The sequence below is a fragment of the Dendrobates tinctorius genome, unplaced genomic scaffold (assembly GCF_039654945.1).
Source record: "Dendrobates tinctorius isolate UK_male_01 unplaced genomic scaffold, ASM3965494v1 ptg000158l, whole genome shotgun sequence".
Lineage (NCBI taxonomy): Eukaryota > Metazoa > Chordata > Amphibia > Anura > Dendrobatidae > Dendrobates > Dendrobates tinctorius.
In genome coordinates this window covers 28,446,078-28,681,323 of record NW_027361825.1, presented here as the reverse complement: position 1 = coordinate 28,681,323, position 235,246 = coordinate 28,446,078, and the positions used below count along the sequence as shown (strand labels likewise).

The window sequence follows — 235,246 nt, the reverse complement described above, 5'->3', positions numbered from 1 at the left end:
TTGTAATCAGTGATCCCCATCACTAACGTTGTTCAGCGGGTTATCTGCACCCGTAAGCGACAAACGCTGGCCTTTTCAGTGTAGCGCACATGCAGCCACGGACATGTAAGGGCATGACACACCAGTTATTAGCCAATCTCATGTGCCAGAGCCTCACGTGTCCCTCTAGTAAGCCGGACTCGGACCGCGGGGCATGACGGAGTCTCGTTCGTTAACGGAATTAAGCTTGCAATGTGTGCATCTGTTCTGTAGCTGGCATGGTTGAGGTTTCCCAGGTGGAGTCGAATTTAACCGTAGGCTCCACTGCTGGTGGTGCCCTTCTGGACATTCCTTTAAGGTTCAGCTTTGCAACCATATTGCCCACGTAAAACAAACACTTTGCCTTCATGAACGCTGTTTGGAGGGTCATGACTCGTGGGAATAACGCCGCCCAATCAGTTAACCTGCTAGAGAGATCCTTCGTTGCTCCCAAGCATGACATCACACTCCCTAGGAAGAAGGTAATGCCACTGTGGCGACCGTACTCCTGGGGGCGAGACAAGTGCACTGATGCCCAGCCACTGCTCGATGAATCTGCTGGTACATTGACCCAGACCACTACATTCCCCTCGCACGCTACACGACCTGAATCTGACCCTGATGAAACTCAGGTTACCCTTCCCATATACAGTTCCATCTTACACGGTGACAAAGAGGAAGCTGCAGATGAAAGTGCAGGTTCGGCCCACCCGCCATCAGACACACCACCGTACTATCATGGGCCCTGTGCCAGTGCCGTCGCCAACGAGTGGGCCCCCCCTGCTTGCCCAGGATCACAGCACTTGCAAAGTTGAAATACTGTGCAGTGAGATGGAAGATGGGGACGACGAGGAATCCAGAGAAGTACAGGGATTCCCTAGCGAGGAGACTTATTTGATTGTTTTCAATGTTGGGACAGCAATTTTTGGGGAGCACTATACTCTGGAGAATGATAGATGGGGCCCACCATACACTGGAACATTCCAAAGGTGGACATCAGACACTGGAGCAGCATTTACAGGGCCCATTATACACTAGAGCATTAGAAATGGGGCCCATTATGTTTGGAGCATTATTTGGGCCCATAAGACAGTGGAGCTTCATCCATGGGGACCAACATATACTGTAGCATTATGTGGAGCTCATCATATACTGTTTCAAACATTATATGGGACCAATGATTCTGTATGGAGAAATAGATGGGCCTCGTCATGAGATGTAAAAAGTGAGGTATTTTTCATTGTACTATACCGCTATTTCTCTGCCGTATCGGAGCATGATGAGTTGTGGTATGTGTTAAAGGGGCGCTCTTTCGCCCAGGGCACATGAAAACCTGCAGCCAGCCCTCCCCCCCCACAACTTTAGCCAAATAACCCCCATTTTTCAGTGCGTAACTTGTATTATGAAGTTAATTAAGGTTGACAAGCTTAAGTAAGAAGAATTGATGCTTTTGGCATTCAAATGGGCACTGTAGGTGTGTTTCCTGTCCTCCTCTCACTGCTGACTTTTATTCCCCATTGACTTACATTGGGTTTCGTGTTTCGGGACGACCCCGACTTTTCCCTATAATCGGACGATCTTGCTCGACCCGACTTTTAGAAAAGTCGGGTTTCACGAAACGAAACGCGACCCTAAAAAACCAAAAGTCGCTCAACTCTATCCGTGATCACTGTAACCGGGTGACTGGCCCCCTCCAAAAAGTGCCTCCATTCTTCAAACGCCAATTTGACCGCAAGAAGCTCTCTATTGCCTACGTCGCAATTTCTTTCCGCAGCAGAGAACTTCTTGGAAAAGAAAGCTCATGGCCTGAGGTTGGTTAGAGTGGCAGGCCCTTGGGACAACGCCGCCCCCACCCCCACCTCAGAGGCGTCCACTTCCACGACAAATGGTTTGCACAGATCTGGCTGCACTAACACAGGAGCAGACATAAAACATTTTTTCAGCGTTGCAAAGGCCTCTTTTGCGAGCGAGGACCAATTTCTCACATCCGCACCTTTGCATGTTAGATCCGTGAGAGGTTTGACCACTTGCGAAAACCCCCGGATAAATTTGCGGTAATAATTGGCGAACCCCAAGAAGCACTGAAGACCCTTAAGATCTCGGGGTTGCACCCAATCCGCAATGGCCTGCACCTTCTTGGGGTCCGTGCGAAAACCCTCACCGGATACAATTAACCCCAAAAAGGACAACTCTTGTACACAGAATACACATTTCTCCAATTTGGCATACAAATGATTTTCTCTAAGCCTTTGGAGCACAGTTCCTACATGTTCCAAATGAGAATGCTTGTCGGAGGAGTATATCAAAATATCATCTAAGTAGATAACGACAAAACGACCAATGAGATCGAGAATACCACGTTGATGAAATTCTGAAATATGGCAGGGGCGTTGGTAAGACCAAACGGCATGACTAAATTTTCAAATAGTCCCTCGGTCGTGAGGAACGCGGTTTTCCATTCATCCCCCTCTCGGACCCTTATCAAATTATATGCCCCCCGAAGGTCCAGTTTAGAAAACCACTTTGCCCCTGATAGTTGGTTACATAAATCGGGAATCAACGGAATTCCGTACAGTAATTTGATTAAGCTCCCGGAAGTCGAGACAGGGACGTAACCCGCCATCTTTTTTCTTTACAAAAAAGAAACCTGCTGCCACAGGTGAGACTGAAGGACGTATGTGTCCTTTGCGCAGACTTTCAGTAATGTACTCCTTCATAGCCAAGCGCTCAGGACCGGACAAATTAAACAGACAGGCTTTGGGTAATTTAGCCCCCGGGACCATCTCAATAGCGCAGTCAAAGGGTCTATGTGGCGGTAACGTCTCGGCCTCGCTTTCGGAGAATACATCTTCGAAGTCCTTCAGGCATTCCGGAATACCTTCCAGCTCGACAGATGATACAGACACAGATTTAACAGGTTCAACCAGCAGTGCGGATTTATCACATAACTCAAAATCATTAAACCCCCATTGAACAATCTCCCCCGTTTTCCAGTTAATAACTGGGTTATGGCGTTGTAACCAGGGCATGCCCAACACCAACCCTGCAGGTAGATTGTCCAGCACAAAACAACTTATGTTTTCCACATGAGTAGCGCCCACTCTGAGCGAAAACACATCAGACGTAAAGCGAATTCCCTCCTTAGTGAGGGGAGATGAGTCAATGGCCATCACCTTGATCGGAACCTTGAGCCTAACTGTCCCTATCTTGCAGTGTGTGACCAATTGGGAGTCAATAAGATTAATAGATGATCCGCAGTCCACGAAGGCTGTAGAGGAAAAAGAACTACCATCCACAAACAGTTCCACAGGCAGTACTACTTTAGAAAATGAGGAAAATGGTACCTGAGGGTCTGAGCAGCCTCCCCGTTGGCTACCCAGACCTAGTCGTTTCCCGCCGACTGGGTTTGAAGACGGGCAATTCGGGCACTCCCTTTTCCAATGTCCCGTTTTACCGCAGTAAAAGCATAACTGTTTGTCCTTCCGGCTCTTCCTCTCCGTATCCTTCAGGGAGAGGGCGCCTACATCCATGGGCTCGGGGCAGTCTCTTTTCCACTGGGGAATAATGGAGTATCCACCTGCATCACCCCTCTGGCCCGCAGCCTGTGGTCCATCTGGACAGCCTGGGTCATGGCGTGCTCGAGAGAGTTAGGTGGGGGATGTAACGCCAAGGCATCCTGCAGCCGCTCGGACAAGCCTCTGCGAAAGAGTCCTCGGAGTGCGGCGTCGCTCCAAGAGAACTCTGCCACCCAGCGGCGGAACTCAGAACAAAACGACTCAGCTGAGTGTTTCCCCTGACAGACACTCATCAACATGTCCTCTGCCAATCGCACTCGGTCAGGTTCATCATAAATGTGCCCGAGGGCCTCAAAGAATGCGTTCACTGACATACGTTCAGGAGCAGAGGAAGACAGAGAGAAAGCCCATGCTTGCGGAGCCCCCCGAAGTAGGGAAATAATGACCCCCACTCTCTGGAACTCATCCCCGGAGGAGCGGGGCCTTAGAGAAAAAAAAAGCTTGCATCCTTCTCTGAAAGACCTGAACTCCTTTTTATCCCCTGAGAAAAGGTCTGGTAATTTGACCGGAGATTCGGGGGACGCTAATGACACATCCCTACCCCCAGAACTAGAAGCCCCTGCATTGACAGCCCCCTGCACAGTAACCATCAACTGTTGCTGGGTCTGGGCCATCGTGCGTTGTTCCACATTGAGCTTATGGAACATTTGGGTCAGGTGCTTGACCTGATCAGACAAGGCTTGTATGGGATCCATGAGGATAACACACACTTTTTTTTTCCTTCAGAGAAAAAAACCAAAAACTGAAACGTTCAGTTATAATGTCAGAGACACCGCACTACACTTGCTCATAGAGCCAGTGCGCGTGTCCTGAGTACAGAAGCAGTGCTAAAAGATACCTGTGGAGTGGGCAGTAGCGGTGACAATGCGTGCTTCAAGCTAATAGTGTCAGGGACCAGTCAGCGCTGGAAAGTAAAGAGGCACGGGACCTGCGGACACTGAAAATGAGCAAGCTTGCACAGGACCTATGAACCAGGGAGAGGCCACAATCATAGCCCAAGGTGTGCAGGTAAGCCTGTCCCGGGATCACAACCTTTAACCCCAGAAATGCCAGTCATCAGCACTGGTTCCAGACATTAACCCCACGTGTGCGAGTCAAACCCGCACTGAGATCATGACATCAGTATTGCGCTTTTCTGAACAGAGAGCTCAAATGTTGCTCCTGGGATCTGTTGTATTCATTCTTCCAATTTAGGGGTCATTGTTCCAAGTGCTGCTATCACCACTGGAATCACTATTGCCTTCACCTTCCACATCATCTCCAGTTCTCCTTTGAGGCCTTGGCATTTCTCCAGCTTCTCCTATTCCTTCTTTCTGATGTTACTGTCACTTGGCACTGCCACATCTATTATCATTGCTATCTTCTGATCCTTGTCTACTATGACAATGTCTGGTTGGTTAGCCAAAATCTGCTTATCTGTCTGGATCTTGAAGTCCCACAGAATTTTAGCCCTTTCATTTTCCACCACTTTTTCTGGGGTCTCTCACTTGGGCTTAGGGGGGCTTAGCCCATATGCCGCACAGATGTTCCTGTATACAATTCCCGCTACTTGGTTGTGGTGTTCAGTATACGCTGTTCCTGCTTGCATTTTGCATCCTCCCACTATGTGTTGGACTGTTTCTGAGGTTTCTTTGCATAGTCTGCACCTTGGGTCTTGTCCTGTGTGGTAGATTCCTGCTTCTATGGATCTGGTTCTTAGTGCTTGTTCTTGTGCCACTATGATTAGTGCCTCTGTGCTGTCTCGGAGTCCAGCTTTCTCCAGCCATTGGTAGGATTTCTCCATGTCAGCCACTTCCATTATCTGTCAGTGGTACATCAAATGTAGCAGCTTGTCTTGCCATGGTGCTTCATGTTCCTGTTCTTCCATCCAGATCTGTTGTTGTTGTTGCCTTAGGCTTTCTCTCAGCATCTCATCTTCTGGCGCCATTCTTCTGATGTATTCCTGGATGCTCCCTGTTTCATTCATGATGGTGGCTTGGATGCTTAACAAGCCTCAACCACCCTCCTTTCTGTTGTTATACAATCTTTGGGTGCTAGACTTAGGATGGAGAACTCCATGCATTGTCAGGAGCTTTCGTGTCTTCACATCTGCAGCTTACATCTCTTCTTTTGACCAGCACACTATGCCAGCAGGGTATCTGATAACTGGCAGGGCATGTGTATTGATGTCACAGATTTACTTGTAGCATGTCTGTACATCTGCTATATGCCCTGCTGGTAATTCCACTCCATCAGTCTTGACTACCTTGCCTCTCTTTATTACCAACCGGCCGCACTTCTCCAGTCCGAAGGACATCCCGATGTCTTCACTGTAGATCCCTGTCAGGTGGATCAGTGAATCAATGTCTCGTTCGTTTTTCGTATACAGCTTGATATCCTTCATGTAGAGGAGGTGGCTCATGGTGCTTCCCCCTTGAACTTGTATCCATAGCCAGACTCTGTAATTATCTGACTGAGGGGGTCCAAGCCTATGCAGAACAGCAGTGGGGACAGTGCATCACTTTGGTATATGCCGCATTTGATTGTCACTTGTGCTAGTTGACTTCCAATGTTGTTCTCCATAGCCCCATTGAGTTTCTGAGGAAGGTTCTTATTTTCCTGTTGACATTGTAGAGAGCCAAACATTCACAGATCCATGTGTGTGGCATTAAGTCATAGGCTTTCCTGTAGTCAATCCAGGCTGTGCTGAGATTGGTCTGTCTGGATCTTGAGTCTTGAGCGACTGCTTTATCTACAAGGAGCTGGTGCTTAGAGCCTCTGGTGTCGGTTCCCGATGCCTTTCTGAGCTGGATTCATGTACTGGTTCATATGGTTCCGTAGCTTGGTGGCTATGATGCCTGAAAGGAGTTTCCATGTTGTTGTAAGGCAGGTTATTGAGCAGTAGTTGGATGGAACTGTTCCTTTATGAGGATCCTTCAAGATCAACACTGTTCTACCTTGTGCTAGCCAAGCTGGATGGTGGCCTTCTTGTAGCAGTTAGTTCATCTGATTTGCCATGCGTTCATGTACCGCTGTTAATTTCTTTAGCCAGTAGGTGTGGATCATGTCTGGGCCAGGTGCTGTCCAGCTCTTCATGTTCTTGACCCGATATTGGATGTCTGCCTCTGTAATGGTGACTGGTTCTTGCTCTAGGTGGTTGCTGTGTTTCTTTCTCAGATCTTGCAGCCACATTGCACTGGTGTTGTGTGTTTTTTCCTTCTCCCATATGTCCCTCCAGTATTGTTCAGTCTCTGCTATAGGTGGAGTTGCTGCCTTTGTGCTGTTGTTCTGTAGTTGGGAGTATATATATACACACACACACACACACACACACACACACACACACACACACACACATATTATACTGTATATACACAAACATATGTATATACTGTATATATATGTATATGTTAAAAATTAGAATATCATCAAAAAGTTCATTTACTTCAGTTCTTCAATACAAAAAAGTGAAACTCATATATTACATAGAGTCATTACAAACAGAGTGCTCTATTTCAAGTGCTTTTTTTCTGTTAATGTTGATGATTATGGCTTACAGCCAATGAAAAACAAAAACAAAAGTCATTATCTTAGTAAATTAGAATACTTTATAACACCAGCTGGAAAAAATGATTTTAAAATCCGAAATGTTGGCCTAATGAAATGTATTTCAGTAAATGCACTCAATACTTGGTCGGGGCTCCTTTTGCATCCAATACGGCATTAATGTGGCATGGCATGATATTCCCACACCATGATATTCCCACCCCCAAACTTCACTGTTGGTATGGTGCTTTGGGGTGATATGCAGTGCCTTTTGGCCTTCACACATGATATGTATTATAGCATCTAAAGAGTTAAATTTTGGACTCATCTGATCAGACTATATTCTTCCAGTATTATATAGGCTTGTCTAAATATTAAATGTGCTTGAACATGCTTTTTGTTCAACAATGGAGTCTTGCATGGTCAGTGTGCATACAGGGTACTAGAGGACCAACAATGGTTATTGCAAATAAATACGAATTTAACCCATATCACCAATCACAACCCTAAATGTGAACGTATACTCTAGTGAAAGAAGTGCTCATCCACATGTGATGGGAGGTAATATAAGGGTCCTGCCATTCATTCAAAAAATCCTGTTATTGGTAAGTAACTAAGACTTTATCAATTACACATGACATCACCACAAGAGAATTACAGAGAAAGTAAGAATTCAAGGAAGGATCAAAGCCTGCAGCACCCATCTTCCAAAGATGAGGTCGGAAGAGGAACCCATATTTAGTCTATAATGTTTATAAAAATTGGAAGGAGATGATCAGTTTGCTGCCTTACAGATCTGTTCGATTCAGATGTCCGATCTTTCCGCCCAGGAGGTTGTCACGGTTCTTGCAGAGTGATCCTACAGATCTCCTGGAACTACTTTGCCACTTTCAGAATAGGCTAAAGAAATGGATTCCCTAATCTACCTAGCTACTGTGCGTTTTGAAGCTTTAAATCCCTTTCTTTGTCCCTGGAAGGGAGCAAACAAAGAACTATCCCTTTTCCAGGAATTATTAACAGACAGGTACCTTAGTAAACATGTTCTAGCATCCAGTGTATGAAGCTTCTCTTTCTTCTGATTCTTTGGGCTAACGCAAAAGGAAGGAATAATTATCTCTTGTCGACTATGAAACCTGGATGCCACTTTAGGTAAGTAGGATGAATCGGCTCCAAAATAATTCTGTCTTCCAGAAACTGAGTGAAAGGTGGAATTCTAGAAAAGGCTCGAATGACACTGACCCTTTTGGCAGATGTTAAAGCCACCAGAAGGTCTGTCTTTAGAGAAATAATTTTCCCAGGTGCTACATCAATAGCCTCGAAAGGTGAATTTGTTTAAATTGCATGGCACTACCCTTTCTTTTAAGATTGGCCTGGGTCTAGATGAAACCCTAATAAATGTTGATACCCAATAATTTTGTGCCAGATCACAGTTATACAGACACCATAAGGCTCTCCGGGCTGTGTTTAAAAGGGCAGCGGATCTCTCTGCTATACAGACTGCATCCGCCAAAACGTCTGACAAAGAGGCTGCAGCCCCTTGCATCAACGGGTCAATGGACAGGGCATTGTCTCTAGATGTCTTATCACTCTACTGGGTATACAGACAGTCCAGCCAGTCAGTTAAGGACCTTGCTGTACATGTAACAGCCACTGCTGTTTTTAGAGCTCCCAATGATGTCTCCATTGTCCATTTAAGGAAGGTCAAAGAAGAAGGATGGTGTGCACTCTGGTCATACAAAGGGTGAGGTGCTGGTGGATTGGACCGGATAGGCCCCGAATATAAGTAAAAGGTATAATCCACCGCAAACAACTACTTGATACTTTGCAAAAATCAATAAATTTTTATTCAAAAAGATATCCAGTCTAGACGAAAAAGTGCCACAATTTCAATGACAGTGTATATACATTGGTTTTCCAATAAGCTACCCAACGTTTCGATCCTCCCGGATCTTACTCAAGGGGTACTACAAGATAAGGAAGACAATACATAAAAATACAGATCATATAATAGAGGCAAAATCAAAGGGGTTACATAAATACAAAAGAATCATATACAAAGAAGAAAAAAGAAAAAAGAAACTGTAGACTCGCAATGACAAGAGCAAATATGTACAAACAATGATAATAATAAACCAAGAATCAATACTTGTCAGATACAGGTAAGTATATATATCAAACAAAGAAGAGACAAGAAATAAAAATTAAAAACACAAAACAACACTATACTTTTGAGAGAACACAGGTTTGAGAGGGAGAGAGACCCAAAAATTGTTTACCTTGAAGAGAAGAATGTCGGCATAAGGCACTGTATATAAGAAAGGTGGTCACCTTTACAGGTACTCCCAGGTATTGTGATGACTGTAGATGAGATGCGACTGTATCTGCCTAAGCTTTTGAAAAGAAGTACAAAAATTAATTAATAGGATTGGGTCCCATATGTGAAAAGATGGTGTAACTAAAGTGTTATGTTGCACCTCAGAATTAAATCCAGGATTGTACAGGGGCGGTAGTAGCCGTCATATAGGATTTTTGACCTGAGGAGCCAATAACATGTGGAGGGAAGGTAAATATTCAAAGAGGATTCCTCCAGTGTATACAAAGCAAAAAAGACCTAGGTGTTTGTACCTTAAATAATCCGTTGCAGTAGTGTAAGAATTATATTAGACGTTATCTGAGGCAAACCTATAAGAAGGGCAACAACCCATTAGAACCTTCCATTATTAGTGTTTAGACTGACGGTCCATCAATGACAAAGGAATCAATACCTTATAAGTAGTGTTGAGCATTCCGATACTGCAAATATTGGGTATCGGCCGATATTCGCTGTATCGGAATTCCGATACCGAGTACCGATATTTTTACAATATCGGATACCAGAATTGGAAGTTCCCATAATGCAATGAGCCAGTGTTGTGGCTGTGATTGGCTGCTGAAATGATGTCATCATGATGCGCGTTCTGTGTGCATCATGATGTGCGGTCTGTGCGGGCTTGCTGGGGGTCTGTGCGGGCTGCCGGGGGTCTGTGCGGGCTGCCGGGGGTCTGTGTGGGCCTGCCGGGGGTCTGTGCGGCCTGCCGGGGGTCTGTACGAGCCTGCCGGGGGTCTGTACGGGCCTGCCTGGGGTCTGTGCGGGCTGCCGGGGGCCTGTACGGACCTGCCGGGGGTCTGTACGGGCCTGCCGGGGGTCTGTGCGGGCTGCCGGGGGTCTGTGCGGGCCTGCCGGGGGTCTGTGCGGGCTGTCGGGGGTCTGTACGGGCCTGCCGGGGGTCTGTGCGGGCTGCCGGGGCTCTGTGCCGCCTGCCGGGGGTTGTGTGTGCATGCATCGTCCGATAGGACTACAAGTCCCATTGGGCTATGCTTGCTACAATGACAGTGATTGACACATTAGCCAATGATGGGACAGTAGTAGTCCCATCATCCGGCTAATGTGTTGAATGTAAAAAACAAAACAAAACAAAAAACATACATACTACATACTACATACATATTCATGTTGTATGAATGTAGTATATATGTAGTATGTATGTAGTATGTATGTATGTATGTTGTATGAATGTAGTATATATGTAGTATGTATATAGTATGTAGTATGTATGTTGTGTGAATGTAGTATATATGTAGTATGTATGTATTATGTAGTATGTATGTATGTTGTATGAATGTAGTATATATGTAGTATGTATGTAGTATATATGTATGTTGTATGAATGTAGTATATATGAAGTATGTATGTAGTATGTAGGACCTCGCCATACCCCACTGCTGCGGGACAAACAAATTGAAGCCATTGTCGGATGGATGGCAGCTAACGCATCGACTTCAATGACTTCCACATCCTCTCAGGGCCAGAGCACTGAAGAGCAACCATCTGTCTCTTCACCACCTGCCAAATTGCCCAGGCAGTCAGAGAGCCCTGTACAGGAGCCATCACATTCTATACTTCTGTTCTCTGAATCTGTTGGCTTGGAAAGACGGGGCCAGCCAAGCAGCATTCTAGAATGTGAAGAAGAGGGAGTATGCAGTGATGCGCAACTGCTTTGTCCCTCTGAATCTAAAGAGGCGGGTGGGTCAGTGCCTATGGTCAGCACACCTCAGTACGCATCAGATGATGAGACTCAGGTGCCACTTTCTGGTGCGTACGGTGCTGCCGAGAAGCAGTTGTTTGAAGAGGGGAGTGTACATGATGAGGCCCTTGACCCATCATGGCGTGAGGAACAGGAAGGTGGTGGGAGCAGCTCTGAGGAAGAGATTCCCCAAACAGCCAAAACAGGAGGGAGAGGGAGGGGGCAGACTTGGTTGCCTGTAGCCTCCACTTCGGCACCCGTTAAGAGCATTCCTCTTCCAAAAGCCAAAACAGGCGCTCCCAGGACTTGCAGTGCATGGTCTTTTATTGACACAGTTGTAGATGACATTTGCTTTTTCAAATGTAAGCTGTGTCATCAGAAAGTCAAAAGAGGGAAAAGTGTCAGCAACCTCAGTACCACAAGTATGTGGAAACATGTGCGGATCAAGCACATGGTGGAGTTACAAAGACACACTGAAGACGAAGGCCAACCTACAGCACCACCTACCACCTCTTCAGCTCGTGTTGTAGCCTCTTCCTCCAGCTCACACACAGCTGGTTCGGCTTCTTCACAGGATCGCCATGGAAGAACCTCTGGCACTGTTGTCCAGAGACCCAGTGACATTCCACCCACAGCACCACGTTCCCTGTCATCCTCACACTCCCAGGCCACTCTACAGCCATCGGTAGCACAGGCATGGGAGAAAAGGTGCCCATACTCGGCAAACCATCCCCGAGCACAGGCTCTGAATGCTGGCATTGCCAAACTACTGGCCCTTTAAATGCTCTCATTCAGGCTGGTGGAGACTGACACCTTCTGTAAATTCATGGCATTGGCAATCCCACAATACACCGTGCCCAGCCGCTTTTGTTTCAGCAGGCAAGCCATCCCTGCCCTGCAAAAGCATGTGGAGGGAAAAATTAAACATGCGCTACTAAACGCCATCAGTAGCAAGGTCCACCTGACCACCGATGCGTGGACCAGTAACCATGGACAGGGACGATACCTTTCCCTCACTGCCCATTGGGTCAATGTTTTGGAGCTGGGTACAGATCTTGAGAGTGGCGCTGTTCGTGTTCTGCCAACTCCAAGGATTGCAGGAATCCAGTCTGTACACATTGACTCCTCCTCATACTCCAGTTCTTCAGAATCAGCGCTGCAGGAGCCTGTTATGACCGATATGAGCACAGCCGTGGCCAAACGTCAACAGGCCGTACTGAAATTAATTTCTTTGTGGAATCAAAGCCACACAGCGCAGGAGCTCTGGAATGCCATCAAGCAGGAGTGCGACATGTGGTTTGTGCCAGCGAATCTCCAGCCAAGCTTGGTAGTGTGTGACAATGGCCGAAATCTGGTGGCAGCTCTGGGCCTAGGCAACCTCACACACATCCCCTGTCTGGCACATGTGCTCAACTTGGTTGTGCAGAGCTTTCTGAGGGACTATCCGGATCTTGATGCACTGCTGCACAAGGTCCGCATAGAGTGCACTCACTTGCGGCGTTCCAGCAAGGCATGATCGCGCATTGCAGCTCTGCAGCGCCGATTCCGCCTTCTGGAACATTGCATCATATGTGACCTACCCACCAGGTGGAATTCAACGTTACACATGTTGGAGCGGTTGTGTGAGCAGCCGGCAGCAGTAATGGAGTACCAGCTGCATCATGCGCAAACAAGTCGCACTGTGCACCGGTCACACTTCAGCACCACTGAGTGGGCCTCTATGAAGGACATCTGCCTTGTTTTGCATGCCTTCGATGATTCCACGCGGATAGCGAGTGCAGATGATGCACTAGTCAGCATGACTGTCCCCCTTATCTGCCTGCTTCAAAAAACACTGCAAGCACTAAGGGAGGAGGTTTTGGAAGAGGAGGAGGATGAGGAGTCACAAATGCCATCTGCTTCTGGACAGTCTGCGCAACATGGTTCCTCACAAAGGCCTAGGCAGGGGACACTTTGTGAGGAGGATGAGGAGGAGTCAATGGAGGAGGAAGACATCTCTCCAGAGGAGGGAGGTACACAATGCTCTAGTAGTCAGTATGTACAGCGAGGGTGGGGTGATGCAGAGCAGGCAGAGATGACGCCTCAAGCAGGGGACAGCATTTCTTGGGCAGTTGGGAGTCTGCAGCACATGGTTGATTTCATGCTGCAGTGCCTGAGAAACGACCGCCGCATCGACCACATTCTCAACACGGCTGATTATTGGGTGTATACCCATCTAGATCCTCGCTACCGGGACAACTTACAAAGCCTCATAACACCGTTGAACCGGGAGCGTAAAATGCGGGAGTACCAAGACACACTGGTGCATTCCATCATGTTCTCCATTCCACCCGAGAGCAGTGCTGCTAGTGCTTTACAAAGCAGCTCTGTGCGTCGAGGCAGTGGAGGAAGCTCTGTACAAAGAGGGAGCAGAGGCAGCGCCTCAGCACAAGGCAAGACCAGTATCGCCCAAATGTGGCAAAGTTTTGTGTGCCCTCCACAAATGTCTACACCATCAGACGGCTCCAGTCAGCAGGAGGCAACGTTTCCGTCAGATGGTGACAGACTACATGTCTTGCCCTCTCAGTGTACTCCCAGACTGCTCTTCCCCCTTCAAGTTTTGGGTCTCTAAGCTGGATACATGGCCAGAGCTCAGCCAATATGCATTGGAGGTGCTGGCTTGCCCTGCTGTCAGTGTATTATCAGAACGCGTCTTTAGTGCCGCAGTGTTATGAATGGGTCACCGAGGAGGAAACGAAAAACAACAAGCTAAGTCTCAGAAAACCAGAGAGGTTGGTAACTATGCAGATTGCAGATCCCTGATCTTAACCACACAACTAGCAGCAGTCATGAAGCGTTCCTACGATGGTCCTAGACGCCTCGTCACAACTGGAGAGCTACATAAGCCTAAAGCAGGAAAAGAGGAAAACTAACTGCCCCAGAGCAGACCCCAAAGAAAAGACAGCCCCCCACATGTATTGACGGTGAAACGATGGGGCCCGACTAACTAGAAAGGACAAGAAAGGAAAGCCACTGTCTGCAAACTGCCAAAAAACCCTACCAAAATAATGTCCAACACGTCTGATAGCAAAATTAACCCTGAAGTCACTAGACTTCTCCCACTATATCAGCACTCTGAAATATTCTGAAACAGAGCAAAAAGAGGCCAATCTAATAAGGGACAAAAAGGCAAATTGGCAAATACAGATAAATAGGAGTGTAAGTTCAGCATAGCCCCAGCAGGGGCAGGCTGACCACACAAGAAACTGAATTGTCCAACAAGCGCAAGTGTGAACATTAGCAAAAAACAAACTTAACTTGAGAAGACTGGAAGAGAGCTGAAGTCCAAGACCTGAGAAGCAGACTGTATCACCAGCACCAGGATAGGGTGTCGGCTGTCTTATATCCAGTCTGATACTCCAGAGATCCAATCGTTATCCTCCTCATCAGGTGGCAGATCACTACCACTTAAACCAACCTCACTACCTCCTGTCACCACCAGAGGGAGAACGGAAGGAGATCTCTCAACTGGTGGAGCAGAAAATGAGCTCATAACAGTACCCCCCCTTGAGGAAGGGTCACCGAACCCTCATCCATGCCACCAGGCCGATCAGGATGGGCCCGGTGAAAAGCACAAACCAATTTATTGGCATGAATATCAGAGGCAGAGGCCCAAGAATTATCCTCCTGGCCATAACCCTTCCATTTGACAAAATACTGGAGTCTCCGTCTAACCAAACGAGAATCCAATATTTTCTCTACCTCATATTCCACATTGCCTTTAACCAATACAGGGTCAGGAGGTGCCGCCACAGGAACTACTGGCTCAACAAACCTCTTCAACAGTGACTTGTGAAATACGTTATGGATTTTGAACGTAACTGGAAGAGCCAATCGAAACGAAACAGGATTAAGAATCTCCAAAATCTTATAAGGTCCAATAAATCTGGGCTAAAATTTTGGAGATGCAACCTTCATAGGAATATTCTTAGACGACTGCCAACCATATCACCCACTTTAAACCGGGGACCAATGGTCCTATGCCGGTTGGAAAAACACTGGGCCTTTTCCTGAGAGAGTGACAACTTATCCACCACTTGGTCCCATATCTACTGCAATCTCACAACCACAGTGTCCACACCTGGGAAGGGCGAAGATTCCACGTGCCCTGAAGAGAATCGAGGATGAAACCCAAAATTACAGAAAAAGGGTGACATCAAAGTGGCAGAACTAGCTCTATTGTTCAGCGCAAATTCGGCCAAGGGCAAAAATGAGACCCAATCATCTTGATCAGCAGATATAAAACATCTTAAATAAGACTCCAGGGTCTGGTTTGTTCTCTCAGTCTGCCCACTGGTCTGGGGATGAAACACGGAGGAGAAGGATAACTGAATTCCCAGATTTGAACAAAAGGCTTCCAGAATCTGGAAACAAACTAGACCCCTCTATCGGACACAATGTTCTGAGGAATGCCGTGTAACCGAGCCACCTGTTGTAAAAACAAGGGTACCAACTCAGCGGAAGATGGCAACTTTGGGAGTGGTACAAGATGGACCATCTTCGAAAATCTATCACAAATCACCCAGATAACAGTCATTCTCTAAGAGACAGGAAGATCAGAAATAAAATCCATTGAGATATGGGTCCATGGCCTCTTGGGCACCGGCAGGGGCATCAGCAACCCACTAGAACGAGAACAGGGTTTAGACCGAGAACAAGTCCCACAGGACTGTACAAAATTCCTGACATCATGAGATAAGGCAGGCCACCAAAACGACCGACTCACCAAATCTCTGTTGCCAAAAATACCCGGATGACCAGCCAATGCGGAGCAATGGACTTCAGACATCACTCTCTTTCTCCACTGGTCAGGAACATACAATCTTCCCATAGGGCAACGCTCAGGTTTATCCTCCTGAAATTCCTCCAGGGCGCTTCTCAAATCGGGCGAAATGGCAGAAAGAACTACCCCCTCACCTAGGATAGTAGTAGGCTTGGTCACATTAACAGAATCAACAAAGAAACTCCTAGAAAGGGTGTCCACCTTAACATTCTTAGTGCCTGGAAGAAAAGAGACCACAAAATTAAAACGCGTGAAAAACAAGGCCCATCTAGCCTGTCTAGGATTCAAGCGTTTGGCCGACTCCAGATAAATCAGATTCTTGTGATCGGTGAGAACCACAAATTGATGTCTAGCTCCCTCCAACCAATGTCTCCACTCCTCAAATGCCCATTTCATTGCCAACAATTCCCAATTCCCCACGTCATAGTTGCGTTCAGATGGGGAAAACTTTTGAGAAAAGAAGGCACAGGGATTCATCTTAGAAGTCACAGGGTCTTTTTGGGACAAAACAGCTCCTGCACCAATCTCAGAAGCATCTACCTCTACCTGAAATGGAAGTGAGACATCAGGTTGCCGTAAAACTGGAGCTGAAGTAAATCTCCGCTTAAGATCCTGAAATGCTGAGACAGCCTCAGGAGACCAATTCAGCACATCAGCTCCCTTCTTGGTCAGATCAGTCAGTAGTTTGACAATACTAGAAAAATTACCTATAAATTTACGATAGAAATTAGAAAAACCCAAAAACTTCTGGAGAGCCTTCAAAGAAGTAGGCTGAACCCAATCATAAATGGCCTGTACCTTGGCCGGGTCCATTTCAATAGTCGATGGAGACAAGATAAATCCCAAAAATGAAATCCTCTGTACACCAAAGAGGCACTTCGATCCCTTAACAAACAGGGAATTCTCCCTCAAAATCCGGAACACAGTCCGGACGTGTTCCACATGGGAATCCCAATCACTAGAAAAGATCAAAACATCATCCAGATAGATGATCAAAAACTTATCCACAAAGTCTCAGAAAATATCATTCATAAAGGACTGGAAGACAGAAGGGGCATTAGAGAGCTCAAAAGGCATCACCAGGTACTCAAAATGTCCCTCCGGAGTATTAAACGCCGTCTTCCATTCATCCCCGTGTTTGATGCGAATAAGATTATACGCCCCCTGAGCTCAAGCTTAGTAAACCGGCAGGCACTCTTAACTCTGGAGAATAAATCAGACATCAGAGGTAACGGGTACTGATATTTAACCATCATCTTGTTAAGAGAACGATAATCAATATACGGTCTTAACGAACCATCTTTCTTGGCCACAAAAAAAAAAACAGCGCCTAAAGGTGACGAGGATGGTCTAATATGACCCTTCTCCAACGACTCCTTAATATAGGATCGCATAGCATCATGTTCGGGTACAGTTAAGTTGAAAAGCCGACCCTTGGGAAATTTACACCCAGGCATCAACTCAATTGCACAGTCATAACTCCTATGAGGAGGCAAAGACACAGACTTACTCTCACTAAATACATCAGGGAAATCAGCCAGATAATCAGGAATATCATGAGACTGAGGAGAGGTGGAGAAAACAGGAGTGTCCCTAAGAACACACTGGCAACCCCAACTCACCACAGACACAGATTTCCAATCCAAAACTGGGTTATGAGTTTGCAACCAGGGGAACCCCAGAACAATAGTATCGTGCAAATTATGCAGCACCAAAAATTTACAATTTTCTTGGTGGTCTGGGGCAACTCGCATTATCACCTGGGTCCAAAACTGAGGTTTATTCTCCGCCAAAGGTGTGGCATCAATACCCCTCAAAGGAATAGGCGTCTGCAGAGGAGTCATGGGCAAACCACAACGTTTAGCAAAGTCCAAATCCATCAGATTCAGAGCTGCTCCTGAATCCACAAAAGCCTTAGTGGAAAATGTGGACAAGGAGGAGATCAGAGTAATTGCCAAAAGGAACTTAGGTTGTACACTGCCCACAGCAAATGTGTGTGCAAAACGTTTCTCTTGTTTAGGGCAGACAGAAATAGTATGAGAGGCATCTCCACAGAAAAAGCACAGCTTATTACGCCTTCTAAACTCCCGACATTGCGCCCTAAACAAAACCCCATCACATTGCATAGGTTCAGACATTTGTTCAAAAGGTGGCACCGCCTCCTGTGTAGTTTTACGTTCACGTAAATGCTGATCAACTTGAATGGCTAATGACATAGAGCCATCCAGACCAGAAGGAACAGGAAATCCCACCATAACATCTTTTACGGTCTCTGACAAACCTTTCCGAAAGAGAGCTGCCAATGCACTATCATTCCATGCAGTAAGAACCGCCCACTTTTGTAATTTTTGACAGTACAACTCGGCAGGATCCTGACCCTGGTCTAATGCCAACAGGGTTCTCTCAGCTTGATCAACGGCATTAGGTTCATCATACAACAACCCCAAGGCCTGAAAAAATGCATCCACATTAGTCAGAATAGGATTTTCAGGTGTCAGAGAAAAAGCCCAATCCTGGGGATCGCCGCGCAGCGAGGAGATGACAATTTTAACCTGCTGCACAGAGCTCCCTGATGAGTTAGGCTTCAAAGCAAGAAATAATTTACAATTATTCTTAAAATTCAGAAATTTAGACCTATCCCCAGAAAACACATCAGGAGTAGGAATCTTGGGTTCAGCAGCATGTGACTGAATAAGGTAGGTGGAAATTCCCTGTACTTCAGCAGCAAGTTGCTCCACACGATCAGACAGTTGCTTAATCTCCATTAAGAAAAAAAAAATCCTCCTACGGCCTCAGAGAAAAAGAGGAAAAAGTATACACATAAAAAAAAAAAAAATTCTGACACTTTTCTTTTTTCTTTCTCTACAATTCCTTCCTGCTTTTGAGTACCCTAGAATCTGCGGTATGGCTGGTGATTCTGTTATGAATGGGTCACCGAGGAGGAAAAAAAACCAACAAGCTAAGTCTCAGAAAACCAGAGAGGTTGGTAACTATGCAGATTGCAGATCCCTGATCTTAACCACACAACTAGCAGCAGTCGTGGAGCGTTCCTACGATGGTCCTAGACGCCTCGTCACAACCGGAGAGCTACATAAGCCTAAAGCAGGAAAAGAGGAAAACTAACTGCCCCAAAGCAGACCCCAAAGAAAAGACAGCCCCCCACATGTATTGACAGTGAAACAAGATGAAAACACAAACAAAGGCAGGAAAATAGGCTGAGCAAACGATGGGGCCCGACTAACTAGAAAGGACAGGAAAGGAAAGCCACTGTCTGCAATCTGCCAAAAAACCCTACCAAAATAATGTCCGACACATCTGATAGCAAAATTAACCCTGAAGTCACTAGACTTCTCCCACTATATCAGCACTCTGAAATATTCTGAAACAGAGCAAAAAGAGGCCAATCTAATAAGGGACAAAAAGGCAAATTGGCAAATACAGATAAATAGGAGTGGAAGTTCAGCATAGCCCCAGCAGGGGCAGGCTGACCACACAAGAAACTGAATTGACCAACAAGCGCAAGTGTGAACATTAGCAAAAGAACAAACTTAACTTGAGAAGACTGGAAGAGAGCTGAAGTCCAAGACCTGTGAAGCAGACTGAATCACCAGCACCAGGATAGGGCTTCGGCTGTCTTATATCCAGTCTGATACTCCAGAGATCCAATCGTTATCCTCCTCATCAGGATGTAGATCACTACCACTTAAACCAACCTCATTACCTCCTGTCACCACCAGAGGGAGAACGGAAGATCTCTCAACTGGTGGAGCAGAAAATGAGCTCATAACACCGCAGGAGGTGTACTAACAGACCGTCGCACGCGATTTTCGTCCGATAACGTTCACCGGCTAACTTTTCTGAAAATGAACAAGGCCTGGATCTCGCCGGAATTTGCCAGTCCTCTTCCAGAATAAATAATTGGTTGACAACAGTATCCAGGTCTGCTGTTGTGCTCATGTTTCTACCACCTGAACTGTAATCCCTGGGCTCCAACACCGCCAGTTGTTGCTCAGAAGTGCGGTCTGCACAGAAAAAAACACTAGCTCCTGTGTCAGTGGGGTTCAGTAACGTCAGCTGCTTCCCTGCTGTGTGTCCGGCAATATCTCATGCTCCCTCCAAAATCACACTACATCAGATTTTAAAATTGCTCCAAGTAGGCCTCAGCCTACACCATGATTGATCCTGGGCTCCAACACCACCAGTTGTTGCTCAGGAGTGCCATCTGCACAGAAAAAAATACTAGCTCCTGTGTTAGTGGGGTTCAGTAACGCCAGCTGCTCCCCTGCTGTGTGTACGACAATATCTCCTGCTCCCTCCACATTCAAACTACATCAGATTTTACACTTGCTCCAAGTAGGCCTCAGCGTACTCCATGACTGATCCTGGGCTTCAACCCCTCCAGTTGTTGCTCAGAAGTGCCATCTGCTCAGAGAAAAACACTAGCTCCTGTGTTAGTGGGGTTCAGTAACGCCAGCTGCTTCCCTGCTGTGTGTCCGGCAAAGTCTCCTGCTGCCTCCACATTCAAACTGCATTAGATATTAAACTTGCTCCAAGTAGGCCTCAGCGTACTCCATGATTGACCCTTGGCTCCAACACCACCAGTTGTTGCTCAGAAGTGCCATCTGCCCAGAGAAAAACACTAGCTCCTGTGTTAGTGGGGTTCAGTAACGCCAGCTGCTCCCCTGCTGTGTGTCCGGCTAAGTCTCCTGCTGCCTCCACATTCAAACTACATCAGATTTTAAACTTGCACCAAGTAGGCCTCAGCGTACTCCATGATTGACCCTGGGCTCCCACACCACCAGTTGTTGCTCAGAAGTGCTGTCTGCACAGAGAAAAACACTAGCTCCTGTGTTTGTGGGGTTCAGTAACGCCAGCTGCTCCCCTGCTGTGTGTCCGGCAAAGTCTCCTGCTGCCTCCACATTCAAACTACATCAGATATTAAACTTGCTCCAAGCAGGACTCAGCATACTCCATGATAGACCCTGGGCTCCAACACCGACAGTTGTTGCTCAGAAGTGCCGTCTGCACAGAGAAAAACACTAGCTCCTGTGTTAGTGGGGTTCAGTAGCACCAGCTGCTCTCCTGCGGTGTGTCCGGCAATATCTTCTGCTCCCTCCACATTCAAACTACAACAGATTTTACACTTGCTCCAAGTAGGCCTCAGCGTACTCCATGATTGATCCTGGGCTCCAACACTGCCAGTTGTTGCTCAGAAGTGCCGTCTGCACAGAGAAAAACACTAGCTCCTGTGTTAGTGGGGTTCAGCAGCGCCAGCTGCTCCCCTGCTGTGTGTCCGGCAATGTCTCCTGCTGCCTCCACATTCAAACTACATCACATATAAAACTTGCTGCAATTAGGCCTCAGCCTGCTCCATGATTGACCCTGGGCTCCAACTATGCCAGATGCTGCTCAGAAGTGCAGTCTGCACAGAGAAAAACACATGCTCCAGTGTTAGTGGGGTTCAGTAACGCCTGCAGCTCCCCTGCTGTGTGTCCGGCAATGTCTCCTGCTGCCTCCACATTCAAACTACATCACATACAAAACTTGCTGCAATTAGGCCTCAGCCTGCTCCATGGTTGACCCTGGGCTCCAACATCGCCAGTTGTTGCTCGGAAGTGCCGTCTGCACAGAGAAAAACACATGCTCCAGTGTTAGTGGGGTTCAGTAATGCCAGCTGCTCCCCTGCTGTGTGTCCGGCAATGTCTCCTGCTGCCTCCACATTCAAACTACATCACATATAAAACTTGCTGCAATTAGGCCTCAGCCTGCTCCACGATTGACCCTGGGCTCCAACATCGCCAGTTGTTGCTCGGAAGTGCCGTCTGCACAGAGAAAAAGACATGCTCCAGTGTTAGTGGGGATCAGTAATGCCAGCTGCTCCCCTGCTGTGTGTCTGGCAATGTCTCCTGCTGCCTCCACATTCAAACAACATCACATATAAAACTTGCTGCAATTAGGCCTCAGCCTGCTTCATGATTGACCCTGGGCTCCAACATCGCCAGTTGTTGCTCGGAAGTGCCGTCTGCACAGAGAAAAACACATGCTTCAGTGATAGTAGGGTTCAGTAATGCCAGCTGCTCCCCTGCTCTGTGTCTGGCAATGTCTCCTGCTGCCTCCACATTCAAACTACATCACATATAAAACTTGCTGCAATTAGGCCTCAGCCTGCTCCATGATTGACCCAGGGCTCCAACATCGCCAGTTGTTGCTTGGAAGTGTCGTCTGCACAGAGAAAAACACATGCTCCAGTGTTAGTGGGGTTCAGTAATGCCAGCTGCTCCCCTGCTGTGTGTCTGGCAATGTCTCCTGCTGCCTTCACATTCAAACTACATCACATATAAAACTTGCTGCAATTAGGCCTCAGCCTGCTCCATGATTGACCCTGGGCTCCAACATCACTAGTTGTTGCTCGGAAGTGCCGTCTGCACAGAGAAAAACACATGCTCCAGTGTTAGTGGGGTTCAGTAATGCCAGCTGCTCCCCTGCTGTGTGTCCGGCAATGTTTCCTGCTGCCTCCACATTCAAACTACATCACATATAAAACTTGCTGCAATTAGGCCTCAGCCTGCTCCATGATTGATCCTGGGCTCCAACATCGCCAGTTGTTGCTCAGAAGTGCCGTCTGCACATGGAAAACACATGCTCCAGTGTTAGTGGGGTTCAGTAATGCCAGCTGCTCCCCTGCTGTGCGTCCGGCAAAGTCTCCAGCTGCCTCCACATTCAAACTACATCACATATAAAACTTGCTGCAATTAGGCCTCAGCCTGCTCCATGATTGACCCTGGGCTCCAACATCGCCAGTTGTTGCTTGAAAGTGTCGTCTGCACAGAGAAAAACACATGCTCCAGTGTTAGTGGGGTTCAGTAATGCCAGCTGCTCCCCTGCTGTGTGTCCGGCAATGTCTCCTGCTCTGTCCACATTCAAACTACATCACATATAAAACTTGCTGCAATTAGGCCTTAGCCTGCTCTATGATTGACCCTGGGCTCCAACATCGCCTGTTGTTGCTCGGAAGTGCCGTCTGCACAGAGAAAAACACATGCTCCAGTGTTAGTGGGGTTCAGCAATGCCAGCTGCTCTCCTGCTGTGTGTCCGGCAAGGTCTACTGCTGCCTCCACATTCACACTACTACTGATTTTTAACCGTGCTCCAATTAGGCCTCTAGCTCCACTGTCTCTAGTATTTACCCTGTCCTCCAACACCGCCAGTTGCTGCTCAGTAGTGCCGTCTGCACAATCAACACTTGTTACTGTGTTACTGTGGCTCAGTAACGTCAGTTGATCCCCTCATGTTGTGATTCCGGCAATGTTTCTTGCTCTGTCCACATTCCCACTACTAGTAGTGGGAATGTGGACAGAGCAGGAGACATTGCCGGACACACATCAGGGGATGAACTGACGCTAATGAGCCCCAGTAACACAGGAACAAGTGTTGATTGTGCAGACGGCACTTCTGAGCAGCAACTGGCGATGTTGGAGGACAGGGTAAATACTAGGGACAGTGGAGCATGAGACCTAATTGGAGCACGGTTAAAATCAGTATTAGTCTACAACAGATATAAAACTTGATGAAATTAGGCCTCAGCCTACACCCAGATAGACCCTGGGCTCCAACATCGCCAGTTGCTGCTCAGAAGTGTCTTTGGTACTCCCTCCTGCGCAGCCTGGTTCCAGCACGTCTGCTGTTTCCGGGTAGTGTCAACGTCACTTTGCCACCAATACGTTGTCCTGTTGTGTTGCGGTCGGGTTAGCCAAGTCTATGGTGCCTGCAGATTAGGTGCTTCCTATGTGGGCTGCGAGTTCTGGTAATAAAGGCTGGTTCCGTAGTTCCAATAGGATAAGCAACTCCTGTAAGGACTGTGGGTTTCGGTAACTGCGGCCGGCTCGCGGCCTTGCAACTTTGTTTTTCATGGGTAACTTCTGCTACCCATCCGGGTTCCAGTACCGTCAGCTGGTTTTCGGCAGTGCCTTTGGCTGAGGTGCCTCCTTCTCGGTATCCGAGTTCCAGCAACGTCTGCTTGTCCTTGGTAGTGCTTTCTAGCACAGGTACCTCCTGCTTAGTAACCGTGTTCCAGTAGCGTCAGCAGGTCCACAGTTGTGCCATTGGCTCTTGTTCCTTCTGCTGCCCCTCCAGGTTCCAGCACCATCAGCTGGTCCACGGTTGTGCCATTGGCTCTTGTTCCTTCTACTGCCCCTCCGGGTTCCAGTACCGTCAGCTGGTCCTCACTAGTTCCATTAGCTCTTGCAGCTTCGGCTACCCATCCGGGTTCCAGCACCGTCAGCTGGTTCTCGGCAGTGCCTTTGGCTTAGGTGCCTCCTTCTTGGTATCCGAGTTCCAGCAACATCTGCTGGTCCTTGGTAGTGCTTTCTAGCACAGGTACCTTCTGCTTAGTAACCATGTTCCAGCACCGTCAGCTGGTCCTCGGTAGTCCCATTGGCTCTTGTTCCTTCTGCTGCCCCTCCGGGTTCCAGCACTGTCAGCAGGTTCTCAGCAGTGTCTTTGGCACGGGTACTCCCTCCTGCTCAGCCTGGGTCCAGCACGCCTGCTGTTTCCGGGTAGTGTCAACGTCACTTTGCCACCAATTCGTTGTCCTGTCGTGTTGCGGTCGGGTTAGCCGAGTCTATGGTGCCTGCAGTTTAGGTTCTTCCTATGTGGGCTGCGAGTTCTAGTAATAAAGGCTGTTTCCGTAGTGCCAATAAGACAAGCACCCCCTGTAAGGACTGTAGGTTTCGGTAAATGCGGCCGGCTCTCGGCCTTGCAACTTTGTTTTTCATGGGTACCTTCTGCTACCCATCCGGGTTCCAGTACCATCAGCTGGTTCTCGGCAGTGCCTTTGGCTTAGGTGCCTCCTTCTCGGTATCCGAGTTCCAGCAACGTCTGCTGGTCCTTGGTAGTGCTTTCTAGCACAGGTACCTCCTGCTTAGTAACCGTGTTCCAGCACCGTCAGCTGGTCCACGGTTGTGCCATTGGCTCTTGTTCCTTCTACTGCCCCTCCGGGTTCCAGTACCGTCAGCTGGTCCTCACTAGTTCCATTAGCTCTTGCAGCTTCGGCTACCCATCCGGGTTCCAGCACCGTCAGCTGGTTCTCGGCAGTGCCTTTGGCTTAGGTGCCTCCTTCCTGGTATCCGAGTTCCAGCAACGTCTGCTGGTCCTTGGTAGTGCTTTCTAGCACAGGTACCTTCTGCTTAGTAACCGTGTTCCAGCACCGTCAGCTGGTCCTCGGTAGTCCCATTGGCTCTTGTTCCTTCTGCTGCCCCTCCGGGTTCCAGCACTGTCAGCAGGTTCTCAGCAGTGTCTTTGGCACGGGTACTCCCTCTTGCTCAGCCTGGGTCCAGCACGCCTGCTGTTTCCGGGTAGTGTCAACGTCACTTTGCCACCAATTCGTTGTCCTGTCGTGTTGCGGTCGGGTTAGCCGAGTCTATGGTGCCTGCAGTTTAGGTGCTTCCTATGTGGGCTGCGGGTTCTAGTAAAAAAGGCTGTTTCCGTAGTGCCAATAAGACAAGCACCCCCTGTAAGGACTGTAGGTTTCGGTAACTGCGGCCGGCTCTCGGCCTTGCAACTTTGTTTTTCATGGGTACCTTCTGCTACCCATCCGGGTTCCAGTACCATCAGCTGGTTCTCGGCAGTGCCTTTGGCTTAGGTGCCTCCTTCTCGGTATCTGAGTTCCAGCAACGCCTTCTGGTCCTTGGTAGTGCTTTCTAGCACAGGTACCTCCTTCTTAGTAACCGTGTTCCAGCACCGTCAGCTGGTCCACGGTTGTGCCATTGGCTCTTGTTCCTTCTACTGCCCCTCCGGGTTCCAGTACCGTCAGCTGGTCCTCACTATTTCCATTAGCTCTTGCAGCTTCTGCTACCCATCCGGGTTCTAGCACCGTCAGCTGGTTCTCGGCAGTGCCTTTGGCTTAGGTGCCTCCTTCTTGGTATCCGAGTTCCAGCAACGTCTGCGGGTCCTTGGTAGTGCTTTCTAGCACAGGTATCTCCTGCTTAGTAACCATGTTCCAGCACCGTCAGCTGGTCCTCGGTAGTCCCATTGGCTCTTGTTCCTTCTGCTGCCCCTCCGGGTTCCAGCACTGTCAGCAGGTTCTCAGCAGTGTCTTTGGCACGGGTACTCCCTCCTGCTCAGCCTGGGTCCAGCACGCCTGCTGTTTCCGGGTAGTGTCAACGTCACTTTGCCACCAATTCTTTGTCTTGTCGTGTTGCGGTCGGGTTAGCCGAGTCTATGGTGCCTGCAGTTTAGGTGCTTCCTATGTGGGCTGCGGGTTCTAGTAATAAAGGCTGGTTCCGTAGTGCCAATAAGACAAGAACCCCCTGTAAGGACTGTAGGTTTCGGTAACTGTGGCCGGCTCTCGGCCTTGCAACTTTGTTTTTCATGGGTACCTTCTGCTACCCATCCGGGTTCCAGTACCATCAGCTGGTCCACGGTTGTGCCATTGGCTCTTGTTCCTTCTGCTGCCCCTCTGGGTTCCAGCACCATCAGCTGGTCCTCGCTAGTTCCATTAGCTCTTGCAGCTTCTGCTACCCATCCAGGTTCCAGCACCGTCAGCTGGTTCTCGGCAGTGCCTTTGGCTTAGGTGCCTCCTTATCGGTATCTGAGTTCCAGCAACGTCTGCTGGTCCTTGGTAGTGCTTTCTATCACAGGTACCTCCTGCTTAGTTACCGTGTTCCAGCACCATCATCTGGTTCTCGGCAGCGTCTTTGGCACGGGTACTCCCTCCTGCCCAGCCTGGGTCGAGCACGCCTGCTGTTTTCGGGTAGTGTCAACGTCACTTTGCACCAATTTGTTGTCCTGTCGGGTTAGCCGAGTCTATGGTGCCTGCAATTTAGGTGCGTCCTATGTGGGCTGCGGGTTCTGGTAATAAAGGCTGGTTCCGTAGTGCCAATAAGACAAGCAACCCCTGTAAGGACTGTGGGTTTCGGTAACTGCGGCCGGCTCTCGACCTTGCAACTTTGTTTTTCATGGGTACCTTCTGCTACCCATCTGGGTTCCAGTACCGTCAGCTGGCTCTCGGCAGTGCCTTTGGCTTAGGTGCCTCCTTCTCAGTATCCGAGTTCCAGCAACGTCTGCTGGTCCACAGTTGTGCCATTGGCTCTTGTTCCTTCTGCTGCCCCTCTGGGTTCCAGCACCATCAGCTGGTCCTCGCTTGTTCCATTAGCTCTTGCAGCTTCTGCTACCCATCCAGGTTCCAGCACTGTCAGCTGGTTCTCGGCAGTGCCTTTGGCTGAGGTGCCTCCTTCTCGGTATCCGAGTTCCAGCAACGTCTGCTGGTCCTTGGTAGTGCTTTCTAGCACAGGTATCTCCTGCTTAGTAACCATGTTCCAGCACCGTCAGCTGGTCCACGGTTGTGCCATTGCCTCTTGTTCCTTCTGCTACCCATCCGGATTCCAGTACCGTCAGCTGGTTCTCGGCAGTTCCTCAGCCTTCTTGTACCTTCTACTATTTTTCCAAGTTCAAGCTTTTGGAAATGGTTTTTGGTTATCTCTCTGGATCTCCCTGACGATGACCCTGAAGACGACTACCCTGAAGACCACCCCGAAGAAGACGACGACCACGAAAGCGATGACCCTGAAGACGACGACCCGGAAGACCACCCCGAAGAAGACCAAAAAGATGACCCTGAAGAAGATGACCAAGAGGACATAGAACATCAAGACAACCAGCAAGATACAGAACAACATGAGACAGAAGACCAAGAAGCAGAAGAACAAAAAGCAGAAGAACCAAAAGTAGAAGAACATTAAGCATAAGACTAAAAATCAGAGCAAAGATATTATCTAAATTATAAGCAGAAGAAGACTAAGCAGTGTATGGGGGTGAGTCCGTTCCTCCTCATGGTACCCCTGGAAAATGCCTGCTGCTGCAGGCCAAACTGAACGCGGACTAATCCTGTTGTAAATCTTTTGTGACAGGCAGAACGGAAGGTGTAATCTTCAAACTTTTATAGATAGCAACTACAGGAATGCCTGTCACAAATAAGAATATGATGAAGAAGAAGAATAGGAAGAAGATGAAGAAGTAGAATATGAAGAAGAATAATAGTTGAATAAGAAGAATATGAAGAATGTAAAAAAAAGAATAAAAGGAAGAAGGTGAAGAAGAAGAAGATGAATAAGGTGAAGAATTTGATAAAAAAGATGTTGCTGCAGAGGATCATGAAGGAGAAAGTGTGGGAGAAGTAAAAAAGAAGGTGAAGAGCATGGTAGTAGTGAAACATACATATCTGACAAAATATATAAAAGGTTAACATAGTCAATATCTTTGTAACTCCGAACGTCTTTAAAAGAAAAAAATTATTCCTGCTATTCCATTTGTTTGGGCTAAACCTCTATGCCTTTAATGCCTCCTCCACCTCCCCCAATAGATTCTACATTATTCTTAGTTGTTTTTCTTCATGTAGAATTAACCTACAAGGAAAGAAAGGGTTTTTTAATTCCGATATTTCTGTCCCATTGACTTGCATTGGTTTCCGGTATCCGAATCGGCGATACCCGATACTTTTTGGGTATCGGTCCGATCCAATCCGATACGATATTTCACGATATCGGATGGTATCGCTCAACACTAGTGTTTAGGCTACTTTCACACATCAGGTTTTCGTCGTCAGGCGCGATCCGGCGTCGTGCCGGAATGCCGGATCCGGCAAATGTTTAGTAAAACCTGATGTGCCGGATCCGGTTTTCTGCCGGATCCGTCTTGTTCTTGACAGACAAAACCGGATCCGTCTCATCCGGTTCATCCGTTTTTCTATCCGTTTTTCGACGGATTACGCCGGATCTGGTTTTTAAAATTGACCCTTGTGGCCTTCCGAACGGGATTGGCTACTGGAAAACTATATATAGCATGTTCCTACAGCCCTTCTTTGACAGGTTGTAGAGGAGAAAGTGCAGGTTGGAGAGAAGAGCAAGTTACTGGCGAAGATGGATGTTGTCATTGGAAATATTACCACTAGAAGTTCTGTGACGGTTTCAGTAATGAGGGACAATTTTGCACTATACTTTATGTCACCTCAAGGCAGAGTACACTGGCAGGATGACAGAGTGTGAAAGATTTGTGCCCTAAAACTTGTGTACCTTCTGGACCAACAGTATATACCTTTGCCAACCAAAGTTGGCTATCTTGTCATGGTCTTACTATTTTTAGCTTTAGGCCACAGGTGTGTACCTGGTTGTGTTTTATGCAAAGTATTTCACCTTTTAACAAAAGTTGTGTACATTGTTAGGAAATCACCAACAATAAACACAACTTTTCAGGTGAAATACTTTGCTTCAAACACAACCAGGAACACAACTGTGGCAAAAAGCTAAAATTTACCCACAGTTATATACCTGGTTTTGAATACCTTTTTACCTTTTAAATACCCTGTATTTAACCTTTTTTTTAAACATATTTCGCCGCAGAAAGAAATGACAGACAACCAGTTTAAACAATAATTTAACTTTTATTTAAAATATTTTTTTTTTGTAAACTGTTTTTAAAGTTAAAAAAACTTTTTTAATAAAGGTTTGAAACCAACAGGGCATTTTTATTACAAAACACATCATAAATCTGTGTAGTGTGGGGTGGAAATACTGCTGGAGGGGCTGCGGGACACTTCGACAATGGGAGACAGTGGAGAGAGGACTGGGATCGTGGTGGGGAAGGAACAGTTATAGGTGATGGTGTGGAAAAAGCTACAGAATGGGTGGACATGTGGGAGGCAGAAGAGGTGGTGGGCGGTGAAGTGGAGGGTTGGGCAGGGACTGTAGGAGCAGATGATGTTGATGGAAAGTTGTATGGGGAAGGAGTTTGGTACGGGGAAGGAGTTTGGTACGGGGCAGGTTGCTGGAAGTGGGGAGATGTCTGGTACTGGGGAGGTTGCTGGTACTGGGAAGGTTGCTGGTACTGGTGAGGTTGCTGGTATGTAATAGGAGGGGGAGGATGGAAAGTGGCTGGAGAGGGTGCAGATGTAATAGGAGGGGGAGGATGGAAAGTGGCTGGAGGGGGTGCAGATGTAATAGGAGGGGGAGGATGGAAAGTGGCTGGAGGGGGTGCAGGTGGAGGAACTACAGTGGTGGGAGGTGGAGGTTGGGAGGTAACCTGCTGTAGAGCACCGTGGCACGAATGCATTACATGCATCTGCTGGGTAGGAGATAGTGTTGCCATGCGCTCCACAACAGACCTGAAAAAGGTGTGGTTTGGCGAAGATCTTGCTTCTGAATGCATGGTTTGCAGAAGTGTCTTCACCTCCAGAATGCTGGAGTTGATCTGCTGAAAGCCTGCGGAGATTTGCTCTGACAAGACTTTTAGACAGTTCTGGAAAGATGCATTCAGATGCAAGAACTCTGGCGCATAACTCTTTTCCTGACCCCTCTGCCGCTGCCGCCCAGTACCCGCAGGTGGACTAGAGGTGGCAGGGGCAGAAGGGTGGGGTAAAGGGAAAGCGATCTCCTCACCAGCAGCTTCATGTAATGTAGGCGGCCACGATGCTCCTGTGCTGGTGGATGGGACAGATGGGTCGAATGTGTGGGAAGGCTGGGAAGGTGCAGATGTACCGGGGCGGTCGAAGTGTCCCTCGGTGCCGGTCTCCTCAGGGATCGCCTCAGAAGGGTCCAATCGTGCAGGCTCCCGAGTGCTGCTCACCGTGCTGTGGAATAAAGAGAAAAAAAAACAATTAAAATACTGACATGGTATGGCCCTGGCTGAAAAAAAAAATTACATTTTTTTCACATGTGGTGTGTAATATTTACCTTCTAGTGACCATTGTTTCCCGGAGGAACGACAGGGCTTGTGCGTACTTGTACTTGCTCCTGCGTCCTCCAGATCCACTCGGGGCCCGCATCTCTTTATTGAACTCCTTCTTGAAACGATCCCTCACAGACCGCCACCGATTCACAATTCTGTTCCCTGAAACGAGAAAGGAGTGGTTAGTATACAACATCAGTGTTTCACAAACTCCAGTCCTCATGGTCCCCAGGGGTCATGTTTTCAGGATTTCCATAGTAAATAGAAATCCTGAACACATGATCCGTGGGGACCACGAGGACTGGAGTTCGGGAAACACTGGTTTACATCAAGCAACCGGTACTGTATATACTTACGCTCTTTAATCTGGGCCCGAACATCGAGGTCCTCCCAGCGGCCCACAAGGAGCGAACAGATTTCCTCCCAGAGTCGTCGGGTAACGATAAGGTCAGCATGGCGGCGGTCAGCCATATTCCAGAGCGGCTCCCTTTCTCTGACGAGATCGATGAGGTGGTCCACATCGAGTCCTCCGTCCTCACCGTCAGAGTCGGGAGCACGCTGTGAAGGCTGTTAAAGAAAAAGACAAAAATAACATAATTAGCCTCCACAAAAGAAATGAAATAAAAAGTGCAAAAAAACAAAGCAAAAATATTTATACTTACACGCTGGTGACCGCCGCGTTGCTGTCGCCGACGACCCTGGGAGGCACTGCGAGGACCTCTTGGCCGAGCACCAGATTGGGAAGACTAGAGAAGAAAACAAAAAATGTTATGTCTTTGGATGTAGGCATTTGTTTGCTGTGTGTGGTCTGCAGAACATTGTTTTCTATGTGTTGTGTGTAGTGTGATGTTGTGTTTCTGCGTTTGATGCAAAAAACTTACCAATTGTGAGCCCACTCCAAGTGTCTGTCCACCCCTTCCTTCTTCTTCTGGGAGCTCCTCTTCATCTTGTGAATCCTGTTTTGAAATAAAAGACAATGAATAGACATATATTACAGAGATGATGGATTTTGGAAATAAAAACTTACCGTCAAACGCTGACGATGCGAGGGAGGGCTCCCAGAAGAAGATGTGCTGTTTTCCTGATGGCCAGACTCCATGGCTGTGGGTGGTGTTCCAGCTGCTGCCATTGCTGCTGCTGCTGCTGCATCTATTGGGTGGCTGTTGAATAAAGAGAAACAAAGGGCCAATGAATATCTTGATATTCAATAGCCCTAGTTTGGAGGAATGGGGGATTTGATAATTACCGTCTCTCATCTGCTGCTGGCCTCCCCTCCTCAGCATGTTCCATTTGCTGCTCCATTTGGGGTGGTGGTGGTGCTGATGGTGCTGCAGTGGTCTCCTGCCTTCTCCTGCTGCGCTTGGTTGCTTTCTTGGGTGGCATGTTGGGTGTGGCTGTGGGTCCCACTGTCTTGCTTTTATATATGTCTTGTGGGCAGAGCTACTGAGCATGCTCAGACCAAAAAAACCTGATCCGGCCACCGGATCCGGCTTTCGCCGGATCAGGCGCATTGCGGCGCTCATAGGCTTTCATTGTGTGAAAAAGCCGGACGTGCCGGATCCGGCGTGTCCGGCTTTTTCGCCGGAGACAAAAAACGTTACAGTAGCCGTTTTTTCCAGACGCCGGATTGAGACACATTGCCAGATCCGGCGAAAACCGGATGAAACGCATGGCCATCCGGCCCGATCCGGCGCAAATGCAAGTCAATGGGGGGGAAACCGGATCCGGCATTGCATTTCGCCGGATCCGGTTTCTGTCAAAAGCGCCGGATCGCGCCTGACGGCGAAAACCTGATGTGTGAAAGAGGCCTTAGACTGACGGTCTATCATTGACAAAGGAATCAATACCTTATAAGTACAGCCGGGACAGAATAGATGGTATTCAGGCCGTTTCTGATAGCAGTCCTAAAGAATAAGTGGCAGACTATTAGAACACCCATCACTGGAGAGAATCTAATTCCAGAGAGGGAGGTGAGGAGAGTTACCTGGGAGAATGCCGGGGATAAGTAAGCCTGGGTAGGGGCGGTGCTACAGCGCCTTGCCCTGTTTTTCCTGGGGATGCCAGTGTGGCACAGAGCAGACGAGCGGCATTGAAATAGGCCGACGCGCACCGCTTTTTCGGCTCTGTGCCGCCCCTACCCAGGCTCTTACGTATCCCCGGCATTCTCCCAAGTAACTCTCCTCACCTCCCTCTCTGGAATTAGACTCTCTCCAGTGATGGGTGCTCTAATCGTCTGCCACTTATTCTTTATGACTGCTATCAGAAACGGCCTGAATACCATCTATTCTGTCCTGGCTGTACTTATAAGGTATTGATTCCTTTGTCATTGATGGACCGTCAGTCTAAACACTAATAATGGAAGGTTCTCATGGGTTGTTGCCCTTCTTATAGGTTTGCCTCAGATAACGTCTAATATAATTCTTACACTACTGCAACGGATTATTTAATATACAAACACCTTGGCCTTTTTTGCTTTGTATACACTGGTATATATTAACCTTCCCTCCACATGTTATTGGCTCCTCAGGTCAAAAATCCTATATGACGGCTACTACCGCCCCTGTACAATCCTGGATTTAATTCTGAGGTGCAACATAACACTTTAGTTACACCATCTTTTCACATATGGGACCCAATCCTATTAATTAATTTTTGTACTTCTTTTCAAAAGCTTAGGCAGATACAGTCGCATCTCATCTATAGTCATCACAATACCTGGGAGTACCTGTAAAGGTGACCACCTTTCTTATATACAGTACCTTATTGCCGACATTCTTCTCTTCAAGGTAACAATCTTTGGCTCTCTCCCTCTCAAAACCTGTGTTCTCTCAAAAGTATAGCGTTGTTTTGTGTTTTTAATTTTTATTTCTTGTCTCTTCTTTGTTTGATATATATACCTACCTGTATCTGACAAGTATTGATTCCTGATTTATTATTATCATTGTTTGTACATACTTGCTCTTGTCATTGCCAGTCTATAGTTTCTTTTTTCTTCTTTGTATATGATTCTTTTGTATTTATGTAACCCCTTTGATTTTGCCTCTATTATATGATCTGTACTTTTATGTATTGTTTTCCTTATCTTGTAGTACCCTTTAAGGAATATCGGGGAGGATCGAAACGTTGGGTAGCTTATTGGAAAGCCAATGTATATACACTGTCATTGAAATTGTGGCACTTTTTTGTCTAGACTGGATATCTTTTTGAATAAAAATTTATTGATTTTTGCAAAGTATCAAGTAGTTGTGTGCGGTGGATTATACCTTTTACTCATTTAAGGAACGACTCTGCTTTTTTTTAGTGGGTCTTAAACTTCCCATGTCCTCAAAGGGGAGAGATGATCTCACAGAGGCCGCATTCAATTTTGGGGCTTGTCCCAGTCTGATGATGAAGGCTCAACAAAGTGATATCTTCTCTTAAATGCAAGGGGAAGGGAGCCTTTACATTGAGGCTTTTTTCATTCCCTTTGTATCATTCCTTTTTTTTAAGGAAAATGACCTACGCTTCTTTTGGTCCAAGCCTCTGAAAATAATGTCCTGAACTGATCTTTCCAGTTTGGACTTTACTATCCACATAATAGTTCTAACTGCTATAACAATTTTGTCTATCTTATCTACAGGGAAACAGAAATGACATGTTTTGGTGTCTGAAAAGGAGGAAGCTGATGAAGAGGATTTGGAGGAGCTGTCATTTTTATCTGAGACACTATGCACACCCGACTCAGGGGACCAAGCTCTTTCATTCTTCTTTCCCTTATGAACCGCTTTCTGGGAAAGGGACTTAAGGGAATCTCTAACTTCCGTCCTGATGATTGATCTCAGGTTAGTGGCAAAGCAAGGAGGCTTCTCCGCTACCGTCTGCTCTATACAAGACTGGCAAAGTATTTTCTGCTAAGAGTCAGGCAATAGAGTCCTGCAAAGCGCACACTCTTTGTGTTTAGACTTTGCTTTACACATCTTTACCTAGCAAAATATTGGAAGAAAGGAAGGGGAAGATTACGTTACTAAGTGAACTTTCACAAAGATCACTTACTGGTGTTATGTAATCGAATGGTACTTGATTATGAGGGGGTCACGTCTCAGCCGAAAGACCATCTCGGGAGGCTGGGGACTCGTCCACTCTACTGGAGCTCATCTGACTGGATCTGCCTCTGCCTGCAGAATTCTGTCAATCACCCAGTTGAAGCCAGTGCTGCTATGGGGTCGACGCTGTTCTTTTTGATGCTGTGGCCTCCCAATGAGCTGCTGCCGCATCCCAAGTCCATGTGGTGTGCCCTGCATGTCCTCTCCAGCGCATCATCAGCAACGGCTGTGGCTTACACTAAGCCCCTGCCGTGTCATCAGGGCATGCTCTAAAAAATGATTGCTGCATCTCTGTGACCCTCAGATGTCCTGCTATTCGGCGCATACAGTGCCTGCAGAGCCCCACCAGATACAGCTATCTTATTCAGTATATCGCTCACCTGCACACAACCGTGAAAGTCCCTCTAGACACAGTGTGATGCTTCTAGGGACACCGCATCGGCCGAGGCAGGAAACTATCGCTGCCCGAATGGACCAGCCAGGCTTGGGAAAAAATCGGTCATCCATCTTCTATCTACTTCTATCTACAAGTATGCCTGCCAGAGGTTCACTCAACAAGGACAAAAAAATCAACTGATGTGTGGGAGAGGTGCTGCCCTTTTATGTCTGTAGGTTTCCTGCTCTTGAAGGGCAGATCCCATCTCTCTCTTGGTGCTCTGATGGGTGATGGATAAAATGTGCAAGCGTACCGACCAAATTGTTACAATTAGAGATGAGCGACTTTGCCTTTTTTTAGGGTCGAGTCGGGTTTCACGAAACCCGACTTTCTCAAAAGTGGGTTCGAACGAAATCGGCCGACTATAGGGAAAAGTCGGAGGCCGACTGAAACACGAAACCCAATGCAAGTCAATGGGGAAGCAAAGTCGGCAGGGAGTGGAGGACAGGAAACACACCTACAGTGCCCATTTCAATGCCTAAAACATCAATTCTTATTACTGAAGCTTGACAACCTTAATTTACTTCATAATAATAGTTACGCATTGAAAACAGGTAGTTATTTGGCTAAAGTTGTGGGGGGGTAGGGTTGGCTCCAGGTATTCGTGTGCCCTGGGCCAAAGAGTGTTAGTGCGCTCCTTTAACACATACCACAACTCATGATGCTCCGATACGGCACAGAAATATAGGTATAGTACAATGACAAATAATTCACTGCTTACATGGCATGACTGATCTATTTTAAATTGTTCAATAGCTCGAAAAAAGGACAGTATACTACTCCATATAGTATTATGGCCACCACATTGTGCGCCATACAGAATAATGAGCCTTATATATTTCTCCATACAGAATAATTGGCCACATATAATGTTCCATACAATATATGATGAGCTCCACATAATGCTACAGTATATCATGGTCCCCATGGACGATGCTCCAGTGTGTTATGGGCCCAAATAATGCTCCACATATAATGGGCTCCATTTCTAATGCTCCAGTGTATAATGGGCCCCATAAACGCTGCTGAAGTGTCTGATGTCCCCAATCTGGGATGCTCCAGTATATGATGGGCCTCATGGATGATGCTCCTGTGTATGATGGGCCCTAATAATGCTCCATATATAATGGGCCTCATTTCTAATGCTCCAGTGTATCATGTGCCCCATAGATGCTGCTCCAGTGTCTGATGTCCCCCATTTGGAATGCTCCAGTATATGATGGGCCCCATAGATGCTGCTCCAGTGTCTGATCTGCAACATTTAGAATGCTCCAGTATATGATGGGCCTCATGGATGAAGCTCCAGTGTCAGATGTCCCCCATTTTGAATGCTCCAGTATATGATGGGCCCCATTTTTAATTAACCCAGGCATGGTATGTGAAAAGAGCTCCATGGAGTAATCTGAAGTGTGTGCTGCCGCATCCTTCACTTTTGGTGTGGGTGAAGGACACAAGGAAAGTGGCTGCTCCTGACCAGAAGCCTGCACTTACCACTCAGTGCTTGCATTTTTTTAAACTTCAGAAGAGGAGGCGATAGAGCTGTAGGCTGTTTCAGCAATGTAAGCCAAAATCAGTTCCTGATGCTCTGGCTTTAAATGCAGTCTACCTACTCCCAGAAAACGGAGCCTTACAGGCCTTCCAGAGCTACACCATGTTGCAGGCTCAACACCTCCTGCCTTAGATGCTATTGTGTTTTTGGCACTACCAGCAGATGCACCACCACCACCATTAGTACCAGGTGGTCCCCCATGCCCATGCCCGCATCCTCTTCCACCATACTTCCTCATGTTTTAGAAAATTGACCCAAAATACCAGCAGATATATGGTGCTGTATCAGAAGCGTACAGCTCTATACAGTCCAGGGATAACAGTAAATTTCCATATATATTCCATGACTCATACACAGACGCTCACAGGTTCAGTATGGATTACCCAGTAAAATAAAAAGGTGAAAAAGGGTACAGTATCACCAGATACAAGGTAAATATAGTATAATGTAAACATTCTGAATCTCTGTATACATTTCAGGAGGCAGACACAAACGCTCTCAGGCCCAGTATGGATTACACAAGAATATGAAAAGCTGTAAATGGGTAATGTAACACAAGTGTACAGTACAGCTGTGTACAATGTTGGCCAAATTTGAAATCTCGGTATATATTTCCGGAGTCACCCTCAGACGCTCACTCAGTCTGGGTTTGACCATAATAAAAAATGTTGTAAAAAAGGTACTGGATAACAAGGTAGTAAGTATATATATTATAGGGTACAATTGAAATCTCCGTATACATAGTCCCGTAGTCAGTCTCAGACGCTTACTCAGTATGGATTTGACCGTAATACTAAATGTCGAACAAAGGTACTGTATAACAAGATGCAAGCTGTATCAAGTATAGGGTAAAAATTGGTATCTCCGATTCACCGTATATATAGAAGGAGTAAACCACACACGCTCACTCACTATGGATGATACTGTAATAAAAAATTTTGAACAAAGGTACTGTATAAGCACATACCAGGTGTATCCAGTCTAGGGGTAATTGTAAATTTCCGTCTATACTTCCGGAGTCAGACACAGACACTCACAGACTCAGTATGTATTACACCAGAATTTAACAAGTAGAAAAAGGGAAAGGTAGTCGAAGCGTACAACAGTGTACAGTGTTGTGGTACTTTTAAATCTTCGTATATATTTCAATCTCAGTAAACCAGTCCAGACTCTCCACTACTGGAAACTACATGGATACAAGTACAGACGGAAAGTCAAGTGTTAGCAGAAATTTGGGATTTACTCATCACGGGAAAACCTCCCGGTAGATGTTGCAGAGGCGATGCAGACCCTCAATTACTGTGTCTGTGGAGACAGCGAAAATGGTTCTTTGTGAAGAAAGGATTGCTTTATCGCAGTAGCGTGGATCACATCACCGTTACTCGTCTCCATCAATCAAACTGTGATCACAGGGAGAGATGTAGACATGGTCCTCACTGCCTATCATGATGTGTCTGGTCATTTTCGAGTGCAAAAGACAGAAGCCGCAGACCGTAGGCGATTCTGTTGGATTTGCATGAGAGGAGACATTGAAATATGGTGGCAGGAATGTCACACGTCTGTGACTATCATAACTGTGAAAGGTGATCATAAAGCACCACTGCATCCGCTTGTAAGTTGACGTCTATTACAAATGGTAGCCATTGATCATCTGAAGGTAGAGGCCAGCAAGACAGGGCATAGCTACATCTTAACCATCATCGATCAATACACCAAATTTCTAGTGGCCGTCCCTGTGAAGGATTTAACTGCCCAGACTACACAGCGGTGGAGCAGGGAGAGGTAAGTATTGCAACTTGTAAGTGCTGTGGCCATGACCAAGCAGGGGGGGCACACTCGTGGTCGACGGTACTGGCACAGGGTCCCTCATAGTACGCTGGTGTGTCTGACCTCGAATGGGCTCCCCACCGTCAGAGACACTGTATTGTACTATGAGGAGCCCTGTGCCAGTGCCGTCGGCCATCTGTGGGCCCATCCACCTGTTCAGAGCAACGGCACTTGCCCGGGTGCGCCAGGTGTTGACCCCAGCCATTAGGGCGGTGGGCAGCCCAGTTAGGGTGGTTTAAAAAACGGCATATGTTGATGTGTTGGATGGACATTCAGCTGCTGCAAAAGGCGGAATTGGGCATGTCCGAGGAAGAGGAGGACAAAAGCAAGGCAGTTTTCTGGCAACCTATGTGTCATCAGGGGAAGGTGGGACAAAATCCTTTGAAACCCATGCATGGTTAATTTTAATGAAGGTTAGATCATCAACATTTTGGGTAGACAGATGGGTCCTTTTTTCTGTCAGGATTGATCCAGCAGCACTGAAGACTCTTTCAGATAACACACTAGCAGCAGGGCAAGCGAGCTCCTGTAAGTCATATTGTGCCAATTCAGGCCAGGCGTCCAGTTTAGAGGCCCAGTAGTCAAAGGGGAATGACCTGTGAGGGAGAATATCGATATGGGAGGAGAAGTAGTTTGTAACCATAGTTGACAACTGCTGTCTCCTGTCACTTTTAATCGATGCAGTATTAGCAGTTATGTGAGTGGTACTTGAGAATTCATTCCACAACATGGTCATTAAACCCCTGTCTCCAACGCCACTTCAGCTGTGTGCACCACGAACACCTCTTCCATTGTGCCCACTATGGCTCGTGGGAGAACCAGCACCGCTGCTGTGTGCTGGGAAAGCCTCAAACAAACGGTTTACCGGAGTTGCTAGCTTGTTAGCCAATATTATCGCTAGGTTCTCCTGTGGCATGATGTTGTGTAATTTGCCTTTGTAGCGTGGATCGAAGATGCTGGCCAGCCAGTAGTCATGAAACCAAGGAGGGCACCACCAGATGAGATATTGGGATCCTCCTGCAGTCAGCAAGAAAATAGTACCAAATACAAGTAGAAAAGCTACTGACCAAAAAAAGCAGGGATCACCAAAAAAGTGTAATAATTTTTATTAGACAACCATAGACAACACAAGTATAAAAACAGTTAAAAGTCATAACACATGACAGATCATACACAAGGCTCCTAATAAAGCCAAAAAGACATCCCCCATATACCTGAGAAAATGACAAGGCAGTAAAACATGGTGTATAAATAATAAAAGTAACCTAAGGAGAGCAGTATATATCAAGAGGTAATGGTTGAGTCAAAAGGGCCTAAATATCAAAATCCCCTATCCAAAACCACAATAACAGTGATTCAAAGCATGCACAGTTCAATACATACCACTGATAATGCCCTAAAGATTGTCCGTATATCAAAGGGTATGGACTCAAACCTTGTCCAAAAATGCTGCAGCAACAATGTAAATAAAAATACGAGGACAGGTTGAAATAGAACCAAAGTGAGTGGGAACCATGTCATGCAACATAAAAGATAGAAACACAAAATGCTCTACAAAAGATACATGAGTAATACTGCCCACAATGTCCTAATAACACTCTTACATATGGGGGAGCTTGTGGAGTGCCCTGCCCCATGGTTCCCACTCACTTTGGTTCTATTTCAACCTGTCCTTGTATTTTTATTTACATTGTTGCTGCAGCATTTTTGGACAAGGTTTGAGTCCATACACTTTGATATACGGACAATCTTTAGGGCATTATCAGTGGTATGTATTGAACTGTGCATGCTTTGAATCACTGTTATTGCGGTTTTGGATAGGGGATTTTGATATTTAGGCCCTTTTGACTCAACCATTACCTCTTGATATATACTGCTCTCCTTACGTTACTTTTATTATTTATACACCATGTTTTACTGCCTTGTCATTTTCTCAGGTATATGGGGGATGTCTTTTCGGCTTTATTAGGAGCCTTGTGTATGATCTGTCATGTGTTATGACTTTTAACTGTTTTTATACTTGTGTTGTCTATGGTTGTCTAATAAAAATTATTACACTTTTTTGGTGATCCCTGCTTTTTTTGGTCAGTAGCTTTTCTACTTGTATTTGGGCCAGCCAGTAGACGTCATCCCTCATCATTTTCGCAATACGGGGGTCCCTTTTTAGGATCCGCAAGGGATAATCGCACATGTGGGCCAATGTTCCAGGTGTCAATGATAAACTGCCAGTGGTGGGTGGAGGAGCACTTTCTGGCAAATCCTCATCCCTACAGTCACACACAAACACTGTACCAGACCTTGGAACGACAACATTTTCTCTTGCCCCCTGAGAAGCATCCTCCTGCCCAATATAATCATCCCCCACATCCTCCTCCTCCTCTTCCTCTTCTTCCTCCACCTCGTCCAGGACAGTTCCCTGAGCAGACAATGGCTGACTGTCAACAAGGCTTCCCTCCTCCTCCTCCGCTGCAAACGCCTGATCATTAATGTGTGTCAAACTTTGCATGAGCAGACGCATAAGTGGGATGCTCATGCTTATGATGGCATCGTCTGCGCTTACCAGACATGTGAATTCCTCAAAACACTGAAGGACTTTACAGAGGTCTTTCAGCTTTGACCACTGCACATCCGACAATTCCATGTCTTCCCTCAAACTGCCTGCCCGTGTATCCTCCCACAAATGCATTACAGCCTGCCTCTGTTCGCACAGCTTCTCAACCATGTGCAGGGTGGAGTTCCACCTTGTTGCAACGTCTATGATTAGGCGGTGCTAGGGGAGGTGGAGCAATCGCTGTAGCTTCTTTATACGAGTGGAGTGGACGTTTGAGCGACGGATGTGCGAGCACAGACTTCGCACCTTATGGAGCAGGGATGTTAACTCCAGATAATTATTAAGGAAGCACTGCACCACCAGGTTCAAAGTGTGAGCCAGGCAAGGTATGTGTGTGAGCTTTGCACTGGCTATGGCTGCCACAAAATTACGGCCGTTATCACTGACTACCTTGCCTGTCTCAAGATGTAGACTGCCCCGCCATGACTCAGTTTGTCGCTGCAAGTAGTCGGCCAGTACCTCCGTGGTGTGTCTGTTGTCGCCCAAAGACATCATCTTTAACACAGCCTGCTGATGCTTACCACCAGCTGTTCGATAGTGGAACACCTCGTGTGCAACACTGCCAGCTGCAGATGGAGTGCTCGTGCGACTGCGCTCTGGACAAGCTTTCGCTGATAGAGGAGGAGGAGGAGTGAAAGCCTACAGCCAACTGTTTCCTATAACGTGGGCTAGGCAACACTGTTCCACCGCCGCTGTCTCCAGTGGAGTCTGCATCCACCACATTAACCCACTGCACAGTGATGGACACGAAACGGTCCTGGCCACGCCTACTGGTCCATACATCTGTTGTGAGGTGCACCTTTCCACTCACTGATTGTTTTAGTGCATGGACAATGCGGTCTTTCACATGCCGGTGGAGGGCAGGGATGGCTTTTCGAGAAAGGAAAGGAAGTGGGTAGGTAATAGCATGGGACAGCGTAGGCCATGAGGTCGCGGAAAGCTTCACTTTCAACCAAACGGTAGGGCATCAAGTCTAATGAGATTAGTTGCAATGTAGGCGTTCAAACAAAGTGTATGCGGATGAGAGGATGAGTACTTTCTTGTCCTACTCAGAGTATCTGGTAGGGTGAGCTGGACTGGAGAGCTGCATATGGGGGAAGTAGCGGTGGACTTGACTGAGTGTGAGGGGGTTGGTGATGGTATTGGTGGTGATGGCCTAGATTCAGTGTTGTGTTGCAAAACCATTGTGATTCCCTGAGTGCTTTGGCCTTGCGACGACACCTCCACATTTAGTGCTGGTGGTGTGCTTAACGGTGGTGGTGGTCTTACAGTGGGGGAAGTGATGGAGTGTTGCTGGCTACCTTCAGTCGGAGCAGGTTCACACGTGCTACCTGAGGTTTTGTAGTCCGTCGACGCTTGCAAGTGCATGTTTGTTAAATGTCTAAGCATGCAACTGGTATTCAAATTTTAGAGTTGCTTACCTCGGCTAAAGGTCCTTCCGCACTTCTTACAGGTAACCTTTGCCTCATCAGTAGGATTTTGGACAAAGAAGTGCCACACTGCACTCTTCCTACAATGGTATACATTTTCTGGCCTTGCACGCTATGCTAAGTTGACCATCTGGCCAAGCTGTCCTGCAACTCTTTTAGTTTTTGTTCCACGTTTTTGGACAGCTACGGGCCTGGCAGATAACCGCTGCTGCGATGTCAATGCCTGCTGCGGATCCTTCTCCTTATCTGAACTATTGCCAGCGCCACCCTCCTCCCCCAATGGATGCCAATTCGGGTCCAGAACTGGGTCATCCATCACCTCCTCTTCAAAGTCATCTGCACCTTCCTCTTTACCTTCCTCTGTGTCACTGTTTAAGGTGGTATAGTATGCGGGAAGGGGCACCTGAGTTTCATCAGGGTCATATTCTGGCTCAATAGACTGAAAGGGCAATGTAGTGCTATGGGTTGATGTAACAGCAGAATCATCTAGCAGTGGCTGTGCATCAGTGCACTCCATGTCAGATTCATCTTGGACTGGGGAATTCTGGATTTGACTGGATAACCCAGGCATGGTATGTAAAAAGAGGTCCATAGATTAATCTGAAGTGTGGGCTGCCGCATCCTTAACTTTTGGTGGGGGTGAAGGACAAAGTAAAACAGCAAAAGAGCAAAAAGGTTTACCCGTACAGGCCTCCAGACAATACTCCACATTTTTTTAATGTGTTTTTTTTTGCACTTTTTATTCAGGGTGCAGTTGGGCCCATTTGGTCTTGTAAACTGCGGTGTCTGTTCACATGGCATGTATTTTGATAGCGCTGGGCCAGCCCACCTGAGCTAATAGAAGGGTGTCACTACTAGGCTGGCCTGGATGCTGTGCATGGCCATAGTGTGAACAGCGCCGCACACAAGTGTTTTGTTGTGCATTAACATACCAGGCAACCGCCCCCTCCATGTATTGGTAGGCTGCGAGCGGTTGTTTTATCGGTATTCTTGCACCTGTGTTGTCATCTTAATTATATGGGTCCACTGCATCCTGATAGTGCATTTGTCTGGAGGCCTGTACGGGTAAACCTTTTTGCTCTTTTGCTGTTTTATATTATTGGTGGAGTTTCAAGTCCTCTTTCTGTGCTGTATCAGTGTTAGGATTTAGTGTTAGGTACCCGTAAACGTGGAGATCTTTGACGCAGGTTACTGGCTCACGTATTTTGGCCAAAATATCAGCTAATAGTCCACATTTTTTTAATGTGTTTTTTTTGCACTTTTTATTCAGGGTGCAGTTGGGCCCATTTGGTTTTGTAAACAGGGGTGTCTGTTCACATGGCATGCATTTTGATAGCGCTGGGCCAGCCCACCTGAGCTAATAGAAGGGTGTCACTACTAGGCTGGCCTGGATGCTGTGCATGGCCATAGTGTGAACAGCGTCGCACACAAGTGTTTTGTTGTGCATTAACATACCAGGCAACCGCCCCCTCCATGTATTGGTAGGCTGCGAGCGGTTGTTTTATCGGTATTCTTGCACCTGTGTTGTCATCTTAATGATATGGGTCCACTGCATTTGTCTGGAGGCCTGTACGGGTAAACCTTTTTGCTCTTTTGCTGTTTTATATTATTGGTGGACTTTCAAGTCCTCTTTCTGTGCTGTATCAGTGTGGGGGTGAAGGACAAAGGAAAGGTGTTTTAACTGAGCAGAACCCTGCACTGACGACTCCGTGCTTGCAGGTTTTGAACGTTCAGAAGAGGGGGCAATAGGGCAGGTGGCTGTTTCGGCAATGTACGCCAAAACCTGTTCCTGATGCTCCGGCTTTAAAAGCGTTTTTCCTACTCCAAGAAAAGGCAACCTTACAGGCCTTCTTGGGCCAGACGATGACGCAGGCTCAACACCTCCTGCCTTAGCTGCTATTGTGCTTTTGACAGAACCAGCCGATGCACCACCACCATCAGTACCAGCTGCTCCCCCCTGCCCACGTCCGTGGACTCTTCCACCATACTTCCTCATGTTTGGGAAAATGTACCAAAAATACCAGTAGAGAGATGGTACTGTATGAGGAGTGTCCAGCTGTGTAAAGTGTATTACAAAAATTAAATCTACGTATATATTTTGTTAGTCACAGATGCTCTCACAGTATGTATTGAGCCGTAATCCAATAAGCAGATATACGGAACTGTATCAGAAGTGTACAGCTGTATACGTTTTTGTGTAACTAACAATCTCCGTATATGTATTTACGGATTGTCACACACACACGCTGACTCTGTATAGATGTGACTGTAATGCGAATGGCAGATATACAATACTGTTTGAGAATCGGACAGCTCTATACAGTGTGTGCATGGAAAATTGTCAATCTCCATCTATTTGTATAGGGACTGACATACTCTGTCTCTGTCTAGCTTTGACCATCATCAAACAGCAGATATACAAAACTGTTTGAAAAGCGGACAGCACTCTAAGGTGTAGGTCTGGGAAAACAGAAAAACTCCTAGGCTTTTTTTTTCCAGAGTCACACACAGATAGCTTCTATTTGTTCGTGATACCAGCCGGTACACGGTAGTGTGTGAGGAGCATACACCGCTATACGGTGTGTGTATGGAAAATTGTTAATCTCCATCTATTTGTATAGGGACTGACACACGCTGTCTCTGTTTAGTTTTGACCGTGATCAAACAGCAGATATACGAAACTGTTTGAAAAGTGGACAGCACTCTAAGGTGTAGTTCTGGAAAACGGAAAACTCCTCGGCTTTTTCTTCCAGAGTCACACCCAGATAGCTTCTATTTGTCTGTGATACCAGCTGGTACACGGTAGTGTGTGAGGAGCATACACCACTATACGGTGTCTGTATGGAAAATTGTCAGTCTCCGTCTATTTGTATAGGGACTGACACACGCTGTCTCTGTCTAGTTTTGACCGTGATCAAACAACAGATATATGAAACTGTTTTAAAAGCAGACAGCACTCTAAGGTGTAGGTCTGGAAAAACGGAGAAACTCCTTGGCTTTCTTTTCCAGAGTCACACACATAGCTTCTATTTGTCCGTGATACAAGGCGGTACATGGTAGTGTGTGAGGAGCATACACCGCTATACGGTGTCTGTATGGAAAATTGTCAATCTCCGTCTATTTGTATAGGGACTGACACACGCTGTCTCTGTCTAGTTTTGACCGTTATCAAACAGTAGATATACGAAACTGTTTGAAAAGCGGACAGCACTCTAAGGTGTAGGTCTGGAAAAACGGAAAAACTCCTCGGCTTTTTCTTCCAGAGTCACACAGAGCTTCTATTTGTCCGTGATACCAGCCAGTACATGGTAGTGTTTGAGGAGCATACACTGCTATACGGTGTGTGAAAAAATGAACGCTCAGTCACCAGGACAAAATAATAAAAGTTGGAGTGCTTTGAAAAAAGCAGTTTGAACAGCAGTGTGCACACAGCAATGCTGCTATCAGGTAGCCTTAAAAGGCAGCCTAATCACCACCAGCGCTGCTGCACACAACAAAAATCCTCCCCTTTTACTGCACACTAAATGTACAGTGAAAAGCGCTATCAGCAGAAGCAATTTTTTTTTCTTCTTCCCTGCCTAACGCTCTCCCTTATTCAGAATCAGCAGCAGCACCTCTCCCTATCCTAAGATCGGCAGAAGTAAGATGGCGGTCTGCGGTCATAGCCTTTTATACCCACTGTGACGCTACACAAAGCCAGCCAATCACTTCAATGCCCTTCTCTAAGATGGTGGTGGCAGCTGCCCATGTCATCGCGTTGCTCACAGTGTGCATCCTCCATCATTGGCTGAGAAAAGGCGCTCTGATCAGCGACCTCATGGCCGACCTCACGTTATGGTCGGGTTTCGATTGTCGAAACCCGACTTTAGCTAAAGTCGGCTGTTTTTGAATTTGACCGACCCGTTTCGCTCAACTCTAGTTACAATAGAAGCATGGGTAAGAGAAGCTCAATAATGGCAGGTCTTGCAAAGTGTTTTTTGAGCAGTGGTTAATACATACCATAGGGGCCCATAGACAGAACCTAAGAACTATTAATTGCGTCATATTCACCTAACGCTCCTCATAGGCATGTAAACAGAAGGCTTACCAACCTGATGCAGTCCCACAGAAGAGCTGCATTAGCACAAAGTGCTCAAAACGTTACTGCTGGCTATGATAGAAAGGTGGCGGCACACTCCAAGCATCACAGTTTGATGTGTGTAAGGGGCTGCAGGCTAAAGTGTCTTTCTTGACCCCTTTCTATCATCCAAAACACCTACGACCGGCACATAAGCATGAAACCAATCCATAGAACAAAGGAAAAAGCTGGCCTAGTCTTATGAATCACATTTAATTTAACGTGTATAGCCAAATGTGTGTGCATCGCTTTATGGGATGGCACCATGATGCACTATGGCAAGATGGCAACCTGGCAGAGGCAGTGTTATAGGATGTGGCAATGGTCTTCTAACAAATGTTATGTCCAGGCATTCATGTGGATCTCATTTTGACACTTACTGTACCATATACCGCACTTAAAAATTATTGAAGACCATGCCAATGGTATTTCCTTGTGGTTTCTTTCAGCCGAATAATATGTTATGCTATATTGCTCAAATTTTTTGATTTGGCTTCTAAATTTCAAATGATTAATTAATACAGCAAAAAAGGGGCAGCAATGCTTACCTGCACAGGTCTCCGAACAAATGCACTCTCAGGCTATGTGCCCACGTGGCAGAAATGCTGCGGAAATGTCCGCAGCATTTCCACAACTCCCCATCGTGGGTAAAACGCATGCATTTTTAGCTTGCAGAATGCTAGCGCTTTTCCAAGCCATTTGAAGCATCACTTGGAAAAGTGATTGACAGGTTGGTCACACTTGTCAAGCATAGTGCTTAACAAATGTGACCAACTTTTTACTATTGATGCTGCCTATGCAGCATCAATAGTAAAAGATAGAATGTTAAAAATAATTAAAAAAAATAAATAGAGATATACTTACCACTTGTCAGCTCCCGCTACGTCATCAGAGGTCATTCGCGCAATGCATCCCTGGGAACGGAAGTTGCTGGCAGCTCCACTGAGGGCCGTGAGGACTCAGGGGGCCAACAGAGGGTAAGTATATCCCTATTTTTTATTTTAATTCTGTTTCTTACAGGAATATGATACCCAGGGCACATGAAGCGCTCACTTTACACATGGTGGGCATAGCGACATGCGTAAAGTGAGCATTTCAATGCAATCCTATAGCAGCGGAATCGCCGCGATTCCGCAGAATTAATGGACATGCTGCGGATTTTATCGCTCTGCGATTCCGCAGCGGAAAAATCCGGAGCATTGGCACAGCAACTGCGGAATCCCATAGGATTGCATGAGAATGCTTTTTGTTAGCATTTTTTAAGCGTTTTCCGCAGCAGCGGAAACGCTTAAAAAACAATGTGGGCACACAGCCTCAGGATGCAGCCTCAGGATGCAGTAAAGATGGCGGCAACACAGGTGCAAAATACTGAAAAGACAACTACGCACAACTTACCGATTCATGAAGGGGATGATTTCTTAGTATATGCTTTCACAAAAGTGGCTTGTATAGGGTAATCATAATCATATGTTAAGCAAGCACCTCCTCCCGGTAGGCTGTGAGTGGTTATCAGTATTTTGCAACTGTGTTCCCGCCGTCTTTAGTGCATGGGTTTGCTTCATCCTGAGAGTGCATTTGTTCAGAGACCTGGGCAGGTAAGCATTCCTGCCCCTTTTCTGCTGAATTAATTCTTGAATTTTTGGAGACTGTTTAGTTCTCTTTTTTTGGCTTTGCTATTAAATTTCAAACTATCAGAATGAAATCTTTGGATTTCTATCAGGTTGAGCACCCATGGAATGTGGCGGAGAACCTTCCTTACATCTTAGAGGACTGAATGAGGTCTTCAGGAATCCATATCTTGTTGAATCAGAGCTGCTTCTGCAGTATTACAAGGATCTATGCATCATTACTGTATGTTAATGTATGTATATAATTTATGCATGTTATAGATGATCATTGGTGATTTAGGGTTTAAGCTGTTTTAAAAATCTGTATGAACTACCAGGTTTTATATTTTACCATCACAGTTCATGGTTCATAGATAGGACATCAGAAAACAAGAAACTTTATTACAATGAGCTTTATTACAATTTGTCTTTAATTCGAAAAGTACAAAATAAAAAAACAAAAAAACGAAAACACTTTTTCTCACAAGCTTGTCTTATCTGTAAGTCAATTAGCTGCAGAAAGTACCCTCCCCTACAGCTTGGGATTCCAGGAAAACTGAGCACCACCCCAAACAAGTACCGTATTTTTCGGACTATAAGACACACTATTTTCCCCCAAAATTGGTGGGGAAATGGGGGAGCGTCTTATAATGCGGATATACCTTGCCAGTAACGTTGCTGCAGGCCACAGGCTGGATGAGAGGTTGTCTGGCGCTGCTGCGATGCCTGGCGGTGTTACAGGGGTGTCTGGCGCTATGGGGGTGTCCTGCGCTGCAGCGGGTGTCAGGCGGTGCTGCCCGGTGGTGCTCATGCTGGTCTCCGGTGGAGCTCCTGCCAGTTCCATAGGTTTCTTGTGCCGTAGACTCCGGAAAAATGGCCACCTGGGACAGCGCAAGCGCAGATGGAGATCTCGGCACGGAGATCTTGGGAAATGAGATCTCAGCACTGAAATCTCATCTCCCGAGATCTCTGTACCGAGATCTCCATCTGCACATGCGCCACCCCCAGCAGCCATTTTCCTGGAGTCCACTGCACAAGAAACTCCTGGAACTGCCAGGGGCTCCCACCGGAGACCAGCATGAACACCACCAGACAGCACTGCCCAACACTCCCGCAGCACAGGACACCCCCATGGCACAGCCGGGCATCAGCAGCAGCACCGGACACCCCCGTAGCACCGGAGAAGCTCACAACTAATGCCACAGCAGGTACCTGGAACAAAGTGCATCATTCCATTTGGAGGACCCAGTAGGTGTTTTTTTAATATTCAACATGGACAGGTTACCAAGTTCAATGAGAACTGTGTTGACTCTTTGGAGTAATAAACAGTTGCCTGGATTCCCTCACAGATTGCAGCTGACAACAGGGGGCAGCCTGTAAATAAGTTTTAGGCAGGTGTTGAAAAAAGCTGTAACGTAACAGTGTTTGTTACTGGAAAGCCGCAGCGGCGCGCCACACATTGGAACACCCCTCATCCCGGCTTACAGCATCACTCCACTCCTGCCTCCTCCAGCAGAGACCCTGGGACCCTGCTTCACCGCAGCCACCACCCCAGGTAAGCAATAAGACGCATGGATTATAAGAAGCACCACCATTTTATAAAATAAAAAAATGTAAAAAAACTATTTTTTTTCATCAAAATTTGGGGTGCATCTTATAATCAGAAAAATACGGTAATTTGAACCACCTGGCCAACAATACAGTTAACATAACACATTTAGAGAAATTCTTGTAACAAATCTGATTGCACATTCATTGTGGTAGAATAAAGGGATAACTTCAGCATGATTTTAAGGTCTCATCGTTGGGAAACAATGTTGTGATTTGACTTTCCAAAAAATCTGTCAGATTTTCTGTTAGCTTTAGTGATGAGTAGTGCTCGGATAATATGCACAGCCATGGCAACTCAAACGTAGTATTATATATGCTCTCCAGTTTGGAGTTGAAAGCAAAGTCTTGCCCATACAAATAAATCACAAAGGCATATTTGCTGATAGATAAGGACTGCAATTATTATGGAGTGTTGTTAAATTGGTTTCATGGTGGTTAGCAGGCTAATATTATTTCTCTTTGCTTCCAATAGGTAAATGTTGACCTTAGTCAAAAGCAAGATGCTACATATATACGGTTGAACTCAGTGTAGAAAAGAAATAAACAAAGAACGATAATGATTTACTGTTCTCCGACAGCCAATCTATTCTTAGTGTTGGGGCTTGTTCACATGTTCCACGAGTGTTATCCAATTGTTTTCACAGAAAGCTCTTGTACTTATGATATTGTTGAGGCTGTGAACATATACAATATTTTCCTTGGACCAAATGTTCAGCGGAAAATATCAGAGACATGTCTAATTCTGATCTCATCCGATTTCTATGGACTGCTGTAAAGGAATAGATGGGGAAACTTCTCATCTTTTATTCTCTCCATGTATGAGAAAAACCTGAAGAAATTCGTATCACAATAATCATTTTTTTATGCATGAAAAATACAAACATCTGCCCTTACAGTTGAAATTTTCATCAACGTGATAATGAATAGTCCTCTTTATGACCAGTAGGCATCAGCCTAGGTAGACAAAAAAATATATACCATATATATTGAGTTCTTCTTATCACCAAAAGTTCCTGAGTAGATCTTCAATTCTTAACTTCAACATTGAAGAGACAGTGAAGATTTATTCTAAAACACGTATGGCCAATATGTGTATTAAATCAGAGGTATATTAGGGCCATATCATTAACAGTATGCTAAATCATACAATACATTTAATTTTGATTATTAAATATGACTGTTAGATCAAGTTACAAAAGTAGAGAGTAGCTCCTCAGCGAGGGACAACATACATCTCATAGGATCGGGGGATTGAGCCATTGGTTTTAGGTTCTGGTGTAAGGTCCAACTGTAGTCTATCCACTGTGGGCTTCAATGTAAATTTTTGTAGTACAGTAGTGAAAAAGAGGAAGAGTTCCATGCGAGCCAGGCCTTCTCCCATACACATGCGTTTTCCTAAGGAGACAGAATGATTACAGTACATATGTAATCATTATACAAAATTACTAGATTTAGGCTCTATTCACTTTTATATAATTAGTTTTCTGGTATGAGATACAGCATAACGGACAGTTATTTTACCTGCAGAAAAAGGCATGAAAGCATCATGTTTCTTAAAGCCACTATTTTCATCCAAAAAACGTCCAGGATCAAATTTTTCTGGGTTCTTGAATTGTTTAGGGTCTTTGAGTACAGAGGTCAAGACTGGAAACACCATAGTTCCCTGTAAATAAAAGATTTAAAAAATAATTAAACCAAACTATGCAAGCCCACTTTAAATAATTAGTACATACTTCTTCCTCTACCTCAATGTTTAACATCAGAATCCTCTTCTTCTGTCACTCCATTCACGAACGGAGGCAAATCGGAGACTTGAGATTGGCCTCACCTGGTTACGTGGGAGTTCAACACTTATCTTAACATACAGGGTGGGCCATATATATGGATACACCTGGGTGGGCCGACTTCAAAATGGCCACAATGGCCACCACCCATCTTGAAAAGTTTTCACTCTCCAATATACTAATGTGCCACAAACAGGAAGCTGAGATCACCAACTATTCCCATTTAATTTAGGTGTATCTATATAAATGGCTCACCCAGGTGTATCCATATAAATGGCTCACCCTGTATATTGCCCTACCCCTTGTGTCAGTGCTCAGATAGGCAGAAATGGAGTTCCAGAAAAGCAGAAGAACATCAAAGAGGACAGAGAAGCTGCAGCTGCATAAAGAAAAAGGAATATTGATGAGTGGATAGCTTTGTGCAATCCCGGTCCAGGTCAGTGCTCTCGGGCCATAGAAAGAAGCGGTGTTAATTTCTGGAGCTCCTGGGTTCCCTAGCATGACGTCATCTGTACAAAGTGGCTATTTTTTGCCAGCCCCGCTAATCATGAGCCTTGAAGAAGAGGAAATTTGCGCAGCTCCTGTCCACATCTAAACAGTACTGGCCAGAACTGTGGCTGCACAAAGTGATCTGTTGGTCTTCCGTAAGGAAAGATGAGCATAATTTTGAACCATTTCCAGCCCTGGTGAATACAAATTTTTCAGGTAATTCATAACCAATTAGATTTGCTATGAATCGGTTCGCTCATCTCTATCTATCAGCTGAGTCTGGAAGTGTAGCTCAGCCCAACCAAATGAATGAGACCGACACTGCCTTACCATTTTAAAAAAATATTCAAAAGTGGGAAATTTCAGTCATTAAGCTGGAGTGCAGACCTGTTTGTGATTCAGCTTATAGATAGAAGAACTGACCTGCTGAAGTTGAATGATCCTAAACTTTATAGTAGAGTTTCTTATAGAGCCAGTGGAAACATTTGCACAAATTAACAATAAAAAATTCCTAGAATTTAACTAATGAAGCAAATGGTGGCCCTATATCTATACATTCTGCAATACCAGACAAAGCCCAAAAGTAAAACTGGTGCTATTCTTAAAGAAGTAAAAAAGACCCTTTTTTTCTAATTTACCTTTGGAATGTTGTAGCCCCTGAAGCTTGTGTCTTTGCTTGTAGCATGAGCGAGTCCTGCAGGAATAATATCAGCAAATCTTTGGACCTCGTGGATCACGGCTTCTGTGTATGGCATTTTCATTTTGTTTTCTATTGCTGGACAATTAACTTTTCCTATCACATTGTCAATCTCCTTATGAATCTTGTCTGAAATGCATAAGAGGACATTATGGAGATTTGCATACAGGGCTGGCCTTAGAATACTTTCTATTGATGCCCTTCAATATTCACCATATGGAGCCCAAAATACAATCATACAAAGCCAAAATAACACCACCCAATCAGTGAACTAAAGTAAGAGAAATTAACTGTGGCCTCATGTAGTATGGGATCAGCAGTGCTAGTTCTGCATACCAAGGCCAGTGGTCCCATTCCGGTTGTATAACTTGATGCTCCCTGTACAATGTCAATCACTTCACACCCCTTCCACGCCGCTAATTCTTACCCTGTGCCAGTTGTTGCACTAGTTACCCATCTGCTACAGAGTTCAATAAAAACTTATCTCTCTCACCCACAAAGTGCTCCACGCTTCAGCACTGCCCTACATCTCCTCCATAGTCTCAGTCTACCCGTGCCCTCCATTCTGCTAATGAGCTAAGATTAACATCCTCAATATTTATACCAACCTCCTACTCCAAGACTTCTCATGTGCTGCACCAATTCTTTGGAATGCACTACCTAGAACAATTCGATTAATCGCCAATACCCACAGTTTTTCACTCCTCATGGTATCTGTTGATTTGCATGATTATTGTTATTCTGTGGTGTCATTTATTGTCTTTACAAGTCCCCTCTAAAATGTAAAGTGTTGCACAATATGTTGGCGCTAAGAAATAAATTATTATTATTATTATTAACGCAATTGCATGATAAATCTGTACTCTGTATTACCTTGTATTTCTGGATATTTCATCAGTACAAGAAAGCCATATTTAACAGTTAAACTTGTAGTCTCTGTTCCAGCAAAGAATAAGTCAATTATCGTCCCCAGTAGATTATCCTCATGAAATTCTGTGTTTGGATTCTTTTTCTCCTAAAAAGACACTATATTTTTTTAGCAAATTTATCATCAAAAATATCTACACCCATCGGCAGGGTCAAGCCAAACAGAGACAAAACCTAAAGCACCTGAGCCTGGATGAAAAAAACTATGGCAGTGTTCACACTTGCCATGTGCTCCATATAACACTGGCACCTTCTTATGTGGCAAAAATGTTTTTGTGTTCCCTAAGGCACTTAGTACCAGATTTAACTGGTACCTATACACCATTTACAGCTGCACCTTTGGAGTAATGTATAACACTGAAGCAAATACAATAATGACAGACTCAAAATATGTTTAGTTGTAGAGTAAACTTTTTATATTTAAATTAATCTCTAGGCATAAGAAAATTATGATTTATTTTGTAATATGCTTAATTATCTTATTTTGTTTGACTATTTATAGTCTGATCTTTGCTGAATAACAGTTGAAAAGGAGCTTATAAAGTAACATAAGCTGGGCATTGAAACAGCACTGCAGAATAGTGTTAGAGAGAGAAGAATGTAAAGTAAGGCAATCAAGTATATTATAAAAATGTTTATATTTTATATTACACAATACAATTACATTACATTCCAAAAATTTGATAGTGTGATCTTTGCTGAGCAGCAGTTAAATGAACTGTTTAAAGTAGCTACAGTGTTGTTGCCCAATTTATGCTACTTTAGATGCTTCTTTTAACCGCTGCTCGGCAAAGATCACATTGTAATCAAACAGTCACATATAGTAACGTAATCAAGTATGTTGCAAATGAAACAATTTCACAATGCTTGGAGTATAGATAGATAAATAAATTAAGAGTTTAGATACATGACTATAAAATCATCTAAATTATTATTGACAAGCGTGTACCTCTTTCATCTTTATTAGAAAGCAATCTAAAAAGTCCCGGGGACAATTCTCATCAAGAGTATCTTGGTGGGCTCTTGCCATACCCATCACAAATTCTTTTAACTTTTCAAAACTTTTGAAGATGCCCTGGTGAGGACCTGGGACATGGGCCATGAAGTTTGGGAAAAGGTTTAGAAGCTAAAAATAAAGATTTCAATATTAAAACATTAAAAAAGTTAGGTAAATGTAAAAATTTGTAAAAATCTAGTGTAAAACCCTTTCTGCCCCACATCTTAAATATAAAGCAGATGCCCATCCATTGTATATTTTTTCCGTGGCTATAAACATTTAATCAAACACTTTTCCTCGACATTTCTGCCAAACTGGAACAGGAATATGAATGTATAAACTATTTTTCCAGTTTGAAGTTTTGTATCAACTTGATATCCATTCAACTGAGTAAATGGCAAAGGCATAGGAGCCAGGACTTTTATGAGGTCATTGGCTCAGCCCTTGTTTGGACCATTGCTTTAATGTAAGGGAGCCACTTATTTTAAAATATATTTTAGCCTATAAATTAGTTACATTTTTTACCTGTCCAATATAGCTCCTATGCTTTTAATTGTGGACCTGTAGCTCATGGGTTGTAACAGTTGGTGGTCTGCTATCTGTGGCAATGGCACCAACCATGGCAGTTTTTCCAGCTATCAATTTGCAGTAGAAGGAAGTGCTGAATGTCAGTTTGGGGAGATAGTCTTGTAGGTATAATCTGGAAAGAATACTGCATTGGAGTGAAAAGTGACAATTTATAGCTCCTACTTGGCCTGCTGAGTGGACACTTGGTAAGGAGGCCTAAGTTTAGCCACCATGTAAAATATCTGTGGGCTGCAAGCAACCGCAGAAAAAAAGTGGAGAGCATGAGTGTTACTTTACAATAGAGGTCAGGCAGAATTGCCATGAGATGTGTTGAAGCCAAAAAATGAAAAACTTGGGTAGCGCACAGTAAGGTCTGACTCCAGTTACCATAAAGCAAACTGATGAGTGGGTATAGATAGAGATCGTGGGAGTCATTGCTCTATTGATGTCAGCTCTGGAGGTCCTGACCCTGAGTTTCAGTGACCAGAGGTTGGTGAGAGAGTGGCTGCCTTGGTGGTTGGTAGACTGTTAATCCAAGTTAAGAGTGAGTGGACTGGAGGGCAAAGACCAATGGTTATGTTCGAAGTGAGTCATTGCATGTTAAGCTCAAGTAATATTGAGTCTGCCCCCTTCAGCCATAATCAGAGAGGTTTAATGGGGTTGTCTGGTAAAAACAAATTATCACCTATCCACAAAATAACTTTTTGATTGGTTCTGATCCCAACGATGGGACACCCACCAATCAACGAACTTTTATTCTCACTGCCAGCTGACGAAGCAGGATGGACGTCCAAATGCTACTCATTCATTTTTCTTGGGTGCTCGACAGCCCGGTAGGAAATTAACTTAGCTGCAGTCATATATGTGTCCTACCGCTCCCTCCTTACGTGGATATAAGTTCTCCATTCTGATGATCGGTGCTGGTCCCAGCAATTAGATCCCCACCAATCAATCCCAGTGATGTGTGATAATTGTTTTAAAGAGGACAACCCCTTTGAAGTGTTGTTGCTGTTGCAACTAATGCAAGTCACATTTACAACTGCTGATTAAAAAGACATTAACCACTTAATTACTTGGGCTAGAATTGTGTTTCCCACTCTGTGGCCTGGTACTGTACTCCTATTGCTTAGAGAATTGTGCAACGTGTGTGCTGCATGTTTACAGTAGCGGGTATTTGGGCATCTGTAGAATGGTGGCAAGAAGGAGCAACAGAAGTAAGGAAAAGCTTTCAACTAACTGACTAATGCAAAGCCACACAGGGCATGTAAGCAAGAAAGGCCATGGCAGGAAGTAGTCTCCTAGACACCTGTAGAAGCATGTGATATAAGCAAAAGCCAACAGTCACTTTGGATCAACCAGACTGGTGGAACAGTTGTAGTATCTTACAATGACCATCTGTGGCGTCCAACTGTAAATGGCATCCAAATTGTACCCAAGAGTAATGGAAAAGAAGTAGAAGTAGAAACAAAAAATGGTTCTTCCAGTCTTGGATGGCAAAACCCGATGTCATAATGAAGACCCCTCTCTTTGGCTGAAAGAGTGGTTATGCGCTAGTCTTAAAAATAATATATGGGCCAGTAAATAATTTCAGTACAAATTATACATGTACGGTAATTAGTTTGGAAGAAGAACATTGGTGTAAGTGATTACAAAAGACCAGACCTTAATGTATTATTCCCAACAAAGCTTGTAGCATTACTTACCTGTCCCCAAAAGGTTTTGAACACTTTGACAAAATCTCGAATATGAGAGAGGAGAGACATAAAATTTTCATCCTCGTAGTCAAATCTTTCACCAAACACGACAGAGCAAATGACGTTAGAAACAGAGAGCCGCAATAGATATGTCGGATCGAATGGAGCGTCTGTAGTTAACGATATAGAACTAATCAGCGACTATACAAAGCCGAGGTTACTTTAATACTGTACTTTGTTAATTTTCTTACAATTTCTTATAATAATGGATGATTAATTATCTACAATCATTGATATTACAATCAATGTGTGTTAGTAGTCTGACTTCTAATTCTGCCTTTTGCAGCACAAAATCTTCAACATAAAGCGCCAAAAATTGATCATCTCGGTATAAAGAAAAATTCTTCTAAGACTGGGTTTTCACAAAAACACCTTCACATCTATTTATAAGTTGTAATGAGTATTATAGCTCAGCCTTATGAATTCAAGCTGTAAACAATACGAAAAACTAAGGCATTGGGTAATCTTCAAAAAAGTTTTGACACCATTGTGCATACAAAACAAAAGAACACTGACATGCGACATTTCAGCCACACAGGGCCTTTATCAAGCCAAACCAGAGATGCACACAATTTTTTTTTAATGGGGCCCTCTGCTGTCGCTGTTCGCTTATTTTAAATATTTTTCTTTCAAAGTCCGATGTTCCAGAACCTCTGAATCTGTAACATAGTATATTCCTTTAATGGAGAATTAAAGATTTATTTACAGTGAAGCAGTCTCTAGGAAAGCCACCACTTTGCTACATTTCTTACTGGTTCCTTCTCTTCCAAACTCAAATAGGCCATACTTTTCCTGGGTGACAGCCCCTAATCCACTGCTGTAGGAAAGTAGTGTCAACCCTTATGTGAACCCTGCCATGTAATGGCATGGTGACTCAGGATGAATACATTGCAGTCCTAAGTTGAAATGGGAACACAAGAAGTCTGCATAAAGACTCAACCCTCATTTTTCCTTTGGACTATGTGTTTTTCCTCTATGCTACTAAAAAAAACCAAAAAAAAAAACCAATATCCTATGTATGTGCTGTGCGTTGTGAAAATGATAAAAGGGTACATAAGCCAATAAGCCAAACCATGAGGCTTAAAGGGAACTGGTCAGCTGCTTTGACCACTTTAAGATGCAGCCACCACCTTTCAGGGCTTATCTATAGCATTATAGAATGCTGTAGATAAGCCCTGAAAGGCAGGAGGTGGCCATATTCCTGCAGTGCGCAATCGCTGGGCCTCTCTGACTTTTCCCTGCACCTGCGCACTGCAGTACTTTGCTCTGTCCTCAGGGCAGAGAAGTACGCTTGCGCAGGAAAGCGATGCCAAGGAGCGACGATGCAAGCAGGAGGGCGGCATTGCAAGACGATGAGAGGCGCCGCACCCAGACCTGCAACACCCATCGGACCGGACCACACCGGACCGCCCCTGGGTGAGTATAATAAAAGTTATTTTTCTCATCTTTCAGGTCGGACCAAGGGCTTATCTACAGCATTATAGATTGCTGTAGATAAGCCCTGTAAGGCAGTGGCCGCATCTTATAGCAGCCAAAACTGTTGACAGGTTCACTTTAAGGTCCATATAACATATAGCCTCAACTTGTGCATGTATAACACTCAATTATACAAAGCATCTAGTCTATGCTTTTAGGGGATAGGATTTAAGAAAAGGTTTTTTTTTGTCCTACACGATTTTCTTACCAAAGTATACTGTATATGCTTTCCTATGGCAATGACAAAAGAGCAAATTCCAGTCTAGCAATGTAAACCTTTGATCTGTCCATCAACACATCCAACAGGTTTTACAGGATGAAGCATGATTACTAGGGATGTAGAGCCTGTAGTTAATGGTTGCATTGGTTACTAAAACTTTCCCTATAGAAATAGTTTCTAACTTGCAAACCCAACCGTGAGCATGTCCTAGACTTAAGGCCCCGTCACACATAGCAACTAACCAGCGATCCCGACAACGATATCAACGTGTCAGGATCGCTGGTGAGTCGCTACATGATCGCTGGTGAGCTGTCAAACAGACAGCTTCACCAGCGATCAGCACAGCGACGCCGAGCGCGCGGCGTCGCTGTGTACTTTAGTTACCAGTGCACTGATGCAGGGAGCTGGTAACTAAGGTACACATCGGGTTTCTAAGGGGTGTGTGTCACTTAGAAACCCGATGTGTACCTTGGTTACCAGCTCCCTGCATCAGCGCGCTGGAAACTAAGGTACACATCGGGTTTCTAGGCACAGCGTGCCCCCTTAGAAACCCGATGTGTACCTTAGTTACCAGCTCCTGCTCGCTGGTCTCCCGCCTGTCACACGCAGCGATGCGTGCTGACCAGTGGGAGACCAGCAACCCCAAAAATGTCCAGAGCTTTCCATCAACAATCAGCGATACCGGCAGGGGAGCCGGTCGCCGATCACTGTCACACACAGCGATCTTGCTGGTGAGATCGCTGTTGCGTCACAAAACTAGTGACTCAGCAGCGATCTTGCTAGCGAGATCGCTATGTGTGACGGGGCCCTTACTCTTAGGGCCCATTTAGACATCCTGATAACTGAGCTAGTTACACTTGCTCCTCAAGGACCAGCCTATATAAACAGGCCAGCAATTACCCGACAAATGATTTTTAATCAAGCTGAAAATTATCATTCACAGTAGGACATTGTCTTGTGTGAAATGGACATGGGCTGCTGAGAACACCGCATCCTATGGGCACAAAAAATTTATATTAGTGATTGTTCTGTGGGCATGAAAGTGCAGCTGGCCTGTTTGAAAAAGGCCATTAAATGACCGCCAATCAGTGAACGTATAACAACCACGGTTGACCTGTTTTTATGGGCCCTAACCAAATTTGTACATACATCTCCAGCTGTTAGAGGACTACAATTCCATGCATAGTATTTTTCTGCATAATTTCTAATCATCACTGACCTTTCATTTTCATAAACCTCTCAGTAAGACATCGAGCCTCTTCTTGGATTCTCTCTTCAATGCTCCTTTTTCCCATTCCAAAATTTCTCAACGTCATAAGTGAAAATCGACGAAGAGTCTTCCATCTTTCTCCATTGCTCATAAGGACCCCTAAAATTAATGAAACAGACAATATTTAGTTTGTAAAAAGCTATCCATGTCACTGTGGTACATAGTCACAATCAATGCCTTGGGCACACACTGCAGTTGAAGTAGCCAAAGCCAGATCCACATATCGCCATAATGGGTCCACTAATTATTTTCTAATATCTTTTCATGGGTACTTCTATTGTGATCAATTTTCCGGGTTGAGCTTATGGTCCTTTTGATCAAATGTCACATGTAAAATCTTTTCCAAACTCTTATTTATTTTTTTATTGAAAAAATTAAAAAAGGGACAGATTCCAGCAGAGGAGGTTTGTCGTTTTCTTCTAAGATTCTTGTCAAGGATGTGGCTAGTAGTTGGTGACATTGGAGGCATGAGCCCTGGGTGCTTGTTGACCTAGGACAAAGGTCTGCTACAATCATATCTTTATAAAAAAAAAAATCCTAAAATAAAAATATAATCTACGTAAAAATGTCCCACATATGTATGTATGGGGTGTCTTACCATAATCCTTAAAAAACAGATCCATGACTTTGACTTCGGCTCTGTCACTGAACACATCACTGTGGTCAACCAGTGCCTCCTTCACAGCGTCATAGCCGATTAGTATGACGGCACGTTGGCTGGCAAGGTAGATTGTATACACAGGTCCATACTTCTCACTCAGCTACAATGGAATATAAAAATATTATTTAGCAAATAATCTTACTTCAGGGGAGTTTTGGTTGTATCTGAGGAATTGTAGAGTACAATTGTGTAGAATATTGCAAGGAAGAAGATTGGTAAGATTATGGGCCATGTTCTGTTTTTAAACTTTCTAACCAGTGTAGTTTTGTGTAAAGCTTTGTGACAACTTTGCATTCAGAGAGTCAAAAATTATTACCTCTCCAAAGGATAGGGGTTAGCTTACTTATCACTGGAGGTCCATCTGCTGAAACACCTGGAGACACGGTATCTTAAAAACCAGGCTCAGAACATTCACATCTTGAAAGATGCATATGCTCGTCCTCCTCTCTATTCATTGGCTATGGGACTGTATCTTCGCACCTACTTGCTTTCTCTCAACTTCCAGCCCCCTCTTCTTTCATTGACAGATCTGGGTTCATAGAAGCTGAGAATACTGGCTATAAATCAAAGCCAAACAGGTAGAAAGGTGAATTTAAATGGTTTACACCACACCACTGTGCTGACAGTGTCCCTTTAAATTAATGGTGTCTATCCATCAACCATTATCATGACTGTGGGTTGTGGCATTCTGGAAGCATCACCTTGAAACTCATCATGGCTTGTACCCACTTGGATAAGACACCGAAAAGCTCTTTAAACCAAGAATGTGATGCAGTGTTAAAGAAGAACTCCCACTAAGTATTTTTTTATTAAGTATGTGTGTGTATGGGTCACCCTCCAGGGCTGTGGGGTACTCTGTACCGGGCCCGATGAGCTTCAATGGGAGATGTCACGGCAGCTGGGACCCGGCACGTGGCCCTGGGTGCCCATTGTAAAAGGGGGAATGTTCAGTGTGCTTATGATGATTAGAATGAATGAGTCGTGACAACACCTGTGGTGTTCGGCAATGAAGATGTTAAGCCGATGCTGCAGACAGATCCTCTGGGACAGATGGTGTGGTGCAGCAATGATGTTATAGCCCTCCACAGGCAGGGCTGTAGTCTCAGGGCAGAGTAGGTGAAGTGACACGTAGATGGTGTAGTGTTGGGCGCAGGGAATGTAGCAGTGCCGGGCAGGACAACGCAGGAATTCGTGGAGGACACCAGGGCATGTAGTTCCAAAGCTTTACTCACAGTCTGTTGTGGCACAAGAGCCCGCATCCGTGCCATGTCCTCCGGGTCAGGAGCTCAGCCAACTTCCAGGCAAGATGAAGTACTCCTTTCCAACACTCCGCCAACATATGTGCCTTTTCTGAATGTCTCCCTCTTAGCGCCTTTAGAGAAGTACTCACAGTACTGAGTTACCCTGGAGTTCCTCCTGTCAGATGTTCCTATAAACTCTACTGGTATGGCAGACAGCTGTAGCCTGCTTCGGGGACTCCTTACTACCTAGTCCCGGCTCACTCACTATGCTGTTGTGCCCCCAAGTCTGGTGTGGGAATAAAGTGGTGACAACTTCTATTCCTCCGGTGTCTGCTGCAGGACCATTAGTATCCATACAACCACGGGGACCGGACCACGGCCTTGCGCTTAGAACTTGGGAAGGGTTCTTCTCTAACCCTAATCCTTAGTTCTCTTCTTCTCCTCACGTTCTGTACTAATCCTTTCCTTCTTATGGAGAGTCAGGCTTTCTATCAAAGTTCCTTTCCTGTGCCAGTGGACCCAGGTCACAGAGGTCGGCTGCAGCACTCCCTTCATCCATCCCACTCCGGGGATCTCCTCTCACAGACTGACCTCGTCAGACTCCTGTGACAAACTGACATAATCCCACACTCTTCCCGCTCTTTTGATGCAAAACTAAACACCACCTACCTCCCAGCATGCTTCGTGTTCCAAGCAGGGAGCCACCAAAGGGTGCTTTGCTACACTACTATGTTGTGTGGGATGCAGGTGTTGGAGTGTGGTCAGGTGTCTCCAACTTACCTGGATGGTGGGGTACCACACCTCAGGAGGAGGTGCAGTACCTCTGTGGTGACTGAACCCTCAGGGACGCCACATACCCCCTGTTAAACACAGCACGTCCGCGGGCTGCAAAAGAAGCAAAGATGGACAAATACAGGAACATACAACATTTTTGTAATGCTAAATAAACAGTTCTTATCTAAACTTCCCAATGTGGGAGGCACTGACTCTTGAACGTTGCAAACAATTTTAACAAACTATCTATATCTTACTACAGTTCCTAATTCAAAGTGCTATTTCAAGTATTATCATTAACACATTTCTTCATCATCTCTTCTTTCACATTATCTACTTTCTATTATTAACCTTAAGTGACAACCGCTGATGCCTGGTTCGTCACCTGCATTTTTCAAATCTTTATCTTTATTCAAATCCTTCATCTCTTTATGAAAACATTCCTAATAGTTATTGCTATTAACTAGATTCTATATAAAAGCTGTTCTCTAACTATTAAGACTTTCATAAGGCACATTATAAAATACTTCAATAATTCTTGTAAGTGCTGGAAACCGCTCCCAGCCGGGATCTCTTGCAGTGTCCTTTAGGTGGGAGCCATGCTCCAGGTGAGGTAGTCCTTATTCCAAAAATGGCTATGTAAAACCAAGAAAGGGCACCTAAAGAGGTGCAACTATATACATTAGAGTTCTGGATCATTCAGTGTCCATGATCTCCACAGTTCAGTAAGAAAAAACGCTGCCAATAAAACTGGGCAACAAAACTGGAATCAACAGGGAAACAGCATGATAACAAAAATAGAAAAACAGGCACAATGGTGCAAATACCCTCCTGGGTAACAGAGTTAGTTTTTGGTATGCACTGTAATGTTGGTGGTCCCCTCCTGGGGTATTGGAAGCGGATGACTTGGGCTGCTTCCAGGGAAGAACTTGTGAACATCCTCTTCCTGCTTGTTGGTTCACATAGGATGAGGTGGTGGCAGCTGATGCAATTGCTGCCTGAGGTACAGCGGGTGCAACTACCTGTACCATAGGGTGGCTGACAGGGGTGGATATGCGCGGCCGCGCCAGGTCCGGGTGGGCCTCAGCCCCTGCTCCACCGCTTGCTCCGGGACTCGCATGTATCTCCTTCTGGCAGGTCGCATCCAGTGGCAGCACCGGTTTGGAGGTGGAGGTGGGCGCTGTAGATGGTATCGCAGTGGTCGTATGCCCCGCAGGGGCTGCCTGGGAGCAAATGGTTTTTCCCCATCGCTTTCTCCTGGCCTCCGCCTGTCCTCCATGATGGCGTTCTCGCTTTCTTCTTCTTCCTGTCTGAACTCTTTTCCCGCCACTGGCCCATGCTCCTCCTTCTGAGGGCGGCGTCTTCCTACTCCTCCACACCAGGCCAGTATACGAACCCCTCGGGGGGTGGGCCATGTTGCAGTTGCATAGAAGCTCAGGCAGGGGAGGCCTAGGACAGTCCGCGGTCTTTTCTTAGGACCACCCATATTGTCACGCCCTTCTTCTCCGTGTCGGCAGCCATTTTTAGAGTCCATTTTACAGTCTATTAATTTGGTTATTCTGCACATTCTCAGCAATGTTTAAGCCCAATAAAACTCAGGCACTCAGAACCCGGTGGCACCGGGATTTGTCATCCTGTTCGTGATGCCAAGTTGGGTCGCCCTCCCAGGGTTGTGGGGTACTTGGTACCGGGCCAGATGAGCTTCAATGGGAGATGTCATGGCAGCTGGGACCCAGCCCATGGCCCTGGGCGCCCATTGTAAAAGGGGGAAGGTTCAGTGTGCTTATGATTTGAATGAATGAGTCGTGACGCCACCTGTGGTGTTCGGCAATGAAGATGTTAAGCCGACGCTGCAGACTGATCCTCTGGGACAGATAGTGTGGTGCAGCAATGATGTTATAGCCCTCCACAGGCAGGGCTGTAGTCCCAGGGCAGAGTAGGTGAAGTGACACGTAGATGGTGTAATGTCGGGCGCAGGGAATGTAGCAGTGCCGGGCAGGTTGACGCAGGAATAAGTTGAGGACACCAGGGCATGTAGTTCCAAAGCTTTACTCACAGTCTGTTGTGGCACAAGAGCCCGCATCCGTGCCATGTCCTCCGGGTCAGGAGCTCAGCCAACTTCCAGGCAAGATGAAGTACTCCTTTCCAACACTCCGCCAACATATGTGCCTTTTCTGAACGTCTCCCTCGTAGCGCCTTTAGTGAAGTACTCACAGTACTGAGTTACCCTGGAGTTCCTCCTATCAGATGTTCCTTTGAACTCTACTTGTACGGCAGACAGCTGTAGCCTGCTTCGGGGACTCCTTACTACCTAGTCCCGGCTCACACACGATGCTGTTGTGCCCCCAAGTCTGGTGTGGGAATAAAGTGGTGACAACTTCTATTCCTCCCGTGTCTGCTGCAGGCCCATTAGTATCCATACAACCTCGGGGACCGGACCCCGGCCTTGCGCTTAGAACTTGGGAAGGGTTCTCCTCTAATCCTAATCCTTAGTTCTCTTCTTCTCCTCACGTTCCGTACTAATCCTTTCCTTCTTATGGAGAGTCAGGCTTTCTATCAAAGTTCCTTTCCTGTGCCAGCTGACCCAGGTCACTGAGGTCGGCAGCAGCACTCCCTTCATCCATCCCACTCCGGGGATCTCCTCTCACAGACTGACCTTGTCAGACTCCTGTGACAAACTGACCCAATCCCACACTCTTCCGGCTCTTTTGATGCAAAACTAAACTCCACCCACCTCCCAGCACGCTTCATGTTCCAAGCAGGGAGCCACCAAAGGGTGCTTTGCTACACTACTATGTTGTGTGGGCTGCAGGTGTTGGAGTGTAGTCAGGTGTATCCACCTTACCTGGATGTTGGGGTACCACAAATCAGAAGTAGGTGCAGTACCTCTGTGGCGACTGAACCCTCAGGGGCGCCACATGTATATGTGCATGTCGTGTGAGTGCATTAATATACTCACTTACCACCACTCTCTCCAGTGTCCAGAGCCATTCTGCTCAGCTTCTCAGTGACATCACCGCTCTACAGACTCTCCGGGTCATGCTGAGCTCTGCATAACCAAGAAGCAGCTTTTACTAAATTATTCTTTGAATCGCCAGAGCAAAGCTCCATAGTCTTAGACTATAAAAGAGACTTTTGGTTCACACATTGAGATAGAGCATAGAGTGAGCCGGCTAGTCTCAATTGTGGTGATCATCACTCAGAAGTAGAGAAGAACGGAGCTGGATCCCGGAGACAGGCGGCGGTAGGTGAGTATATTAAGGAGAATTCCACTACTTTGACCTGTCCTCAATTGATCCCATGGAGACTAATGAAACAAGTGAAAATTACAAAAAAAAAATTAAATATGTAAAAAAAAATGCATTCGGAATCACCCAGTCTATCAAGATATAAAAATAGTTAATCGTAGGGAAAAAAGTAAAAAAGCCAGAATTAAGTTTTTTTTTGGTCGCCACAACATTACATTAAAGTGCAATAATGGGCGATCCAAAGATTATATCTACACAAAAATGGTATTAAAAACGTCAGCTCTGAGCACAAACAATAAGCCTTCACCTGGCCTGAGATCACTAAAAATTGAGGCTCTACGGGTCTTGGAAAATGATGCAATTTTAGTTTTTTAAAAAAAAACAGACTTTGCATTTTTTTCACCACTTAAATAAAAAAGGAACCTAGACATGTTTGGTATCTACAAACTCATAGTGAACTGGATAATCTGGAATTTTTTGTCTCGTTTTCCAGTACACGACATGGTAAAACCAATGGTGTTATCCAAAAGAAAAACGCAAAAAAAAAACCAAGCCCTCGCATGGCCACATTGACGGAAAAATAAATAAAAAAGTTATGGCTCTGGAGAGCAGAGGAGCTAAAAACAGAAAATGAAAAAATGGGCTGCGGCATAAAAGGGTTAAGATCAGACAAAAATAAAAATCATGAGCAGAGGTTTTGCATGCAAGATGGAGCTGTGCTGGAGAATTTGTACCTCAATGACACCACTGTAAATTGTGATTTTCAGTCAATGGAGAAACTGATAAAAGAGATGACACAATGTACAATAAACATATCACAAAGTAATATTTTCTATCAGAAAAAATAATTAAAATATTTACTCTAAAAAAAGAAAATAAATATTTAAAAAAGAAAAATTAAAAAAAATTTTTAAATATTTTTAGGAAAGATTCCATATTTTTTTTTTCCATATCATGTTGCTCATTATTGCAGATATCTAGTATCAGTGCACTTGCTCTAACATTTATTTAGTGGGAATAGTTGACCCGTATTGTACCTTTAACTATTTGACTGCAAAACCGTTACCCTAAGAATGTGATTTTTAACATTTGATGCGTGATTAGAATATTTTATTCTGAATGTAAAGACTAAATATTAAGGCTTACGTACCTTAAGTAAGGACTGAGGTAGTTCGGAAGTGCCGATCTGTAAAACATTCCCCAGGACAGGTACAGGTGTCGGTCCCGGAGGCAGGTTTTTCAATTTTATCGTATTCCACCATTTAAGGAGATAAATTATCAGAATGACTCCAGTAGCTAAAAGAATGGTACCTGCAATATTCACCGCCATGACTCAACAAAATACAAAGCAGCTTTGCACAATGTCCCTCTAGACGGTATCTATGCTTGATTAGAAAAAAGCTGAGACACCAGAATGCATTCCAAGCGGCAGGTGATCCCAGCGGAGTGGTCAGGCAAGTTTCAAGTGCAAAGTTACAGCCATACAACACAATGGTTTATACAGGCTGTGACTAGTAAAAGTCAGCTCGACTTACTTCCTTTTAGCATCGCTTGGATAGAACTTCCTGACTGTGGAACACATGATACTTCCTGTATGTGGAACACAAACTTTCTCTATGGGCACATACCCATTTGCGAGAATAATAATGGTCTGATTTCTGGACCGAAAAAACAGATGAGTGCTATGCGAGTGTTAATGCGATTTCTGTGCAATTTTTCCATGGAACATCCATATGACATGCGTATGCAATCCGTATGCAATACGATTTTAACATGAGGTTTTACATACAGCAGTTCTCTCTATGTTAAAACTCATGGTAAAATAGCATGCTAAAACAAGCTGTACATAGTTTAAAACAAAATAATCTTCAAAACATCTATAGATAGATATATAGATAGATATAATAAAAGCTGGCAGATGATGCGTACAGTAAAGAATAGAATAGGTTCGAATAGAATAGATAGACAAGATTTATACACATAGTATAGGTATATATATATATATATATGTCATACACACACACACACACACACATATATATTTAAAAGAGAGAACGATAGCAGAATACCTGTTAATTCATTTCGACAGGATAGGAGACATGGTTTACATATAGTAAACCATTGCATATCAGGGAGATTTATATATGTCAGTGACTACTAATTTTATTATTGTAACACAAAAAGAAAGCACAGATTAACAAATGTGCAAAAATACCCTGCAGTAAAAAATATGACAATAATCAGCAAGTGCTGGTAAAAAGATGACAACAAATACAGGGTATTTAGTCGATACGTTTTTTTGCAAAAAAGTGTATACCAAGCCTCTCCACCTAGTCAAGGTAACCCTTAAAGGAGCATTCCCTATCTAATGTATTTAAAACCTGAACATATGAAGTGTCTAAATGAACAAGATTAAGACAGGCGCTTCCTAGTATGGGCACGTGGTGTAAGATGGCTCTTTATGTGCATGTCACACAAGAGAGGTGTGGGGTCTCTCAAACCATGCAAAAGCAAGGAAAAAAATGGATTAGAAACACATGTGACATGCACAAATGTGAACAAGTCGGTCGGACAGTGTTCACACCACCCACTGACTGAAACACAAAAAAAAAGCACAGAATAAAAAATGTGCAAAAATACCCTGGAGTGAAAAATATGACAATAATCAGCAAGTGCTGGTAAAAAGATGACAACAAATACAGGGTATTTAGTCGATACTTTTTTTGCAAAAAATTTTATTATTGTGTTTATGTTATTATTGTGTTTGTGTAAAATTTTAGATCTGTAGGTGTTAACTGAAAGAATATAATCACAGAAAAAAAATTGTGTGGGCTCCCGCCCAATTTTCTCCGCCAAAGAGGGAAAGCCAGTTACTGAGGGCAGATATTAATAGCCTAGAAAGGGACCATTGGTTTTGCCCCCCCAGCTAAAAACATCTGCCCCCAGGCACCCCAGAAAAAGGCGCATCTGTAAGATGCGCCAATTCTGGCACTTAAGGCCCCGTTACACGCAACAATATTGTGAACGATATCGTTGCAACGTCTCAAGTTTGGTAACGTTGCAGCGATGTCGAAACGACATCGTTGCATGTGACACGTAGCAACGATCAATGACCAGTTGGCTGATCGTTATTCATTGCCTAATGGTCTGGGTCATAAATCTATCGCTGGTCTCCCGCTGGGCAGCACACATCGCTGCGTGTGACAGTGAGAGACCAACGATCAGCATGCTCCCAGCACCATACAGCAGTCGCTGGGAGCTGGTATCCAGGGTAAACAGGGGGTAACTAAGAGCCGCGCGGTGCTTAGATACCCGCTGTAAACCCTGGATACCAGCGTGCTCACTGGTCCTGATCTGGTATCCAGGGTAAACAACGGGTAACTAAGAGCTGCACAGCGCTTAGATACCCGCTGTTTACCCTGGATACCAGTGTGCTCGCTGGTCCTGATCGCTGGTGAGTCTGCTTATGTGACAGCTCACCAGCGATCAGCTAACTACGTTCCAGCGATCCCATCCACATCGGATCGTTGGTGGGATCGCTGGGACATTGAAGCGTGTAACGGGGCCCTTAGCCTCTCTCTTCCCATTGCCCTGTAGCAGTGGCATATGGGGTAATAAGGGGTTAATGTCACCTTGCTATTGTAGGGTGAAATTAAGCCCAGGTAATAATGGAGAGGGGTCAATAAGATACCTATCCATTAGTAAGTATGAAAGGGTTAAAAAGACACAAACACATTAAGAATAAAGACTTTTAATGAAATAATTAAACACACAGGTTTCCCATCTTTATTAAATTCCCAATCTAAGCAAAGTCCTTGTTCTGTAAAAGATAAAAAATAAAAAACAAACAATATCCCATACCTGTCCGCCATACAATTAATTCCCATGCATCTCAAGGGGTTAAATAGTTTATAACCTGGAGCAGTGCTAATGCGACTGACCCGGCTGTAAACCAATGAGGAATGAATGAAAACCTGCCTGCGCAGCCTCCCCGCCTGACCGGACATGAACTCTGTAGCGTGGGAAAGTTTCTGAATACTTTCCCATGCTGCCGAGTTTACCTCAGGTCAGGTGGGGCCTCTGGGCAGCTTTAGTGATGTCAGCGCACCCATTGACTTGCATTGGCGAGTCTAGTCCGAGATACACAGCTGTACGCAGCATGCTGCAATTTTTTTCTCAATCCGATTTTGGCTAAGAAAAAACTTGCAAATGAGATGTCTCCTATTGAATAACATTGGTCCGAGTGCAATCCGTTTTTTTAATCGATTGCACTCGTCTGTATTTCTCGCGAGTATGAGTCCTTAGTGGAACACATGATACTTCCTGTATGAGGAACACATGGTGCTCCCTTTATTTGGAGTGTATATTGCTCCATTTATTTGGAACACAAGGTAATTTCGTGGTTAAAAATTCAGTCCAAATCGAATCTGCCTTGAAAAGCTACCTCCCCCAAAGGGTAATAAATAGAGGACAGGGAAGAGGCTAAAATTAATAAAATATTATACTCACCTGTCCTGCCCCCACATTTCCCTCCAATCCCTCAAAACAAATTTCGCCAGTTCTTTAACTCATTCTTGACCGAGCAATTTTCTGATTTTACGCTTTCATTTTTTCCTCCCTTTCTTAACCCCTTTCTGACATCCGACGTACTATCCCGTCCATGGGACCTGGGCCCCTATGCCCATGGACGGGATAGTACGTCTACCGCGATCAGCGGCGCCCACGTGGTGAGCGCCGCTGATCGCGGCCGGGTGTCAGCTGATTATCACAGCTGACACCCGCCACAATGTGTCAGGGGCGGTCACGGACCGCCCCCGACACGTTAACCCCTTGCACACCGCGATCAAACACGATTGCAGTGTACCGGGGGTTAAAGGGAAGCATCGGCAGGGAGGGGGCTCCCTCCATGCTTCCCTAAGCCCCCCACGGCAGCTCAATGTGCAGCGCTGCTGCGGGGGGCTCCTTTCCTGCAGGCCCCCGAATCCAAGATGGCGACGGGGGCCTTCGGGGGCCTGCAGGAAGCTGGCTTCCTCAGTGCCTGCAAAGCGCAGGCATGAGGAAGTCTGCTTCAATTCCTGTGACAGATCACTGATCTGTCACAGTGATCTGTGATGTCACAGATCAGCGATCTGTCACAGGACAGTGATGTCCCACCTGGGACTATTTAATAAAGTTAAAAAAAAATAAAAAAAATTGTTAAAATAAATTAAAAAAAATCGCCAAATAAATTAGAAAAAAAAAAAATATTCCCCAAATAAATCCTTTTTTTGGAAATAAAAAAAACAAAAAAAAACAATAAAAGTACACATTAGGTATCACCGCGTCCATAACGACCTGCCCTATAAAACTATCCCATTAGTTAACCCCTTTAGCGAACCCCTTAAAAAATAAAAATAAAAAACGAAGCAAAAAATAATGATTTATTATCATACCGCCAAACAAAAAGTGTAATAACGCGCGATCAAAAAGAAGCACATAAATATCCATGGTACCGCTGAAAACGACATCTTGTCCCGCAAAAAACGAGCCGCCACACAGCATCATCAGCGAAAAAATAAAAAAGTTATAGCTCGCAGAATAAAGCGATGCAAAAATAATTATTTTTTATATAAAATAGTTTTCATTGCATAAAACCGACAAAACATAAAAAAAACGACCTAAATGAGGTATCGCTGTAACCGTACTGACCCGAAGAATAAAAGTGCTTTATCAATTTTACCGCACGCGGAACGGTGTAAACGCACCCCCCCAAAAGAAATTCATGAAACGCTGGCTTCTGTTCATTCTGCGTCCCAAAAATCGGAATAAAAGCGATCAAAAAATGTCACGTGCCCGAAAATGGTACCAATAAAAACGTCAACTCGTCCCGCAAAAAATAAGACCTCACATAACTCAGTAGGTCGAAATACGGAAAAATTATAGCTCTCAATATGTGGTGATGCAAAAACTATTTTTAGAAAAAAAAAGCGTCTTTTAGCGTGCGACAGCTGCCAAATATAAAAACCACCATAAATAGTAAATCAAACCCCCCGTTATCACCCCCTTAGTTAGGGAAAAATAATAAAATAAAAAAAATGAATTTATTTCCATTTTTCCATTAGGGTTAGGGTTAGGGTTAGGGTAGGGTTAGGGTTAGGGCTAGGGTTAGGGCTAGGGTTAGGGTTAGGGCTGAGATTAGGGTTAGGGGTGTGTTGGGGTTAGGGTTGGAGTTAGAATTGGGGGTTTCCACTGTTTGGGCACTTCAGGGGCTCTCCAAATGCAACATGGCGTCTGATCTCAATTCCAGCCAATTCTGAGTTGAAAAAGTCAAATGGTGCTCCTTCCCTTCTAAGCTCTGCCATGCGCCCAAACAGTGTTTTACCCCCCACATGTAGGGTATCAGCCTACTCGGGTCAAATTGAAAAACAATTTTTGGGGTCTAATTTCTCCTGTTACCCTTAGGAAAATAAAAAATTGGGGGCAAAAATATCATTTTTGTGGAAAAAAATGATTTTTTTATTTTCACGTCCGAGCGTTATAAACTTCTGTGAAGCACTTGGGGGTTCAAAGTGCTTACCACACATCTAGATAAGTTCCGTGGGGGGTCTAGTGTCCAAAATGGGTCACTTGTGGGGAGTTTCAATAGTTTAGGTACATCAGGGGCTCTCCAAACGCACATGACACCCGCAGACCATTCCATCAAAGTCTGCATTCCAAAACGTCACTACTTCCCTTCCGAGCCCTGGCGTGTGCCCATACAGTAGTTTTCTCCCACATATGTGGTGTCAGCGTGCTCAGGACAAATTGGACAACAACTTCTGGGGTCCAATTTCTCCTGTTACCCTTGGGAAAATGAAAAAATTGGGGACTAATTGATCATGTTTGTGGAAAAAATATGATTCTTTTATGTTCATGCCCGGGCATTATAAACTTCTGTGAAGCCCTTGGGGGTTCAAAGTGCTCACCACACATCTAGATAAGTTCCTTAGGGGGTCTCGTTTCCAAAATGGGGTCATTTGTGGGGGGTTTCCACTGTTTAGGTATATTAGGGGCTCTCCAAAGGCAACATGACACCTGCAGACCATTCCATCAAAGTCTGCATTCCAAAACGTCACTACTTCCCTTCTGATCCCTGACGTGTGTCCATACAGTAGTTTTCTCCCACATATGGGGTGTCAGCGTACTCAGGACAAATTGGACAACTTTTAGGGTTCAATTTCTCCTGTTACCCTTGGGAAAATAAAAAAATTGGGGACTAATTGATCATGTTTGTGGAAAAAATACGTTTTTTTTATTTTCATGCCCTGGCATTATAAACTTCTGTGAAGCCTTTGGGGGTTCAAAGTGCTCACCTCACATCTAGATAAGTTCCTTAGGGGGTCTAGTTTTCAAAATGGGGTCATTTGTGGGGGGTTTCCACTGTTTAGGTACATTAGGGGCTCTCCAAAGGCAACATGACACCCGCAGACCATTCCATCAAAGTCTGCATTCCAAAACGTCACTACTTCCCTTCCGAGCCCCGACGTGTGCCCATACAGTAGTTTTCTCCCACATATGGGGTGTCAGCGTACTCAGGACAAATTGGACAACAACTTTTGGGGTCCAATTTCTCCTGGTACCCTTGGGAAAATAAAAAAATGGTGACTAAAAGATCATGTTTGTGGAAAAAATACGAATTTTTTATTTTCACGCCCGGGCGTTATAAACTTCTGTGAAGCACTGGGGGGTTCAAAGTGCTCACCACACATCTAGATAAGTTCCTTTGGGGGTCTAGTTTACAAAATGGTGTCATTTGTGGGGGGTTTCCACTGTTTAGGTACATCAGGGGTTTTCCAATCGCGACATGGTGTTCGATCTCAATTCCAGCCAAAAACGTCAAATGGCGCTGCTTCCCTTCCGAGCTCTGCCATGCGCCCAAATAGTGGTTTACCCCCACATGTGGGGTATCAGCGTACTCAGGACAAATTGCACAATAACTTTTAGGGTCCTGTTACCCTTGGAAAAATAAGAATTGAGGATGAAAAGATCATTTTTGTGGAAAAAATATGATTTTTTAATTGTATGGCTTTATGTTATAAACTTCTGTGAAGCCCTTGGGGGTTCAAAGTTCTCACCACACATCTAGATAAGTTCCTTTGGGGGTCTAGTTTCCAAAATGGTGTCATTTGTGGGGGGTTTCCACTGTTTTGGTACATCAGGGGTTTTCCAATCGCGACATGGTGTCCGATCTCAATTCCAGCCAAAAACGTCAAATGGCGCTGCTTCCCTTCTGAGCTCTGCCATGCGCCCAAATAGTGGTTTACCCCCACATGTGGGGTATCAGCGTACTCAGGACAAATTGCACAATAACTTTTAGGGTCCTGTTACCCTTGGGAAAATAAAAATTGGGGTGAAAAGATCATTTTTGTGGAAAAAATATGATTTTTTAATTGTACTGCTGTACGTTATAAACTTCTGTAAAGCCCTTGTGGGTTCAAAGTTCTCACCACATATCTAGATAAGTTCCTTGGGGGGTCTAGTTTCCAAAATGGGGTCACTTATATGGGGTTTCCACTGTTTAGGTTCATCAGGGACTCTCCAAACGTGACATGGCGTCCGATCTGAATTCCAGCCAATTTTGCATTGAAAAAGTCAAACGGCGCTCCTTCCATTCTGAGCTCTGCCATGCGCCGAAACAGTCGTTCCCCCCCACATATCAGGTATCTGCGTACTCAGGACAAATTGCACAATAACTTTTGCAGTCCAATTTCTCCTGTTACCTTTGGTAAAATAAAAAAAATTGAACCTGAAGTATTTTTTTTGTGAAAAAAAGTTAGATGTTCATTTTTTTTTAAATATTCAAAAAAATTCCTGTGACGCACCTAATGGGTTAATAAACTTCTTGAATGTGGTTTTGAGCACCTTAAGGGGTGCAGTTTTTAGAATGGTGTCACTTTTGGGTATTTTCTATCATATAGACCCCTCAAAGTGGCTTCAAATGTGATGTGGTCCTAAAAATAAAATGATGTTGTAAAAATGAGAAATCGCTGGTCAACTTTTAACCCTTATAACTTCCTAACAAAAAAAATTGTGGTTCCAAAATTGTGCTGATGTAAAGTAAACATGTGGGAAATGTTAGTTATCAAGTTTTTTGTGATTTAAGGGCATAAAAATTCAAAGTTGGAAAATTGCGAAATTTTCAAAATTTTCGCCAAATTTCCATTTTTCTCACAAATAAACGCAAGCTATTTGAATGAAATTTTACCACTAACATGAAGTACAATATGTCACGAGAAAACAGTGTCAGAATCACCAGGATCCATGGAAGCGTTCCAGAGTTATGACCTCATAAATGTACAGTGGTCAGAATTGTAAAAATTGGCCCGGTCATGAACGTGCAAACCACCCTTGGGGGTGAAGGGGTTAAAAGAGCCATTACTTTTCTATTTTTCTGTCCCCATAGTCATATGAGGGCTTGTTTTTTGTGGGCTGAGTTGAACTTTTGAATGACACCGTACATTTTATCATGTGATGTACTGTAAAATAGGAAAAAATTCCTTGTTTGATGAAATAACAAAAAAAGGAAAATTCTGCAATAGTTTTTGATTTTCTTTTAGTTACAACATTCGTTTTACAGTAAAAATCACTTAGAAATATGAATCCTTAGGTCAGTACAATCACACAGATACCAAACATGCATAGTTTTTATTTTATTAAAATGATGGGAAAAAAATTAAAATAGTTTAAAAAAAATGTTTTGCGTTTGCCCCTTTTTTTTACTAGAGCCATAACGTTTTCAATTTTCAAGATGTGGGTCTGTGTGAGGCTCATTTTTTGTGTCCTGAGCTGACATTTTTATTGATACCATTTTGGGTATAGCATCCAACTTTTGAAGTACAAAGCGAGGGACAAACCATGCAGCAAAATTTAGCCACACCCCAGTCCATGCCTATTTACCTTTTTTTCTTCCCTGGCAGGAGGAGATGTCAGAAGGGCAGTGGCAGTGAGGGACATGATGCCTGAGACATCAGGGTGTAGACCCAAATCTGGGACTATCCGGTTGGGACTAGAGATGAGAGGATCGATTCACGGGACTCCGGTCCATCATCCAGGTCAGTGTTATCTGTGGCTGGATGGGAGGCTGCATAACTCTTACCTTCCGGCGTATTAGCCAGGGTTGGCGCAACATCATCTGTGCTTGCTTCATGCTCGTCTCTAGTTGGGACCTGTGGAATGATTTTTTGTTCGTCTGAGCAGCCAGAACTTTATCACCTTCGTGTAGATTCACTATATGACATCTGGCTTTCTGGTGTCTGTAAGGTCGTGTTACTGTTCACACATGGAGTAAATACCGTGTTTTTGTTTTCTGCAGGTGTCAGCACCAAAAAACACAATGACAATCTTCTCTGATTATTGCTGCTTTTTTATAGGCCTTACCCCACCTTATTTAATGTGTTTTTGGTGCTGGTGATGTGAAGCAGCTTTCTTAACCGCTTCCCGACCGCCAACGGTAGATAAACGTCGGCGCTTGCTGGGCTCTGTGCAGCGCCGACGTTTATCTACTGTCGGCGGTTTTGTGCCCCCCGGGACCCCCACGTACCTTATAATGCAGGGATCCCGGCGCACAATGCATGCTGCGACCCCTGACCTCATCGAGACCTGATTGGTTCAGGTACTGATGATGTCAGATCACAGCAGCCAATGAGAGAGCTCGCTGGGAAAAGTTTGTTGTAGCAACAAACTTTCCCAGCGATCTGCCTTATAAAAATGCTGTTTCTCCTCAGAGCTCCTGTCAGTGAGAGATTTGAGGAGAAACAGTGTTACAAGTGCTGCTGGCAACAGCTGTGCCAGGCAGCAATTGTGCTATAAAGTAAAAAAAACAGTTAAAAACACAGATAAGGCAGGTTAGGGCTAGTAACAGTTAGGGTTACTGTTAGGCTAAAGTTAGGGTTACGTCAGTCAGTCACGTGACGTCAGTCACGTCACGTCAGTCACGTCACGTCACGTCTGTCAGTCACGTCATGTCAGTCAGTCACGTCACGTCAGTCACGTCACGTCAGTCACGTCACGTCAGTCAGTCACGTCACGTCAGTCACGTCACGTCAGTCACGTCAGTCAGTCACGTCAGTCACGTCAGTCAGTCACGTCACCTCAGAGTTTTCTATTTCTGGAAAAAAAATTTTTAAAAACTAATAAAATGGCCCGTCTGTATTATAGTACAGAGGAAGCTTATGCACTGTTATGTTCTGACAGTGAAGAAAGTGCAGTGTCAGATGGCGATGTGGATTTCATGGACTTTAGTAGCAGCGACAGTGATAGCTCAGAAATGAGCAGTGATTCTGGTCCATCTTCACACACAAGGACCAGTACAACAAGAAGGACAAATAGCGCTTCTGGAGAAACGTCTCCAACTCAGGGAACAATGCTCAGTACTAGCGCTGTCCCTAGTGCTCGTGAATTGGCGCACTTCAGTGTCCAAGGGGCTTTGCCTCTTGATGTAGCATTTCCCAGATGGGAGGCTTCAGATTCGGCTACTCCATTCATCCCTAATTTTAATGCCATTCCTGGTATAAATGTGGAGGTGGAAAATTTTGGACCAATTAATTTTTTTAATTTGTTTATGACAGATAGCTTGATAGAGCATATTGTCCTACAAACAAATTTATATGTGTCCCAATTCATCAGCCAGAATCCACGATCCTATTATGCTTGGTCAAATTTATGGACACCAACTAATGTCCTAGAAATGAAAAAATTTTTAGGACTTACATTCGCTATGGGGCTTGTAAAAAAAAGAGCATTCGGTCCTATTGGTCCAACCGCCCTGTTCAAGCCACCCCTATGTTTTCTGCAGTTCCTCCTAGGACCCGTTATGAAATGCTCATGAGGTTTTGGCATTTTAACGACAATAGTCAATCCCTGCTCAGAGATGCCTCAGAATATGACAGACTATTCAAAATCAGACCCATCATCAAAGACTTAACAGAAAAGTTCTTGAGGCTCTACACCCCAACAGAAAACATTTCCATTGATGAGTCCCTTGTAAAATTCAATGGAAGACTGCACCTCAAGCAATTTATTCCTTCTAAGAGAGCAAGGTTCGGAATAAAGCTCTATAAAATGTGAGAGTTCAACCGGATACACAGCTGCTTTTCGCTTTTATGAGGGGAAAGATAGCCAACTAAACCCACCAGGATGCCCTACTTATCTGGGGACATCTGGAAAAATTGTTTGGGAGCTGATAACTCCATTTTTACAAAAAGGCTATAATCTGTATGTTGACAACTACTACACCAGCATACCCCTATTTAAAAGTCTGGTTGACCATAACATAGGGGCTTGTGGGACCATTCGCAAAAACCGTCAGGGGTTTCCACAATCGTTGGTCAACGAAAAGTTCCGAAAGGGGCAGTCAGGGGCTTTACGCAATGGAGAGCTGCTTGCCCTTAAGTATAAGGATAAAAAAGATATTTTTATCCTGAGCTCGATCCACACAGATGCCACAAAGGCCACTGCAGACCATCAGGGATCCACCACTCCAAAACCTGTGTCTGTCATTGACTACAACAAATATATGGGGGGTGTGGACCTTGCAGATCAGGTTCTACAGCCATACCAGGTATCAAGAAAATCATATACCTGGTATAAGAAGTTAGTCATTTATTTGTTTCAGGTGGCCACATATGATTCCTTTGTGTTGTACAGAAAAGCCGGAAATACAGATACTTTCCTTGATTATCAGGAAAAGGTCATTGAACATCTTGTTTTTGAAAATTTTGTCCCCGCCAATCCTTTAGAATCTGAAGATGTTAGAAGACTCACTGAGCGACATTTTATTGCACTCATTCCAGCAACTGAAACAAGAAAGAACCCCCAGAGAAGATGTTGTGTATGTTCCAAGAGAGGAATGAGGCATGATACCCGCTATTATTGCCCACAATGCCCATCATTGCCAGCCTTATGCCTCCATGACTGCTTTAAAATCTTCCATACAGAACCACGTTTTTAAACTTTTTTGACATTCAATGCAGTCACTTTTGGGGGCTTATGCTGTTCTGGCACCTCAGGGGCTCTGACAATGTGACATGACATCCTCAAAACATTCCAGCAAAATCTGAACTCCAATATGGCGCTCCTTCCCTTCCAAGCTCTGACATGCGCCCAAACAGTGGTTTATCCCCACATATGGGGTGTCATCATACTCATGACAAATTGCACAACAACTGTTGGGGTCTAATTTCTCTGGTTACCCTTTGGAAAAAAAAATTGAGGGCGAAAAGGTAATTTTTTGTGGAAAAAATATGATTTTTTTTATTTTCACGGATCTTCGTTATTAACTTCTGTGTAGCACTTGGGCGTTCAAAGTGCCCACTACACATCTAGATAAGTTCCATGGGGGGGTCTAGGTTCCAAAATGGGGTCACTTATTGGGGGTTTCCACTGTTTAGGCACGTCAAGGGCTCTGACAATGTGACAGGTCACCCACAAACAATTCCAGCAAAATCTGCTCTCCAATATGGCACTCCTCCCCTTCCAAGCTCTGCCATGCGCCCAAACAGTAGTATTCTCCCACATATGGGGTATCAGCATGCTCAGGAGAAATTGCTCAACAAATTGTATGGATCAATTTCTCCTGTTACCCTTATAAAAATGCAAAATATGAAGCTAAAACAATTTATATGTGAAAAATGTTGCTTTTTTTTATTTCCACGGCTCTATGTTATAAACTTCTGTGAAGCACCTGTGGGTTCAAGGTGCTCAATACACATCTAGATAAGTTCCCTAAGGGGTCTAGTTTCCAAAATGGGGTCACTTGTTGGGGGTTTCCACTGTTTAGGCATGTCAGGGGCTCTCCAAATGCAACATGGTGTCCGCTATCGATTCCAGCCAATTTTGCATTCCAAAAGTCAAGTGGTGCTCCTTCCCTTTTAATCTCTGCTGTGCACCCAAACAGTATTATTCTCTCACATATGGGGTATCGGCATGCTCAGGAGAAATTGAAAAGCAAAATGTATAGATCATTTTCTTCTGTTACCCTTGCGAAAGTAAAGAAAAAAAAGTCTAAAGGAAAATTTTTGTGAAAGAAAAGGAAATGTTTATTTTTCCCTCCACATTCCATTCATTCCTGTGAAGCACCTGAAGGGTTAATAAACTTCTTGAATGTGGTTTTGAGTACCTTGAGGGGTGCAGTTTTTAGAATGGTGTCACTTTTGGGTATTTTCTGTCATATTGACCCCCCAAACTCACTTCAAGTGTGAGGTGGTCCCTAAAAAAAATGGTTTTGCAAATTTTGTTGTAAAAATGAGAAATCGCTGGTCAACTTTTAACTCTTACAACTTCCTAACAAAAAAAAATTTTGATTACAAAATTGTGCAGATATAAAGTAGACATGTGGGAAATATTATTTATTAACTATTTTGTGCGATATAACTCTCTGATCTAAGGGCATAAAAATTAAAAATCTGAAAATTGCAAAATTTTCAAAATTTTCTCCAAATTTGCATATTTTTAACAAATAAACGCAAGTCATAGCAAAGAAATTTTACCACTGTCATGAAGTACAATATATCACGAGAAAACAATGTCAGAATCAGCAGGATCCGTTGAAGCGTTCTAGAGTTATGACCTCATAAAGTGACACTGGTCAGAATTGAAAAAATTGGCCCGGTCACGAAGGCAAAAACAGACTCGGGTGCGAAGGGGTTAATGTGCTTTTAATATTACAGAAAAGTTTGATTCTTCAATTAAGAAGTACTGCAGTTTTTTACATGAATTTTTTTAGATTCCTTATAGATACCTCTAGAGAAAAATAAGCACGGGTTGGGCTCGGGTTTTGTGCTCAGATTCTTTCTATCTACAGTGGGCTCCAAGATGAACTTCTGCAGTATGGTGGTTATGTAGGGGTCGGAGGGCCGAGCTGGGGGGTGGTCCCTCTTCTTACTGCGCAGAGATGAAACAGAGACAAGATGGAGGCAAATTCAGGGTGCAACAGGTCCAAGCTTTATTCTCTGGCCGTCCACTTGACAGCCTCCACAGTATACCGCACTTTCTTTACCTCATGGCCCTCTGTTTCCAGGGCCGCTTCTTACACACCGTACTCTGTACTGGGGATGCGTGAGCGTACACCGTCCCCTCTTCACTCGTAGACGCTCCTGACTAGAGTTGAGCGACTTTTGGTTTTTTAGGGTCGCGTTTCGTTTCGTGAAACCCGACTTTTCCAAAAGTCGGGTCGAGCAAGATCGTCCGATTATAGGGAAAAGTCGGGGTCGTCCCGAAACACGAAACCCAATGTAAGTCAATGGGGAATAAAAGTCGGCAGTGAGAGGAGGACAGGAAACACACCAACAGTGCCCATTTGAATGCCAAAAGCATCAATTCTTCTTACTTAAGCTTGTCAACCTTAATTAACTTCATAATACAAGTTACGCACTGAAAAATGGGGGTTATTTGGCTACAGAATGTGGGGGGGGAGGGCTGGCTCCAGGTTTACATGTGCCCTGGGCGAAAGAGCGCCCCTTTAACACATACCACAATCATCATGCTCCGATACGGCAGAGAAATAGCGGTATAGTACAATGAAAAATACCTCACTTTTTACATCTCATGACGAGGCCCATCTATTTCTCCATACAGAATCATTGGTCCCATATAATGTTTGAAACAGTATATGATGAGCTCCACATAATGCTACAGTATATGTTGGTCCCCATGGATGAAGCTCTACTGTCTTATGGGCCCAAATAATGCTCCAAACATAATGGGCCCCATTTCTAATGCTCTAGTGTATAATGGGCCCTGTAAATGCTGCTCCAGTGTCTGATGTCCACCTTTGGAATGTTCCAGTGTATGGTGGGCCCCATCTATCATTCTCAGACGGTGTTAGGCCCAGTATGGATTGCACGTGATTGCACAAAGGTTAGAAAGGGTACCGTATCCCCAGATAACATGTATGGATAGCGTACACATTCAAAATATATGTCTCAGGAGGCAGGCTCAGACGGTGTTAGGCCCAGTATGGATTGCACGTGATTGCACAAAGGTTAGAAAGGGTACCGTATCCCCGGATAACATGTATGGATAGCGTACACATTCAAAATATATGTCTCAGGAGGCAGGCTCAGACGGTGTTAGGCCCAGTATGGATTGCACGTGATTGCACAAAGGTTAGAAAGGGTACCGTATCCCCGGATAACATGTATGGATAGCATACACATTCAAAATATATGTCTCAGGAGGCAGGCTCAGACGGTGTTAGGCCCAGTATGGATTGCACGTGATTGCACAAAGGTTAGAAAGGGTACCGTATCCCCAGATAACATGTATGGATAGCGTACACATTCAAAATATATGTCTCAGGAGGCAGGCTCAGACGGTGTTAGACCCAGTATGGATTGCACGTGATTGCACTATGAGGGACCCTGTGCCAGTGCCCGCGCCCAAGAGTCGGCCTACCCACCTGTCCAGGGCAACGGCACTCGCACGGTGTCGTGCGCTAGGTGGTGACCCCGGCCATGGGGGGGAGGCAGCACAGTTAGGGAGTTTTAGAAAGTGGCATATGTTGATGTTGGACATTCAGCTGATGCAAAAGGCGAAATTGGTGAAGTACCAGGAAGAGGTGGACCGAAGCAAGCCATTTTTCTGTCACCCTATGTGTCATCAGGGGAAGGTGGGACAAAATCCTTGGAAACCCATGCGTGGTTCATTTTAATGAAGGTTAGATCATCCACATTTCGGGTTGACAGACGGGTCCTTTTTTCTGTCAGGATTGATCCAGCTGCACTGAAGACTCTTTCCGATAGCACACTTGCAGCTGGGCAAGCGAGCTCCTGTAAGGCATATTGGGCCAATTCAGGCCAGGTGTCCAGTTTAGCGGCCCAATAGTCAAAGGGGAATGACCTGTGTGGGAGAACATCAATATGGGAGGAAAAGTAGTTTGTACCCATAGTTGACAACTGCTGTCTCCTGTCACTTTCCATCGATGCAGTATTACCAGTTGTGTGAGCGGTATTTGAAAAATCAGTCCACAACATTGTCATGAAACCCCTGTCTCCAACGCCACTTCTGCTGTGTGCACCACGAACACCTCTGCCAAGCTGCCCCCGGCCCGTACGGCTCGTGTGAGAACCATCACCGCTGCTGTGTGCTGGGAATGCCTCAAGCAACCGATTTACCAGAGTTGCTTGTTTATTAGCCAATATTAGGTCAAGGTTCTCCTGTGGCATGATGTTTTGTAATTTGCCTTTATAGCGTGGATCCAGGATGCTGGCCAACCAGTAGTCGTCATCGTTCATCATTTTGGCAATGCGGGGGGTCCCTTTTTAGGATCCGCAAGGCATAATCTGACATGTGGGCCAATGTTCCCGGTGTCAATGATGCACTGCGAGTGCTGGGTGGAGAAGCACTTTCTAGCAAATCCACATCCCTCCAGTCACGCACAAACCCTGTACCAGACCTTGCCACGCCAACATTTTCACTTGCCCCACGAGATGCATCCTCCTCCCCTAAGTAATCATCCCCATCATCATCCTCCTCCTCCCCTTCTTCCTCCACCTCGTCCAGGAGAGGTCCCTGAGCAGACAATGGCTGAATGTCATCAAGGATTCCCTCCTCCTCTTCCTCCTCATCAACATTGGCTGCAGACGCCTGCTCCTTAAGGTGCGTCAAAGTTTGCATGAGCAGACGCATAAGTGGGATGCTCATGCTTAGGATGGCGTCGTCTGCGCTTACCAGCCGTGTGCATTCCTCAAAACACTGAAGGAGTTTACAAAGGTCTTTCAGCTTCGACCACTGCACACCTGTCAACTCCATGTCTGCTCTCAAAGTGCCTGGCCGTGTATCCTCCCACAAATGCATTATGGCCTGCCTCTGCTCGCACAGCCGCTCCACCATGTGCAGGGTGGAGTTCCACCTTGTTGCAATGTCGATAATGAGGCGGTGGTTGGGAAGGTGGAGCAATCGCTGCAGCTTCTGCATACGAACGGAGTGTACAGGCGACCGGCGGATGTGCGCGCACAGTCTTTGCACCTTCTGGAGCAGGGCCGTTAACTCCGGATAATTTTTGAGGAAGCACTGCACCACCAGGTTCAAGGTGTGAGCCAAGCAAGGTATGTGTCTGAGTTTTGAAAGGGCTATGGCTGCCACAAAATTACGGCCGTTATCACTAACTACCTTGCCTGCCTCAAGATGTACACTGCCCAGCCATGACTCAGTTTGTCGCTTCAAGTACTCGGCCAGCACCTCGGCGGTGTGTCTGTCGCCCAAACACATCATCTGCAACACAGCCTGCTGACGCTTTCCACTAGCTGCTCGATAGGGGGACACATCGTGTGCAACAGTGGCAGCTGCAGATGGAGTGCTCGTACGACTGCGCTCTGTGGACGAGCTTTCGCTTCTGGAAGAGGAGGAGGAGGAGGAGGGTCGAACGCCTACAGCCAACTGTTTCCTATACCGTGGGCTAGGCAGCACTGTCCCACCACCGCTGTCCCCTGTGGACCCTGCATCCACCACATTAACCCAGTGCGCAGTGATGGACACGTAACGGCCCTGGCCATGCCGACTGGACCATGCATCAGTTGTGAGGTGCACCTTTCCGCTCACTGACTGCTTGAGTGCATGGACAATGCAATCTTTCACATGATGGTGGAGGGCTGGGATGGCTTTGCGAGAGAAGAAGTGGTGACTGGGTAGGTCATAGCGTGGTACTGCATAGGCCATGAGTTCGCGGAAAGCTGTGCTTTCCACCAACCGAAAGGGCATCATCTCAAACGAGATTAGTTTGGCAATGTGGGCGTTCAAACCCAGTGTACGCGGATGAGAGACTGAGTACTTTCTTGACCTACTCATAGTGTCTGGGAGGGTGAGCTGGACTTGAGAGCTGCATATGGTGGAAGTAGCGGTGGACAGGGCGGACTGAGAGAGGGTTGATGATGGTGATGGAGTTGGTGTTCTTTCTGATGGCCTAGAATCAGTCTTTCGTTGATATAACAGTGGGATTCCCTGACTGCTGTGGTCTTGCAACGACACCTCAACATTTGCTGCTGTGCTAACTGGTGGGCTTACAGTGGGGGAAACAATGTAGCATTGCTGACTACCTTCGTTGTGATCAGTTGCACATGTGGCACTTGAGGTTTGGTGTTGTGTCCACGCTTGCAAGTGCATGCTGGTTAAATGTCTAAGCATGCAACTGGTATTCAAATTTTTCAGATTTTTCCCTCGGCTAAAGGTCTTTGCGCACTTCTTACAGATAACCTTGGCCTGATCATGAGGATTTTGTTCAAAAAAGTGCCACACTGCACTCTTCCTACTTTGGCAGACATTTTGCGGCCTAGCACGCTGTGATCTTTTGACCCTCTGGACAAGCTGTCCAGCAACTCTTTTGATGTTTGGAACCTGTCTTTGGAGTGCTCCGGGCCTGCCAGATAACAGCTGTTGCGATGTCGATGTCTGCTGTGGATGCTCCTCATCTGAGCTATTGGAAGCAGCACCCTCTTCCCCCAATGGATGCCAATCTGGGTCAACAACTGGGTCATCCATCACCTCCTCTTCTATGTCATGTGCACCTTCCTCTGTGTCACCGTGTATGGTGGTATAGTGTGCGGGAAGGGGCACCTGAGTCTCATCAGGGTCAGAATCTGGCTCTGTACACTGCGAGGACAATGTAGTGCTCTGAGTGAATGTACCAGCAGAATCATCCATCAGCGGCTGTGCATCAGTGCACTCCATGTCAGATTCATCTTGGCCTGGGTAATTCACCATTTGACTTGATAATCCAGGCATGGTATGTGAAAACAGCTCCATGGAGTAATCAGTAGTATGGCCTGCGTCATCCTTCAATCTTGGTTGGGGTGAAGGACACAAGGAAAGGTGTGGTTCATGAACATGAGCCTCCAATGACGACTCAGTGCTTTTACTTTTTACAACTGAAGAAGAGGAGGCGATAGAGCTGGAGGCTGAGTCAGCAATGTAAGACAAAACTTTTTCCTGATGCTCTGGCTTTAAAAGCGGTTTGCCAACTCCTAGAAAACTAAGCGTTCGAGGCCTTATGTAGCCAGACGATGACGCAGGGTCAGCACATCCTGCATTCGGTCCTATTTTGCTCTTGCCACTACCATCAGATCCACCACCAACACCATCATTACCAGCTGCCAACCCCCGCCCAATTCCACGGCCTCTTCCACCAGCCTTCCACATTTTTGGTAGAAATGTAGACAAAATCCAACAAACTATATAGTAATGTAAAACAAGGTACAAGGTGTCTATAGGACAGGGGAGATTTTGAATTTCTGCAGACACTTGTGGACACTGGACACTTTTGGATTGTGTGAGGCCCACTGATATCTGAGCGCTATGTGACAGGCTCGATGGCACAGCTGTGACCAAAGTGACTAGAGGATAAGGGAGATTTTGAATCTCTGCACACACTTTTGGACACTGGATGGACACTTTTGGATTGTGTGAGGCCCACTGATATCTGAGCGCTATGTGACAGGCTCGATGGCACAGCTGTGACCAAAGTGACTAGAGGATAAGGGAGATTTTGAATCTCTGCACACACTTTTGGACACTGGACACTTTTGGATTGTGTGAGGCACAATTAATATCTGAGCGCTATGTGACAGGCTCGATGGCACAGCTGTGACAAAAGTGACTAGAGGATAAGGGAGATTTTGAATCTCTGCACACACTTTTGGACACTGGATGGACACTTTTGGATTATGTGAGGCCCACTGATATCTGAGCGCTATGTGACAGGCTCGATGGCACAGCTGTGACCAAAGTGACTACAGGATAAGGGAGATATTGAATCTCTGCACACACTTTTGGACACTGGATGGACACTTTTGCATTGTGTGAGGCCCACTGATATCTGAGCGCTATGTGACAGGCTCGATGGCACAGCTGTGACAAAAGTGACTAGAGGATAAGGGAGATTTTGAATCTCTGCACACACTTTTGGACACTGGATGGACACTTTTGGATTGTGTGAGGCCCACTGATATCTGAGCGCTATGTGACAGGCTCGATGGCACAGCTGTGACCAAAGTGACTAGAGGATAAGGGAGATTTTGAATCTCTGCACACACTTTTGGACACTGGACACTTTTGGATTGTGTGAGGCCCAATGAATATCTGAGCGCTATGTGACAGGCTCGATGGCACAGCTGTGACAAAAGTGACTAGAGGATAAGGGAGATTTTGAATCTCTGCACACACTTTTGGACACTGGATGGACACTTTTGGATTATGTGAGGCCCACTGATATCTGAGCGCTATGTGACAGGCTCGATGGCACAGCTGTGACCAAAGTGACTACAGGATAAGGGAGATATTGAATCTCTGCACACACTTTTGGACACTGGATGGACACTTTTGCATTGTGTGAGGCCCACTGATATCTGAGCGCTATGTGACAGGCTCGATGGCACAGCTGTGACCAAAGTGACTAGAGGATAAGGGAGATTTTGAATCTCTGCACACACTTTTGGACACTGGATGGACACTTTTGGATTGTGTGAGGCCCACTGATATCTGAGAGCTATGTGACAGGCTTGATGGCACAGCTGTGACCAAAGTGACTAGAGGATAAGGGAGATTTTGAATCTCTGCACACACTTTTGGACACTGGACACTTTTGGATTGTGTGAGGCCCAATGAATATCTGAGCGCTATGTCACAGGCTCGATGGCACAGCTGTGACAAAAGTGACTGGAGGATAAGGGAGATTTTGAATCTCTGCACACACTTTTGGACACTGGATGGACACTTTTGGATTGTGTGAGGCCCACTGATATCTGAGCGCTATGTGACAGGCTCGATTGCACAGCTGTGACCAAAGTGACTAGAGGATAAGGGAGATTTTGAATCTCTGCACACACTTTTGGACACTGGATGGACACTTTTGGATTGTGTGAGGCCCACTGATATCTGAGTGCTATGTGACAGGCTCGATGGCACAGCTGTGACCAAAGTGACTACAGGATAAGGGAGATTTTGAATCTCTGCACACACTTTTGGACACTGGACACTTTTGGATTGTGTGAGGCCCAATGAATATCTGAGCGCTATGTGACAGGCTCGATGGCACAGCTGTGACAAAAGTGACTAGAGGATAAGGGAGATTTTGAAACTCTGCACACACTTTTGGACACTGGATGGACACTTTTGGATTGTGTGAGGCCCACTGATATCTGAGCGCTATGTGACAGGCTCGATGGCACAGCTGTGACCAAAGTGACTAGAGGATAAGGGAGATTTTGAATCTCTGCACACACTTTTGAACACTGGATGGACACTTTTGGATTGTGTGAGGCCCACTGATATCTGAGCGCTATGTGACAGGCTCGATGGCACAGCTGTGACCAAAGTGACTAGAGGATAAGGGAGATTTTGAAACTCTGCACACACTTTTGGACACTGGACACTTTTGGATTGTGTGAGGCCCAATGAATATCTGAGCGCTATGTGACAGGCTCGATGGCACAGCTGTGACAAAAGTGACTAGAGGATAAGGGAGATATTGAATCTCTGCACACACTTTTGGACACTGGATGGACACTTTTGGATTGTGTGAGGCCCACTGATATCTGAGCGCTATGTGACAGGCTTGATGGCACAGCTGTGACCAAAGTGACTAGAGGATAAGGGAGATTTTGAATCTCTGCACACACTTTTGGACACTGGATGGACACTTTTGGATTGTGTGAGGCCCACTGATATCTGAGCGCTATGTGACAGGCTCGATGGCACAGCTGTGACCAAAGTGACTAGAGGATAAGGGAGATTTTGAATCTCTGCACACACTTTTGGACACTGGACACTTTTGGATTGTGTGAGGCCCAATGAATATCTGAGCGCTATGTGACAGGCTCGATGGCACAGCTGTGACAAAAGTGACTAGAGGATAAGGGAGATTTTGAATCTCTGCACACACTTTTGGACACTGGACACTTTTGGATTGTGTGAGGCCCACTGATATCTGAGCGCTATGTGACAGGCTTGATGGCACAGCTGTGACCAAAGTGACTAGAGGATAAGGGAGATTTTGAATCTCTGCACACACTTTTGGACACTGGACACTTTTGGATTGTGTGAGGCCCAATGAATATCTGAGCGCTATGTCACAGGCTCGATGGCACAGCTGTGACAAAAGTGACTGGAGGATAAGGGAGATTTTGAATCTCTGCACACACTTTTGGACACTGGATGGACACTTTTGGATTGTGTGAGGCCCACTGATATCTGAGCGCTATGTGACAGGCTCGATTGCACAGCTGTGACCAAAGTGACTAGAGGATAAGGGAGATTTTGAATCTCTGCACACACTTTTGGACACTGGATGGACACTTTTGGATTGTGTGAGGCCCACTGATATCTGAGCGCTATGTGACAGGCTCGATGGCACAGCTGTGACCAAAGTGACTACAGGATAAGGGAGATTTTGAATCTCTGCACACACTTTTGGACACTGGACACTTTTGGATTGTGTGAGGCCCAATGAATATCTGAGCGCTATGTGACAGGCTCGATGGCACAGCTGTGACAAAAGTGACTAGAGGATAAGGGAGATTTTGAATCTCTGCACACACTTTTGGACACTGGATGGACACTTTTGGATTGTGTGAGGCCCACTGATATCTGAGCGCTATGTGACAGGCTCGATGGCACAGCTGTGACCAAAGTGACTAGAGGATAAGGGAGATTTTGAATCTCTGCACACACTTTTGAACACTGGATGGACACTTTTGGATTGTGTGAGGCCCACTGATATCTGAGCGCTATGTGACAGGCTCGATGGCACAGCTGTGACCAAAGTGACTAGAGGATAAGGGAGATTTTGAAACTCTGCACACACTTTTGGACACTGGACACTTTTGGATTGTGTGAGGCCCAATGAATATCTGAGCGCTATGTGACAGGCTCGATGGCACAGCTGTGACAAAAGTGACTAGAGGATAAGGGAGATATTGAATCTCTGCACACACTTTTGGACACTGGATGGACACTTTTGGATTGTGTGAGGCCCACTGATATCTGAGCGTTATGTGACAGGCTCGATGGCACAGCTGTGGCCAAAGTGACTAGAGGATAAGGGAGATTTTGAATCTCTGCACACACTTTTGGACACTGGATGGACACTTTTGGATTGTGTGAGGCCCACTGATATCTGAGCGCTATGTGACAGGCTCGATGGCACAGCTGTGACCAAAGTGACTAGAGGATAAGGGAGATTTTGAATCTCTGCACACACTTTTGGACACTGGATGGACACTTTTGGATTGTGTGAGGCCCACTGATATCTGAGCGCTATGTGACAGGCTCGATGGCACAGCTGTGACCAAAGTGACTAGAGGATAAGGGAGATTTTGAATCTCTGCACACACTTTTGGACACTGGACACTTTTGGATTGTGTGAGGCCCACTGATATCTGAGCGCTATGTGACAGGCTCGATGGCACAGCTGTGACCAAAGTGACTAGAGGATAAGGGAGATATTGAATCTCTGCACACACTTTTGGACACTGGATGGACACTTTTGGATTGTGTGAGACCCACTGATATCTGAGCGCTATGTGACAGGCTCGATGGCACAGCTGTGACAAAAGTGACTAGAGGATAAGGGAGATTTTGAATCTCTGCACACACTTTTGGACACTGGACACTTTTGGATTGTGTGAGGCCCAATGAATATCTGAGCGCTATGTGACAGGCTCGATGGCACAGCTGTGACAAAAGTGACTAGAGGATAAGGGAGATTTTGAATCTCTGCACACACTTTTGGACACTGGACACTTTTGGATTGTGTGAGGCCCACTGATATCTGAGCGCTATGTGACAGGCTCGATGGCACAGCTGTGACCAAAGTGACTAGAGGATAAGGGAGGTATTGAATCTCTGCACACACTTTTGGACACTGGATGGACACTTTTGGATTGTGTGAGGCCCACTGATATCTGAGCGCTATGTGACAGGCTCGATGGCACAGCTGTGACCAAAGTGACTAGAGGATAAGGGAGATTTTGAATCTCTGCACACACTTTTGGACACTGGATGGACACTTTTGGATTGTGTGAGGCCCACTGATATCTGAGCGCTATGTGACAGGCTCGATGGCACAGCTGTGACCAAAGTGACTAGAGGATAAGGGAGATTTTGAAACTCTGCACACACTTTTGGACACTGGACACTTTTGGATTGTGTGAGGCCCAATGAATATCTGAGCGCTATGTGACAGGCTCGATGGCACAGCTGTGACAAAAGTGACTAGAGGATAAGGGAGATTTTGAATCTCTGCACACACTTTTGGACACTGGATGGACACTTTTCGATTGTGTGAGGCCCACTGATATCTGAGCGCTATGTGACAGGCTCGATGGCACAGCTGTGACCAAAGTGACTAGAGGATAAGGGAGATATTGAATCTCTGCACACACTTTTGGACACTGGATGGACACTTTTGCATTGTGTGAGGCCCACTGATATCTGAGCGCTATGTGACAGGCTCGATGGCACAGCTGTGACCAAAGTGACTAGAGGATAAGGGAGATTTTGAATCTCTGCACACACTTTTGGACACTGGATGGACACTTTTGGATTGTGTGAGGCCCACTGATATCTGAGCGCTATGTGACAGGCTCGATGGCACAGCTGTGACCAAAGTGACTAGAGGATAAGGGAGATATTGAATCTCTGCATACACTTTTGGACACTGGATGGACACTTTTGGATTGTGTGAGGCCCACTGATATCTGAGCGCTATGTGACAGGCTCGATGGCACAGCTGTGACCAAAGTGACTAGAGGATAAGGGAGATTTTGAATCTCTGCACACACTTTTGGACACTGGATGGACACTTTTGGATTGTGTGAGGACCACTGATATCTGAGCACTATGTGACAGGCTCGATGGCACAGCTGTGACCCAAGTGACTAGAGGAAAAGGGAGATTTTGAATCTCTGCACACACTTTTGGACACTGGACACTTTTGGATTGTGTGAGGCCCAATGAATATCTGAGCGCTATGTGACAGGCTCGATGGCACAGCTGTGACGAAAGTGACTAGAGGATAAGGGAGATTTTGAATCTCTGCACACACTTTTGGACACTGGACACTTTTGGATTGTGTGAGGCCCACTGATATCTGAGCGCTATGTGACAGGCTCGATGGCACAGCTGTGACCAAAGTGACTAGAGGATAAGGGAGATATTGAATCTCTGCACACACTTTTGGACACTGGATGGACACTTTTGGATTGTGTGAGGCCCACTGATATCTGAGCGCTATGTGACAGGCTCAATGGCACAGCTGTGACCAAAGAGACTAGAGGATAAGGGAGATTTTGAATCTCTGCACACACTTTTGAACACTGGATGGACACTTTTGGATTGTGTGAGGCCCACTGATATCTGAGCGCTATGTGACAGGCTCGATGGCACAGCTGTGACCAAAGTGACTAGAGGATAAGGGAGATTTTGAAACTCTGCACACACTTTTGGACACTGGACACTTTTGGATTGTGTGAGGCCCAATGAATATCTGAGCGCTATGTGACAGGCTCGATGGCACAGCTGTGACAAAAGTGACTAGAGGATAAGGGAGATATTGAATCTCTGCACACACTTTTGGACACTGGATGGACACTTTTGGATTGTGTGAGGCCCACTGATATCTGAGCGCAATGTGACAGGCTCGATGGCACAGCTGTGGCCAAAGTGACTAGAGGATAAGGGAGATTTTGAATCTCTGCACACACTTTTGGACACTGGATGGACACTTTTGGATTGTGTGAGGCCCACTGATATCTGAGCGCTATGTGACAGGCTCGATGGCATAGCTGTGACCAAAGTGACTAGAGGATAAGGGAGATTTTGAATCTCTGCACACACTTTTGGACACTGGATGGACACTTTTGGATTGTGTGAGGCCCACTGATATCTGAGCGCTATGTGACAGGCTCGATGGCACAGCTGTGACCAAAGTGACTAGAGGATAAGGGAGATTTTAAATCTCTGCACACACTTTTGGACACTGGACACTTTTGGATTGTGTGAGGCCCAATGAATATCTGAGCGCTATGTCACAGGCTCGATGGCACAGCTGTGACAAAAGTGACTAGAGGATAAGGGAGATTTTGAATCTCTGCACACACTTTTGGACACTGGATGGACACTTTTGGATTGTGTGAGGCCCACTGATATCTGAGCGCTATGTGACAGGCTCGATTGCACAGCTGTGACCAAAGTGACTAGAGGATAACGTAGATTTTGAATCTCTGCACACACTTTTGGACACTGGATGGACACTTTTGGATTGTGTGAGGCCCACTGATATCTGAGCGCTATGTGACAGGCTCGATGGCACAGCTGTGACCAAAATGACTACAGGATAAGGGAGATTTTGAATCTCTGCTCACACTTTTGGACACTGGACACTTTTGGATTGTGTGAGGCCCAATGAATATCTGAGCGCTATGTGACAGGCTCGATGGCACAGCTGTGACCAAAGTGACTAGAGGATAAGGGAGATTTTGAATCTCTGCACACACTTTTGGACACTGGATGGACACTTTTGGATTGTGTGAGGCCCACTGATATCTGAGCGCTATGTGACAGGCTCGATGGCACAGCTGTGACCAAAGTGACTAGAGGATAAGGGAGATTTTGAATGTCTGCACACACTTTTGGACACTGGACACTTTTGGATTGTGTGAGGCCCAATGAATATCTGAGCGCTATGTGACAGGCTCGATGGCACAGCTGTGACAAAAGTGACTAGAGGATAAGGGAGATTTTGAATCTCTGCACACACTTTTGGACACTGGATGGACACTTTTGGATTGTGTGAGGCCCACTGATATCTGAGCGCTATGTGACAGGCTCGATGGCACAGCTGTGACCAAAGTGACTAGAGGATAAGGGAGATTTTGAATCTCTGCACACACTTTTGGACACTGGATGGACACTTTTGGATTGTGTGAGGCCCACTGATATCTGAGCGCTATGTGACAGGCTCGATGGCACAGCTGTGACCAAAGTGACTAGAGGATAAGGGAGATTTTGAATCTCTGCACACACTTTTGGACACTGGACACTTTTGGATTGTGTGAGACCCAATGAATATCTGAGTGCTATGTGACAGGCTCAATGGCACAGCTGTGACAAAAGTGACTAGAGGATAAGGGAGATTGGATTGCTTTTAAAAAAGCAGTTTGCGGAGCAGTGGGTAAACAGCAATGCAGGAATGTCAGGAAGCCTTAGAAGGCAGCCCTACAACCAACACCACTGATACACCACTATATAGCCTCCCCTTGCACTGCACACACAGTGACTGGTGTGTTGTGCAGGTCAAATTGCTAGCAGCAGAAGCAGTTTTTTTGTCTTCTCAGCAGGACAAAAAAAAAAAATTGGGATTGCTTTTAAAAAAGCAGTTTGCGGAGCAGTGGGTAAACAGCAATGCAGGAATGTCAGGAAGCCTTAGAAGGCAGCCCAACAACCAACACCACTGATACACCACTATATAGCCTCCCCTTGCACTGCACACACAGTGACTGGTGTGTTGTGCATGCCAAATCTCTAGCAGCAGAAGCAGTTTTTTTGTCTTCTTCCCTGCCTAACGCTCTCCCTACAGAATCAGCAGCAACCTCTCCCTATACTAAGATCGGCAGAAGTAAGATGGCGGTCGGCGTGCACGCCCTTTTATACCCCCTGTGACGCCCACCAAAGCAAGCCAATCACTTGCATGCCCTTCTGAAAGATGGTGGTGACCCGTGCCTATGTCATCACGTTGCCCACAGTGTCCGTGGATCCTGATTGGCTGAATAAGAGCGCAAAACAAACTTTTGAAACGCGACTTTGGCGCGTAAGTCGCCGACCTCGTGGCCGACCTCATCCTAGTCCGCGACTTTTGAATTTTTTCGACCCGTTTCGCTCAACTCTACTCCTGACAGGTCCGTCACTGTGGTCGCCTTAGGCCCGTAAACCAACAGCGCTTCCACTGATCAGTTGTCGTGTCAAAAACGGTGTCTCACACCCAGTGGCTCGTCCCTTCTGCAGTTCTTCCTGTCAGGACCACCCCCCTGACGTTCTCTCTCCTCAGTCCCCCTGGTTTAGATTCTCCTCACAGCGCACAGACTGTCGCAGTCCTCCTGTCACTGGAGCTCCCCCTGGGGACTGGAACCCTCTGGAACCCTCCCTCAGTATTTATAGCTCTCCCGGTCCCCTGTCACTGTAACCCCGCCCCCCATGACCAACGGTTTCTAAAGCCCTAAGCTGATGTCAAGTCCTTTGCGCATACTCCTCCCTGCCATCTAATGATCAACCCAAGGTACTGCACGTCCACTACACTTTCCTAGCTGTTTCCCCACTGTAATAACTGACACCTACCTACACTGTGCAAACCTTTCCTTCTTCACTCTGACTAGTCCGTCCGTCCGGTCACCTTCCCTACACTCTCCCTTCCTTTGTCCATTGTCATCCTCGACAATCGTCATCCCTGCCTTCGTTGTTCTGAAGCTACACCTACATTCTGTTGTCGGACCAGCTGTTGAGCCAAACCCACTCTATGCGGGGGCTGAACCATACTGGGAGCACTATGCTCTGAGCAGCCTACTGCTACTCACCAGCGTGCACGCCACATGACAACGTCTTTCAAATTGGGTTAGGTACACCCATATTCTCTCTATGGCGTGTACCTTCCCCTACTCTCCCCTACTGTCACCTTCCACTATTTGGTACCCCATGATCGAGGTCTCTTACCTTCCAGATCATTACAAGCCCGCCTTCCTTCTTCAGGGGTGTCCGTGGTGTTGGGGACCTGACCTAGGACGGCTGTCGTTCTCACGTCTTCCAACGCATTTTCCCTTCTTTCAATTACATGTCATGGTCGGTGTCCCGGTCTCCCAGACCTCCTCAACTCTTAGATCCCTACCAGATCTCACACTTTCCTTTGGTCCCGGAGACCTTCCCTTACCCGGACCTGTTGCATTTTACTTTGGCATATTATACATTAAACAACTTTATAATAGCACAAGTATCCATTTTTATATATTTTTTTTTCGTTTTCTTTTGCTCATTTTAAAACCAACATAATACAACATAACATTGCAGAACCCCCTTCGTCCTCCCCCCTTCCTTGGACCAGGACACTCCTCCGCTTTTCCGTATTCCCGTTCTGTCAGGCAAACATATTTACGTACAAGGAACATAGAAAGAAGAAAGAAAGAGAGAAAAATAGTTGCATCAGATAAACATCAACAAAACTTTTTTTTTTTTTCCAAACGCAACTGTCCTTATAACCTGCTGCAAACTCCTGACAGTTCAATCCACCTTCTAGCGGTCAGTAGTGAGGGACCCCACAGCCGTCGAGTTCCGGGAACACTGAGGGTGTCCATTCAAGTCCTCTTTACGGGGGTTCGCTTCCTTCGGGCTCCGCTAGCCCTGCCACCACATAATACCCGCAGGGGCAGTACTCTTTATAGTAGGAAACCCAGTCCCTTTCCTTAAGCGCCCGACCATGCCGTATGGAGGCCACATTCACATATACCTTCTGGCCGGTCGAGTCACGGATGAAGCCATACCCCCTGTCGACGTTGGTGTATACCAGCCGTCCCCGTGATCTCTGCACCGCCATGCCAGCCTCCCCCTTTGAGTGGAGCAGGCTCCATAGCTCCTGCTCCTGAACTTTCTTCTGTTTGATCACCTCCGCGACCCAAACGGAGCGTGCCGTGCCAGTCCCAGAGTCCGGTGGGCGGGACTTCGCTGTAAAAGTGCGTGGGGCAGAGGCGGCCGATGATATCTGCGGCCCAGCAGCCGCTGGGGCCGAGTGGCGGATGGGGACAGCCAGGTCCTTGAGGGCTGGGGTTACAGGGCCTGTCAAACAGGCCGCAGCCGGTTCTAACGCTGGCATAACCGCGGCCGCAGGGTAGGCCGCATCCAAATCTTCCAGCAGGGCCGGAATGATGGCCGGTTCTGGTGATGGAATTTTTTCCGGCCGAGGGAGCACAGCCGTGTCTTCCGCAAACGAGCTCCGGCCTGATGACTCCGGGCGGGACGGCTCAGGGACGGGGGCAGGGCCCTTGCTCAACTCCGCATATACCATAGGGCCCTCTGCAGCCAGACCTTCCGGTATGCTGGAGACTGCTTGCTGTGGCAGAATGATAGGGGCTGCTTGTGAAGCTGCCGGCAGAGCCGGGGGAATTCTCACCTTCCCCGGCGCCGCGGTCTCCACCACGTCACCACGCGGCTCCTCCCGCAGTCTCCGCTCTCCAACTCGGTGTTCAGCGGGCCTAGCCTCCAGGCTCAGGAGCTCCTTGGGGTAGTTCTCCGCCGGTATCAATGGCGGCCGCTCCTTCTGGCTCCACACGGGCTCCGCACCAGCTCCGCTTCTTGTCCAGGGACCCGAGGAGGACGTGTTCTCTCACCGCCATCGCCACTCCAGGCGGCCGATGCCCCGACACCCGCAGCGTCTCATACCGTCCGGTGGGCAGCAATCAAATGGCACCAAGCAGCCACACCCCAGCTTTCCCTTGGGGTCACTTCTTCTGTGGGGTGGGGCGTCGGCAGGCCTTTCCACCCATCTGCCAGGGTCCAGTACATGGGAGCGTCGGCCTCCGGGCACATCCTGCTGTCCACGGGGGTACATTGGATTGGGTCCCAGTCCATTCAACACGACTGCAAACACCCGGACCTCTCCCCTGCGCTGTAGTAATGCCGCCATCTTGCGCAGCACCTGATGCCGCCCCGGATCTTCTGTCAGCACCACTGAGTCACCACAGCGCTCCCAATTTGTAATCCACAGGTAAGCCAGTTGTAATCCACAGGTATTTATAATCCAAGCAGCACAGTCCAAGTCCTTCTCCATCCTTTAAGGCAGGCCTGCCACAGAAGATGATGTATTAGCGGCGGCGATCCTGCCGACTACGCCAAATGTAGGGGTCGGAGGGCCGAGCTGGGGGGTGGTCCCTCTTCTTACCGCGCAGAGACGAAACAGAGACAAGATGGAGGCAAGTTCAGGATGCAACAGGTCCAAGCTTTATTCTCTGGCCGTCCACTTGACAGCCTCCACAGTATACCGCACTTTCTTTACCTCACGGCCCTCTGTTTCCAGGGCGGCTTCTTACACACCATACTCTGTACTGGGGATGCGTGTGCATACACCGTCCCCTCTTCACTCGTAGACGCTCCTGACAGGTCCGTCACTGTGGCCGCCTTAGGCCCGTAAACCAACAGCGCTTCCACTGATCAGTCGTCGTGTCAAATGCGGTGTCTCACACCCAGTGCTTCGTCCCTTCTGCGGTTCTTCCTGTCAGGACAACCCCCCTGACGTTCTCTCTCCTCAGTCCCCCTGGTTTAGATTCTCCTCACAGCACACAGACTGTCGCAGTCCTCCTGTCACTGGAGCTCCCCCTGGGGACTGGAACCCTCTGGAACCCTCCCTCAGTATTTATAGCTCTCCCGGTCCCCTGTCACTGTAACCCCGCCCCCCCATGACCAACAGTTTCTAAAGCCCTAAGCTGATGTCAAGTCCTTTGCTCACACTCCTCCCTGCCATCTAATGATCAACCCAAGGTACTGCACGTCCACTACACTTTCCTAGCTGTTTCCCCACTGTAATAACTGACACCTACCTACACTGTGCAAACCTTTCCTTCTTCACTCTGACTAGTCCGTCCGTCCGGTCACCTTTCCTACAGTTAGAAAGAGGAAGAGCTGCATGCGAGCCAGGCCTTCTCCCATACACATACGTTTACCTGAGAAAACAGAACAAGCATACAAAATAAGAAGTCAAGATTGATTTTATTCACTACTACATAATACTTAATGTACCCTATGGGGACACTGCAGGGTAATTGAATACTTGCGGCCATCCACCCACAGCTCTGCATTGCTATCTCCTTTGACTGTTTACAGGATGCAGGGGTGAAGTCACAGCTACACTGCACATCTCTGCTGCAGACATTCGATGAGCTCGGCGATTGGCTGCAGCAGTGACATGCGCTGAAGTTGTGATGTCATTGCTGTAGCCGGTAAACAATCATTGGAGCCAGCGGTGAAGGTATGGTGCTGGAGCATGGCATGGTGTGGAATGCTCTTTTTGATATTTTCACTCATTGACATCTTTTTGAGAGAAAAAAATTCTTAAAATTTATAACTTAACATTGTTTGCTCTAGTGTCAAAGGTCTCAGTTTTTTTGCCAGTAGTTCTCTTTGTACACGAGGTAAACCAGACGGGCTATCTTAATTCAATAAAAACAGTTAAAAGGGAATCCCTCAGAATGACCCACTCTCCCGAAGTGTTTATATGATCATGTCCTCCTTGCCCTTACAAATGTAATCGGTGGCTCCTTGACTGAAAAATTGCCATTTTAATTTATATAGTGTACAGGGGCGTGTCTACCGTGGTCGTAGGGCCCGGAGTGCTTAGGGGCCCGATCGCGGAGCTGCAGCCGCTCATTGGCTGTGCAGCTCCGTGCTTTGATTGGCTGCCAGGCTGCAATTGGCCTGACGCGATGACTGCTCTGTGTGCACAGGACCTGTGATAATACGAGGTGTGTGGAGAGGAGCCGTGTGTGTACAAGGTGTACGGAGCCACGTGTGTACGAGGTGTGCGATGCGGAGCCGCGCATGTACGAGGTGTACGGTGCGGAGATGTGTGTGTATTTTGGCATTAAAAGTTCACACTGGGGTCCATAACTTTGTAGTTATGCCCCTGATAGTGTATATTAATTTGGTAGGCATGGTAAAAAAAAACGAGAACAACAAGACAATGGATTTCTAAATCTCATTTAGTCATATTTTGTGGCCTTCCTAAAGCCAGCCTATTTACAGCAGACATATCAAAATATTTTATACACTGAAGATTAAATTCAACCAATGTTCACAGATCTGTTTTGCTATTATGCAGTAATATCCTCTTACCTGTAGAGAATGGCATCAATGCATCCCTTTTCTTAATGCAGCCTTTCTCATTAAGAAAACGTTCAGGGTCAAATTCTTCTGGGTTCTTGAAATATTTGGGGTCTTTCAGAATAGATGTCAGGACTGGGAACACCAAGCTTCTCTAAAAGTAAATGTTTCAAACATGTAAATCTAGAAAAATAGAAGTGTTGAAAATGACATGAGATTAGCTGTCCCTTTGGAGTACAGATAAGTAAATCTTCTGAAATTCATTTTGAGTAGATATAATCAAATTGGCTGGCAGATTTGATTCAGTCCAAATTAAATTATGTTTAATATGCTCTCAGGTCTCCCCCAACCCCAAGAAATAGTAAACGGAGTGCTGTTAATGGTTCTAAAATTACTAAACTGTCCGGTCCGACCTTTACATATCCTGCCACTACAACTCCCAACCAGTCCTCTGCTCAGTCCTCTTTGGATCTTGTGACATTGACACAATTTCACGAAGTCTTGTGGGACACGACTCACATCATTGACATCAATAATGTCCCTCGTGCCCAGGTATGCACTGGGGTTAAAATTCAGCCTTGGCATCTGAAATCACACAGGCCCATGCTGCCCCCGTCCTCAAACAACAGATGGGATAAATTACTAATATTACCCTGAATGGAGGAAAGCAAGATTTACTACAAGACCAATATTTCTAATGATACCTCTGTTACAACTCTTAGCAGTATGAGTGTCTTGAGAACACCAATTCTGATAAAAACATAGCAGACAAAGTGGTCCACAACCAGACAGGCCCTTCTGGCATTTGCCAGAATTTCCAGATGGTCAGTCCGGCCCTGATCGTGCCCCACATGTGTAAATCAGGGCCATAATATCCAAAGACCAATCAGAAGACTAATTCAAAGATTGGAGGCAATGAGTGGAGGACCAAGTGGCTAGCTACTATGGTAGGACTGGTGAGAATAATATTTTTTAATCACTTCCAGGATCTCAAAATAATCTAGCAAAACAGCAGTCAGCGCCTGTGCTCTGCCAACAGTTCTCGGGCATGCACAGTGCTCGCTGCCGTGAACTGATATCAGACTATCGCGCCTGCGTGTTGCGTAGGCCCCAGATCACGCCATAGCCTGATGTCAGTTCCCTCGCAGCGCACACTGCGCATGCCCGAGAACTGTAGGCAGAGTGCAGGCGCCGGCATGTAACAGCAACACAGGAGGAGGCGGTGCACAGATGCAAGTCGGGGAAGATGGACGGCTGGGAGGTGGCTGATATTGGGGGAGACACCATACCTATGGGACTCAATACAGGTATGGGGAGCTAGTAATAAAAGTCAATATTTTAGTGTTACTAGGGATCAGAAGCAGAAGAGCCATCTTCACAGAATGCAGCCTTAGTGCTGCGGAAGGTGGCTCTTTTACTTAAAAACGCCCTGGGGCGTGACAAGTTCCCTTTAACAGGAAGAATTAAACTGAGACATTGAGAATATCAGTACATTTTTCGGTATGGGATATCCCTTAAAGATATCTTTTCTGTGAGAACATATTTAGCCATGAAGCATACAGACCAGTTACTATATAAATAATAGTATTATAAGTTTTGAAAGACAAAGTGGTAAATCTTTACCTTGGCTCATAGATTTAAAAGATGGCAACTTGTGAACTGTTGCAGAATGTCACAAAGTCTACTGAGAAAAGAGGAGAAAAGTTAACATTTCTCCCAAGCCCTGGAAAGTTTTCTATTTTTTTAGAAAGGTGGGCATCAAGGTGTGGGGAGGGGCATGAAATGGGTGGAGATTGGATAAGTAGGGAGGTGGGGACACCATAAAGGGAGATGAGTATGTCTAAAAATTTGTAGCAACAAACATGTAGCACCACTCATCAACCGATCTTCTTGATGCCAACCAGCAAACGTTAGAAAATGTGATGAAAGAGATGACAAAACCAACAAGCTACACTTTTGGAATGTGATATCCTCTGAATGTTGTGTCCTTGCTGACAGAATGGGGAAATCCTGTAGGGACGATATCAGCAAATCTCTGGATCTCGTGGATTACGGCTTCTGTATATGGCATTTTGCCATATAAAGACATTACTGAACTTGAAAGGGTTCAAAGGCGGGCTACTAAAATGATAAATGGAGTTGGTTCTCTACAATACCCAGAAAGGTTATCAAAATTAGGTCTATTTACTCTAGAAAAGAGAAGACTTAGGGGAGACTTAATATATATGTACAAGTATATCAGAGGGCAATACAGAGATCTCTCCAATGAACTGTTTGTACCAAGGACTGTGACAAGAACAAGGGGGCATTCTCTTCGTTTGGAGGAAAGACAATTTCTGCACCAGCATAGAAGAGGGTTCTTCACGGTAAGAGCAGTGAGGCTCTGGAATTCTCTTCCTGAGGAAGTGGTGATGTCCAACTCACTGAATGAATTTAAGAAAGGAATGGATGCTTTTCTTGTGAGTCACAGAATAGAAGGTTATGAATAACAGAATATTATAGGTAGATGGTTGACCCAGCTTAGGGGAAGGAATTTTTTTCCCTATGGAGAAAATTGGCTTCTACTCTGTGGGTGTTTTGCCTTCCCCAGGATCAACAATGCAGAACAGCTGCACTAAAAATAGGCTGAACTAGATGGACATAAGGTCTTCCTTCAGCCTTCAAAACTATGTTATTATGTTATGTTTCTATTATACTATTTGTACTCTGGGTCAATTGATGTAATTTTTCCTGGTGTCTGCCCCTAGTATGAGATGTTTTGGCAGATTTTGGACCCCCTGAAGGTGTTGTCTATGATTTTGCCTCCCATTAAATTCAATTGAGTTCAGATATGTTCAACAAACTGTTCGGCGAACATCAGGACTAGAGTTGAGCGATACCAGCCGATACTTGAAAATATCGGATCGGAATGGATCGGCCGATCTTAAAAAAAAGTATCGGTATCGCCGATTCCGATACCGGGAACCAATGCAAGTCAATGGGGCCAAAATATCGGAATTAAAAAAAAACCTTTCTTTCCTTGTAGGTTAATTCTACATGAAGAAAAACAACTAAGAATAATGTAGAATGTATTGTGGGAGGTGGAGGAGACATTAAAGCCATAGAGGTTTAGCCCAATCAAATGGAATAGCAGGAATTAAACTTTTTTTTTTAAAGATGTTAGGAGTTACAAAGATATTGACTATGTTAGCCTCATTTATATTTTGCCAGACATGTATGTCTTCTTCTTCTACTTCCTTTTTTTACATTCTTCTTCTTCTTCTTCTACTTCCTTTTTTTACATTCTTCTTCTTCTTCTTCTACTTCCTTTTTTTACATTCTTCTTCTTATTCCTTTTTTTACATTCTTCTTCTTCTTCTTCTTCTACTTCCTTTTTTTACATTCTTCTTCTTCTTCTTCTTCTTCTTCTTCTTCTTCTTCTTCTTCTTCTTCTTCTTCTTCTTCTTCTTCTTCTTCTTCCTTTTCTTACATTCTTCATATTCTTCTTATTCAACAATTATTATTCTACATATTCAGCTTCTTCATCTTCTTCCTATTCTTCTTCATCATATTCTTGTTTGTGTCAGGCATTCCTGTAGTTGTTATCTAGAAAAGTTAGAAGTTTACACCTTCCGTTCTGCCTGTCACAAAAGATTTACAACAGGATTTGTCCGCGTTCAGTTTGGCCTGCAGAAGCAGGCCTTTTCCAGGGGCACCACGAGGAGGAACGGACTCACCCCCATACACTGCTTAGTCTTCTTCTGCTTATAAATAAGATAATATCATTTGCTCAGAGTATTAGTCTTATGCTTAATGTTCTTCTGCTTTGTTTTTTTTATGCTTCTTTGTCTTCTCTCTCTTGTTGTTCTGCATCTTGGTGGTTGTCTTCCTGTTCTTTGTCCTCTTGAACCAGCTGACGGTACTGGCACCCGGAGGGGCAGCAGAAGGAACAAGAGCCAATGGCACTACCGAGGACCAGCTGACGGTGCTGGAACCCGGTTACTAAGCAGGAGGTACCTGTGCTACAAAGCACTACCAAGGACCAGCAGACGTTGCCGGAACTCGGATACCGAGATGGAGGCACCTAGGCCAAACGCTCTGACGAGAACCAGCTGACGGTGCTGGAACCCGGAGGGGTAGCATAAGCTGCAAGAGCAAATGGAAATAGCGAGGACCAGCTGACAGTGCTGGCACCCGGAGGGGCAGCAGAAGGAATAAGAGCCAATGGCACAACCGAGGACCAGCTGACGGTGCTGGAACCCGGTTACTAAGCAGGAGGTACCTGTGCTACAAAGCACTACCAAGGACCAGCAGACGTTGCCGGAACTCGGATACCGAGATGGAGGCACCTAGGCCAAAGGCTCTGACGAGAACCAGCTGACGGTGCTGGAACCCGGAGGGGTAGCATAAGCTGCAAGAGCAAATGGAAATAGCGAGGACCAGCTGACAGTGCTGGCACCCGGAGGGGCAGCAGAAGGAATAAGAGCCAATGGCACAACCGAGGACCAGCTGACGGTGCTGGAACCCGGTTACTAAGCAGGAGGTACCTGTGCTACAAAGCACTACCAAGGACCAGCAGACGTTGCTGGAACTCGGATACCGAGATGGAGGCACCTAGGCCAAAGGCTCTGATGAGAACCAGCTGACGGTGCTGGAACCCGGAGGGGTATCAGAAGTTACCCCTGAAAAGCAAAGTTGGCATGCCGCAAGCTGGCTGCAGTTACCGAATCACACAGTCCTACAGGGGGTGCTTGTCCTACTGGCACTATGGAACAAACCTTTCTTACCAGAACCCGCAGTCCACATAGGAAGCACCTAAACTGCTGGCACCCTAGCCTCGGCTAACCCAACCGCAACACGACATGGCAACTTGGGGTGGCAAACTGACATTGACACTTCCCGGAAACAGCAGGCAGGGCTGGAACCAAGCTGGGCAGGAGGGAGTACCCGTGCCAAAGTCAGTTATGAGCAGCAACTGGCGATGTTGGAGCCCAGGACAAGCACTTAGCAGGCTGAGGCCTGATGTGCTGTCAATTGGGAGGCAGCAGGACAGATTGCCATCAAAACAGCAGGGGAACAGCTGACGTTACTGAACCCCACAAACACAGGAGCTAGTGTTTTACTCTGTGAAGACGGCACTTCCGAGCAACAACTGGCTGTGTTGAAGCCCAGGGACAAGCACGGAGCAGGCTTAGGCTGCATTGAAGAAATTTTAAGATCGGTTGTAGACTACTAATTTGAACCAAGCTCCACTTAGGCCTGTGGATTCACTGATTTTCGTATTTCCCCTGTCCTCCAACCCCGCCAGTTACAGCTCCGAAGTGGCGTCTGCACAATCCACACTTGTTCCTGTGTTACAGGTGTTCAGTCCGGTCAGTTAATCCCCTGATGTGTGTCCGGCAATGTCGCCTGCTCTGTCCACATTCCGATAATGGGAATGTGGACAGAGCAGGCGACATTGCCGGACACACATCAGGGGATTAACTGATCGGACTGAACACCTGTAACACAGGAACAAGTGTGGATTGTGCAGACGCCACTTCGGAGCTGTAACTGGCAGGGTTGGAGGACAGGGGAAATACGAGAGACAGTGGAGCCACAGGCCTAATTGGAGCACGGTTAAAAATCAGTAGTGGTACGACTGTGTAGGCAGCAGGAGACTTTGCCATCCACACAGCAGGGGATCAGCTGACATTACTGAACCCCACTGAGACACGGGAGCAAGTATCTCTTTCCGTGTGGACGGCACTTCCGAACTACAACTGGCTGTGTTGAAGCCCAGGAAATAGGAGGGTGTAGGCAGAGGCCTACTGTATTTTGAATGAGTTTACAGCAGGAGAGACTGCCATCCACAAAGCAGGGGATCAGCTGACGTTACTGAACCCCACTGAGACACGGGAGCAAGTATCTCTTTCCGTGTGGACGGCACTTCCGAACTACAACTGGCTGTGTTGAAGCCCAGGAAATAGGAGGGTGTAGGCAGAGGCCTACTGTATTTTGAATGAGTTTACAGCAGGAGAGACTGCCATCCACACAGCAGGGGATCAGCTGACGTTACTGAACCCCACTGAGACACGGGAGCAAGTATCTCTTTCCGTGTGGACGGCACTTCCGAACTACAACTGGCTGTGTTGAAGCCCAGGAAATAGGAGGGTGTAGGCAGAGGCCTACTGTATTTTGAATGAGTTTACAGCAGGAGAGACTGCCATCCACACAGCAGGGGATCAGCTGACGTTACTGAACCCCACTGAGACACGGGAGCAAGTATCTCTTTCCGTGTGGACGGCACTTCCGAACTACAACTGGCTGTGTTGAAGCCCAGGAAATAGGAGGGTGTAGGCAGAGGCCTACTGAATTTTGAATGAGGTGACAGCAGGAGAGACTGCCATCCACACAGCAGGGGATCAGCTGACGTTACTGAACCCCACTGAGACACGGGAGCAAGTATCTCTTTCCGTGTGGACGGCACTTCCGAACTACAACTGGCTGTGTTGAAGCCCAGGAAATAGGAGGGTGTAGGCAGAGGCCTACTGTATTTTGAATGAGTTTACAGCAGGAGAGACTGCCATCCACACAGCAGGGGATCAGCTGACGTTACTGAACCCCACTGAGACACGGGAGCAAGTATCTCTTTCCGTGTGGACGGCACTTCCGAACTACAACTGGCTGTGTTGAAGCCCAGGAAATAGGAGGGTGTAGGCAGAGGCCTACTGAATTTTGAATGAGGTGACAGCAGGAGAGACTGCCATCCACACAGCAGGGGATCAGCTGACGTTACTGAACCCCACTGAGACACGGGAGCAAGTATCTCTTTCCGTGTGGACGGCACTTCCGAACTACAACTGGCTGTGTTGAAGCCCAGGAAATAGGAGGGTGTAGGCAGAGGCCTACTGTATTTTGAATGAGTTTACAGCAGGAGAGACTGCCATCCACACAGCAGGGGATCAGCTGACGTTACTGAACCCCACTGAGACACGGGAGCAAGTGTCTCTTTCCGTGTGGACGGCACTTCCGAACTACAACTGGCTGTGTTGAAGCCCAGGAAATAGGAGGGTGTAGGCAGAGGCCTACTGTATTTTGAATGAGTTTACAGCAGGAGAGACTGCCATCCACACAGCAGGGGATCAGCTGACGTTACTGAACCCCACTGAGACACGGGAGCAAGTATCTCTTTCCGTGTGGACGGCACTTCCGAACTACAACTGGCTGTGTTGAAGCCCAGGAAATAGGAGGGTGTAGGCAGAGGCCTACTGAATTTTGAATGAGGTGACAGCAGGAGAGACTGCCATCCACACAGCAGGGGATCAGCTGACGTTACTGAACCCCACTGAGACACGGGAGCAAGTATCTCTTTCCGTGTGGACGGCACTTCCGAACTACAACTGGCTGTGTTGAAGCCCAGGAAATAGGAGGGTGTAGGCAGAGGCCTACTGTATTTTGAATGAGTTTACAGCAGGAGAGACTGCCATCCACACAGCAGGGGATCAGCTGACGTTACTGAACCCCACTGAGACACGGGAGCAAGTGTCTCTTTCCGTGTGGACGGCACTTCCGAACTACAACTGGCTGTGTTGAAGCCCAGGAAATAGGAGGGTGTAGGCAGAGGCCTACTGTATTTTGAATGAGTTTACAGCAGGAGAGACTGCCATCCACACAGCAGGGGATCAGCTGACGTTACTGAACCCCACTGAGACACGGGAGCAAGTGTCTCTTTCCGTGTGGACGGCACTTCCGAACTACAACTGGCTGTGTTGAAGCCCAGGAAATAGGAGGGTGTAGGCAGAGGCCTACTGTATTTTGAATGAGTTTACAGCAGGAGAGACTGCCATCCACACAGCAGGGGATCAGCTGACGTTACTGAACCCCACTGAGACACGGGAGCAAGTATCTCTTTCCGTGTGGACGGCACTTCCGAACTACAACTGGCTGTGTTGAAGCCCAGGAAATAGGAGGGTGTAGGCAGAGGCCTACTGTATTTTGAATGAGTTTACAGCAGGAGAGACTGCCATCCACACAGCAGGGGATCAGCTGACGTTACTGAACCCCACTGAGACACGGGAGCAAGTGTCTCTTTCCGTGTGGACGGCACTTCCGAACTACAACTGGCTGTGTTGAAGCCCAGGAAATAGGAGGGTGTAGGCAGAGGCCTACTGTATTTTGAATGAGTTTACAGCAGGAGAGACTGCCATCCACACAGCAGGGGATCAGCTGACGTTACTGAACCCCACTGAGACACGGGAGCAAGTGTCTCTTTCCGTGTGGACGGCACTTCCGAACTACAACTGGCTGTGTTGAAGCCCAGGAAATAGGAGGGTGTAGGCAGAGGCCTACTGTATTTTGAATGAGTTTACAGCAGGAGAGACTGCCATCCACACAGCAGGGGATCAGCTGACGTTACTGAACCCCACTGAGACACGGGAGCAAGTGTCTCTTTCCGTGTGGACGGCACTTCCGAACTACAACTGGCTGTGTTGAAGCCCAGGAAATAGGAGGGTGTAGGCAGAGGCCTACTGTATTTTGAATGAGTTTACAGCAGGAGAGACTGCCATCCACACAGCAGGGGATCAGCTGACGTTACTGAACCCCACTGAGACACGGGAGCAAGTGTCTCTTTCCGTGTGGACGGCACTTCCGAACTACAACTGGCTGTGTTGAAGCCCAGGAAATAGGAGGGTGTAGGCAGAGGCCTACTGTATTTTGAATGAGTTTACAGCAGGAGAGACTGCCATCCACACAGCAGGGGATCAGCTGACGTTACTGAACCCCACTGAGACACGGGAGCAAGTATCTCTTTCCGTGTGGACGGCACTTCCGAACTACAACTGGCTGTGTTGAAGCCCAGGAAATAGGAGGGTGTAGGCAGAGGCCTACTGAATTTTGAATGAGGTGACAGCAGGAGAGACTGCCATCCACACAGCAGGGGATCAGCTGACGTTACTGAACCCCACTGAGACACGGGAGCAAGTATCTCTTTCCGTGTGGACGGCACTTCCGAACTACAACTGGCTGTGTTGAAGCCCAGGAAATAGGAGGGTGTAGGCAGAGGCCTACTGAATTTTGAATGAGGTGACAGCAGGAGAGACTGCCATCCACACAGCAGGGGATCAGCTGACGTTACTGAACCCCACTGAGACACGGGAGCAAGTATCTCTTTCCGTGTGGACGGCACTTCCGAACTACAACTGGCTGTGTTGAAGCCCAGGAAATAGGAGGGTGTAGGCAGAGGCCTACTGAATTTTGAATGAGGTGACAGCAGGAGAGACTGCCATCCACACAGCAGGGGATCAGCTGACGTTACTGAACCCCACTGAGACACGGGAGCAAGTATCTCTTTCCGTGTGGACGGCACTTCCGAACTACAACTGGCTGTGTTGAAGCCCAGGAAATAGGAGGGTGTAGGCAGAGGCCTACTGTCTTTGTAATGCAGAGACAGCAGGAGAGACTGCCATCTCCACAGCAGGGGAACAGCTGGCAGTGCTGAACCCCACTAACACTTGAACGAATGTGTTTGGCTCTGTGGAGACGACACTTCTGAACACCAACTGACGCTGTTGGAGCCCAGGATTAGGCGAGGAGCAGGCTGGGGCCTACTGGATTTTGGCAGGTGAAGGCAGCAGGAGACTTGCCATCTCCACAGCAGGGGAACAGCTGGCAGTGCTGAACCCCACTAACACTTGAACGAATGTGTTTGGTTCTGTGGAGACGACACTTCTGAACACCAACTGACGCTGTTGGAGCCCAGGATTAGGCGAGGAGCAGGCTGGGGCCTACTGGATTTTGGCAGGTGAATGCAGCAGGAGACTTGCCATCTCCACAGCAGGGGAACAGCTGGCAGTGCTGAACCCCACTAACACTTGAACGAACGTGTTTGGCTCTGTGGAGACGACACTTCTGAACACCAACTGACGCTGTTGGAGCCCAGGATTAGGCGAGGAGCAGGCTGGGGCCTACTGGATTTTGGCAGGTGAAGGCAGCAGGAGACTTGCCATCTCCACAGCAGGGGAACAGCTGGCAGTGCTGAACCCCACTAACACTTGAACGAATGTGTTTGGCTCTGTGGAGACGACACTTCTGAACACCAACTGACGCTGTTGGAGCCCAGGATTAGGCGAGGAGCAGGCTGGGGCCTACTGGATTTTGGCAGGTGAAGGCAGCAGGAGACTTGCCATCTCCACAGCAGGGGAACAGCTGGCAGTGCTGAACCCCACTAACACTTGAACGAATGTGTTTGGTTCTGTGGAGACGACACTTCTGAACACCAACTGACGCTGTTGGAGCCCAGGATTAGGCGAGGAGCAGGCTGGGGCCTACTGGATTTTGGCAGGTGAATGCAGCAGGAGACTTGCCATCTCCACAGCAGGGGAACAGCTGGCAGTGCTGAACCCCACTAACACTTGAACGAACGTGTTTGGCTCTGTGGAGACGACACTTCTGAACACCAACTGACGCTGTTGGAGCCCAGGATTAGGCGAGGAGCAGGCTGGGGCCTACTGGATTTTGGCAGGTGAAGGCAGCAGGAGACTTGCCATCTCCACAGCAGGGGAACAGCTGGCAGTGCTGAACCCCACTAACACTTGAACGAATGTGTTTGGCTCTGTGGAGACGACACTTCTGAACACCAACTGACGCTGTTGGAGCCCAGGATTAGGCGAGGAGCAGGCTGGGGCCTACTGGATTTGGGCAGGTGAAGGCAGCAGGAGACTTGCCATCTCCACAGCAGGGGAACAGCTGGCAGTGCTGAACCCCACTAACACTTGAACGAATGTGTTTGGCTCTGTGGAGACGACACTTCTGAACACCAACTGACGCTGTTGGTGCCCAGGATTACGCATGCCGCATGCAGAGGCCAATGGGCAGCGGTTTTTATGGAGGTTGTGGACTACTACTGATTCTAACCATGCTCCACTTAGGCCTCTGGCTCCACTGTCTCTACTATTTACCCTGGCCTCCAACCCCGCCAGCTACATCTCTGAAGTGGCGTCAGCACAATCTACACTTGTTCCTGTGTTACTGGTGCTCAGTCCCATCAGTTGATCCCCTGATGTTTGTCCGGCAAGTTCGCCAGCTCTGTCCTCATTCCCACTACTGGTTATGGGAATGTGGACAGAGCAGGAGACCTTGCCGGACACACATCAGGGGATAAACTGATGGGACTGAGCCACAGGAACACAGGAACAAGTGTAGATTGTGCTGACGCCACTTCAGAGATGTAGATGGCGGGGTTGGAGGTCAGGGGAAATAGTAGAGACAGTGGAGCCAGAGACCTAAGTTGGGCACGGTTAAAAATCAGTAGTGGTTTGAATGTTGATGGAGCTGGTGACTCTGCCGTCCACACAGCAGGGGATCAGCTGGCATTACTGAACCCCAGTAACACAGGAGCTAGTGTGTTTCTCTGTGCAGACGACACATCTGAGCGACAACTGGCTGTGTTGAAGCACAGGGATTATAGTTCAGGTGGTAGAAAAATGAACACACCAGCAGACCTGGATACAGTTGCCAACCACTAATTTAGTCTGTAAGAGGAATGGCAAAGTCTTTGGAGATCCAGGCCTTGTTCATTTTCAGAAAAGTCAGCCGGTCAACATTATCGGAAGATAGTCGCGTGCGACGGTCTGTTAGTACACCACCTGCGGCACTAAAGACACGTTCCGATAATACACTGGCAGCAGGGCAAGCCAGCACCTCCAATGCATACTGGCTAAGCTCTGGCCATGTATCCAGCTTAGAGACCCAAAACTTGAAGGGGGAAGAGCCATCTGGGAGTACAGCGACAGGGCAAGACATGTAGTCTGACACCATCTGACGGAAGCGTTGCCTCCTGCTGACTCGAGGCGTCGCTGATGGTGTAGACAATTGTGGTGGACACACAAAACTTTGCCACATTTGGGCCATAGTGGTCTTGCCTTGTGCTGCGGCACTGCCTCTGCTCCCTCTTTGTGCAGAGTTTCCTCCACTGCCTCGACGCACAGAGCTGCTTTGTAAAGCACTTGCAACAATGCTGTCGGGTGGAATGGAAAACATTATGGACTGCACCAGTGACTCTTCGTACTCCCGCATTTTACGCTCCCGGTTCAACGTTGGTATGAGCCTTTGTACGCTGTCCCGGTAGCGAGGATCTAGGAGGGTGTACACCCAATAATCAGCCGAGACGAGAATGTGGGCGATGCGGCGGTCGTTTCTCAGGCACTGCAGCATGAAATCAACCATGTGCTGCAGACTCCCAACTGCCAAAGAACCGCTGTCCCCTGTTTGAGGCGTGACCTCGACCTGCTCTGCATCACCCCACCCTCGCTGTACATACTGAGTAGAGGTTTGTGTACCTCCCTCCTCTGGAGAGATGTCTTCCTCCTCCATCGACTCCTCCTCATCCTCCTCACAAAGTGTCCCCTGCCTAGGCCTTTGTGAGGAAACACGTAGCGCAGACTGTCCAGAAGCAGATGGCATTTGGGACTCCTCATCCTCCACCTCTTCTGAAACCTCATCCCTTAGTGCTTGCAGTGTTTGTTGAAGCAGGCAGATAAGGGGGACAGTCATGCTGACTAGTGCATCATCTGCACTCGCCATCCGCGTGGATTCATCGAAGGCACGCAAAACGAGGCAGATGTCCTTCATAGAGGCCCACTCAATGGTGCTGAAGTGTGAACGGCGCACAGTGCGACTTGTTTGCGCCTGATGCAGCTGGTACTCCATGACTGCTGCCTGCTGCTCACACAACCGCTCCAACATATGTAACGTTGAATTCCACCGGGTGGGTAGGTCACATATGATGCGATGTTCTGGAAGGCCAAATCGTCGCTGCAGAGCAGCGAGGCGCGATCTTGCCGTGCTGGAACGTCGCAAGTGAGCGCACTCTATGCGGACCTTGTGCAACAGTGCATCAAGATCCGGATAGTCCCTCAGAAAGCTCTGCACGACCAAGTTAAGAACATGTGCCAGACATGGGATGTGTGTGAGGTTGCCTAGGCCAAGAGCTGCCACCAGATTTCGGCCATTGTCACACACTACCAAGCCCGGCTGGAGATTCGCTGGCCCAAACCACACATCGCTCTCCAGCTTGATAGCATTCCAGAGCTCCTGCGCTGTGTGGCTTCGATTCCCCAAAGAAATTAATTTGAGTACAGCCTGTTGACGTTTGGCCACGGCTGTGCTCATATCGGTCGTAACAGGCTCCTGCTCTGCTGTTTCTGAGGAACTTGAGTAGGAGGAGGAGTCTATGTGTACAGACTGGAGTCCTGCAATCCGTGGCGTTGGAAGAACACGTACAGCGCCACTCTCCAGATCCGTACCCGGCTCCACAACATTGACCCAGTGGGCAGTGAGGGAAAGGTATCGTCCCTGTCCATGGTTACTGGTCCACGCATCGGTGGTCAGGTGGACCTTGCTACTAACGGCGTTTAGTAGCGCATGTTTTATTTTGCCCTCAACATGTTTCTGCAGGGCAGGGACGGCTCGCCTGCTGAAATAAAAGCGGCTGGGCACGTTGTATTGGGGGACTGCCAATGCCATTAAGTCCCGGAAGGTGTCAGTGTCCACCAGCCTGAATGACAGCATTTCAACTGCCAGAAGTTTGGCAATGCCAGCATTCAGAGACTGTGCTCGGGGATGGTTTGCCGAGTAAGGGCGCCTTTTATCCCATGCCTGTGCTACCGATGGCTGTGATGGATGGGAACGTGCTGTTATGGGTGGAATCTGACAGGGTCTCCGGACAACAGTGGCAGAGGTTCTTCCTTGGCGATCCTGTGAGGAAGCCGAACCAGCAGTGTGTGAGCTGGAGGAAGAGGGCCCAACACGAACTGAAGAGGTGGTAGGTGGTGCTGTACGTTGGCCTACGTCTTGAGGGTGTCTATGCAACTCCAACTCGTGCTTGGTGCGCACATGTTTCCACATATTTGTGGTATTGAGGTTGCTGACATTTCTCCCTCTTTTGACTCTCTGATGACACAGCTTGCATTTGACAAAGCAAATGTCATCTGCAACTGTGTCAAAAAAGGACCACGCACTGCAACTCTTGTGAGCGCCCGGTTTGCCTTTGGAAGGAGGAATGCTCCTAACGGGTGCCGAAGTGGAGGGTACAGGCAACCAAGTCTTCCCCCTCCCTCTGCCTCCTGTTTTGGCCGGTAGGGGAATCTCTTCCTCCGAGCTGCTCCCACCACCTTCCTGTTGCTCACGCCATGATGGGTCAAGGACCTCATCATCTTCCCTCCCCTCTTCAAACAGCTGCTTCTCCGGGGTTGTCTCGCCAGCACCGTACGCACCAGAAAGTGGCAACTGAGTCTCGTCATCATCTGATGCGTACTGAGGTGTGCTGACCATAGGCACTGGCCCACTCGCCTCTTCAGATTCAGAGGGACAAAGAAGTTGCGCATCACTGCATACTCCCTCTTCTTCACATTCAGGAATGCTGCTTGGCTGGCCCCCTCTTTCCAAGCCAACAGATTCCGAGAACAGAAGTAGAGATTGTGATGGCTCCTGTCCATGTCTCTCTGACTGCCTGGGCACTTTGGCAGGTGGTGAAGAGACAGATGGTTGCTCTTCGGTGCTCTGACCCTGAGAGGATGCGGAAGTAATTGAAGTCGATGCGTTAGCTGCCATCCATCCGACAACGGCTTCAATTTGTTCCTCCCGCAGCAGTGGGGTACGTTGAGGTCCTACAAAGCTGCGCATAAAGGACTGTTGCCTGCTAAAACTGGGGGATGCTGATCCACTGGTGCCCGCAGCAGGCCCAGAATCCCCACGTCCTCTACCTGTAGAATCCCCACGTCCTCTCCCTGCAGAATCCCCACGTCCTCTCCCTGCTGAAACTCCACGCCCACGCCCACGCCCCCGCGCCTTACTCCCTGCCTTCTTCATCTTGCAAGACTGCTTAAGATAGGCAAAAAAGGACAAAGGGGGGCCTTAGTGTGCTTATTCCTGAACAGCTGGTTACAGGTACAAGAAACACTAATTTTATGAAGTGTGTGTGTGTGGACTAGACTTTAATAGGAGCTGATGTGGCCTACACAAGTTCAAAATGTAGTGTTTGGTGAACTTTTTATGTGGTTTCTTTGTTTGAAACAAACTCAAAGTATGAGAACAAAGAATTGAAACTGATAGTATCACCAACTTTTTGGAGCTATTACAATGCAGGCAGGTAACCTACAATGCAAAAGATGAGGCTCCAAAAAAATTGGGTAATACTAATCTGGCTGCGCCGGCAGGGCACAAGCCAGAAAAAAAGGCTCCTCTATCTACTCCTATATAGTGTTTGCAACCAACCAATGTTGATGGATACGGATGGATGCACACTAATAGGAGAAGAAAAAATGAGCTGCACTCAGAGACAAATATGTGTGAGGCAGTGACGCACGTTGAGCGTCCTACAACCAGACGTAGCTGCAGGACACTCTACTCAGCGTGAGCTGCACTCACACACAGTCAGAGACCTCTCAGACAGCCGTCAACAGTGCAGCTAAGTGGGCACTGGCACTGACAGGCTGCAGAAAGGCTCCGCTGTGTACTCCTATATAGTGTTTGCAACCACCGTAGATGGAGACGGATGGATGCACACTAATAGAAGAAAAAATGAGCTGCACTCAAATAAAAATATGTGTGAGGCAGTGACGCACGCTGAGCGTCCTACAGCCAGACGTAGCTGCAGGACACACTACTCAGCGTGAGCTGCACTCACACACAGTCAGAGACCTCTCAGACAGCCGTGAACAGTGCAGCAAAGTGGACACTAGCACTGAAAGGCTGCAGAAAGGCTCCGCTGTCTACTACTAGTGTTTGCAACCAACGTATATGGATACGGATGGAAGCACACTAGATTGAAATTATTTAAAAAATGCAGCTCAAAAAATAAAAGATGTATGAGGCAGCAGTGATCACACTGGGTGGCCTACAGCCTGACGTGGCTGCAGGACCCACTCCACAGCGTGAGCTGCACTCACACAGCCCTTGCAGACAGCTGTGAAAACAGCGCTGCTAGGGAAAAGCAAGCTACAGTGGTGGTTTATGTAGCCTGGATAAAGCACAATATTGTTTTTAGAATCGCTATTTCTAACTGTCCCTCACAGTCTTCTACAGCAGCCTGTCCCTAACTGAATTCACAGCAGAGTGACCAGAAATGGCGGCTGCGGTGGCTTTTATAGTGCATCATGACATCATTTCGGCAGCCAATCACAGCCATGCCAATAGTTAACATGCCTACATGCCTAACAGGATGTGCCCACACTTCGGAGGATTCCCATTGGCTTAATCAAAGCAAGCAGGCTCATAGCATGATGGGAACTTCCTATTCCGATTCCGATCCCGGAATCCGATATGAAAAAAGTATCGGAATTAAGTATCGGAATTCCGATACCGCTGATATCGGCCGATACCCGATACTTGCGGTATCGGAATGCTCAACACTAATCAGGACATTTGCCAATCTGAACCAAACCGAACCTTGAAAGGTTCGCTCATCATTACTTAAGAACCAGTGCAAAATCTGTAACAAGTTCCCCCAAACTTAATCTTTGCCTTGGTGTATTAGTTGGCAGTAATTTAGGACAATCTAGACACCAGGGTTCAGGTGCAGCCACTACCTCTGGCAAGATCCTATGAATGCAAACAACAAAACAGAGAAAGAAAGAAAGTGCAATAAGGTCTTAACTGGTAACAAAAAGGAGGCAAGGAAAAGGATCACTCACCTTATAGGCTGTGTGCACACGCTGCGGATTAGGTGCGGATTCATCCGCGCGGATTTTGTTAAATCCGCAGATGAAACCGCAGGTCAAAAGACCTGCGGTTTTACCTGCGGATTGCTCTGCGGTTTTGCCCTGCGGTTTTTCATCTCCTCAATAGAGGAGATGGCAAACCGCAGGAGAATCCGCAGAAAGAATTGACATGTCAATTCTTTCTGCGGATTGAAAACCGCAGATAATCCGCGCGGAAAATTCCGCACCGTCTGCACTGCAGTTTTTGATTCCCATAGGGAATCATGGTACTGTACACCGCAGCAAGAACTGCTGCGGGTCCGCAGCGGCCAAAACCGCTGCGGAACCGCAGCAAAATCCGCAGCGTGTGTACACAGCCATGTAGTTGCTATAGAGCAACATGCAACTAGCATGAAATAGATATCAGCTGCTCCAAGGACATCGGTCACTAGAAGGACCAAACAGTGCAAAACGATCGGGAGTGAGATGTCACTTCTGCGCTGCTGCATCAACAATGGTATTAAAAAATGTATTAATTAAACAGGTTTACAGGGTCAATGTGTTTTGATGTTGTGCAGGACCTCTTAATCAGGACATATCTTTATCTGTTGGATACCATTGTGGATTCGGAAACCATTGTGGATTCATCAGTAGTAGCGCACGAGTGACATCTCACTCCTGATCGCTTCGCATGATCCTATGAAGGAATCATAGTAAATAATATAAAAATGCATTAAAGTAATCACCTTGTATTTCTGGATACTTTATGAGTATAAGAAAACCATATCTCAGCGTCATTCTAGTCGTCTCTGTCCCAGCGAGGAATAAGTCTAATATTGTACTCAGTAGATTCTCATCATGAAATTCTGTATCTAGATTTTTTTTTTCCTAAGAATAAATTGGAATTCATTATTATTTTACTTATCAAAATTTGTCAAAGATTTATGAGCAGTTTTTAAATGCAGTAGGAAACAAAATAAGACAACCATTAAAAACACTGTCATTGCCACCTTATTATCAAAGCTAGTTGATTTCAAGTTATTATGAACATTCTCTACATGCAATATGTAACCCTCAAATGTCCAAAAATCTAAAATAATCTAGAAATGCACCTCTTCCATCTTCATGAGTAAGCAATTAATGAATTCATGAGGACAGTCCTTGTCCTGGGTGTCTCAATGGGTCTTTTTTTTCTCCTTAATAGATTGCTACAAGCTGTACGAATTATCTTCTGATGAGGACCAGGAATGAGGGACATTATTTTTGGGAACATGTTAAATAACTAAAGAAAATAATGTAAAAACATGATATGACTTATTTTATTGCTTTACATTCAAAATCACCTTTTATAAGAACAAATTTGTATCGAGAGACAAGAGACAAGCCTCCATAAACCTTGACTTGTCTGATCCTGCAGTCATAGTCCCTATTATCTATCCCCTATTTTTTGTTAGGTAACCATATGTTGGGGTCAGACAAAAGGGAGTATGACTGCATTATTGGACAACATGGGGTTTGTTTGTAGGTGGAAACATACAACTATATACCTGTCCTAAATGGCTGTTGAACAGCTTGGAAATGTCATTAATATGTGACAAAAGGGTCAAGAATTTTTGGTCTTCAAAGTCAAATCTTTCTCCGAACACAACTGAGCAAATGACATTGGAAACAGTGAGTCGCAGTATATGTATCGGGTTGATTGGTGAACCTGTAAGTAAATATAAAGATGTCATCAGTCATTGCTATACAGCACCATACATACTTTATATTAGGAAAATGGTAAAGGAGGACTGCCGCTCTATCATCTGTTGAATATGACAAGCTCATGTTAATGTTGACCCGATCCATCAACTTTATGGGCTCAACCATTGATCTAATATAACTGTGGATATTCAAAAAGTCTCATAATTGTAGACAACAGAGAAAAAGAAACATCGGTAATGTTGAAATTCAACATGACTTGTCCTTTGTTTTTATAGTCTAAGCATGTATATTTATGATTGGGCAAGGTTGCCAACCATTGAGAAGTTTCAAGGCAGTCCTTAAAAATAAGGGCCTTTCTTCAACTAATTGTCAAAAAAATTGTTTACCAATGGTTTACCCATGTGCACATAACATTTTGACGGTCCACAATATTTTTAGATACGTTGTCAATAGGGATGAGCAAGCATAATCGTGGGTATTCGGTACTCGGCGAGTAATGCGGTACTCGCGATACTCGGAACATAGCGAGTATTTCACTACTCGCCTCGCAGTAATCGGATCTCCCGCCCAACAGTTGCCAATCACTGTAATGCCGCAGCCTTCTTGGTCGTGGGCGGCATTACTATGATTGGCTGGCCGCCCAGCGTCATCATAGGCTATGAGTCATCATAGCCTGACTCTAAGCCCTGCTGCCACCATTTTCCGCACATTGCATGCAGAACACAGCAAGTTTAGGGAGAGTGTAAGCAGCTGCTAGGGAGAGTTGTGTTTTTTGGTGCAGATCATCCAGAAATCCTCTGTAAAATCAAAAAGCTCTTTTCAGAGCTGAAAGTATAAGGTCAGGGACTGAGTAGTGACAGTTTTCCCAGCTATTTTTGGGGTCTCATTTACCCCTGCAGGGCGGTTTTTTGTGCTGTTGCGGTGCTGCTGTGTTCAAAGCTAATAGAACGCACGCACAGTACTGCACAACTGATACGCAGCCAGCACCGCTGTTTTGTGTGGTGACTGTGGTGCGTAATCTCGCCTTACACCTCAGGGCAATTTTTTGTGCTGTTGCTGTGCTGTGTTCACAGCGAATAGGACGCACGCACGGTACTGCACAACTGACATGCAGCCAGCGCCGCTGTCTTATGTGGTGACTGTGGTGCGTAATCTCGCCTTACACCTCAGTGCAATTTTTTTGTGCTGTTGCGGTGCTGTGTTCACAGCGAATAGGACGCGCGCACGGTACTGCACAACTGACATGCAGCCAGCGCCGCTGTCTTGTGTGGTGACTGTGGTGCGTAATCTCGCCTTACACCTCAGGGCAATTTTTTTGTGCTGTTGCGGTGCTGTGTTCACAGCGAATAGCACGCACGGTACTGCACAACTGACACACAGCCAGCATCGCTGTCTTGTGTGGTGTCTGGGGTGCGTAATCTCGCCTTAAACCTCAGGGCAATTTTTTTGTGCTGTTGCGGTGCTGTGTTCACAGCGAATAGGACGCAAGCACGGTACTGCACAACTGACACACAGCCAGCACCGCTCTCTTGTGTGGTGACTGTGGTGCGTAATCTCGCCTTAAACCTCAGGGCAATTTTTTTGTGCTGTGTTCACAGCGAATAGGACGCACGCACGGTGCTGCACAACTGACACACAGCCAGCACCGCTCTCTTGTGTGGTGACTGTGGTGCGTAATCTCGCCTTAAACCTCAGGGCAATTTTTTTGTGCTGTGTTCACAGCGAATAGGACGCACGCACGGTGCTGCACAACTGACACGCAGCCAGCACCGCTGTCTTGTGTGGTGACTGTGGTGCATAATCTCACCTTAAACCTCAGGGCAATTTTTTAGTGGCAGCACCGCTGTCTTGTGTGGTTACTGGGGTGCGTAATCTCACCTTAAACCTCAGGGCAATTTTTTTCTGCTGCTGCGGTGCTGTTTGTAAAACACAAAGCAGTACTAGGCTGTAGTGCTACCTTCCACAAAGCACTAACTGCTCCTTGTTCCCCAATATCTGTATCTGAACATCTGCAACGATGGCAGAAAAATCCAAATTTCCTAAAAAGGCTGTTGTGAAGGGACAGGGATGAGGTCGTGGGGTTGTTGGTGCCCAACAAGGCACAGAGTCTGGGAGATGGAAGAAGGTTGATTCATCTAGGTTTCCAGCGAAATTTCCCGCTCTGGAACATAAACGGGTCTAGAAGCCAGAAGAACAAGAGCAGATACTGTCTTGGATGGCTGATAAGGCCTCAACGAAATGTTCTAGCAGCACCCAATCGTCCATGACAAAACAGTCTACTGTCCACACAGATAATACTGGGTCATCCTATTCTCAACCTGTTCCTAGTTCATCACCCAGTCAGGAGTCACAGGAAACATTTGATCCCAACCTTGGTCACTCCGAGGATCTGTTTGATCCATTTCCCTGCATTGCCTCTGGCCTCTCACTGCGCGACATTGAAGAGGAACATGAGGGGGTATCGTCTGTTAATGATATTTGAAATCCCATGGCCAGAAGAAAGCCACTTTCATCCACGTGATATACCGGGTGAAGAGGTGGAGGCTGATGGTGATGACACACAGTTGCCATCTGGCCAGTCACCAATATCAACACGGAAGGAGGATGACATGGACGACGAGGTGGTCGATGATGAGACCACCGATCCGACCTGGACCGTTGGCACGCATAGCCAGCACAGCAGAATAGAGGATGAAGGTGGATACGTAGTACCAACAAAAGGCACCAAGGGCTACTGGTTTGAGCAGAGTGTGAAGTGTGTCAACTGTTGCCAAGAGCAATCCCTCTGTGCCCCAAGTCAAGGCAAGGGTGAGTTTAGCCGCTGTCTGGAAATTTTATTCCGATAGTCCTTCTGAACCAAATGTTGTCATCTGTAGCATCTGCCATAGGAAGCTGAGCAGAGGCCAGGGCAAAGGCAACCAAAGCACCACCAGTATGCGGAAACACATGGCAGCCAAGCACCTTAGTCGGTGGGATGAACAGGGTACAAAATCAGTGTCTGCAACTGCGGGTCAAACCACTGCCATGTCACCTGTGATACGTCCTTTCCAATCTGCTATGCAGGAAGCAGGTGATCATCATACCTCTTGCTCACAAGCTGCAGTTGCACAGACAAAGGCCACAACATGCTCATCCACTTGTTTGTCCCAGGAAAGCATCCAATTGTCCGTGCCCCAGATGTATGAAAGGAGGCGTAAATACCAAGCTACGCACCCACAAGCACAAATACCGAATGCACACATTGCCAAGTTGCTAGCCGTGGAGATGTTGCCGTTTAGGCTTGTGGGAACACATTGTTTCCATGATCTTTTGGCTGTGGCTGCCCCATGATAATTGGTTCCTAGCCGGGACTATTTTTCCCGCTGTGCCATCCCCGCGTTACACCAGCACGTCTTAAACAATCTAAAGCGTGCTCTCACCAACGCCGTAACCGGGAAGGTCCATCTTACAACAGACACGTGGACAAGTACTTGTGGCCAGGGACGATACATCTCTGTCACGGCACACTGGCTTAACCTGGTGGAGGGTGAGACAAAGTCTCAAACTGGACCATCAACACATATCCTACCCATGAATAGCAGGCCCAACCTCAATCAGGGTTTCCGCCTCATCATATACATCAAGTCTTCCCTGTTCCTCCTCCGCCTTGTCATCCTATGCTGAATTATCCTCCACATCACTCCCAAGTTGGGAGCTGTGCAGCAGCGCATCGGCAAAGCGGCAAAACGCTCTGCTGAAGCTGATCTGCTTAGGTAAAACACCACACACTGCAGCAGAGCTGTGGCAAGGAATAAAACAACAGACCGATCAGTTGCTCTCCCCACTGCAACTGCATCCTGGTCTGGCTCTCTGCAACAATGGGCATAACCTGGTGGCGGCTTTAAAGCTCGGGAAGCTGGTACACGTGCCATGCATGACTCACATGCTGAACTCAGTGGTGCAGAAATCTCTAAAAACATACCCTAACTTGCCGTACCTACTTGAGAAGGTGCGCCGTATTTGCGCCCATTTCCGCCACTCCTCAACCGCTGTTGCTGGTCTTGCAGGGCTTCAAAAGCAATTTAATTTGCCAAACCACAGACTCATTTGCAACCTGCTAACACGATGGAACTCAACATATAATATGTTGGCAAGGGTAAGTGAGCAGCAGAGGGCACTTTCTGAATACCAGTTTAAACATGCCGATCACACTGAGACTCAGCCAAGACACATAACAACTGTCGAGTGAGTGTGGATCACTGATATTTGTGAGGTGCTTGATAACTTTGAGTACTGCACCAAGGTTGTGAGCAGTGATCAGGCTATTATCAGCGTAACCATCCCTATGCTATATCTGCTGAAAAAATTGCTGCAGAATCAAAAAATGGAATCTTTGCATGCCCAGCAGCTGGGTATGGAGCAAGATTTCACAATGGGTGATCCTACCCTGCCCAGCCAATATCATCAGGTAACATTAGGGGATGAAGATGATGACGAAAATGAGGAGGGAGAGGACTTCTTTTTCAGTGGTACAGAGGGGACACTTCATACTACAGAGGGGAATCCCAACCCCAGCTTCATGTCTATCCAGCATGGGTGGGCTGGAGAGGAAGTGGTGGAGGAGGAGAGTCAATGTGAGAAGAGGATGGGTATTGTTCCTCCTTCAGGGGTCACAGAACATTTGCCTCTTTGCAGCTTGGCACACATGGCACACTTCATATCTCACTGTCTGTGCCAAGACCCTCACGTAATCCACATTTTCAATAGCAACCTATACTGGTTGGCCACCTTTCTAGACCCACGGTACAAGGACAAATTTCCTTCGCTACTGTTGCAGTCACCAAGGGGTTTCACAATGGAATCCTTCAAGAAGGCCGTTGTCGATCATTTGATGGCAACAGCACCCTCAGACACCACTGCTAGCAGAGATACCAACTCTGTGCAACAGCATGCATTAATGGGGAGAGAAACGCCAAGCAGGTCCAAAAGAGGTGGTGGTAAAATGTCTACAAACGGGGCCATATTCAATAAACCGGCTCATCACCAAGGACTAGCTGCAACAGTAGCAATGTCAAGGAGGGATAAGTTGAACAAGATGGTCAGCGACTATCTAAGTGATCATACCTGCATCCTTCCTCACGCTTCTGTACCATTTAATTACTGGGTATCCAAGCTGCATAGTTGGCCCGACCTCTCCTTCAATACCTTGGAGGTGCCGGCCTGCCCTGCTGCTAGTGTGATGTCAGAGCGTATTTTCAGTGCCACTGGGGCAATCATCACAGATACACGCACATGGTTGACTACAGAGAATGCAGACAGGCTGACTCTGATAAAATTTAACAAGGACTGGATTTCACAACAGTTTTTCAGCCCTCCAGATGACAGTATCCCAACCTAAAGTCATCCAAAGCGTTATTTTTTTTTAAATTGGTGATTACATCCATCCCTTCCCATACAAGCTCCTTTTCTTCTTCTTACACATGTCTTCAAAACCTGCTTCTGACACATGTACCTCATGGTCAATAAGCTAAAAACTATGTTACATTAATTAATATTTCCCATCGGAGGCACTTGTGATGAGAGTGAGACCCTTCTTCCTTCATCAACCATGGTATCATGCCCCTTAGGCTAATTTTTGGAGACACTATGGCTATGCCTGGACACTGGGCACTGCCACCTCTATGCTTCATCATAATTGTTTGACCCTTCAGACCCGTCTTGCTTCCTTCATCAACTATGATACAGCCCCTTGGGCTAATTTTTGGACACACTATGGCTATACCTGGACACTGCAACCTCTATGCTAGTAGTCCTAGTTATGTCATAATTGTTTGGCTCTTCAGACCTGTCTTGCTTCCTTCATTAACCATGATACAGCCCCTAGGGCTAATGTTTTGAAGACACTATGTCTATGCCTACACATTGGCCAGTGGCACAACAAGGACAGTAGTCCAAGCTTTATAATTGTGAATCCCTTGGGATGATGATGATGATGATGGGTGGCTTCTTCCTGCGTTAACCATAACACAGCCCCTAGGGCAGATTGCTCTCCTTACACCACTTACATACTTAGCTTTTAGAAGATTGCCTCCATAATCACTCGCTCTTACGGCACTTCTGATATATCACTGGCACTGTGTAAGTGGCGTACGAGTCCCGCTCTGCTGGAAAAAAACACAGAACTTCAAATAATGTTTGTACATTCTAGTGAAGCACTGATGTAAAATCACTCGTGCAGGCCCTGACCAGGTGGCCCCATGTTATATACATTTGTTTACAGCATACTTTTTTTTAACATTTACGCATTTTTTAGCCTTTTCCTCAGCCCCCAGACTGCTTTGTAGGGTCCAGCAGACAATTACTCGCATTTTCCATTGACTATCATTGGACTCGCTATTTGTACTGAATACCCGAGTATTATGGTATAGTCGGTACGAGTATAGCGAGTCCGAATACTTCACTACTCGCTCATCTCTAGTTGTCAATACTGAAAGAATGACTCTCCATCAACCTTTATCCTTCATAAATTTCTCGGTGACATCGGGCTTCCTCTTGAATTCTTTCTTCAATGCTTCTCTATCCCATTTCAAAATTTCTCAGAGTTGTTAAGGGTTATCGACGAAGGACTTTCCATCTTTCTCTGCTGCTCGAAATGACCCCTATAAGATCAAGCATCTGATTAAATATCTTCTAAATCTAGATTGTACAATTTTGTCTACTAAAGGCCCCGTTACACATAATGATGTCCCAGCGATCCCACCAACGATCCGACATGGATGGGATCGCTGGGACATCGTTAGGTCACATAGACAGCCCCTACAGCGATCAGGACCAGCGAGCAAGCTGGTTTCCAATGTAAACAGCGGGTATCTAAGAGCCTCGCAGCTCTTGGATACCCGCTATTTACCCTAGATACCAGCGTGCACACTGGTTTCCAGCATCGCTGATTGCTGGTCTCTCGCTGCCACACGCAGCGATGCGTGCTGGCCAGCGGGAGACCAACGATCAAAAAATGGCCCAGGATGATCCTGCACGATCAGCGATACTCGGCAGGGAGGCCGGTCACTGATCCCCGTCACACACAGCGATATCGCTGGAGAGATCGCTGATGAGTCACAAAATCAGAGATCTCACTAGCGATCTCGCTGTGTGACGGGGCCCTAAGTCTTTCTTTGTCTATTGTGGCCACTGTTATAATAACTACAAATGCTAAAGTTAAAAAGGTCTTTTTAATTGTTTTTAGATCTCCATTTTTCAAGATGTCCTACTGATAAGAAAACTTTGACATTACTTACAAGCACCACACACCTGTCAGATCAACACCAGCAAGATGTATTTAATAAAATAAATCCCCAACATTGAATTATAATAGATAATCCCATAAATGTATGTTCTGATTGTAGTGTTATAGAATAATTCACATTGAAATTCTATTATTGCCATTATATTACATTACTTAAAGGGGTTGTCCGGGCTTTTCACATAATCTCAGTACATATCTGGACTGCAGAATTATGACAATAAGTAATTTACTTTCTGTCACTAGTTTGCATGGTTTTCTAGATATTCTGAACAGAACCTCCAAGGGGGGGGGTGTTATGGCATTGAAATGAGAACTGGTCGTAACCTCCTACTCTACTCCAAACATGCTGTCAGGACTCTAATGTCAGGACCCTGTCAGCGTCGGCAAACTGCCACGCAGAGCAGGGTGACTTACCCACACTGTGGGAGAGCGCGGGGTCCAATACTGTAGTGAAAGTTCTGAGCACGGGACCTGCGACACTAAAGGTAACATAGAGTACCAGGACCTACGATCATGTGACCACAGGGGGCGTGGCTTAGCGTCCTGCTGCAGTAGATGACTGTAGGAGTCTATTACAGGAATCCTGGAGTGAAGATTAGGGAAACTCAGGTCAGACAAGCGGGGGGGGGGGGCGGGTAATACACAGAGAGGGCAGAGTGATTCCAGAGGAGCAAGCAGAGAATAGTCAGAACGTAAGCAATGAGTCATACACAGAGATAGCAACGCGGTACAAGGGGGGCAGTCAGAGAGTAGTCAGGTCCAAGGCAAAAGAGTCAATACACGGGAATAGCAGAGCAGTACCAAAGGAACAGTCAGAACTCATAATAACAGGGACAGAACCGGGTCAAAACCAAACAAGCATAAAGTATCACACTCACAAGGCACACGTACGCACAAGGTCAACTAACTCAGCCGAGGGCAGGAGTATAACAGACACTGGACCTAGGTCGAGTGAGCATTAAATAGCCGCCCTCTGCCAGAGAGAGGCAGAAACAATTAACTCCTGTCTGACAAGAACGGGACAAAGACAAACCCCATCCTGGATCATGACAGTACCCCCCTCTCAATGGGGGGGGCCACTGGAACCACCAGGTATCTCAGGATACTTGGCATGAAAGGCCCGGACCAACCTATCCACATGAACCTATCGAGCAGGAACTCACGACCGGTCTTCAGGGCCTTTCCAATGTACAAGATATTGAAGGGCACGACGGACCAACCTAGAGTCAACAATTCATTCCACCTCGTACTCAGACTGCCCGTCTACCAAAACCGGTGGCGGGGAAGACAATGATCCCTCCCCACAGGACCCCACAGGTTTCAAAAGGGCCCTATGGAAAACATTGGGAATCCGTAGAGATGGCGGGAGACGCAACTGAAAAGCCACCGGGTTAACCTCTTCGGTAATTTCATAGGGACCAATAAATTTAGGTCCAAGCTTCGCAGAGGGGACCTTGAGCCTTATATTCTTGGTAGATAACCATACCTTATCCCCAACCTGGAACACCGGCCCCACGGACCGTTTTTTGTCTGCAAAAAACTTATATTTATCCTGGGCCTTTGTAATGTTACTCTGGACCTCCCGCCATACCACCCCCAACCGCTGGACAGTCTCATCCGCCCTAGGACACCCAGAGTCCAAAAGGGAAAACTCTCCAAAATGTAGATGAAACTCATAGTTTCAGAAAAAGGGAGATGTACCCGTAAACTGGTTAATGCGGTTGTTAAACGCAAACTCGGCCAAAGGTAACGCAGTACACCAATCATCCTGTCGGGCTGAGGTCAAGCAATGCAGAATTTGCTCCAGAGACTGATTGGTCCGCTCAGTCTGCCCATTAGTCTCTGGATGGTAAGCGGATGAAAAGGACAGACCAATACCCAACCTTTTACAAAATTCCCTCCAAAATCGGGAAACAAATTGTACTCCCCTATCAGACACCACATTCAAGGGTACCCCATGCAACCGCACCACATGCTCAACAAACAATCTGGATGTTTCTGTATTAGGTAGAGTCGCTAAGGGTACAAAATGTGTCTGCTTACTAAACCTGTCCACTACAACCCAAACAACGCTATTACCCTTGGAGGGGGGAAGGTTGGTGATGAAATCCATGGACAAATGAGTCCATAGTCTCTCAGGAATTGGCAGTGGTACCAATTCCCCAGCCGGCCGGTTATGGGGGGTTTTTGCACGGGCACAAACATCACAAGCAGACACATATTCCCCAACATCAGAGGCTAAAGAAGACCACCAGAATATTCTAGCAATGGCCTTCCGGGTAGCCGAGATCCCTGGATGTCCACCCAGAACGGAGTCGTGGAACTCCCAGAGGACCTTGAGACTAAATTGAGCTGGTACGAACAGTTTATCCACCGGCTTAACCGAAGTTGCAAGAGACTGGGCTTCCCAAATCTCCCATTCCAACATATTAGAAATACCTGCCACCACCACCCTGGGCTGAAGAATGGAGCATGGAGGTTCGGGGGGAGACACCGGATCTAGACTGCGTGACAAGGAATCAGCTCTGACATTTTTGGATCCTGGCTAAAAAGTGATAGAGAAGTGGAATCGGGAAAAAAAATTGACCATCTAGCCTGTCTAGGAGTCAACCTTTTAGCTGACTCAATGTAAGCTAGGTTCTTGTGGTCCGTAATTATGGTTATAGGATGGACAGCCCCCTCCAAAAAATGCCTCCATTCTTCAAAGGCCAACTTCACGGCCAGAAGTTCTCGATTCCCAACATCATAGTTTCTCTCCGCAGGGGAGAATTTCTTTGAGAAAAGGCGCAGGGTCTCAAATTAGTCAAAGTGGCGGGTCCCTGGGACAATACCGCCCCCACCCCCACCTCTGAGGCTTCCACCTCAACAATAAATGGCTCAGACGGGTCCGGTTGAATAAGAACCGGAGCAGACATGAAACATTTTTTTAAACACTGAAACGCCGCTATCGCTGCGGCTGACCAATTCTTGATATCGGCCCCCTTTTGAGTCATGTCTGTGAGGGGTTTAACCACCTGTGAGAACCCCCTTATAAATTTGCGATAATAATTGGTGAATCCTAGGAAACGCTGCAGAGCCTTCAAATCACAAGGTTGAACCCAATCGACAATGGCCTGCACCTTATTAGGATCCATGCGATACCCCTCAGCAGACACAATGAATCCCAGAAAAGACAGTTCCTGAACAAAAAATAAACATTTCTCTAGTTTAGCAAAGAGACAGTTCTCCCGAAGCCTTTGGAGAACTGCCCGAATATGACCAATGTGAGCCTGTTTATCAGGTGAGTAGATCCGTATGTCATCCAAATACACAACCATAAAACGTCCAATAAAATCAGAGAACACGTGATTGATGAAATTTTGGAAGACCGCTGCAGCATTGGTGAGACCGAAAGGCATGACCAAATTTACAAACAACCTTTCAGTAGTGTGAAAAGCAGTTTTCCACTCATCTCCTTCCTGGACTCGGATAAAGTTATACACTCCCTGTAGATCTAATTTCGAAAACCACTTAGCTCCGGACAACTGGTTGTACAAATCAGGAATAAGTGGGAGGGGATACATATTTCTCACAGTTATTTTATTTAACTCTCGAAAATCGAGGCATGGGCGCAAACCACCGTCTTTTTTCTTTACGAAAAAGAACCCCACCGCCACGGGAGAGACAGAAGGACGAATGTGTCCCTTACGGAGACTCTCGGAAATGTTTTCCTTCATAGCAGCCGGCTCGGGACCCGAAAGGTTATACAAGTGGGCCTTGGGCAATTTAGCACCTGGAACCAGGTCAATGGCACAATCAAATGGACGGTGTGGTGGTAAAACTTCAGCCTCTTTTTCGGAGAAAACGTCCGTATAGTGTTTTAGGTACTCCGGAATACCTTCCAGACCAACGGACGACACAGACACAGTAGCAAGACATTTTTCAGAACAAAAGGGACCTCATTTAACAATGTCCTGAGATTCCCAATTAATCACAGGATTATGTAATTGCAACCAGGGGAACCCCAACACCAGTCCCGTAGGCAGGTTGTCCATAGCAAAACATGAAATACGTTCCTGGTGCAAGGAACTCACTTTAAGGAGAAACTTCTCTGTAAGAAATATGATGTCTTTCTTAGCCAGTGGTGTTTTGTCAATGGCAACAACATGGATAGGAGTCTCCAGCCTAACTGTCCCTAACTTACACCTGGACACCAAGTCAGAGTCAATAAAGTTCAACGACGATCCGCAATCCACGAAAGCAGAAGTGGATGTGGAGACACTCCCACAACAAAGTTCCACTTGCAACAACATTTTTGAAAATGCAGGAAAAGGTATCTGAGAGACTGGGTGACCTCGACGACAATCACCCGTGCTCAGTCGCTTGTTGGTCAGTGGACAGGAGAGGCAATCCTTTTTCCAATGTCCAGAATCACCACAGTGAAAACAGCATTTCCCCACATGCCGTTGTCTCCTTTCTTTCTCCTTGAGGTCGATGGTTCCCATCTCCATGGTTTCCAATGTAGGACTGGCTCCCCTTCCGTGGGAGAATAACGGTGTCTCAATCTGCATCACTCCCCTCACCCGTAGCCTGCGATCCATTCAGATGTCCTGTGTCATAGCCTCCTCCAGGGAATTAGGCGGAGGGTGGAGAGCCAAGGCATCTTTCAGATGTTCAGACAGGCCTCTACGGAACAAACCCCGGAGGGCAGCATCATTCCAGCAGACCTCAGCAGCCCAGCGTCTGAACTCTGAGCAAAACCACTCGGCTGAGTGCTTCCACTGGCACACACTCATCACCATGTCCTCAGCCATACACATCCGATCAGGCTCATCATAAATATGCCCCAGGGCCTCAAAAAATGCATCCACATTCATACGCTCAGGGGCCGTGGTCGGAAGGGAGAAAGCTCAAGCCTGGGGGGCTCCCCTTAACAGAGACATAATGACCCCCACTCTCTGACTTTTATCCCCAGAAGAGTGTGGTCTCAATGAAAAGAAAAAGCTTACAGCCCTCCTTGAAAACTCTGAATTCCTTTTTATCTCCAGAAAAGGTATCCGGTAACTTAACCGGAGACTCAGGGGAAACTTAATGTAACATCCCGAGCCCCCGATGATAAAACCCCCTGCACAGTGTCAGCAATCAGCTGCTGAGACTGAGCCAGGACTCGTTCCCCAAGGAGTTTCTGAGACATCTGAGTCAGGTGCTTTACCGGCTCAGAAAGAGCGTGCATAGGATCCATCACACACACAGGAGAAGGGGAGCGGAGAAAAAAAATGGTAACGGTCAGTTATAATGTCAGGACCCTGTCAGCATCGGCAAACTGCCACACAGAGCAGGGTGACTTACCCACACTATGGGAGAGCGCGGGGTCCAATACTGTAGTGAAAGTTCTGAGCACGGGACCTGCGACACTAAAGGTAGTATAGAGTACCAGGACCTACGATCATGTGACCACAGGGGGCGTAGCTTAGCGTCCTGCTGCAGTAGATGACTGTAGGTGTCTATTACAGGAATCCTGGAGTGAAGATTAGGGGAACTCAGGTCAGACAAGCGAGGGGGTAATACACAGAGATGGCAGAGTAATTCCAGAGGAGCAAGCAGAGAATAGTCAGAACGTAAGCAATGAGTCATACACAGAGATAGCAACACGGTACAAGGGGGGCAGTCAGAGAGTAGTCAGGTCCAAGGCAAAAGAGTCATACACGGGAATAGCAGAGCAGTACCAAAGGAACAGGCAGAACTCATAGCAGGGACAGAACCAGGTCAAAACCAAACAAGCATAAAGTATCACAGTCACAAGGCACACGTACGCACAAAGTCAACTAACTCAGCCGAGGGCAGGAGTATAACTGACACCGGACCTAGGTCGAGTGAGCATTAAATAGTCGCCCTCTGCCAGAGAGAGGCAGAAACAATTATCCCCTGTCTGACCAGCACTGGCCAAAGACAAACCCCATCCTGGATCATGACACATGCCCTCTAGAGAAACAACCCCACCCTCCATAGCTACAGGCCCTCCCCATCCACATGAGGAAGCCCTCATCACACAGTAACAAATCCTCCCCCTCTAGCAGCCTCACTGCAGAGAGCAGACCACCCAGCTGCTCCTCCCCCAGACACACGCTGAACAGTGATCTATGGAAAGTGAAACTAGTGAAGAGGGAAAATCGTCCTGTATTCTGGGCCACTCATGATTGCAATGCATAACTCATTATCAGTAATTCCTTCCCTCACTGTCCCAGGCTGCTGGCAGCAGTGAGAACAGACTGTGTGATGGCCAGTGATGGGGGTGTGCAGCTTTTAATCTGCACAGGGGAAGTCAGTCACTGATGTAATCTGTTGTGTGACAAAGCCTCTGCTGTGTGAATGAGACAGCTCTGTGTCACTGATGCCTTCACAGCAGATTTGGTTCAGTGTATGTGTGAGCACTGTGTCTCTAATGACACAAATACTGATGGGAGCAGCCTGTCCAATCAGCAGTTGTAACAGTGTGAAGTGTTGGGAGGTGTATGTATGGAGATATATATGATACTAAGGATTCTGATAATATAAATAAAGGGCTTGTTTGTGTTGTTGAGGAGCCCTTCCTTCATTCCTTCCTAGCTTTTCATTATTTCTTTCTGACCCTGGCATACCTCCAGCCTGTGTAAGGTGTGTACCTATATCCTATCACTTTATAATGTTTCTAGCAGAAATACATAACCGGTGCATGCGGACCATTCACCTCTGCCAGTGCTGGGAAAGACAAGCTGCAATTTATTTACAGTATGTATTTTCCCATCACCTCCGGTGTTATGAATGAGTCACCGTAGGAGGCAAAAACAGAAATACTAGCTGAGTCCAGAAAACCAGAGAAGTTGGCAGCTATCGGATTGCAGACCCCTGAACCTATCAACAACAACTAGTAGTAGCCGTGGGGGGTTCCTACGGTGCCCTAGACCCCTCGATCACAGCCGGAGAACTACATAACCTAAAGACAGAAAGGGAAATCTAAACTGCCCCAGAGCAGACCCCAAAGCAATAGGCAGCCCCCAACATATAATGACGGTGAAGCAAGATGAAAAAACACTCACACAGATAGAAAGATAGGCTGAGCAAATGATGGGGCCCAAGCTAACTAGATAGGACAGGATAGAAAAGCTGCTGTCTGTAATCCGCCAAAACCCTATCAAAACAAGAGCCAACAGCTGATAGGGAAAAAAGCCCTGAAGACGCTAGGCTTCAAAAAGACTATATCAGTACTCAGGTATTTTCTGAAGACAGAGCAAAAAGGAATTTAGCTCACCCCCGCAGGGAATGGCAGAAATCAAGGAAAACAATGCAAAACAAAACCAAAACACAAATGCAAAAAGTAGAGCAGAAAACTTAGCTTTTGAGGAGCAGGAATCAGACTGGTCTCCTAGAATCCCTCAGAGAGATCACCAGCAAGGCAGAAGGGCGTCGGCTGCCTTATATCCAGTCAGTAATTCCCGTCACCCAGTCATAATCATCCTGCCCAGGTGCTTGGTAATCAGCCTCACTACCTTCCTTCACCAGAAGAGGGAGTTCATCAGACCTCAATGGTGAAGGGGAAAATGAACTCACAACAGTACCTCCCCCTTGAGGAGGGGTCACCGAACCCTCATCCACGCCACCAGGGAGATCAGGGTGATCCCGATGAAAGGCACGCACCAATCTTTTGGCATGAATATCAGAGGCAGAGACCCAGGAATTATCCTCCTGACCATAACCCTTCCACTTAACCAAATACTGGAGTCTCCGTCTAGCCAGACGGGAATCCAGTATCTTCTCTACCTCATATTCCATGTTACCTTCAACCAATACAGGGTCCGGAGGTGCCACGCCAGGAACTACTGGTTCAACAAACCTCTTCAACAAGGACTTATGAAACACATTATGGATTTTAAATGTAACAGGAAGAGCCAAACGAAAAGAGACCGGATTAATAATCTCCAAAATCTTGTAAGGTCCAATAAATCTAGGCTTAAACTTAGGAGAAGCCACCTTCATAGCGATATTTTTTGATGATAACCAAACCATATCACCAACCTATGTCGGTTGGAAAACCGCTGGGCCTTTTCCTGGGAGAGAGATAACTTATCCACCACTTGGTCCCAGATCTGGTGCATTCTCTCTACCACAGTGTCAACACCTGGGCAGGCAGAAGGCTCCACCTGCCCTGAAGAAAATCGAGGATGAAACCCAAAGTTACAAAAAAAAGGTGACATCAAAGTGGCAGAACTAGCTCTATTATTTAAAGCAAATTCGGCCAAGGGCAAAAATGAAACCCAATCATCCTGATCAGCGGAAATAAAACATCTCAAATACGACTCCAAGGTCTGGTTTGTTCTCTCCGTCTGCCCATTGGTCTGAGAGTGAAAAGCAGAGGAGAAGGACAACTGAATTCCCAGCTTGGAACAGAAAGTCCTCCAAAATCTAGACACAAACTGAACTCCTCTGTCAGATACAATGTTCTCAGGAATCCCGTGCAAGTTAACCTCCTGTTGCAAAAACAGGGGCACCAACTCAGTGGAAGATGGCAACTTAGGGAGTGGTACAAGATGAACCATCTTAGAGAACCTATCACAAATCACCCAAATAACAGTCATTCTCTGAGAGACAGGCATATCAGAGATGAAATCCATTGAAATATGGGTCCATGGCCTCCTGGGAACCGGCAAAGGCATCAACAACCCACTAGAGCGAGAACAAGGTTTAGACCGGGAGCAAGTCCCACAGGACTGAACAAAATTCCTGACATCACGAGACAAGGTGGGCCACCAAAAAGACTGACTCACCAGATCTCTAGTACCAAAAATGCCTGGATGACCAGCCAAAGCAGAGCAATGAACTTCAGACATCACTCTCTTCTTCCACTGGTCAGGAACATACAACTTTCCACTGGGACAACACTCAGGTTTGTCCTCCTGGAACTCTTCCAGAGCACGTCTCAAATCGGGCGAGATGGCAGAAAGAACTACCCCTTCGCCTAAGATGGTAGCAGGCTTTGTCACCACAGGAGAATCAGCAAAGAAGCTCCTAGAAAGAGCGTCAGCCTTGACATTCTTTGTGCCAGGAAGAAAAGAGACCACAAAATCAAAACGTGTAAAAAAACAAGGCCCACCTAGCCTGTCTAGGGTTCAAACGTTTGGCCGACTCCAGGTAAATCAAATTCTTGTGGTCAGTGAGGACCACAACTTGATGTTTAGCTCCCTCCAACCAATGTCTCCACTCCTCAAATGCCCATTTCATGGCTAACAGTTCACGATTCCCCACATCATAGTTACGTTCAGATGGAGAGAACTTTCGGGAAAAGAAAGCACAGGGATTCATTTTAGATGTTACAGGATCCTTTTGGGACAAAACAGCTCCTGCACCAATCTCAGAAGCGTCCACCTCTACCTGGAACGGGAGTGAGACATCAGGTTGCCGCAAAACTGGGGCAGAAGTAAATCTTCGCTTCAGCTCCTGAAAGGAAGAAACAGCCTCCGGTGACCAATTCAACACATCAGCACCCTTCTTAGTCAGATCAGTCAATGGCTTGGCAATACTAGAAAATTTTGCTATAAATTTCCGATAAAAATTAGCAAAACCCAAAAACTTCTGGAAGGCCTTCAAAGAAGTGGGCTGAACCCAATCATAAATGGCCTGTACCTTGGCCGGGTCCATTTCAATAGTTGACAGAGACAAAATAAATCCCAAAAAAGAAATCCTCTGTACCCCAAAAAGGCATTTCGATCCTTTGACATACAGGGAATTCTCCCTCAAGATCCGGAACACAGTCCGAACATGTTCCACATGAGAATCTCAATCCTTGGAGAAGATCAAAATATCATCCAGATAGATAATCAAAAATTTATCCACAAAGTCTCAGAAAATATCGTTCATGAAGCACTGGAAGACAGAAGGGGCATTAGTGAGCCCAAAAGGCATCAGCAGGTACTCAAAATGTCCCTCCGGAGTATTAAACGCCGTCTTCCATTCATCCCCGTGCTTAATGCGGATAAGATTATACGCCCCCCTGAGGTCAAGCTTGGTAAACCAGCAAGCACCTTTAACTCTGGAGAATAGATCCGAAATCAGGGGTAACGGATACTGATATTTAATAGTAATTTTGTTGAGGGCGCGATAATCAATACAAGGCCTTAATGAACCATCCTTTTTGGCCACGAAAAAAAACACAGCACCTAAGGGTGAAGAGGATGGTCTAATATGACCCTTCTCCAACGCCTCCTTAATATAGGATCGCATAGCCTCGTGCTCGGGTACAGATAAATTGAAGAGCCGACCCTTGGGAAATTTACACCCCGGGCTCAGTTCAATTGCAAAGTCATAACTCCTATGAGGAGGCAAAGATACAGACTCATTCTCACTAGATACATAATAAAAATCCGCCAAATAGTCAGGAACATCATGTGACTGAGGAGAGGTGGAAAAAAACGGAGCCTCACTAACGGCACACCGACAACCCCAACTCACCACAGACACAGATTTCCAATCCAAAACTGGATTATGAATTTACAACCAGGGAAACCCCAGAACAATGGTATCATGCAAATTATGCAACACCAAAAATCTGCAATTTTCTTGATGGTCTGGGGCGACCCGCATTACCACCTGGGTCCAAAACTGAGGTTTATTTTTCGCCAAAGGAGTAGCATCAATCCCCCTCAAAGGGATAGGTGTCCGCAGAGGTGTCATAGGAAATCCACAATGTTTAGCAAAATCCAAGTCCATTAGTTCAGGGCTGCTCCCGAATCCACAAAAGCCTTGGCGGAAAATGTGGACAGGGAGCAGATCAGAGTAATTGCCAGAAGAATCTTAGGTTGAACACGTGTGTGCAAAGCGTTTCTCTCGTTTAGGACAGACAGAAATAATATGCGAGGCATCTCCACAAAAAAAACACAGCTTATTACGCCTTCTGAACTCCTGATGTTGCTCCCTGGACAAAACTTTATCACATTGCAAAGGTTCAGACATTTGTTCAACAGGTGGCAACACCTCTCATGCAGTCCTGCGTTCACGTAAACGCCGATCAACCTGAATGGCTAATGACATAGAGTCGTCAAGACCAGAGGGAACAGGAAATCCCACCATAGTATCTTTTACGGCTTCTGACAAACCCTTCCGAAAGAGAGCTGCCAAGGCATTATCATTCCAGGTAGTAAGGACCGCCCACTTTCGGAATTTTTGACAGTACAATTCTGCGGAATCTCGACCCTGGCTCAATGCCAACAGGGTCTTTTCAGCCTGATCAATAGCATTAGGTTCGTCATACAACAACCCCAAGGCTTGAAAAAATGCGTTCACATTAGTCAGAATAGGATGATCTGGTTTCAAAGAAAACGCCCAATCCTGGGGATCGCCACGCAGCAAAGAGATGACAATTTTAACCTGCTGAGCGGAGCTCCCTGACGAGTTAGGCTTAAAGGCAAAAAATAATTTACAATTACTTTTGAAATTCAAAAATTTAGACCGATCCCCAAAAAACACATCAGGAGTAGGGATCTTTGGTTCAGCAGAATGTGAATGAGCAAGGTGGGCGGAAATTACCCGCACTTCCGCAGCGAGCTGCTCCACACGATCAGACAATTGCTTTATCTCCATTGAGAGAAAAAAAAAAATTCCCCCTACGGCCTCAGAGATATAGAGGAAAAAATATACACACCTTTTTTTTTTTTTACAATTCTTTCCTGCTATTGAGTACCCTAGGATCTGCGGTATGGCTGGTGATTCTGTTATGAATGAGTCACTGTAGGAGGCAAAAACAGAAATACTAGCTAAGTCCAGAAAACCAGAGAAGTTGGCAGCTATCGGATTGCAGACCCCTGAACCTATCAACATCAACTAGTAGTAGCCGTGGGGGGTTCCTACGGTGCCCTAGACCCCTCGATCACAGCCGGAGAACTACATAGCCTAAAGACAGAAAGGGAAATCTAAACTGCCCCAGAGCAGACCCCAAAGCAATAGGCAGCCCCAACATATAATGACGGTGAAGCAAGATGAAAAAGCACTCACACAGATAGAAAGATAGGCTGAGCAAATGATGGGGCCCAAGCTAACTAGACAGGACAGGATAGAAAAGCTGCTGTCTGTAATCCACCAAAACCCTATCAAAACAAGAGCCAACAGCTGATAGGGAAAAAGCCCTGAAGACGCTAGGCTTCAAAAAGACTATAGCAGTACTCAGGTATTTTCTGAAGACAGAGCAAAGAGGAATTCAGCTCACCCCAGCAGGGAATGGCAGAAATCAAGGAAAACAATGCAAAACAAAACCAAAACACAAATGCAAAAAGTAGAGCAGAAAACTTAGCTTTTGAGGAGCAGGAATCAGACTGGTCTCCTAGAATCCCTCAGAGAGATCACCAGCAAGGCAGAAGGGCATCGGCTGCCTTACATCCAGTCAGTAATTCCCATCACCCAGTCATCATCATCCTGCCCAGGTGCTTGGTAATCAGCCTCACTACCTTCCTTCACCAGAAGAGGGAGTTCATCAGACCTCAATGGTGAAGGGGAAAATGAACTCACAACACTCCGGGCAATTTTCTGGTTTTCGTTTTTCCCTCTCCTTCTTCCATAACTTTTCTATTTTTCCGGCAATACAGACATATGAGGCTTGTTGTTGTTTTTTGCAGGACGAATTGTTCTTTTGAATCATGTCATTTATTTTACCATAATGCACTGGAGATTGGGAAAAAATTCAAAGTGCAATTACACATTTGTTTTTTGGGTTTTTTATTCACCATATGGTAACACTGATATGTCGGTATGATGTCTCGGGTCAGTACTATATGGTAACACTGGTGTGTCGGTATGATGCCTCGGGTCCGTACTATATGGTAACAATGACACGAGGCATCATACCAACATATCAGTGTTACCATATAGTACGGACCCAAGGTATCATACCGACACATCAGTGTTACCATATAGTACGGACCCTAATAATCTTTATTTTTATATAGCGCTAACATATTCCGCAGCGCTTTACAGTTTGCACACATTTTCATCTCTGTCCCCGATGGGGCTCACAATCTAAATTCCCTATCAGTATGTCTTTGGAGTGTGGGAGGAAACCGGAGTACCAGGAGGAAACCCATGCAAACACGGGGAGAACATACAAACTCCTTGCACATGTCCTTGGTGGAATTCGAACCCAGGACCCCAGCGCTGCAAGGCTGCAGTGCTAACCACTGAGCCACCGTGCTGCCCACCCGAGAAATCATACCGACACGTTTGTGCACGTGATTATGTAACAGGTTCGATTGCTCTATAAAAGAGTGTCAGGTGTGTGAATCACTGTTGGTGATAGTTCCTCATTCGCAAGCAAGCCTGGGTGAAGAAGGGAGCTGAAGGAGAGTCACAGGCAGCTCAGTGAGAGTCCTGGAGTAGCAGCTATGGTGTCTGCAACGAGGGCTGGCATGACTTGGTGGAGTGTCAGCTATGGTGTCTGCAAGGAGGACTGGCATTGCTTGGTGGAGTGGCAGCTATGGTGTAGAGCTGCACTCAGGATGCTGGACTCGGTTGCTGGAAAGCTGGACTCAAAATGTTGGACTCTTTGGCAGAAAAGCTGAACTCATTTGCTGGACTCTGTTTCTGGACAGCTACACGCAGGTGGTGGACTCTGTTTGCTCCAAGGCTGCACTATGGTGTTGGATCCGGTCGGAGGAAAAGATGCACGCAGGTGTTGGGCTCTGTTGCTGGGAGTGTAGGCAACAGAGCAAAGCTAAGTGGTGTTCCCCTGTTTTGTCACTTTTCCTTATGTGTGTTTAGTGCAGTGGTGGGATTAGTTTCCGCATCGACCATTTCCCTAGTGAGGGTTTAGGTGCAGGGAGAGTCAGGATTTTTAGGTTACTGATCGGCGCCCGGGGCGGAACCAGCCTAGTGAACGTTTGGAGTGTAGAGACACTGACTCAGGGGAGTGCAAGAGGTCTCCACGTCCCCGTTCCCTATCGCAGGGCCACCATTGTTATGGTTACCCAGGTTTCCCCTATCCCCTTTGTCTTGTATTAGTTACCGGCGTGCGGGCCACGTCACATAGGACAATTACACGTGCTGTGTCCTGTTGTATTAGTTACCGGCCTGCTGGCCGTGTCACACAGGATGGGGCACGTGACACACAACCTGTCCATGTATTATAAAAAAAAATGTAATACTTCAGTTTTCCTGCGGAGGTGCTCTAGGCACAGGAAACACTTCCTCGGTATATTTATAGATCATAGCTGATTGATGAATATTCTAATAGTGGGGACACTTTGAAATCAGATTTTTTTTTGTGGAATCTTACTAAGAAAATCAAATTATCTAAAGTAGACAACTCTTTAGTTTGACATTAGTTAAGCAAATGTCATAATTACAGTGTAGATATACTGGTTATACAGTATACTATCTAGCTTTCAGTTGCATCAGTCCCAACAAGATTGCAGCAGGGGGTAACAAATCCCCCCTGGGAGCTTGTTAGCAGAATAAAGGTTGCTCTTTATGGCAGTCTGTATTTAGCCAAAGGAGCAGCAGGCAGAGACATGTCATAAAACCAGCAGCATGTTAATAAGCTTGTAGAGTAGCTCCATCCCCTAAGGGTAAGTGCACACAATGGATTTAAGATACCAGTATAATCTCTACATTTTTTAAGCAGAAAATATTTCAGGAAAACACCGGCAGTATTTTATTTAAAGCATCTTCTTTGGCATCTTTTTGTGTTGACTTTTCCACCAAAGCCTTTTTTTAAAATTATATAAACTAGTGAGCAGCTTCCAAACTGGCTGAAAAATGGTCAGATTATTTGTTTAAGCTGCTTTAAATCATTCCAGAGCCTGATGTGATTAAAAAGGAGCTAGGAAAGACTGAATAAATGCACTATAAGTTGGTTGGTCTTTGCAGTGCATATTTTTGCTTCTTTTGGCATTTATTAGAACCTATAGAAGAAAATATTAGGTAGAGTCCACCAGAAAATGACGACCTTTGCACATAACCTTAACGGGTAAATGTCTCTCATCTATTAATGGATTACTCTGAATCAACTGTCCTTTGCACAACATGCATGGTAGGGATCAACAACCTAAGATTGTGAGTATAAGTACCTTAAGAAATGATTGCGGTATTCCTGAGGTTCTGATCTGAAGGATATTCCCCAAGAAGGGCAGAGGTGTAGGTCCTGGAGGTAGGTCCTTCTGTTTGACTCTACCCCACCAATTAATGAGATAAATGAAAAGAGTAGGGGCAGCACGGTGGCTCAGTGGTTAGTCCTTGGTGGGATTCAGGCTGCAGCGCTGGAGTCCTGGGTTCGAATCCCACCAAGGACAACATCTGCAAGGAGTTTGTATGTTCTCCCTGTGTTTGCGTGGGTTTCCTCCAGGCACTCCGGTTTCCTCCCACACTCCAAAGACATACTGATAGGGAATTTAGATTGTGTGCCCCATTGGGGACAGTGATGAAAATATGTGCAAAACTGTAAAGCGCTGCGGAATATGTAAACTGTAAAGAGCTGCGGAATATGTTAGCGCTATATAAAAATAAAGATTATAATTAGGCTGGGGTCACACTAACCGACGCAAAATACGGTCAGTATTTTACATGCGTAATACGGATGAATGACCCCCTAAACAGTGCTCCGTATGTCATCCGTAATCAAGGTGTGGTCGCGTATTTTGCGCATGTAAGCATCCGTATGGCAAGATTTTCTCGCTGGCTTGCAAAATGGACATATAATGGAGCCCTATGACAGGGTTTCTAAACAGAAACCAAAGAATAGATATAGACACATAGAATGCATATATATATATGTATTCTATGTGTCTATATCTATTCTTTCGTTTCTTTATTAAAACTGTCAGTGTGAGTTTACTGTATAGCGCACTGAATTGCCGGCTTTGCTAAAAGACACCGGGTGCGTATTTCTCGCAAGTCACATGTGTGGTCCGTGTGTAATGCGTATTTTTTGCGCACCGTATTTTTTGCGCACCCATAGACTTGCATTGGCGTACTACGGGCGTAGTATGCTGACAATCGCAGCATGCTGCGATTGCCACGGAGCGTAGAATACGGATGAGAAATATACGGCTGGTGCGAGGTACCCCATAGAGAATCATTGGTCCGTGTCTAATGCGGGCTTTTAGCGCCTCTCACTCGGCCGTATTCCTCGCCAGTGTGACCCCGGCCTTAGAGTGACTCCAGTAGCCGGAAGAAGCATTGATGAGATGTTCAGCGCCATCCTGAGCCACAGCCTCTACAGCTCCATCTGTATTGTGTCCTATGTATTTATATTTGTGCAAGAACAGGGTAGCATTCCCACACGTAATCAGTGAGAACAGGTTGGGCGAGTGTAAAGTGCAGTTACAGCTGAATTGCACAATATTTTCAGTCTTGCTGAGAGGGAAGTCTCATTTTGGTATGATTTTCAGAGTGCTTTTGTAATCAGACCATGTATCCACCACTCTCACACCACACACTGTGATGGGGGAATACTGCATCTGGATCCGCCCTCCTCCCCCGTTCTTTGGCTACTAACCACATTTTCTGATTACTGAGTCCATTTGAAAAAAAAATCATATATAATTTTGACTTTACCAAAATAAACACAATTATCTAAACCAAAATAGTAATACTACGATAGCCTGGATTTTTGAATTGGTTGCAGAAAACTCAATATGAATTATGTCTTAAACTGATAAACAGGAGAAAAGGTGGAAAGAAACTAATGGGAAGATCAATCGAGAAACAAGCACAACTCCTGCTTGCTACCGGACGGTGTGCTCCTGCTTGATTTAAGGTTCGGGCCAACAGCATGATTGTGCCCTTGACCCAAACAATGCATTCTCCAATGGTGCACCTGAACATGTAAGAAGATGAGTCAAGACGGAGTCAGCGGAGTATGGTGTCCTTTAAGGCAAGAACTATCGGGGCTGTCACCACTGTTGGCAGGAGATTTCCTCTGAAAGGGAGAGACCTTTCTGTAAGACAGCAGGGGGCAGGGGGTACAAAAGGAGACCTGAGCATGGGAATGGAGCAGACTTGGCAGGAAGGTGACAGGAGACGGTTAACTCCCTCTCAGCTGCTGATACTGGCAACTCCACTTTTCCCAGACCCCCGTGTGCTGACCTTGAGACTCCCTGTGACGCCATTAAGTTACCGTCTGTACCTGTACTGTTGGATACCCCTGTTCTACCCAACAACCACTTAGAGACTACTCAGAGAGACCATGGGCTGTTGCGGCTTGTACATGTGCTCACGACCCGTGCCCGGCGCCATTTCTGGAGCATCTTCATAAAGGACTGTTTCCATTTTCCAGCGCACCCAAGCCAAGCAGGACTGCATCAATCAGTACTGTCGGGTGTCAGTGTTACTCGTTTCTTTGTAGCAGAGCCAGAGACTTTGTTCATCATTTGAGATGCCACCAGGAGATTTACCAGCCTTCCCCTTGCCAGAACTGCAACCGATAAGTTTCACGTTTATTTTGTATATTCTTTCACTGATTGCCTTTACCTCCCTGCGTGGAATATTGCTTGTTATTGATTGTTCAGTAAATCTTTGTTAACCCCTTCTCTGTCTCCGGTTACTCACTGCATCCCACAAACTGTGTTCTCTTACAAACACACAGGGACACTGAAGCTAGCAAGGTCCAGTGAAGTTGACCAACTTTGCAGAAGAACTTGCAAACTCAAGAGCAAAAAAGGTTATAAGCCTTGCTCTCATTGTCTTCAAGACCGGCCACCTCGGATAGACTGGATCACTGGCCGGTAACCCGCATAATGAGTGAGCAATAAAATTAAAAATCCCTTCATTATCGAGAACAGAGATGATTTTTGCTAGAAAGTAAATTGCAAAGTTGCTTGTTTTTACAATCACTTTGCAATTTTAAACATTTGTGATTGTGTTGCAAACTCCTTAAAGGGAACCTGTCAGCAGGATTGAGCACAGTAACCTACAGACACTGTGAGGTCGGCGCCTTTAGACTGATTAAACTGATACATTGGTTGATTAAATCTGTCTTGAGGTTCATGTGGTGCCTTGATTAGGTATGCATCTGTATAGCTTCAAGTTCTGACTGGTCACAGTTAATTTTTTTATGGTATACATTAATTCATACAAAAAAAAATCAGTCTGAAAATGGCACTCCGATTGCTCCTGCTGCACAGGCGCTGGTGGTACCATCTTGGAGGAGGAGTTTGTTTTCTCTAGCATTATGGCACCACCTGCGCAGTAGCAGCTATCAAATCGCCGATAGCTGGTACTGCGCAGGCGCCGCCATTTTTACATAGTTATTAAGGTTGAAGGAAGACTTTAAAGAGAATCTGTCACCCCTTTTTTGAGATATCATATAATGATATCATTCAATTGTGTGTCACATAAGGATTCTCTTAGTACTTTTGCTTCCCCCTGACCCCGCACCTTTCATGCATAAATACCTTTTTAATATCGGTTCAGATGTATGTGAACTGCTGCTGTCCGGTCCGCTGGGTGGGGCTTATTCACCTGCTCCCCCCTCCCTGTCTTGCTCTATGCATTTCTTCTTGTGTAGAGCAAGACAGGGAGGGGGGGAGCAGTTGAATAAGCCCCACCCATCGGACCGGACCGTGGCAGTTTACATACATCTGAACCGATATAAACAAGGTATTTATGCATGAAAGGTGCGGGGTCAGGGGGAAGCAAAAGTACTAAGAGAATCCTTATATGACACACAATTGAATGATATCATCATATGATATCTCAAAAAAGGGGTGACAGATTCCCTTTAAATCCATGAAGTTCAACCCATATCTTATCCTAACTTGCCCTAACATGTTGATCCAGAGGAAGGCAAAAAAAACCCATGTAGACTGATTTTTTTAGGAATTAATGTATACCATAAAAAATAATTAACTGCACATTACACATGCGATCAGGCCACAGCAAAGGCACCGGCACATGCCTAGGGCTGTTAATTTTTTTTTCAATATACAGGGTGGGCCATTTATATGGATATACCTAAATGGGAATGGTTGGTGATATCAACTTCCTGTTTGTGGCACATTAGTATATGGGAGGGGGAAAACTTTTCAAGATGGAAGGTGACCATGGTGGCCATTTTGAAGTCAGCCATTTTGGATCCAACTTTATTTTTTTCAATGGAAAGAGGGTCATGTGACACATCTAACTTATTGAGAATTTCACAAGAAAAACAATGTTGTGCTTGGTTTTAACATAACTTTATTCTTTCATGAGTTATTTACAAGTTTATGACCACTTATAAAATGTGTTCAAAGTGCCCATTGTGTTGGATTGTCAATGCATCCCCCTTCTCCCGCTCTTGACACACTGATAGCAACACTGCAAACAGTTGATATTACCGACCATTCCTATTTTATTTAGTTGTATCCATATAAATGGCCCACCTTGTATATAATATTGCTTAGGTAAACTAGGGGGCAGGTCAGTGAGGGATCAGTGGCCTGACAGCAGTCTTCATTATGAATAGCTAATCAGAGCACCACATGAAGCCCCCCCAAAGGCTGTCCAGGTGCACGAGCATATCATTAACTCAAAACTGAAAATAAAGATTACACAACAACCACAAGATGGATTTCATCACACGTGATCATTGTCAGTATAACAGCGCCACACTGACACTATTTGTAGGTTACTCAACACAATCCTGATGACAAGTTCCCTTTAAGGGTTTATTTTACAGCTATGCACTTGGTTTACTTGTTTTCTAGTGGAGCTGAATTCTCACACTAGAAGGCAGTGCTATCAGGCTAAGTACACACTCGCTTTTGGCAAGAGTAGGGTGGGCTGCGTACTTCCTCCCTTAAGCCCCACCTACTTCCACACATCTTCCCTAAAGGTCGGCCTAGTTCCGCATGCGTCCTGCGTACCTATCTTTAACATTGGGTATGCAGGGACATGCGTTGTATGTGGATGCATCCCCATGCATCATTTTGACGTGCCCACCGGCCGCACGGGAATGCAACATGTTCCAATAACGCAAACAGAATTCTGCAATGTTTTATCGATACCAAGACCTGCTGGAGCGTCACTAGGTGCCATCACATTTAGGCTACGTTTACAAGACTATTTGTTATGCTAATCACACTCTGATCAGGTTATGACCAGAGTGTTTTCCAATTTTCTCAGATGTGGAGACAAAAAGAAAAAAAGGTTCTCCATCTTTTCATCTTCTCCATTCAGTGATCCAAGTGTGGTTCAATCCCACATACGTAAATGGACTGCCACCGTATTATCAGAGGCAAATCGCGCGTGCCGCGATGTTTCCTCTGAACAAATTGGACAATGTGCACTGCCCCATACAATACAGTACATGGGGACAAGTGCTAGCTGTCAAAACTATGAATAGCACTCGTCCCTTACTCTGTTCATGGCATTGGTAATGCAGGAGCCAACATTACCGGCTGGGGCGGACATACCATCGGTGCAGCAGAACAGGGGCCCAAAGGAGAGACGGCCCAATCAGCTGCTGAAACTTCTTGATGCATTCAAGAGCAGCATCAAAACTAAGTGGAGGGGAGGGGGCCGTACCTGAGTCATTTGCAGACAGAGGGTGGAGGACGCTCTGCTACACTCTGCAAATGACACTGGATGGGTGCCGCTCCTCTACATTTAGTTTTGATGCTGCCTCTAGTTTTGTGAAGCAGGAGGCTCACAGCAGGGCCCTGTGTGGGGAGGGGAGCTCTGTGTCTCCTGGATACCAGTCACAGCACACAGACTCCTATTATGTGGATCTGCAGAATGTGGGTGAGAGGGGGTTGCTAGGAAGACAGAGACACAAATGCTTAGAGGCGCAATGTACCATAAAAACTACCCTATATCCACTGTAAGGCATCTGCAGAGGCCTTTTATACAGTTACAAGCACTGTGAATACAAACACCTGGGCCATGCACAGAGCAAACAAGTTGGTACGACAGTGTTCACACCATCAAAAGACTGAAACACAGTATAACAAATATGTAAAAATACTCTGTTGTAAAAAATATATATATAACAAAAAACAGCAAGTGCTAGTAAAAAGATGATAACAAAACAGCAGTACTAAACCTGTCCATGTGAATAGTACCTATATGAGCAGGATTCAGAAAGGTAATGTCCGATGTGGACATGCTATGTAAACCAATTGAATACCAATTATTCAATTAAAGGGATATTTACAAGGGATAAAGTTTATAAAGTTTGTAATAAAGTGTTCGTGACGCCACCTGTGGCATTCGGTCAGGGGACCGACGCTGCTATGCAGATTCTCTGGGATGGTGACAGGGCAGTAGAGATGGCTTAGCTCTCCACAGGTAGAGCTGTAACCCAGGGCAGCTTGGATGTAGATGATAAAGGTGATGTTTGTAGATATGATGTAGGGCAGGCGATGCAGGAATGATCAGAGGACAGAAGTGAGGTGCAGTTCCAGAGCTTTACTCACTGTTCTGGTGCACAGATGCCCACTTGGCGCTGTGTCCTCCAGTTGAGGGGTCCAGCAAAGTCCCAGGTAGATGAGAATACACCTTTCCAGGACTCCTTTCAGTATATGCCTCTCCTTGCCGGCTTTTTGCCACTCCTACCCCAACACCTCACACTCAGTGTCCCAGGCCAGCAGCCGTGGACCTTGTTGGGTAATGTACTCTCTGCATTCCCTTGTTCCTCTATGGCTACCTTACTGGCGATGATAACTGTGGCTTGTGGCTGCAACACCTAAAGGTGCCTCTGCCTCCGGCTTGCTAGTTGAGTCTGATGACTTCTCCACTAGGCTAGAGGGCCAGCACCCCCATGCAACCTGGTGTCTCCAATACTGGAATGGGCTCCATGAGTGGCATCCGCACTTCCCATGCCCCTAAGACCCCTTCTGCTCTCTGGGAGCTTCCATCTGTCTGTTCCTTTCTGCAGCTCCTCCTGACAGGGAGCTGCTTCACTACATGTCTCTTTACTTTCCTTCCACTCTCAGACTCTTCTAGGAGCTTCCGTCTGTCTCTCCCTTTCAGCTTTCTATTTGCAGCTCCTCATAGAATCATAGAATCGTAGAGTTGGAAGGGACCTCCTGGGCCATCTGGTCCAATCCCCTGCTCAAAGCAGGATTTGCTAAATCATCCCAGTCAGATGTCTGTCCAGCCTCTGTTTGAAGACTTCCATTGAAGGAGAACTCACCACTTCTCGTGGCAGCCTGTTCCACTCATTGATCACTCTAACTGTCAAAAAGTTTTTTCTAATATCTAATCTGTGTCTCCTCCCATTCAGTTTCATCCCATTGCTTCTAGTCTTTCCTTGTGCAAATGAGAATAAAGTTGATCCTTCTACAATGTGACAGCCCTTTAGATATTTGTAGACAGCTATTAAGTCTCCTCTCAGTCTTCTCTTTTGCAAACTAAACAATCCCAAATCCTGCAACCTTTCCTCATAAGACAGGGTTTGCAGACTGGTCACCATTCTGGTCGCTCTTTTCTGAACTTGCTCCAGTTTGTTGATGTCTTTTTTAAAATGTGGTGCCCAAAACTGGACACAATATTCCAGATGAGGTCTGACCAAAGAGGAGTAGAGGGAAATAATGACTTCACGTGATCTAGACTGTATGCTTCTGTTAATACATCCTAGAATTGCATTTGCCTTTTTTGCTGCTGCATCACACTATTGACTCATATTCAGTCTGTGATCTATTAGTATACCCAAGTCTTTTTCACATGTGCTGTCACTTAGCCCTATTCCTCCCATTCTATATATGCTTTTTTCATTTTTATTGCCCAGATGTAGTACTTTGCATTTCTCCCTGTTAAAAACCATTCTGTTAGTTGCTGCCCACTTCTCCAGTTTATTTAAATCTTTTTGAATCCTCTCTCTCTTCTCTAGTATTAGCTATCCCTCCTAGCTTTGTGTCATCAGCAAATTTAATCAGTTTACCCTCAATTCCTTCATCTAAATCGTTGATAAAGATGTTGATGTCTGCTTACTTTCACTTTCTCCTCATGCCTCACTCTCTCTGCACTGTTCTGTCCCGCTCTCTAAGCTCCTCCTCTTTTCCTACCATCTCCACCCACTCTCCCAACACCCTTTACTACCCAGCCAGGGATAAGACCATTCTCCCCTAGGGTACGTCCAGGGTGCCCTGCTGCTATAGTCTGTGTTGGGTGCAGGTGTTCTGTGAGGTGCTCCCTTCTTACCTGAGAGTGGGGTACCACACCTCTGGGTGAGGTGCAGTACCTCTGTTGCAACTGAGCCCTCAGGGGCACCACAGTATTGCTACATGAGTAAATGTATTACCACCTATAATTAATGGTACTGCTACGCAATTACATGTATTACCATTTCCTTCAATATGTACATATCATATTATGTTCTTTCATACTATGTATTGTATTCAAGTAAATTATAGGGAGAGTGTAGTGTCCGCTATTGGCCACTAGATGGGGGGCATCCTAGTGGGTATATTTGTAACTAAGGAACTAGTATAGCTAACGGTTAAATATAGGAGGGGCTGCTGTGTAATAAGCGAGTGTAAGTGTTAGGTTAAGCCAGAGGGCGAGGGATGCCCAAACCGTCCAGGCCCCGGACACCACAACAGCCACGCAACGTTGAAGGAGTAAAGCCCAGTCATCAAACACAACAGGACATCACAGCAGTGGACATATACAGTTGGGGAGCCAACAGTGGCTCCAGTATATGCCATCTCATCGCATGGGCAGAAAAACTCAGGGCCGGGGCAAACCTACAGATGCAGTGAGTCTGAACAGAATGCATGTGGTGCAAGTGCAGGGAACAGCACAGAAGGGCAGATCACTCTCCCAGTGGCTTCTCACTCTGGGAAATAATGATCTTGCATCTGGGGTGAAACAGACCAAGGGAAGCATATCTGTAGCAAAGCTGTGTAGAGAGGATGCTGAGGAATCGTCAGGGAAGGTCCGACCCGGGCCGGCGCCTTGTGACCACGAGAGTAGCACAGGGAAAGAAAAGAAAAATTGTTTTGCTAAGCCTGTTGTAAAGACTTTGGATGTGCTGTGTAAAGAACCCAGTAAAGATGTTCTTGCTAAAGTTGAAATGGACTGTGTCTCAGTTAATGTAAATCCACCTCTAGAGGTTCCCCCGCGACATAGGGAAAATCCTGAAGGAGCTGGATCTGGAGACACAGGTATGCTGACTGGTGGATGTTATTTTTCTGTGAGGGAAGGCCAAGACACTAAAGCTCAGGTGTCATTGGCTACAGTCCTGGAGGAACCTTACACAAACACAGGGAGAACATACAAACTCCTTGCAGATGTCCTGGGTGGGATTTGAACCACGGAGTCCATCGTTGCAAGGCTGCAGTGCTATCCACTGAGCCACTGTGCTGCCTAGACATGGTCATGTCAACTACATCATGGAATTGCATTGGTTAATGTGCTGTTTGTATGGCTTTTTATGTACAAACGCATGATGCCCCCATCTTTGGCTTTTTGTCTTTTTTTAAATCCAACATGATCTGAAAGTGGTGTTTTTTATGGTGGTGATTACTATGTACAATAATAATGTATAAATGTGCATATTTTATTATATTGTGCTTCATGTGAATATACTTGTTAGAGCTCCCTTACACATCCGTTTTGTCTCTCATGTGAGAGAACTGGATCACACTCAGATGACAGTGAGCTCAAACTTTGTCAGAGTGTCTGAGTGTCATCTGAGTGGGAGCCGATTCTCTTGCATGAGAGAATCATATGTCAGATGTGGAGAAGACAGAGAACTTATTTTCTTCATCTTCTCCATATTCTTTGTGCGCGTACTTCGGACTGCGCTCAGCTGACATAAGAGTGTTGTTTGATGTTTCCCATGCACCCATATAATTTTTTTGTGCGTGTGGTTGATTAGAAAAATGCCCACAGTCATGAATGCCCACAAGAAAGTTGCCCACATGGAAATTTGTCCACACAGAATATTGCCCACAGAAAAAAGCCCACAGACAAGCATGCCCAGAGGAAAATTGCCCACAGAAAAAAGTCCACAGCCATGAATGCCCAGAGGAAAATTGCCCATAAAGAAAGTTGCCACACAGAAAATTGCTCAGATGGAAAATTGTCCACACAGAAAACTGCCAACTCAGAAAGTTGCCCATGCGGAAAACTGTCCACAATAAAAATTGCCCATATGGACAAAATAACATTTATCACCTTTCTCGTTGACCTGTAATATGTAGTATAGCTCCAAAGCTTGTATACACTGTGACCACGGCTGTACAAGCATGTGCTCAATTTTCCATGTGTGAATACAGCCTTAGCCCTCTTTAACCCCTTCATGCTGCTGCCATTTTTCATTTTTGCATTTCTGCCTTTTTCTCCCCTTGTACTCAGAGCCATAACTCTTTTATTTTTCTGTCCAAATTGACATGTGAGGGCTTGTTTCATGAGGGACAGGTTGTACTTTTCAATTACATCACTTATTTTGCCACATAGTGTACTGGAAAATGGGAACAAAATTCAGAGTACAGTAAAATTATGGAAAAACCGCAAATCTAACACTGGATTTTTGGAATTGCTTTTATGTTGTACATTTTGTGGTAAAAGTGACCATGCAATATGATTCTCCTCATCAAAGTGATTATGACAACACCCAACATGTCCAGTTTTATTAATTATTTTAGTGGTGAAAAACAAATCTGAAGTTTGCAAAAAAAAATATTTTTTGGGGTTGGGAAACAATTTTAAGAGTCCCGTAACATTTTTATTTTTCTGCCAATAGAGCTGTCTGATAGCTTATTTTTTGTCGGGTGAGACGACTGTAAGGCTGAGTTCACACGTGGCTTTTTTTCGCATTTCCTCGGCGGTTTTAACCGCGCGATTTTGCCGCGAAAACGCGAAAAATAAGCATCCCATGCATTCCTATGGGATTCCGCAATGCTGTACTAATGCTGCGGTTTTTACCGCAGCGGAATCGCTTCGCGGTAAAAACCGCAGCATGCTCATTAATTTGCGGAATCGCGGTGATCCCGCACCCATAGGAATGCATTGTTCCGCTTACTTTCCGCATGTGGCTGTGCCCACCATGCGGAAAGTAAGCAGAACATTTGCGGATGGTACCCACGGTCCGGAGGAGAGGAGACTGTTCTCTGGGCTCTGGGTACCATATCCCTGCAAAAAATAGAATTTAAAAATAAAAAATATTGTTATTCTCACCCTTCGACGTCCCACGCAGCCTTCCCGCTTCACTTCACGCTCTCGTTCCCAGTAATCCTTTGCGAAAATGCCCGCGATGGCGTCCGTTCTCGCGGGATCGCGAAGTCTCGCGGTCATTCGCGCGACGTCATTGCGAATTACCGTGAGACATCGCGATCCCGCGAGAACTGACGTCATCGCGGGCATTTTCGCAAAGGATTACTGGGAACGGATGCGCAGGACGCCGGAGGGTGAGAATAACTATTTTTTTTTTTTTTTTACATTCTATCTTTACTATTGATGCCGCATAGGCAGCCTCAGTAGTAAAAAGTTGGTCACACTTGTCAAACACTATGTTTGACGAGTGTGACCAACCTGTCAATCAGTTCTCCAAGCGATGCTACAGATCGCTTGGAGAACGCTAGCATTTTGCAAGCTAAATACGCTTGCAAAATGCTAGTTTTTCCGCGGGAAAATCGCGGGAATTTAAAATGCGATTTTCCCGCGGACTGGAATTCCGGAATTCTCGCGGTAATTTCCGCGAGAGTTCCGGTGTGTGTGCACTTAGCCTAAGGAGGTCAAGGGTCTTGCCCTGTGTATAGTAACATTATTGTGTTTTATCTGTGTGTTGTATGAATGTTGTGTGTGTGTGTGTTTGCGTCCACACGTTAGTTAGTTGTAGTATTAGAAAAGGACCACTAGATGGGAGCACTGAGCTCATCTAGTGAGAAGACTGTTAGGAGGGAACTTGAGAGGCGTGGCTAGTGAGAGACAGAAAAGGAGATAGTTTTTCCTCCATGAGTCAGTTGAGCCGGGGTAGCTTCACTGGACAGAAGTGAACACAGCGAATGCCTACAGCAGTAGCCAGTACGTAGTGGTACTGGAGGCCCTGCAGTTAGAGACTGGGAACTGTAGAACTAAGGAGACAGAAGAAGGAGTCTCCGTGGTCAAGTCAGCTAGCAAGTGTTAGGAGTCAGATTTCAGCCATTACTAGGCAGGAATCTAGACCCTCACATGCTGCAGTCTCCTGCTCTTTGTCTACTGCAAAGGCGATTGCAGAGGAGATTGCTTCACAGCAACTCTCTCAGGAGGCTAAGGCCTCTTTCACACTTCAGTTATTTGCATCAGTTACAATCTGCCAAAAAGGCAGACAAATGGATCCGTTCTCAACTGACATGAACGGATGGCACAGGATCCGTTTTTAGACGGATCCTGAAAATGAGGAATTTTAAAGGAAACGCTGGCCGAGAGAGAGAGAGAGAGAGTTTTTTTTTTGTCCGGCACCCAGACAGATTTTGAGGTTAATTCAGTGTCTGGAGGATCCGCCGGGCAAAAAAACGTTGCAAGCTCCGTTTACAAATCTTTGAGGATGTTGACGGACACTAACATTGTGGCGGATCCTTAAAAAAAGGATGAAACGGACGGCAATCAGTCAGGATCCGCCAATAATGAAAGTCAATGGGGAAAAAACGGATCCGCAAAGAAAAATGGCGGATCCGTTTTTTTTCACAATTGGCGGATCTTGACTGATTGTCAAAAACGGAAGTGTGAAAGAGGCCTAAGTCCTTCGTTCCTTCCTCTGAGCATGCTCATGGGACGATCGGCCATTGGAGTTCAGGAGTCAGGTGCTCAGGTCCTGCTCCAGATTCCATTGGCTCAGCTCAGAGATCTGGAAACCTTTGGAAGGTCCCGTTTGCTATAAAAAGCACGCATGGCTGTTCCGCCATGCGCTAGTATATTCATATTTGCTGTGTGTATGGATGAATGGACTGGTGAATGACTCATTTGAAACCCCCTTCCTTGGATATTACGGCTGTGTGTGGGAATGAGTTATAGCCAGTAGTCAGCGCCAGCGTGCCATTGCTCCATTATTGCACCTGCTAGCGTCTAACATCACCCTTACGTTACTGCGGTGTTACCTTGCGGCAAGTCTCACGCCGCGCTGCTGTTGCAGCTATTGTTTGCGTCTTCAGTTGCAGCGCAGTTTTCCACGAGAGTTTACGGTAGGTCCTGGCAGAGTGAGTGCCATTTTTTAACCACTCCGGTGACCATATACCGCTCGTGCACCGCTGAGTCCCTGTGTTCTGAACAGGCTCTGCATTGTTATATTTTCTTTATTGGCTCTGTGCATTTAACAGAGATTCCTTTGTGCATCTGGGTGCCATCTAAACCCTGTGCACACTACCGCCAGATTGCTCTGCGTCACTTAGCTGCGGTTTCTCGATCTACCGCACGGTGGACCCCGAGTGGCGAAAGCACTTTATTTATATTTTTATTTAGTGCCTTCCACCACTCCTAACATAATACTAGCGCCAGAGTCTGGCTAGTGATGGCAGAACAGCAGCAACTTCTGCAGTGTGTATGACAGCTCGAGGGTCGCTTGGCTACTCTTGAGAGGCTCTTGCAGCGTCACAAGCCACTGATGCTGCTGTACAGGCACTCACAGACGCGGTAGGTCATATGCCCATGTCCACCCTTGCGCCGACAGTTACCCGCCTCCCGTTGCCTGATAAATATTCTGGTGATGGCGCCTCCTGCAGGGCTTTCATCAGCCAGTGCTCAATCCACCTAGAGCTGCTGGCTGCGCAATTCCCTACAGAACGGGCCAAGGTGGCCTTTATTATTTCCCTTCTGTCGGGCAAGGTGCTGGAATGGGCTATGCCTTTATGGGAGCATGGTGACCCTGATATTCGGACCACTGCCCACTTGTTAACAGCCATCAAGCAAGTTTTTCTCGGTCCACGGGTCACACACGACACCTCTCTACAGTTGCTTGCCTTGTCTCAAGGATCCCTCTCGGTTAGCCAGTATGCCGTCCGTTTTCGGACACTGGCGTCCGAGCTGGAGTGGTCCAACACGGCACTGATTCCAGTGTTTTGGAGAGGTTTAGCGGAGCATGTCAAGGATGCTCTCTCTACTAGAGAGATCCCTACTTCTCTGGAGGAGTTAATATCCATTTCCTCCCGTACTGACCTCCGTTTTTCGGAGCGTGCTCACTCCAAACGGAGAGGTACTCCAGCTCCCAACCTTTTTGAGCCTCTGGAGCTGCCCGAGCCAGAGGTTCTACCTCCAGAGCCCATGGAGGTGTCTCATGCCGTTTTTGAGTCACGCCCGGCTCAAGAGTCCATATGTGGTTGTCACCATCTATATGCTGCTCCTCAGGAAGACAGCGCCCCACAATGGTCAGATTGTGAGTCGGTCAGCGAGAACTTTGTTCCTCCTCGCTTGCGGCCTAAGATTCTCGCGTGGGCACACGCGTCCAATGCGAATGGCCATCGTGGCTACATGCAGACCACGAAGTCTCTGGCCGGATCATATTGGTGGCCGCACAGGGCTTGGGACGTTAAAAGGTTTATTCGGGCATGCACCTCTTGTGCTCGGGATAGTCTTCCCAGATGGAGTGTGGCGACCGCCGCTGATACACGGCGCCGCTCTCCTGAAACTCCCGCTCCCTTCATCTCCCGGGTGTCCCTTTTGAGCCCTGACGATCTTGCTCCCGCTGATACCTTCCGTGTGTCCCGGTTTTCTTTGTCACCTACCAGGACATCAGGCTCGCATTCGGACGAGTCTGAGGCCTATACCACTGTCGGGCACAGGCTGGTGGCTCGGAAGGTTCAGTGAGGAGGGGGCCCTAGGAGGGGGGTAATGTTAGGAGTCAGATTTCGTCCATTACTAGGCAGGAATCTAGACCCTCACATGCTGCAGTCTCCTGCTCTTTGTCTAAAGCAAAGGAGATTGCAGAGGAGATTGCTTCACAGCAACTCTCTCCGGGGGCTAAGTCCTTCGTTCCTTCCTCTGAGCATGCTCATGGGACGATCGGCCATTGGAGTTCAGGAGTCAGGTGCTCAGGTACTGCTCCAGATTCCATTGGCTCAGCTCAGAGATCTGGAAACCTTTGGAAGGTCCAGTTTGCCATAAAAAGCGCGCATGGCTAGTATATTCATACTTGCTGTGTGTATGGATGAATGGACTGGTGAATGACTCATTTGAAACCCCCTTCCTTGGATATTACGGTTGTGTGTGGGAATGAGTTATAGCCAGTAGTCAGCGCCAGCGCGCCATTGCTCCACTATTGCACCTGCTAGCGTCTAACATCGCGCTTGCGTTACTGCGGTGTTAACTTGCGGCAAGTCTCACACCGCGCTGCTGTTGCAGCTATTGTTTGCATCTCCAGTTGCAGCGCAGTTTTCCACAAGAGTTTACGGTAGGTCCTGGCAGAGTGAGTGCCATTTTTTAACCACTCCGGTGACCATATACCGCTCGTGCACCGCTGAGTCCCTGTGTTCTGAACAGGCTCTACGTTGTTGTATTTTCTTTATTGGCTCTGTGCGTTTAACAGAGATTCCTTTGTGCATCTGGGTGCCATCTAAACCCTTTGCACACTACCGCTAGATTGCTCTGCATCACTTAGCTGCGGTTTCTCGATCTACCGCACGGTGGACCCCGAGTGGCGAAGGCACTTTATTTATATTTTTATTTAGTGCCTTCCGCCACTCCTAACAGCAAGGAAGAGCTGAAGTGACAACCCAAGCCAGTCTACTGAATTCAGCCTGTGTCTGGAGTTGTGCAAGCTAGGGAGGTCCGTGGGAGAGGCCCTGTGGGAGCTGGAGTACAGGAGCTTTGTGGAGAGTCTAGTGAGCTGCAAACCTAGGACACGTACAGGAGCAACAGTGCCGTAAAGGGGTGAGCTGCAATGGATAAGACAGGTACCTTCGTGGGCTGAAGTCGGGCTCAGGATGAAGGGAAGTGTTCCGTGTTCATCGTGCTCCTTGTGACGTGTCAGCTTTTCTGTGTGGTTCATACGTGTGAAGTGAAGGAAGAAGTGACGTACTGCTGTAGATGAAGATGTATTGCTGTTATCGAGTAAAGAGTCCTGTGGCGTTTTTGATGCGTTTTTCAACGTTACCATTGCTTTCAACCAATACTAACGCATTTACTGGGAGATGTCATTGTATCATTTAACAACCATAGCTGGCCATGTGGTGTGTGACACTTCATCAGACACATCTTGTTTCACTTATGAAGGAGGGACTCTTAGGGTGTGTGCAGACGCTGCGGAATCCGCTGCGGATTAATCCGCACGGATTTTGCAAAAAACGCAGATAAACCGCAGGTCAAAAGACCTGCGGATTATCTGCGGTTTTGACTGCGGTTTGGTCCTGCGGATTCACCATCTCCACAATGGTGGAGATAGGAACCCACTGCGGATTCTGCAGAAAGAATTGACATGTCACTTCTTTCTGCGGTTTCAAAACCGCAGCAAATCCGCGCGGATTTTTCCGCAACGTCTACACAGCGTTTTTTTTTAACCATTCATTTGAATGGTACTGTACTCCGCAGCTAAAACTGCTGCTGGTCCGCAGCGGCCAAAAACGCTGCGGAAACGCAGCGGAATCCGCAGCGTGTGCACATACCCTTAAAGTCACAAAGCCTATTTTTATAGGGGCATCAGTCGGCATAAAACAGTGGGTTTCCTATATTGCCTATGCTTTGAGTGACTGGGCTGCCAAAAATTAGGACGCAACCCAATACCCCTTTCACGAGACATACAGGAGGGCCTCCTGAAAAAATGTTTCCATTATAAGAAAGTGGGTCTCCCAAAGTGTTTGCCTATGCATTGGGCTGCCTTGCCCCAAAGTTACACGCACTCCAACAACCCTTGGAATAGACGTACTTGTTGGCCACATGAAACCAAAGTTCCCATTATTTTTCATTTTGCATGCCCTGCCACAAAGTCACATGCACCCCAATAAGCCTTTGAACCCACGAACTAGAAGGCCACAGGAAAACCAAGTTCAGATTATTCTTTTGCTACTGCCATACTGTTTGCCTATGCATTGAATGCAAGGCCTGCCTTGCCACAAAGTAACACGCACACAAATAAGTCGTTCAACAGAAGTACTTGAGAGCCTCATGACATAAATATTCCCATAAGAAGAAAGTGTGTCTCCCATAATGTTTGCTTATGTATTGAATGCAAGGCCTGCTAAAAATTAGGAGGCAATCCAATGCCCCTTGAAAGAGACGTAGAGGAAGGCCTCATAAAAAATGTTCCCATTATAAAGGAGCAGGTCTCCTTTACTAGGAATGCCCATACACTAGTGTATGGGCTGGCAAACATTTCCCCCTGTGGGGTACATACTTTTTTAAATTTTTGAACGGGCATCATAAATACCCTTTCAACAAACTAGAGAGGCTGTAGCAGCATTCAACACGGTCACCCTCATGTTCTAGTGGTGGTGGTCTGGTGGATGATGAGGAGAAGGATGACACCAAATAGCCAGAATCAGGAAGCGTATACCCATGTGTGGGTGTGAAGAGGTGCATGGGAATAAACCTCCCAAAAAAAGACACTGTATTGGAGGTTATGTTCCGCTGGTATCATTCGGTGGAGTAGAGAAGTCTGGCACAATCTTGCCCTTGTTCAGTGTTATAAGAGTCAGCCTGTCTGCATTTTCAGTTGACAGGCAAATGCACTTATCAGTTATAATTCCACCAGTGGCACTAAAAAACCGCTCTGACAAAAAGCTAGCAGCAGGGCAGGCCAGGACCTCCAAGGCGTAGAGAGTCAGTTCATGCCACATGTCCAGTTTGGATACCCAATAATTAAAAGGCACAGAGAAATCACGGAGGACATTGGTACGGTCAGCAAGGTACTCCCTCAGCATCTTCCAAAACATTCCATTCCTTGTGGCATTACCCCGCACCTCTTGGCCAGGGCGATGGGAGGGTCTGAGAAAACTCTCCCAGATCTTTGCCAGTGTTCCCCTGCCTCTGCTGGATTGGAGATGTGTCTCTCTTGCCTGTACTCCTTGGTTGTCCAATGAACTGTGACGTCTGCCACAAGCGTTTTCAGATGGGAATTTTTTTAATAATTCTGCAACAAGGGCCCTCTGGTACTGCATCATTTTAATAGACCTGTTTGCCTCTGGAAGAAGAGATTCAAAGTTCTCCTTGTAGTGTGGGTCTAGAAGTGTCACCAACCAGTAATGAGTGTCACCGCAAATTTTCATAATGTGAGGGTCACGAGAAATGCAGCGCAACATAAAGTCAGCCATGCGGGCCAGACTGGTAACAGGCAAGCCTTCCGTGTCCTCACCAACAGGATGACTGACCATGGTGTCCTCTCCTTCTCCTCCTCCCTGTCCTCAGGCTATCCATCCTGAACAGATGTTATGACAGTTGTGCTTGTAGTACCATCTATAGCGCATGAAAGTGCCTCTTGTTCTTTCTCCTCTTATTCCTTGTCAACCAATCCACGTTGGGATGATATGAGGCTGGGCTTTGTGTAATCACCCTGTATGCTTCCTTGCTATATTTCCTTGTGCTCTGCCTGCAGTGCATCCTCTTTCATTCTGAGCAGAGAGCTTTTCAGAATGCAGAGAAGAGGGATGGTGACACTAATTATGGCGTCATCGCCGCTCATCATTTTGGTGGATTCCTCAAAGTTTTGGAGGATGGTACATATGTCTGACATCCATGTCCACTCTGAAGAGGAAAAATGGAGGTGGAGGATGAGATGCAGGAGCTGTAGACTGTGGGGGCAGCCCTGATTGATGTAGGGCCCACAATCCTTGGCATCGGGAGGACGTGTTCCATTCCGAGGTCTGCCTGGGTCCCGACTTCCACTATGTTAACTCAGTGTGCCATCATCGAGATGTAGCGTCCCTGCTCACAAGCACTTGTCCACATGTACATGGTTAGGTGGACTTTCCCAGCAACAGCATTGTTCAGGGCATGGGTAATGTTGAGGGACACGAGCTTGTTTAATGTGGGGACGGCACAACGGGTGAAATAGTGGCAGCTGGGGACTGAGTACCTTGGGACGGCCACATTTCGGCAACATTTCAACCGCTAGCAAATGAGAAAGTTTGAATTTAGTACTGTGGCCTGTGGGTCGTCGGCTGCGTATTTATGCTTGCATTCCAATGACTGGGGTATGGACAACTGAAGGCTGCGCTGGGACAAGGAGGTGGACGTGCTTGATAATGGTGGTAGTTGAGTGTGGGCAATGACAGGTGCAGGGCAGGAGGCATCTTCGCATGCCCTGTGGAGAGCGGATTGGCTTGCACACACAACAGTGGAAGAAGCAGTGTTTTCACCCACAGACACTGTTCCTGGGGCCTGGGGTTCAGCCCACAAAGTTGGGTGCTTTGCTGCCATGTGCCTGATCATGCTGGTGGCGGTCAGGTTGTTAGTTTTGCTACTCTTACCGATGCAGGCATGGCAGGTGGTGCAAATGGCCTGTTTGGGGTTATCGGCAGAGTCTTTAAAAACAACCATACTCGAGAAGACCTAACAGTTGGGCTGCCAACTTCCGTTGTGCTGGTGTTGCGAGGAATGTTGCCCGCCTTCTCTCTGTGGCCAACACACTGCTTCTTCCTGCCTGTTGGGGTACTATGCCTCCCTCCTCCTGTGTGCTGCTGTACTCACTCTGCATGTCCTCCTGCCATTTTGGGTCAGTTACTATATCATCCACCACCTCGGATTCCATTGGCGCACCCTCGTCCTCCTCCTGACTTGCTAGCAATTGTGTCTCATCATCGTTCACCTCTTGTGACACGTTTCCATCGTTGTCTTCGTGTGACCGTGGCTGCTCAAATATTTGGGTAACGCTACATGCGATCTCATCTTGCCCTGCTTCAAGTGGACCGGGCGAGAGGCCCAAATCTATAAATGGAAAACTGAACAGTAGAGTTGAGCGACTTTGGTCGGATCGGGTTTCATGAAACAAAATTTGATCCAGATGAAACTGGTCCGACTAGGGCAAAAAAGTCGGATGTTATGATGAGTCACCGAAGGAGGAAAAAACAAAATACCAGCTAAGTCCAGAAAAACCAGAGAGGTTGGCAGCTATCGGACTGCAGACCCCTGAACCTATCCACAACAACTAGCAGTAGCCGTGGGGGGTTCCTACGGTGCCCTAGACCCCTCGATCACAGCCGGAGAACTATATAGCCTAAAGACAGAAAGGGGAAAAACTAAACAGCCCCAGAGCAGACCCCAAAGCAATAGGCAGCCCCCAACATATAATGACGGTGAAGCAAGATGAAAACACTAACACAGATAGAAAGATAGGTTGAGCAAATGATGGGGCCCAAGCTAACTACATAGGACAGGATAGGAAAGCTGCTGTCTGCCATCCGCAAAAACCCTATCAAAATGAGCCAACCGACTGATAGGAAAAACAGGCCCTGAAGTCGCTAGGCTTCAAAAGACTATATCAGCACTCAGGTATATTCTGAAGACAGAGCAAAATATCAACAGAACAGAGACAAAAAAGGAATTCAGCTCACCCCCGGCCGGGGATGGCAGAACTCCCAAAAAACAAGGCAAAACAAAAACAAAACTGAAGAGTACAAAGCAGAGCAGAAAAACTTATCTTAGAGATGCAGGAATCAGACTGGTCTCCAAGAATCCAGCAGGAAAATCACCAGCCAGGAAGGGCGTCGGCAGCCTTATATCCAGTCCTCAATTCCAGCCACCCAGTCATCATCTAGCTGCCCAGGTGTTTGGTAATTAGTCTCACTACCTTCCTTCACTAGAGGAGGGAGTTCATCAGACCTCAATGGTGAAGGGAAAAATGAACTCACAACAGTCGGAGTTTCGTCCGAAACCCAACCCCAATGCAAGTCAATGGGGAATAAAAGTCGGCATTGAGCGGATGACATTCATCTCATTCAACTCCGACAAACATGATCACAGTGCTCCGGGGGCATAGGGAAGAATCGCGCATGGAGGGGGCTCCCTGCGTGCTTCCCTAATACCCTCGGAACAATGCGATGTGCGCCATGTGCTGAGAGCAGGTGCTGAGAAACCGCCTGCACTGCCTTTCAGATCGCTGATCTGACACAGTGCTTTGCAAAGTGTCAGATCAGCGATCTGAGACTATATAGTAATGTCCCACACTGGGACAATATAATAAAGTAAAAAAAAAAAAAAGTGTAAAAATTTTTTAAAAATTCCTGAATAAAGAAAAAAAGATATTCCCTAATAAATTCTTTTTTTTTGTAAATAAAAAAACAAATAATAAAAGTACACATATTTAGTTTTGCCGTGTCCGTAACGACCCGCCCTATAAAACTGTCCCACAAGTTACCCCCTTTAGTAAACCCCTTAAATAAAACAAGGCAAAAACAATGCTTTATCATCATACTGCCGAACAAAAAGTGCAATAACACGCGATCAAAAAGACAGATATAAATAAACATGGTACCACTGAAAACGTTATCTTGTCCCGCAAAAACGAGCAGTCATACAGGGTCATAAGCAAAAAAATAAAAAAAGTTATAGCTAGCAGAATAAAGCGATGCAAAAATAATTATTTTTTATATAAAATAGTTTTCATTGTATAAAAGCACCAAAACATAAAAAAATTATAAAAGAGCTATCACTGTAATCAAAGTGACCCGAAGAATAAAACCGCTTTATCAATTTTACCACACGTGGAATGGTGGAAACGTCCCCCCCTCCAAAAGAAATTCATGAATTGCTGGTTTTTGTTCATTCACATCCCAAAAATCATAATAAAAAGTGATCAAAAAATGTCATGTGCCCGAAAATGATATCAATAAAAACATCAACTCGTCCCACAAAAAATAAGACCTCACATACATGAGTGTGGGCCAAAATATGAAAAAAAAATTATAGCTCTCAAAATGTGGTGATACAAAAACTATTTTTTGCAATAAAATGCGTCTTTTAGCGCGTGACAGCTGCCAAACATAAAAACCCGCTATAAATAGTAAATCAATCCCCCCTTTATCACCCCCTTAGTTAGGGAAAAGTAATAAAATTAAAAAATATATATATTTGTTTCCATTTTCCCATTAGTGCTAAGGTTAGGGTTAAGGCTGGGGTAAGGGTTAGGGTTGGGCTTAGGGGTGTGTTGGGGCTAGGGTTGGAGTTAGAATTGGGGGGTTTCCACTGTTCAGGCATATCAGGGGCTTTCCAAACGCGACAATGAGTCTGTTCTCAATTCCAGCCAATTCTGCCTTTAAAAATTTCAAACTGCGCTTCTTCACTTCCAAGCTCTGCCATGGGCACAAACAGTGGTTTACCCCCACATATGGGGTATCAGCCTTCTCAGGACAAATTGTAAAACAACATTTGGGGTCCAATTTCTCCTGTTACCATTGTGAAAATAAAAAAATTGGGGGTAAATAGATCATTTTTGTGGAATTTTTTTTTTTATGGCTCTACATTATAAACTTCTGTGAAGCACTTGGGGATTCAAAGTGCTCAACACACATCTAGATAAGTTCCTTTTGGGGTCTAGTTTCCAAAATGGGGTCACTTGTGGGGTGGTTTCCACTGTTTAGGCACATCAGGGACTTTCCAAACACGACATGACACTTGCAGACCATTCCATCAAAGTCTGCATTCCAAAACGTCACTACTTCCTTTCCGAGCCCCGACGTGTGCCCATACAGTAGTTTACTCCCACATATGCGGTATCAGTGTACTCACGACAAATTGGACAACAACTTTTGGGGTCCAATTTCTCCTGTTACCCTTGGGAAAATAAAAAAAATTGGGGACTAAAAGATCATGTTTGTGGAAAAAATATGATTTTTTTACTTTCACGCCCAGGTGTTATAAACTTCTGTGAAGCACTTGGGGGTTCAAAGTGCTCACCACACATCTAGACAAGTTCCTTGGGGATCTAGTTTCCAAAATGGGGTCAGTTATGGGGGGTTTCCAATGTTTAGGCACATCAGGGGCTTTCCAAAAGCGTCATGGCGTCCGATCTCAATTCCAGCCAATTTTGCATTGAAAAAGTCAACCGGTGCTCCTTCCCTGCACAGTATAAACTTCTGTGAAGCCCTTAGGGGTTCAAAGTTCTCACCACACATCTAGATAAGTTCCTTGGGGAGGGTCTAGTTTCCAAAATGGTGTCACTTGTTGGAAGTTTCAACTCTTTAGGCACATCAGAGGCTCTCCAAACGCAACATGGAGTCCAGCCAATTCTGCGTTGAAAAAGTCAAATGGCGCTCATTCCTTTCTGAGCTCTGCCATGCACCCAAAAAGTGGTCCCCTCCCACATATCACATATCAGCATACTGTGGACAAATTGCACAATAACTTTTGTGTTCCAATTTCTCCTGTTACCCTTGGTAAATAAAAAAAATTGGACCTGAAGTAATTTTTCTATGAAAAAAAGTTAAATGTTCATTTTTTTAAACATTCAAAAAATTCTTTGAATTTTCGACCCCTCAAAGTGACTTCAAATGTGATGTGGTCCCTAAAAAAAAATTGTGCTGTAAAAATGAGAAATCACTGGTCAAATTTTAACCCTTATAACTTCCTAGCAAAAAAAAATGTTGGTTCCAAAATTGTGCTGATGTAAAGTAAACATGTGGGAAATGTTACTTATTAAGTATTTTGTGTGCCATATCTCTGTGACTTAAGGGAATGAAAATTCAAAGTTGGAAAATTACGAAATTTATCACAGCTGACACCCGGCACAATGTGTCAGGGGCGTTCACGGACCGCCCCCGACACGTTAACCCCTTGTACACCGCGATCAAACACGATCGCGGTGTACCGGGGGTTAAAGGGAAGCATCAGCAGGGAGGGGGCCCCCTCCGTGCTTCCCTGAGCCCCCCACAGCAGCGCAATGTGCAGCGATGCTGCGGGGGGGCTCTTTCCCTACAGGCCCCCGGATCCAAGATGGCGACAGGGACCTTCGGGGGCCTGTAGGAAGCTGGCTTCCTCAGTGCCTGCAAAGCGCAGGCAGGAGGAAGTCGGCGTCTATGCCTGTGACAGATCGCTGATCTGTCACAGTGATCTGTGATGTGACAGATCAGTGATCTCCCAACTGGGACAATGTAATAAAGTTAAAAAAAAAGTGTAAAAATAATTTTAAAAAAATCGCCAAATAAATTGGTAAAAAAAAAAATATATTCCCCAATAAATTCATTTTTTGAAAATAAAAAAAAAAACAATAAAAGTACACATATTTGGTATCGCCGCGTCCATAACGACCCGCCCTATAAAACTGTCCCATTAGTTAACCCCTTTAGCGAACCCCTTAAAATAAAAATAAAAAACAAAGCAAAAGACAATGATTTATTATCATACCACCGAGCAAAAAGGGCAATAACGCGCGATCAAAAAGACGCATAGAAACATCCATGGTACCGCTGAAAACGTCAGCTTGCCCCGCAAAAAACAAGCCACCAAACAGCATCATCCGCAAAAAAATAAAAAAGTTATAGCTCGCAGAATAAAGCGATGCAAAAATAATTATTTTTTATATAAAATAGTTTTCATTGCATAAAACCGCCAAAACATAAAAAAAGACCTAAATGAGGTATCGCTGTAACCGTACTGAACCGAAGAATAAAGCCGCTTTATCAATTTTACCGCACGCGGAACGATGTAAACGCACCCCCCCAAAAGAAATTCATGAAACGTTGGTTTTTGCTCATTCTGCGTCCCGAAAATCAGAATAAAAAGCGATCAAAAAATGTCACGTGCCCGAAAATGGTACCAATAAAAACGGCAACTCGTCCCGCAAAGAATTAGACCTCACATGACTCGGTGGGTCAAAATATGGAAAAATTATAGCTCTCAATATGTGGTGATGCAAAAACTATTTTTACAATAAAAAGCGTCTTTTAGCGTGTGACAGCTGCCAAACATAAAAACCCCCATAAATAGTAAATCAAACCCCCTGTTATCACCCCCTTAGTTAGGGAAAAATAATAACATTTTAAAAAATGTATTTATTTACATTTTCCCATTAGGGCTAGGGTTAGGGCTAGGGCTAGGGTTAGGGCTGAGATTAGGGTTAGGGGTGTGTTGGGGTTAGGGTTGGAGTGATAATTGGGGGGTTTCCACTGTTTGGGCACATCAGGGGCTCTCCAAATGCAACATGGTGTCTGATCTCAATTCCAGCCAATTCTGCGTTGAAAAAGTCAAATGGTGCTCCTTCCCTTCCAAGCTCTGCCATGCGCCCAAACAGTGTTTTACCCCCACATATAGGGTATCAGCATACTCAGGACAAATTGCAAAACAACTTTTGGGGTCCAATTTCTCCTGTTACCCTTAGGAAAACAAAAAATTGGGGGCAAAAATATCATTTTTGTGGAAAAAAATGATTTTTTTATTTTCACGCTCAGGCGTTATAAACTCCTGTAAAGCACTTGGGGGTTCAAAGTGCTCACCACACATCTAGATAAGTTCCGTGGGGGGTCTAGTTTCCAAAATGGGATCACTTGTGGGGAGTTTCAATAGTTTAGGTATATCAGGGGCTCTCCAAATGCACATGACACCCGCATACCAATCCATCAAAGTCTGCATTCCAAAATGTCACTACTTCCCTTCCGAGCCCTGACGTGTGCCCATACAGTAGTTTTCTTCCACATATGTGGTGTCAGCATACTCAGGACAAATTGGACAACTTTTGTGGTCCAATTTCTCCTGCTACCCTTGGGAAAATAAAAAAATTGGAGACTAATTGATCATGTTTGTGGAAAAAATACGATTTTTTTATTTTCATGCCTGGGCATTATAAACTTCTGTGAAGCCCTTGGGGGTTCAAAGTGCTCACCACACATCTAGATAAGTTCCTTAGGGGGTCTAGTTTCCAACATGGGGTCATTTGTGGGGGGGTTTCCACTGTTTAGGTACATTAGGGGCTCTCCAAAGGCAACATGACACCTGCAGACCATTCCATCACAGTCTGCATTCCAAAACGTCACTACTTCCCTTCCGAGTCCCGACGTGTGCCCATACAGTAGTTTTCTCCCACATATGAGGTATCAGGGTACTCAGGACAAATTGGACAACAACTTTTGGGGTCCAATTTCTCCTGTTACCCTTGGGAAAATAAAAAAATGGGGACTAAAAGAAGATGTTTGTTGAAAAAATACGATATTTTTATTTTCATGCCCGGTCGTTATAAACTTCTGTGAAGCCCTTGGGGGTTCAAAGTGCTCACCATACATCTAGATAAGTTCCTTAGGGGGTCTAGTTTCCCAAATGGGGTCACTTGTGGGGGGTTTCCACTGTTTAGGTACATTAGGGGCTCTCCAAAGGCAACATGACACCTGCAGACCATTCCATCACAGTCTGCATTCCAAAATGTCACTACTTCCCTTCCGAGCCCCGACGTGTGCCCATACAGTAGTTTTCTCCCACATATGAGGTATCAGCGTACTCAGGACAAATGGGACAACAACTTTTGGGGTCCAATTTCTCTTTGTACCCTTGGGAAAATAAAAAAATTGGTGACTAAAAGATCATGTTTGTGGAAAAAATACGATTTTTTATTTTCACGCCCGGGCATTATAAACTTCTGTGAAGCACTGGGGGGTTCAAAGTGCTCACCACACATCTAGATAAGTTCCCTGGGGGGGTCTAGTTTCCAAAATGGTGTCATTTGTTGGGGGTTTCTACTGTTTTGGTACATCAGGGGCTTTCCAAACGCGACATGGTGTCCGATCTCAATTCCAGCCAAAAACGTCAAATGGCGCTGCTTCCCTTCCGAGCTCTGCCATGCACCCAAATAGTGGTTTACCCCCACATGTGGGGTATCAGCACACTCAGGACAAATTGCACAATATCTTTTAGGGTCCTGCTACCCTTGGAAAAATAAAAATTGGGGGTAAAAAGATCATTTTTGTGGAAAAAATATGATTTTTTAATTGTACCGCTGTACGTTATAAACTTCTGTGAAGCCCTTGTGGGTTCAAAGTTCTCACCACATATCTAGATAAGTTCCTTGGGGGTCTAGTTTCCAAAATGGGGTCACTTGTGGGGGGTTTCCACTGATTAGGTACATCAGGGGCTCTCCAAACGCGACATGGCGTCAGATCTGAATTCCAGCCAATTTTGCATTGAAAAAGTCAAACAGCGCTCCTTCCCTTCTGAGGTCTGCCATGTGCCGAAACAGTGGTTCCCCCCCACATATCAGGTATCAGCGTACTCAGGACAAATTGCACAATAACTTTTGCAGTCCAATTTCTCCTGTTACCCTTGGTAAAATAAAAAAATTGAACCTAAAGTATTTTTTTGTGAAAAAACATGTAAAGTAAACATGTGGGAAATGTTATTTATTAAGTTTTTTGTGTGCCGTATCTCTGTGATTTAAGGGCATAAAAATTCAAATTTGGAAAATTGCGAAATTTTCAAAATTTTCGCCAAATTTCGTTTTTTTTCACAAATAAACGCAAGTTATATGAATGAAATTTTACCACTAACATGAAGTACAATATGTCACAAGAAAACATTGTCAGAATTACCGGGATCCATGGAAGCGTTTCAGAGTTAAAACCTCATAAAGGGACAGTGGTCAGAATTGTAAAAATTGGCCCGGTCATGAACGTGCAAACCACCCTTGGGGCTTAAGTTGCTAAATTTTGTACCCCAAAATATTGTACAGAAATAGAGTAACAGACAGCAAATACAGTGGAATGTAGCCCTGAAATGCCAGAATTTCTAGGCCACATATAGATCAGGTATCTGACGGAGATATCACACTGTTAAATATGTGACCTGATCTGGTGTTTGAGGAGATACCAGACTGTGGCCTGTATTTTTTTATTTTTTACCCCAAAATATTGTATAGAACTAGGGTCACAGACAGCAAATACAGTGGAATGTAGGCCTGAAATGTCACAATTTTAGGCCACAGATAGATCAGGTATCTGACTGAGATATCACACTGTTAAATATGTGACCTGGATTTTTTTTTTTGGCCACAAAAATTGTGTCAATAAGTAGGCTATGACACTACAAAAATAATTCTTTGGAGGACTAAAATTGTTAAATATTTAGCACAATGATTATGTGATGCCTGTGACGGACAAAACACAGTGTTAAATATATTAAAGTAGCTAAATATTTTTTGACAGCTAAATAATTTTTTGGCAGCTAAATATTTTTTGAGCAGCTAAATATGTTTTTGGCAGATAAATATTTTTTGCTAGGTAAATATTTTTTTCCAGCTAAATATTTTTTGGCACCTAAATATTTTTATGTCAGCAAAATGGTGTCAAAATTTTTTTATTAGACACTCCAAAAAAATACTACAGTACCACAAAAAAATGCCAAAATTTTCTGCGCACTCAGATGTGATGCCTGGGACAGGCAAAGCAGTTTAAAATTGCTGGATTTTCATGATGTAGTATTAAAAGAATTTGGATGTAGTCTGCAGTGTCAACAAGCAAACGGAGGAATAAAATAACCAGAATTAAGGTGCCCAAAAAAATTATTCCTAGCCACTGATACCTGGAGCTAGGTATATATGTAAGAGGCAGCAGCAGACAGTAATGCACCCTTTTGATGTATGCAATGATATCTATATACCTACATACATGTTTTGCTGAGGAGGGGTCCCAAGTGGAATATACAGACCATTATTTTTAGGAAGCCTACTGCCACGAACATGTTCCTACATGCATCCTCCTCACACCCGACACACATGATACGTTCTGTACCAGTAGGCCAGTTTTTATGCCTCAGACGTCTATGCTCAACAGAAGAGGAGTTTGAAACCCAAGCAAAAGACCTGAGGGGTCGTTTTGCAGAAAGGGGATATAGCAACAGGTCAACTAAGAGGGCCTACTTACGGGCCAAACATAGTAGTAGAGACACTCTTCTGTATAAAGTTGACGATGAGGTGAAGAAACCAGAGATAGCGAGATTTATTACCACCTTCAATGCCCGGTCTGATCAAGTACGTGGTGTTTTGAATAAGTCTTGGAACATCTTGCAAACTGACCCCATCCTAGCAAGGATCATCCCAGATAAACCACAAATTACCTTTAGAAGAGCTAGGAATCTACGAGACCATCTTTTACGTAGTCATTATACGGGGGACCCACCTAAGACCTTTTTGGATAATTTTACCCATAGCAAGAAAGGTGGCAGTGTGGCCTGTGGTCACTGTGTGGCGTGTGTTAATATGATCAAGGACAACAAGTTTACGGATTCTACAGGGCAGAAACATTTCAATATTGAGAAAAATATCAATTGCCTATCCCGTAATGTGATATATTATGCCACATGCCCGTGCTCCCTGATCTATATAGGTCTTACGACCAAACAACTGAAGGTTAGAATCAGGGAGCATGTGCTGGGCATACAGTCCGCGGCCAATGAAGATGAGGTGCATTTGCTGAAGACTCTACCGAGACACTTCAAGTTGCACCATAATTGTGACAGCAGCAGCCTTAAATTTAGGGGCATTGACATGATAGACATGGGGATTCAGGGTGGAAAAATCTCCCAACGCCTAGCTCAAAAAGAAACGCGTTGGATTTGGACGCTTAATACGGTGCATCCCAATGGACTAAACGAAAGTTTGTCTTACGTTCCATTCTTATGATCCCAGTTTTGTATTTTGGGACTGTACTTTGGCTTGCCATGGTGCGGTAGTTTTTATGTATTGTTTTTAATTTTGTTTTGTTTTCTTAGTTTACTATTAGGTTCGGGCGTATGGGGTGTTTCGGGACACAGATTCATTGCCCCTGGTTATAAAGAGGGAATCCAAAGACTCCCACGAAGGAAATCAGAGAAGAGTTTCGACACTGGTTGTGGTCCATAGATGTCCAGGAAATGGATGATGTGTTCGTTGGCTTTCCTTTTTTGAAGACTCCGTGTGGATTGTTAATGATATGGACTTTTATATAAGAAGTTCGTTCTTTCTTTATATTCATTGTGCGATGGTTTTCCTTGTCTCCCCTTCCCCTTTCCCTTTCCTTTCCTTCCCCTCCCTTTCCTCCCCTCCCCCCCCTCCCTTCCTCTCCCCACCCTTCCCTCCCCTTTAGTCCTTGTCCTTGGGGTTATTGGCCACATATATATATAAGAGGAATATATTGAGCCAACTAGGTGACTCAATCTTGGCCATTTTTTGTGGTATTGTGCGTTTTCATGGATCCTATAAAGTTTCATCTAACATCATATTGTGGCCAGTATTTTTGTAATGTACAATATATATACTCAATGAGATTGTAATATTATATTGCGGCCAGTATATGTATTGATAATGGTAACATGAATATATATTAATAATTGTAATCATGGCCTGTTATTACATTATGTATGGTGACATAAGATATTTACATATGTAGCACCGTGTTTTCTTCATGTTTTTCCTCTCCCCGGCCTTTTTTCCTCGCCCCTCCCCTTTTCAGCACATGCATAAATTTATGTTCGGAGCAGTTTAATTTTAATTTTTACTTTGTCCACTGTTACCCGATATCCCCCCCTCTATTCCATTCCCTATTTTATCTTATTTCATTATGTGGTTTTGTCTGTAATTGCCCCGTTGTGGATGTCCTGGTGATTTGCCCCATTGTAATATGGCCGCCGGGGTTCATAAGTGCAGCGCATGCGCGCCTACTGCTCCTGTGTGACACGCCCAGCCAGTGTCGGGTGCCGGACCACGTGGGCCCGCGTGTTTCCGGCCGCGTCAGTGGTGGGAGGTACCTCTGCAGTGTAGCGGCAGGCGGCGTGTCCACGGCACTTCCGGTGGGCACATATAAAAATGTGCACCATGCATTCATTAATCACTCCCCCTGAGGAAGGAGCCCTAGAGCTCCAAAACGCGCGTCGGGGAGACGAGCAGCCCGCCCGGTCATCCTGAATCTGTTAGTAAGGTAACATCATTGCGGGGCAGTAACCCTTTCAGGGTAGGTTGGGTGCATGTTTAATAGTGCTGGGAATCTTCCCTCTGTTCCCTTAGTGTGCTCTAGTAATAAAGCTGATTCTGCCTTGTGGCAGTATGTGAATGGGTTCTGATTGTGTGACCTATAGAGCACATATGGGAAACGGATATGGGCACTATATATATATTTTTTCTATTATAGTTATTATCACATATAGATTTAACATGCGTAGCCAGTCCAATATATAGGACTGTCTATCTTTTTCCCCCTATCATTGATAGAGTCCTTTTAGGTATGCATTTATGTAACAGGGTTTGACTGTGGCTGGACTGCTCATTTTGCATTTTTTCACTATTTGCACTTTGGTTGCCATTTGCACATGTTCTCCAGTTGTCCTTTTCTGTCAATTATTTAATAAAGACGTTTTGTACTTTAACATTATGGATCTATGGTCGCATTTTCTTCTGTGGTTTTCCATATTCCCCATATTATACCTACATACAGTGTCTGCATGCCTTGCACTGATGTTTATATACAATCCTCCCAACTGCCCTGGATCTAGCGGGACAGTCCTGATTTTTAAAGTCTGCCCCGCTGTCCCGGGTGGGAGTTTACTTTTCCCGCACTGCACTGATAAGCCGCCATGCCCCCCCATGCACCGACCCCATCCATTCCTCACCCTCCCAGAGAGACCCACCTCAGCCCCTCACTGCTAATAAATCCCAGCAATGACATTGCTAGGCTGTTCTGTGCGCACAGGACCTGTGATGAGGTCACAGGAGGGGAAGAGTCAAGAGTCACATTATCAGGGGCCTCAGTATATGCAGGACTCTTCTGGTTGTCATGGTGCTGGATGAGGGGAAGTTTAAGTGTGGGGTCAGGAGGGGTTTACAGTGTGGATGTCCAGTGAAGAGAAAACAGCTGCACTCTGGGAAATTTTGATTTTCAATGCAAAATTTTTTTATTGAAGACACCACAGGGGAATAGTGCGTTGAGGTAACGTTTTGACCCTATGTCGGGTCTTTTTAAACCTCACTTAAAGCACAAGAGAAAAAGAAGCAATCACGGCAGTATGAATGTGCAGGAGGGGCTAAAGTGCCATATGTAAAAGTCCAGTCTGGCAGGGACCAGGCAGAGGTTCTGAGATGAGCTGGAAGCGTGGGGCAGCAAGTGCCGTCTGTGGTTTACGAGGTGTACGGAGCGGAGCCTTGTGTGCACGAGGTGTACGGAGTGGAGCCATGTGTGTATGAGGTGTATGGAGTGGAGTCGCATGTGTATGGGGTGTGCGGAGGAGAGCCACATGTGTACAACGTTTACGGAGCGGAGCCGTGTGTGTACGAGGTGTATGGAGAGGAGCTGCGTGTGTATGGGGTGTGCGGAGGAGAGCCACATGTGTACAACGTTTACGGAGCGGAGCCATATGTGTGCGAGGTGTATGGAGAGGAGCCGCGTGTGTATGGGGTGTGTGGAGCGGAGCCGTGTGTGTAAAAAGTGTATGGAGTGGAGCCCTGTGTGTATGGGGTGTGCGGAGCGGAGCCATATATGTATGGGGTGTGCAGAGCGTAGCCGTGTGTGTACGGAGCTGAGCTGTGTGTTTACTTGGTGTACGGAGCGGAGCCGTGTGTGTGCGAGATGTACGGAACGGAACCCTGTGTGTATGAAGTGTATGGAGCCATGTGTGTGTACGGGATATACGGAGTGGAGCCGTGTGTGTACCAGGTGTACAAAATGGAGCCCTGTGTATGAAGTTTACGGAGCTGAACCGTGTGTGTCCGGAGTAGAGCAGAGCCGTGTTTGTGCGAGGTTTATGAAATGGAGCAATGTGTGTACGGAGCGGAGCCATGTGTGTACGAGGCATACAAAGCGGAACCGTGTGTGCATGAGGTGTGTATAGCCGTGCGTGTACAAGGTGTATGGTGGGGAGCATTCATACCTCCCAACCGTCCCAAATCCAAGGGAAAGTCCCGATATTGACGTCTGCGCTGCTGTCCCGGCCGGGAGCTTACGTTTCCCGTGGACACAGGAGTACATGGCGGAGCCCAGAGGAGCACTTTAAAACTCGCACGTGACATTCCATCGGAAGTGATGTGCTGGAAGCTGACTGGAAATGAGGTAATTTCGGGAGGAGATTGTTACGAAACCATGGACGCACTTCAGGGAATGCTTCAGATCCATCACCTCGTCCTCCTCCGACGGTGCTGACAGCGGGATTGCCTTGGAATCGGGGATGCCGGTCATGTGAGCAGATCATGATATGTCCTGCATTGGGAGGCTCAGGTGGGTACTAAAATGGGAGCTGGGCTGCTATTGTATCTTTATTCTTTCTTTCTCTCTCTGTTTCTTTCTCACTCTGTTTGTTCTTTCCCTCGCTAATCTTTCTTTCTGTCTTTCTCTGTTTCTTTCTTTCTCTGTTTTTTCTTTCTTTCTCTCTCTGTTTCTCTCTCTCTGTGTTGTTTCTTTCTCTCTCTAATCTTTCTTTTTTCTTTCTCTCTCTGTTCTTTCTTTCTTTCTCTGTTCTTTCTTTCTCTCTCTATTTTCTTTCTCTCTTTCTGCTCTTTCTTTCTCCTCTTTCTTTTTCTTTCTTTCTTTCTTTCTTTCTCTTTCTTTCTTTCTTTCTTTCTTTCTCTCTCTGTTCTCTATCTTCCCCTCTTTCTTTCTCTCTGTTCTTTTTTCTTTCTCTCTCTGTTCTTTTTCTTTCTCTGTCTTCCTGTCTCCCTCTGTTCTTTCTTTCTTTCTCTCTCTGTACTTTCTTCTTTCCCCTCTTTCTTTCACTCTCTCTGTTTTTTCTTTCTTTCTTTCTTTCTTTCCCCTCTTTCTTTCATTCTCTCTGTTCTTTTTTCTGTCCCCTCTTTCTTTCTCTCTTTTCTTTTTTCTTTCTCCCTCTGTTCTTTTTTCTTTCTTTCTCTCTGTTCTTTCTTTCCCCTCTTTGTCTCTCTGAGTACTTTCTTTCTTTCCCCTTTTTCTCTGTCTCTGTTCTTTCTTTCTCTCTGTCCTTTCTTTCTTTCCCCTTTCTTTCTCTCTCTTTGTTCTTTCTTTCCATTCTTTCTTTCATTCTCTGTTCTTTCTTCCTCTCTGCTCTTTCTTTCTTTCTCTCTCTCTATTCTTTCTTTCTCTCTCTGTTCTTTCTTTCTCTCTCTGTTCTTCCTTTCTCTCTCTGTCCTTTCTTTTTCTCTATGTTCTTTCTTTCCTTTTTTCTTTCTTTCTCTGCTCTTTCTTTCCCCTATTTTTCTCTCTGTTCTTTCTTTCTTTTTTCTTTCTCTCTCTCTGTTTTTTCTCTCTGTGTTCTTTTTCTCTTTCTTTCTTTCTTTCTTTCTTTCTCTCTCTGTTCTTTCTTTCCCCTCTTTCTTTCTAGCTTACTTTCTTTCCTTCTCTGTTCTTTCTCTCTCTCTCTCTGTTCTTTTTCTTTTTCATTATCTTTCTTTCTCTCTACCTCTCTGTTCTGTCTTTCTTTCTTTTTTCTTTCTTTCTTTCTTTATCTGTTATTTATTTCCCCTCTTTGTTTCTCTCTGTTCTTTTTTTCTTTCCCTCTTTCTATCTTACTTTCTTTCTCTCTCTGTTCTTTTTCTTTCACTTTCTTCCTCTCTCTCTGTTCTTTCTTTCTTTCTCCTTTCTTTCTTTCTTTCTTTCTTTCTCCTTTCTTTCTTTCTTTCTTTCTTTTCCCTTTCTCTCTCTCTCTGTTCTTTTTCTCTCTCTGTTCTTTCTTTTCCCTATTTTTTCTCTCTCTGTTCTTTCTTTTGCTCTCTGTTCTTTCTTTCTCTTACTGCTTTTTCTTTCCCCTCTTTCTTTCTTTCCCCTCTTTCTTTCTCTCTCTCTGTTCTTTCTTCTTTCTCTCTCTGTTCTTTCTTTTTTCTTTCTTTCTCTCTGTTCTTTTTCTCTCTGTGTTCTTTTTCTTTCTCTCTGTCTCTCTCTGTTCCTTCTTTTTTCCCCTTTCTTTCTCTCTATCTCTCTGTTCTTTCTTTCTTTCTTTCACCTCTTTCATTCTTTCTCTCTCTGTTCTTTATTTATTTCTCTCTCTGTTCATTCTTTCTTTCACTCTCTTTGTTCTTTCTTTCTTCCCCTCTTTCTTTCTCTCTCTGTTCTTTCTTTTGCTCTCTGTTCGTTCTTTCTTTCTCTCTCTCTCCTTTCTTTCTCTCTGTTTTCCCTCTCTCTGCTCTTTCTTTCACTCTCTGTTCTCTTTCTTTCTTTCCCCTCTTTCTCTCTCTCTCTGTTCTTCCTTTCTCTCTATGTTCTTTCTTTCTCTGTTCTTTCTTTCTTTCTTTCTTTCTCTGTTCTCTCCATGTTTTTCTTTCTTTTGCTCTCTGTTCTTTCTTTCTCTTTTCTTTTTTTATTTCTCTGTTTTCTTTTTTCTTTCACTGTTCTTTCTTTCTTTCTTTTCCTCAGTCAGTACCAGTCAGTGTGTCCACAGTACCAGCCACTGTGCCCATAATGCCAACCACTGTGCCCTCAGTGCCAGTCAGTGTGATTATCAGTGCTAAATGGGTGCCGTTGGGGCATGGACATGGGTGTGACTAGCTGTGAAATGGGTGTGGTTGGGAGCGTGGCCTAAAATTTGTCGCTGGAATGACCATTAAAAACTAAATAAAAGGAATATGTATGATTTTTTTGTGCAATAAAGTCTTTGTAATGTTTTATTATTTTATATTATTCCAATATTAGAGCAGCTGTCTTATTTTGTAAGTTCTAGAACTTGTATATTTCCTTTAGGCAAGACATTAGTCTTCAGCTCAGAAACGAGGAACAACATTCATCTGGTAGGACTGAGGTCTTGAAGCATTGGTGTTGGGCTCGGGTCTTATGCTCAGATTTTTTCGGTCTACAGTGGGCTCCAAGGTGAACTTCTGCAGTATGGTGGTTAGAAAGAGGAAGAGCTCCATGCGAGCCAGGCCTTCTCCCAAACACATGCGTTTGCCTGGGAAAACAGAATGGAAATTAAGCTAAACCTAAACTTGTGTGGGTTAGAAATTTTTTTTTGCTTGCCTTTTAAGGAAATTTTGACTGAATATAAAAGCTGTAAGTCACCTGTTAGTATCACAAAAATCCAGAATGAATTGTGCTTTCAATTGGAATGCAATGCTTTTTTCCCTCTATGGGGACACTGCAGGGGAACTGGACACTTATGGTCAGGTTTAATGTACTGTATGTCAAACGAGGAGCAGTTTTCTATTCTCACTTTCCGGATTTATTCCTAATGAATATCTACTTGCCAACTGTTATCATTCTAAGGTCAACAAGCAAAGCATGTATGAGACATTCTGTATTACACTAAGGCCCTGATCTTGATTAGAAGGTCTGTTAGGGTATGATGTTTCTGATTCATTAAAGAACGCAGACCTCTTAATTAATTTATTAAATAAATAAGAAAATTAGACTTGATATATAAGACTAGACGATCGATGAGGCCATATTAAGTACCTATCCTTTTCAGAACACCAAAATAAAGGGTATCTATTAGTAGGACCTACCCTCATAAGCTACAGCCAAAAGCATTGACACCCCTGCAATTCTGTCAGATAATACTCAGTTTCTTCCTGAAAATGATTGCAAACACAAATTCTTTGGTATTATTATCTTCATTTAATTTATCTTAAATGAAAAAACACAAAAAGAATTGTCCTAAAGCCAAATTGGATGTAATTCCACACCAAACATAAAAAAGAGGGTGGACAAAAGTATTGGCACTGTTCGAAAAATCATGTGATGCTTCTCTAATTTGTGTAATTAACAGCTCCTGTAACTTACCTGTGGCACTTAACAGGTGTTGGCAATAACTAAATCACACTTGCAGCCAGTTGACATGGATTAAAGTTGACTCAACCTCTGTCCTGTGTCCTTGTGTGTACCACATTGAGCATGGAGAAAAGAAAGAAGACCAAAGAACTGTCTGAGGAATTGAGAAACAAAATTGTGAGGAAACATGAGCAATCTCAAGGCTACAAGTCCATCTCCAAAGACATGAATGCTCCTGTGTCTATCATGCGCAGTGTCATCAAGAAGTTTAAAGCCCATGGCACTGTGGCTAACCTCCCTAGATGTGGACGGAAAAGAAAAATTGACAAGAGATTTCAACGCAAGATTGAGCGGATTTTGGATAAAGAACCTCGACTAACATCCAAACAAGTTCAAGCTGCCCTGCAGTCCGAGGGTAAAACAGTGTCAACCCGTACTATCCGTCGGCGTCTGAATGAAAAGGTACTGTATGGTAGGAGACCCAGGAAGACCCCACTTCTTACCCCAAGACATAAAAATGCCAGGCTGGAGTTTGACAAAACTTACCTGAAAAAGCCTAAAACATTTTGGAAGAATGTTCTCTGGTCAGATGAGACAAAAGTAGAGCTTTTTGGGCAAAGGCATCAACATAGAGTTTACAGGAGAAAAAAAGAAGCATTCAAAGAAAAAACACGGTCCCTACAGTCAAACATGGCGGAGGTTCCCTGATGTTTTGGGGTTGCTTTGCTGCCTCTGGCACTGGACTGCTTGACCGTGTGCATGGCATATGAAGTCTGAAGACTACCAACAAATTTTGCAGCATAATGTAGGGCCCAATGTCAGAAAGCTGGGTCTCCCTCAGAGGTCATGGGTCTTCCAGCATGACAATGACCCAAAACACACTTCAAAAAGCACTAGAAAATGGTTTGAGAGAAAGCACTGGAGACTTCTAAGGTGGCCAGCAATGAGTCCAGACCTGAATCCCATAGAACACCTGTGGAGAGATCTAAAAATGGCAGTTTGGAGAAGGCACCCTTGAAATATCAGGGACCTGGAGCAGTTTGCCAAAGAAGAATGGTCTAAAATTCCAGCAGAGCATTGTAAGAAACTCAATGATGGTTACCGGAAGCGGTTGGTCGCAGTTATTTTGGCTAAAGGTTGTGCAACCAAGTATTAGGCTGAGGGTGCCAATACTTTTGTCTGGCCCATTTTTGGAGTTTTGTGTGAAATGATCAATGTTTTGCTTTTTGCTTCATACTCTTTTGTGTTTTTTTCATTTAAGACAAATTAAATGAAGATAATAATACCAAATTATTTGTGTTTGCAATCATTTTCAGGAAGAAACTGAGTATTATCTGACAGAATTGCAGGGGTATCAATACTTTTGGCCACAACTGTATCTACCTCCAGGTAATAGAAGTTTGAACATAACGATATCTTGATATTTACAATGTGATGAGGTGAGTGTTGTGAGTTCATTTTCCCCTTCGTCACTGAGGTCTGGTGAACTCCCTATTCTGGTAAAGGAAGGTAATGAGCCTGATTATCAGGCACCTGAGCCTAATGATGATGACTGGCTGAGTGGAGTCACGGACTGGATATAAGGCTGCCGACGCCCTTCTGCCCTGCTGGTGATTTCTCTGTGGACTTCTAGGAGAACAGTCTGATTCCTGCTCCTCTAAAGCTAAGTTTTCTGCTTTGCCTTTTAGCATTTGTGTTTTGTTTTTGTTTGCCCTGCTTTTCTGGATTCTGCCATTCCCTGCTGGGGTGAGCTGAATCTCCTTTTGCCTGTTGCTCTGTCTTCAGAATATTCCTGAGTACTGACATAGTCTTTTTGAAGCCTAGCGTCTTCAGGGCCTTTTTCACTGTCAGTCTGTTGGCTCATATTTTCATAGGGTTTTTCACGGATTGCAGACAGCAGCCTTCCTGTCCTTTCCTATCTAGTTAGCTTGGGCACCGTCTTTGCTCAGTCTATCTTTCTGTCTGTGTTGTGTTCTTTCTTCTTTCTTCACCGTCATTATATGTGGGGGGCTGCCTTTTGCTTTGGGGTCTGCTCTGGGGCAGTTTAGATTTCCCTTTCTGTCTTTAGGCTATTTAGTCCTCCAGCTGTGATCGAGGGGTCTAGGGCATCGTAGGAACCCCCCACGGCTACTGCTAGTTATGTTGATAGGTTCAGGGGTCTGCAATCCGATAGCTGCCAACCTCTCTGGTTTTCTGGACTTAGCTAGCATTTCTGTTTTTGCCTCCTACGGTGACTCAATCATAACAGGTGAGTATAAGAAATATTATTTTTTTTAACGACCTTGTAACAAATTCGAATCACACTAAATTTATTCTATGAAAGTCAAATCCCCTTTCCAAATTTTAGGAGTCTCACTGCATTCTATTGTGTAAGATTGATGGTCACATAGTGTATGTGCACTAATACTTCTATAAACCTATGGAAGTGAATGGAGCAGTGGTCACAAATGAGCACTAACAATCCATTCACAAAGAACTTGTATAGTAAATGATATTTGTAGTCAGCGTTACCTTTGAAACGATCTGAGGTGAACAATATCTCTTACCTGCAGAGAATGGCATAAATGCATCACTTTTCTTAAAGGAGCCCTTTTCATTGAGAAAATGTCCTGGATCAAATTCATCTGGATTCTTAAATAGTTTGGAGTCTTTCAGAACAGAGGTCAGGATCGGAAGCACCATAGTTCCCTGTAATTAAGTGTATGAAATGTAAACTATAGATCTAGAAAGTGTTAAGTCAAGTTTAGATGTCAAATGATCAGATGTTTGGAACCAAGACGTTAGACAGATCAACACATTTTCTTTATGTTTGGCTTTGGGTTTCAGAGGACTGTAGTATTTTTACAGGCATTATATTTTGAGGGGTTGTCAACTACTTGGACAATCCATTCTTAATTAATATGTTTCCAACAAGTAAAAAAATAACACCTATACTGACCTCTGGTGCCGAGTCTGTTCCAGCGGTGTCAGCACTTGCTCTCTCGGGGCTCATGTGACATTATGTCACACCATGACTGGGGTCAATCAGCGACCCCGGGAGAGCCTGTGCTGACACCGATGGAAGTGCCCCCACACCAAAGGTGAGTATAGGTGTTATTATTTTACTGGGGTAAATAATCATTGACATGGGGTTGCCTGAAGAGTGGACAACTCTTTTATGGTCCATTTGCATTGAATTCATATCAGCAAGCAAGTGTACCTAGGAATGCTTGCTTCTATATAATCGTGCAGTCTAAACAGGCTGACAACGATGTATGAGCAAAACGCCTATTCATCAGATACAATAATCTTTCAGGTTTCCCAAAAGTTCATCATTCTTAGTAGCACATTGTCCTGCACTGTCAAGAAAAATGGCAGCTTATGCACGACGAATAGTGATGAGCGAGCACTAGAATGCTTGGATGCTCGTTGCTCGGGTCGAGCAAATTGGAATGCTCAGGTGCTCGACCCGAGCAAAGAGCCCAATGTAAGTCTATGGGAAACTCGAGCATTTTTCCAGCCCCCCCTCGGCGGTTTGCAGGTGGACTAAAAATTGCAGAGATTGATGAGAACAGTGCTCAGATTACATTGGAACGGCATGGGGAAGACCCCTGGAAGCAATTCTGACTCGCAGGTCACTGCTGTGAACAATGTTGTCAGAGTATTGCGCCACTTTTGCAGACTCACAATAAAACATACAAAAAAACGAAACCAAAATGGATTTCCCTGTGAAATATGTTAAGGAACATCTTTTCCAGGGTAATGACTTGTATATAAGGCAAATTAAATAACCCAAAACAAAAATGCTCCTCCACCACTTGGGCTATATTCACACGTAGCCGTTTGTGATGCGTTTTTCAACTTTTGCATTGCTTTCAACCAAGACAAATGCATTCACTGGGAAATGCCATTTTAACATTTTACAACATTATCTGGCCATGTGGTGTATGACACATCATCAGACACATCCTGTTTCATTTACCAAGGAGGGACAAAGCCTATTTTTTGGGGGGCATCAGGCGGCCTTTACTATTCATCCATCAGCCTACTATGCTTTGTTGTTCCCATTATTAAACAGTGGGTCTCCTATACTCTTATTGCATATGCAGTGAATGGCAGGGCTGACCAAAATTTGGACACACCCCAATACCCCTTTGAAGAGACGTACAGGAGGGCCTCCTGAAATCAATGTTCTCATTATTATGAAGTTGGTACTCTCATACTGTTTGCCTATGCAGTGAATGCAAGGCCTGCCCTGCATCAAATTTAGATGCACCCCAATACCCATTTGAAGATATGTACAGGATGGCCACCTGAAAGCATTGTTCCCATTATTAGGAAATTGGTCCTTCCATACTGTTTGTCTATGCAGTGAATGCAACACCTGCTCTAAATTTGGCCGTACACCAATAACCCTTTGAATACACCTACAGGATGATCACCTGAAAGCAATGTTCCCTCTGTTAGGAAGTTGGTACTCCCATACTGTTTGCCTGTGCAGTGTATGCAACACCTGCCCCAAATTTGGATTCACCACAATAACCCTTTGAAGAGATGTACAGGAGAGCTACCTGAAAGCAATGTTGCCATTATTAGGAAGTTGGTACTCCCATACTATTTGCCTATGCAGTGAATTTAAGGTGTGCTCCAAATTTGGACTGAAGAACCTGCATTGGAGAATTGCAGTATTGAACCTGAAGAACCTGCAGTGGAGCATTGCAGTGTTTAGGCTAAAGACCTGGCAGTGGAGAATTGCAGTGTTAAAGGGAACCTGTCACCCCCCCAGGCATTTTTAAGTAAAAGAGCCACCTTGTGCAGCACTAATGCTGCATTCTGTCAATGTGGCTCTTTTATTTAGCGTCCCTTCCACCACAGAAATAAGCATTTTTAAAATTTGTCAGATGTACCTGGAGTTTGTCCGGTGGGCAGGTCTTTCCCCCTTGGACACAGACACCTCACATCCATCAGTCATGTCCTCCTTCAGTCTTTGCTCCACCTCCTCAGCATTCACTTCAAATCCTGGTGCCTGCGCTGTACTATATTTTCTTGGGCATGTGCAGTTAGCGCTGCCCATGCTCTGACATCACATCATGTCCTTTCTATCGTGCCTGCGTGGACACGTGCCCTGCAGTCTCTTCTGATTTATTCACACTGCGGGGCTGGGAATCTTGGGCATGAGCAGTAGTTCTCTGTGACTCTCCCTCAAATCCCTCCGCCTCTTTCCTTTTGTGCAGATTCATAGGAAGTAGTGATGAGCTGACGATTCCTATGACGCTGCACAGTAGGAAAGATGCGAAGGGATTTGAGGGAGAGCCGCAGAGAACTACTGCGCATGCCCAAGATTCCCAGCCCCGCAGTGTGAATAAATCAGAAGAGACTGCGGGGCAGGATCTCTGGCTGCGCGCCCACGCAGGCGCGATAGAAAGGACATGATGTGATGTCAGAGCACGGGCATCGCTAACTGCGCATGCCCAAGAAAATATAGTACAGCGCAGGTGCCAGGATTTGAAATGAACGCTGAGGAGGCGGAGCAAAGACTGAAGGAGGACATGACTGATGGATGTGAGGCGTCTGTGTTCGAGGGGGAAAGACCTGTCCACTGAACAAACTCCGGGTATATCTGACAAATTTTAAAAACGCTTAAATCTGCGGTGGAAGGGACGCTAAATAAAAGAGCCACTTTGACAGAATGCAGCATTAGTGCTGCACAAGGTGGCTCTTTTACTTAAAAATGCCTGGGGGGTGACAGGTTCCCTTTAAGGCTGAATACCCGGCAGTGGAGAATTGCAGTGTTGAGGTTGAAGAACCTGCAGTGGATATGTAAGGGGGTGAGATAGAATTACCGCCTTGCTCCCCTTCTTTTAATTGTTCTTAGTGTGCTAATGTTTGTAATGTCTATATTAATATTTGTGGTACTGCTACATAGCAATATGTATTACAGCTCACATTTTTGGTACTGCCACATTCGTATGTTTTACCATTGCTTGTATACCTTTGTAAATGATGTTGCATTCCTATACGTGTTATTGAGTATTATATTTATGTTCATTTGGTAGGGAAAGTCTATTGCACTCTTTGGACAATAGAGGGGGGCATTATAGTGTTTGCAGTTCTTTGTAACTAGGGTAACTGTAGTACTTGTGGGAACCACTAGATGGGGGCATACTAGTGTGCACTAATGGCATAGTTCATAGTAAGGTTATAGGGAGTTAATGTAGGAGGGGCTGCCTGGTGGTAAGCGGCATGTCTTAGGGAAGTTTAGTCAGACAGGGCCAGGGTGCCCGAAGTGTCCATATGGACTCTAGGCCCAGGACGGCTCAGCAGCCACCCAACATTTAATAGCTGCAACCCACATTATCCATGGCCACTGTGCATCATTGCAGTGGGCCAGTACAGAAGGAAAAAGATGTGGTGACTCATAGCCTGGGCAGTCGCCTTTAGGGCAGGAGTCAGTTGGAGTGAGGAGTTGAAGGAAGTTGGAGCTTAGACGAGAATGGTACTGATGAGCCGGATGCTTTACCAGAGGCAACCAAACCGGGTGACTGATAATTTTGAGCCTGGGGCGAAATGGGCAGAAGGAATTGTCATCATTGCGAGGTTAGGCCAGGAAGGAACTGGGGAGCAGTCTAAGACGGTCCGGTCCTGACTGTGCCACACAGAAGCAATAGCAAAGCAGGGAAAGATGAGGAGACAAATGAATTTCATGATGTGCCAACAGTGGATGCTATGTGTGAAGTATTATGTAAAGAGAATGTTCAAGTTATCCTGGACAGTGTCTCCATTACTGAGGGTCACCTAGAAGAGAGACCATCGCCTCCTGGGAAGTGCCCTGGGGGGCCTGAACCTGGAGATGCAGGTACGCTGAGAAGAGGAATACAGTTTTCTGTGAGGAAAGGTCGGGACACAGATGCTTCAGTGTCTCTTGTCACGACTACAGTCCTGACCTACACTTACAGAGATTTGCAATGTTGAGGCCAAAGAACGTGCAGTGGAGAATTGCAGTGTTGAGCCTGAAGACCCAGCAGGGGAGAATTGCAGTCTTGAACCTGAAGACCCGTGCAGTGGAGAATTGCAGTGTTGAACCTGAAGACCCGGGAGTGGAGAATTGCAGTGTTAAGCCTGAAGAACCTGCAATGGAGAATTGCAGTGTTGAAGCTTAACAACGTGCAGTGGAGAACTGCATTGTTGAGGCTGAAGAATCTACAATGGAGAAATGCAATGTTGTGGCTTTCCTGACGGTGTTTGAAAGGGTTGCCGAGAGGGAGAAACTCCTGCTAGCGCAGAGGGCAGAAGTACTGGTGCCATACTTGACGGTGGAACCCCAGAATGCATACTATGATTTAGCTTTGAAGGATGCTAAAGAGTATGGCAAGCTAAAATTAGAGATTCATGCACGCTTGGGGATAACAATGACTCTCAGGGCACAGCGGGTTCACCGTTGGGCATATCACCAGGACAAACCATTGTGCTGCCAAATGCTTTATGTGTTGCACCTGGTCCACAAGTGGCTGCAGCCAGAGTCCTCTACGTCTGCGCAGCTGGTAGAACAGGCGGTGATGGACCGGTTTGTGCACTCCCTGCCAAGGCCCGTACAGACTTTGGTTGCCCAGGTTGATCCCCGGAATGCATTGTGTGCTTTGTCACCTAAGCATATTAGCTTCAGCACAGCCTGTTGCCGCTTGGCTGAGGCAGTGCTGCAGTACTTCCAGCTTGTGACTGATGTGATCGTTTCGGAGATGGAGGCTGAAGAGGAGGAGGAGGTGGAGGATGAGGTGCAGGAGCTGTAGACTGTGGGGGCAACCCTGATTGATGTAGGGCCCATAATCCTCGGCGTCAGGAGGACGTGTTCCATCCTAAGGTCCAACTGGGTCCCGGCTTCCACTATGTTAACCCAGTGTGCCATCAGTGAGATGTAACATCCCTGCCCACAAGTACTTGTCCATGTGTCTGTGGTTAGGTGGACTTTCCCAGTAACTGCATTGTTGAGGGCATGGCTATTGTTGTGTTACACATATTTGTGTAATGCAGGGACGGTACACCAGTAGAAATAGTGGCGTCTGGAAACCGAGTACTGAGGGATGGCCGCCTCCATCAGGTTGCAGAAAGCATCCATCTTAGTAGTGTGGCCTGTGGGGCGTTGGCTGCATATTTGCGCTTGCGTTCCAAGGAATGGGGTATGGACAACTGGACAATGCGCTATCACAAGGACATGGAATTGCTTGATGATGGTGCTAGTCGAGTGTGTGCAATGACAGGTGCAGGGCAGGAAGTATCTTTCCATGCACCATGGACAGGGGATTGGCTTGCACACACAACAGTGGAAGAAGCAATGGTGTCGCTCGCAGACACTGTTCATAGACCCTGGGGTTTGGCCCACAAAGTCGGGTGCTTTGCTACCATGTGCCTAATCATGCTGGTGGTGGCCAGGCTGGTAGCTTTGCTTCCCTGCTGATGCTGGCATGGCAGGTGGTGCAAATGACCTCTGTGGGGCTATTGGCAGAGTCTTTAAAAAGCAACCAGACTCGGAAAGACCTAATAGTTGGACTGGCAACTTCCATCGTGTTGGTGTTACAGGGAACGGTTGCCCGCTTTCTGTTTGCGGCCTCCACACTGCTTCTTCCTGATTGTTCAGGTGCTACGCCTCCATCCCCCTATGTGTTGCTGTCCTCGCTGTGCATGTCCTCATGCCAGCTTGGGTCAGTTACTATATCATCCACCACCTCGTCCTTCTGCACCCTTGTCCTCCTCCTGACTTTCTGGCAATTGAAGAGAAAAAAGAAACAACAGCAATGTACAATGAATCAATAATATACAACAAAATATAATTTAATGAGTGACCGATGTGTTTCTTTCAAAAGTGGATGGCAGACCATCCGGTATACATAAGGAGAAAAACTAACTCATGATTTAGAAAAGAAAACCAGGATTAATGGACATTTGTATATGAAAAAACACTAAAATAAAAACAAAAATGTGTATAATAAAATAAGCCTTTATTGTACATTTTGGCTAGACAACAACAACAGCAATAGAAAGATATATATAAAAACATATAAATAATGTATAAATTGGCAAAAAAGACAGCACAATTTATTAATTATCAAGTATCCATACTTATAATAATTTCACCACTGTACAGACAAGAATTGTTCAAATAAGGCATATATAATAGTCCCCATGTAGAGCAGCAGAAAAACATAAAATAATGAGTGCAATAAATGGTGAAGTGATAAAAAACATATACGGTAAATAAAATAATGGAATAATCAAATACAGATCACTACACCAATAAAAATGTGAAAATCACTAATAAAAAATGTGTGTGCGTGCATGTGTAAACCACTATTAGTGAATGATACAAAAATTACTGTGAAAAAAAAAAAAAAATATATATATATATATATACTGAAAAACTAAAGTGAAAACACTCAAAATAGTGAGGAATGAATGCAAAAAATAAAAACAAAAAATAATAAATGCTGAACTCACATGGAAAATACTGAAAAAATATATTAGTTATTAATTACACAAGTGCATCACTATTTAAGGAACATTTTTTATATAATGTATTTTAATATATAGCTATGTAAATTCCATACAGCGCTATTGTATTTTTTCAGTATTTTCCATGTGAGTTCAGCATTTATTATTTTTTGTTTTTATTTTTTGCATTCATTCCTCACTATTTTGAGTGTTTTCACTTTAGTTTTTCAGTATATATATATGTATATACGTATATATATATTTCACAGTAATTTTTGTATCATTCACTAATATTGGTTTACACATACACGCACACACATTTTTTATTAGTGATTTTCACATTTTTATTGGTGTAGTGATCTGTATTTGATTATTCCATTATTTTATTTATATATTTTTTATCACTTCACCATTTATTGCACTCATTATTTTACGTTTTTCTGCTGCTCTACATGGGGACTATTATATATGCCTTATTTGAACAATTCTTGTCTGTACAGTGGTGAAATTATTATAAGTATGGATACTTGATAATTAATAAATTGTGTGGTCTTTTTTGCCAATTTATACATTATTTATATGTTTTTATATATATCTTTCTATTGCTGCTGTTGTTGTCTGGCCAAAATTTACAATAAAGGCTTATTTTATTATACACATTTTTGTTTTTATTTTAGTGTTTTTTTTATATACAAATGTCCATTAATCCTGGTTTTCTTTTTTACATCATGAGTTAGTTTTTCTCCTTTCTGGCAATTGAGTCTCATCATTGTCCACCTCTTGTAATACTTTCCCACCGTTGCCTTTGTGTGACCGTGGCTGCTCAAATATTTGGGCATCACTACATGTGATCTCCTCTTGCCCACTTCAAGTGGACTGGGCGAGAGGCCAAAATCTATAAATGGAAAAGTGAACAGCTCTTCGGAGAGTCCAAGTGTGGGATCAGTTGTCTCTGCGCACTCAGCATGGTGGGAGGAAGATGGATCAGGGTGAGGAATATGCGGTCCTGACTCATGGCTACTCAAACTTGACCATGTAGAAGACAGGGTGGTGTTGGCGGCAAACTGACTGGAAGTATTATCCGCTATCCAACCAATAACCTTTTGACACTGCTCTGGGTTCAATTGTGGTGTAATGCTGCGGTCCCCAAGTAATTGGGACAGGAAGGTCAGGCGAGAAGATGTGGGCGCTTGTTGTGGCACAATTTCAGCCTCGGCCTCTGCATGCACCATCACCATCACGTCCACTTCCCCGTCTCTTGCCATGCAGCTTGCCCATTTTAAATGGAGTACAATATTTTCCACATTCACTATAAATGGCTGAATTTGGAGCGAGTGTATATGTGATCCGTTTGAGGGAAAACCCCAATTTAAAATATTTGACTTGTAAGTAACTATTTTTTTCTCAGCAAACTGGTGTCAATAACTTCCCTAAGATACCACAACAAAATTTTACTTGTTGCCTGAAATGGCACAATTTCGACTGCACTGATATGCAATCTGTGTGGTGGACAAAACCCAGTGTAAAATATCTGCCCTGTAGGTAGCTATTTTTTTTCAGTAATAACTTGCCTGAGACAGTGCAACAAAATTTAAATTGAGGCTTGAAATGGTGCAATTTTGACCGCACGGATATGCGATCCATGTGGCGGACAAGACCCCAGTTTACTTAAAATAGCTGTTTTTTTTTACGAATGTAATATGGAAAGGATCTGGCTGCCTTCTGCAGTGCCAACAAGCAAATGGAGCATAAAAATGGTGTTCTTTGGATTGCTTTTTAAAGCTAATAATTAGGATTATATAACAAAAATGATTCCTGGCCCCTGATATCTGCGGCTATGTCTACAAATATTTGTGATAGGCAGCAGCAGCAGACAGAACTGGAATGGACCCTATTGCTGAATGCACTGCAGTCTCCACATACACTGCCTACCTGCCTAGCACTGATATCTATGCAGCTATTAGTCCTCAGAAGGACTGTCAGTTGAGATGGATATGTGTATTAGGCTGGAGTCACACTAGCGAGAAAAACGGACGAGTGCTATGCCATAACAAATCGCATTGCACTCGTCCCAATGTTAATCTATGTGTCAGCTCCCATCATCCGATTTTTTCTTGCCTGTTTTAATCGGGCAGAGAAAATCGCAGCATGCTGCGATTGTCACCGATTCTCAGCCAAGACTCGCCAATGCAAGTCTATGAGTGCAAGAAAAAAATCGGATTACACACGACCACAAGTGCGACTTGTGAGAAATACGCACTGGTGTCCTTTAACAAAAGCCGGCAATTCATTTTGCAATACAGTAAAATCACACTGATATGTTTAATGAAGAATAGATAGAATAGCTATATACACATAGAATACATATATTATATATATATATACGTATCATTGAGACACACATATATATATTTATAGTTCATAGAGTTCTACATAGCATAATAGCAACTAAATCAATTGCCGGCTTCTGTAAAGTCATTACAAAACCTGACATGAAATGACACATGGTATACATACAGTAAACCATTTCATTTCATTTAGTTTTTTATACGTGGGCTGCGCAGAGTTCCTGGCTGACCTAAGGTGAACTGACAGCATGGGAAAAAGTTCAGAAACTTTCCCACGCTATCGCGTTCACTTCATGTCAGCCAGGGACTCCGCGCAGCCTCACTGATGTCAGCGGTAGTCAGTGAGGCTGCGCAGAGTCCCTGGCTGACGTGAGCTGAACTCTGGAGCATGCGAAAAAGTTTGGAAACTTTCCCACACCTATTAGTTCATCTCCAGTCAGCCAGGGAGTCTGGGCAGAGATGATTTCATTCATTCAGCAGTGGTTTACAGTGGTGCCGGTCGCATTAGCACTGGTCCCCATTGTAAACTAGTTAACCCCTTGTGATGGATTGCAGCGGGGGACCTGACTGAACAGCGGAGAGTTATGTATATTGTTGTTTTTTTATTTTTTGTTTTTTTTACAGGACAACAAGGGATTCTTTTGGATTAGCAGAATAATAAATTGTGTCAAAAACTTTGTGTGATTATTTGATTAAAATAATTTTTAATTAATGTGTGTGTGTCTTTTTTAACCCTTTACTATTCTAGGGTTAATAATGGATAGGTGTCTTATTGACACCTCTCCATTATTAACCCAGCTTAATGCCACCTTTCAATAGCAAGGTGACATTAACCCATTATTATTAACCCATGAGCCACTGCTAAAGGCCATGGAAATAGAGAGGCTAAGTGCCAGAAAAGGTGCATCTTTTCTGTGGTGGCTGGGGGCAGACTTTTTTAACCTGGGGGGGCAAAACAATGGTCCCTCTCTAGGCTATTAAAATCTGCCCTCACTCACTGGCTTTCCCTCTCTGGCGGAGAAATTACCACGGGAGCCCACGCAATTTTTTTTAACAAATTTATCCGTTAATTTAACACCAACATGTCCAAAATTTTACACCCATACACTAATGTAATTATTAGTCAAAGACATAAAAACTAAATGAAATGTAATGGATTACTGTATGTAAACCATGTGTCATTTCATGTCGGGTTTTGTATTGATTTTACAGAAGCTGGCAATTGGTTTAGCGGCTATTATGCTATGTAGGAAATCTCATCATACGGAAGCCATACGGATGTCACATGGATGCTTAGATGCGAGAAAATCGCATCCTCACATTCCAATCAGATGACATACGGATCACTGTTCATGAAACATTTATGCGATTCTGGTCCATTAAAAACGGACCGATTTTTTATAGGTTGTGTGTGACTCAAGCCTTATATGTGGTATACCTACACTAACTACAAAGCAAATAAATCTCTCCCTAGCTCAGCAGCAACTTTCTCTACACTGCGTGATTCCAGAGCTAACTGTGACGAGCAGGGTGCACCAGGTCTAAAATAGACCTGATGACGCTGTGCGGCCAGCCAATCACTGTAATGCCACAACCAACATGTCTGCGGCATTACAGTGTGTGGTAGGCAATCCCTGCAATTGGCTCTGTAAAGAGCACCAAACATGCAGACTGGGGACCCGAGCTCCCGCCGAGCAACCCCAAAAATTCTCGGCGAGCTCCAATATGGTATATTGTTTTTTTTATTTTACTTTTATTACAGAAGAACGAGGGCTTTGGTGGTATTAGGCATTAGGTGAGTATAACTATGTTTGTTATTTTTAACCCCTTAACGACCGCCGATACGCCTTTTAACGGCGGTAATTAAGGGTACTTAAACTACAGCGCAGTGAATTCATGGCGCTGTGGAGTAAATAAATAGCGCCCCCCAGTGTCATATTTTCTCCAGGGTCTCGGCTGCAGGGTGTAGCCGAGACCCCAGAGAACATGAATTGGGTCGGTTTTTACTGACCCCGCTTTTGCGATCGCCGTTATTAACCCTATAACGGCGATCGCAAAAAAAGCCGCGATTTTGCATTTAAATTCTCTTTCCTCTGATGTGATCGCACATCAGAGGAGAGAGAAATAGGGTCCCCGATCCCCCCGGTACCTCTCTGTGCTCCAGGGTCACCTCCCGGTGGTCCTGCGTCCCGCCAGTGTCCTCTGGTGGGCGCCGCCATCTTGGATCCGGAGAAAATGGCGTGCGCATGCGCAGTGCGCCCACCGGGAATCTGCAGGCTTCGGCTGGCAGATTCCATTCATTCATTTTGATTACTATGATAAAGTATCATAGTGATCAAAATAAAAAAAAAATAGTACATAACCCCCCATTTATCACCCCCTTAGCTAGGAAAACATAATAAAATAAAGAAAATATTTTTTTTCATTTTTCCTTTAGGGTTAGGGTTAGGGCTAGGGTTAGGGCTAGGGCTATTGTTAGGGTTAGAGCTAGGGTTAGGACTAAGGTTAGGGTTAGGGTTATGGCTAGGGTTAGGGCTAGGGTTAGAGCTAGGGCTAGGGTTAGAATTACGGTTAGGGCGAATTAGGATTAAGGTTAGAATTAGGATTAGGGATTAGGGTTGGGATTAGGGTTAGGGTTGGGATTAGGGTTAGGGGTGTGTTGGGGCTAGGGTTGGAGCAATAATTGAGGGGTTTCCACTATTTACCAACTTTAGGGGTCTAAAAATTGGGGGCTAAAAAATCACTTTTGTGAAAATAAAAAAAGACTTTTTATTTTCACGCCCAGGCATTATAAACTTCTGTGAAGCACTTGGGGATTAAAAGTGCTCACCACACATCTAGATAAGCTCCTTGGGGGGGTCTAGTTTTCAAAATGGGGTCACTTGTGTGGGGTTTCCGCTGTTTAAGTACATCAGGGCTCTGCAAACGCAACATGAAGCCCACAGACCATTCCATCAAAGTCTGCATTCCAAAATGGTACTCCTTCCCTTCTGAGGTCTCCCATGTGCCCAAACAGTGGTTCCCCCCACATATGGGGTATCAGCATACTCAGGACAAATTGCACAACAACTTTTGTCGTCTAATTTCTCCTGTTGCCCTTAGGAAATTAAAAAATAGCGGGCTAAAAAATCATTTTTGGGGAAAAAAAATTATTTTTAATTTTCACGACTCTACGTTATAAACTTCTGTGAAGCACTTGAAGGTTCAAAATGCTCACCACACATCTAGATATGTTCTTTAAGGGGTCTAGTTTCCAAAATGGGGTCTCTTGTTGGGGGTTTCCACTGTTTAGGAACATCAGGGGTTCTCCAAACGCAACATGGCATCCGATCTCAATTCCAGCCAATTCTGTGTTGAAAAAGTCAAACGGGCTCCTTCCCTTGCGAGCTCTGCCGTGCACTGAAAAAGTGGTTTACCCCCACATATGGGGTATCAGCATATTCAGGAGAAATTGCACAACAAATTTTGTGGTTCATTTTCTCTTTTAACACTTGTGTAAATAAAAAAAATTGGTTCTCAAGTAAATTTTTTTGCAAAAAAAAGTTAAATGTTAATTTTTTCCTCCCACATTGCTTTAGTTCCTGTGAAGCAAGTAAAGGGTTAATAAACTTCTTGAATGTGGTTTTGAGCACCTTGAGGGGTCTAGTTTTTAGAACGGTGTCATTTTTGGGCATTTTCTGTCATGTACACCCCTCAAAATGACTTTAATTATGATGTGGGCCCTAAAAAAAATGGTTTTGTAAATTTTGTTGTAAAAATGAGAAATTGCTGATCAACTTTTAACCCTTATAACTTCCTAACAAAAAAAACTTTGCTTCCAAAATTGTGCTGATCTAAAGGAGACATGTGGGAAATGTTATTTATTAAGAAATTTGAGTGACATATCTCTCTGATTTAAGGGCATAAAAATTTAAAGTTTTAAAATTGAAAAATTTTCAAAATTTTCGCCATATTTCCGCTTTTTTCATAAATAAACACAAGACTTATCGAATAAGTTTTACCACTAATATGAAGTACAATATGTCATGACAAAACTTTCTCAGAATCAGCAGGATCCGTTAATGCGTTCCAGAGTTATAACCTCATAATGTGACAGATGGTCAGAATTGTAAAAATTGGCCTGTTCATTAAGCTGCAAACTGGCTCTGTCACTAAGGGATTAAATAAAAAAGTTAAACTGTGTTTTGTTTTTTTTCTAAGAAATGACTTTATTTTGGATGTATCTTTATTTACCATACAACTATAGGATTAGTAATGGATAGGTGTCTTATAGATGCCTCTCCATTACTAAGCCATTGGTTTGATGTCACCTGACAATGCAAAGGTGACATCAACTTTACAAATATGAACCCCAATTGCCACTGCTACAGGACAAGTGGGAAGAGCTGGGCAAAGTGCCAGAATTGGCGCCTCTAATAGATGTGACTTTTTCTGGGCAGTTGCAGGCTGCTATTTTTAGACTGGGTGGGCAATATCCATGGCCCCATACCAGTCTGAGAACACCAGCCCCCAGCTGTCTGCTTTAGCAAGGCTGGGTGCCAAAATTGGGGGGGAACCCACACTTTTTTAAATTATTTATTTTAATTTAAAAAAAACCAGCGTCGAGACCCCTCTATTCTTGATAACCAGCCTTGCTGAAGCTGACAGCTGAGGGTTGCAGCCTCCAGCTGTGAGTTTTGCCTGGTTGGTTATCAAAAATACAGGGGAATTTATGCCATTTTATTTTTTTATTTATTTACAGCGCAGGAGCGGCTGATGAATACACCCATCCGCCACTCCAGCTCTCACTGTTATTAGCGGCAGCAGGTGTCAGGATGATGGAATCATTAGTTGCATCCTCTGACTCCAGTGACCAGAGGTAAGCTTTATACCTCCGATTGCAGCTGAGTGCTCATGCTGTCTTTTGACAACGTGTGAACCGCGGCTCTCTGATTGGTGGGGATGATTTCACCATGGATTAGAAGCGGTGTTTCCGCGCTGTCATGCACATGACAGCATGGCAAACACTGTATGTACAGGCCTCCATTCAAGTGAATGGGGTCAGGGTTCGGGTCTGGGTACTGTTCTGGTAGCACAACCAGAAATTTTTTTTAACTGTTTGGTCGAACCCACCAGACCCGAACAGCCAGAGGTGTGCCCATCTCTAATAAGATTATCTCAGCACAGGAACATTTTTTTAAACACATCCAATTGTGGAAAATATTAGTACTCAAAGATGTATTGGTTAAAATGTTGAATAAATTTAACTTTGTTTGTGGTAACATCCCTTTAATGTTTCATATCACGCATTGTTAATAGATCCTTAGTCGCAAAGTTTGCAGAGTAGTAATAATACGCGTAATACAAGATTTGAAGTAGAAAGTATTAATCTTGAAAATAGTAGTATATAAAGTGGTGAGTCGATAAGCTGATAAGACTGGGTTACTACACCTTTGGAATGTGATAGCCTCTAAATGTTGTGTCCTTGCTTGTAGCGTGCTGCAATCCTGCTGGGACAATATCTGCAAATCTTTGGATCTCATGGATTACAGCTTCTGTATATGGCATTTTACTCCTGTCTTCTATTGATGGACAGCGATCTTTGCCTATTACATTGTCAATCTCTTTGTGGATTTTCTCTGAAATTTACAAAGACAGGATTTATTTCAGTGAGTATATTTTATAATTGTATAAACTTATTAAAACCAAACTAAGGCTAGTTTCACACTTGCTTTTTTTGCAGCGCGTTTTTCCCGCAAAAAAACGCATTGAAAAAACACATACAAAAGCATACAACTGCTGCGTTTTTTTCAAGCATTTTTATGAGCATGCATGAGAAAAACGCAGCGTTTTTATGCGTTTGTATGTGTTTTTAGTGCGTTTTTACCGCGTTTGCGTTTTTTCCAAACATTAGGTGGCCCCTCACACTAACCCAAACCATGACTTTACTAACCCTAACCCTAACCCTGACCCTAACCCTAACCCTAACCCTGACCCTAGCCCTAACCCTAACCCTGACCCTAACCCTAACCCTAACCCTGACCCTAACCCTAACCCTGACCCTAACCCTAACCCTGACCCTAACCCTAACCCTGACCCTAACCCTAACCCTAACCCTGACCCTAACCCTAACCCTAACCCTGACCCTGACCCTAACCCTAACCCTAACCCTGACCCTAACCCTAACCCTGACCCTAACCCTAACCCTTAACCAAACCATACCCTGATCCTAACCCTAACCCTGACCCTGACCCTAACCCTAACCCTTAACCAAACCATACCCTGATCCTAACCCTAACCCTGACCCTGACCCTAACCCTAACCCTAACCCTAAACCCCCTTAACTAACCCTAACTCTAACCCAAACTCCTAAATTCCATTGTCTAAACTAATGGTAAAAAAAAAACGCATGTGCAAAAAAACGCATACATAAGCATGCCAATGCGCACATATGCTAATGGGTGTCTTGCTGTAAAAAAACGCATTGCGCGCGCATGCGTTTTTTTGAGGCAAGTCGGACGCCCAAAAAATGCAACAGGTTGCATTTTGTGCGCCCGAGAGCATACCGCAAAAAAACGCATGCGCGGAAAAACGCGTACAAACGCATGTGTATGCGCACATAAGCGCATCCCATGCAAAGTATAGGAAAAAAAAACGCATGCGCTATTTAGCGCTAAAATACCGCTAAAAAAAACGCAAGTGTGAAACCAGCCTAATGTCCACAGAACCATATAACATGGAGAAATAATAATGCACCTGTAGAAATCTATAGGCTTTTTCTTAATTGTCAGTAATTTTTGTCTTATTAGGTGTAAACAAAGTTTTGTCACTTGTCATAAACATGTATTTTTATTAACCTGGTGCAAATGCCTCTGTTTCCCTGAATCTGGCATAGTTTTTTACTTTTTTTTGGTCCTGTATCTGTCTTCTCTGACCTGTATAAAAATCTAGCCTTTTTAGCGAAGTAGACGTGATCCTCATTACTTTTCTATGGATATCTTCGTGAGGACCATGCCAGGGAAGAGGGATCATATCTGAAGAACACAGAGGTGAACAAGAGAACAGCGCCATTTGCACCAGGTAAGAACAAAACAAAATTTTTATGACAAGTGGCAGGTCCTCTTTAACCCCTTAACATCCAATGATGGACACAGTCCGTCATGGCAGGATGTCAGTTCCTGCACCAGAACAAACTGTGTCTGTCATGCATTTAAACTATCACTGTGTGTAAACACACAGTGACAGTTCAGTGCCGACAGCTGTCTGTGACAGCTGAGAGGCATGGGAAGAGGTGCAGGGGACCCATGCCGTGGGTTCCTGTGCCAAGATCACTGTGATCAGTCAGTCAATCTGACTGACCAATCAGAACATGATCGCGCAGGAGATGCTAAAATATCAGCACTTACTGTCCGATCAGTGCAGAAGCTCACACCATCCTTGGCTGTTAACCACCTAATTGCTGCGACCGAGCGCAATCGCAGCGTTCAGGAGTGAGGCAGAGGGACGGGAGCTCCCTCTGCCTTCACATTGGCATCCCTGCTCGATTGTTGCCATGGTGACCTGGGGTCATCCAGCTACAGAAAGCCTCTGAGACCATGCTCACAGCATGGTGTCAGAAGCTTTGAGTATAGGAATAATGCAGTGCAGTGCTAGTGCATAGCAATGTATTCTACCTGCAATCAAAGTTAAAATAGAATGAAAGTCCCATAAAGGGACTAGGTAAAAAAGAAAACATTTTTTCTAAAAAAAATGTAAAAAAAAAGTACAAAATAATAATAATAATAATAATAATAATAATAATAAAAATCCACTAGTAAATATACATTTTTATGTAAAAAAAATTAAATAACCAAAAAATGTACACGCGTTTGGTATTGCTGCGTTTGGAACAATCCGGTCTATAAAAGTGTCACACTAGTTAACCCCTTCAGTGAACGCTGTAAATAAATGCAAAAAAAGTAGCTAAATTATTCTTTATTATCATACCGCTTGGAAAAAGTGGAACAAAACTGGATCAAAAAGACGAATTTAAATAAAAATAATATAACTGAAAAAGCCATCTTGTCCTGCAAAAAACAAGCTGCCATACAGCTCTATCAGCGGAAAAATAAAAAGGTTATAGGTCTCAAAATAAAGCAATGCAAAAATAAATTTTTCTATAAAAGTTTTTATTGTGTAAAATTGCCAAAACATAAAAAATATAAATGTGGTATCGATGTAATCATACTGACCCAAAGAATAAAGTGGCCTTATCAATTTTATCACACGCAAAATGGAGAAAAAAAATACAATTTCTGAATTGCTGCTTTTTGTTCATTCTGCCTCCACAAAAATTGGAATAGAAATCCATCAAAAAATATCATGTGCCCGAAAATGGTACCAAAAAAGTCGGCTTATCCCGCAATAAACAAGCCCTCACATGACCCTTTGGGCCGAAATCTGGAAAAATTATAGTTCTCAAAATATGGTGATGCAAAAACTATTTTGTTTTTATTTTTTCTTCACTGCCCAATGGTATAAAATTCTGTGACACACCCTTGGTATCAATATGGTAATTACACTCCTAGATTAATTCATTATGAGGTGTAGTTTGTAAAATGGGGTCACTTATGGAATGTTCTACTATTCTGGCACCTCTGGGGCTCTCCCAGTGGGTCAAGGCACCCTCAAACCATATTTGTAAAATCTGCACTACAATATGGTGCTCCTTCCCTTTTGAGCTTTTTTCACTGTGCCTCAAGAGTAGTTTTCACCCACACATGGAGTGTTGGCACACTTAGGAGAAAATGCACAACAAATTCTGGGGCCCATTTTCTCCGGTTACTCTGGAGAAAATAAAAAAATTGGGGCTAAAAGACAAAAATTTGCAGGAAAAATGTATTTTTTAAAAATTTTCTTAGCTCTGTTATAAACTTCTGTAAAGCACCTGGTGGTTCAAAATGCTCAGCACACATCTAGATAAGTTCCTTGAGGGGTCTAGTTGCCAAAATGGTATCACCTGTGGGGGGTTTCCACTGTTTAGGCACATCAGGGGCCCTCCAAATATGACATAGCATCCGCTTTTGATTCCAGACAATTATGTGTTCAAAAAGTCAAAAATTCTCCTTCCCTTCCAGGTCGTGGGGTATTGGTGAACTCAGAAGAAATTTCACAACAATTTTTGGGGTCTATTTTCTCCTGCTACCTTTGTTAAAATAAAAAATTTGGAGCTAAAATATGATTTTTGAGAAAAAAATGTGATTTTTAATTTTCATGGCTATATGTTATCAAATTCTGTGAAGCAAAATGGTGTCATTTATGGAAAGTGCTCACCACACATCTAGACAAGATCCTTGTGGGGTCTAGTTTCCAAAATGGGGTCATTTATAGGGGGTTTCCACTGTTTAGGTACATTAGAGGCTCTGCAAATGCGATATGATGTCCGCTCTCGATTCCAGCCAATTTTATGTTCAAAACCTCAAATGGTGCTCCTTACCCTCCAAGCACTGCCATGGGCCTAAAGAGTAGTCTTCCTCCACACATGGGGTATCGTTGTCCTCAGGAGAACTTGCACAACAAACATTGTGGTTCATTTTTTCCTGATACCCTTGACAAAATATAAAAAATTGTGTCCGAAGTAAAATTTTTGTGAAAAAAAGTTAAATGTTCATTTTTCCTTCCACATTGCTTCAATTCTCGTGAAGCATTTGAAGCGTTAATAAGCTTTTTGAATGTGGTTTTGATCACCTTGAGGAGTGCAGTTTTTAGAATGGTGTCACTTTTGGGTATTTTCTGTTATGTAGGCCCCCAAAGGGACTTCAATTGTGAGGTGGTCCCTACAAAAAAAATGGTTTTGTAAATTTTGTTGGAAAAATGAGAAATCGCTGGTCAAATTTTAACCCTTATAACTTCCTAACAAAAAAAGTTTCAAAAATTGTGCTGATGCAAAGGACACATTTGGGAAATGTTATTTATTAACTATTTTGTGTGACATAACGCTCTGATTAGTGGCATAAAAATTAAAAGTTTGAAAGTTGTGAAATTTTAAAAATTTTTTGCAAAATTTACATTTTTTTCACAACTAAACACAAGAAATGTTGAAGAAATTTTACCACTCTCAAAAAGTACAATATGTCGCGAAAAAACAATCTCAGAATCAGTGGGATCAATTGAAGCGTTCCAGAATTACAACCACATAAAATGACAGTGGTCAGATTTCAAGATTAAGGCCTGGTCATTAACCTATGAAGTGGCTTGGTCCTTAAGGGGTTAAGACGTGGGCTTGATGTTTACCCTTGTACTTCTTGTAGCTATGATCCTGTAAGAAGAATATTACCAAAAAAGGTTAAAAATTACATTAGAATAATCACCTTGTATTTCAGGATATTTCAATAGAGTTAGAAAACCATATCTCAGAGTCAGACTTGTCGTCTCGCTTCCAGCAAAAAATAAGTCAAATATCGTTGCCTCTAGGTTTTTCTCATGAAATTCTGTATCTGAATTCTCTTTTTCCTAAAAATTTGAATTCATCAATATTTTAATGATCAAAAATTGACAATATACTATGTAATCAACTGCTAGAAATTTAGTAGTTGCTCATTGAGGTTACATTGATTTCAAAGTTTTCTCAAAAATTACTTAATTTAGATACCTTGGAAAAATTTTTACATCTACATTTTCACCTCTTTCATTTTCATGAGGAAACAATCTATGAAGTCACGAGGAAAGTTTTCATCCAGGGTGGCTTGATGGGTGCTTATCATCTTTTTAATAAATTGTTTCAGGTTGTTTGTAACTGTGAAAATCTTCTGGTGAGGACCAGGAAGGTAGGACATTATGGTTGGGAACATGTTAAAAAACTGATGGAAAAGAGAAAAGCAGTAGAAAAAGAATAATCCAATCTATAATAACGATATACTTCTACAATTTCAATAATTTTGAAGAATATCTCCACATTTCCAGAAAATTTGTTGGTATTGCTTCAAGGCGTCTAAAGCATAAAAGAAACATAATTTGCGGAAAGTTTTAAGTGAGAAATCTTCTACCTTTTTGTGTCTACAGTTTCTATGCAAACCTTTCTATCTCTGGGGTTGCAGACTATAAAGAAACCTTTTGCAGCCTGATTAATTCTATTTGCCCACTACTTCTTTATAAACTACCAAATCTATGTGTTCTTATGTGGCCAAGCAATGTTTGATGAAATATATGACCTGGAAGCAAGTGCCACCTTTGCACCTCCTATTGTAAAGCCCCTGTCTGTATGGTTGCTGTAGACCAAAAATGTAGGAATTTTTTTTATCAATTCTGTCTGTAAAGTTGTAATGGCTCACTCAATTGATCTTGTGTTCCTGTTCTGTGCTAAAAACTAAAATCTGAGCAAAAGTATCCAGGCATTCAACCATAGGTCTATTGATGCTTATATTACCCAGACAGATGGGTATCTACTATGCATAGATATGTGTAATAAACACTGAGTAGTTTGACTTTAACTATGTGACCAGAAGTTGATAAAACCCATTAATTTTTAGAATTCATGCTAATTACAATACACCCAAATAGTTTTAGAATTTTTGCAATATTTACCTGTCCAGAAGGGCTGTTAAAAAGTTTGATAATATCATTGAAATGGGACACGAGGGTCAAGAATTTTTTATCTTCATAGTCGAATCGTTCCCCAAACACGACAGAGCAAATGACATTGGAAACAGCAGATCGCATTATGTTTTCTGGGTTAATTGGAGTGTCTGCAGTAACATAGGTAAATATAAAGAGACTATCTGAAGAGCCCGGCATTACCTGGGCATAGTAACTAACTGTGGTTAGTTATAACAAATTATAACGATTATATTGCACATAAAAACATTTCACATCATATATTCAACACTACAGATTTGCAGCACAAATTAACTAAACAAATACCTAAGTATTGATAGTATTTTATTTTCAACTGATTCAAGAGCCTTTTGATCAACATTTTTGTTTATTCCTTTCGAGGCAAAGATGAACAGATTTTTGGCATTTCCAAGTCTTGAACAGGCCACGTGAAGTTGACCAAGAGAAAATCATGGAGATTGCAAATCGATCCCTACTACTTTCAATGACTTTTCCCTGAGCCTTGTTAATGGACATTGCAAATGGCAGTCAAAGTTGAAACTGGAGGTGTTTAAAATCAAAAGGCAAATCAGATGGAATGAGTGGAATTCTTGGAGTGAAAATGTCCTCTCCTTTGGCACATCCTGTTGCTGAGCTGTGAATCTAATCCTATCATGTGTGATACCATCTGCTGAGCTTTGCATCTAATCCTATCCTGTGTGTTACTGTCTGCTGAGCTGTGTATCTAATCCTATCCTGTGTGATACTGACTGCTGAGCTGTGTATCTAATCCTGTCCTGTGTGTTACTGTCTGCTGAGCCATGTATCTAATCCTATCATGTGTGATACAGTCTGCTGAGCCATGTCTCTAATCCTATCCTGTGTAATACTGTCTGCTGAGCCATGTGTCTAATCCTATCCTGTGTGTTACTGTCTGGTGAGCCATGCACCTAATCCTATCCTGTGTGATACTGTGTGCTGAGCTGTGTATCTAATTTTATCCTGTGTGATACTGACTGCTGAGCCATCTATCTAATCCTCTCCTGTGTGTTACTTTATGTTGAGCCATGTATCTAATCCTCTCCTGTGTGTTACTTTATGATGAGCCATGTATCTAATCCTCTCCTGTGTGTTATTGTCTGCTGAGCAGTGTATCTACTCCTATTCTGTGTGATACTGACTGCTGAACCATGTATTGAATCCTATCCTGTGTGATACTGTCTGCTGAGCCGTGTATCTAATCATATCCTGCATGATACTGTCTGCTGATCTTTGTATCTAATCCTATCCTGGGTGTTACTGTCTGCTGACCTGTGTATCTAATCCTATCCTGTGTGATACTGTCTGCTGAGCCATGTATCTAATCCTATCCTGTGTGTTACTGTCTGCTGAGCTGTGTATCTAATCCTATCCTGTGTGATAATGTCTGTTGAGCCGTGTATCTAATCCTATCTTGTGTGATACTGTCTACTGAGCCATGCATCTAATCCTATCCTGTGTGATACAGTCTGCTGAGCAGTGTATCTAATCCTATCTTGTGTGATACTGTCTACTGAGCCGTGTATCTAATCCTATCCTGTGTGATACTGTCTGTTGAGCCATGTATCTAATCCTATTTTGTGTGATACTGTCTACTGAGCTTTGTATCTAATCCTATCCTGTGTGTTACTGTCTGCTGAGCTGTGTATCTAATCCTATCCTGTGTGATGCAGTCTGCTGAGCCGTGTATCTTATCTTATCCTGTGTGATAGTGACTGCTGACCTTTGTATCTAATCCTATCCAGTAAGGCCGGACTGGGCTGCAGGCTTTAAGGAGAGGCCAGCATGACTGGGTTGAGGGGACCTACAGTGAGCTGAATGGGGTATTAGGTGTGGCACGGCTGGGGTTAAGGAACTAAAGAGGACAGGGGTGGGAAGTAAGGCTGAATGGGGTAAGTAGGGGCGAAAGGTGGAGCCTGTGGGGAATGCTACAAGAAAGGGGATCATGTTTCCGGGGCAACCATTTTAGGTGCCCCTGCTACAGCAACACCAAGCTGCACATGCCTGCATGATGGACGTCGAAGCTATCTTACAACAGCTCCGAGATGCTGTGGATTCGAGGGGTGCTGGTTGGTGGCAGGCATCCATACATGCTACAAGGTGGGGGAGCCGAGCAGTGACATGCTGAAGAAGGATGCCGGCCTCGGAGATCTAGGCCTCCGGAGCGCCTTAATCCTGAGGCAACCCCACTGGTCCGGCGCAGAATGAGGAGCCCCTCCAGGGACCCTCCGGCAGGGAACGTGGGCTGCAGGCCGAGGGCACGCTGTTCTGGATCTGGAAGGAATCCGCGGTCACTGCGGGACCTGCAGCGGGGGGGTCGCCCCCCCTCATCTGATGCGGGGGGATGGCGTGGAACCGGGCGGGGATGCAGTGAGAGCCCAGCCAGGAACAAGCCTCACTCAGTGGCTGCAGGAGCCGAATCAGCCTGTACGGGGGCCTGCAAGCCGGGCGCCTCCTCCGAAGACTCGGTGCGGTGGCTTCGCCCACCCGCCGGCAGTGGCGGGAAGTTCAAATTCGGCCATTGCAGAGCCACGTCAGGAGCGGTCTGCAGCCCAGCAGATAGCAGAGTCCAGGAGGGAATTAGTTCAGCAGACGGCAGGTCAGGGAGCGGTGGGGGAGCGCAGGCCCAGTAGCTCCGCCCACTTACCGGCTGCTGCCGGTTATTCAAACTATGACATGTGGGGCCCTGTGGGTCCTGGGACATCATGAAGGGGGAGGGAGGCATGAGCGGGCGGGGTTCACTAGGGGTTTTGGGGCCCTAGATGATAGTAGCCTAAGGGGGGAGGGAGACAGCGGGTATCAGAGCTGCGGGCAGCATCTGGCTGGATCAAGCGTTGCAGTTATGCAGCCTACACACCTCAGGATCGACACTCCAGTGGGCAGCGCAGCGGACCAGAGAGTCCAGCTGTATGGATCCTCGGATATGGCGAGTCCACGGAACACCTTGGAGCAGAACAGCAATTATCAGCATCTGGATTCCGAATTTGCAGCTGCTGGGATCACAGCGCCCAGGCAGTCAGATGAGGCAGAATCATTACTGTTCAACTGGCACTAGCATCAGGCGTGAGTGAGAGTGGCAATGTGTTTGCGAGGGGCGCTGGAGGAGCCGGTATGGATGTGTTTTTACGGGGTTTGAGTGAGTTGTGGAAGTTGTGGGAACCTGGTTTGGGTCAGGGCGAGTCTTCACCTTAATCTGCATGGGTGGGTAACTCGGGGGTTGGGCTTATAGGCGATAGTGGGACTACAGGTTCAGCCAACTCGGTTGTACAGTTAGTGTCAGGTGGATCTGCGAATGTCAGCGTGACATCAGCTGACGACGGCAAATGACGGGAGGGTTGATGCACCGCCGCTGGATGACACAGCTAGAGGAGAGGTGTACGTTTGTTTTGAGGGACCTTTAGGTATGCATTTGAAAAAGGTGGTGAGAGACAGGATTTGGAACAGGGAATATGTAGATATATTTTCCTTGCTCCCCCTTGAACGTTTTAATCTGGATAGGGTAAGAAGGGACGAGTCAAAAGGAGAGGACGAGGAAAGGAGGAGGCATCGGTTGATTCCTCGTACATTTAATAATTGGTTGCAGGCTTTCGCGATCCTAGCCAGCATCATTGGGGAGAAGTCACCGGAGAACTGTTTGGCGCTTTTTTGCTACATGGATACAATTGGTGAGGCTTATAGGGTGTTTGGTGGTCAGGGTTGGCTCAGATATGATGAGCAATTCCACCAGCGCAAAGCGGCACAGCCGAATATTAGATGGGACCATAAAGACATTGCCCTATGGATGAGGATGACTGCCCCAAGTAGTTGGTGGGTAAGTTGGTTGGGTGCCCCTATGAGGGTTTGGGGAAGCTTACAGGTATCGCAAATACCCAATTGTCATGTGTGTTACTGTCTGTTGAGCTGTGTATCTAATCCTATCCTGTTTGTTACTGTCTGCTGAGCTGTGTATCTAATCCAATCTTGTATGATACAGTCTGCTGACCTGTGTATCTAATCCTATCCTATGTGATACTGACTGCTGAGCCATGTATCCAATCCTATCCTGTGTGATACTGGGCTCCCCCTGCAGTCTGTGTCAGAGGGTGGTCTGTGTCACACGGTAATAAATTGTGTTATTTCATAGAAATGATAGGAATAATAGGCCTCAGTTACCACAACTGTCTACAAGGAAAACTGTTGCTCATAGCAACCAATCACAGCTCAGCTTCTTTTAAACCGCTCTGGTGAAATGAAAGATGCTTAGTGATTGGTTGCTATGTGGAGTGGGCGTGGCTGATACACACACATACATACACTCATTTCTATATATATAGAAGATTGTCAGTCAGGGGTTTACAGAATAACTAAACTTTTATTTAATTGTGTCTGTTTATATAATTTTCCTGTCTTTAGCTGCATTGATATCAAAATGCACTCATTGGGCGTGTTGATGATGGCAGTAACAAAGGCAGAGCACAGGTGCTGACCCACCACTACCGGAATTAGTATGCCAAATGAGTAGATTCTGATATTAATGCAGCTAAAGCCAGGCAAATAGACTGGGAAAAATGTAGGGGATGGAAGCCAATTACATGATTTTTTTATACAAAAAATAAGACAAAAATTCCCAAACACATTGATTCGAAAAGTTTCACTAATTTCCATGTGGGGGAAAATTATTTTTTTATAATAGTTTAGTTACTGTTTAACTCTACAATACACTAACTAGGGACATAGGCAAAATATCGACCAAGTTAAAGGTTGCTACACAGTGACTGCTGAAGTGTAGTCCAGATTGCATAGTGACCTCTTGTTTGCATAGATTGCATAGTGACCTTTTGATTCAAGGAATCAGCCGTAGATCCAGTCTGACAGTTTAGTTATTGTAGAAGTTGGAAAAAGGAGAATCAAGAATCAGGAATGTTCCCCAAGAACACACAAGCATGATTATGGGCATGACTGAATAGCTGATTATTGGTTAAAATATTTCTAATATGTATGGCCTGGTCTGAGACCATGAGATCCCTTTTTGGAACTCAACCAACCTTTATCCTCCATTAATTTTTCAGTTAGACATTGGGCTTCTTCTTGGATTCTTTCTTCAATGCTTCTCTTTCCCATTCCAAAATTTCTTAAAGTTGTCAAAGAAAATCGGCGAAGGATTTTCCATCTTTCTCCATTGCTTGCAATGACTCCTGCAAGTTCAAGCATATTGTTAAACAGATTGACCAAGATTAGAAAAACATGGGTATCTTTTTACCATAATTAATGTCACACCTTTCCACAGGATGTTTCAGGTATTGCAGATTAGCCCAATTCACATCAAATGGATCTATGTACAGTACATAATTTCAAACATCCAGAGATACAGACTTTAAGGAAGATATAATTGATCCCTAGAGAGTTAATTGTTTTATAATTCCTTTAAGGTAGTTTCCCAGTCTAATCAAACTTTATTGACTGTTGCACATAAGTTCTCCACAGGAGTCAGACAGAAACTCCCATCACAGTTGCTGACGATGATAAGACAGAATTATAGTCAAAGATATATTTTTTATTTAGAAGAAAATAGATGGGAGGATAATGACATTGTCTTCCCAGTGGCAATTACGTTGTCTCTTGCTAACTAAATAATGCTGTGCTGAATGATCATGGGATTGATATCAGAGCATAGAGGGTAAAACAACTGAAACTGAAGAAATTTAATCAGAATCAGACAAGAAACTCAACCGCATGGAAGTGAGTCCAAAATATAGTATTTAAAAAAGTGCAGGGTGTGATATACCATCAGGTAAAGGATGCAGTGATGCAAAAAATAGAGTATAATGGAGTAAATTTTTAATACATGCACTCATTTCAGTCTGCAGAAGAATCATCCTTTTCCTGGTTAACTCAACAAAGGTGTAAAAAACAACTGCAACATAAATAGTGATGGCTGAACCTCCGGATGTTCAGGTTCAGCAAATCTTTGTAAAACATTTTGGTTTGGTGCCAGAAGAGCAGGGCTGCCACTAGGAATTTCGGAGCCCCATACTGGCAAAATTTTCAGGCCCCTTTGAGACTCCAACCAGGCTCAACCCCAGCTGTGCCTCCATCGTCCCACCGCCCACTCTTGGAAAAACTCAACTTCTCCGCCACGTCCTCACCAATCAGATATTAACAGTTCCCATCTAACACCAGATCACATTCATAACCAGCCGCTTTTGTTCTGGCCAAAAGAATTTTTAAGCTGCCACCATGACATGGTAGACTCTTTTGGCCGAACCCTACTCTACTCTAAACTATTAAAAATAAACATATTTTTATGTATTTTTCTTTAAGGGAATGAGTCACAAACATTTTTCCTTTAATACAACATACAATGGACAAATATCATCACACCATGACCAGACCATATATTACCACCACATAGTGACCGAATAATACCACATACAAGGAGCAAATACTACCACACCATGACCAGGTTGTGATGGGGTATGCGACAGAGCAGGTAGAGACACCAGGCCAATAAACAAATCCAAAAAGATTTATTGGAACAGGGAATTGGGACAACACAAATGAAAGTAATTCCGCAGCATCTGTAATTAGTCCACAATGAGTCCACACAAATAGAGCAAATCCGGGGGCGCCACCTGGCAATCCGACGCCAGGAAAATATAGAAATAGTCCTTGGGTGAATTAAATGGATCCAGCAGATGAGGGACACAACAATGTCCCAAGTGGCCGCTTCTAACAATTCACACGGTCACTGGGATCTCGCCTCAGCATAAGATCCCAGTTCTTCGCAGGTCACCACACAACAACAGTCTTTAGATTCAGTCCTCAAATCCAGTAGGGTGGTGAGACATCACAATTCTATGTGGCAAAATAATCTCCAATCTCCATACATGATACCAGGATCCAGCCACAGGTGCAGATCCCTGTCCTTCAAAGCACACAGCATCAACTAACTGACTATGTGTCTTATTGTCCTACCACTCTTAGTATCTCTGCCCAATAAAGGGGTTGATCCCAACACCCACCCCCTTACACATAGCACCAAGGACTAAGAACAGAACATTCCAGAAACCCTGTCTGCATTCTCTGTACAGGTTTGTGTATTGGAGATGCCCCGTGCAGAGTGGAACAAAGACAAGCATGTCCACAACAGATACAGGGCAAGGAATGATAATGTAAGTCCAATTACAGTATGGTCCTTGTGTACAGGCTGGGGGGTGACTCTCTGTTACACAAATCGCATATTACCACCACATAGTGACTGAATACTACATACTGATCATTAATAAAAAAAACACAATACTAAGTGTCATTGTACACAGGAACTCTGTATTTGCTGTCAGTGAACAGGTAATACAGTGATCAATGCTGATATTATGCACAGAAGCTACGTATATAGTGTTAGTGTAAAGGTATTACAGTGATCACCAGTGACATTATACACAGGAGCTCTGTATATAGTTTCAGTGTACAGGTAATACAATGATTACCAGTGACATTATACATAGGAGCTCTGTATACAGTGTTCGTGTACAGGTGATACAGGGACCACCAGTGACATTATACACAGGACCTATGTATATAGTATACAGTTTATAGTGTTAGTATACAGGTAGTGACAAAAACAGGAGCTCTGTATAAAGTGTCAATGTACAGGTAATACAGTGATCACCGGTGATAATGTACACAGGAGTTCTGTATATACTGCAAGTGTTCAGACTCACCAGTGATGTCTCTAGCTGAAGTCCATCATCTTTGCGTTTCTTTTTCATCCAGCACAGACCGCTGTCACTTCTTCCAGCAAGGACTCATCTCTGCATAAACACAGTTACCTAGAGCACCGCTTTCAGAGCATATTCCCCACTTTTTCCATTTCTTCTACACCACACATCTGAATACAGACGTGCACCCACCATCAATATATAATTGGTTATTATGCAACCCACCATTCCAAATATAAATTATAATCTGCCACTGTGCACCCACTAACTATGAATAGCCACTTTCCCCATTTAATATATAAATTAATTAGCACCTGTACCCTTTCTCCCAATTCATTACCAGTCACTTCATCCTCAACACCCCCTCTATGTACCTCCCGCTCTAACCTTAACCTAGATTCATTATATTTGCATGCCTCTCCTGCCCCAATTCATTGTCATGTCTTTCTCTCCCACCCTCTATTCTTTATCAAATGCTCTACCCCACAATCAATGCATCATTTACTCCAACACCCTCAAAATTCATTATTTGTTCTCCCCCTAGATCATCATTTGCTCTTCCCAACCTGCACCTTCAATTCATAATTTGCTCTCCCCACCCCCACCTTCAATTAAATTGCTGTCCCCCGTCCCTCACACTGAATTCATCATTTGCAGTTCCCGTCCTCTCCTCCTACTTCAACATTTGCAGTCCCCACACTTTAATTTGAAGCCCCCCTTACTTCATCATTTGCAGCCCCCTATCCCCCTTTCATTTCATCATGTGCAGTCTCCCCTCAGACACACTTCCTCAATTGTAGTCCCGCTTCCCTCCACTTTATCATGTCCAGTCCCCTTCCCCCAACTTCATCATGTGCAGTCCCCCTTACCCCCCCACTTTATCATATGCAGTCTCCCTTACCCCCATTTCATCATGTGCAGCCCCACTCCCCCCTCTTCATCATGTGCAGTCCCTCTTACCCCAACTTCATCATGTGCAGTTCCGCTTCCCCAACTTCATCAAGTGCAGTCCCCATCCCCCACTTCATCATGTGCAGTCCCACATACCCTCCACTTCACCATGTGCTGTCTCCCTTACCCTTCACTTCATCATGTGCAGTCCCCCTTACCCCTCCACTTCATCATGTGCAGCCCCATTCCCCCACTTCATCATGTGCAGCCCTACTTCCCCCACTTCATCATGTGCAGTCTCCTTTAACCCCCAAACTCCATCATGTGCAGTCCCCCTTACACTCCCCACTTCATCACTTGCAGTTACCCTCACCCCCTCATCCATTGAATTCATTTTATAAAGAAAACAAAAATGTTTTACATACTTACCTCACAGTTATTCCCCAGCAGCGCAGCTCTGCTTCCAATGTCCAGTACATGTCACATGACCAGAAGTACAGAGAACATGGAGGGAGCAGGATCTGTTCAGCAGTCAAGGTAAGATGGCCATGCACAGCTCCAAGAAAGCTCCTGGCCCCAGCGCAGACCTGTGCACCACAGGCCTGCAGCGCACAACACTTGGGGCCTGAAGACACACAGCACTTGGGGCCCAATGAGTAGAAGCACAAGAGCGGGGCCCTGGATGTTAGGCGTCAAGTTTCCCCCACTGTACAGCGGGAATATCAAGCCATGTCCTCTACGGTCTCCCATTCCTCTGCGGCTGCTGTGAATACTGCTCAGCAAAGACGTCGGTCAAGGCGTCTTGCCCAGGCTAATGCTAGGCGTCTGGTTGCTCCTTCAGGCTCTGCTGTAACACCATGATTGAGTCAGCAGCAAACAGATGCTCCAGGGACTAAGTCCTGTATTTTGCCTACTGAGCATGCCCGTGGGATGACCTCTCATTGGAGGTCGGGGGTCACATGCACAGGTCCCATTCCTGCTATGATTGGTCCACTACAGGGAAGGTCCCGGAAGCACGGTGCTATAAAAGAGCCGCATGGCCACACGGCCATGCGCTAGTATAGACTCTAATTGTTATGTGTGTGGATGAAGATGGATGCATGTATCTGGTGACAAACTCATTAAGATTCCCTCCCTCTGGTTGTGTTTGTGTTAGGGATTCAGGGTTAGAGTCAGCGCCGGTCAGTGGCTAAGCTATACGCCACAGTGCAGTCCAGTCCTCTGCACTACCTAGTGTCCGACTGTGCCTTCCTGTTCAGGGCACTATCGTACCGCGCCAGGTAGCAGTAACCGCCAGTGCGACACCGTGCGCACCTCTAGCGCTTTCCTCCCCACCCCGGGTGGTTAGTGGCGTCCGCTGTAGTGGTACTGTGCGATCTTGGTGCGATTGTATATATGCCCTCCTTTTGCTGGCACCGCAGCCACGGCGCCGAGCGCTGATGGTCTAGAGGAGCTCTAGTCCTGTTCCTCTGGGACAGAGCTCTGTGACCTCTAATTAGCGCTCACTCAGCCGAGCTCTGTGAGTTTAACAGGCTCCGGCGTTTGTCTTAGTGGCTCTGTGGCGCAACAGAGTTCGCTTCCATTCACACTGGATGAAGTTAACCCACGTGTGAGCAAGCGTTCATGCACCATCTAGGTATGCCATTACTCAGCAGCAGGTTCCATCTCTGCACGGTGGACCCCGGGCTGTGAATGCACCTCATATCTCCTTTTATATTATTTGGTGCTTTCCACAGGCCCTAACATTATACTAGTGCCAGGGTCTGGCTAGTAACGGTGGATGAGCAGCGACTCCACAGGTACATCCAGCAGCTGGAGGGCAGGTTGGCGGCTCTTGAGCACTCAACCTCAGCTGTGGATCTTAGGCCGGTTTCACATTTGCGTTAAAGGCCGCAGCGTTGGCCTGCGCACGGCCGCCGCTAAGCCCCGCCCCTGTCACGCCTCCGCCGGTAGCTCCGCCTCCGGTCGCATGACGCTGCATGCGTCATGCGTCCCCTATCTTTATCACTGAGGACGCAGGCCATCCACAGTATGCGTTTTGGCGGCCAGCACCAAACGCAAGCTGTTGCAATTTGGTTGCGCTTGGCGCACCGTCAAAAGGACGCAGGTGCCGCCAAACGCATACTGCGCATGGCCTGCATCCTCAGTGATAAAGATAGGGGACGCATGACGCATGCAGCGTCATGCGTCCAGAGGCGGAGCTACCGACGGAGGCGCGGCAGGGGGCGGGGCTTAGCGGCGGCCGTGCGCAGGCCAATGCTGCGGCCTTTAATGCAAATGTGAAACCGGCCTTACCACGGTCACTGTTCAGGCAGCCACAGAGGCTGTCTCCCGTGTGCCCACTGCCATTCCTGCCCTGACTTTGTCCCGCCTCCCGCTGCCCGAAAAGTTCTCGGGCAATAGCGACTCTTGTAGGGGTTTTGTTAGCCAGTTCACTATACAACTGGAGCTGCTGGCTGCACGATTCCCCTCCGAGTGGGCTAAGGTGGGATTTATTATTTCCCTTTTGTTGGGCAGGGCTTTGGAGTGGGCCACACCACTGTGGGAGCGTGGTGATCATGTGGTACAGAGTGCCTCGCAGTTCTTGGACACTCTGAAGCAGGTCTTCCTGGGACCGCGAGTTACCCATGACACCGCGCACCGGCTGCTGGCACTGTCACAGGGCTCGTCCATGGTCAGCCACTTTGCCATCCAGTTCCGGACGCAGGCCTCTGAGTTGGAGTGGCCAGATAACGTTCTCATTCCGGCATGCTGGAGAGGTTTGGCTGGCCATGTGAAGGACGCCCTAGCCACCAGGGAGATTCCCACCAAACTGGAGGAGCTTATCATCGTCTCCACCCGTATAGATCTTCGGTTTGCCGAGCGAAGGTTGGAGCAGTCCTATTATAGGCAGAGGTTTAGGTTGGCACCCAGTTTTGCTAAACCTCTGGAATCTCCCGATCAGGCGTCCGAGCGTCAGGGGTCTTCCCATGAGGGATCCAGGCCCCGGTCCGCTCAAGCACCTGTGATCTGTCATGCGTGCCGGCAGTCTGGTCACATTGCCAACCGGTGCCTAGTGGCCGTAGTGTTAGGAATCTGGGTCATTCTATGCTTATGCAGCAACCCAGATTCTCATATTTGTCTCCAGAGGCTAAGTCCTTTTTCCCTACTTCTGGGCATGCTCACGGGATTAGCTCTCATTGGAGTTCAGGAGTCAGGTGCTCAGGTCCTGCTCCTGATTTGATTGGTTATGCTCGGGGCTCTGGAGGTTTCCGGCAGGTCCCGTACGCTATAAAAAGTGCGCATGGCCGCTATGCCATGCGCTAGTATTTTCCATACTTGCTGCTGTGTGTTTGGTGATGGATGCTTGGACTGGTGAATGACTTAGCGCGCTCAAGCTCCGCCAGTTGCAGCAGCCAGCGTCCTGCTTCGCGCCTGCTATATCGCGCTTGCAGACCGCTTTTGGTGTTCGCAGTTGCGACGCCGTGCACACGCCTACCTACTGTAAGTCCATTCGGGTGTAGTGCTGTTCTTAACTACTCCGACTTTGGCTACCGCATGTGTGCCGCTGAGTGTCTGTGAGGCTAATAAAGACTCAGCGTTTTTTGAATTTATGTTTTGGGTACAGCTCTGTGAGTTTTAACAGAGTTTGCTTTTGCGCACCAGGTTCAGTTCTTCCTGTGCACATTACCGTCCTGGTGCTCTGCCTTTTCAGCAGCGGTTTTTACTCCTGCCGCACGGTGGACCCCGGGCGGCGAACACGTTTATTTATATTTTTTTAAGCGTGTTCCGCCGCCGTAACATAATACTAGCGCCAGGGTATGGCTAAATGGCAGATCAGCAGCAACTTGTGCAATGCGTGTGACAGCTCGAGGCTCGCTTCGCTTGACTACCCTTGAGAGGGCCCTCGCAGCTTCGCAGGCCATGGATGCTGCTGTCCAGGCAATTACGGATGCGGTGGGTCATATGTCCATGTCCGCCCTTGCGCCGACAGTTACCTGCCTCCCGTTACCTGAGAAATATTCTGGGGATGGCGCCTCCTGTATGGGTTTTATCAGCCAGTGCTCAATCCATCTGGAGCTGCTGGCTGCGCAATTCCATACAGAACGGGCCAAGGTGGCCTTTATTATTTCCCTATTGTCGGGCAAGGCGCTGGAATGGGCAACGCCACTTTGGCAGCGTGGTGACTCAGATGTTCGGACCGCAGCTAATCTCCTTACTGCTATTAAGCAGGTGTTTCTCGGTCCACGGGTTACACACGATACCTCACTCCAATTGCTTGCCTTGTCTCAAGGATCACTCTCAGTAAGTCAATACGCCGTCCGTTTTCGGACACTGGCGTCTGAGTTAGAGTGGTCTGACAAGGCACTTATCCTAGTTTTTTGGAGAGGACTAGCTGAGCATGTAAAGGATGCTCTATCCACTAGGGAGATCCCCACCACTCTGGAGGAGCTAATCTCCATCTCCTCCCGTATCGACCTCCGTTTTTCGGAGCGTGGTTTGGAGCGTGCTCACACCAAGCATAGAGGTACTCCGGCTCCCAAATTTTTTGAGCCTTTGGATCAGCCCGAGCCAGAGGTTCTACCCTCTGAGCCCATGGAGGTGTCTCGCGCCGTTTCAGAGACATTTTCGGCGCAGGAGACCATATGCGGTTGTCACCATCTGCCTGCTGCTTCTCAGGAAGACAGTGCCCCGCAATGGTCTGATTGCGAATTGGTAGGCGAGACTTTTGTCCCTCCTTGCCAGCGGCCTAAAGTTCTTGCGTGGGCACACGCGCCCAATGCGGACGGCTATCGTGGCTATATGCAGACCACGAAGTCACTGGCCGGTTCGTATTGGTGGCCGCACAGGGCTCGGGATGTAAAAAAATTTATTCGGGCATGCACCCTATGTGCTCGGGATAGTCTTCCCGAACGGAGAGTGGCTACACCTGCCGATACACGGCGGCCTTCTCCTAAAACTCCCATTGTTTCCCGGGTGTCCCTCCTGAGACCTGGTGATCTGGTCTCCCCCGATACCGTCCGCATCTCCCAGTTTTCGGTTTCACCTACCGGGAGATCAGGCTCGCCTTTTGACGAGTCTGAGACCTGTGCTGCTGTCGGGCACAGGCTGGTGGATCGGAGGGTTCAGGGAGGAGGGGTAATGTTAGGAATCTGGGTCATTCTATGCTTATGCAGCAACCCAGATTCTCACATTTGTCTCCAGAGGCTAAGTCCTTTTTCCCTGCTTCTGAGCATGCTCACGGGACTAGCTCTCATTGGAGTTCAGGAGTCAGGTGCTCAGGTCCTGCTCCTGATTTGATTGGTTATGCTTGGGGCTCTGGAGGTTTCTGGCAGGTCCCGTACGCTATAAAAAGTGCGCATGGCCGCTATGCCATGCGCTAGTATTTTCCATACTTGCTGCTGCCAAAACCAGGGGAAGAGTCTTGAGGAGATCATTTGCAAATTCCCAGTGCCTTCTGGGATAAGTGAAGAGTCTCCGCGAGCTCAACGATCACTGGGTTTTGGCCGTTGCAGCTGAAAAGAGGAAATCGGAAAACCAGGGGAAGAGTCTTGAGGAGATCATTTGCATATTCCCAGTGCCTTCTGGGATAAGTCAAGAGTCTCCGCGAGCTCAACGATCACTGGGTTTTGGCCATTGCAGCTGAAAAGAGGAAATCGGAAAACCAGGGGATGAGTTTTGAGGAGATCATTTGCATATTCCCAGTGCCTTCTGGGATAAGTGAAGAGTCTCCGTGAGCTCAACGATCACTGGGTTTTGGCCGTTGCAGCTGAAAAGAGGAAATCGGAAAACCGCGCATTTTGGCTCATCTTTCATCATTTTTAAGAAATCTCAATATGGAAGAGGCCAGGAGCCATTTGGTGAGCTGCATTTCTTGCTAAATGTTCACAGACTTACCAGTGGAAAAGCCAAACTTCACATGCCACAAATGCAAGCTTGTGTCCCTGTTGGAGGAAAAGTTGCAAAGTCTCGAAGAGAGGTTAGCTACGTTGAAGATCATTAAGGAAGGTGAAGAGTTCTTAGACAGAGCAGAATTATCTCTTCATGTTACAGAAAGAAAAGAAATTCGAAGTGCACCTGAAGAAACAGAGGAATGGAGACATGTGACCCAGAGAAGCAGGAGGATCGGGAGGCAGTCAGCACCCATACTTCTTAGTAACCAGTACCAGGCTCTTACACAGGAAAACGATGAAGAAATACATCAGGATAAGACTTTGCCCACAAACAGCAACCTTGTACGCCTTAAATTCCTCCTGGATGGAGAAAGAAAAATGTTGTGAAGAAGAAACGGAGAGTGGTGGTCATGGGGGATTCCCTGTTGAGAGGAACTGAGGCCGCTATCTGCAGACCGGATATAACTTCAAGAGAAATGTGCTGTCTTCCAGGTGCAAAAAATTAAAGATGTGTCTGACAGGATATTTGCGCCCATTTCCGCCACTCCTCAACCGCTGTTGCTGGTCTTGCAGGGCTTCAAAAGCAATTTAATTTGCCAAACCACAGACTCATTTGCAACCTGCTAACACGATGGAACTCAACATATAATATGTTGGCAAGGGTAAGTGAGCAGCAGAGGGCACTTTCTGAATACCAGTTTAAACATGCCGATCACACTGAGACTCAGCCAAGACACATAACAACTGTCGAGTGAGTGTGGATCACTGATATTTGTGAGGTGCTTGATAACTTTGAGTACTGCACCAAGGTTGTGAGCAGTGATCAGGCTATTATCAGCGTAACCATCCCTATGCTATATCTGCTGAAAAAATTGCTGCAGAATCAAAAAATGGAATCTTTGCATGCCCAGCAGCTGGGTATGGAGCAAGATTTCACAATGGGTGATCCTACCCTGCCCAGCCAATATCATCAGGTAACATTAGGGGATGAAGATGATGACGAAAATGAGGAGGGAGAGGACTTCTTTTTCAGTGGTACAGAGGGGACACTTCATACTACAGAGGGGAATCCCAACCCCAGCTTCATGTCTATCCAGCATGGGTGGGCTGGAGAGGAAGTGGTGGAGGAGGAGAGTCAATGTGAGAAGAGGATGGGTATTGTTCCTCCTTCAGGGGTCACAGAACATTTGCCTCTTTGCAGCTTGGCACACATGGCACACTTCATATCTCACTGTCTGTGCCAAGACCCTCACGTAATCCACATTTTCAATAGCAACCTATACTGGTTGGCCACCTTTCTAGACCCACGGTACAAGGACAAATTTCCTTCGCTACTGTTGCAGTCACCAAGGGGTTTCACAATGGAATCCTTCAAGAAGGCCGTTGTCGATCATTTGATGGCAACAGCACCCTCAGACACCACTGCTAGCAGAGATACCAACTCTGTGCAACAGCATGCATTAATGGGGAGAGAAACGCCAAGCAGGTCCAAAAGAGGTGGTGGTAAAATGTCTACAAACGGGGCCATATTCAATAAACCGGCTCATCACCAAGGACTAGCTGCAACAGTAGCAATGTCAAGGAGGGATAAGTTGAACAAGATGGTCAGCGACTATCTAAGTGATCATACCTGCATCCTTCCTCACGCTTCTGTACCATTTAATTACTGGGTATCCAAGCTGCATAGTTGGCCCGACCTCTCCTTCAATACCTTGGAGGTGCCGGCCTGCCCTGCTGCTAGTGTGATGTCAGAGCGTATTTTCAGTGCCACTGGGGCAATCATCACAGATACACGCACATGGTTGACTACAGAGAATGCAGACAGGCTGACTCTGATAAAATTTAACAAGGACTGGATTTCACAACAGTTTTTCAGCCCTCCAGATGACAGTATCCCAACCTAAAGTCATCCAAAGCGTTATTTTTTTTTAAATTGGTGATTACATCCATCCCTTCCCATACAAGCTCCTTTTCTTCTTCTTACACATGTCTTCAAAACCTGCTTCTGACACATGTACCTCATGGTCAATAAGCTAAAAACTATGTTACATTAATTAATATTTCCCATCGGAGGCACTTGTGATGAGAGTGAGACCCTTCTTCCTTCATCAACCATGGTATCATGCCCCTTAGGCTAATTTTTGGAGACACTATGGCTATGCCTGGACACTGGGCACTGCCACCTCTATGCTTCATCATAATTGTTTGACCCTTCAGACCCGTCTTGCTTCCTTCATCAACTATGATACAGCCCCTTGGGCTAATTTTTGGACACACTATGGCTATACCTGGACACTGCAACCTCTATGCTAGTAGTCCTAGTTATGTCATAATTGTTTGGCTCTTCAGACCTGTCTTGCTTCCTTCATTAACCATGATACAGCCCCTAGGGCTAATGTTTTGAAGACACTATGTCTATGCCTACACATTGGCCAGTGGCACAACAAGGACAGTAGTCCAAGCTTTATAATTGTGAATCCCTTGGGATGATGATGATGATGATGGGTGGCTTCTTCCTGCGTTAACCATAACACAGCCCCTAGGGCAGATTGCTCTCCTTACACCACTTACATACTTAGCTTTTAGAAGATTGCCTCCATAATCACTCGCTCTTACGGCACTTCTGATATATCACTGGCACTGTGTAAGTGGCGTACGAGTCCCGCTCTGCTGGAAAAAAACACAGAACTTCAAATAATGTTTGTACATTCTAGTGAAGCACTGATGTAAAATCACTCGTGCAGGCCCTGACCAGGTGGCCCCATGTTATATACATTTGTTTACAGCATACTTTTTTTTAACATTTACGCATTTTTTAGCCTTTTCCTCAGCCCCCAGACTGCTTTGTAGGGTCCAGCAGACAATTACTCGCATTTTCCATTGACTATCATTGGACTCGCTATTTGTACTGAATACCCGAGTATTATGGTATAGTCGGTACGAGTATAGCGAGTCCGAATACTTCACTACTCGCTCATCTCTAGTTGTCAATACTGAAAGAATGACTCTCCATCAACCTTTATCCTTCATAAATTTCTCGGTGACATCGGGCATCCTCTTGAATTCTTTCTTCAATGCTTCTCTATCCCATTTCAAAATTTCTCAGAGTTGTTAAGGGTTATCGACGAAGGACTTTCCATCTTTCTCTGCTGCTCGAAATGACCCCTATAAGATCAAGCATCTGATTAAATATCTTCTAAATCTAGATTGTACAATTTTGTCTACTAAAGGCCCCGTTACACATAATGATGTCCCAGCGATCCCACCAACGATCCGACATGGATGGGATCGCTGGGACATCGTTAGGTCACATAGACAGCCCCTACAGCGATCAGGACCAGCGAGCAAGCTGGTTTCCAATGTAAACAGCGGGTATCTAAGAGCCTCGCAGCTCTTGGATACCCGCTATTTACCCTAGATACCAGCGTGCACACTGGTTTCCAGCATCGCTGATTGCTGGTCTCTCGCTGCCACACGCAGCGATGCGTGCTGGCCAGCGGGAGACCAACGATCAAAAAATGGCCCAGGATGATCCTGCACGATCAGCGATACTCGGCAGGGAGGCCGGTCACTGATCCCCGTCACACACAGCGATATCGCTGGAGAGATCGCTGATGAGTCACAAAATCAGAGATCTCACTAGCGATCTCGCTGTGTGACGGGGCCCTAAGTCTTTCTTTGTCTATTGTGGCCACTGTTATAATAACTACAAATGCTAAAGTTAAAAAGGTCTTTTTAATTGTTTTTAGATCTCCATTTTTCAAGATGTCCTACTGATAAGAAAACTTTGACATTACTTACAAGCACCACACACCTGTCAGATCAACACCAGCAAGATGTATTTAATAAAATAAATCCCCAACATTGAATTATAATAGATAATCCCATAAATGTATGTTCTGATTGTAGTGTTATAGAATAATTCACATTGAAATTCTATTATTGCCATTATATTACATTACTTAAAGGGGTTGTCCGGGCTTTTCACATAATCTCAGTACATATCTGGACTGCAGAATTATGACAATAAGTAATTTACTTTCTGTCACTAGTTTGCATGGTTTTCTAGATATTCTGAACAGAACCTCCAAGGGGGGGGGTGTTATGGCATTGAAATGAGAACTGGTCGTAACCTCCTACTCTACTCCAAACATGCTGTCAGGACTCTAATGTCAGGACCCTGTCAGCGTCGGCAAACTGCCACGCAGAGCAGGGTGACTTACCCACACTGTGGGAGAGCGCGGGGTCCAATACTGTAGTGAAAGTTCTGAGCACGGGACCTGCGACACTAAAGGTAACATAGAGTACCAGGACCTACGATCATGTGACCACAGGGGGCGTGGCTTAGCGTCCTGCTGCAGTAGATGACTGTAGGAGTCTATTACAGGAATCCTGGAGTGAAGATTAGGGAAACTCAGGTCAGACAAGCGGGGGGGGGGGCGGGTAATACACAGAGAGGGCAGAGTGATTCCAGAGGAGCAAGCAGAGAATAGTCAGAACGTAAGCAATGAGTCATACACAGAGATAGCAACGCGGTACAAGGGGGGCAGTCAGAGAGTAGTCAGGTCCAAGGCAAAAGAGTCAATACACGGGAATAGCAGAGCAGTACCAAAGGAACAGTCAGAACTCATAATAACAGGGACAGAACCGGGTCAAAACCAAACAAGCATAAAGTATCACACTCACAAGGCACACGTACGCACAAGGTCAACTAACTCAGCCGAGGGCAGGAGTATAACAGACACTGGACCTAGGTCGAGTGAGCATTAAATAGCCGCCCTCTGCCAGAGAGAGGCAGAAACAATTAACTCCTGTCTGACAAGAACGGGACAAAGACAAACCCCATCCTGGATCATGACAGTACCCCCCTCTCAATGGGGGGGGCCACTGGAACCACCAGGTATCTCAGGATACTTGGCATGAAAGGCCCGGACCAACCTATCCACATGAACCTATCGAGCAGGAACTCACGACCGGTCTTCAGGGCCTTTCCAATGTACAAGATATTGAAGGGCACGACGGACCAACCTAGAGTCAACAATTCATTCCACCTCGTACTCAGACTGCCCGTCTACCAAAACCGGTGGCGGGGAAGACAATGATCCCTCCCCACAGGACCCCACAGGTTTCAAAAGGGCCCTATGGAAAACATTGGGAATCCGTAGAGATGGCGGGAGACGCAACTGAAAAGCCACCGGGTTAACCTCTTCGGTAATTTCATAGGGACCAATAAATTTAGGTCCAAGCTTCGCAGAGGGGACCTTGAGCCTTATATTCTTGGTAGATAACCATACCTTATCCCCAACCTGGAACACCGGCCCCACGGACCGTTTTTTGTCTGCAAAAAACTTATATTTATCCTGGGCCTTTGTAATGTTACTCTGGACCTCCCGCCATACCACCCCCAACCGCTGGACAGTCTCATCCGCCCTAGGACACCCAGAGTCCAAAAGGGAAAACTCTCCAAAATGTAGATGAAACTCATAGTTTCAGAAAAAGGGAGATGTACCCGTAAACTGGTTAATGCGGTTGTTAAACGCAAACTCGGCCAAAGGTAACGCAGTACACCAATCATCCTGTCGGGCTGAGGTCAAGCAATGCAGAATTTGCTCCAGAGACTGATTGGTCCGCTCAGTCTGCCCATTAGTCTCTGGATGGTAAGCGGATGAAAAGGACAGACCAATACCCAACCTTTTACAAAATTCCCTCCAAAATCGGGAAACAAATTGTACTCCCCTATCAGACACCACATTCAAGGGTACCCCATGCAACCGCACCACATGCTCAACAAACAATCTGGATGTTTCTGTATTAGGTAGAGTCGCTAAGGGTACAAAATGTGTCTGCTTACTAAACCTGTCCACTACAACCCAAACAACGCTATTACCCTTGGAGGGGGGAAGGTTGGTGATGAAATCCATGGACAAATGAGTCCATAGTCTCTCAGGAATTGGCAGTGGTACCAATTCCCCAGCCGGCCGGTTATGGGGGGTTTTTGCACGGGCACAAACATCACAAGCAGACACATATTCCCCAACATCAGAGGCTAAAGAAGACCACCAGAATATTCTAGCAATGGCCTTCCGGGTAGCCGAGATCCCTGGATGTCCACCCAGAACGGAGTCGTGGAACTCCCAGAGGACCTTGAGACTAAATTGAGCTGGTACGAACAGTTTATCCACCGGCTTAACCGAAGTTGCAAGAGACTGGGCTTCCCAAATCTCCCATTCCAACATATTAGAAATACCTGCCACCACCACCCTGGGCTGAAGAATGGAGCATGGAGGTTCGGGGGGAGACACCGGATCTAGACTGCGTGACAAGGAATCAGCTCTGACATTTTTGGATCCTGGCTAAAAAGTGATAGAGAAGTGGAATCGGGAAAAAAAATTGACCATCTAGCCTGTCTAGGAGTCAACCTTTTAGCTGACTCAATGTAAGCTAGGTTCTTGTGGTCCGTAATTATGGTTATAGGATGGACAGCCCCCTCCAAAAAATGCCTCCATTCTTCAAAGGCCAACTTCACGGCCAGAAGTTCTCGATTCCCAACATCATAGTTTCTCTCCGCAGGGGAGAATTTCTTTGAGAAAAGGCGCAGGGTCTCAAATTAGTCAAAGTGGCGGGTCCCTGGGACAATACCGCCCCCACCCCCACCTCTGAGGCTTCCACCTCAACAATAAATGGCTCAGACGGGTCCGGTTGAATAAGAACCGGAGCAGACATGAAACATTTTTTTAAACACTGAAACGCCGCTATCGCTGCGGCTGACCAATTCTTGATATCGGCCCCCTTTTGAGTCATGTCTGTGAGGGGTTTAACCACCTGTGAGAACCCCCTTATAAATTTGCGATAATAATTGGTGAATCCTAGGAAACGCTGCAGAGCCTTCAAATCACAAGGTTGAACCCAATCGACAATGGCCTGCACCTTATTAGGATCCATGCGATACCCCTCAGCAGACACAATGAATCCCAGAAAAGACAGTTCCTGAACAAAAAATAAACATTTCTCTAGTTTAGCAAAGAGACAGTTCTCCCGAAGCCTTTGGAGAACTGCCCGAATATGACCAATGTGAGCCTGTTTATCAGGTGAGTAGATCCGTATGTCATCCAAATACACAACCATAAAACGTCCAATAAAATCAGAGAACACGTGATTGATGAAATTTTGGAAGACCGCTGCAGCATTGGTGAGACCGAAAGGCATGACCAAATTTACAAACAACCTTTCAGTAGTGTGAAAAGCAGTTTTCCACTCATCTCCTTCCTGGACTCGGATAAAGTTATACACTCCCTGTAGATCTAATTTCGAAAACCACTTAGCTCCGGACAACTGGTTGTACAAATCAGGAATAAGTGGGAGGGGATACATATTTCTCACAGTTATTTTATTTAACTCTCGAAAATCGAGGCATGGGCGCAAACCACCGTCTTTTTTCTTTACGAAAAAGAACCCCACCGCCACGGGAGAGACAGAAGGACGAATGTGTCCCTTACGGAGACTCTCGGAAATGTTTTCCTTCATAGCAGCCGGCTCGGGACCCGAAAGGTTATACAAGTGGGCCTTGGGCAATTTAGCACCTGGAACCAGGTCAATGGCACAATCAAATGGACGGTGTGGTGGTAAAACTTCAGCCTCTTTTTCGGAGAAAACGTCCGTATAGTGTTTTAGGTACTCCGGAATACCTTCCAGACCAACGGACGACACAGACACAGTAGCAAGACATTTTTCAGAACAAAAGGGACCTCATTTAACAATGTCCTGAGATTCCCAATTAATCACAGGATTATGTAATTGCAACCAGGGGAACCCCAACACCAGTCCCGTAGGCAGGTTGTCCATAGCAAAACATGAAATACGTTCCTGGTGCAAGGAACTCACTTTAAGGAGAAACTTCTCTGTAAGAAATATGATGTCTTTCTTAGCCAGTGGTGTTTTGTCAATGGCAACAACATGGATAGGAGTCTCCAGCCTAACTGTCCCTAACTTACACCTGGACACCAAGTCAGAGTCAATAAAGTTCAACGACGATCCGCAATCCACGAAAGCAGAAGTGGATGTGGAGACACTCCCACAACAAAGTTCCACTTGCAACAACATTTTTGAAAATGCAGGAAAAGGTATCTGAGAGACTGGGTGACCTCGACGACAATCACCCGTGCTCAGTCGCTTGTTGGTCAGTGGACAGGAGAGGCAATCCTTTTTCCAATGTCCAGAATCACCACAGTGAAAACAGCATTTCCCCACATGCCGTTGTCTCCTTTCTTTCTCCTTGAGGTCGATGGTTCCCATCTCCATGGTTTCCAATGTAGGACTGGCTCCCCTTCCGTGGGAGAATAACGGTGTCTCAATCTGCATCACTCCCCTCACCCGTAGCCTGCGATCCATTCAGATGTCCTGTGTCATAGCCTCCTCCAGGGAATTAGGCGGAGGGTGGAGAGCCAAGGCATCTTTCAGATGTTCAGACAGGCCTCTACGGAACAAACCCCGGAGGGCAGCATCATTCCAGCAGACCTCAGCAGCCCAGCGTCTGAACTCTGAGCAAAACCACTCGGCTGAGTGCTTCCACTGGCACACACTCATCACCATGTCCTCAGCCATACACATCCGATCAGGCTCATCATAAATATGCCCCAGGGCCTCAAAAAATGCATCCACATTCATACGCTCAGGGGCCGTGGTCGGAAGGGAGAAAGCTCAAGCCTGGGGGGCTCCCCTTAACAGAGACATAATGACCCCCACTCTCTGACTTTTATCCCCAGAAGAGTGTGGTCTCAATGAAAAGAAAAAGCTTACAGCCCTCCTTGAAAACTCTGAATTCCTTTTTATCTCCAGAAAAGGTATCCGGTAACTTAACCGGAGACTCAGGGGAAACTTAATGTAACATCCCGAGCCCCCGATGATAAAACCCCCTGCACAGTGTCAGCAATCAGCTGCTGAGACTGAGCCAGGACTCGTTCCCCAAGGAGTTTCTGAGACATCTGAGTCAGGTGCTTTACCGGCTCAGAAAGAGCGTGCATAGGATCCATCACACACACAGGAGAAGGGGAGCGGAGAAAAAAAATGGTAACGGTCAGTTATAATGTCAGGACCCTGTCAGCATCGGCAAACTGCCACACAGAGCAGGGTGACTTACCCACACTATGGGAGAGCGCGGGGTCCAATACTGTAGTGAAAGTTCTGAGCACGGGACCTGCGACACTAAAGGTAGTATAGAGTACCAGGACCTACGATCATGTGACCACAGGGGGCGTAGCTTAGCGTCCTGCTGCAGTAGATGACTGTAGGTGTCTATTACAGGAATCCTGGAGTGAAGATTAGGGGAACTCAGGTCAGACAAGCGAGGGGGTAATACACAGAGATGGCAGAGTAATTCCAGAGGAGCAAGCAGAGAATAGTCAGAACGTAAGCAATGAGTCATACACAGAGATAGCAACACGGTACAAGGGGGGCAGTCAGAGAGTAGTCAGGTCCAAGGCAAAAGAGTCATACACGGGAATAGCAGAGCAGTACCAAAGGAACAGGCAGAACTCATAGCAGGGACAGAACCAGGTCAAAACCAAACAAGCATAAAGTATCACAGTCACAAGGCACACGTACGCACAAAGTCAACTAACTCAGCCGAGGGCAGGAGTATAACTGACACCGGACCTAGGTCGAGTGAGCATTAAATAGTCGCCCTCTGCCAGAGAGAGGCAGAAACAATTATCCCCTGTCTGACCAGCACTGGCCAAAGACAAACCCCATCCTGGATCATGACACATGCCCTCTAGAGAAACAACCCCACCCTCCATAGCTACAGGCCCTCCCCATCCACATGAGGAAGCCCTCATCACACAGTAACAAATCCTCCCCCTCTAGCAGCCTCACTGCAGAGAGCAGACCACCCAGCTGCTCCTCCCCCAGACACACGCTGAACAGTGATCTATGGAAAGTGAAACTAGTGAAGAGGGAAAATCGTCCTGTATTCTGGGCCACTCATGATTGCAATGCATAACTCATTATCAGTAATTCCTTCCCTCACTGTCCCAGGCTGCTGGCAGCAGTGAGAACAGACTGTGTGATGGCCAGTGATGGGGGTGTGCAGCTTTTAATCTGCACAGGGGAAGTCAGTCACTGATGTAATCTGTTGTGTGACAAAGCCTCTGCTGTGTGAATGAGACAGCTCTGTGTCACTGATGCCTTCACAGCAGATTTGGTTCAGTGTATGTGTGAGCACTGTGTCTCTAATGACACAAATACTGATGGGAGCAGCCTGTCCAATCAGCAGTTGTAACAGTGTGAAGTGTTGGGAGGTGTATGTATGGAGATATATATGATACTAAGGATTCTGATAATATAAATAAAGGGCTTGTTTGTGTTGTTGAGGAGCCCTTCCTTCATTCCTTCCTAGCTTTTCATTATTTCTTTCTGACCCTGGCATACCTCCAGCCTGTGTAAGGTGTGTACCTATATCCTATCACTTTATAATGTTTCTAGCAGAAATACATAACCGGTGCATGCGGACCATTCACCTCTGCCAGTGCTGGGAAAGACAAGCTGCAATTTATTTACAGTATGTATTTTCCCATCACCTCCGGTGTTATGAATGAGTCACCGTAGGAGGCAAAAACAGAAATACTAGCTGAGTCCAGAAAACCAGAGAAGTTGGCAGCTATCGGATTGCAGACCCCTGAACCTATCAACAACAACTAGTAGTAGCCGTGGGGGGTTCCTACGGTGCCCTAGACCCCTCGATCACAGCCGGAGAACTACATAACCTAAAGACAGAAAGGGAAATCTAAACTGCCCCAGAGCAGACCCCAAAGCAATAGGCAGCCCCCAACATATAATGACGGTGAAGCAAGATGAAAAAACACTCACACAGATAGAAAGATAGGCTGAGCAAATGATGGGGCCCAAGCTAACTAGATAGGACAGGATAGAAAAGCTGCTGTCTGTAATCCGCCAAAACCCTATCAAAACAAGAGCCAACAGCTGATAGGGAAAAAAGCCCTGAAGACGCTAGGCTTCAAAAAGACTATATCAGTACTCAGGTATTTTCTGAAGACAGAGCAAAAAGGAATTTAGCTCACCCCCGCAGGGAATGGCAGAAATCAAGGAAAACAATGCAAAACAAAACCAAAACACAAATGCAAAAAGTAGAGCAGAAAACTTAGCTTTTGAGGAGCAGGAATCAGACTGGTCTCCTAGAATCCCTCAGAGAGATCACCAGCAAGGCAGAAGGGCGTCGGCTGCCTTATATCCAGTCAGTAATTCCCGTCACCCAGTCATAATCATCCTGCCCAGGTGCTTGGTAATCAGCCTCACTACCTTCCTTCACCAGAAGAGGGAGTTCATCAGACCTCAATGGTGAAGGGGAAAATGAACTCACAACAGTACCTCCCCCTTGAGGAGGGGTCACCGAACCCTCATCCACGCCACCAGGGAGATCAGGGTGATCCCGATGAAAGGCACGCACCAATCTTTTGGCATGAATATCAGAGGCAGAGACCCAGGAATTATCCTCCTGACCATAACCCTTCCACTTAACCAAATACTGGAGTCTCCGTCTAGCCAGACGGGAATCCAGTATCTTCTCTACCTCATATTCCATGTTACCTTCAACCAATACAGGGTCCGGAGGTGCCACGCCAGGAACTACTGGTTCAACAAACCTCTTCAACAAGGACTTATGAAACACATTATGGATTTTAAATGTAACAGGAAGAGCCAAACGAAAAGAGACCGGATTAATAATCTCCAAAATCTTGTAAGGTCCAATAAATCTAGGCTTAAACTTAGGAGAAGCCACCTTCATAGCGATATTTTTTGATGATAACCAAACCATATCACCAACCTATGTCGGTTGGAAAACCGCTGGGCCTTTTCCTGGGAGAGAGATAACTTATCCACCACTTGGTCCCAGATCTGGTGCATTCTCTCTACCACAGTGTCAACACCTGGGCAGGCAGAAGGCTCCACCTGCCCTGAAGAAAATCGAGGATGAAACCCAAAGTTACAAAAAAAAGGTGACATCAAAGTGGCAGAACTAGCTCTATTATTTAAAGCAAATTCGGCCAAGGGCAAAAATGAAACCCAATCATCCTGATCAGCGGAAATAAAACATCTCAAATACGACTCCAAGGTCTGGTTTGTTCTCTCCGTCTGCCCATTGGTCTGAGAGTGAAAAGCAGAGGAGAAGGACAACTGAATTCCCAGCTTGGAACAGAAAGTCCTCCAAAATCTAGACACAAACTGAACTCCTCTGTCAGATACAATGTTCTCAGGAATCCCGTGCAAGTTAACCTCCTGTTGCAAAAACAGGGGCACCAACTCAGTGGAAGATGGCAACTTAGGGAGTGGTACAAGATGAACCATCTTAGAGAACCTATCACAAATCACCCAAATAACAGTCATTCTCTGAGAGACAGGCATATCAGAGATGAAATCCATTGAAATATGGGTCCATGGCCTCCTGGGAACCGGCAAAGGCATCAACAACCCACTAGAGCGAGAACAAGGTTTAGACCGGGAGCAAGTCCCACAGGACTGAACAAAATTCCTGACATCACGAGACAAGGTGGGCCACCAAAAAGACTGACTCACCAGATCTCTAGTACCAAAAATGCCTGGATGACCAGCCAAAGCAGAGCAATGAACTTCAGACATCACTCTCTTCTTCCACTGGTCAGGAACATACAACTTTCCACTGGGACAACACTCAGGTTTGTCCTCCTGGAACTCTTCCAGAGCACGTCTCAAATCGGGCGAGATGGCAGAAAGAACTACCCCTTCGCCTAAGATGGTAGCAGGCTTTGTCACCACAGGAGAATCAGCAAAGAAGCTCCTAGAAAGAGCGTCAGCCTTGACATTCTTTGTGCCAGGAAGAAAAGAGACCACAAAATCAAAACGTGTAAAAAAACAAGGCCCACCTAGCCTGTCTAGGGTTCAAACGTTTGGCCGACTCCAGGTAAATCAAATTCTTGTGGTCAGTGAGGACCACAACTTGATGTTTAGCTCCCTCCAACCAATGTCTCCACTCCTCAAATGCCCATTTCATGGCTAACAGTTCACGATTCCCCACATCATAGTTACGTTCAGATGGAGAGAACTTTCGGGAAAAGAAAGCACAGGGATTCATTTTAGATGTTACAGGATCCTTTTGGGACAAAACAGCTCCTGCACCAATCTCAGAAGCGTCCACCTCTACCTGGAACGGGAGTGAGACATCAGGTTGCCGCAAAACTGGGGCAGAAGTAAATCTTCGCTTCAGCTCCTGAAAGGAAGAAACAGCCTCCGGTGACCAATTCAACACATCAGCACCCTTCTTAGTCAGATCAGTCAATGGCTTGGCAATACTAGAAAATTTTGCTATAAATTTCCGATAAAAATTAGCAAAACCCAAAAACTTCTGGAAGGCCTTCAAAGAAGTGGGCTGAACCCAATCATAAATGGCCTGTACCTTGGCCGGGTCCATTTCAATAGTTGACAGAGACAAAATAAATCCCAAAAAAGAAATCCTCTGTACCCCAAAAAGGCATTTCGATCCTTTGACATACAGGGAATTCTCCCTCAAGATCCGGAACACAGTCCGAACATGTTCCACATGAGAATCTCAATCCTTGGAGAAGATCAAAATATCATCCAGATAGATAATCAAAAATTTATCCACAAAGTCTCAGAAAATATCGTTCATGAAGCACTGGAAGACAGAAGGGGCATTAGTGAGCCCAAAAGGCATCAGCAGGTACTCAAAATGTCCCTCCGGAGTATTAAACGCCGTCTTCCATTCATCCCCGTGCTTAATGCGGATAAGATTATACGCCCCCCTGAGGTCAAGCTTGGTAAACCAGCAAGCACCTTTAACTCTGGAGAATAGATCCGAAATCAGGGGTAACGGATACTGATATTTAATAGTAATTTTGTTGAGGGCGCGATAATCAATACAAGGCCTTAATGAACCATCCTTTTTGGCCACGAAAAAAAACACAGCACCTAAGGGTGAAGAGGATGGTCTAATATGACCCTTCTCCAACGCCTCCTTAATATAGGATCGCATAGCCTCGTGCTCGGGTACAGATAAATTGAAGAGCCGACCCTTGGGAAATTTACACCCCGGGCTCAGTTCAATTGCAAAGTCATAACTCCTATGAGGAGGCAAAGATACAGACTCATTCTCACTAGATACATAATAAAAATCCGCCAAATAGTCAGGAACATCATGTGACTGAGGAGAGGTGGAAAAAAACGGAGCCTCACTAACGGCACACCGACAACCCCAACTCACCACAGACACAGATTTCCAATCCAAAACTGGATTATGAATTTACAACCAGGGAAACCCCAGAACAATGGTATCATGCAAATTATGCAACACCAAAAATCTGCAATTTTCTTGATGGTCTGGGGCGACCCGCATTACCACCTGGGTCCAAAACTGAGGTTTATTTTTCGCCAAAGGAGTAGCATCAATCCCCCTCAAAGGGATAGGTGTCCGCAGAGGTGTCATAGGAAATCCACAATGTTTAGCAAAATCCAAGTCCATTAGTTCAGGGCTGCTCCCGAATCCACAAAAGCCTTGGCGGAAAATGTGGACAGGGAGCAGATCAGAGTAATTGCCAGAAGAATCTTAGGTTGAACACGTGTGTGCAAAGCGTTTCTCTCGTTTAGGACAGACAGAAATAATATGCGAGGCATCTCCACAAAAAAAACACAGCTTATTACGCCTTCTGAACTCCTGATGTTGCTCCCTGGACAAAACTTTATCACATTGCAAAGGTTCAGACATTTGTTCAACAGGTGGCAACACCTCTCATGCAGTCCTGCGTTCACGTAAACGCCGATCAACCTGAATGGCTAATGACATAGAGTCGTCAAGACCAGAGGGAACAGGAAATCCCACCATAGTATCTTTTACGGCTTCTGACAAACCCTTCCGAAAGAGAGCTGCCAAGGCATTATCATTCCAGGTAGTAAGGACCGCCCACTTTCGGAATTTTTGACAGTACAATTCTGCGGAATCTCGACCCTGGCTCAATGCCAACAGGGTCTTTTCAGCCTGATCAATAGCATTAGGTTCGTCATACAACAACCCCAAGGCTTGAAAAAATGCGTTCACATTAGTCAGAATAGGATGATCTGGTTTCAAAGAAAACGCCCAATCCTGGGGATCGCCACGCAGCAAAGAGATGACAATTTTAACCTGCTGAGCGGAGCTCCCTGACGAGTTAGGCTTAAAGGCAAAAAATAATTTACAATTACTTTTGAAATTCAAAAATTTAGACCGATCCCCAAAAAACACATCAGGAGTAGGGATCTTTGGTTCAGCAGAATGTGAATGAGCAAGGTGGGCGGAAATTACCCGCACTTCCGCAGCGAGCTGCTCCACACGATCAGACAATTGCTTTATCTCCATTGAGAGAAAAAAAAAAATTCCCCCTACGGCCTCAGAGATATAGAGGAAAAAATATACACACCTTTTTTTTTTTTTACAATTCTTTCCTGCTATTGAGTACCCTAGGATCTGCGGTATGGCTGGTGATTCTGTTATGAATGAGTCACTGTAGGAGGCAAAAACAGAAATACTAGCTAAGTCCAGAAAACCAGAGAAGTTGGCAGCTATCGGATTGCAGACCCCTGAACCTATCAACATCAACTAGTAGTAGCCGTGGGGGGTTCCTACGGTGCCCTAGACCCCTCGATCACAGCCGGAGAACTACATAGCCTAAAGACAGAAAGGGAAATCTAAACTGCCCCAGAGCAGACCCCAAAGCAATAGGCAGCCCCAACATATAATGACGGTGAAGCAAGATGAAAAAGCACTCACACAGATAGAAAGATAGGCTGAGCAAATGATGGGGCCCAAGCTAACTAGACAGGACAGGATAGAAAAGCTGCTGTCTGTAATCCACCAAAACCCTATCAAAACAAGAGCCAACAGCTGATAGGGAAAAAGCCCTGAAGACGCTAGGCTTCAAAAAGACTATAGCAGTACTCAGGTATTTTCTGAAGACAGAGCAAAGAGGAATTCAGCTCACCCCAGCAGGGAATGGCAGAAATCAAGGAAAACAATGCAAAACAAAACCAAAACACAAATGCAAAAAGTAGAGCAGAAAACTTAGCTTTTGAGGAGCAGGAATCAGACTGGTCTCCTAGAATCCCTCAGAGAGATCACCAGCAAGGCAGAAGGGCATCGGCTGCCTTACATCCAGTCAGTAATTCCCATCACCCAGTCATCATCATCCTGCCCAGGTGCTTGGTAATCAGCCTCACTACCTTCCTTCACCAGAAGAGGGAGTTCATCAGACCTCAATGGTGAAGGGGAAAATGAACTCACAACACTCCGGGCAATTTTCTGGTTTTCGTTTTTCCCTCTCCTTCTTCCATAACTTTTCTATTTTTCCGGCAATACAGACATATGAGGCTTGTTGTTGTTTTTTGCAGGACGAATTGTTCTTTTGAATCATGTCATTTATTTTACCATAATGCACTGGAGATTGGGAAAAAATTCAAAGTGCAATTACACATTTGTTTTTTGGGTTTTTTATTCACCATATGGTAACACTGATATGTCGGTATGATGTCTCGGGTCAGTACTATATGGTAACACTGGTGTGTCGGTATGATGCCTCGGGTCCGTACTATATGGTAACAATGACACGAGGCATCATACCAACATATCAGTGTTACCATATAGTACGGACCCAAGGTATCATACCGACACATCAGTGTTACCATATAGTACGGACCCTAATAATCTTTATTTTTATATAGCGCTAACATATTCCGCAGCGCTTTACAGTTTGCACACATTTTCATCTCTGTCCCCGATGGGGCTCACAATCTAAATTCCCTATCAGTATGTCTTTGGAGTGTGGGAGGAAACCGGAGTACCAGGAGGAAACCCATGCAAACACGGGGAGAACATACAAACTCCTTGCACATGTCCTTGGTGGAATTCGAACCCAGGACCCCAGCGCTGCAAGGCTGCAGTGCTAACCACTGAGCCACCGTGCTGCCCACCCGAGAAATCATACCGACACGTTTGTGCACGTGATTATGTAACAGGTTCGATTGCTCTATAAAAGAGTGTCAGGTGTGTGAATCACTGTTGGTGATAGTTCCTCATTCGCAAGCAAGCCTGGGTGAAGAAGGGAGCTGAAGGAGAGTCACAGGCAGCTCAGTGAGAGTCCTGGAGTAGCAGCTATGGTGTCTGCAACGAGGGCTGGCATGACTTGGTGGAGTGTCAGCTATGGTGTCTGCAAGGAGGACTGGCATTGCTTGGTGGAGTGGCAGCTATGGTGTAGAGCTGCACTCAGGATGCTGGACTCGGTTGCTGGAAAGCTGGACTCAAAATGTTGGACTCTTTGGCAGAAAAGCTGAACTCATTTGCTGGACTCTGTTTCTGGACAGCTACACGCAGGTGGTGGACTCTGTTTGCTCCAAGGCTGCACTATGGTGTTGGATCCGGTCGGAGGAAAAGATGCACGCAGGTGTTGGGCTCTGTTGCTGGGAGTGTAGGCAACAGAGCAAAGCTAAGTGGTGTTCCCCTGTTTTGTCACTTTTCCTTATGTGTGTTTAGTGCAGTGGTGGGATTAGTTTCCGCATCGACCATTTCCCTAGTGAGGGTTTAGGTGCAGGGAGAGTCAGGATTTTTAGGTTACTGATCGGCGCCCGGGGCGGAACCAGCCTAGTGAACGTTTGGAGTGTAGAGACACTGACTCAGGGGAGTGCAAGAGGTCTCCACGTCCCCGTTCCCTATCGCAGGGCCACCATTGTTATGGTTACCCAGGTTTCCCCTATCCCCTTTGTCTTGTATTAGTTACCGGCGTGCGGGCCACGTCACATAGGACAATTACACGTGCTGTGTCCTGTTGTATTAGTTACCGGCCTGCTGGCCGTGTCACACAGGATGGGGCACGTGACACACAACCTGTCCATGTATTATAAAAAAAAATGTAATACTTCAGTTTTCCTGCGGAGGTGCTCTAGGCACAGGAAACACTTCCTCGGTATATTTATAGATCATAGCTGATTGATGAATATTCTAATAGTGGGGACACTTTGAAATCAGATTTTTTTTTGTGGAATCTTACTAAGAAAATCAAATTATCTAAAGTAGACAACTCTTTAGTTTGACATTAGTTAAGCAAATGTCATAATTACAGTGTAGATATACTGGTTATACAGTATACTATCTAGCTTTCAGTTGCATCAGTCCCAACAAGATTGCAGCAGGGGGTAACAAATCCCCCCTGGGAGCTTGTTAGCAGAATAAAGGTTGCTCTTTATGGCAGTCTGTATTTAGCCAAAGGAGCAGCAGGCAGAGACATGTCATAAAACCAGCAGCATGTTAATAAGCTTGTAGAGTAGCTCCATCCCCTAAGGGTAAGTGCACACAATGGATTTAAGATACCAGTATAATCTCTACATTTTTTAAGCAGAAAATATTTCAGGAAAACACCGGCAGTATTTTATTTAAAGCATCTTCTTTGGCATCTTTTTGTGTTGACTTTTCCACCAAAGCCTTTTTTTAAAATTATATAAACTAGTGAGCAGCTTCCAAACTGGCTGAAAAATGGTCAGATTATTTGTTTAAGCTGCTTTAAATCATTCCAGAGCCTGATGTGATTAAAAAGGAGCTAGGAAAGACTGAATAAATGCACTATAAGTTGGTTGGTCTTTGCAGTGCATATTTTTGCTTCTTTTGGCATTTATTAGAACCTATAGAAGAAAATATTAGGTAGAGTCCACCAGAAAATGACGACCTTTGCACATAACCTTAACGGGTAAATGTCTCTCATCTATTAATGGATTACTCTGAATCAACTGTCCTTTGCACAACATGCATGGTAGGGATCAACAACCTAAGATTGTGAGTATAAGTACCTTAAGAAATGATTGCGGTATTCCTGAGGTTCTGATCTGAAGGATATTCCCCAAGAAGGGCAGAGGTGTAGGTCCTGGAGGTAGGTCCTTCTGTTTGACTCTACCCCACCAATTAATGAGATAAATGAAAAGAGTAGGGGCAGCACGGTGGCTCAGTGGTTAGTCCTTGGTGGGATTCAGGCTGCAGCGCTGGAGTCCTGGGTTCGAATCCCACCAAGGACAACATCTGCAAGGAGTTTGTATGTTCTCCCTGTGTTTGCGTGGGTTTCCTCCAGGCACTCCGGTTTCCTCCCACACTCCAAAGACATACTGATAGGGAATTTAGATTGTGTGCCCCATTGGGGACAGTGATGAAAATATGTGCAAAACTGTAAAGCGCTGCGGAATATGTAAACTGTAAAGAGCTGCGGAATATGTTAGCGCTATATAAAAATAAAGATTATAATTAGGCTGGGGTCACACTAACCGACGCAAAATACGGTCAGTATTTTACATGCGTAATACGGATGAATGACCCCCTAAACAGTGCTCCGTATGTCATCCGTAATCAAGGTGTGGTCGCGTATTTTGCGCATGTAAGCATCCGTATGGCAAGATTTTCTCGCTGGCTTGCAAAATGGACATATAATGGAGCCCTATGACAGGGTTTCTAAACAGAAACCAAAGAATAGATATAGACACATAGAATGCATATATATATATGTATTCTATGTGTCTATATCTATTCTTTCGTTTCTTTATTAAAACTGTCAGTGTGAGTTTACTGTATAGCGCACTGAATTGCCGGCTTTGCTAAAAGACACCGGGTGCGTATTTCTCGCAAGTCACATGTGTGGTCCGTGTGTAATGCGTATTTTTTGCGCACCGTATTTTTTGCGCACCCATAGACTTGCATTGGCGTACTACGGGCGTAGTATGCTGACAATCGCAGCATGCTGCGATTGCCACGGAGCGTAGAATACGGATGAGAAATATACGGCTGGTGCGAGGTACCCCATAGAGAATCATTGGTCCGTGTCTAATGCGGGCTTTTAGCGCCTCTCACTCGGCCGTATTCCTCGCCAGTGTGACCCCGGCCTTAGAGTGACTCCAGTAGCCGGAAGAAGCATTGATGAGATGTTCAGCGCCATCCTGAGCCACAGCCTCTACAGCTCCATCTGTATTGTGTCCTATGTATTTATATTTGTGCAAGAACAGGGTAGCATTCCCACACGTAATCAGTGAGAACAGGTTGGGCGAGTGTAAAGTGCAGTTACAGCTGAATTGCACAATATTTTCAGTCTTGCTGAGAGGGAAGTCTCATTTTGGTATGATTTTCAGAGTGCTTTTGTAATCAGACCATGTATCCACCACTCTCACACCACACACTGTGATGGGGGAATACTGCATCTGGATCCGCCCTCCTCCCCCGTTCTTTGGCTACTAACCACATTTTCTGATTACTGAGTCCATTTGAAAAAAAAATCATATATAATTTTGACTTTACCAAAATAAACAC

The 235,246-nt window shown here is 45.6% G+C and overlaps 2 protein-coding genes, 2 long non-coding RNA genes and 1 pseudogene across 5 annotated transcripts; 1 reads left to right on the top strand and 4 right to left on the bottom strand.

The window, feature by feature from the left end:
- Positions 1-50,776: 50,776 nt before the first annotated feature.
- LOC141052019 (cytochrome P450 2G1-like) lies at positions 50,777-67,651 on the bottom strand. 2 transcript variants are annotated; one of them, XM_073549190.1, is made up of 9 exons: positions 67,248-67,651; positions 60,772-60,934; positions 60,123-60,272; positions 57,157-57,317; positions 54,839-55,015; positions 53,836-53,977; positions 52,904-53,091; positions 51,514-51,655; positions 50,777-51,387 (listed from the first exon to the last, which is right to left on the bottom strand). In XM_073549190.1, the coding sequence occupies exons 1-9, from the start codon at positions 67,425-67,427 to the stop codon at positions 51,206-51,208; spliced, it is 1,485 nt and encodes a 494-aa protein (XP_073405291.1). In that variant the 5' UTR covers positions 67,428-67,651; the 3' UTR covers positions 50,777-51,205. The 2 variants fall into 2 exon arrangements, with proteins under 2 accessions (XP_073405291.1, XP_073405292.1); XM_073549191.1 differs by lacking the exon at positions 67,248-67,651 and adding an exon at positions 62,067-66,969.
- LOC141052021 (uncharacterized) lies at positions 66,027-170,227 on the top strand. Its single transcript, XR_012220727.1, has 3 exons — positions 66,027-66,097; positions 76,033-76,167; positions 170,099-170,227. It is a non-coding gene; the product is annotated as an uncharacterized lncRNA (long non-coding RNA).
- Positions 98,548-101,689, bottom strand: LOC141052018 (uncharacterized). The gene is made up of 3 exons (XR_012220726.1): positions 101,579-101,689; positions 99,968-100,138; positions 98,548-98,799 (listed from the first exon to the last, which is right to left on the bottom strand). It is a non-coding gene; the product is annotated as an uncharacterized lncRNA (long non-coding RNA).
- On the bottom strand, positions 117,322-124,896 carry LOC141052169 (cytochrome P450 2C1-like; annotated as a pseudogene).
- Positions 170,228-175,888: 5,661 nt separating the features above from the next.
- On the bottom strand, positions 175,889-205,622 carry LOC141052020 (cytochrome P450 2C8-like). Its single transcript, XM_073549192.1, has 7 exons — positions 205,442-205,622; positions 200,370-200,530; positions 199,469-199,645; positions 199,157-199,298; positions 194,259-194,446; positions 179,565-179,706; positions 175,889-176,200 (listed from the first exon to the last, which is right to left on the bottom strand). Exons 1-7 carry the CDS (start codon positions 205,605-205,607, stop codon positions 176,016-176,018), a joined length of 1,161 nt encoding a protein of 386 aa, XP_073405293.1. The 5' UTR covers positions 205,608-205,622; the 3' UTR covers positions 175,889-176,015.
- Between the last annotated feature and the right edge of the window lie 29,624 nt (positions 205,623-235,246).

What these genes read in the sequence shown, in the direction of transcription:
- LOC141052019 (XM_073549190.1), bottom strand. Translation starts at nt 67,427, where the DNA reads ATGGCGGTGAATATTGCAGGTACCATTCTTTTAGCTACTGGAGTCATT. An exon ending in TCTGTTTTTTAAGGATTATG is followed by an intron (nt 60,273 to 60,771) that starts GTAAGACACCCC and finishes CATTAATTTTAG; the next exon opens with GGGTCCTTATGAGCAATGGA. An exon ending in TTTCATGCCTTTTTCTGCAG is followed by an intron (nt 51,388 to 51,513) that starts GTAAAATAACTG and finishes CTGTCTCCTTAG; the next exon opens with GAAAACGCATGTGTATGGGA.
- LOC141052020 (XM_073549192.1), bottom strand. Translation starts at nt 205,607, where the DNA reads ATGCTTGAACTTGCAGGAGTCATTGCAAGCAATGGAGAAAGATGGAAA. An exon ending in TTAACAGCCCTTCTGGACAG is followed by an intron (nt 199,646 to 200,369) that starts GTAAATATTGCA and finishes CTTTTCCATCAG; the next exon opens with TTTTTTAACATGTTCCCAAC. An exon ending in ATTTATGCCATTCTCTGCAG is followed by an intron (nt 176,201 to 179,564) that starts GTAAGAGATATT and finishes CTGTTTTCCCAG; the next exon opens with GCAAACGCATGTGTTTGGGA.